The sequence below is a fragment of the Xenopus laevis genome, chromosome 1S (genome assembly GCF_017654675.1).
Source record: "Xenopus laevis strain J_2021 chromosome 1S, Xenopus_laevis_v10.1, whole genome shotgun sequence".
NCBI classification, from domain to species: Eukaryota; Metazoa; Chordata; class Amphibia; order Anura; family Pipidae; genus Xenopus; species Xenopus laevis.
The window spans coordinates 179,854,153-180,142,510 of record NC_054372.1 but is presented as its reverse complement, the minus strand read 5'-3'; the positions used below and the strand labels follow the sequence as shown (position 1 = coordinate 180,142,510).

At 42.3% G+C, this 288,358-nt stretch overlaps 4 protein-coding genes, 33 non-coding genes and 3 pseudogenes across 40 annotated transcripts in view; 10 read left to right on the top strand and 30 right to left on the bottom strand.

Moving 5' to 3' along the window:
• slc38a9.S (solute carrier family 38 member 9 S homeolog) overlaps positions 1-54,500 on the bottom strand; it is a 58,023-nt gene extending 3,523 nt beyond the window's left edge. The window contains exons 1-14 of one of the 2 annotated variants that reach the window (XM_041580571.1): positions 53,919-54,500; positions 48,857-49,020; positions 48,282-48,404; positions 23,153-23,288; positions 22,195-22,313; positions 22,047-22,110; positions 15,500-15,593; positions 12,599-12,769; positions 10,748-10,807; positions 10,331-10,525; positions 8,729-8,836; positions 3,125-3,231; positions 1,502-1,615; positions 1,213-1,361 (exon numbers count right to left, since the gene is read on the bottom strand). In XM_041580571.1, coding sequence (XP_041436505.1) covers positions 1,213-1,361; positions 1,502-1,615; positions 3,125-3,231; positions 8,729-8,836; positions 10,331-10,525; positions 10,748-10,807; positions 12,599-12,769; positions 15,500-15,593; positions 22,047-22,110; positions 22,195-22,313; positions 23,153-23,288; positions 48,282-48,373 — 1,409 coding nt within the window. In that variant the 5' untranslated portion in view covers positions 48,374-48,404; positions 48,857-49,020; positions 53,919-54,500. The remainder of the gene's footprint in view (positions 1-1,212; positions 1,362-1,501; positions 1,616-3,124; positions 3,232-8,728; positions 8,837-10,330; positions 10,526-10,747; positions 10,808-12,598; positions 12,770-15,499; positions 15,594-22,046; positions 22,111-22,194; positions 22,314-23,152; positions 23,289-48,281; positions 48,405-48,856; positions 49,021-53,918) is intronic. The other variant, XM_018244485.2, reaches the window with a different exon arrangement.
• LOC121392979 lies at positions 16,945-17,108 on the bottom strand. Its single transcript, XR_005965182.1, has one exon. It is a non-coding gene; the product is annotated as a U1 spliceosomal RNA (small nuclear RNA).
• Positions 34,727-34,890, bottom strand: LOC121392981. Its single transcript, XR_005965184.1, has one exon. It is a non-coding gene; the product is annotated as a U1 spliceosomal RNA (small nuclear RNA).
• On the bottom strand, positions 36,537-36,700 carry LOC121392980. The gene has a single exon (XR_005965183.1). It is a non-coding gene; the product is annotated as a U1 spliceosomal RNA (small nuclear RNA).
• LOC121392987 lies at positions 37,361-37,524 on the bottom strand. Its single transcript, XR_005965190.1, has one exon. It is a non-coding gene; the product is annotated as a U1 spliceosomal RNA (small nuclear RNA).
• Positions 52,587-52,754, top strand: LOC121399603 (annotated as a pseudogene).
• Positions 54,501-58,017: 3,517 nt separating the features above from the next.
• On the bottom strand, positions 58,018-58,181 carry LOC121392995. The gene has a single exon (XR_005965198.1). It is a non-coding gene; the product is annotated as a U1 spliceosomal RNA (small nuclear RNA).
• A 425-nt stretch (positions 58,182-58,606) lies between these two features.
• LOC121392978 lies at positions 58,607-58,770 on the bottom strand. The gene has a single exon (XR_005965181.1). It is a non-coding gene; the product is annotated as a U1 spliceosomal RNA (small nuclear RNA).
• Positions 58,771-59,847: 1,077 nt separating this feature from the next.
• Positions 59,848-60,011, bottom strand: LOC121392994. The gene has a single exon (XR_005965197.1). It is a non-coding gene; the product is annotated as a U1 spliceosomal RNA (small nuclear RNA).
• A 426-nt stretch (positions 60,012-60,437) lies between these two features.
• Positions 60,438-60,601, bottom strand: LOC121392977. The gene has a single exon (XR_005965180.1). It is a non-coding gene; the product is annotated as a U1 spliceosomal RNA (small nuclear RNA).
• Positions 60,602-61,679: 1,078 nt separating this feature from the next.
• On the bottom strand, positions 61,680-61,843 carry LOC121392993. The gene has a single exon (XR_005965196.1). It is a non-coding gene; the product is annotated as a U1 spliceosomal RNA (small nuclear RNA).
• Positions 61,844-62,268: 425 nt separating this feature from the next.
• Positions 62,269-62,432, bottom strand: LOC121392976. The gene has a single exon (XR_005965179.1). It is a non-coding gene; the product is annotated as a U1 spliceosomal RNA (small nuclear RNA).
• Positions 62,433-63,510: 1,078 nt separating this feature from the next.
• LOC121392992 lies at positions 63,511-63,674 on the bottom strand. Its single transcript, XR_005965195.1, has one exon. It is a non-coding gene; the product is annotated as a U1 spliceosomal RNA (small nuclear RNA).
• A 426-nt stretch (positions 63,675-64,100) lies between these two features.
• LOC121392975 lies at positions 64,101-64,264 on the bottom strand. Its single transcript, XR_005965178.1, has one exon. It is a non-coding gene; the product is annotated as a U1 spliceosomal RNA (small nuclear RNA).
• A 1,077-nt stretch (positions 64,265-65,341) lies between these two features.
• LOC121392991 lies at positions 65,342-65,505 on the bottom strand. Its single transcript, XR_005965194.1, has one exon. It is a non-coding gene; the product is annotated as a U1 spliceosomal RNA (small nuclear RNA).
• A 426-nt stretch (positions 65,506-65,931) lies between these two features.
• Positions 65,932-66,095, bottom strand: LOC121392974. The gene has a single exon (XR_005965177.1). It is a non-coding gene; the product is annotated as a U1 spliceosomal RNA (small nuclear RNA).
• Positions 66,096-67,172: 1,077 nt separating this feature from the next.
• Positions 67,173-67,336, bottom strand: LOC121392990. The gene has a single exon (XR_005965193.1). It is a non-coding gene; the product is annotated as a U1 spliceosomal RNA (small nuclear RNA).
• Positions 67,337-67,762: 426 nt separating this feature from the next.
• LOC121392973 lies at positions 67,763-67,926 on the bottom strand. Its single transcript, XR_005965176.1, has one exon. It is a non-coding gene; the product is annotated as a U1 spliceosomal RNA (small nuclear RNA).
• Positions 67,927-69,003: 1,077 nt separating this feature from the next.
• On the bottom strand, positions 69,004-69,167 carry LOC121392989. The gene has a single exon (XR_005965192.1). It is a non-coding gene; the product is annotated as a U1 spliceosomal RNA (small nuclear RNA).
• A 426-nt stretch (positions 69,168-69,593) lies between these two features.
• On the bottom strand, positions 69,594-69,757 carry LOC121392972. The gene has a single exon (XR_005965175.1). It is a non-coding gene; the product is annotated as a U1 spliceosomal RNA (small nuclear RNA).
• Positions 69,758-70,832: 1,075 nt separating this feature from the next.
• Positions 70,833-70,996, bottom strand: LOC121392988. Its single transcript, XR_005965191.1, has one exon. It is a non-coding gene; the product is annotated as a U1 spliceosomal RNA (small nuclear RNA).
• A 425-nt stretch (positions 70,997-71,421) lies between these two features.
• Positions 71,422-71,585, bottom strand: LOC121392971. Its single transcript, XR_005965174.1, has one exon. It is a non-coding gene; the product is annotated as a U1 spliceosomal RNA (small nuclear RNA).
• Positions 71,586-72,664: 1,079 nt separating this feature from the next.
• LOC121392986 lies at positions 72,665-72,828 on the bottom strand. Its single transcript, XR_005965189.1, has one exon. It is a non-coding gene; the product is annotated as a U1 spliceosomal RNA (small nuclear RNA).
• A 426-nt stretch (positions 72,829-73,254) lies between these two features.
• On the bottom strand, positions 73,255-73,418 carry LOC121392970. The gene has a single exon (XR_005965166.1). It is a non-coding gene; the product is annotated as a U1 spliceosomal RNA (small nuclear RNA).
• A 1,621-nt stretch (positions 73,419-75,039) lies between these two features.
• On the top strand, positions 75,040-75,203 carry LOC121392969. Its single transcript, XR_005965155.1, has one exon. It is a non-coding gene; the product is annotated as a U1 spliceosomal RNA (small nuclear RNA).
• A 427-nt stretch (positions 75,204-75,630) lies between these two features.
• LOC121392985 lies at positions 75,631-75,794 on the top strand. The gene has a single exon (XR_005965188.1). It is a non-coding gene; the product is annotated as a U1 spliceosomal RNA (small nuclear RNA).
• A 1,077-nt stretch (positions 75,795-76,871) lies between these two features.
• LOC121392968 lies at positions 76,872-77,035 on the top strand. Its single transcript, XR_005965144.1, has one exon. It is a non-coding gene; the product is annotated as a U1 spliceosomal RNA (small nuclear RNA).
• A 425-nt stretch (positions 77,036-77,460) lies between these two features.
• On the top strand, positions 77,461-77,624 carry LOC121392984. Its single transcript, XR_005965187.1, has one exon. It is a non-coding gene; the product is annotated as a U1 spliceosomal RNA (small nuclear RNA).
• An 818-nt stretch (positions 77,625-78,442) lies between these two features.
• On the bottom strand, positions 78,443-84,545 carry LOC121399532. The gene has a single exon (XM_041580570.1). It carries the CDS (start codon positions 83,725-83,727, stop codon positions 79,258-79,260), a length of 4,470 nt encoding a protein of 1,489 aa, XP_041436504.1. The 5' UTR covers positions 83,728-84,545; the 3' UTR covers positions 78,443-79,257.
• A 333-nt stretch (positions 84,546-84,878) lies between these two features.
• LOC121392982 lies at positions 84,879-85,040 on the top strand. Its single transcript, XR_005965185.1, has one exon. It is a non-coding gene; the product is annotated as a U1 spliceosomal RNA (small nuclear RNA).
• Positions 85,041-85,466: 426 nt separating this feature from the next.
• LOC121392983 lies at positions 85,467-85,630 on the top strand. The gene has a single exon (XR_005965186.1). It is a non-coding gene; the product is annotated as a U1 spliceosomal RNA (small nuclear RNA).
• A 1,102-nt stretch (positions 85,631-86,732) lies between these two features.
• LOC121393001 lies at positions 86,733-86,896 on the top strand. Its single transcript, XR_005965209.1, has one exon. It is a non-coding gene; the product is annotated as a U1 spliceosomal RNA (small nuclear RNA).
• Positions 86,897-87,281: 385 nt separating this feature from the next.
• LOC121392999 lies at positions 87,282-87,457 on the bottom strand (annotated as a pseudogene).
• On the top strand, positions 87,322-87,488 carry LOC121393000. Its single transcript, XR_005965201.1, has one exon. It is a non-coding gene; the product is annotated as a U1 spliceosomal RNA (small nuclear RNA).
• A 1,045-nt stretch (positions 87,489-88,533) lies between these two features.
• LOC100335115 (U1b small nuclear RNA) lies at positions 88,534-88,697 on the bottom strand. Its single transcript, NR_033274.1, has one exon. It is a non-coding gene; the product is annotated as a U1b small nuclear RNA (small nuclear RNA).
• A 427-nt stretch (positions 88,698-89,124) lies between these two features.
• LOC121392998 lies at positions 89,125-89,288 on the bottom strand. The gene has a single exon (XR_005965200.1). It is a non-coding gene; the product is annotated as a U1 spliceosomal RNA (small nuclear RNA).
• Positions 89,289-90,358: 1,070 nt separating this feature from the next.
• LOC121392996 lies at positions 90,359-90,522 on the bottom strand. Its single transcript, XR_005965199.1, has one exon. It is a non-coding gene; the product is annotated as a U1 spliceosomal RNA (small nuclear RNA).
• Positions 90,523-90,947: 425 nt separating this feature from the next.
• Positions 90,948-91,101, bottom strand: LOC121392997 (annotated as a pseudogene).
• Positions 91,102-150,806: 59,705 nt separating this feature from the next.
• On the top strand, positions 150,807-226,083 carry ddx4.S (DEAD-box helicase 4 S homeolog). 2 transcript variants are annotated; one of them, XM_018240974.2, is made up of 25 exons: positions 150,807-150,985; positions 161,725-161,796; positions 171,303-171,339; positions 173,459-173,515; positions 173,986-174,027; positions 181,527-181,556; positions 183,149-183,193; positions 185,245-185,298; positions 185,693-185,746; positions 191,594-191,641; positions 192,070-192,117; positions 192,443-192,490; positions 194,877-194,948; positions 198,932-198,979; positions 199,096-199,128; positions 199,216-199,358; positions 207,384-207,536; positions 208,261-208,415; positions 208,677-208,806; positions 211,540-211,706; positions 213,279-213,424; positions 214,142-214,241; positions 220,836-221,106; positions 222,374-222,460; positions 225,841-226,083. In XM_018240974.2, the coding sequence occupies exons 2-25, from the start codon at positions 161,728-161,730 to the stop codon at positions 225,907-225,909; spliced, it is 2,106 nt and encodes a 701-aa protein (XP_018096463.1). In that variant the 5' UTR covers positions 150,807-150,985; positions 161,725-161,727; the 3' UTR covers positions 225,910-226,083. The 2 variants fall into 2 exon arrangements, with proteins under 2 accessions (XP_018096463.1, XP_018096464.1); XM_018240975.2 differs by lacking the exon at positions 150,807-150,985 and adding an exon at positions 160,689-160,719.
• A 9,081-nt stretch (positions 226,084-235,164) lies between these two features.
• On the bottom strand, positions 235,165-281,017 carry il6st.S (interleukin 6 cytokine family signal transducer S homeolog). 2 transcript variants are annotated; one of them, NM_001130940.1, is given in 19 exon segments: positions 235,777-237,113; positions 238,602-238,683; positions 238,900-238,996; positions 239,097-239,149; positions 239,151-239,201; positions 239,203-239,219; positions 239,221-239,237; positions 241,396-241,542; positions 242,445-242,546; positions 244,711-244,893; positions 246,939-247,149; positions 247,869-247,951; positions 249,066-249,225; positions 250,798-250,949; positions 252,591-252,751; positions 261,690-261,810; positions 264,676-264,972; positions 267,584-267,670; positions 280,502-280,672. In NM_001130940.1, coding segments are annotated over 18 exon segments (2,646 nt in total). In that variant the 5' UTR covers positions 267,645-267,670; positions 280,502-280,672; the 3' UTR covers positions 235,777-236,462.
• Positions 281,018-288,358: the final 7,341 nt, after the last annotated feature.

The following is a 288,358-nucleotide window of genomic DNA, read 5'->3' as shown; positions in this document are numbered from 1 at the left end:
TTTGCTTAGTGATGACATCAGCTGTAATTGGTGCTTAGTGATACAATTTGTGTCACGTGACTGCCTCATGATTCTATATGATCATGAATTGTAATACTTTACAATGGGGGGGGTTTATTATTCTTTATAGAAAACAATGAATTGCCAAGGGCACTTACAGCTGAACATCGCTGCTTACAGTGCCAAATGCAACCTTGTAATTGCAATCTGAAATGTCACTGTGGTTACGTTAGAAATTGTATGTGAATAATTTGTGCAATAGCATATGGGAATGTTTTTTTTTTTTTTTTTAGAATAAACGAGATTACTCACCAGAACACCCTGGCCTCTTGATTGTGTATTCTCACTCTGTACTCAGTATCTCCAGAGGGAATGGCACCCTCCAATGTACAGCAATGCGAAGGAAACTGGCACAATGGGTCTCTTGCTAGCGCAATTAACCCTGCATTTTTATTTGTGCAAGAAACGTAAAGATTCAGGGCAAGCCCCTTGCACTGCCTCTAGTATGTCCGACAAAGGGGCTTGCCCCAAAATGTTACATTTCTTGCACAAATAAACATGCAGGGTTAGTCCCGCTAACAAGAGACCTATCGTGCAGTTTTTTCTTCGCATTCCAGTTTTTTTTTTTTTTAAGGTAAATTAAAAATACTGCATCCTTGTTTCATTAATCTTCAGAAAATGGCACAGTGCTAAATTTTGGGCCTGGGTACAGGGCTGTATTTTCTGTCTACAGGCTGCCTTGGCCCAGATACAAAGTATTAACCGGTGGCAAAGAAGATTTTTCATTTTTTTGCCACCTCCTAAAGCTACAACCATTGGCATAGGCCTTTTTATTCTTATTTGGTTAAATATATCCCTGCCAGGGCTGACAACTTCACAGAGCTCACTGAAAAAAAATATAAAACTCCCTTTCTCCACAGCAGTGGAAGCAGTTTAATTGGGGACTCAAACAATTAAGTCAGCAGTAAACAAACAAGTTTATGTCCTTAATCACAGTTGTGTGGGGTATACCACATGCTCTAATGCCTTTTCTTGACAATGGGTGACAGTTTCTCTTTGTTGCACTAACTTGACATGAATGGCTGAAACATGTTAAAAACCTTTTGTGCTCCACCTGAAGGTTTTACTTATTATTAAAATTGCTAAATGTGGGCATGAAAAAAAAAAAAAAAAAATACAGTTAAACATTAAAATCGGTTACAAATAAATTACCTTGGATAAATGTCCCCAAAGATGTGTCCTAGGAGCTGAACTCTGACAAGATAACCCAGCAATGGGTACACAGTCATCATTTGGAAAAGCAGGAATATTCTTGCAACAAATGCCGAAATGTCACTACTGGGGAAATTATCTAGAAAGTTCTAAAAGACAAAAAAATACAGGAGAAAAAGTTCAATAGTATGTATGTTTTTAAGTATGTATCTAGCTATAATAATATATAGACCTCCAAGCTGTGTAAAAAGAAAATTATGAGTATATAATATCTGGAATTATACATCACCTGCTCAATACACTGCTTGGGCAGTGGAGGGGATGGAAATGAAGCAAATACCACAACTCCAACATAGACGTATGTTAAACCAACCAGCAGATATGCTATGGAAAGATCTCTTACCTGTAAACACAAAATATTTATTGGGTGTTTATTTTTTTTAATCTATATCCTGTACCATCAATTTTGTAGGCCCAGGAAATGCATTCTGGGAGTGCAGTCAACCTGTGCACTATAAAGCAGTCAGAGTTACCAATTTAATTGAACAGTAACCGTAAAAAGCCTGAAGAAGCTAAAACGTGAATACTGACATTTTATTGAACGTTTTGAGGGAAGTTGTTGCATTATGGGCCTTACTTATCAAAATCTGAATTTTCCTGATAATTTTATTAAAAAAGTCTGAGCAAACTAGAACCCACGATTTGACTTTATTTATTATTAAAAAAGCACAATTTAATCGGATTGGGGAAAAACTCGATAAAATCAAGCGAAAATTCAAACGTACAATTTCTTCCACGAATCGCTCTACTTTTTCTGGCTTTTTCCTCGAAAAGCCAAAAATAAGATTTTTGGCAAAAAATCTGAAATAGTCGGATTTTCGGGCTAATTCCAGCGCAGACCACAGAATCTTCCAAATAGGACAGGGACCTATATACAAACTTGGCTGGTCTGAGATGCCGGATTTTCTGATTCAGAGTTTTTCCATCCTCGGGGTATAATAAATCTCGAAAAATTAAGAGTTTTTTCCCTATAAAAACTCAGATTTTATAGCAAAAAAAAAAAAAACCTGGAGTTTTTTACATTTGCATATTAATAAATAACCCCCTTAAAGTATTGGCAGAAATCTTTATATTTACAGCACAGAAATAAGCAGCAGGCATTATGAAGAGTAGCAGGGGCCTGAAGGTAGTGAAGGTGGCCTGTGGACAACATTTTCTAGACATTTATAAGTTATCACAGGAAACATTTCTCAAACATGCTAAATTTATGTGAGCTACATTTTTCAACACAGATGGAAAAATGCAGATGATAGAAGAAGTTACATTTGGTAAACAAGGACTAACATATATTTATAAAGCTTTAGCTATAGCATTTTGAGTTGCAACCTAGGCTAGCATAGCCTTTTAGAGCTTTAGTCCTTCTTGAAGTCGTTACAGCAACTCACATCTTAATCTGTGGATTCTGGCAAATGCCAGAGGGGCTGCTGTAAGATGCCAAAGACAGTCACTATTTATTGGGCAGGTTGGGGGGCTGTTTGGGCCTGTGTACTTGAAATGCCAGGGATGATTTTGAATCCCAGTCCAGGCCTAATGTATGACTGCATAGTGTATTGTAGCTCTCACAGAAATGTTTGTCAATTCAGGCCGAGAGAGGGAGAAACAAGTATTGCTTACTGAAAAGACCACATGGTACAAGCAAACAGCAAGCAAAGAGCACAATCAAAACATTCCAACAATTGCCACAGGGACTTCAATAATCTGCCATAGACCAGTGTATTTATTGGACCAGCAGAAGACTGTTTGGGACTCAGGGTTCTTGAAATACTGTAATTTATTTTAAATTTCAATTAGGGCAGTTATGCCACCCACCACATTTTACTGGAATGAGAAAATGCAAGAAGCAAATACTCACATTGTTTTTTTGATTTCTGTTGTTCTTTAGAAGTGTGATAATACAATTGTGAATGAAGAATGCAAGAGTTAAAATTCCTGTTAACTGCGGAAAAGAGACTCTAAATTCTAAAATATAAATTAAAAAAAAAATACAATCAGAACCCCAATAATACTGCATATTTATAAATGTTTTTATTTTTATTCATAAGCATTAGAGGTTCGTTCTTATGCCCTTCCTGCTGCTGTTTGTCTTTAAGGCAAATGTTAAGATGCAACAGAGATTCTTTTATTTATTTATTTTTTAGTTTTCTATCTGGAGTAGAACAGCTAACTATAGATTGATTGCCATGGGGAAATAATAAGGCAATACAACCAACACACCTAATGACTTTACTGACCTTCCACACAAATTTCCCTCTGGTGTTCCCAGTCCAACAGTATCTTCAAAAGCTGTAGAAAAGATTTCAATTAACGCCAATGATAGGAACATGGGGCAACACAGGTGCAAAAAGCACATGAGGATGGGTTACCACCCAAAAATGTTGTACACTTTCCTTTTTATACAATAAATGTGGTTATAAGCCTTGAACACACCTTATCTGTGTTGCCCCATGTTCTTATTGTTCATAGGCGGAGGGTGATTTTTGAGATGGGGAAGGCTAATTAAAGGGTGCTCTAACCAAAATATTGTTTCCCCTATCAGAGGTGCAGGCTAACAATGCCCACAGTGCAGATTTTCTAAGAAAAGCCACATATTGAGTGCAACGGCCACCACACAAGGTTGGTGTGTCCCAATCCTATTTTACACACATGACTGAGCTGGGGCACTCTCTTATTATGCACATACATGTGCCCCAACACAGAAGCCCACACCAGGAGCTTCCTTCCAGTGCACAGGCCACAGTGCTTGATAGGAGTCTTTTATTCTACCTTTAGTATGGGACACACATTTTACATGATAAGCATCATGAATGCTCTCTCTCTATATATATAGCTATACATATACACTTTGCATATCATATATGCCATGGAAGAATATATGCAACTAGCTTCTATATAAAATCCAGTAACAGCAGAGATCAAATAAACCTCCAGTTCCAAGTGTGGTGTATAACATCCCTGATAACATAAAATATGCCAGAAATACATTGTGAACCTAGTAGAAGCCTTTACTTAAGAGAATATATTTTCCCCAAAAGGTATGTGCATAAAACAAACAAATATAGGCATGCAGTAGGTTGGACTCTCTTAAAAACACACACACACATCAGTGTCTGTCTGGAATGTGGGAATAAATATATAACAACTTGGGATCGCTTTCACTCACTGTAGGCAGCTGCGCATGGCAACATGCTGGTTTGTGGAGCCTTAGTCCCCCCCAAGCCTTCATTAAAATCTGCCCATGCGATCATTGGTGCCAAGGGAAGATACCCTGGTGCAAATTTGCCAAGTATATATAAATTAACCCCAGTATTTCACTAAGGCAACAGTGTAGCAATTTTAAAAAAAAAATGCAAAACATAAAATACAGTATACTTACACTGGTAGTTTATTTTTACACAAAAATGTCTTTAAAATGGTAAACCCCACTAGACTAACCTTATGCCTGAGGAACAAAAGAAGCAACAGTGGTGTGGATGTAGTCCTATGTCTAATTTATACTAAATGTGGTGAAAAGGATCCTAAAATCAAACATGCACCTCCCTACAGTGATAAAATGAGTACAACTTTTATTTAAAAATGTTGTTACAAAATTATAAATGAGGGTGCGAGCAATGTAGTGCTTTGACTATGTAACTAAAGTAGAAATGTAAGTAGTACTCCAACATTCTATTGTCTACTAGCATGAAGGGTAAATATAGAACTCCAGCACCAGGGCACAATTACAGAAGTCTATCCTTCAGTTTAAAAATCCTCAACCAACAAATTGCTAAAATGCCTGCCCCTCAAATTATTCTTAAAGCAATACTGTATATTGTTACAAATGTACTCTAACTCTGAAATACATGATTAAGCCTTGTGCTTAATCTTGTGTACTCTTTGCTCACTTCATGAGCAACAGCTCCTTTCACCAATGAATGTTCAAAATAGAAGCAGGGAACTAGTGATGTGCTGGCTGGCCCGATACCCACGGGTCGGGAGGGTTCAAGCCGACCTCACACCCCAGGGTTGAGCTCTTCTTCCTTCTCTCCCTGCCCACGCATTATAGCCCCACCCCTTTTTGTGATGTCATTGGTGGATCTATAAAAGGAACCCGGAAGTCGCGGGTGGAGGGAGGGAAGGTTAGAGTTGGGTAAAACCGGACCCACACTTCACTACAGGGAACATCTTTGTGAACCATTCCTTCCACTATTCACTATGCTAAATAAGCATTTGAGTATAACGGTAGAAAAAAAAAAAAAATCAGTGAATAAACCAAAGAAGGTTTCCATCCAAGCCCTAGTTAAAACTTAAAGAAGTATCCAAGCTTCCAGTATTAAAGGACATGTAAAGCCTAAATTCTACTACCATGTATATAATATGGGCACATCTCCCCCACCCAAATGACATAATTTGTACTACATCTATGCCCTCCCTTTGCCAGCACCATGACACAAATAGCTTTCACCCCATGGCCATTTTCCCTGTGAAACATCATCAGTGACATTTACTTTTGTGCTATAAAGGATTTTGTGCATTCATGGATGGAGGCTTATACAGGCACAACTTTGATAAAAAGTTCTGCTTGGATTGAGCCCTGTAATTGCGGAGCTCTGAAGAGGAAGTTAGCAGCAGACAACTAGAGAAGAGTTTCTATGGGGACCAGCAATGCCATCTGATAATTAGCTGCCAGCCTGGAGGGTGTGTTTAGTAATCTGAATTGAGAAGAACCGAGCATACTCAGTATCCAACAGCCAAAGTAAATTATCGATGGAGGGGGCCGAGTGAGTTAAGGTGGCCATAGACGGTAAAATTCTTCTATCCCCAACGACCAATTTTAGTGTGATCCGACAAATTTGTCAGATTATTGTAAGGTTAGTAGGCACCAAATGATTGTGCATCTTTTCGCCCGAAATTGGTCAGAAGATCGATTGGTCAGGTTAGAAAATTTACCATTCATGGGGAAATGTATCCATTGTCCAATTGTTTGCAGGGCCAATCAGGCAGCTACCCACAGTTTTCCTGTCTTTTTGTTTGTGGGGGTTTATATGTCCTTTAAGGATAAGGCCACACAAGGAGATTTGGGGAGATTTTGTCGCCTGGCGACTAATCGCCTCGTCTTTTGAGCGACTATCTCCCTGAACTGCCTCTGCGTTTTTCCCCACATATTACAATGCAAAGTCGCCCGCGCTAATGCACACGTGGCGATGCGTTTTCTATAGTCGCCTGAAGTTGCCTCAGTGAGACCTGTGATGTACAGGGGTAAAGTTTTCCTTTAATGTGCTACAGTTTAAAATAGCTGTAAAAGTGTTCACGTTACTGTAACCTGCCTCCTGTTACTATCGCTGTAGGTTTACCTCACTGGGTGGATTGAAATGGTGATAATCTGATTGGTAAAGGAACTCCAATCAGAAATCCACTAGAACAGGGCTGTCCAACTGGCGGCCCGCGACCCCCCCTATGCTGTGTCTGTTTACCATGTGTAAAATTTAAAAAAGGTATCACTACAGAGATTAACTGGCCCCTGCATTGTTTAAACCTCAAATTCAAACTAATCTCCTGTATTATTCACACCTGTGATCCTCCTGCATTGTTCACACTTGTGACACCTCTATTGTTTATATCCTAAAGCCCTGTACTGTTCACACCTGAGACTGCCCACATTGTTCACACCTTATTCAAAATGCTATTGGGGCACAAGCACTGTGTCACTGTATGTAGTTCATTTTAGAATGATAGCTTTCCCTGTCTCCTGCTCTGTTCTGCCTTCCCTCCCTGTGTGTGCCATTCTCTGCTTGCCCAGTGCTGCTTGTGTGCCATTCTCTGCTTACTCAGTGTTGTTTGTGTGCCATTCTCTGCTTGTCCAGTGCTGCTTGTGTGTGCCATTCTCTGCTTGCACAGTGCTACTTGTGTGTGCCATTCTCTGCTTACTCAGTGTTGTTTGTGTGTGCCATTCTCTGCTTGCCCAGTGCTGCTTGTGTGCCATTCTCTGCTTGCCCAGTGCTGCTTGTGTGTGCCATTCTCTGCTTGCCCAGTGCTGCTTCTGTGTGCCATTCTCTGCTTGCCCTACGCTACCTGTGGAATGTAAGCCTGTTAGGGGTTTGTTCTTGAGGTTTGTTAGCATTTGGAAATTGTTTTTAAGGGCCCCTAAGGTGTTTAATCATGTGTTGGGGGTTGTTGTATTATCCACAGGGGCGGATGAGGCATATGGATTTAAGGGTATGTTTTAACATGACTTCAATTTTTCACATATGAGTGATGAGGGATTTCCCTGCAGTGAGCACCAACCATTTGGATTCTTGGTGTGTTACCACCGTTAATGTGGACATGATCTTAAAAGTTCTTGTTGTAACATGGGTGTGGTTTACAAATGGGTGTGGTTTTAAAGGGGGAGTGGCCAACATTGACTTCTATTATCGGCCCTCCATCACATAGGCCAGTAAAATGTTGGCCCTCGGTACCACAGAAGTTGGACAGCACTGCGCTAGCGCATTCTGGTCAGTGAAACCACTGCCACTTTATATTTAGGATTTATATAATACGGTCATTTTCCTGATTCTTTGATAGAAACATACAAATATCACTTTAAAATAAACAATCCACTAGTAACATGTAGAGGTATAAGATTAAGAATTTAAAGGCTTAATTATGTTATTATTATGTTTGGGATGCACTACATTCCTTGCTTTATGGTATTTTGTATCACTCAAATACACTATGTTTTGTATGGATATCCTATATTCAGTTTAGCATCTTTGTAATAACTATTCTGATGTTACTGTAATTGACACGCTGAATAGTGATATGTTGTTTTTCTGGTGTGACAATTTTTCAATAAACTACCTGAATTAAAAAAAAAGAAAAAAAAAAAAAGAATTTAAAGGCTTATTATCACAATCAAATATTCTGAATTAGTATCGACACTAGTTTCATGTACAGTACTCTAGGAGGCTTAGGGCAGATTTTTCAAGGGTTGAAGTGAGAATTCAAATTTTCGAGTATTTTTGCGGAATTCGACTAGGGAATTGTTAAAATTCGATTCGAGTTTTTAAAAAAATTCGAATTAGATTTTCTAAATTTATCATGTCCTAGGCCTTTAAGAATTCGACTATTCGCCAGCTTAAATCTGCTGAATTGCTTTTTTCGCTTTTAGGGATGTCCTGGGATGGAGTTGTTTGCAGGCTTCCTGAAAATTGAGTTTTTTTTCAGAAAAAAACAAACAAAATCAAATCGAATTCGATTCGAGTTTGCGGGTCGATCCCATTCACCTGAGTTTAAATCTTTTTTTATATTTTTTGAAAAATTTCAAATGGCAAGTCCAGTTGTTATAGAATTGCCTATACTAGATATACCATGACCTGGTTGAATGAAACTCTTCATAGTCCTCTGTGAGTGTCTTTTAGCTAATTTTAGTAAACCATTTATTTATTATACAATTTTACTCTTCTTTTCATTTTATGCTTTAACAGTTGCTTTAACTTACCTGGAACAAAGAATTCCTGAACTTGGTTCCAAATGAATTGTAAATGAAATCCCAGACGTGCTGCTTTTAATGTGACTAATGATACCAAATAAATTATAGACACTGTGCCTGAAAAAAAATAAATAGAACAATTTTCAGAAATATTTTTATACACCATTAGCGGATCTCAACCTACACCTTTGGCAAGAGAATAACATAGCACATCAGGGATAGTTATTGGCCAAATGAATGTGAAGAGCAAAACATTTATGTGGGAGTACAGCTAGCCATACTGATTAAGATCCAATAATGAGAAATCCACAGGCTTTTGCTTCATTTTGCCACCTATGTGGTAGAACAAACTGTACTGTTAATATTTAAACAAACCATAATCATGTATTAACTAGGAAGGTGATCATTATGGGCCCATACTCAAGCCAACATTCTGCTGCTTTGGTTTCTCTTCAATAGGACATGTATGTGCACTTTAAAGGAGAACTAAACCCCCCCAATCTTGCAGGCATTGGCCCCCTCCCTCCCTGGGATGTGCTTAAGTGTTAAAAAATAAAAACAAAAACACTTAAAAATTCTGACCCTTAAATGCATAGAAGCACAGCAGCGATCCCGGGCGCCATCTTTCGGATCTTTGTGTAGTCTCTAGGGTTGCCACCCAGCCGTACTTTACCGGCCTAGCCAGTAAAACACCTGCCAAGGCTGGTATTACAAATTTACCGGCAATGTAGTTGCCGGTAATTTCTAACACCCTTAAGAAAAAGCCCTTGGCCCGCCCCAAATTCGCTCAGTACTTTTTTTTCAGGTTTCTGACCATTGCGCGTGTTGCTCCTCCCCCTTTTGCGTCACTGTGCATGACTCCGTCCCCTTTTACGTCACAGCCCACCCCCTTTTGTTCCCGTCCCCCCCCCACCAGGCGGTAACATTTTTTAGAAAAGGCGGCAACCCTATGTTTTGGTCTCTTTGCTGTCACGAGGCTTGTTGGCGCATGCACACTTGGGCCAAGTCAGGAATTAGCTTCAACTGTACTTGAGCAAATCAGCATTGAGACCTGAAGTCTACATGAAGATCCGGAAGATGGCGACCGGGAGCTCCGCTTTGCTTCTCTGCATTTAAAGATCAGAATTTTTAAAAGGGTTTAAACACTAAAGCACATTGCAAGGAGGGAGCAATTCCTGCAAGACTGGGGGGGGGGGGAGTTTAGTTCTCCTTTAAAGCACACTTATGTTAGTAGGTGACATAAGATCACCAAGCTGGCAGCTTATGGAAGGGAAAGAATTGTTGAAGCTCGTTTACCAACAAAACACTGGACAACTGTGTAGTAGGTCAGGCCAATAAGAACTAATCAATGATTGACTTAAGTTACTACCCTTGTACAACGTTGCCCAGTGTTGATAAATGACCCCTCATTTTTTTCCGTATGTAAGCTTCTAGGACAATGATTTTATGTGTCCTACTGATAAATTGCAGACTGATCAAACCTATACATAAGTTTATAACACACACATGCAAAACAGTCCTTACTCACTCAGATCACATATAAAATAAACCACAGATAACAATATAACATTTTAATATACCCTTGGCATTCAGACAAGATCTGGTTCATACCTAGAATGTTGAACTTTGCGAAGAATGAAGGTGAGCGAAAACTGAGAAGAGGCAGCAGCAACACAATGAGATAAAAAGGAACAGTATTTGTTTTACTCCACCAAGTTTCAAAGTGTTCAAAATTTGTCCCATTTCCAAAATAGGTTTCCATGGATTTATTTAAGGGTCTTGTACTATCAGGATTAGGACAAATAACTGTAAAAAGAAGAAGAAAATTGTATTTTTATATTTATCTTTTAAATATAGCCAGCAAAGCTCTGTAGCAGGAACATATTAAAGGAGTATGTGGGTAAAGCACAAACTAATAATAGCAGGGTTCTATGTTGTCTCTGAAATGCACAGATTTCTGCACTAGGGCAAGTGAAAAATGGTCAAAGCAATGAATATATTCAGATATTTCTGAATCAAATATCGTACCTTTATCTGTCCCGTTGTTGCTTAAAACATCATCGGTGACATTTACATGATTGACATAATCTGAAAAGGAGACTCACCGTTAAAAAAAGGCTATTACAAATATAAATACATGACGTGAAAGCAATTTACTGCAAACAGGTTGGCTTTACACAAATTCCCCCCCCCCGCCACAATCAAATGAAGCTTTAGTTATGCTACTATGAGTACACAGATAAGCTTAAAGGGAGATCATATATTTAAAATAAAACTGCTGAAAAATTATTCTTTGCTTCTCAAGGTCTACACATTTTCACCTTCCCTTAAAGGGGGGCTGAAAATTGGGAAGTAAATAAGCATAAAACCCTTTGAGCACTTTTGCAGTTGCTTTTAAGTAAAAGAAACTTTAAAAGCCGTTTTCAATGCCAGCAACTGCAGCAATCTGAGGCTCAGGAGTTGCAGGAGGCCTCTCCCAATTAGAAGCTCCTTGTACAGAGTGACCTCACTCCAGGTCTGGACTGGGAATCAAAATAGGCCCTGGCATTCCAATTACAGAGAGGCCCAAACAGTCCTCCACCAGCCCACTTAATAGTGACTGTCTATGGCATCTTACAGCAGCTCCTCTGACATTTGCCAGAACCCGCAGATTGCCAGTCCGGGCCTGCCTCACTCGTTGGTTCACTGTATTGGGCTCTAAAAGGGACAGAGCAACATCCCCAAATCCATTGCAGTGTTTTGAAAACTGCTGTCCAAAACACCACCCATATTAGTACATTTTTACTCTAAATTTATAAATTCTAGTAGATGTATGGGACCTGTTATCCAGAATGCTCGGGACCTGGGGGTTTCCGGATAACTGATCTTTCCGTAATTTAGATCTTCATATCTCAAGACTAATAGAAAATCGGGTAAACATTAAATTAACCCAATAGGCTGGTTTGGCTTCCAATAGGGATCAAGTACAAGGTACTGTTTTATTATGACAGATAAAAAGGACATCCTTTTTAAAAATCTGGATTATTTGGATAAAATAGTCTATGGGAGACAGCCTTTCTGTAAATCAGAGCTTTCTGAAAAACAGGTTTCCAGATAATGGATCCCATACCTGTGCTGTAACAAAAAGATGGTATTGGGCATGGCTACTCTTTAGAAGCTGCATTCATTATTAATTGTGGTTTAGAAGAACCCACAGAATACTAAACATACTAGCACATAAACATTAAAATAGTTCCATCTTCAATGCAGAGAATGCTGCCGACTTCATACATAACATCGACCATGTGAACGTGGACACTGGCAGGATCACTAGTGCACCAGCTTTGCCACCAGTTTATCTGCTGGACATATAGGCGCCATGGTGCATACACCATTACTGCCCTGAATATTTTTTGATAAACAAAAGATGGTGCAGCCATACAACACATTCCAGCAAACAAAACCTTGTAACTAATGATGAGAGAAAATTCTCGCCAGGTTTCGTAGCAATAAAAATAAATAAATAAATAAAAGACACTCATAGAGTCCAATAGGTGAAAAAAATTGTCACTTCATAACAAAATAAATTGTCACATAAAAAAGTTAAAAAAATGACCAGTGCATTTGGCAAATTTTTCTCCATTTTGCAAGTTTTTGGCGAACCGAAATGGGTCAGATTCGCCCACCGCTACTTGTAACCTCTCTCTAATCAAGTAAAGTAGAAGCAAGTAACTAGATTAATGTTAATTACATTGTATTCTATACTAAGATTAGAGAACAATGAGGATTTTGATACTGTAGAAAGCAAAGAAAGAAATTGCATAAACAAAGCTATTAAAAAGAAGTCGTTTATGATCAGGGTTTTCTTTGCTCTGTTTTATCAGGAAGGAACATACTTACTGTAAATAAATTTTCCAGTATTGAAGAGGAAATTGGACATTAATACCCAATACACAATCATGGCACCAATAAGAGACACCAAAGAGAACAGAAGGCTTGACCACCTGCCAAAAGAACCAAAATAGTACTGGCAAACATCAGGGAACTCCCATGTGGATGTATCAGTGAGTGCTGGAAGACAAAAGCGACATAGTATTAGCATTGAACTAGCAACTTAGTTGATATGGGTTGCAAAAAGTGCAATATACACACAAACATACAGATATATCAATACATGTAAACATATACAGTGAAACCTCAATTTTACCTACCCTTATTTTAGTTTTTCATGCACTTTTTTTTTTGGGGGGGGGGGGATTTATAATGCATTTCAATGGGTGCTTTTCCATGATTTTATATCATGTTTTCATCATGTTCATACTTCTGTAAATATTATTATTAGTAAAATTAAGAGGGTTAATATACTAATAAATGCTTACTTTGCAATGGTTCTGTCTGTAAATAATCAAATCATATTATTCTGAACCTCATACAGTTATGCACCAATTGCAAATGGCTTTTTTGTTGTGCATGTGACGGTAAGAGAGGTCTTGCGCATGTCCCTCATGGTGTCACAACAAGCAGATGTAATGCCCATGGGCAAAGATGTGGATGGCGGTGGAAGTTTCAGATTCTCTCAGCATGACATTATGAACACATGAGCTCCATATCCCTGATTTATCATTTTCCCGGATTTTACACAACTTTTTTCCCAGTCCCCTCGAAAACATAAAATGGGGTTTTACTGTATATATATATATATATATATATATATATATATATATATATATATATATATATATATATATATATATATATATATATATATATATATATATATATATATGCAAGCCAAGGGCATAAAATACCTTATTTGACAATATACTTAAAGGGGACCTGTTACTGAGAAAAAAAATTAAACATGAACTTACAATTCTGTTTTTGTTAACATATCCATATCCATTAGAAAGTTATTTAAAAATCTCAGCTGTCAATCATATTGCCTGCCCCTTCTCTATACCTTAGGCATTGAATTGTGCTTAGTATAAGGGAAGAACTATGCTGTTTTATATTTATTGGAGCACATTTAAAATATGTCTTACACATTATATTCAGTCATATATATTTATGTACAGAAAATAAAGTGCTAAATTCCTCAAAAATTCATTGAGGAGGGGGATTTAACAGAAAAAATAAAATATAGTATAGTATTTTTTTAAAGATTTTTGTTTTTTATATAAAATTATTAACACCCACCGTGATTATTGACAGTGATAATAGTGTTCTTTTATTTAACTTAGAAAAAGAGAGCCCAAAAAGTGAAGTTGTGAAATTTTGAAAATATAAATAAAAAATAAAAAATAAAGAAATAATAAAAAAATTGAAAAAGTGAAAAAAAGTGAATTATTCGGTGAATTAATAAATGCAAACGATTTATCTCCAAGTGATAGTGAATGTAGTATTATTACTTAAACACATTCATTGTGCAGTAGGTGAATATTAATGTGATTAGTGAATATTTGGTGTGGGTTAAACTTCCCCTTCGATTTTTCTCGTTTTAAATCCACACTATATAGGTTAGAGGAAAGAAAACGTAGAATACTTTGCCACAATTCCGGTACAACCGGTTGTGCAGCTCACTCACCAAATGTGAGTTAAGGGAGAGCGTCTGATAGGTCCTGTTCGCGCTGTTTCCACTTTTTTTCTACTCTCCGGGTTGTTGCAATAGGGAAAAAAATAGAGAGGGGCATGTGCAGGGATCACTTTAAAACAGTTTAATAGAATAAAAATACACTCACAAACACGATCGGTAAAACTGCAAAAGGATAGGTAAAAGTCCCGCGAAAGTCGCTGTGTCTCCTTGGCGTCCCTCGGAGGATACAGACGTCTCTTTGGATCGGGTACTCCTGCAAATAGTTAGCGTGGTCCTTTTCGCTTGCAAATAGTTAGCGTGGTCCTATCTGCACAACCGGTTGTACCGGAATTGTGGCAAAGTATTCTACGTTTTCTTTCCTCTAACCTATATAGTGTGGATTTTAAACGAGAAAAATCGAAGGGGAAGTTTAACCCACACCAAATATTCACTAATCACATTAATATTCACCTACTGAACAATGAATGTGTTTAAGTAATGAATAATACTACATTCACTATCACTTGGAGATAAATCGTTTGCATTTATTAATTCACCGAATAATTCACTTTTTTTCACTTTTTCAATTTTTTTTATTATTTCTTTATTTTTTATTTATATTTTCAAAATTTCACAACTTCACTTTTTGGGCTCTCTTTTTCTAAGTTAAATAAAAGAACACTATTATCACTGTCAATAATCACGGTGGGTGTTAATAATTTTATATAAAAAAAACAAAAATCTTTAAAAAAATACTATACTATATTTTATTTTTTCTGTTAAATCCCCCTCCTCAATGAATTTTTGAGGAATTTAGCACTTTATTTTCTGTACTTGGAGATCGTCTCAAACAGGTGGAGGAGGACCTGCAAGTGCTGAACTGTGGGGAAACCAAAGCTTGTCCTTGGATACAACCTGATATATTTGGATATATATTTATGTGTTTATCCTTTTGTTATCCTGTATGGCAGGCATGGTTAACATCTCTATGCAGGACTTGGCAGTGAAGCAAAACATTTCTCTCTCCTATTTTGTATTACGTTTCACACCGTGTGTGTGGGAATTAAAATGTGGGTCCTATAAATTGCTAAATTGTGATATGTAAAATAATGGAAGAAGAGGCTTTGCAGAGTTACTTTGCACCTTAATAATCACCGCTCCTCGGCCATAATGCTGATATTGTAATATAAATGTTGAATATTCAAACACTGACGAAAGGAAACCCTTACGTATAGTTCCTCGCGATTTCACAACTCTGTAGCAGCAGTACAGCGTTAAAAGGCCCATAAGGATTAGAACACAAACACCAGTGGTAAATCCAGCCTAAAAAAAATTAAAACACATGTAAATTATCTGTGAAATAATAGTATGTTTGTTATAGCAGTCTGAAACATACTGTGAGAATAGATGAAACTTGGTCAGGGAGAAGTGCCAAGGGTCTCAGGTGGGGTGCGGCTCTGGGTCCGCTAGGCCTACAAGGGCCGCACCCCACCATTTTTCCCCCCGGTTTCTAATATAGTTAGCCAGAGAGAATGGAAGGAATGGATGTCCAACATAATAGCCAGAACACGACTTACTACTTTGCAGCTCTAACCTCTTAATTAGTAAGTGATTCGAAATGGGGGGGGGGTGCACATGGGACATAATTACTCAGTGAGTTTGCATTTGATCCTTAGCATACAGGTCAGATTCAAAAGCAACAGTTATGACCTATATGGCCCCCTTCAAGTCACTGATTGGTTACTGCCTGGTAATAGGTTAGAGATCTGTAAAGTAGGAAGTTGGGTTCTGGTTATAATGTTAGACATCTGTTCACTCCACACTATATAGATTACATTTTTGGCTAACTAACTATATTGAAAATATGTTTTATGTTGCACAGCCTATTTACCCAGCTGCATTTTTACACTGAACAGTTCCTTTAATGTCGCTATACATGAGAAGATTTAATCAACCCAATTCAACTGACGCAGCAGATATCTCGACACTCAAACGTGGTCAGATTTTGATCTGGGAAGGTTTCATATTCCATAGGGCAATGGGCAATCAAGGAAAGAGGTCACTAAGCAAGCAGATCTTTCCAAGTATGGCCAATTAGGTCAGACTGGGAGGCTTGTCTGTGGGCAGCTAAAATTATTAAACTAAATCTCATTGCAAAGGCTTAGAGCAAATTATACTGCAGATCATGTTATCACAGGCAAAGGAAAGATGAGGGAAAGTCTTAATTATTTATCTACCAAGCTAGAGCTCTGGCCTAATCCTCCTTCCCACAATCCCTAAATCTGTTCAAGATCTAACTCCTTTATCTTCGGAATTTCCCCAGAAATAAAACACAAAAGAATACATTTTAAAACCTATGGAAAAAAAGCTGACTAAAAATAAATTGACTGTGTGATGAGATATCCTTAAGGCATGGATAGCAAAAAGAGGGAGGTCTACACCAGTCAAGAAACCAGAAAAGAAAAGCAACGTCAACAGATCTAAGGGTTGATGTTGATGTTATATGCTGGCTTTTAACACTTTTTTTCCTTGTTTAAAAAACCAAATCACATATTTCTATTACAATCTTCATAAAAGGACATGCCTGGTAACATAACTAGCACTTCAATAGATATAAAGTCTAACTTTAATTAACCAAATAATACATTATATACTATTTTTTAACATAGGAAATCAGGGGAAAGCGCGAACGCAGTCCCCCACTACCAGAAATTATGCAGTCGAGTTTCCCGCATTTGGGGAAATCGCAGGGGTCAGCACAGCCGGAGTGCAATGGCTGAGCCTCGCCCTGGGAGAACCACCTTCGTGATCATGGTATCTCCCCTGCCAGGTAAGTATGAGTTGGGAAAGGCAATAACACCACTGCTATATGTACACACCCCTAGAAGCATAAGGAGACTATACAACAGCAAATTTCACATGATTGATGGCAAACTAGCTCAAAACCCTGTTCATCTTTTACAAGGGATCATTGTCCTAACTGTTCAGTTTGAGAAGCTCTAAATGGATGAAATATACACACTCCCACAATACTCTGCAGCAGGAACATTTGCATGTGGGGGACATCACGTCACAACAAAATCAGCTCGTTTCTAAAAGGCACAGAAACTAGTTAGCATATTAAAGACACTGTAGGAAGTGGGTGAGCTGTGCTGTCTATTAATAACAGCTTTCAGCCTGACTTCCAGCAGGCGTTATTACATCCTTGGAAAGCTACACATGATATTTTGGCCTTGTTTAACCAGATCCCTTAAAGGAGACATATAGGATCAATGAAAAATCCCTTATTTTGTAGGCAATTATAAGTAATATATGGTGTTGCTTTTACATGGTGCTAAAAATTTATATTATCTTTAAAAATAGCCCATTGATTGGAACTCCCTATAGATGTGTATGGCCACCGTTACTGTACCAGTTTAGAAGTCTTATTCCAGTAATGATTCATTTGCTGTGTGTGTGCAGAGTGTTTGTTTCATAGATTCTTAGTGCTGGGCCAGGTCAGGTTCTCTGTTCCCTGCCGTGTTTCAAATGAGGGGTGGACGTGTCCTAATAGTCCCTGCCAGAAGCACAGTAGAAGGGGACAGCCAATTACAGCCCTGCAGTCACACAAGCACAGACAGGCTTCAGTTCCCTATCAGGTCCTGCTAGCTGCTGATTGGTTCCTGTCCTACATTGCAGTGAGCTGAGAGCCGCTGGCTCCCCTGCACTGCCTGGGAATTCAGGTAGCAGGAAGTAGAAAAGAAGGGGGGGATTATTGGGATTTTTACATAAATATTCAATAAAACAGCCTTTTAAAAAGCACAATTCTTCTATATCTAAATGAGCATAACGCACTGGTACATTGTCATTTTTTACACAAAAACTCTCCTTTAAGCAAAGAAGGTCCATGCCTCAAAAAAATGTCCTGGTCTTTTTTTTTTTTTTTTGATTCACGGCATGGTCTAGGTTACAGTTAGATACCTGACCTTAGGGACGACAACTAATAGCAGGGGTGCCCAAAAAGTAGATCTACCAGTAGACCTTTAGCTGGTGATCAGTAGATCTCAAGGCACTGTCATCAAACAGCTTGTCTAAATCACTGTCTTATTTCACTGTCCTTTCTCATTCAGATATTTATTATGTTACGGTTACATAGGAATATTTGTTTGTTAAATATAGCAATATAAATTCTCTCAAAATCATAATATTTACTGTATATACTCGTGTATAAGCCGAGTTTTTCAGCACCCAAAATGTACTGAAAAAGTCTACCTCGGCTTATACTCGGGTCAGTGATTAAAAAAAAAAGTGAGATACGTACATACACAGATGGTCTGCAATGCTGGACTGCCAGCTACCGCGCTGCAGTCAATAAACTTTAACCCGTGTGCGAGTGCGTCCTGTTACATGCCATTAAGAAACGAGCCTTCTCTCACCTTGGTGACCGGACGCGGCTGTTTGAATCTAACCGGAACCAGTGCTGGGTTTCTGTGCGCGCCGCCGTGTTCACGAAGCACATACAAGACCACGCGCATGGAGCGGTTTGTGCGCCTTAGCCTCCCTCACAACCGCACTGCCGCATCAGTTTGTAAATATGGAAACTACCCGACCTCCACCTTAACCGACCCACTGGCTCCTGTGTCCCCCGCGGCCTGGTCATACGAATGGAGCGCCGCCAGGATCAACCTTTGGTAAGAGCGGTATTTGTAATATCTCCCAACTCCTCACTGATGTTATTTATCCTCATAATTTACAGTAATGATTTCATTAGTATATTTATACTTTACAGGCATTTATTGTAGTATTGCTTGGGGTTTTAAATCCTAATCAAACAGTGTTTTGGGCAGTTAGTCATGTATAAAACATCTGCCCAGTTGTAGGCTCATTTCCATTCAGGCACGGAGTTTAGTTGAATTGCATTGAGTTGTTTAATTTACATATATATATACACATGTATATGTTTGGGGAGTTTGTGGGTATAGTAAGTGTGTGATTATTGTGTGGGGAGAGTGTGTGTGTATAGTATATGTGTGTGTCTATGCGTGTATAATTGCTAGTGGAAAGTATATTTTGTCTCAGCTGAAAAAATGTCTGTAATATAAATCCACTGGGGGGGAACACATTTTCAGTGATTTAGTTTTGCGCTGTAGTGATTGCAGCATAAAGGGTTATAAATGGAACTTTCTGTTAATAAAAGGTTTAATTTTTCCAAAAATTACCGGCTATACCTGCTTGTCTAATGGTCTTAGTTGTGTCTAGGCTTATACTCGAGTCAATAAGTTTTCCCAGTTTTCGTAAGTAAAATTAGGTACCTCGGCTTATACTCGGGTCGGCTTATACACGAGTATATACGGTAAGTAATATTTTACATGGAACAGAATGCTAACAATGCTTTAATAGATGTAGATCATAAGTTACTCATGAATAAAGTATGGGCACTCCTGACTTATAGTATATATGGAATGTAAAATCTACTCTAACATATGCTTCTATGACAAACCTCATTTTCTACTTGATGTTTTTTGGCAACCCCTGAGCTTAGCTTCTCAACAGCTGAACAGAGCAAGTTGAATAGTGCAGTGTCTACAGGGCTGGAACAGGGTTAGGCAGAAGAGACCTGTACCTAGGGTTCAAAGTTCAGGGGGTCCATGCACGTACCTTCTCTGTAGTCTACCCCTAGTCTGGCCACTGTCCCCTCACTGAGAAGTTCTGTTACGGCAAGTGACAGCACACGTATCTGCTTCTGTGCTTGCATGCACAAGTCCACCTGAGTGTTAGGTGGTGGGAGTGAACCATCCTGCCGGGTTGCCTAGGGTGCCCAGCTGGCCTGGCCCAGCACTAAGCATCTATCAAACAAACACTCAGCACACACACAGCAACTGAAGGCCTGGATCATTACTGGAATAAGACTTCTGAACCGATACAGTAAAGGTGACCATACACGGGCATATTTAAAATGCCAATCTGGGTCCTTTAAACTGATTTGGCAGCTTATCTGCCTGTGTACGGGGTCCACTGTAAAGCCTCCCCGACCAAGGTCTATCGGGCAGGTTTGATTTTCCTGTCCAATTGAGGACCGCATTGGGTAGTTAATTCAGTCCTCATCCTGAGTGCATATTCCAGTCATTGTAATCTGATCATTTGTCCCTAGCGTAGCATGATCAGATTAGCCCGATAATGCCCGCCTTTGGTGGGCATATTGGGCAAAAGATCCACTTGACTGGAGATTGCGCCAAATGAGCGCATGTTATAGTGCAGGGGTGCAATAGAATATGGAGAAGCCGCACACCACACACTCCCAAAGGTTCTTATCGAGGTGCCCAGTGATAGAGGAATCGGTAGCCTCACAACAAGGGTAAGAAGAATTTCACCGGCACACAGGAATTGTAGTAGCAGGGCAAGCCCTTGCAATTTTATTATGCAGTAGTGCAACGTTTTGGGGTCACGCCCCTTTGTCAAGCTTGACAAAGGGGCGTGACCCCGAAACGTTGCACTACTGCATAATAGTGCAGGGGTGTCCAAACTTTTTGCAACGAGGGCCAGATTTTGTGAGGTGAAAATGTTTGGGGACCAACCATTCAGAATGCGCACAATGTTTCGGGGTACTAACCCTTCTAACATAATGGGTAGTAAGAATGATTTTATTATGCAGTTATATGTACCATTTGGGAATAATTATCTTTTAACTACACCCATTATGTTGGAAACATTGTGCACTTTCCCTTTTCTGTGGCTATATAAGCCTTGCACCTTCCTTATCTGGGTTGTCCCATTCTACTTTTGTTGATACCAGAGTAGGAAGACGCTGCTAGCATTCCCACTTCTACAAGCTTGGTAGCCATGGTCACATATCTCTTTGTTTACAAAGAACAGGGTAAATCAAAACTGTTTGGGGTTAATAAGCAATAGCACAGTCCACCACAATTGTCCATATGAAAATCCAGTAACCCATGTTTATATAAACGTGTAATAACTGTAATTCAATAATTATAACAGACAGTAAGTAGCAAAAACCTAATTTTCATTACCATTATTTTCTGTTGCAGTAGTCGTCCGCTTATCTTTCGACTCCGCATATCTTTCTCACCTCTCACCTTACGAAAACTAACTAATCCAGTGATGTCATGACATCACATGCACATGCTAACGGGCAATTACATCACTGTGAGCAGCCAGCGCAGCACGAGGATAGACGGCATTGCTCAGCAACCGACTCCTGGCTCTGGCTGGCCAAATGGGTGCCAATTTTTATCCTGGCCAGTCCTTGAATAGGCGAATATTTGTTTAAGGCTGTGGGACAGTCTAAAATTGAAAACGGGCCATTATTGGCCTGCTGGGCCGGAGTTTGGACATGCCTGTTATAGTGTATGGTCACCCTTGTTCAGTATATAAAACACAACATTTCTAGCCATATCTACTTTTAGTCGATAGTTCTCCTTAGCTCCATTCTCTAGACCCAGCTTAGGTAGGTAATTGACACCCAAAAGGTCTCTCTCAACTTTTTGTTAGGAGCAAATTAATTTGCTGAAAGCTTATCTATGTTCATGGATGGGCGAATTTGTCAGGTAAAAAAGGGTCAGCTCCTGCATGGCCTCCTTCGTTCAGCAGTTTTTGTGTTTCTTTTTTTAGAGTATACCGGCTCCTATCTGGAGGTCCAGAACCTGCCATAAAATCTCACAGCATAGGCCTTGATTCTGCCTTGACAGATTATCTTGGAGACATACTACTGCTTGCTTTTGTGCAATATTTAAGAAACACGGAACAATCACTCTCATTTGAAATTACTTTGCAACGTACCTGTTTTATTCCCCAGGGAATACTGAGTATAGATGTCCCCATCATCGTGTTCCAGATCATAAATCTGAAGGAGAAAGATTTTTTTTGGTCATTCTAAAGAAATGCAAATAATTGAATACCTTAAGATGTGATTGATCATTTTACATACATTGTTACAATGCTGGAGTTTTTTTCTGAGCTATCACTGCTATCAATTTTCAAAGCAGTTCCTAATGGACTGTAAACGTAGATTTCTTCGGCTGCAGGAAGAACATGATCAGGAGCAATCTAACCAAAAAAAAAACACAAACAAGATCTCGGTAATTGATGTCCATCCATGAAAACTGTTCAGAAATTATGCAAAACATTAATCCGAAGCTTTAATAAATGTGATTTACTCCACTATGACATTTGGCACTGGATATTTTCCATCTACATTAAATAAAGACTACTGGCTCTTAAGTGTAGAAGAACTATAAGAAAGTTGTCCACAACAGGTTCGCAACAAATACTGGTTCCGCCAAAAACTCATGAAGGGGGGTATTCGAACTGGAAATACCGCAATGCATAGGGAAATAACCTGTGTATGTATGTTGATGAAGGCAGAAAGTCTTTAAATGCTTTTTGTCTGCATGGAAAAAAGAAGTGCAAAAAGGAAAATTCTAACCCGACGTGAAGAACAAGCTCAGAGTCAGCATCACATTTCCGATGTTGAAGGCTCCCTACAGAGTGTTTCCTATGCTTGCTGAACTGGCTTAACAGCACCTACACTTTTAGAGATCAGCCAACACAGGAATACTAGGCAGCAGTGGCTGACAGCAAAATGATTTTTAGGACCACCAAAAATATAAGAATATTTCTTTGTAAAAATATGAACATATTCCAAATGTTCTCATCAGGCAGAACACAACAGGGCCCCCCAGATATCTTTACGCCCCAGCAGTGGAAGAGTCAGCTTCCCCTATACCTGCTACATAGAGAGGCTTCTAGATGGAGAAGCCTTATGCCCATGGGAGATAACCAGAGTCATAAAACGTAATGGATACTTTGCTCATTTCTAAAGCCTGACAAACCAGAAAGCAAGTTTTGATGAAGCTGCAAGCACATTTAATTATTTGCTCACTTACCAGACCAACGTCTGAGGGATTACTAAGTTTGCTGTAATAGTGTATTCGTTTATTCATTGCAGAAGCTACTGATGTGATTCTCTGTGGTTCGTCATCATTAATTGAGGTGATATATGATGGTTCAATGTGGAAAGGTCTAAAACACATAAAAAAGAATCCATGTAATCTAAATTTGCCATAAATAAATAATTTTGTACAGCTGTCAGGTCCTTAGAATTCAAATTCCGACATGGAAGGATGGTGGTTTGTGTTTCTACCATAGCAAGATGGTGGGTGCGATTTTGTGGAATTCCTGGGAAACTCTGTATTACTTTTCTGGCACACTTTGGAAAGACACCTTTAAAGCAGTGATCCCGAACCAGTGGCTCGCGAGCAACATGTTGCTCACCAACCCCTTGGGTGTTGCTCAAAGTGGCCTCAAAGCAGGTGCTTATTTTTTTAATTCAGGCTTGGAAGAAAGTTATGGTTGCATAAAACCAGATGTACTGCCAAATAGACCCTCCTGTAGGCTTTCAGTTCCCATAGGGGCTACCAATAGCCAATCACAGCCATTATTTGGCATCATCCCCACAAACTATTTTCATGGGTGTGTTGCTCCAAACTCTTAACAATTGAATGTGGCTCACAGGAAAAAGTTGGGGGTCCCTGCCTTAAAGAATGTCTGTCTGTAAGGGCTTGCAGAGAGCAGGCCCTATTACTTGCAATTTCCAGGCTGAAATTTTCTGAAAATTTTGAGGTTCCCCAGTAAAGATGCTATATTATTCCACCATCACAAACCAAATTTTCAAAATATAAGTGACAAACATAACATACAGTATAACATTATATACCATTGGTTTATCTTTAGGTGTCCAAAACATTAGAGCCAATATATTACAGATAAACCCCCATATGTACTAAAAGCCACTATGTTTGCCCAGGAGCAGTAACCCATAGCAGCCAATAAGATGTTTGCTCTTAAACAGGTGACCAGTAAATTCTACCTGTTATGGGTTAATGCTCCTGGGCAAACTTACAGGGTTGTTCACAGTTTTCATTTTCAACTTCTATTATTTTTAAATTGTTTAAACAAACTTCTAACATTGAATTTTAAGGTTCAAATCATATCTTCTCATGTTTCCATTGAGCAACTTTAGGGTGGTGGCACACGAGGCTACTAGGAGAGATTAGTCGCCCAGCAAAAATCGTCTCTTCTTCGGACAACTAATCTCCCCTAAATGCCTTCTCAACAGCTAGGTGGGATGGCACTCGGATTGCTTCGGTTTTCTGAAGTTGTCTAAAGTTTCCTCGTGAGGCAACTTCGGGCGTCTTCAGAAAACGAATCGTTCTGAGTGCCATCCTGCCGTCTATTTATATTCTAGCCGATTGGAAGGCATTTAGGGGAGATTAGTTGCCCGAAGAATAGGTGATTTGTCGATGGGCGACTAATCTCAGTAGCAATGTGTGCCACCGCCCTTAGTGGGAGAGATCACCAACTCTGCAAACTCTTCTAATTTGATACACTACATTTCTTATCTTTTTCCCTGCTGAGCATAATCACTGATTTAAAGTCAACATTATAAAGATACAGTAGTTGTTAACATGGCACAGATGCTGCTGAGAAACATATCAACAAATGCAGAAATTGTTACGGTTCAGAGTCTGCATCTGGATTGCTGAGCGGCCAGACTGATACAACAGGAAAGTTTAAAATGTCAACTTCATGTTTAAAAACAGTTAAAAATAAAATAAAACTGCAATTGAAATAAGTTCTTTATTTCTGGTGTATTGCCTGAAACCAAAATAACTAAACAAAGGTTTTAAAAGGTTAACAACCCCTTCAAATTCACTAGCAATCATCCAAGTGGAAAGTATTTCCCTCTCTCTACCTGGAGAAAAAGTCTGCTGAACGTCAAAATAAATTAAATAGCACATCTTTGGAGTGTAGATCTGGTGTACTTTGTAGGAGTAGAAAGAAAAAATATAATTTCAAAATTAAACAATGGGTAGTTCACCTTTAAGTAAACTTTTAGTATGCTATAAATTTAAATATTCTTAAATATTCTTTTAATGGGCCTCCATTTAAAAAAAAATTTTTTTTTAATTATTTGAGTCTTCGTCTGACTATTTCCAGCTTTCAAATAGGGTCAACCACCCCATGAAAAAACTATTGTTCTCTGAGGCTACAATATTATGGTTACTTTTAATTTCTTGTCTTATTCGCTTAATTCAGGCCCTCTCCAAATTAGATTTCAGTTTCTCGTTCAAACCACTGCTTGGTTGCTAGGGCAACATAAAAAAAGTTTAAATTAACCCTTTAAGTGCCACAGAACGTAGAATCTACGTTCTGTGGATCAAAGGACCAAAGTGCCACAGATCGTAGATTCTACGTTCTGCAGCACTTCCGGGTTTGCGAGCGGAGGAGCGGCTGTTAGAGCCGCTCGCTCCGCTCCTTCACGATCCCCTGCCCCTAGACAACGAGCAGAGCAGGGGATCGTGTGGCCCCTGGGGCGCGATCGCCCAGGGGCCCCAAAGCAGCAGCAGGGACGCGTTTCCTATGCGTCCTGCTGCTGCCTGCGCTGCACTTCCGCCCAGCTCCGCCCCCACATGGCTGATGACCGTTGGAGCTGCAGATCTGCTGCGTGGAGCCCTCTCTCATCGATCTGAGGCATCTACCCCAGGTAAGTGTAACATTTACACACACAAAAACACACAAACACACCAACACACACTTATTACAGTAATATACACTTACATTCACACTTACACACACTCACACATAGATTTTTGGGGATTGGGGGGGTCACACACACTCACAGCACCCATGTACACTTGCACACGCGCACACGCGCAAATAACATGCAATTTACCCGTTGTGCACACGCATATGTACATATATGGCTTTGTGGCTTTTTTTTTTTTTTTTCTTATCGCATCGTCTCTTTTTGGGCTAAAAAAAATGTTTTATTGCCGTTCCGAATAGCGTATTCGCTAACCGTACTGTGCAATAGCATTTGTATGTTATTTGGTGGTTATATTGCAATTTTGGGTATTTTGGTGCATTTTTAGCCATTTTATTGAATTTTTTGCCATTTTATTGCATTTTCAGCTCTGCATTTGTGTTGTTCACTTGTTTCTGTCCGTATAATCGATTTGGCCCAGCTAAAATATTCAAACGGTAATTCTGGTGGCTGATTACACTAGTGTGAAAAAAAAAAGCATTGATTTTTGTGGTTTTATTAGTTTTTGGTGATTTATTTGCATTTCACACTGTTCTGTGTTATTTTGTTTTGCCTATGTAAATTTTATCTACTATATATCCATTTGTGGGTCTCTGTGCGCCACATAGTTTGGTATATCTATGCATATTGGGCATCAAAGTGTTCAGTAGACCCCTGGCGTTCATATTTAGGATGTTTTATGCTGATACGTTACGAAATGTGGGGCACATAATGGGGTAAAATTCAAGCTTTGTGACGATTTTCAGAAATTTGATAAAAACCGTTATGTTCAGCATTGCTTTGCAGTTTGGCAGTTTGCAGTAGAAACACTTATTTACCCATATTGGATTCGTCAGAATGTGTACTTTCTGAAAATATATGGTTTTCTGGGGTCTCTGTACTGTTAGGGGGATCTAATGTCGCATATTACACACACCAGGTGCTTATATTTGCAGCAGCCAGCGCGTCAGCTGTGAAAATGTCTATACATATTGTCATTTGGGGGTCTCTGTGCGCCACATACTTTGGTATATCTATGCATATTGGGCATCAAAGTGTTCAGTAGACCCCTGGCGCTCATATTTAGGATGTTTTATGCTGATAAGCTACGAAATGTGGGGCATATAATGGGGTAAAATTCAAGCTTTGTGACGATTTTCAGAAATTTCATAAAACCGTTATGTTCAGCATTGCTTTGCAGTTTGGCAGTTTGCAGTAGAAACACTTATTTACCCATATTGGATTCGTCAAAATGTGTACTTTCTGAAAATATATGGTTTTCTGGGGTCTCTGTGCTGTTAGGTGGTCTAATGTCGCATAATACACACACCGGGTGGTTATATTGCAGCAGCCAGCGCGTCAGCCGTGAAAATGTCTATACATATTGTCATTTGGGGTCTCTGTGCGCCACATAGTTTGGTATATCTATGCATATTGGGCATCAAAGTGTTCAGTAGACCCCATGCGCTCATATTTAGGATGTTTTATGCTGATAAGTTACGAAATGTGGGGCATATAATGGGGTAAAATTCAAGCTTTGTGACGATGTTCAGAAATTTGATAAAAACCGTTACGTTCAGCATTGCTTTGCAGTTTGACAGTTTGCAGTAGGAACACATATTTACCCATATTGGATTCGTCAAAATGTGTACTTTCTGAAAATATATGGTTTTCTGGGGTCTCTGTACTGTTAGGGGGGTCTAATGTCGCATATTACACACACCAGGTGCTTGTATTGCAGCAGCCAGCGCGCATCAGCCGTGAAAATGTATACACTATTGTCATTTGGGGTCTCTGTGCGCCACATAGTTTGGTATATCTATGCATATTGGGCATCAAAGTGTTTAGTAGACCCCTGGCGTTCATATTCAGGATGTTTTATGCTGATAAGTTACGAAATGTGGGGCATATAATGGGGTAAAATTCAAGCTTTGTGACGATTTTCAGAAATTTGATAAAAACCGTTACGTTCAGCATTGCTTTGCAGTTTGACAGTTTGCAGTAGGAACACATATTTACCCATATTGGATTCGTCAGAATGTGTACTTTGCGAAAATATATGGTTTTCTGGGGTCTCTGTACTGTTAGGGGGGTCTAATGTCGCATATTACACACACCGGGTGCTTATATTGCAGCAGCCAGCGCGCGTCAGCCGTGAAAATGTATACACTATTGTCATTTGGGGGTCTCTGTGCGCCACATAGTTTGGTATATCTATGCATATTGGGCATCAAAGTGTTTAGTAGACCCCTGGCGTTCATATTCAGGATGTTTTATGCTGATAAGTTACGAAATGTGGGGCATATAATGGGGTAAAATTCAAGCTTTGTGACGATTTTCAGAAATTTGATAAAAACCGTTATGTTCAGCATTGCTTTGCAGTTTGGCAGTTTGCAGTAGAAACACTTATTTACCCATATTGGATTCGTCAGAATGTGTACTTTCTGAAAATATATGGTTTTCTGGGGTCTCTGTACTGTTAGGTGGTCTAATGTCGCATAATACACACACACCGGGTGGTTATATTGCTGCAGCCAGCGTGTCAGCCGTGAAAATGTCTATACATATTGTCATTTGGGGGTCTCTGTGCGCCACATAGTTTGGTATATCTATGCATTTTGGGCATCAAAGTGTTCAGTAGACCCCTGGCGCTCATATTTAGGATGTTTATGCTGATAAGTTACGAAATGTGGGGCATATAATGGGATAAAATTCAAGCTTTGTGACGATTTTCAGAAATTTGATAAAAACCGTTACGTTCAGCATTGCTTGCAGTTTTGACAGTTTGCAGTAGGAACACATATTTACCCATATTGGATTCGTCAGAATGTGTACTTTCCCGAAAATATATGGTTTTCTGGGGTCTCTGTACTGTTAGGGGGGTCTAATGTCGCATATTACACACACCGGGTGCTTATATTGCAGCAGCCAGCGCACGTCAGCCGTGAAAATGTATACACTATTGTCATTTGGGGTCTCTGTGCGCCACATAGTTTGGTATATCTATGCATATTGGGCATCAAAGTGTTAAGTAGACCCCTGGCGTTCATATTCAGGATGTTTTATGCTGATAAGTTACGAAATGTGGGGCATATAATGGGGTAAAATTCAAGCTTTGTGACGATTTTCAGAAATTTGATAAAAACCGTTATGTTCAGCATTGCTTTGCAGTTTGGCAGTTTGCAGTAGAAACGCTTATTTACCCATATTGGATTCGTCAGAATGTGTACTTTCTGAAAATATATGGTTTTCTGGGTCTCTGTACTGTTAGGTGGTCTAATGTCGCATAATACACACACCGGGTGGTTATATTGCAGCAGCCAGCGCGTCAGCCCGTGAAAATGTCTATACATATTGTCATTTGGGGGTCTCTGTGCCCCACATAGTTTGGTATATCTATGCACATTGGGCATCAAACTGTTTAGTAGACCCCTATGTTTATATTTAGGATGCTTTATGCTGGTAATGATACATGGACAATACGATGCTGGAAAGTTGAAGCTTTGAGGCAATTTTCAGAATATTTTACCAAAACCGCCAAATTTGGCAAAGCCTTGCGACTCAGTAGTTTGGGGCAGAAAGGCATGGGTACCCATTTTAGATTCTGTATAATGTGTACTTTCCAAAAATATATGGGTTTGGGGGGTAAACATATATTTCTGTGTTTTTACCCCACAAAAATGCAGTCAATGTGTTGATTTTTCATTAGCTGAAGTTACCCACAGGACTATTTATATGCGCTAACTTCATTTTGGGGCCTCTAACTGCCATATACTTTGGTAAACCTATGCACAGTGGGCACCAAACTGTTTGGAGGACCCCTGGCAATCATATTTAGGGTGTTTTTTTTTTGGTGCGTAACGATACATGGGTGATATGGTGCTGAGAAGTTGAAGCTTTGAGGCAATTTTCAGATATTTCACCAAAACCGACAATTGTGGGAAAGCCTTGCGACTCAGTAGTTTGGAACAGAAAGGCATGGGTACCCATTTTAGATTCTGTAGAATGTGTACTTTCCAAAAATATATGGGTTTTGGGGGGTAAACATATATTTCTGTGTTTTTACCCCACAAAAATGCAGTCAATGTGTTGATTTTTCATTAGATGAAGTTACCCACAGGACTATTTGTATGCGCTAACTTCATTTTGAGGCCTCTAAATGCCAGATACTTTGGTAAACCTATGAACAATGGCCACCAAACTGTTTGGAGGAACCCTGGCAATCATATTTAGGGTGCTTTTTTCTTGGTGCGTAACGATACATGGGTGATATGGGGCTGAGAAGTTGAAGCTTTGAGGCAATTTTCAGATATTTCACCAAAACCGACAATTGTGGGAAAGCCTTGCGACTCAGTAGTTTGGAACAGAAAGGCATGGGTACCCATTTTAGATTCAGTAGAATGTGTACTTTCCAAAAATATATGGGTTTGGGGGGTAAACATATATTTCTGTGTTTTTACCCCACAAAAATGCAGTCAATGTGTTGATTTTTCATTAGATGAAGTTAACCACGGGACTGTTTGTATGCACTAACTTCATTTTGGGGCCTCTAAATGCCAGACACTTTGGTAAACTTATGAACAATGGCCACCAAAATGTTCAGAGGAACCCTGGCAATCATATTTAGGGTGTTTTTTTTTGGTGCGTAACGATACATGGGTGATATGGTGCTGAGAAGTTGAAGCTTTGAGGCAATTTTCAGATATTTCACCAAAACCGACAATTGTGGGAAAGCCTTGCGACTCAGTAGTTTGGAGCAGAAAGGCATGGGTATCCATTTTAGATTCTGTAGAATGTGTACTTTCCAAAAATATATGGGTTTGGGGGGTAAACATATATTTCTGTGTTTTTACCCCACAAAAATGCAGTCAATGTGTTGATTTTTCATTAGATGAAGTTACCCACAGGACTATTTGTATGCGCTAACTTCATTTTGAGGCCTCTAACTGCCAGATACTTTGGTAAACCTATGAACAATGGCCACCAAACTGTTTGGAGGAACCCTGGCAATCATATTTAGGGTGTTTTTTCTTGGTGCGTAACGATACATGGGTGATATGGTGCTGAGAAGTTGAAGCTTTGAGGCAATTTTCAGATATTTCACCAAAACCGACAATTGTGGGAAAGCCTTGCGACTCAGTAGTTTGGAGCAGAAAGGCATGGGTACCCATTTTAGATTCGGTAGAATGTGTACTTTCCAAAAATATATGGGTTTTGGGGGGGTAAACATATATTTCTGTGTTTTTACCCCACAAAAATGCAGTCAATGTGTTGATTTTTCATTAGCTGAAGTTACCCACGGGACTGTTTGTATGCGCTAACTTCATTTTGGGGCCTCTAAATGCCAGATACTTTGGTAAACTTATGAACAATGGCCACCAAAATGTTCAGAGGAACCCTGGCAATCATATTTAGGGTGCTTTTTCTTAGTACGTAATGATACATGGGTGATATGGTGCTGGGAAGTTGAAGCTTTGAGGCAATTTTCAGATATTTCACCAAAACCGACAATTTTGGGAAAGCCTTGCGACTCAGTAGTTTGGAGCAGAAAGGCATGGGTACCCATTTTAGATTCTGTAGAATGTGTTTCTTTCCAAAAATATATGGGTTTGGGGGGTAAACATATATTTCTGTGTTTTTACCCCACAAAAATGCAGTCAATGTGTTGATTTCTCATTATATGAAGTTACCCACAGGACTATTTGTATGCGCTAACTTCATTTTGAGGCCTCTAACTGCCAGATACTTTGGTAAACCTATGAACAATGGCTACCAAACTGTTTGGAGGAACCCTGGCAATCATATTTAGGGTGTTTTTTCTTGGTGCGTAACGATACATGGGTGATATGGTGCTGAGAAGTTGAAGCTTTGAGGCAATTTTCAGATATTTCACCAAAACCGACAATTGTGGGAAGGCCTTGCGACTCAGTAGTTTGGAGCAGAAAGGCATGGGTACCCATTTTAGATTCGGTAGAATGTGTACTTTCCAAAAATATATGGGTTTTGGGGGGTAAACATATATTTCTGTGTTTTTACCCCACAAAAATGCAGTCAATGTGTTGATTTTTCATTAGCTGAAGTTACTCACGGGACTGTTTGTATGCGCTAACTTCATTTTGGGGCCTCTAAATGCCAGATACTTTGGTAAACTTATGAACAATGGCCACCAAAATGTTCAGAGGAACCCTGGCAATCATATTTAGGGTGCTTTTTCTTAGTACGTAATGATACATGGGTGATATGGTGCTGGGAAGTTGAAGCTTTGAGGCAATTTTCAGATATTTCACCAAAACCGACAATTTTGGGAAAGCCTTGCGACTCAGTAGTTTGGAGCAGAAAGGCATGGGTACCCATTTTAGATTCTGTAGAATGTGTTCTTTCCAAAAATATATGGGTTTGGGGGGTAAACATATATTTCTGTGTTTTTACCCCACAAAAAATGCAGTCAATGTTTTGATTTCTCAGTAGCTGAAGTAAAGTCCTGAACAATTTGGATGCGCTAACTTCATATTTGTGTCTCTAAATGCCAGATACTTTGGTAAACCTATGCATAATGGGTATCAAACTGTTCAGTGGACCCCTGGCAATCATATTTCAGGTGCTTTTTCTTGGTACGTAATATAGTTTGGGATATGCGGAGCAGCAAAATAAAACCTTTGAAATGATTTTTCAAAATTTTGAATTTTATTTTGAAAAACCGCTATGTTCAGACAAGCTTTTCTGTTTGGTAGTTGGGAGTAGAGAGACATAGTTACCCATTTTGTAATCGGCAGAATGTGTACTTTTCAAAAATGTATGGTTTTCTGGGGTAAACCTATGGTTTCAGGATTTTTTGCCTTGGAATCTAAAGCATGCCGTTTTCTGCCTTAGTGCTTTCAAAATTCAGTAATATACTGCCGGGAGTTTTTGCTGTACAGAAATCCTAAATCTCCCTAAAACTATACATATCTGGTATTGGCACGTTCGAGAGACATAAGGCTTTCCAAATAAGTTGGATTTTCATCTGTAAAATGAAATATTTTTCTGGTATAAATTGATATACGATGAAAAATGGTAATTTTTCATTTTTTTTTGTTATTTAGCACTATAAATTTTTTTGCACAGGTGGAAATACATGAAAACTCAGGCAGATTTAGAAAGCTCAGTTTCTACCGAAAAAAACAATGTATAATTTTCCTAGGTAAACTATAGGTTTCCCCTCAGAAAATGCCCCTAAAGTGAGAGAGCACAAAATGCTTAAAAACGGCTGGCATTTCGCGTAACCAAAATGTGAAATTCTGCTGGCACTTAAAGGGTTAAACTACAAGATATACAAATAAGCACATCATATAGATTGTGCAATGCTGTTATAGTGAGGGTGCTGATATTCAGCTGTGTTCAGAATAACAATGCACATTCTATTCCAAATCAAAACGAAAAAATTTATGTTATTCCTTTACAGAAAGTGAAGAAAGGGGAATATTAGACTGTTCCAAAAATAGCAGTGACTGCATTCTTCTTTATAAATGAAAACATTCCCACATTTTACAAATGAAACATTCCCACATCACGATGCTTGCGCTACTATGTTTCACTGGCTTCACACTGTACTGTGGATTGAATTCAGTGTTTGGGAGTCGTCTGTCAAACTGCCTGTGGCCCTAGACCCGAAAAGAACAATGTTGCTTTCATCAGTCCACAAAATGTTGAGCCATTTCTCTTTAAGACAGTCAATGTGTTATTTGGCAAATTGTAAGCTCTTCAGCACTTCCCCCCCCCAACAATAAGACTTTGCAGGGGCTTCTTGCCAATATCTTGGCTTCACATCATGGGGTATTCTAATTGTAACAGTATCACAGGGAACTGTACACCTTCTTTGATCTTCCTGGAGCTGATCATTCACCAGTCTTTACCATTTTGGCTATTCTTCTATAGAATCTATCCATTTGAATGGCAATTCTCAGTTTTCTTCCACGTCTTTCAGGTTTTGGTTGCTATTTTAAAACATTTGAGATCATTTTAGCTGAGCAGCCTATCATTTTCTGCACTTCTTTATAATCACCTTTTTAATTAAAGTACACTGTTCTTCTGAACAATGTCTGGAACAGCGAATTTTAATCAGTGCTGTAATTGACACCTGTTTTTTCACAGAATGAATGACCTCACTAATTGATCTCCATACGAATATTACTTTGAACAAGCCTCAATTAATGATTCAGTTACACAGAATCAGCAGCATGTCATGACTGTTGAGCAGGGGTCCCCAACCTTTTTTGGACCGGGGGGTGGGGTCGAGGATGTGGTAGTTTGGACACATCGGCGTCCAATTTGGGTGCGTCTCGTTTTTGTGCACTGGGCTCGGCGGCCCAGTGCAGGAGTGTCAGCGGCCCACTTCTGGGGGGTCTGGGACCCCTGCTGTTGAGTATGTTGGTTTTCCATTACTACACCTACTAGTTATTTACCATAAAGAAATATAATCTCTAGCAAAAACACTGATTAATCAGGTTAGTGATATCGGACTGCTATTATTCAGAATACAACTGTATGTTAAAAAGCGCTTAGGAAACCCTACCGATTCCATGGGAAGAGGTAAGCAAAACAGTATAGAGGCTTATAATTGATTTTATTCTTAGCAGATAGCTTAGTTCTCACTGATTCAATTGACAAGAAGCCTAGCAGAGACTGATAATTCATTGGCAGCTACCAAGACAGCCTTACTGACAAAGAGCTCCATTTTGTAGCAAGACATATGGCTTTACCCAAGTGAAAAGTATCACAACACAAGATACACTAAAGAAACAAGATCTTAATTTTATATTGAGATACCACCTCAGCTATACAACACTCAAAAGTAAAAGGTATTTATCGCAACACTTTCTGTCATTCAACACAAAATCAGGGGAAAGCGCGAACGCAGTCCCCCACTACCAGAAATTATGCAGTCGAGTTTCCCGCATTTGGGGAAATCGCAGGGGTCAGCACAGCCGGAGTGCAATGGCTGAGCCTCACCCTGGGAGAACCACCTTCATGATCATGGTATCTCCCCTACCAGGTAAGTATGAGTTGAACAAGCAATTTTCACCCCCTCTACAAAGACACATCTCTACAAACATTTGGAGACTTTCAATTTTCAAACCAAATACACTGCAAAGTAAAAGTAATCAAAAGCGCACTATACAAAAACAGAAAAGGGAGGCTTGTTGTGGATACTCAGGCTGAGAAGCAGTATAATGTGAAAAGATTTACAAAAGACTTAACATCCCATGGTACACTGCAGCAACTAGATTTACATGTGCTGACGTCACCCCTGCACAGTTAGCCAGACTATTTTCAACAGCTGCACATTCATGGATTAGCATATGAAAGAGAGCATGGACGTGTGGCACTGTCTCTTTAAAATAACTTCAAGCCAGTTTAAATTTCTTGTTTTACTGAAATCAAGAAAAAAAAATAAAACAGAGGGATTGAAATGTTTAAAATACTGAAAATATATCAAGGTATAATTCAAAGTTGCTTAGAACTATTTTGGAAAAAAGTTTTTGGATGGAAGTCCTCTTTTAGCATACAATATCACAAATAGTCATTTAAAATGTTAGTTCTTAAATTCTATATAATAATAATCCAATATACTTTTAATAAACCTTTTCAGTGCTTTTATTTGTAAAAATAATTGCTATTGAAAGTAGCATTTCCTTAACACCAGCTTATTACTTTTTAAACAATGATGAAAACAAATCTGGAATTCCCCAGCAAAGACAGGTCTGTTACTCAGCTGGCTTGTCCTTCATTATTTCAACAGCCTCAGAGTCATCAGGGCACAGAATAGAAAGGGACAGACAAACACTGTGTTCAATGGCAAAACATACATACAATTGACTTTAAAACCATAGAAAACTTGCAATAAAATATTATATTTTGTTTTCTTGTATTAGGCAAAAATGTATTTTTTGGGTTGACATTCCCTTTAAGAGGCACAGGTATACTTACATTATTGTACAATATGCTTTAAAATTAAGTGCCCCCCATTGAGTTGTGCAATTAATCATATTTAGGACATCAGGAAAAATAGAGGTAATTTGTTTACTTTAAAATAGTAAAGTGTTTTTTAATTTTATTGCAGTTTGAAATTTAACAAATTGAAACATAATATAATCACAAATTCAGATAAACTACTTAACTTCTTTATTTTCTACATGGTGGATTTGCTTCTTAAGTTTGATACCTTGTTCACCAGTAGGGATGAGCAAAGTATTTTGCCTTGTTTCACCGAGAAAAAAAAACACCTATAGACTATAATGGGTTGTAAAAAACAAAAAAAAAAAAAACAATTGTGGTGTTTAAAAATATTTAATGTGAAAAAAAATCAATTTAATCCAATGCTTTTGGCAATTTTTTGCAGTTTTCTGAATTTTTGATGAAGCGAAACAGGTCAGATTTACTATTCACCAGTAACAAACACCCAAAAAAACATTTATTTTACATTTCTGCCCATTACTTAAAATATTTTGTTGTAACAATTTTTGTTTCATTTCTCTGCAGATAAAAAAATATTGTCTTGTCTCTGATCTTTTTTTAAAATTTTAACGCTATAGAGTTACAACCTCAAAACAAAGCTATATACACACACACACACACAGCAATACACTAGTGCATTGATAAAATATGCAAAACATCAACCATTTTAACTGTTCTTTAACAACAAGAATCAGGGGAAAGCGCGAACGCAGTCCCCCACTACCAGAAATTATGCAGTCGACTTTCCCGCATTTGGGGAAATCGCAGGGGTCAGCACAGCCGGAGTGCAATGGCTGAGCCTCACCCTGGGAGAACCACCTTCATGATCATGGTATCTCCCCTGCCAGGTAAGTATGAGTTGTGTTAAGAAGACTGACAACAGCATCTCGGACACTCCCCTGTTAACATAAAGTGACTTTGCTCAGCAAGCCCCTTACAAGCAATACAGACGAATATCAAGCCCAACATTTAAAATTCACAATATAGGAACATGAACCCTTATACAATGTTTAGTAAATAGATAAATAAAATATACTTTAAGTGAGAATCGTTTAATGAATTTAGCCGAGATCTTAGCAGGTTAAGGAGACCGCTTGAGATCCTTATTTGCATATGCAAGCATGTGACCATAAGAGGCTGAATCTATTACGCCTTGCACATAAATAAAGCAAAAAAACATGGGTGGAGAATGAAGACTTAAGCCCTACAGTGTGTCCCTTTTTAATCACAAATGTATAAGAATACAGGTCAAGGATTCTCAATTAAATCAGCTTCTGACATTTTACAACCAGAGATACACGAAACTATATATGCATCAGAGTTCCCATATAAGCACGCCACACACATGAATACCCTTATTTGCATATAGAAACACGTGACCAGAAGCAGCAGAAACTCGTTTAGAAAAAAAGAAGGTTGTATAACAGCAGGCACCATAACAACAAATAATAGGAGCCATCACAAATCTAAAATGAAATTATAACTGTAAGCAGATCTATCTTTAAACAAACAAAATCAGGGGAAAGCGCGAACGCAGTCCCCCACTACCAGAAATTATGCAGTCGAGTTTCCCGCATTTGGGGAAATCGCAGGGGTCAGCACAACCGGAGTGCAATGGCTGAGCCTCGCCCTGGGAGAACCACCTTCATGATCATGGTATCTCCCCTGCCAGGTAAGTATGAGTTGAACAAGAAATTTTCAACCCCACTACATGGATACACCCCTATGAGCATACGGAGACTTTGATTTTGCAATCTGTTCATGATTTGAAACAAAGGTACTTCAAAATGCTACTCTACTCTTAAAGGTGAATCCTTGTACAAAAGCTTTAATCTGAAAAAGTAATAAATGGGGAAAAAATGTTCAGGGTTCAGAACACCCACAGTACTTTGCAGCAAGAACATCTGCATATAGTGACGTCACATCTGCACACAGTCCGCAAGTGTGTTTCCAAAGAGGCACTCTACACTCATTAACATATGAAAGACGAAGAAAAGGATAGTCCGTCATCTCTTCACAACGATGAACTGCTTTTAGAAAGAGTGTTGCAGCAGTCATCATTTTATGGAAGATCAGGACTACATCCCCTCTCCTTGCCCCCATCCTTCCTTCTATGCAACGGTCTTTTTAACTGTAATTGTTTTCCAGAAATTCAAATAAATATATATTTATTAATATATATTAATATATATATATATATTTATAAAAGATATAATTGTTGCTAACATTGCACAAATGCTGCGGAGAAATGTATGTTTTGCAAAAAACAGTTTAGTGTCTGCGCCTGGATTGCTGGACTTGACCACCAGAGTGAGCCAATTTTAGAATTGTTGGGATTTTTTAAAGGCATATTTATCAAATGGTGAACTTTCACTCATTGATAAATACGCAGGCAGAATTTCATACTAGTGGACTGTGGTGATCTCTTTGATAAATATACCCCAGTGTGTTTCAGTACATATAGTAAGAGTCAATTAGATTTCATTAAATCAAGCACGTAACAATGAACCCAAGCACAAATTGCTATACATCTGGTCTATAATGAATCTGGGTAGGAAAAATATTTTGTAATGCCTTAGATCAGGGATTCCTAACCTTTGTAGCCCGTGAGCCACATCCAATGTAAATAAATTTGAGAGAAACACAAGCATGCAAAAAGTCCCTTGGGGTGCCAATTATGGTCTGTGATTGACTATTGGTAGTCCCTATATGGACTAGCAGCATACAAGAGACTGTTTGGCAGTATACGTAATTTTTATACAACTAAAACTTGCCTCCAAACCAGGAATAAAGCAACTGCTTTGAGGTCACTGGGAGCAACATCCAAGGGGTTAGAGAGCAAATTGTTGCTCACAAGCTACTGGTTGAGGACAACAGCCCAGGATAATACTACTGTTGATAAATCAGGGCTGTGGAGTCAGGACATAAATCCTTGACCTTTGACTCTTGTTTATGGATTCCCTCACTCCTCTGTTTTTAAAGGAATACCAAAAACAAAGTGTATCAATGTAGTTAAAATACTATGTACTGTTGCTCTGAACAAAAGGAGAAAAGGCACAGCCACAGGTTTCATAGCAGAGAACACCATTGTACTGGACAGGGCTTATCCGTTATGTGCCATGTAACCTGTGCCTTTTCTCCTTTTTTTTCCAGCTTAAATGGCTGCGCCCATGGTTACACAGTAGCTTTATTTATATGAATATACTAGACTACTATATTTATATACAGTAGACTTTTAGAAGCAAACACAAAGCCGTTGCATGTAAACAGTATACTATGGGGCAGATTTATCAAAGGTCGAGTGTTTGTTTTACGTTGAATGAACTCAAATAACCTCGAAGCTTGAATTGTATCTTATTTAACAAAAAACGTCTATAATTCAAACTAATATTACGGACCCGAAAACTTGGAACGCAATTCAAATCTCAGGAAGGCTATTAACATCTTCAAATGGGTTACGGACCTCTGTCATTGATTTTTAAATGAACTCGCCACGTTTTAGGCAACAAACTATCGCATTCAAGTTACTTTTAGGGTTAAGGTATGATAAATGGTATGCTAAATCTCGAATTTGGTCTTTTCCTAACTCACTTTATAGCATATTAAAGCATATGTTAATTACTTTAATATGCTATAAAGTGGACCTGTCACCCAGACACAAAAATCTGTATAATAAAAGTCCTTTTCAAATTAAACATGACATCACATTTCTATTTTTTTTTTTTTTTTTTTTTGTATCAATAATTTTTATTGAGGAAATCGTGCATAACAACAAAGTCGGCAGCATAGTTACAGGTACTACATAAATACAGGTAGTATCGAAAATGTTTCTGTAGCGAACAATAAAACAGCTGTAGCCAACCGTAACAACAAGCATAGTACAGAGCATGAATACTGAACATGTGTCAAGGCTAAATAATACAAAGAATAAACAGTACACGTTTCCCTTTTTACATAGAATGCAAGAGAAAAAGGAAAAGCTACAAAACATAGGGCCGAGAAAAGAAAAGCAAAAAGAAAAGAAAAGAAAGGGAAAAAGAAGAAAAAAAAAAAAAAAGGGGGGGGGGGGTGAAAGTCCACTGCCGTAGCAACCCAGGTTATATGAGTGGGAATTAATCAATCAATATCTGCCCACCTAGAAACATTGCAATCTGTACTCAGTAAACTAGTGCCGATCGATTAAGCCCAGTCGGATAGCGGTAGGTGATCCAGGGGACATTTCTATTTTTTATTAAAGCATTCATATCTGTTGTAAGCTCATTTAAAAGTCTCAGCTGTCAATCAAATATTGTCTGCCCCTCCTCTATGCCCTGGGCATAGAGGCGGGGCAGACAATTACTTTCACTTTCCATTCAGTACTTCCTAGATGTCACTGCTCTCCCCACATTCCCCTGTTCTCTTTACCATTTAATTGTGCAGCCAGTGCATGGGGATGGACATCGGGTCCCCTATTCTGGTGCACAAACAAGAATCTGGGATGATGCAAGGCGTGTCTTAATAACAGTGTGCACAAAATGGCTGCTGCCTGCTTGCTATAATTTTGAAATCAAGATTCAAATAATTTATATAGTGTAATTAAATATAATTTTGCTTGACTAATGTGATAAAATAGGATTCTGAATCATTTTTTGGGTGATGGGTCCGCTTTAATTTTTTGGTGTTACTGTTACTTTAATATAGAAATATATTTTCCATGTTGATTGAAAGAAGTTAATGGAGTAGTAAACCCCTTATTAAAAAAAAAAAACCCTACTCCCCTACCCTACACAGACCCCCTCCCTCCTAGCCAAGCTGCTACCCTGGGCAAATGGCCCTAACTTTTTTCTTACCCCTTGGTGCAGATTCTGGCATTGGAGTTCACGGCAGCCATATTCTTCTCTTCGGTCTTCTTTGGGAAATAAGTGTATATAGGTGAATGCACAGTTGGAGCAGTCTTCGGGTTTTTGACAACTGCGAATGCGCTGAAAGTCACGAAAACTGCCGAAGCGCTGCAAGAAGACCCAAAGATTACCAAAGAAGATGGCTGCCGTGAACTCCGATGCCTGAATCTGCACGAGGGGCATTTGTCCAGGGTAGCAGCTAGGCTGGGGGGGGGGGCGGTCTATGTAGGGTAGGGTTTTTCATAAGGGCTTTATTTCTCCTTTATGTACACAACATACATGGCATTTTATCATTGCGAAAGTTAAAAAAAAAAAAAATAAATAAAATCAAAGTTAAACTACATAAACCAAAAACAATTTATTATATCAACTGAACCTGGCATAACCGGTAGGTGTAAAATAACTTAAATACACTCACAATTAACTAAAGTATTGTCCTTAGAAACAGAATTGCTTCTGCCATATCCATCTTCATAGAAGCTCTTAAATTTGATTGTTTTCAGTGCTTGTATTTAAAGTTATTAGGAGTCGGTACATCCAACTCCAGATACCCAAAATTGCTTCAGACTGACTACATAGCTCTGTAATAAATAATGCTAAATTAGCAAATTCTCCAACTTTGACAATGTTTTTCTTTTAACCCTTATCGCCAACTGGTAAATATTCTTATATCTAGATTGAGATTTAAATAGAGTATTCAGTGAGCTAATGGAATTGTTACATTTTTCAGGGAAAAAGTTGCTAAAAGCTGTATCTGAGAATCACCTGGTTATATTTGTAGGAAATTACAGGTTCAAATATTGATAAAGGTTTGTGTGTGCTGTAAACACAGGCACTGTCACAGAGTCAGTGCATGCCAGTACTAATACACCAACAGTTTCACAGATATTTTAAGAAAAAAGCAATTGCAGGAATGCAAAGAAAAGGTTATACTGATTAAGGTTATATTGACAAATTGCATTTACATATGCATCTCCCCCCCCTCCCTTTCTTTCTGTAAGTCTCTTCCCATAAAGTTGGAAAAAGAAATTACAAAAAAAAAAAAAGAAAAAAACAAATTACAGTGTTTTTCACAAAATGAATACATTGGTATTTCAGGACATTCATTTTCTTGTGCTTTAACTGTTCTTTGTTAGATCAATTTGTGTATATATGGTCACTGTCTTGTTTTATGACCCATTTTCCCCAGAGCTTCAGTTCACAGATGGATCCCCTGATATTTTATGCAGAATATTCTTGTACTCAAAATTCAGCTTCATCAATGATGCCCTTTTCTAGTTCAGAGAAAGCAAAGCTGTGTTTACCTTCTCCCAAACATAACCCTTCTCATTCAAGCCAAAAAGTTCTATTTTGGTCTCATCCGTCCAGAACATTCTTCCAATAGACTTTGGATCATTTTCTTCAATAAATAAATGAACAAGTATAATGTTTTTGACTTATTCGTTTGTGTCCTCATGATCTAGTTTTCTTTAGGCCATATTTATGCGGAAATCCTTGAAATTCAAAGGTTTTCACAAACTTTCATGCACCACTGTACCGTTCTCCATGCTATTTTAGCTAATCAATAAACAATATGGTAAGGCCACAAAAAAAAAAAAAACTAAGCTGCTATAACTTAAAAACTAAAGCATGAGCAGTAATGCAGCACTGGTGGCTTAGTGGGTAGGACTGCTGCTTGCAGAGCTGTGGCCCCGAATTTGATTTCAGGCTGAGCACTATCTGAAAGTAGTTTGTATGTTATGTTTCAGCATGGGTTTCCTTTGAGTATTACTAAATTTGCTCAAGTGATTTTAGTGAGTAATGAAAATAGGCTCTATGGCACTCACAGTACTGCAGACCCAACCAAAACCTAAGACAGGAAAACCAGAAGATCTGTGAAAAACCACCAACCAACAGCCTTTCTTGACACAGACCTATATAACTATATTTAAATGGTATAAGCCAACAGATTGTGTTGAAATAATTTTTGACCAAGTGGTGTTCATATCAAGCAGACAAGCACCAAACATCTTGCTGCTACTCTTGAAGCTAAAACACGTTCAACAGTATCCATTATGTTTACATGAGAAAAACGCAAAAAGTTTGTACCTAGGCAAGAAATTCCTGATAGCCGTTTTACATTTCAGAACTGCTCAAAGAGATATTACAATACCTCCCATGTTTCAAGAGCAGTCCAAATATTTTAAGGTACAGTAACACCAAAAAATTAAAGTGTTTGAAAAGTAATGAAAATATAATGTACGGTTGCCCTGCACTGGTAAAACTGATCTGTTTGCTTCAGAAACACTACTATAGTTCATATAAACAAGCTACTGTGTAGCAATGGTGGAAATTGGAAAAAGGCTTTATGGCACCGGTTAAAAAGTAGATAACAGATAAGCTCTGTAGAACATAATGGTGCTATCTGCTATATGCTGTGTAACCTGAGCCTTTCTCCTTTGAATGGCTGCCCCCATTGCTACACAGCAGCTAGTTTATATGAACTATAATAGTGTTCCTGAAGGAAACATATCAGGTTTACTAGTGCAGGGCAACAGTACATTACATTTGTATTACTTTAAATACACTATTTTTTTGATGTTACTGTTCCTTTAAATGCAAGGGCAGCAAAGCTGGGCACATTACTAAGACCAACTGGGTGAGAGACACACTAGGTAGAGATATCTTAAAGGGATGGTTCACCTTTAAGATAAGAAAGTTATCTCTAAACCAGAAAACTGCTAGACCACCAATATTCGATAGAAAAAAAACCTTGTCTCCGATTACCACAACTTCATACCAATTATTTACAATTGTTTTACAACCACAGGCCTCAAACACCTGAAACCAAGAGTCCTCCTGGATCTGGATCTACTCAGTATTGCAAAAAAAATAAAATAATAATAACAAATCTGAAAAATATCTGCCCATGGGGCATCATTCATGAAGTAACATCTTTGATCCTCTTTTGGGATTACCCGCGATTGTGTCTGTGTGCCCAATAACTTTCTTACCTACCATGTTGTACTTTTTGGACTGTATTAGGGCAGCCCTACAGAATGGGCAGTTATGTATAATTGCAATGGGTTATTGGTATGATCAAACTGGTACACAATGTGTGCCCTCAAATTTCATGTTATCAGAACCATCAGCCCCATGGTGCAAGCATTTGACAACCCAAAGACAGCCAGTGTAAGTACAGATTTGAATTGGAAAGTCATGGAAGCAACAGTGTTATCTTGGAATAGACAGTAGATGCTTAGACAAATGTAAAGCTGTACATAGAGTTGTTAGCTGGATACTGGGTAAAGCTGACCACTTTAAAGGGGTGACTTAATATTCCAATTCAAATGTTTGCCATGCTTTAAATTTTCATTCAATATGAAGAGAACTGTTGGCACTGCTTTCTCCAGTAAATATTTAATCTAATAATATTTAAAGAAAACAACAAAGGATTATTCCTTGTCTAGTGGAATTTTATCAAAGGGGATTTCCTGCTGTGAGATGCGATAATTGTGTGAAACAATTGCACACATCCAGGGCTAGATATCATACATTTGCAGTATTTAAAGGAAAACTAACCCCCTATAATAAAAAATCCCTACAAAGTCCCCCAAGCCTGTCCCCCCCGGCATAGGTGATTACTCCTGAAAGTGTCCCCAATACATTACTCACGTATAGGTGCAGAGTAAGCACAGCAGAGCTCATAGGTGCCATCTTCCGGTTCTTTGGGAAGTGAACACCATAATGACGCATTCGCAGTTGGAGCAGTCTTCAAGGTTCGTAGCAACTGCCCATGTGCCAAAAGTGCTGGAAATTGCCAAAGGTAAGGAAGAGCACCTAAAGAATACTGAAGCGCTGGAAGATGGTGCCCATGAGCTCCTCTGCGCCTATATGTGACTAATGAATTAGGGGCACTTTCAGGGGTAATCACCTATGCAAGGGGGAAGCAGGGATGGGGGACTATGTAGGGTACTGGTTTTTATTATTGGGGGTTTAGTTCTCCAGGGGCACCTGTTGTGCAAAAATATTATCCCCAACCAAAGGTGCAGGCTAATAGGAAGTGCAAGCATACTAACAGCCAATCATCATTTCAAATGCCCCCATCACTTTCATCACATTACACATTCAATCTAAGAATGCTGTTATTGACAATCATGTTTTTAACATTTTATATTTAAGGATCAATATCAGAGATCTCCAAACCGATAAGTACCACCTACAAGTTAAATGTGTTAACCTCAGAACATAAATGTGGAGATGGTTATGATGATACGGGTATGGGGCCTGTTATCCAAAATGCTTGGGACCTGGGGTTTTCCGGATAATGGATCTTTCTATTATTTAGAATTCGTACCTTAAATAAACACAATAAATATATATACATACATTTACATACACTCCACTCCATATACAGAGTCTTTGTCCTGGGTGCCAAGTGAAAAAAAAGGTAAAGACTGGCACACTCAGGGTTTGTATAATATGCAAAAAAGTGTTTTTTTTAATTTATGGTTGAAAACCAGGACCTTGTTCTTGACAAAGGTCCTGGTTTAGGACGGAAACGTTGAATAAACTCTCCTTTTTTGAATATTATACAAACCCTGAGTGTGCTCCATGCTCAACAAAATAGATAACAGTGGTTTGTCTTTCATTTCCCAGTAACTTGTGCTTCTGTTTGACTCTCCTCTGAAGAGTGACAGCATGGGATCCTCAAAGCAACTCAAAATATCTGAAAACAAAGATTGTTCAGTATCATGGTTTAGGGGAAGGCTATAAAAAGCTCTCAGAGGTTTAAACTGTCAGTTACAACTTTAAGGAATGTAATCAGCAAATGGAAGGCCACAGGCACAGTTGCTGTAAAACCATGAGGATTGTGAGAATGGGTACAGACAACCTAAAGATCACCTCCAACCTGCAAGAACATCTTGCTGCAGATGTTGTATCTGTACATCGATCTACAATTCAGCACAATTTGCACAAAGAACATCTGTATGGCAGGGTGATGAGAAAGAAGCCCTTTCTGCACTCACGCCACCAACAGAGTCGCCTGTTGTATGCAAAAGCTCATTTAGACAAGCCACAGTCATTTTGAAACAAAGTGCTTTGGACTGATTGAAAAATTTAGTTATTTGGTTATAGCAAAAAGTGAATTCCAAGAAAAACACTTGCTTAATACGGTCAAATTTGGTGGAGTTTCCATCATGCTGTGGGGCTGATGCTATGTGGCTAGTTCAGGGACTGGGGCCCTTTATAAATCGAAGGTCGGATGAATTCAACCCAATATCAACAAATTCTTCAGGATAATGTTCAAGCATCAGTCACAAAGTTGAAGTTAAGCAGGGGTTGGATATTCCAACAAGATAATGACCCTAAACACACTTCGAAATTGGATGATTTGAAGCAGGCTGTCCATGCTCGGCAGCCATCAAATTTAACTTAACTGGAGAGATTTTGTATGGACAAATGGGAAAAATACCGCCATCCAGAATCCAGACACTTCTCAAAGACTATAGGAGGCGTCTAGAGGCTGTTACATTTGCAAAAGGAGAAGTATTGATGTAATATCTCTGTGGGGTGCCCAAATTTGTGCACCTGTCTAATTGTTATAATGTATATTGCATATTTTCTGTTAATCCAATACACTATGTCACTGCTGAAATACTACTGTTCCATAAGGCATGTTATACATTAAAAGGGAGCTGCTACTTTGAAAGCTCGGCCAATGATTAAAGGACCAGTAACATCAAAAAAAAAAAAGTACAAAAATTCGTTAGTACACATCAAAAAATAAACACCAACACAAATTATACTTTAAAATCACAAAGCCTTTATTAAGAAATAACTTACAGAAACTGCACTTCCTGTCCTGTACAGAAACGGCGAAAAGGCGACCATCAATCCTGCTGAGCTCGATTTCTCCTCCTGGCTACTCATGGATGCGATGCAGTGACTGCCCGGGCCCCCTTCCTCCTCCTATACGATGGATGATGTCGCTGATGAAGAGAAGCGGCAGCCAGCGCAGGGGGGAGAGAAACCCATTCATGAAATTAGCAATGAGCAGCTGTAGGTACAACGGCAGGATCATCTGACCCCTCCTGAGCGCATATCGAAGGAAACTGTATGAACTTTACAGCCGGTGTCTAGTGGCAGCGCTGCTCCAAGCACAGCTCAGTCAGGCTCCGGTGATAGTCCTCGCCGTGACCGAAAACCCCTTTCAGTGCCAAAGACTCCCTTTGCAAATACTCCATTAGACTGCAGACCAAGAATGTTTGTGAGTCTGCGCTGTATCCTGTACCATTAGCGCTACTGAGCTGTACCCCCGTTTCTCATCAGTAGCACTAAAGATGTCAGAGTGTAAATGCTATGTGTGGCATTAGTCACAGGATACAGCGCTGAATTCTTCTTCCCGGACTTGACCCACTAGAACGATCGCCGGAGCCATACGGAGCCTGACTGTGGGAGTTGCGCTTGGAGCAGCGCTGCCACTAGACACCAGCTGTAAAGTTCATACAGTTTCCTTCGATATGCGCTCAGGAGGGGCGCTCAGGAGGGGTCAGATGATCCTGCCGTTGTACCTACAGCTGCTCATTGCTAATTTCATGAATGGGTTTCTCTCCCCCCTGCGCTGGCTGCCGCTTCTCTTCATCAGCGACATCATCCATCGTAAAGGAGGAGGAAGGGGGCCCGGACAGTCACTGCATCGCATCCATGAGTAGCCAGGAGGAGAAAACGAGCTCAGCAGGATCGATGGTCGCCTTTTCGCCGTTTCTGTACAGGACAGGAAGTGCAGTTTCTGTAAGTTATTTCTTAATAAAGGCTTTGTGATTTTAAAGTATAATTTGTGTTGGTGTTTATTTTTTGATGTGTACTAACGAATTTTTTTACATTTTTTTTGATGTTACTGGTCCTTTAACAAAACTCCAAAGAATTAAGGGGGGGGGTTTCCAAATGACTATATATATATATATATATATATATATATATATATATATATATATATATATATATATATATATACACCACACACACACACATACACTACTACTTGTACTTGTTATTATTCATAAAATATGAAAAGGAATATGAAAATATGTGTGAATAAACATTATATGTATATTAAGATATAACACTTCAGCCTTTACATATACTTGCAATTATTTCTTAATAAAGGCTTTGTGATTTTAAAGTATAATTTGTGTTGGTGTTTATTTTTTGATGTGTACTAACGAATTTTTTTACATTTTTTTTGATGTTACTGGTCCTTTAACAAAACTCCAAAGAATTAAGGGGGGGGGGGGTTTCCAAATGACTATATATATATATATATATATATATATATATATATATATATATATATATATATATATATATATATATATATATATATATATATATATATATATATATATATATATATATATATATATATACACACATACACACATACACTACTTGTACTTGTTATTCATAAAATATGAAAAGGAATATGAAAATATGTGTGAATAAACATTATATGTATATTAAGATATAACACTTCAGCCTTTACATATACTTGCAATTAGTATATAAATACCTTACCTTCTGCTCCTAGAATCTGCAACAGCAAAATGATTCTGGGCACTTTCTTCAAACAATGAAGGATTAATTAGAGGTGCCTGATCACTGTCCATTGTGACAACACGCTCACTTCAATAGTTTGATCTAAAATATCAAAATATTTTATTAAAACCACTTAGACCAAACACATTTTTACAGTATCAATAAATTAACTCGAAAAAATCTTGTGTGGGAAAAGACACTATAAAATCCAAATTGTACATTTTTTCAAATCATGATGTCTTCCAGCTGTAAATGCGGTCAATCTGCCATTGACTTCTACATGACCTTGGCAGGATTAAAATGGAGTACTTTTTTTATTAGGACGTTTAGCAGCCTAGGGCAGGGATGTCCAAAGTTTTGGCTTGCAGGGACACATTGGAAAAAGAAAAATTGTCTGGGGACACACTTGAAATACACAAACACGTTTGATTTGTAAAAGTAAAGGAAATACACAGAAAAGAACTACAATGCCAGTTGGATAACCAGATGGAGCTATACACTGAAATATGGGACACCTGGATATTAAATAGACTTATTATATTATTATTACTAACTGGGCAATGGGCAGAGTCCCTCCTCCTCCTATATCTTTTGCGACATGACGTTTCCTCGGGAACCAAGCTGGAACGCATTCATATGCATCCTGGGCCGCATGTGGCCTCGAGCCGCAGTTTGGACACCCCTGGCCTAGGGGTTTAGTTAATCACAGAAAGCACTCCTACCAAGAAAAAAATTACTTTAATTAATCCCCTAAGAGTTAAGAACATAATTGTTCTTCATCTCAGTCACAGCTACTTGTTGTTATTATTCAGAGATAAATTCATCAATCCACTACAAGTTTTTTCTGCAATTATCATATATTAGCCCATTATTTCCATCAATTTTTCTTGCTCTCACACGCAACAGTTTTCCTTTATTCATTTCCATCTACATTTACTATTGCTCATAGTCTCTTCACCAAACCCCCCATGCCTAACTGTATGTTATAGTTTACAGTGTTTCCATCATGTCCTTTCTCACACCTTTCATTTCCAAAAAGGGGGACTCCCTTTTCACCTTTTTCCTGTGTAATAAGAAAAATAGGGACAAATATGAACATCTTTCATAAGCTATAAAGCCTAAATCTTCAGGAAACAACTATGCCATCACATGTGACCCCATATGCCAGGATGCTATAGCTATGTTGTTGGTTTTAGCAGACTATCTATGCTACATGGCCTTACTGCCTCATACTGCTACAGAGAGCTATAACAAATTCTATAATTTCACTAGTTAACCAAGCATTCCTCATAGAATTATCAATTATACTAAATTACTGAATGTTGCGACACAGGCTCCTGGCATCCTACCCAGATGACATCCTTCTGGCCAAAGCAGGGGCAATCCGTTCACAGTTTCCTTACATAACCTCCTGGGCAAATCATTTCTGGTAAAACTGCTGGGAAGCCTCTTCTAAAGCTACTGCCCCTGCCCGTAATATTCTCTGTGAGGTTTGTTGGATTAATGGGAAAAGCCTGCCTATAACTGCGCACTTTATTACCCAAGATTCATTTTACGCTACCATTAACTTTTGCACATATTTAAAGTTTTACACAAATCATCACAGCATAACATCAATCTGAGCTTCGCCATGGGCACTACCTCATGTAAAAACACAACGTGCGATAAAGACAAACAGTAATGACTCTAACCAAACCTACTTCAATGAATCCGGTGACCTGAACACAGGGTAGAAATATAGCAGGAATTCTGCAATAACACTACATGATAGTGCAACATAATGAAGCAGAATAAAAATTTTGCAAAAAATTCAGGGATCCTCTGCCAGAACTCCAGACGTAATAATTTGTTCAATAGATTTAGCAGTTGTTCTGGTGTTTCAGCAATGTGTGAAAGTACAAATTCGAGCATTTCTTGGAAGATAACGGCATGTAATATGTGTGTGCTTTACAACAAGAATATTACAGTGATCATTTGGTGTTTTACACCATGTTATTATTAAGTATAAACACTGTGTAAATGTACCAAGCATGTAACATAGCCCATAGAGTTTATATAAAAGTTCTATAAAAAGTTCTTGTAAAAGTTATATTAAGTTCTTACAAGAGAAGATAAATTTCATTAATGGTTCTCTACAGAACCGCAGGGCGCAAAACTGTCACATAAAATAGAAAATTATCATCTTATTTGTAAATGTTGGATGATTAACAGATTAATATTTTGCATGTTTAAATTAAAAAAAAACAATGGTTTTAGTAGTCTTAAAATTCATGCTATGCACAAGGGATAACCTTTAAGCACAGGACATGACTTATCAGTGTTGCCAGTGTATTTCCTGCCAATGCAGCATTTTATAAAGGGCAATGAATGAATGAACGTACAATATTGCTGCTACCATCATTGCATCCCATTGTAGATTCTAACATTAAGTTTCTATTGCTGCAATCCATTTTCCCTTTCCTATATGTTTTAAAGGAGAAGGAAAGGTTAAAACTAAGTAAGCCTTATCAGAAAGGTCCATCTAAATATACCAGTAAACCCCCAAAGTAATGTTGCTCTGAGTCCCCTGTCAAAAGAAACACTGCATTTCTTTCCTTCTATTGTGAACACATGGGCTTCTGTATCAGACTTCCTGCCTTCAGCTTAAACCTCATTGCCCTGGGCAAGAGCATGCTCAGTTTGCTCCCCTCCCTTCTCTACTTTAATCTGAGCCCAGAGCAGGGAGAGACTCAGGCAGGAAGTGATGTCACACCACATTAATACTGCAGCTCATATTCTAAACAAACAGAGAGTTTCTAGAGCTTTTTACTCAGGTATGGTAAAACATTCTACAGAATAAATATAGCATTCTAGCTTGCACTATTGCAGCTAATCTATTGGCAATAAAATGCCTCTGTAGCTTTCCTTCTCCTTTATGCCACACCAGATCTTTCTCAGTAAAGGTGCAAGGAAAGCTAAAAGGTAAGATATAGGTAAAGCTTTTCATATAGATCAAAAGTAATGTAACAATGACACCTTTTCTGGAGAATTAAGATTATATTCTTATTATCACTTTAGGGCAATGGCACACAGAATGCTTTGTCATCTGGGGTAAATTTTCTCCGGCATGGGTGACACAACATGAGAATTAGCCCCAGAAATTGCTTTCTCCTGCATCTTCCATTGCTATCGTGGTTCAAATGTTTTCCCAAGGGTGATTCAATGCATTAAAGGGGTTTGAGACACTTTGCAATTGTTTTTCATTTTTTATTTGTGCTTTTTGGATTATTTAGCTTTTTATTCAGTAGCTCTCCAGTTTGCAATGTCAGCAATCTGGTTGCTAGGGTCCAAATGACCAAAGCAACCATGCACTTTCTTTTTTTGATCGGATGCCTTTGAAGGCACCCAAACATCGGCCATTGTTAGTGCTGAATCGTCAGATACAGGTAGAATTCTATTGTGTGTACCTGAGGATTTGGCAAATCCGAATCGTGCTGAAAAAGGCTGAATCCCGAACCGAATCCTGGATTTGGTGCATCCCTAATTGAAATAAACGTTTTTGGAAAGATCTTTTCCAAGAAAGATCGGAATTGTTACGTTTATTGCCACCTTCAAAGGTGAACCACCCTTTCAACTTATTTTGCATGCCACTGTAATTTTGTACTGGATGAGTGGCATGCCGTTATCATTTAAGGAATACAACATATATTTTATTTCCAATTTATGTATCCAATACAATGCAGTTTACCATAGGTTGAAACAAAAACTATGCAATACACGACTATACAAAAAGACCCATACTAAATTACCAGATGACCACATAAATGAGAGGATGGATTGCACAGACGCTTAAAAGCTGGTCTAAAGTCAGTTGTTTTTCAATTTGGAAACAAGTAGTCAGCACAACAATCTTCCATTGGTATACAATACACAAACTGGGTTGAACAGCACCACAGGATTGTTCAAAATGCCTCTTTGGGCATTACGGCAACATTTTAGGCCATGTTGCCTTTTATAAGTAAAAGGCAACATGCCCTGAAACATTGCTGTAATGCCCTGAGAGAGTGCAATAAAGGCATTGTAATTTTAAACAATGCTGTGGTGTTGTTTAACACTGTTTGTATGTATGTTTTTCAGTCAGGCCATTGATAGACTTTATGCAGTGATGCTTGTAATGTTGTTTCCCAAAAAGTCCCCACCATACTATGAAAACGCAGTGTATACCGGCCCAATAGATCCCCTTTCTCGCAGTTTCCACATTGTTCTATTGATGAGGGTTTACATTGTGCATTAGTGCTTCGGTTGATCGCTTCTCTGCCTTTTGGCTAAGATCAAGTGTAGTACTAAGCCTTTTGGCTAGGTACCCCTTCTTATGATGTTCTGTGAAGAAGGAGAAACACTTGGTCCTCTGGCCGGTTAAGATCAAGTGTAGTACTGGGCCTTTTGGCTAGATATCCGTTCTGTTAATCTTCTATGAAGAGGGAGAAACACTTGGTCGTCAAGCTAAGCTTCATGAAAGTGGAGGCGATGTGCTCCCGGGAGGGGTGCTGGATTCATTTTTCTGGGTCTTGCACAATGCACATGCCCTTTTGCTTCACTGGGTAAGTGTCATAGTCCTCTGGGCTTGATCCCAGGCCAAGACTTGCGCCCTGGGGGAACCTTCGGCAGATCCCAAGGTAGACGGGACTTCCCCTAGCCGCACGGTGAAGGGGAGTCCAAGAACCCCAAACCCCCTAGGGGGGGGCAGTGAGTATGGGGCTCACCCTTGCTTTGGCGAAGGTGGACCCATCTGCCCATGATGTTCTTTGGCCCGGCATGGGACACCTGAGGTTTGCGAATCCTTGTGGATAGCTGTTCTCTTACACCTCATGTGACTACAAGCCTGCGTTCCTATTGTAGCCTATGGGGCTGTGTTACTTTGCGTATTTATGCCGTCTGTTTTTTTGTGTTTATGTGCCCACAGACTTACAGGGGGGACACAATAGTGTATTAGCCATAGTCACAAATATTTTGGAAAACAACACAATTTCTCCCGAAATCAGTCTTTAGCCAACCCGCCACCCCATGGGCGACCCCAGGGATGGGGACAGCTACACAGTCACTATTAGAAATTTGGGGAGTCCTTTCTCAGATACCCAGGCCCGGACTGGCAATCTGTGGGTTCTGGCAAATGCCAGAAGGGCTGCTATAAAGTGCCATAGAAAGTCAGTATTTAGTGGGCTGGTGGGGTCTGTTTGGGCCTCTGTGTAGGCTGATTGGGCCTCTTTGTACCTGAAATGCCAGGGCCTATTTTGACTCTCAGTCCAGCCCTGCAGATACCCCCAGCCCAAAACAAAGTTGTGAATCACCTACAGGTGCAGGGTTTTCCAATGCAGTAAATAGGCACTCGGCCAAAATCCCACACTTACTAGAAGGACACCTTTATCCAATAACATGTTGGGCCAGAAACAAGACTACAAGTAAATAACCCTGTTCTAGCTACTGGGATATTCCTACGCACCCACCACAGACAGAACTTGTCTCTACAATCTCAGGAATTAAGACACTCGTGTTATTTAGCTCGCCTTTTGCACAACAGCGCTGGGATTATTCGTCGTAAAGCAATGCCAACCAATTAATCAGTAGTAAATGATGTACCTTCCACTATAGCAGCCGACCGGCTTCCATGCTGCGGAAACTTCCCTGAAAGCTACCAAACAAGACGCAGTTGAGTTAGGTTTGGCAGTAACCGGCGGAAAGCATGACGGGAAAGTAGTTCCGCCCTCCCGTGATTTCTACAAAACAACCACAGGCTTGAACTACATTTCCCACAGTGCACCGCAGCAGCACGTCCGCGCTTGTTTTGGTAAAGGGAGAAGTGACCTAGTGCTGAGTGAGGAGTTCTTGTTCTTCTAAACAAACAAGCAAGAAAAATAAAAATGCAGAGAAAGGACGTTGTCGTTGACCACCAGCCCTCACCACACCGGATGTCAGGCGCAAAAAAATAAAAAAAAACAAGGATAAAGTTACAGAGATAAGCTATTTTGTAGGTGATTCATTGTATAGTTGTGTAACCGTAAGCCAATTTGTGTCAGAAGGAATTGGTAATTATTTGACATACTCGCTTATGAAAGAAAATCTATTTTATTACCTCAGACTTTGACTGAAAACATAAACTGCAACTAAAGGCCAAAACTAATCTCGACACGGCAGCCTGGAATGTATTGGGTTTAGGGTTGCCATTTCTTTATATGCAGGTATGGGACCAGTTATTCGGAAACCCGTTATCCAGAAGGCTAGAATTAGGGAAAAGGTGGTCTCCCATAGACTCCCATTTTATCTAAATAGTCCACATTTTTTAAAATGATTTATTTTTTCTCTGTGATAATAAAACAGTACCTTGTGCTTGAGCCTAAGATAAAATTAATCCTTATTGGAAGCAAAACAGGCCTATTGGGTTTATTCAAAAGGGTGGTTCACCCTTAAGGTAACATAGTATTTTATAGAATGGCTGATTCTAAGCAACTTTTCAATTGGCCTTTGTTATTTATCTTTTTATTATTTGCCTTTTTCTTCTGATACTTTTAAGCTTTCAAATGGGGGGGGGTCACTGACCCCATCTAAAAAACAAATGCTCTGTAAGGCTATAAATGTATTGTTATTGCTACTTTTTATTCCTCATCTTTCTATTCAGCCCCTCATCTATTAATATTCCTGTCTTGTATTCAAATCAATGCTTGGTAAGTTAATTTGAACCCTAGCAACCAGATTTCTGAAACTACAAGCTGTAGAGCTGCTGAATAAAAAGCAAAATAACTCAAAAATCACAAATAATAAGAAATGTAAAGCGATAGCAAATTGTCTCAAAATATCCCTCTCTACATCCTACTAAAAGTTCATTTAAATTTGAACAACCCCTTTAATGTTTACATGTTTCTCTAGTAGACTTAAGGTACGAAGATCCAATTTATGGAAAGACCGATTATCCGGAAAACCCCAGGTCCCGAGCATTCTGGATAACAGGTCCCATACCTGTATTATTAGATTCAAATATGTTTGCATTATACAAGCCAAGATCAACTCAATACTCCAATATGCAATATGCTATTGTAATGTCAAAGTCACAACTACCTAGTTAAAGGACCAGTAACATCAAAAACTTTTTACAAAAAATTCGTTAGTATACAACGAAAAATAAACACCTTGACAAATTAAACTTGTAAATTGCAAAGCCTTTGTTTAGAAATAACTTACCGAAACTTCACTTCCTGTCCTCTTCAAAACAGGCGATACGGCGACCATCCATCCTGCAGTGCTCGATTTCTTCTCCCTGGCTATTCTAGTGACAGCTGTGAAGGAGGCTGAGGCTCCGCTCTCGAGTGCTGGCTGGTGGAGCAGGGTTTGTAGTGGGGTTCCCGATGTGCTCCGAGCCTGCCAGTGCCTGAGTGCACCTCACCTTCCCAGGCTAAAGACCACGATTTGTACTTTCGTGCTGCCTCACAATGAAGTCTGTGTTTTACCGTCGCTTCTTCATTCTCCTTCCTTGGGTGGTGATTATAATAGACAGTGACACGAGGAGATCCCCGGGCTCAGGCAGAGTCCCCAGCACTCACTATTACCCCTACTGGACCCGGAGGGTCGGACATGCAGCGCTCGTGAGACCCCGACCCAGTGACCCCAACACTAACCCGGGGCTGAACTCTGCCCCTCACAGGAGGAAGAACGAGACTGTGCTGCCCATGATCTATGCCATCACCCCCACCTACAGCCGCCCGGTGCAGAAAGGAGAGCTCACCCGCCTGGCCAATACCTTCTGCCTGGTGCCGCGTTTACATTCGATTCTGGTGGAGGACTCTGTGCATTCTGTGCGGGCCCTACATCTGCTCCCTAAAAAGACCAACTTTGATGTGGGCAGTGGAAAAAAAGGACGGGGAGCTGCCGATGCTGCCCCGCTTCCCGCACTGCTCCTATGCTAAAGACCGCATACAGGTGACTGCTTTTGACCCTTGCCCCAGCCAAGAAGCGGCTCACCAGCTCCGTCGGGTGCACAGAGTCCTCCACCAGAATCGAATGTAAACGCGGCACCAGGCGGAAGGTATTGGCCAGGCGGGTGAGCTCTCCTTTCTGCACCGGGCGGCTGTAGGTGGGGGTGATGGCATAGATCATGGGCAGCACAGTCTCGTTCTTCCTCCTGTGAGGGGCAGAGTTCAGCCCCGGGTTAGCGTTGGGGTCACTGGGTCGGGGTCTCACGAGCGCTGCATGTCCGACCCTCCGGGTCCAGTAGGGGTAATAGTGAGTGCTGGGGACTCTGCCTGAGCCCGGGGATCTCCTCGTGTCACTGTCTAGAATGAAGAAGCGACGGTAAAACACAGACTTCATTGTGAGGCAGCACGAAAGTACAAATCGTGGTCTTTAGCCTGGGAAGGTGAGGTGCACTCAGGCACTGGCAGGCTCGGAGCACATCGGGAACCCCCACTACAAACCCTGCTCCACCAGCCAGCACTCGAGAGCGGAGCCTCAGCCTCCTTCACAGCTGTCACTAGAATAGCCAGGGAGAAGAAATCGAGCACTGCAGGATGGATGGTCGCCGTATCGCCTGTTTTGAAGAGGACAGGAAGTGAAGTTTCGGTAAGTTATTTCTAAACAAAGGCTTTGCAATTTACAAGTTTAATTTGTCAAGGTGTTTATTTTTCGTTGTATACTAACGAATTTTTTGTAAAAAATTTTTGATGTTACTGGTCCTTTAATGCAATGATGCATTTTTTATTTTTTACCAAAAAAGGGCTTTAGCAGGACAAGTTTAACAACTGATTAGTCGATCACTGTAGTAAAAAACAAAACTTGTACTAGAGTAAGAGGAAACCGGTTATGCTGTAGCTGGTTCAGGGTAATGTTGCAGTCCAAGCAGGACAGAATTAAAATGTTTACTAACATAGGAATTGACTTATTTTTTTGCATAATTATGAAGAGATAAGATACAGATGAGGCTTGTTGATCAGAGAAGTGATTAGCTTTATAAAGAACAGTGTCAAAGGTATTTCAAGAGCAATTTGCTGACTTACTTAAAGTATCTTGGGGATAGGCATTGTTATAAAAAAAATACCATAAATGTATAGTAGGGTAAAAAATTAACTGGTGAAGGAATTTAAAAAAATATATGTAATACACAAAAACATTTGGATTCCTCTCCAGATCGGGTCGACCCCAAAAGCTTCTTCTTAAGCTTTGCTTGGTGGTGTGCTAGGGTTGAACTTCCCCGGACACGAAAGGGGTCGTCGTCGAGCACTTTCCACCCATTTCCAATGTGGTCTGTCTATCAGTGTAAGTCTGGCCCCTTGGAGTGGGCGTATTTGATCATCCTCTGCCCACTGGGAAGTTTCTTACATGAGTTTCCCCCATACCTTATCCTCTTGTCGTACTGGCCGCTATTTCTATGTATCTCTGTGAGAAAAGGCATCAGTTCTGGTGTGCCATGTGAAAGCGACTGCAAGGAAAATGAACGCTGGAAGGTGAACTAACTACTCTTTAACTAGCTTACGGAAAGTGTTGCGATGCTAGCGTCGCCAGTCGCCACCTGGTGGTCAACTGCAGAAATGGCCCAGAAAAGGGCCAGCAAAGCTACGCGGCGAAGGATGCCTGTCCGGAGCTCACGGAACGCCCGACGGAAGCGCCCGTGGCAAAAAAGACCTTTGCAAGCCGGGACCTGTCCTTTGCTTCGACCTGTTGCTACACCATCTACTTTTTGCACGGGCCAGATCAGGGGAAAGCGCGAACGCAGTCCCCCACTACCAGAAATTATGCAGTCGACTTTCCCGCATTTGGGGAAATCGCAGGGGTCAGCACGGCCGGAGTGCAATGGCTGAGCCTCGCCCTGGGAGAACCACCTTCGTGATCATGGTATCTCCCCTGCCAGGTAAGTATGAGTTGTTGGCGGCGAAAAGCACAGCTGCTGCTCCAACACCAGGTGGGCAACATAAGGAGAGTGCTCGACGCGCTCACTTGAGCTGGCGCGGACGCACCCGCAAGTCGCTCGTCTAGGCCGTCCGCCTGACCCCTTGCTTGAGTGCCGTCCACGGGTGCCCAGTGGCACAAGCGAGCGGCCCAAAGGCAAACCTTGGGCGGTCCGAGAGGCTGCACGCGTTCCACCCTCATTTGCATGCATGCATGCAACCTACTGCTTTGAAAGAAAACGGCTGGCCTGGGCTCAGGTACAAAAAAAAACCACAAAACAAAGAAAAAACAAAGACAAAACAAAATAGGCCAGCCCTCGCCTCCAACTGCAGCTGGACAGCCATGGCTGTACGCAGCAGCTGAAACTGCACTTTCTATCTTTGAACCAGACAAATCAGGGGAAAGCGCGAACGCAGTCCCCCACTACCAGAAATTATGCAGTCGAGTTTCCCGCATTTGGGGAAATCGCAGGGGTCAGCACAGCCGGAGTGCAATGGCTGAGCCTCGCCCTGGGAGAACCACCTTCGTGATCATGGTATCTCCCCTGCCAGGTAAGTATGAGTTGGGGAAGGCAAGACCGCCGGCGCTGCAAGGGTACACCTCAACGAGCATACGGAGACCTTTTTCCCTGGCCAACCCACCCACCCTCACCCCCATTTGGACAGGCCCTCGCCCCCTTCACGGCAAGCGGGCTCAACGGCCATCGGCGTTCCGTGAAACCATGGTGCGGCTTACCACCGCCTTGAGAAGGGGCGCTAAATGGGAAAAAGGGGCACAAGCTTAAGCGCTCCCATAGTTCATTGCAGCTAGCGCGTTTACATACGGAGGCCTCGCCCGTACTGACAGCCAGGCAGCCAGGCAGCCAGCCGCTTTGCAACAGGCGACCCTCGTTAGCATATCAATCGGCCCGGGGGAAACCGATGCTAGGTCAGGGCTGCGCTTTCAAAACCCACTTGGTTGCAGGCAGGGCCCAAAGAGCTGATTCGGAGTGGAGGGCCTTCGCCTTAGCTTTGGGGGGGAGGAGGAGGAGGAGGAGGAGGAGGGGGGGGGAACATTTGGATTCCTCTCCAGATCGGGTCGACCCCAAAAGCTTCTTCTTAAGCTTTGCTTGGTGGTGTGCTAGGGTTGAACTTCCCCGGACACGAAAGGGGTCGTCGTCGAGCACTTTCCACCCATTTCCAATGTGGTCTGTCTATCAGTGTAAGTCTGGCCCCTTGGAGTGGGCGTATTTGATCATCCTCTGCCCACTGGGAAGGTTCTTACATGATTTTCCCCCATACCTTATCCTCTTGTCGTACTGGCCGCTATTTCTATGTATCTCTGTGAGAAAAGGCATCAGTTCTGGTGTGCCATGTGAAAGCGACTGCAAGGAAAATGAACGCTGGAAGGTGAACTAACTACTCTTTAACTAGCTTACGGAAAGTGTTGCGAAGCTAGCGTCGCCAGTCGCCACCTGGTGGTCAACTGCAGAAATGGCCCGGAAAAGGGCCAGCAAAGCTACGCGGCGAAGGATGCCTGTCCGGAGCTCACGGAACGCCCGACGGAAGCGCCCGTGGCAAAAAAGACCTTTGCAAGCCGGGACCTGTCCTTTGCTTCGACCTGTTGCTACACCATCTACTTTTTGCACGGGCCAGATCAGGGGAAAGCGCGAACGCAGTCCCCCACTACCAGAAATTATGCAGTCGACTTTCCCGCATTTGGGGAAATCGCAGGGGTCAGCACGGCCGGAGTGCAATGGCTGAGCCTCGCCCTGGGAGAACCACCTTCGTGATCATGGTATCTCCCCTGCCAGGTAAGTATGAGTTGTTGGCGGCGAAAAGCACAGCTGCTGCTCCAACACCAGGTGGGCAACATAAGGAGAGTGCTCGACGCGCTCACTTGAGCTGGCGCGGACGCACCCGCAAGTCGCTCGTCTAGGCCGTCCGCCTGACCCCTTGCTTGAGTGCCGTCCACGGGTGCCCAGTGGCACAAGCGAGCGGCCCAAAGGCAAACCTTGGGCGGTCCGAGAGGCTGCACGCGTTCCACCCTCATTTGCATGCATGCATGCAACCTACTGCTTTGAAAGAAAACGGCTGGCCTGGGCTCAGGTACAAAAAAAAAACCACAAAACAAAGAAAAAACAAAGACAAAACAAAATAGGCCAGCCCTCGCCTCCAACTGCAGCTGGACAGCCATGGCTGTACGCAGCAGCTGAAACTGCACTTTCTATCTTTGAACCAGACAAATCAGGGGAAAGCGCGAACGCAGTCCCCCACTACCAGAAATTATGCAGTCGAGTTTCCCGCATTTGGGGAAATCGCAGGGGTCAGCACAGCCGGAGTGCAATGGCTGAGCCTCGCCCTGGGAGAACCACCTTCGTGATCATGGTATCTCCCCTGCCAGGTAAGTATGAGTTGGGGAAGGCAAGACCGCCGGCGCTGCAAGGGTACACCTCAACGAGCATACGGAGACCTTTTTCCCTGGCCAACCCACCCACCCTCACCCCCATTTGGACAGGCCCTCGCCCCCTTCACGGCAAGCGGGCTCAACGGCCATCGGCGTTCCGTGAAACCATGGTGCGGCTTACCACCGCCTTGAGAAGGGGCGCTAAATGGGAAAAAGGGGCACAAGCTTAAGCGCTCCCATAGTTCATTGCAGCTAGCGCGTTTACATACGGAGGCCTCGCCCGTACTGACAGCCAGGCAGCCAGGCAGCCAGCCGCTTTGCAACAGGCGACCCTCGTTAGCATATCAATCGGCCCGGGGGAAACCGATGCTAGGTCAGGGCTGCGCTTTCAAAACCCACTTGGTTGCAGGCAGGGCCCAAAGAGCTGATTCGGAGTGGAGGGCCTTCGCCTTAGCTTTGGGGGGGAGGAGGAGGAGGAGGAGGAGGAGGGGGGGGGGAACATTTGGATTCCTCTCCAGATCGGGTCGACCCCAAAAGCTTCTTCTTAAGCTTTGCTTGGTGGTGTGCTAGGGTTGAACTTCCCCGGACACGAAAGGGGTCGTCGTCGAGCACTTTCCACCCATTTCCAATGTGGTCTGTCTATCAGTGTAAGTCTGGCCCCTTGGAGTGGGCGTATTTGATCATCCTCTGCCCACTGGGAAGGTTCTTACATGATTTTCCCCCATACCTTATCCTCTTGTCGTACTGGCCGCTATTTCTATGTATCTCTGTGAGAAAAGGCATCAGTTCTGGTGTGCCATGTGAAAGCGACTGCAAGGAAAATGAACGCTGGAAGGTGAACTAACTACTCTTTAACTAGCTTACGGAAAGTGTTGCGAAGCTAGCGTCGCCAGTCGCCACCTGGTGGTCAACTGCAGAAATGGCCCGGAAAAGGGCCAGCAAAGCTACGCGGCGAAGGATGCCTGTCCGGAGCTCACGGAACGCCCGACGGAAGCGCCCGTGGCAAAAAAGACCTTTGCAAGCCGGGACCTGTCCTTTGCTTCGACCTGTTGCTACACCATCTACTTTTTGCACGGGCCAGATCAGGGGAAAGCGCGAACGCAGTCCCCCACTACCAGAAATTATGCAGTCGACTTTCCCGCATTTGGGGAAATCGCAGGGGTCAGCACGGCCGGAGTGCAATGGCTGAGCCTCGCCCTGGGAGAACCACCTTCGTGATCATGGTATCTCCCCTGCCAGGTAAGTATGAGTTGTTGGCGGCGAAAAGCACAGCTGCTGCTCCAACACCAGGTGGGCAACATAAGGAGAGTGCTCGACGCGCTCACTTGAGCTGGCGCGGACGCACCCGCAAGTCGCTCGTCTAGGCCGTCCGCCTGACCCCTTGCTTGAGTGCCGTCCACGGGTGCCCAGTGGCACAAGCGAGCGGCCCAAAGGCAAACCTTGGGCGGTCCGAGAGGCTGCACGCGTTCCACCCTCATTTGCATGCATGCATGCAACCTACTGCTTTGAAAGAAAACGGCTGGCCTGGGCTCAGGTACAAAAAAAAACCACAAAACAAAGAAAAAACAAAGACAAAACAAAATAGGCCAGCCCTCGCCTCCAACTGCAGCTGGACAGCCATGGCTGTACGCAGCAGCTGAAACTGCACTTTCTATCTTTGAACCAGACAAATCAGGGGAAAGCGCGAACGCAGTCCCCCACTACCAGAAATTATGCAGTCGAGTTTCCCGCATTTGGGGAAATCGCAGGGGTCAGCACAGCCGGAGTGCAATGGCTGAGCCTCGCCCTGGGAGAACCACCTTCGTGATCATGGTATCTCCCCTGCCAGGTAAGTATGAGTTGGGGAAGGCAAGACCGCCGGCGCTGCAAGGGTACACCTCAACGAGCATACGGAGACCTTTTTCCCTGGCCAACCCACCCACCCTCACCCCCATTTGGACAGGCCCTCGCCCCCTTCACGGCAAGCGGGCTCAACGGCCATCGGCGTTCCGTGAAACCATGGTGCGGCTTACCACCGCCTTGAGAAGGGGCGCTAAATGGGAAAAAGGGGCACAAGCTTAAGCGCTCCCATAGTTCATTGCAGCTAGCGCGTTTACATACGGAGGCCTCGCCCGTACTGACAGCCAGGCAGCCAGGCAGCCAGCCGCTTTGCAACAGGCGACCCTCGTTAGCATATCAATCGGCCCGGGGGAAACCGATGCTAGGTCAGGGCTGCGCTTTCAAAACCCACTTGGTTGCAGGCAGGGCCCAAAGAGCTGATTCGGAGTGGAGGGCCTTCGCCTTAGCTTTGGGGGGGGAGGAGGAGGAGGAGGAGGAGGAGGGGGGGGGAACATTTGGATTCCTCTCCAGATCGGGTCGACCCCAAAAGCTTCTTCTTAAGCTTTGCTTGGTGGTGTGCTAGGGTTGAACTTCCCCGGACACGAAAGGGGTCGTCGTCGAGCACTTTCCACCCATTTCCAATGTGGTCTGTCTATCAGTGTAAGTCTGGCCCCTTGGAGTGGGCGTATTTGATCATCCTCTGCCCACTGGGAAGGTTCTTACATGATTTTCCCCCATACCTTATCCTCTTGTCGTACTGGCCGCTATTTCTATGTATCTCTGTGAGAAAAGGCATCAGTTCTGGTGTGCCATGTGAAAGCGACTGCAAGGAAAATGAACGCTGGAAGGTGAACTAACTACTCTTTAACTAGCTTACGGAAAGTGTTGCGAAGCTAGCGTCGCCAGTCGCCACCTGGTGGTCAACTGCAGAAATGGCCCGGAAAAGGGCCAGCAAAGCTACGCGGCGAAGGATGCCTGTCCGGAGCTCACGGAACGCCCGACGGAAGCGCCCGTGGCAAAAAAGACCTTTGCAAGCCGGGACCTGTCCTTTGCTTCGACCTGTTGCTACACCATCTACTTTTTGCACGGGCCAGATCAGGGGAAAGCGCGAACGCAGTCCCCCACTACCAGAAATTATGCAGTCGACTTTCCCGCATTTGGGGAAATCGCAGGGGTCAGCACGGCCGGAGTGCAATGGCTGAGCCTCGCCCTGGGAGAACCACCTTCGTGATCATGGTATCTCCCCTGCCAGGTAAGTATGAGTTGTTGGCGGCGAAAAGCACAGCTGCTGCTCCAACACCAGGTGGGCAACATAAGGAGAGTGCTCGACGCGCTCACTTGAGCTGGCGCGGACGCACCCGCAAGTCGCTCGTCTAGGCCGTCCGCCTGACCCCTTGCTTGAGTGCCGTCCACGGGTGCCCAGTGGCACAAGCGAGCGGCCCAAAGGCAAACCTTGGGCGGTCCGAGAGGCTGCACGCGTTCCACCCTCATTTGCATGCATGCATGCAACCTACTGCTTTGAAAGAAAACGGCTGGCCTGGGCTCAGGTACAAAAAAAAAACCACAAAACAAAGAAAAAACAAAGACAAAACAAAATAGGCCAGCCCTCGCCTCCAACTGCAGCTGGACAGCCATGGCTGTACGCAGCAGCTGAAACTGCACTTTCTATCTTTGAACCAGACAAATCAGGGGAAAGCGCGAACGCAGTCCCCCACTACCAGAAATTATGCAGTCGAGTTTCCCGCATTTGGGGAAATCGCAGGGGTCAGCACAGCCGGAGTGCAATGGCTGAGCCTCGCCCTGGGAGAACCACCTTCGTGATCATGGTATCTCCCCTGCCAGGTAAGTATGAGTTGGGGAAGGCAAGACCGCCGGCGCTGCAAGGGTACACCTCAACGAGCATACGGAGACCTTTTTCCCTGGCCAACCCACCCACCCTCACCCCCATTTGGACAGGCCCTCGCCCCCTTCACGGCAAGCGGGCTCAACGGCCATCGGCGTTCCGTGAAACCATGGTGCGGCTTACCACCGCCTTGAGAAGGGGCGCTAAATGGGAAAAAGGGGCACAAGCTTAAGCGCTCCCATAGTTCATTGCAGCTAGCGCGTTTACATACGGAGGCCTCGCCCGTACTGACAGCCAGGCAGCCAGGCAGCCAGCCGCTTTGCAACAGGCGACCCTCGTTAGCATATCAATCGGCCCGGGGGAAACCGATGCTAGGTCAGGGCTGCGCTTTCAAAACCCACTTGGTTGCAGGCAGGGCCCAAAGAGCTGATTCGGAGTGGAGGGCCTTCGCCTTAGCTTTGGGGGGGAGGAGGAGGAGGAGGAGGAGGAGGGGGGGGGAACATTTGGATTCCTCTCCAGATCGGGTCGACCCCAAAAGCTTCTTCTTAAGCTTTGCTTGGTGGTGTGCTAGGGTTGAACTTCCCCGGACACGAAAGGGGTCGTCGTCGAGCACTTTCCACCCATTTCCAATGTGGTCTGTCTATCAGTGTAAGTCTGGCCCCTTGGAGTGGGCGTATTTGATCATCCTCTGCCCACTGGGAAGGTTCTTACATGATTTTCCCCCATACCTTATCCTCTTGTCGTACTGGCCGCTATTTCTATGTATCTCTGTGAGAAAAGGCATCAGTTCTGGTGTGCCATGTGAAAGCGACTGCAAGGAAAATGAACGCTGGAAGGTGAACTAACTACTCTTTAACTAGCTTACGGAAAGTGTTGCGAAGCTAGCGTCGCCAGTCGCCACCTGGTGGTCAACTGCAGAAATGGCCCGGAAAAGGGCCAGCAAAGCTACGCGGCGAAGGATGCCTGTCCGGAGCTCACGGAACGCCCGACGGAAGCGCCCGTGGCAAAAAAGACCTTTGCAAGCCGGGACCTGTCCTTTGCTTCGACCTGTTGCTACACCATCTACTTTTTGCACGGGCCAGATCAGGGGAAAGCGCGAACGCAGTCCCCCACTACCAGAAATTATGCAGTCGACTTTCCCGCATTTGGGGAAATCGCAGGGGTCAGCACGGCCGGAGTGCAATGGCTGAGCCTCGCCCTGGGAGAACCACCTTCGTGATCATGGTATCTCCCCTGCCAGGTAAGTATGAGTTGTTGGCGGCGAAAAGCACAGCTGCTGCTCCAACACCAGGTGGGCAACATAAGGAGAGTGCTCGACGCGCTCACTTGAGCTGGCGCGGACGCACCCGCAAGTCGCTCGTCTAGGCCGTCCGCCTGACCCCTTGCTTGAGTGCCGTCCACGGGTGCCCAGTGGCACAAGCGAGCGGCCCAAAGGCAAACCTTGGGCGGTCCGAGAGGCTGCACGCGTTCCACCCTCATTTGCATGCATGCATGCAACCTACTGCTTTGAAAGAAAACGGCTGGCCTGGGCTCAGGTACAAAAAAAAAACCACAAAACAAAGAAAAAACAAAGACAAAACAAAATAGGCCAGCCCTCGCCTCCAACTGCAGCTGGACAGCCATGGCTGTACGCAGCAGCTGAAACTGCACTTTCTATCTTTGAACCAGACAAATCAGGGGAAAGCGCGAACGCAGTCCCCCACTACCAGAAATTATGCAGTCGAGTTTCCCGCATTTGGGGAAATCGCAGGGGTCAGCACAGCCGGAGTGCAATGGCTGAGCCTCGCCCTGGGAGAACCACCTTCGTGATCATGGTATCTCCCCTGCCAGGTAAGTATGAGTTGGGGAAGGCAAGACCGCCGGCGCTGCAAGGGTACACCTCAACGAGCATACGGAGACCTTTTTCCCTGGCCAACCCACCCACCCTCACCCCCATTTGGACAGGCCCTCGCCCCCTTCACGGCAAGCGGGCTCAACGGCCATCGGCGTTCCGTGAAACCATGGTGCGGCTTACCACCGCCTTGAGAAGGGGCGCTAAATGGGAAAAAGGGGCACAAGCTTAAGCGCTCCCATAGTTCATTGCAGCTAGCGCGTTTACATACGGAGGCCTCGCCCGTACTGACAGCCAGGCAGCCAGGCAGCCAGCCGCTTTGCAACAGGCGACCCTCGTTAGCATATCAATCGGCCCGGGGGAAACCGATGCTAGGTCAGGGCTGCGCTTTCAAAACCCACTTGGTTGCAGGCAGGGCCCAAAGAGCTGATTCGGAGTGGAGGGCCTTCGCCTTAGCTTTGGGGGGGAGGAGGAGGAGGAGGAGGAGGAGGGGGGGGGAACATTTGGATTCCTCTCCAGATCGGGTCGACCCCAAAAGCTTCTTCTTAAGCTTTGCTTGGTGGTGTGCTAGGGTTGAACTTCCCCGGACACGAAAGGGGTCGTCGTCGAGCACTTTCCACCCATTTCCAATGTGGTCTGTCTATCAGTGTAAGTCTGGCCCCTTGGAGTGGGCGTATTTGATCATCCTCTGCCCACTGGGAAGGTTCTTACATGATTTTCCCCCATACCTTATCCTCTTGTCGTACTGGCCGCTATTTCTATGTATCTCTGTGAGAAAAGGCATCAGTTCTGGTGTGCCATGTGAAAGCGACTGCAAGGAAAATGAACGCTGGAAGGTGAACTAACTACTCTTTAACTAGCTTACGGAAAGTGTTGCGAAGCTAGCGTCGCCAGTCGCCACCTGGTGGTCAACTGCAGAAATGGCCCGGAAAAGGGCCAGCAAAGCTACGCGGCGAAGGATGCCTGTCCGGAGCTCACGGAACGCCCGACGGAAGCGCCCGTGGCAAAAAAGACCTTTGCAAGCCGGGACCTGTCCTTTGCTTCGACCTGTTGCTACACCATCTACTTTTTGCACGGGCCAGATCAGGGGAAAGCGCGAACGCAGTCCCCCACTACCAGAAATTATGCAGTCGACTTTCCCGCATTTGGGGAAATCGCAGGGGTCAGCACGGCCGGAGTGCAATGGCTGAGCCTCGCCCTGGGAGAACCACCTTCGTGATCATGGTATCTCCCCTGCCAGGTAAGTATGAGTTGTTGGCGGCGAAAAGCACAGCTGCTGCTCCAACACCAGGTGGGCAACATAAGGAGAGTGCTCGACGCGCTCACTTGAGCTGGCGCGGACGCACCCGCAAGTCGCTCGTCTAGGCCGTCCGCCTGACCCCTTGCTTGAGTGCCGTCCACGGGTGCCCAGTGGCACAAGCGAGCGGCCCAAAGGCAAACCTTGGGCGGTCCGAGAGGCTGCACGCGTTCCACCCTCATTTGCATGCATGCATGCAACCTACTGCTTTGAAAGAAAACGGCTGGCCTGGGCTCAGGTACAAAAAAAAAACCACAAAACAAAGAAAAAACAAAGACAAAACAAAATAGGCCAGCCCTCGCCTCCAACTGCAGCTGGACAGCCATGGCTGTACGCAGCAGCTGAAACTGCACTTTCTATCTTTGAACCAGACAAATCAGGGGAAAGCGCGAACGCAGTCCCCCACTACCAGAAATTATGCAGTCGAGTTTCCCGCATTTGGGGAAATCGCAGGGGTCAGCACAGCCGGAGTGCAATGGCTGAGCCTCGCCCTGGGAGAACCACCTTCGTGATCATGGTATCTCCCCTGCCAGGTAAGTATGAGTTGGGGAAGGCAAGACCGCCGGCGCTGCAAGGGTACACCTCAACGAGCATACGGAGACCTTTTTCCCTGGCCAACCCACCCACCCTCACCCCCATTTGGACAGGCCCTCGCCCCCTTCACGGCAAGCGGGCTCAACGGCCATCGGCGTTCCGTGAAACCATGGTGCGGCTTACCACCGCCTTGAGAAGGGGCGCTAAATGGGAAAAAGGGGCACAAGCTTAAGCGCTCCCATAGTTCATTGCAGCTAGCGCGTTTACATACGGAGGCCTCGCCCGTACTGACAGCCAGGCAGCCAGGCAGCCAGCCGCTTTGCAACAGGCGACCCTCGTTAGCATATCAATCGGCCCGGGGGAAACCGATGCTAGGTCAGGGCTGCGCTTTCAAAACCCACTTGGTTGCAGGCAGGGCCCAAAGAGCTGATTCGGAGTGGAGGGCCTTCGCCTTAGCTTTGGGGGGGAGGAGGAGGAGGAGGAGGAGGAGGGGGGGGGAACATTTGGATTCCTCTCCAGATCGGGTCGACCCCAAAAGCTTCTTCTTAAGCTTTGCTTGGTGGTGTGCTAGGGTTGAACTTCCCCGGACACGAAAGGGGTCGTCGTCGAGCACTTTCCACCCATTTCCAATGTGGTCTGTCTATCAGTGTAAGTCTGGCCCCTTGGAGTGGGCGTATTTGATCATCCTCTGCCCACTGGGAAGGTTCTTACATGATTTTCCCCCATACCTTATCCTCTTGTCGTACTGGCCGCTATTTCTATGTATCTCTGTGAGAAAAGGCATCAGTTCTGGTGTGCCATGTGAAAGCGACTGCAAGGAAAATGAACGCTGGAAGGTGAACTAACTACTCTTTAACTAGCTTACGGAAAGTGTTGCGAAGCTAGCGTCGCCAGTCGCCACCTGGTGGTCAACTGCAGAAATGGCCCGGAAAAGGGCCAGCAAAGCTACGCGGCGAAGGATGCCTGTCCGGAGCTCACGGAACGCCCGACGGAAGCGCCCGTGGCAAAAAAGACCTTTGCAAGCCGGGACCTGTCCTTTGCTTCGACCTGTTGCTACACCATCTACTTTTTGCACGGGCCAGATCAGGGGAAAGCGCGAACGCAGTCCCCCACTACCAGAAATTATGCAGTCGACTTTCCCGCATTTGGGGAAATCGCAGGGGTCAGCACGGCCGGAGTGCAATGGCTGAGCCTCGCCCTGGGAGAACCACCTTCGTGATCATGGTATCTCCCCTGCCAGGTAAGTATGAGTTGTTGGCGGCGAAAAGCACAGCTGCTGCTCCAACACCAGGTGGGCAACATAAGGAGAGTGCTCGACGCGCTCACTTGAGCTGGCGCGGACGCACCCGCAAGTCGCTCGTCTAGGCCGTCCGCCTGACCCCTTGCTTGAGTGCCGTCCACGGGTGCCCAGTGGCACAAGCGAGCGGCCCAAAGGCAAACCTTGGGCGGTCCGAGAGGCTGCACGCGTTCCACCCTCATTTGCATGCATGCATGCAACCTACTGCTTTGAAAGAAAACGGCTGGCCTGGGCTCAGGTACAAAAAAAAAACCACAAAACAAAGAAAAAACAAAGACAAAACAAAATAGGCCAGCCCTCGCCTCCAACTGCAGCTGGACAGCCATGGCTGTACGCAGCAGCTGAAACTGCACTTTCTATCTTTGAACCAGACAAATCAGGGGAAAGCGCGAACGCAGTCCCCCACTACCAGAAATTATGCAGTCGAGTTTCCCGCATTTGGGGAAATCGCAGGGGTCAGCACAGCCGGAGTGCAATGGCTGAGCCTCGCCCTGGGAGAACCACCTTCGTGATCATGGTATCTCCCCTGCCAGGTAAGTATGAGTTGGGGAAGGCAAGACCGCCGGCGCTGCAAGGGTACACCTCAACGAGCATACGGAGACCTTTTTCCCTGGCCAACCCACCCACCCTCACCCCCATTTGGACAGGCCCTCGCCCCCTTCACGGCAAGCGGGCTCAACGGCCATCGGCGTTCCGTGAAACCATGGTGCGGCTTACCACCGCCTTGAGAAGGGGCGCTAAATGGGAAAAAGGGGCACAAGCTTAAGCGCTCCCATAGTTCATTGCAGCTAGCGCGTTTACATACGGAGGCCTCGCCCGTACTGACAGCCAGGCAGCCAGGCAGCCAGCCGCTTTGCAACAGGCGACCCTCGTTAGCATATCAATCGGCCCGGGGGAAACCGATGCTAGGTCAGGGCTGCGCTTTCAAAACCCACTTGGTTGCAGGCAGGGCCCAAAGAGCTGATTCGGAGTGGAGGGCCTTCGCCTTAGCTTTGGGGGGGAGGAGGAGGAGGAGGAGGAGGGGGGGGGGAACATTTGGATTCCTCTCCAGATCGGGTCGACCCCAAAAGCTTCTTCTTAAGCTTTGCTTGGTGGTGTGCTAGGGTTGAACTTCCCCGGACACGAAAGGGGTCGTCGTCGAGCACTTTCCACCCATTTCCAATGTGGTCTGTCTATCAGTGTAAGTCTGGCCCCTTGGAGTGGGCGTATTTGATCATCCTCTGCCCACTGGGAAGGTTCTTACATGATTTTCCCCCATACCTTATCCTCTTGTCGTACTGGCCGCTATTTCTATGTATCTCTGTGAGAAAAGGCATCAGTTCTGGTGTGCCATGTGAAAGCGACTGCAAGGAAAATGAACGCTGGAAGGTGAACTAACTACTCTTTAACTAGCTTACGGAAAGTGTTGCGAAGCTAGCGTCGCCAGTCGCCACCTGGTGGTCAACTGCAGAAATGGCCCGGAAAAGGGCCAGCAAAGCTACGCGGCGAAGGATGCCTGTCCGGAGCTCACGGAACGCCCGACGGAAGCGCCCGTGGCAAAAAAGACCTTTGCAAGCCGGGACCTGTCCTTTGCTTCGACCTGTTGCTACACCATCTACTTTTTGCACGGGCCAGATCAGGGGAAAGCGCGAACGCAGTCCCCCACTACCAGAAATTATGCAGTCGACTTTCCCGCATTTGGGGAAATCGCAGGGGTCAGCACGGCCGGAGTGCAATGGCTGAGCCTCGCCCTGGGAGAACCACCTTCGTGATCATGGTATCTCCCCTGCCAGGTAAGTATGAGTTGTTGGCGGCGAAAAGCACAGCTGCTGCTCCAACACCAGGTGGGCAACATAAGGAGAGTGCTCGACGCGCTCACTTGAGCTGGCGCGGACGCACCCGCAAGTCGCTCGTCTAGGCCGTCCGCCTGACCCCTTGCTTGAGTGCCGTCCACGGGTGCCCAGTGGCACAAGCGAGCGGCCCAAAGGCAAACCTTGGGCGGTCCGAGAGGCTGCACGCGTTCCACCCTCATTTGCATGCATGCATGCAACCTACTGCTTTGAAAGAAAACGGCTGGCCTGGGCTCAGGTACAAAAAAAAACCACAAAACAAAGAAAAAACAAAGACAAAACAAAATAGGCCAGCCCTCGCCTCCAACTGCAGCTGGACAGCCATGGCTGTACGCAGCAGCTGAAACTGCACTTTCTATCTTTGAACCAGACAAATCAGGGGAAAGCGCGAACGCAGTCCCCCACTACCAGAAATTATGCAGTCGAGTTTCCCGCATTTGGGGAAATCGCAGGGGTCAGCACAGCCGGAGTGCAATGGCTGAGCCTCGCCCTGGGAGAACCACCTTCGTGATCATGGTATCTCCCCTGCCAGGTAAGTATGAGTTGGGGAAGGCAAGACCGCCGGCGCTGCAAGGGTACACCTCAACGAGCATACGGAGACCTTTTTCCCTGGCCAACCCACCCACCCTCACCCCCATTTGGACAGGCCCTCGCCCCCTTCACGGCAAGCGGGCTCAACGGCCATCGGCGTTCCGTGAAACCATGGTGCGGCTTACCACCGCCTTGAGAAGGGGCGCTAAATGGGAAAAAGGGGCACAAGCTTAAGCGCTCCCATAGTTCATTGCAGCTAGCGCGTTTACATACGGAGGCCTCGCCCGTACTGACAGCCAGGCAGCCAGGCAGCCAGCCGCTTTGCAACAGGCGACCCTCGTTAGCATATCAATCGGCCCGGGGGAAACCGATGCTAGGTCAGGGCTGCGCTTTCAAAACCCACTTGGTTGCAGGCAGGGCCCAAAGAGCTGATTCGGAGTGGAGGGCCTTCGCCTTAGCTTTGGGGGGGAGGAGGAGGAGGAGGAGGAGGAGGGGGGGGGGGAACATTTGGATTCCTCTCCAGATCGGGTCGACCCCAAAAGCTTCTTCTTAAGCTTTGCTTGGTGGTGTGCTAGGGTTGAACTTCCCCGGACACGAAAGGGGTCGTCGTCGAGCACTTTCCACCCATTTCCAATGTGGTCTGTCTATCAGTGTAAGTCTGGCCCCTTGGAGTGGGCGTATTTGATCATCCTCTGCCCACTGGGAAGGTTCTTACATGATTTTCCCCCATACCTTATCCTCTTGTCGTACTGGCCGCTATTTCTATGTATCTCTGTGAGAAAAGGCATCAGTTCTGGTGTGCCATGTGAAAGCGACTGCAAGGAAAATGAACGCTGGAAGGTGAACTAACTACTCTTTAACTAGCTTACGGAAAGTGTTGCGAAGCTAGCGTCGCCAGTCGCCACCTGGTGGTCAACTGCAGAAATGGCCCGGAAAAGGGCCAGCAAAGCTACGCGGCGAAGGATGCCTGTCCGGAGCTCACGGAACGCCCGACGGAAGCGCCCGTGGCAAAAAAGACCTTTGCAAGCCGGGACCTGTCCTTTGCTTCGACCTGTTGCTACACCATCTACTTTTTGCACGGGCCAGATCAGGGGAAAGCGCGAACGCAGTCCCCCACTACCAGAAATTATGCAGTCGACTTTCCCGCATTTGGGGAAATCGCAGGGGTCAGCACGGCCGGAGTGCAATGGCTGAGCCTCGCCCTGGGAGAACCACCTTCGTGATCATGGTATCTCCCCTGCCAGGTAAGTATGAGTTGTTGGCGGCGAAAAGCACAGCTGCTGCTCCAACACCAGGTGGGCAACATAAGGAGAGTGCTCGACGCGCTCACTTGAGCTGGCGCGGACGCACCCGCAAGTCGCTCGTCTAGGCCGTCCGCCTGACCCCTTGCTTGAGTGCCGTCCACGGGTGCCCAGTGGCACAAGCGAGCGGCCCAAAGGCAAACCTTGGGCGGTCCGAGAGGCTGCACGCGTTCCACCCTCATTTGCATGCATGCATGCAACCTACTGCTTTGAAAGAAAACGGCTGGCCTGGGCTCAGGTACAAAAAAAAAACCACAAAACAAAGAAAAAACAAAGACAAAACAAAATAGGCCAGCCCTCGCCTCCAACTGCAGCTGGACAGCCATGGCTGTACGCAGCAGCTGAAACTGCACTTTCTATCTTTGAACCAGACAAATCAGGGGAAAGCGCGAACGCAGTCCCCCACTACCAGAAATTATGCAGTCGAGTTTCCCGCATTTGGGGAAATCGCAGGGGTCAGCACAGCCGGAGTGCAATGGCTGAGCCTCGCCCTGGGAGAACCACCTTCGTGATCATGGTATCTCCCCTGCCAGGTAAGTATGAGTTGGGGAAGGCAAGACCGCCGGCGCTGCAAGGGTACACCTCAACGAGCATACGGAGACCTTTTTCCCTGGCCAACCCACCCACCCTCACCCCCATTTGGACAGGCCCTCGCCCCCTTCACGGCAAGCGGGCTCAACGGCCATCGGCGTTCCGTGAAACCATGGTGCGGCTTACCACCGCCTTGAGAAGGGGCGCTAAATGGGAAAAAGGGGCACAAGCTTAAGCGCTCCCATAGTTCATTGCAGCTAGCGCGTTTACATACGGAGGCCTCGCCCGTACTGACAGCCAGGCAGCCAGGCAGCCAGCCGCTTTGCAACAGGCGACCCTCGTTAGCATATCAATCGGCCCGGGGGAAACCGATGCTAGGTCAGGGCTGCGCTTTCAAAACCCACTTGGTTGCAGGCAGGGCCCAAAGAGCTGATTCGGAGTGGAGGGCCTTCGCCTTAGCTTTGGGGGGGAGGAGGAGGAGGAGGAGGAGGAGGGGGGGGGAACATTTGGATTCCTCTCCAGATCGGGTCGACCCCAAAAGCTTCTTCTTAAGCTTTGCTTGGTGGTGTGCTAGGGTTGAACTTCCCCGGACACGAAAGGGGTCGTCGTCGAGCACTTTCCACCCATTTCCAATGTGGTCTGTCTATCAGTGTAAGTCTGGCCCCTTGGAGTGGGCGTATTTGATCATCCTCTGCCCACTGGGAAGGTTCTTACATGATTTTCCCCCATACCTTATCCTCTTGTCGTACTGGCCGCTATTTCTATGTATCTCTGTGAGAAAAGGCATCAGTTCTGGTGTGCCATGTGAAAGCGACTGCGCAAGGAAAAACTGAACTGCTGGAAAGGTGACTAACTACTTGTTAAACTAGGGGGCTGTACGGAAAGTGGTTTTTGCGAGCTAGCGTCGGCCAGTCGCACACCTGGAAGGGGGAAAATCATTGAAACGCTTCCCAGTGGGCAGAGGATGATCAATACGCCCACTCCAAGGGCCAGACTTACACTGATAGACAGACACATTGGAAATGGGTGAAAGTGCTCGGACGACGCACCCTTTCGTCGTCCCGGGGAAGTTCAATCGCCTAGCACACCACCAAGCAAAGCTTAAGAAGAAGCTTTTGGGAGTCGACCCGATCTGGAGAGAATCCAAATGTCCCCCCTCGCTCCTCCTCCTCTCCCCCCCAAAAAGCTAAGGCGAAGCCTCCACTCCGAATACAGCTCTTTGGGCCTGCCTGCAACCAAGTTGGGTTGTTGAAAGCGCAGCCCTGACTAGCATCGGTTTTACCCCCGGGCCGATTGATATGCTACGGAGGGTCGCCTGTTGCAAAGCGGCTGCTGCTGGCTGCCTGGCTGTCAGTACGGCGGGCCTCGTATGTAAACGCGCAGCTGCAATGAACTATGGGAGCGCTTAAGCTTGTGCCCCTTTTTCCCATTTAGCGCCCCTTCTCAAGGCGGTGGTAAGCCGCACCATGGTTTCACGGAACGCCGATGGCCGTTGAGCCCGCTTGCCGTGAAGGGGGCGAGGGCCCTGTCCAAATGGGGGTGAGGGTGGGTGGGTTGGCCAGGGAAAAAGGTCTCCGTATGCTCGTTGAGGTGTACCCTTGCAGCGCCGGCGGTCTTGCCTTCCCCAACTCATACTTACCTGGCAGGGGAGATACCATGATCACGAAGGTGGTTCTCCCAGGGCGAGGCTCAGCCATTGCACTCCGGCTGTGCTGACCCCTGCGATTTCCCCAAATGCGGGAAACTCGACTGCATAATTTCTGGTAGTGGGGGACTGCGTTCGCGCTTTCCCCTGATTTGTCTGGTTCAAAGATAGAAAGTGCAGTTTCAGCTGCTGCGTACAGCCATGGCTGTCCAGCTGCAGTTGGAGGCGAGGGCTGGCCTATTTTGTTTTGTCTTTGTTTTTTCTTTGTTTTGTGGGTTTTTTTTTTGTACCTGAGCCCAGGCCAGCCGTTTTCTTTCAAAGCAGTAGGTTGCATGCATGCATGCAAATGAGGGTGGAACGCGTGCAGCCTCTCGGACCGCCCAAGGTTTGCCTTTGGGCCGCTCGCTTGTGCCACTGGGCACCCGTGGACGGCACTCAAGCAAGGGGTCAGGCGGACGGCCTAGACGAGCGACTTGCGGGTGCGTCCGCGCCAGCTCAAGTGAGCGCGTCGAGCACTCTCCTTATGTTGCCCACCTGGTGTTGGAGCAGCAGCTGTGCTTTTCGCCGCCAACAACTCATACTTACCTGGCAGGGGAGATACCATGATCACGAAGGTGGTTCTCCCAGGGCGAGGCTCAGCCATTGCACTCCGGCCGTGCTGACCCCTGCGATTTCCCCAAATGCGGGAAAGTCGACTGCATAATTTCTGGTAGTGGGGGACTGCGTTCGCGCTTTCCCCTGATCTGGCCCGTGCAAAAAGTAGATGGTGTAGCAACAGGTCGAAGCAAAGGACAGGTCCCGGCTTGCAAAGGTCTTTTTTGCCACGGGCGCTTCCGTCGGGCGTTCCGTGAGCTCCGGACAGGCATCCTTCGCCGCGTAGCTTTGCTGGCCCTTTTCCGGGCCATTTCTGCAGTTGACCACCAGGTGGCGACTGGCGACGCTAGCTTCGCAACACTTTCCGTAAGCTAGTTAAAGAGTAGTTAGTTCACCTTCCAGCGTTCATTTTCCTTGCAGTCGCTTTCACATGGCACACCAGAACTGATGCCTTTTCTCACAGAGATACATAGAAATAGCGGCCAGTACGACAAGAGGATAAGGTATGGGGGAAAATCATGTAAGAACCTTCCCAGTGGGCAGAGGATGATCAAATACGCCCACTCCAAGGGGCCAGACTTACACTGATAGACAGACCACATTGGAAATGGGTGGAAAGTGCTCGACGACGACCCCTTTCGTGTCCGGGGAAGTTCAACCCTAGCACACCACCAAGCAAAGCTTAAGAAGAAGCTTTTGGGGTCGACCCGATCTGGAGAGGAATCCAAATGTTCCCCCCCCCTCCTCCTCCTCCTCCTCCTCCTCCCCCCCAAAGCTAAGGCGAAGGCCCTCCACTCCGAATCAGCTCTTTGGGCCCTGCCTGCAACCAAGTGGGTTTTGAAAGCGCAGCCCTGACCTAGCATCGGTTTCCCCCGGGCCGATTGATATGCTAACGAGGGTCGCCTGTTGCAAAGCGGCTGGCTGCCTGGCTGCCTGGCTGTCAGTACGGGCGAGGCCTCCGTATGTAAACGCGCTAGCTGCAATGAACTATGGGAGCGCTTAAGCTTGTGCCCCTTTTTCCCATTTAGCGCCCCTTCTCAAGGCGGTGGTAAGCCGCACCATGGTTTCACGGAACGCCGATGGCCGTTGAGCCCGCTTGCCGTGAAGGGGGCGAGGGCCTGTCCAAATGGGGGTGAGGGTGGGTGGGTTGGCCAGGGAAAAAGGTCTCCGTATGCTCGTTGAGGTGTACCCTTGCAGCGCCGGCGGTCTTGCCTTCCCCAACTCATACTTACCTGGCAGGGGAGATACCATGATCACGAAGGTGGTTCTCCCAGGGCGAGGCTCAGCCATTGCACTCCGGCTGTGCTGACCCCTGCGATTTCCCCAAATGCGGGAAACTCGACTGCATAATTTCTGGTAGTGGGGGACTGCGTTCGCGCTTTCCCCTGATTTGTCTGGTTCAAAGATAGAAAGTGCAGTTTCAGCTGCTGCGTACAGCCATGGCTGTCCAGCTGCAGTTGGAGGCGAGGGCTGGCCTATTTTGTTTTGTCTTTGTTTTTTCTTTGTTTTGTGGTTTTTTTTTGTACCTGAGCCCAGGCCAGCCGTTTTCTTTCAAAGCAGTAGGTTGCATGCATGCATGCAAATGAGGGTGGAACGCGTGCAGCCTCTCGGACCGCCCAAGGTTTGCCTTTGGGCCGCTCGCTTGTGCCACTGGGCACCCGTGGACGGCACTCAAGCAAGGGGTCAGGCGGACGGCCTAGACGAGCGACTTGCGGGTGCGTCCGCGCCAGCTCAAGTGAGCGCGTCGAGCACTCTCCTTATGTTGCCCACCTGGTGTTGGAGCAGCAGCTGTGCTTTTCGCCGCCAACAACTCATACTTACCTGGCAGGGGAGATACCATGATCACGAAGGTGGTTCTCCCAGGGCGAGGCTCAGCCATTGCACTCCGGCCGTGCTGACCCCTGCGATTTCCCCAAATGCGGGAAAGTCGACTGCATAATTTCTGGTAGTGGGGGACTGCGTTCGCGCTTTCCCCTGATCTGGCCCGTGCAAAAAGTAGATGGTGTAGCAACAGGTCGAAGCAAAGGACAGGTCCCGGCTTGCAAAGGTCTTTTTTGCCACGGGCGCTTCCGTCGGGCGTTCCGTGAGCTCCGGACAGGCATCCTTCGCCGCGTAGCTTTGCTGGCCCTTTTCCGGGCCATTTCTGCAGTTGACCACCAGGTGGCGACTGGCGACGCTAGCTTCGCAACACTTTCCGTAAGCTAGTTAAAGAGTAGTTAGTTCACCTTCCAGCGTTCATTTTCCTTGCAGTCGCTTTCACATGGCACACCAGAACTGATGCCTTTCTCACAGAGATACATAGAAATAGCGGCCAGTACGACAAGAGGATAAGGTATGGGGGAAAATCATGTAAGAACCTTCCCAGTGGGCAGAGGATGATCAAATACGCCCACTCCAAGGGGCCAGACTTACACTGATAGACAGACCACATTGGAAATGGGTGGAAAGTGCTCGACGACGACCCCTTTCGTGTCCGGGGAAGTTCAACCCTAGCACACCACCAAGCAAAGCTTAAGAAGAAGCTTTTGGGGTCGACCCGATCTGGAGAGGAATCCAAATGTTCCCCCCCCCCTCCTCCTCCTCCTCCTCCTCCTCCTCCCCCCCAAAGCTAAGGCGAAGGCCCTCTACTCCGAATCAGCTCTTTGGGCCCTGCCTGCAACCAAGTGGGTTTTGAAAGCGCAGCCCTGACCTAGCATCGGTTTCCCCCGGGCCGATTGATATGCTAACGAGGGTCTGTCACGTAACCTGTGACGTATGACCAACTAGCACACACAGGGAAATACCACACCTTTAAGAGGGGTTTACACAGGGGTTTATTTCCGATATACAACAAACAGTAGATCAGGAACACGGCATTAGCATGTGAACTCCCCCAAGTCCCAAAACACTCCTGGTCCGAAATAAAGAGCCTCCCTTGGAGCAATCCACTCCAAGATGCACACGCCCTCCAGGCCAATCCAAATCCAAAGTCAGGGAGTTCCTTTGGGCAATTTCAAAGGGGTAAGGAGCAAAGTGCCTTTGGGTGAATCCACAGAATAACCATACCTCAAGGGGATCCAGGTATAAACAGTCCTCTGGGAGGTAGGGAGATCCAAACTGTTGGAGGGAGTCTTCTTGCCTCAGCTAGGATAAACTCCAAGGAACCGCAGAGGAGGGTGACCTGCCGCAGCCAGGTTACACCCCAGATGAACAACAACCCCTCTCCCCCCTTCCCCCTGGTATTTATACCCTGCATCTGGTGACCCTGCCCTTTTCCCCACCCCCTAGGGTTGATTGGCTGGGAGGCCGGCCCTGCTTCTGGTTAACCCCACCCAAGCAGGTCTGATTGGCAGGGGCCCTGCAACATCATGAGGGGAGGGGGAAATACCTTGGAGGGGGTTGTCCAGCTCTTCTGGAGGGCAATCCTGGGAGCTCCTTTGTTTCAAGCTTTTTGGCGGGAAAGTAGAACAAAGAACCACCATCTTGGATTGTATGTGTACTAGTCAGTAAACTATGGGTAAAATGGCGCCAGTAGAAGGGGGTTTTGGTCACATTTCTCCCTCCTGGGGACAAGTGGTTTCTCTGGGGCTCCCCACTCTTAGGGAGAGCCTCAGGAACCACTGCTGGTTTCTTAGTCCTCCTGTCGGGAGAGGCCATCTGCATTGTGATGCTCTTTTCCCCTCCTGTGCTGAATGGTGAAGTTATACTGTTGAAGCAGGAGGCTCCATCTCAGCAGTTTTCCATTGACTCCTGAAACTCTCTGTAACCAACTGAGTGGGTTGTGGTCTGTAACAACAGTAAATTCCCTGCCATACAGATAGGGCTGCAACTTCTGTAAGGCCCATACAATTGCCAGGCACTCTTTTTCAATAGTGGCATAGGCAGCCTCTCGAGGGAGCAGCTTTCTGCTCAGGTAGGCAATTGGATGCTCCTCCCCATGGCCATTAACTTGGGAAAGTACAGCACCAAGGCCAAAATTGGAAGCATCCGTTTGCAGAAGGAAGCGTCGTGAGAAGTCTGGGGCAGCCAGCACAGGGGAGTTAGCCAGGGCTTGTTTGAGAGTGTTCATGGCTGATTCACATTCTGGGGTCCACACAATGGTTCGAGAACACTTGCGGCTTGTCAGATCTGTCAAGGGTTTTGCAATAGTACTATAGTTAGCAATAAATTTACGATAATAACCTGCAGTTCCTAAGAAGGCTAATACCTGCTTCTGGGTTTTGGGTATAGGCCACTGGCAAATTGCCTCCACTTTAGCAGGGTCAGGGCGGAGCTGACCACTCCCAACTCTGTGTCCTAAGTACTGTACCTCGGCCATAGCTAGGTGGCACTTTTCTGCCTTAAGGGTGAGCCCAGCATTCTGAATTTGTGTCAGCACTCGCTGGAGGTGCTGCATATGCTCCTCCCAGGTCTGGCTAAAGACAGCTATGTCATCCAGATATGCCTGGGCAAAGTCCTGCATTCCGTCCAGCAGCCTGTTCACAAGACGCTGAAACGTGGCGGGGGCGTTTTTCATGCCAAATGGCATTACTGTGAACTGAAACAGACCAAATGGGGTGATGAAGGCTGACTTTTCCTGGGCACTAGGGGCAAGGGGAATTTGCCAGTAACCACGGCTGAGATCCAGGGTAGTTAAATATTTAGCATTTCCCAGCCTATCTAATAGCTCATCTACCCTGGGCATTGGGTAAGCGTCGGTGGTTGTCACGTCATTGAGTCTCCTATAGTCCACACAGAATCGGGTACTCCCATCCTTCTTGGGCACCAGCACCACAGGGGAAGCCCACGGACTATGGGAAGGAGTAATAATCCCAAGGGCCAGCATCTCGTCTATTTGACTTTTCACCTCGGGCCGAACAGCTTCAGCCACTCGATAAGCAGGACTACGCACAGGTAACTGAGTTCCTGTGTCTACTTTATGTTCAGCCCAGTGGGTGCAACCTGGGTTGGCAGAAAACATGGGAGAAAAGGAATGCAAAATTTGACAAAGCTGGTCTTGTTGAGATGGGGTAAGGTGGTGACTTATGGTGACTGAGTCTATACCCTTGGCTGGAGTGACCTCTCCAATAAGGTTGGGGAGTGGGGGGTCATCTGTATCTTCAGTTGGGAGACTACAGATGGCACTAACAATATCCTCTCTTACGTGATAGGGCTTCATCATATTTATGTGGATAGTCTTATAGTGGGATGGATCATCGGGAGGGGTTACCACATATGTTGTATCATGAAGCTTATGGGTCACCACATAGGGTCCTTCCCACGCAGCCTGGAGCTTATCATGCCGTGTGGGAACTAGGAGGAGCACCTTGTCTCCTTCCACAAACCTGCGCTCCCTGGCCTTACGGTCATACCACACCTTCTGCCTTTGCTGAGCTGCAGAGAGGTGGTTATGTGCCAGGCTGATCATTTGTTCCAGACGCTGGCGGAATTTTAACACATAGGGGATGACGGGGACCTCTTGGGATTGTGGGGCCCCCTCCCAATATTCACAGAGTAAATCTAAGGGGCCACGGACCCTCCGACCATACAGCAGTTCAAAGGGAGAGAATCCTGTAGATTCTTGGGGAACTTCTCGATAGGCAAACAGCAAATGGGGTAAATAACGCTCCCAGTCCTTCTCACCCGATTCCACAAAGGTCCGTAGCATGGACTTTAGTGTCCCATTAAATCTCTCACAAAGACCATTTGTCTGTGGGTGGTATGGGGATGAGTGGATAGGCCTGACCCCACAACGCTGCCACAGGCATTGAAGCAATTGGGATGTAAACTGGGGCCCTTGGTCTGACAAGATTTCACTAGGGAAGCCCACCCGGCTGAAAATCTGGATTAGGGCGTCAGCCACTGTAGGAGCATCAATTTTACGCAGGGCTACCGCTTCTGGGTATCGGGTGGCATAATCAACTACAGTGAGAATATACTGTTTCCCAGAACGGCTTGGCCGGCTGAGGGGCCCAATAAGATCAACTGCCACCCGTTGGAAGGGCTCACTAATGATGGGCAAGGGACAAAGGGGAAACCTGGGTTTGTCATTTGCCCTGCCAGTCCTCTGACAGCTGTCACATGTGCGGCAGTACCGTGTCACTTCCTGAGAGACACCAGGCCAGTAGAAATTTTGGGTTAAACGGTGTCGGGTGCGGGTAACGCCCTGGTGTCCTGCTAGGGGAATCTCATGTGCCATATGAAGAAGCTGGGCGCGGTAACTCTGAGGCACTATAAGTTGGCTGTAACACTTCCATGGCTGGTCAGGGTCCCCCTTCACAATCCTATAGAGTAACCCATGCTCCCACACAATCTGTTCCCCCCGCTCATTAGGGGGTTTTCCTGCCTCACTTCGCATACGCTCTAAAGTAGGGTCAGTGTGTTGATCTTCCCTAAAGGTAGTGGGGTGGAGTAAGTCAAGGGAAGGGGGTCTGTCACAGTCAGCCGCAGGTTCTCTTACCTTTTGTGCTGCATCTGTAGCTTCAAGCCTGGTTCCATTCATATCTCGGGAGAGGCTGCATTGAATATGGCCCACATCATTGCCAAGGAGGATCTCAGCAGGCAGTTGTCGCAATATCCCCACTTGGTGGGTGAATGGTCCATCTCCTAGATCCAAGGTGACTTGTGCTATTGGTATGTCTTGTTTGTGCCCACCAGCCAGAACAATGCGGGCAGCTTTACCAGGAACCACTGCATCTGCAGGGACAATATGGGGCTCCACTAGGGTAATACAAGATCCTGAATCCAGGAATCCTTCTACCTGTCTCCCATTGACCAGGACAGGAAGTACATGCTTTCTTGGCTGGCCATTGTTTCCCCAGCCCATCCCCATGACAATGTATTCCTCTGATACTACCTCTCTTGGGCTGGATGTGGCAACCGCTGTGTCAGTGGTATGCTGTCGCACGGTCTGGATAACCTGCTGGCGGATATTGGGTTCTGGTGAAGAGATAGCAGCAATCGGTCGGGGAGCAGGGAGCTTTCCTGTGGGCCCTGATGGGGTAGGGCGGAGATTCAAAGGGCATGCTGAAAATAAATGGGTCAGAGATCCACAACGAAAACAGGTCCGGGGTGGGGCTGCACGAATAGGTGCTGAGGGGGTACGGTTAGATATAGGGTTGGACCGTGGAGGCTGTGGACGGTCTAGGCCACGGGAGTTAACCAGTGCCCCTGTAGCAAGGTTAAGGGGGCGGGCCTGAATACGGTTTTCCACATACTCATCAGCTAGCTGGGTAGCCTCCTGTAGGGTACGTGGCTTACGGTCACTTACCCACTCCCTCACCTCACTGGGACACCTCTCAAGGAACTGTTCTTTAAGAATGAGCTGGCACAAGTCTTCCAGTGTGAAGGTCTGGTTACCACGTATCCAATAGCGGAATGCCCTTTGCAGCTTACTGCCAAAGTCCTGATAGGTGTCCTGAGTAGTTTTAAGCAGGTTGCGGAAAGTCCTCCGGTAGGAGTCAGGCGTAATGGAGTAGCTGGCTAGAAGAATGCGCTGTACTTCCCCATAATCTGCCCGTTGGGGATATGGTATTTCCTGGTAAACTTCATTAGCTTTACCAGTGAGCTTACCAGCCAGCACGAGAACCCACTCATCCTGAGGGACCCGGTGGTCCTCACACAAGGCCTCAAAAGAGCGCAGGAAGCTGTCTATGCTCTGCTTAGACTCATCAAAGGCAGGGAAGGCAGCATGAGTCAGTTTCACAACTGGTTGTCGTGCAATGGTTGGGCCTGCTGTGGGCCCAGAACTCAAGTTCCTAGGCTGATTTCCCTGTATAGTTAGGCGCAATACCTCTAGCCGTTCTGCTGGGGTCAGCCCTGGACCAATAGCAGCAAGGTGTTTTTGAAACAAGGTAACGGTGTTGTCTTCAGGTTCCCCAGCTGCATCTTGGTGCAAATTATAGTTTTCTTCTCCCTCCTCAGGGGTTTCTGGGTCACCCTGGGCATCACCTTCCTGGGTAGGTAGAGCATGGGGTGTGAGAAGTTCTATGAGTTCCTGTCTCCGCTTTCCCACTGTGTCAATACCCCATGTGTGGCAGAGCCTTTGCAGCGTTGGTAGCCTGAGCTCAGTAATCTCCTGAGCTGTAAGGTTTGCAAAGTTCCCTGATGTGCTAGTTTCCATTATCCGCACCGCTTGCCACCAGAAATGTCACGTAACCTGTGACGTATGACCAACTAGCACACACAGGGAAATACCACACCTTTAAGAGGGGTTTACACAGGGGTTTATTTCCGATATACAACAAACAGTAGATCAGGAACACGGCATTAGCATGTGAACTCCCCCAAGTCCCAAAACACTCCTGGTCCGAAATAAAGAGCCTCCCTTGGAGCAATCCACTCCAAGATGCACACGCCCTCCAGGCCAATCCAAATCCAAAGTCAGGGAGTTCCTTTGGGCAATTTCAAAGGGGTAAGGAGCAAAGTGCCTTTGGGTGAATCCACAGAATAACCATACCTCAAGGGGATCCAGGTATAAACAGTCCTCTGGGAGGTAGGGAGATCCAAACTGTTGGAGGGAGTCTTCTTGCCTCAGCTAGGATAAACTCCAAGGAACCGCAGAGGAGGGTGACCTGCCGCAGCCAGGTTACACCCCAGATGAACAACAACCCCTCTCCCCCCTTCCCCCTGGTATTTATACCCTGCATCTGGTGACCCTGCCCTTTTCCCCACCCCCTAGGGTTGATTGGCTGGGAGGCCGGCCCTGCTTCTGGTTAACCCCACCCAAGCAGGTCTGATTGGCAGGGGCCCTGCAACATCATGAGGGGAGGGGGAAATACCTTGGAGGGGGTTGTCCAGCTCTTCTGGAGGGCAATCCTGGGAGCTCCTTTGTTTCAAGCTTTTTGGCGGGAAAGTAGAACAAAGAACCACCATCTTGGATTGTATGTGTACTAGTCAGTAAACTATGGGTAAAATGGCGCCAGTAGAAGGGGGTTTTGGTCACAGGGTCGCCTGTTGCAAAGCGGCTGGCTGCCTGGCTGCCTGGCTGTCAGTACGGGCGAGGCCTCCGTATGTAAACGCGCTAGCTGCAATGAACTATGGGAGCGCTTAAGCTTGTGCCCCTTTTTCCCATTTAGCGCCCCTTCTCAAGGCGGTGGTAAGCCGCACCATGGTTTCACGGAACGCCGATGGCCGTTGAGCTCGCTTGCCGTGAAGGGGGCGAGGGCCTGTCCAAATGGGGGTGAGGGTGGGTGGGTTGGCCAGGGAAAAAGGTCTCCGTATGCTCATTGAGGTGTACCCTTGCAGCGCCGGCGGTCTTGCCTTCCCCAACTCATACTTACCTGGCAGGGGAGATACCATGATCACGAAGGTGGTTCTCCCAGGGCGAGGCTCAGCCATTGCACTCCGGCTGTGCTGACCCCTGCGATTTCCCCAAATGCGGGAAACTCGACTGCATAATTTCTGGTAGTGGGGACTGCGTTCGCGCTTTCCCCTGATTTGTCTGGTTCAAAGATAGAAAGTGCAGTTTCAGCTGCTGCGTACAGCCATGGCTGTCCAGCTGCAGTTGGAGGCGAGGGCTGGCCTATTTTGTTTTGTCTTTGTTTTTTCTTTGTTTTGTGGGTTTTTTTTGTACCTGAGCCCAGGCCAGCCGTTTTCTTTCAAAGCAGTAGGTTGCATGCATGCATGCAAATGAGGGTGGAACGCGTGCAGCCTCTCGGACCGCCCAAGGTTTGCCTTTGGGCCGCTCGCTTGTGCCACTGGGCACCCGTGGACGGCACTCAAGCAAGGGGTCAGGCGGACGGCCTAGACGAGCGACTTGCGGGTGCGTCCGCGCCAGCTCAAGTGAGCGCGTCGAGCACTCTCCTTATGTTGCCCACCTGGTGTTGGAGCAGCAGCTGTGCTTTTCGCCGCCAACAACTCATACTTACCTGGCAGGGGAGATACCATGATCACGAAGGTGGTTCTCCCAGGGCGAGGCTCAGCCATTGCACTCCGGCCGTGCTGACCCCTGCGATTTCCCCAAATGCGGGAAAGTCGACTGCATAATTTCTGGTAGTGGGGGACTGCGTTCGCGCTTTCCCCTGATCTGGCCCGTGCAAAAAGTAGATGGTGTAGCAACAGGTCGAAGCAAAGGACAGGTCCCGGCTTGCAAAGGTCTTTTTTGCCACGGGCGCTTCCGTCGGGCGTTCCGTGAGCTCCGGACAGGCATCCTTCGCCGCGTAGCTTTGCTGGCCCTTTTCCGGGCCATTTCTGCAGTTGACCACCAGGTGGCGACTGGCGACGCTAGCTTCGCAACACTTTCCGTAAGCTAGTTAAAGAGTAGTTAGTTCACCTTCCAGCGTTCATTTTCCTTGCAGTCGCTTTCACATGGCACACCAGAACTGATGCCTTTTCTCACAGAGATACATAGAAATAGCGGCCAGTACGACAAGAGGATAAGGTATGGGGGAAAATCATGTAAGAACCTTCCCAGTGGGCAGAGGATGATCAAATACGCCCACTCCAAGGGGCCAGACTTACACTGATAGACAGACCACATTGGAAATGGGTGGAAAGTGCTCGACGACGACCCCTTTCGTGTCCGGGGAAGTTCAACCCTAGCACACCACCAAGCAAAGCTTAAGAAGAAGCTTTTGGGGTCGACCCGATCTGGAGAGGAATCCAAATGTCCCCCCCCCTCCTCCTCCTCCTCCTCTCCTCCTCCTCCTCCTCCTCCTCCTCCTCCTCCCCCCAAAGCTAAGGCGAAGGCCCTCCACTCCGAATCAGCTCTTTGGGCCCTGCCTGCAACCAAGTGGGTTTTGAAAGCGCAGCCCTGACCTAGCATCGGTTTCCCCCGGGCCGATTGATATGCTAACGAGGGTCGCCTGTTGCAAAGCGGCTGGCTGCCTGGCTGCCTGGCTGTCAGTACGGGCGAGGCCTCCGTATGTAAACGCGCTAGCTGCAATGAACTATGGGAGCGCTTAAGCTTGTGCCCCTTTTTCCCATTTAGCGCCCCTTCTCAAGGCGGTGGTAAGCCGCACCATGGTTTCACGGAACGCCGATGGCCGTTGAGCCCGCTTGCCGTGAAGGGGGCGAGGGCCTGTCCAAATGGGGGTGAGGGTGGGTGGGTTGGCCAGGGAAAAAGGTCTCCGTATGCTCGTTGAGGTGTACCCTTGCAGCGCCGGGCGGTCTTGCCTTCCCCAACTCATACTTACCTGGCAGGGGAGATACCATGATCACGAAGGTGGTTCTCCCAGGGCGAGGCTCAGCCATTGCACTCCGGCTGTGCTGACCCCTGCGATTTCCCCAAATGCGGGAAACTCGACTGCATAATTTCTGGTAGTGGGGGACTGCGTTCGCGCTTTCCCCTGATTTGTCTGGTTCAAAGATAGAAAGTGCAGTTTCAGCCTGCTGCGTACAGCCATGGCTGTCCAGCTGCAGTTGGAGGCGAGGCTGGCCTATTTGTTTGTCTTTGGTTTTTTCTTTGTTTTGTGGTTTTTTTTTGTACCTGAGCCCAGGCCAGCCGTTTCTTTCAAAGCAGTAGGTTGCATGCATGCATGCAAATGAGGGTGGAACGCGTGCAGCCTCTCGGGACCGCCCCAAGTTTGCCTTTGGGCCGCTCGCTTGTGCCACTGGGCACCCGTGGACGGCACTCAAGCAAGGGGTCAAGCGGACGGCCTAGACGAGCGGACTTGCGGGTGCGTCCGCGCCAGCTCAAGTGAGCGCGTCGAGCACTCTCCTTATGTTGCCCACCTGGTGTTGGAGCAAGCAGCTGTGCTTTCGCCGCCAACAACTCATACTTACCTGGCAGGGGAGATACCATGATCACGAGTGGTTCTCCCAGGGCTCAGCACAGCCGGATTGCAATGGCTGAGCCTCGCCCTGGGAGAACCACCTTCGTGATCATGGTATCTCCCCTGCCAGGTAAGTATGAGTTGGGGAAGGCAAGACCGCCGGCGCTGCAAGGGTACACCTCAACGAGCATACGGAGACCTTTTTCCCTGGCCAACCCACCCACCCTCACCCCCATTTGGACAGGCCCTCGCCCCCTTCACGGCAAGCGGGCTCAACGGCCATCGGCGTTCCGTGAAACCATGGTGCGGCTTACCACCGCCTTGAGAAGGGGCGCTAAATGGGAAAAAGGGGCACAAGCTTAAGCGCTCCCATAGTTCATTGCAGCTAGCCGCGTTTACATACGGAGGCCTCGCCCGTACTGACAGCCAGGCAGCCAGGGCAGCCAGCCGCTTTGCAACAGGCGACCCTCGTTAGCATATCAATCGGCCCGGGGGAAACCGATGCTAGGTCAGGGCTGCGCTTTCAAAACCCACTTGGTTGCAGGCAGGGCCCAAAGAGCTGATTCGGAAGTGGAGGGCCTTCGCCTTAAGCTTTGGGGGGGGAGGAGGAGGAGGAGGAGGAGGGGGGGAACATTTGGATTCCTCTCCAGATCGGGTCGACCCCAAAAGCTTCTTCTTAAGCTTTGCTTGGTGGTGTGCTAGGGTTGAACTTCCCCGGACACGAAAGGGGTCGTCGTCGAGCACTTTCCACCCATTTCCAATGTGGTCTGTCTATCAGTGTAAGTCTGGCCCCTTGGAGTGGGCGTATTTGATCATCCTCTGCCCACTGGGAAGGTTCTTACATGATTTTCCCCCATACCTTATCCTCTTGTCGTACTGGCCGCTATTTCTATGTATCTCTGTGAGAAAAGGCATCAGTTCTGGTGTGCCATGTGAAAGCGACTGCAAGGAAAATGAACGCTGGAAGGTGAACTAACTACTCTTTAACTAGCTTACGGAAAGTGTTGCGAAGCTAGCGTCGCCAGTCGCCACCTGGTGGTCAACTGCAGAAATGGCCCGGAAAAGGGCCAGCAAAGCTACGCGGCGAAGGATGCCTGTCCGGAGCTCACGGAACGCCCGACGGAAGCGCCCGTGGCAAAAAGACCTTTGCAAGCCGGGACCTGTCCTTTGCTTCGACCTGTTGCTACACCATCTACTTTTAGCACGGGCCAGATCAGGGGAAAGCGCGAACGCAGTCCCCCACTACCAGAAATTATGCAGTCGACTTTCCCGCATTTGGGGAAATCGCAGGGGTCAGCACGGCCGGAGTGCAATGGCTGAGCCTCGCCCTGGGAGAACCACCTTCGTGATCATGGTATCTCCCCTGCCAGGTAAGTATGAGTTGTTGGCGGCGAAAAAGCACAGCTGCTGCTCCAACACCAGGTGGGCAACATAAGGAGAGTGCTCGACGCGCTCACTTGAGCTGGCGCGGACGCACCCGCAAGTCGCTCGTCTAGGCCGTCCGCTTGACCCCTTGCTTGAGTGCCGTCCACGGGTGCCCAGTGGCACAAGCGAGCGGCCCAAAGGCAAACCTTGGGCGGTCCGAGAGGCTGCACGCGTTCCACCCTCATTTGCATGCATGCATGCAACCTACTGCTTTGAAAGAAAACGGCTGGCCTGGGCTCAGGTACAAAAAAAAACCCACAAAACAAAGAAAAAACAAAGACAAAACAAAATAGGCCAGCCCTCGCCTCCAACTGCAGCTGGACAGCCATGGCTGTACGCAGCAGCTGAAACTGCACTTTCTATCTTTGAACCAGACAAATCAGGGGAAAGCGCGAACGCAGTCCCCCACTACCAGAAATTATGCAGTCGAGTTTCCCGCATTTGGGGAAATCGCAGGGGTCAGCACAGCCGGAGTGCAATGGCTGAGCCTCGCCCTGGGAGAACCACCTTCGTGATCATGGTATCTCCCCTGCCAGGTAAGTATGAGTTGGGGAAGGCAAGACCGCCGGCGCTGCAAGGGTACACCTCAACGAGCATACGGAGACCTTTTTCCCTGGCCAACCCACCCACCCTCACCCCCATTTGGACAGGCCCTCGCCCCCTTCACGGCAAGCGGGCTCAACGGCCATCGGCGTTCCGTGAAACCATGGTGCGGCTTACCACCGCCTTGAGAAGGGGCGCTAAATGGGAAAAAGGGGCACAAGCTTAAGCGCTCCCATAGTTCATTGCAGCTAGCGCGTTTACATACGGAGGCCTCGCCCGTACTGACAGCCAGGCAGCCAGGCAGCCAGCCGCTTTGCAACAGGCGACCCTCGTTAGCATATCAATCGGCCCGGGGGAAACCGATGCTAGGTCAGGGCTGCGCTTTCAAAACCCACTTGGTTGCAGGCAGGGCCCAAAGAGCTGATTCGGAGTGGAGGGCCTTCGCCTTAGCTTTGGGGGGGAGGAGGAGGAGGAGGAGGGGGGGGAACATTTGGATTCCTCTCCAGATCGGGTCGACCCCAAAAGCTTCTTCTTAAGCTTTGCTTGGTGGTGTGCTAGGGTTGAACTTCCCCGGAAACGAAAGGGGTCGTCGTCGAGCACTTTCCACCCATTTCCAATGTGGTCTGTCTATCAGTGTAAGTCTGGCCCCTTGGAGTGGGCGTATTTGATCATCCTCTGCCCACTGGGAAGGTTCTTACATGATTTTCCCCCATACCTTATCCTCTTGTCGTACTGGCCGCTATTTCTATGTATCGCTGTGAGAAAAGGCATCAGTTCTGGTGTGCCATGTGAAAGCGACTGCAAGGAAAATGAACGCTGGAAGGTGAACTAACTACTCTTTAACTAGCTTACAGAAAGTGTTGCGAAGCTAGCGTCGCCAGTCGCCACCTGGTGGTCAACTGCAGAAATGGCCCGGAAAAGGGCCAGCAAAGCTACGCGGCGAAGGATGCCTGTCCGGAGCTCACGGAACGCCCGACGGAAGCGCCCGTGGCAAAAAAGACCTTTGCAAGCCGGGACCTGTCCTTTGCTTCGACCTGTTGCTACACCATCTACTTTTTGCACGGGCCAGATCAGGGGAAAGAGCGAACGCAGTCCCCCACTACCAGAAATTATGCAGTCGACTTTCCCGCATTTGGGGAAATCGCAGGGGTCAGCACGTCCGGAGTGCAATGGCTGAGCCTCGCCCTGGGAGAACCACCTTCATGATCATGGTATTTCCCCTGCCAGGTAAGTATGAGTTGTTGGCGGCGAAAAGCACAGCTGCTGCTCCAACACCAGGTGGGCAACATAAGGAGAGTGCTCGACGCGCTCACTTGAGCTGGCGCGGACGCACCCGCAAGTCGCTCGTCTAGGCCGTCCGCCTGACCCCTTGCTTGAGTGCCGTCCACGGGTGCCCAGTGGCACAAGCGAGCGGCCCAAAGGCAAACCTTGGGCGGTCCGAGAGGCTGCACGCGTTCCACCCTCATTTGCATGCATGCATGCAACCTACTGCTTTGAAAGAAAACGGCTGGCCTGGGCTCAGGTACAAAAAAAACCCACAAAACAAAGAAAAAACAAAGAAAAAAGAAAATAGGCCAGCCCTCGCCTCCAACTGCAGCTGGACAGCCATGGCTGTACGCAGCAGCTGAAACTGCACTTTCTATCTTTGAACCAGACAAATCAGGGGAAAGCGCGAACGCAGTCCCCCACTACCAGAAATTATGCAGTCGAGTTTCCCGCATTTGGGGAAATCGCAGGGGTCAGCACAGCCGGAGTGCAATGGCTGAGCCTCACCCTGGGAGAACCTTTTTTTTTTTTTGTTTTTTTCAAAGTTTTATTTTGGTAAATTCACAATACATTTCATTTTACTTTGACATCATAAATTCAACATTTCATAATCATAAAGTATATTAGCAATCATTTTCTTACATTCACCAATGCTTAACACCACTTTGAAAATATACTGATTTCTTGCATACCATAGCACTTCTTTAATAAAGTTTAATCTAACCCACAATTTTTTAATACCGTATATACTCGAGTATAAGCCGAGTTTTTCAGCATCCAAAATGTGCTGAAAAAGTCTACCTCGGCATATACTCGGGTCAGCGGGCAGTAATCGATATTGCAGTCACTTTTAATCATTCCTATACCAACAGTTCACTTGGGGAGAGACTGCAATATCCCACAATGCCCTCTGTTGGTTTTATGAAAGAATAACAGTGCGCCCTCTGTTGGTTATATTAAAGAATAACAGTGACTGCAATATCACACAGCGCCATCTGTTGGTTGTATCAAAGAATAACAGTGACTGCAATATCACACAGCGCCCTCTGTTGGTTATATCAAAGAATAACAGTGACTGCAATATCACACAGCGCCATCTGTTGGTTATATCAAAGAATAACAGTAACTGCAATATCACACAGCGCCATCTGTTGGTTGTATCAAAGAATAACAGTGACTGCAATATCACACAGTGCCCTCTGTTGGTTATATCAAAGAATAACAGTGACTGCAATATCACACAGCGCCATCTGTTGGTTATATCAAAGAATAACAGTAACTGCAATATCACACAGCGCCATCTGTTGGTTGAATAAAGGATTAACAGTGATGGCAATATCACACAGCGCCATCTGTTGGTTATACGAAAGATCAGTGATGGTTTTATGACACACAGCACTCTCTGCACAATTCTCTGTCACCATCAACTTTGCAAAGAAGTCCGGTCGATCGCTGGGGGAGTCTCTTTGGCGGAAGGTGCGCTGCTGGGAGACAGGGCTGTAGTTGTGTCTAGGCTAATACTAGAGTCAATAAGTTTTCCCAGTTTTCGTAGGTAAAATTAGGTACCTAGGCTTATACTCGGATCGGCTTATACTCGAGTATATACGGTAGGTGTATATGAATGTGTTCCTGAAAATAGTCCATACATTACAGATTCATGTATTATACTATCCATAGGCATTATCCCTTGAAACAGATAAGCTGTTTTGCCAATTACTCGCTTTGCAAAAGGACATTCCCAAAACAAATGACACACTGTTTCCTCTGCATTACACAATTGCGGACACCTTGCCTCCCTCACTAAACGTCTTTTATACATAAAGGACCTAACAGGCAAACTTTCAGTTGCAATGTAAAGTAGAACAAGGAGAGATCGGCACACAGGAACAATTGCAACATGGGGTAAACCCCTAGGTGTTTATTGTGTCATAATTTGCACAATGTTTCGGGGGCACGCCCCTTCGTCAGGTGATGGGGCGTGCCCCCGAAACGTTGTGCAAATTATGACACAATAAACACCTAGGGGTTTACCCCATGTTGCAATTGTTCCTGTGTGCCGATCTCTCCTTGTTCTGCTTTACATTGGAAATCGTGGGAGTGCCGTCTCCCCAGAGGATTGTGCACCAGGCCACTGAAAAGGGAAGGCGAGGTTGTGCGCTCACACCGTGTTCTACAAACTTTCAGTTGCACTCTGCCACGCTAAATCCTTGTGTTTATTGAGCAAATATTTTGCAGAAATATTTTTCCATATCTCACTCAGGGTGGGAGTTGGAAACTGTCCTACTGATTCCACCGAATCTCTATCTCGAATTATTTTCATTACAACTTTAGGCTTCCATAAATCCGTTGGTATTACTTCAAGATTCCACACTTTAATAAATTTACCTACTGAACTATAAATCTGAGGAATATCCCAGCAGACAGGTCTCAAGTTATCCCATTTACACCAACCAAATTTTCTAAATACAGAAGTTACAAAGAAAAATATTAGATAATATGCCCTTGGTTTATCTTTCTGTGTCCTAAACATTATAGAAATGACATTACATATAAATGTGACATATAAGATGTTTGGAATATCCGGAACTCCCTTTCCCCCTTTTAGAGGGGATTTAATCATGGTGCTTATCGTACGACTTTCGGATCGTATGTGGGGTGCTCCGACATTTGTCGTACTATGCCGATCGGTCGTTTGGTCGATCGTACAGGTTAAAAAATTTCTGTCGCCCGTCAATCTTATCTCTGCTTGTATTGACAATCTGACGATATCCATGAAACCTCTGACGGAAGTACACGACAATATCCATGGCCACGTACGGAAGTACGTAGAGACAGTCGTAGGTTGAACATATAGGAACGTTCGCAACGAACGTTCGTGTGAACCACCTTTCTCTCTCCCTCCCCCCCAAATATTTTACTACATAACTTTTACTATAGCTGGTTATAAAATGCTGAAACATACCTGAAACTCAAAACAAATTTGAACAAAAAAAAACCTTTTATTTCTCATACTCTCACGTTACATGTGTTTTGTTTCATGAATATATCACACATATATATCAAAAATGGCCCATGGAACCAAATGCTGCAGGCTCTGCATGATTAAATGGGAGGCAACACACGTTTGAGAGATTTCACAAGACATATGAGGATATTTGGATATTAGAAAAATGAGGATATTGGGATATTAGAAAAATGCTGGGCACTGTGTCCAGCAAATGTGGCCCATGGAACCAAATGCTGCAGGCTCTGCATGAGCAACTGGGAGGCAACACACGCAGGGTCGGACTGGGGAGTCCGGGGCCCACCGGGACTGGTGTCCAGGGCCCCCCTCTGGCCCCCGCTACCTACTTGTTAGGCGAATCCCTGCTCAGCGCCCAGGCGGCGCATCGCGCATGCGCAAACGGCGCGCATGCGCAAACGGAAACGGCGCTCGGCGAAATTTTTTTTATTATTTTTTCTAAAACTGTTTGGGAGAGGGGGACTGGCCCGGCGGGGGCCCACTAGGGTCGGGGCCCACCGGGTATTTTCCCGGTATCCCGCCGGGCCAGTCCGACACTGAACACACGTTTGAGAGATTTCACAAGACATATGAGGATATTGGGATATTAGAAAAATGAGGATATTGGGATATTAGAAAAATGCTGGGCACTGTGTACAGCAAATGTGGAACATGGAACCAAATGCTGCAGGCTCTGCATGAGCAACTGGGAGGCAACATACACTGAATGCAGATATTTTGCTCTACATTACAAACAACCAAGTATTTAGGATAAAACAAGACATTTTGAACACGTTTCTGAACACATTTAAAGAATAAATAAAAAAATTATTCTGTGTCATTCTCCATTTCTTCAATCAAACCAGTGATTTGCTCTTGAAGTAATAGTATGGCTTCCTTCGCACACTGTAAGCTCTCAATGCAGCTCCTCAGTTTGGTCTGGTAATGGTTTTTTTTCAACATTTTTTTATGTGGTGTACTAACTGCAACTTCAACATCTTCAATAAAAGATACAATAATTAATTAATAAAATTAGGTATTACAAAAAAATAAATTTGCACCTACACTGCACTGTGTACAAACCTGAAATTGGCAGGGTGTCTTGCGAGGAGCTGTGAGGCTCTTCTGTAATATCCTCCTGATTTCCACCCAAAAAGCCCTCTGTCACCTGTGCCACTTCAGCCACTTCTGCTAGGGCATCTGCTGTGCTGTCTGTGAGGTCTATAGCAGAATCCTCACTTGGTTGTCTTCGGTTTCTTTTGGCAAGATCTCCTGCTTTCTTGATTTGTTCAACGTGTGCTGCCCGCACGACTCTTCGTTCACACCATAACAAAAACTAACTACCACACTTTTTGTTAAACTTTTACTTACTTTTCTTTATTATTCTGTGAATAATATTGAGTTGTTCTCTCTCCCTCAGTTTCAGGTCTGAACATCGCTTTCTGAGTTGGTCTTTAGTTCGCAGCACTCGAAATCTACTGTTCAAGCCTTCAACAATTTTGGTGAGTAAGCCATCTTTCCTGGTATTAGCATGCTGATATACCGCTTTTCTGCCATCGTAATCATGTTTCTCCAGGATCTGCACCATGTAGACCATCTCAGCACGGGTCATAGCTGTAGCCCTCCTTCTGTCTTGCTCCATGTCCAAAAGAAGACTGCAAATTGGCGCCAGCAAACAATGTCAAGTGACCGATGTGATGTCATCGGAAATGACGTAGCACCACGAGATATTCCGGAAGTGGTGGCACAAACACGAACGATCGATCGGCACGCGAACGTTCCCTCTCGTAAACGCACTTTCAAAATACATTGTAAGTACATCAGAATGCATTCGTAAACCTGTAAAATAGTTCGTAAAGCTGTAAAATAGTTTGTAAAGCTAAACTAGTTTCTTTGCAGGATGGTTTGCACATACATACGTTCACAGTCACTGGGACCGAACGGTCGGCTTCCCACCGAATGTTCGTGCGACTATAAATAATGCCGTGGCCGTGTTTTGCTTTTTTTTCCAATACCACTGTCTATTTAATTTTTAATAATTTGTTTGATTACTTATATATATATATATATATATATATATATATATATATATATATATATATATATATATATATATATATATACACATTTTTTTTTAGATGGCTGCTGAAAAGTTTATGCATCCTGAATTTTTGAGAGAATTCATTGATCTTTATCAGTCTTTGCCATGCTTGTGGAAAATAAAGGCGGCGGAATATTCAAACCGGCACAAAAGAACAGAAGCATATGAGACACTGGTGCAACTATGCAAGAGAATCAATCCTGCAATCCTGCAAGAGAATCAATCCTGCAGCAAATGTAAAAAATAAAACATCAAACATAAGGACTGTTTTTAGAAAAGAATTTAACAAAGTGCAGTCATCCAAAAAGTCTGGTGCCTCTGCAGATGATATATATACCCCAAGACTATGGTATTACGACCTACTCTACTTTACGGTGGACCAGGAGATACCACGAAGCTCTATCACTGTAATGGGTGAGGCACTTGAACCAACACAGGAAAATGCACAGTCATGTGAAGAAATTCCTTCAGAAGACCAGAAGTATCACAGGTAAATATGCAAAAACACATTGGAAGGTTACGTTTGTTTGTTTCCCATTTTCTTATATCCTTTATAACCATACTACATTTCATTCCTACAGACCGTGAACTCTGAGAATGTTCAGCAAACACAAGCATCACAGCCAGCACAGCGCACAGTACCAAAAGCAAAGAAAAGAAAACCACAGCAGGATGATGCAAAAAGTAAATTTTTTAATGAAGCATCAGCTATACTTGCAAAGGCTGATGATGAACTTGATGCATTTGGGTTTACTGTAGCTGCAAAATTACGGAGGATGCATGAAGAACAAAGTCTGCACTGCAAATTATTAATTACTGATTTGCTTCATAAAGGCCTACAAAATAAACTTTCGGAAAGTACCGTAATATCCAGCAATACGCCACCAATGTTACCACATACATACTGGAACCACTATCCACAATACCCTCCTCCGACAAACCAATCATTCCCTCAGCCATGTTCCTCTACCCCTTCACCAGCTGCTAGACATCTTTCTTTTTCCAGCCCTTCCCCGGTACCCAATGACCTTCATTACCTAGAATCTGAAGAGAATAATAGGTATGCACCTTTGTAAGCTTTTGGATATCTTTGAAAGCTTTTGGAGTTAACTGCACTTTAGTTTTGGACATTTTTTTTCCCGATTGAACCTGTTTGCTTGTTTTTATAGTACTTATTTATTGCTAAAAAAATGTAAATTTGTTTACACACACACATCCTTCCATTTTATCTATATATAGTGTGAAATATTGTGCTGCACTTTTTGTTTTGGACAGTTTGCACTTGTTTGCTTGTTTTTTTATTATATTTATATAATACATAGTATATTATAGTAATTTAAATTGGTGTATTGTACTTATTGCTCTTTTATACAAAACAAAATACAATAAATGTTCTTACAAAAAATGTATTTATTTATTTTGTACAAAGTTATGCAATGACTGTATTACGCAGTATACAATAATTGCAAAAGGTAAAAGATGAAAATTTAAACCATCCGGTATTGCCAGTCTACTTTGCCAACCCCATTAAAATACTGTACATAATTTTCTCGGTTGGTTTTAGCATCAGCTGATGTGTTTCTGGATTGTGACCCTTGCAGCTGTAGAAGTATGTTGCTCTCATTTCGCCATTTAGCAGGTACAATGGTCCCAGTCTGAACATCCTCATGATCCACCATGCTGACAGGGGCATAGGAACTGTGGTTGTTCTTTCTCAGAAAATTATGCAGAACACAACAGGAAAGAACTATAATGTCTATTTTGTCAGGGCATAAATTTATGGAGGTGTGAAAGATGAGAAAACGATTTGCCAGTATTCCAAAAGCGTTTTCAACTACTCGCCTTGCACGTGATAGCCTATAATTAAAAAATTTTCTCTCGGGTTTTAACATCTTTTGAGGGAAAGGTTTCAGAAGATTTTCATGCAGTGCAAAGGCCTCATCAGCAACAAATGCAAAATTTAGTCCTTCCTTGGTCTCCTGGTTTGTTGGCAAATGTAATTCTTTGCTCTTTAGTTTGCGATTAAATACAGTCTGCTCAATAACTCCACCATCGGATAGTCTCCCGTTCTTTCCAATGTCAACCATTATAAATTCAATACTAAAATACAATACTAAAATATCCTTAGTAATTGTAAAAATATGACCCAGAATTTGGTGGTGGGTTAATGCGGACGTGTTTCCCATCTATTGCACCACCACAGTTTGGGAAGAAATGTTGAGCAATTGCTTGCCACTCTTCAGAAGTCTCAGGAAACTGTGGAAAAACAAAAAAATATATATTGTTAAAACAGTACATGATAAACTAGCCATTATACATTTATTGGACAGTGTTTTACTCTGGGATTCAATATTACCTTTAAATACTCTGTTTTGAGGGCTGTGACAATGGCATCACATGTCTGTGGAATAATATTCCATAAAGATTGAGCCAAAATTCCAGTAGAAAATTTGAGATCTTCAAGTGATCTTCCGGTAGTCAAAAACCTCAGAGTCGCAATAAGCCTTTGTTCTGGCGAGATAGATTTTCTCATAACAGTATCTTGCTTCTGAATTAGTGGGCTGACCAGCTGAAGCAGGGATCTGAAGCATGTTTCAGACATCCTCAGATAATTTTTAAAATCATCAGGGTTGTGAGCTTGCAACTCCCGTAGAAGTCCCATATGAGACAAAGTCTCATGCTTTAAAAGCCACTGCTTACTCCAGCATGAACGGTTTCTCTTTTTCTTCTTTTCTGGGAGTGCTGTTGCCAAAGCGATTGCCAATGCTGCTCTTTTCTTGCCATTCATAAATCCTGGACTAATTTTGGCTTGAAATATAGAAGGTAGTGAGGCTTCGTGCAGACGATCGGGGAGCGGTCGTTTGTATGCCTAGCGCGATCGTTCATTTGAATACCTAGTTTCCATTTAGAAAAGACGTAATTTCCGCAAACGTCATTTCCGTGAGCGACAGCAACATACGTCACTACTGATGTCGGACAATTTATGTTTGACAAATAATGACCAGAACATCGTACGATTTGTCAGTTCTTCAACTTAAATCCAACGATGAAAATCTTTAGGTTAGTAGTAGGTCGGAGATCGTTGCGTCTATGACCAGCTTAAAACTTGTACCACCCCAATCACCAAGAAGAATAGCTTCACTTTTAGAATAATTAATTTTTGCTCCAGAAGCTAAACTAAAGTCTTCACAGATCTCTAAAAGATTATTGACAGAAATTCTATCCGAACAAAATACTGTTACGTCATCCATGTATAAACTACACTTGGCTTCCACCCCATTGTAACCCGGCAAATGGATCCCCTTAATTCCAGGATGAGCTCTAATAAATGAAGCAAAAGCCTCAATGCAACAAACAACAATGGAGACATTGGGCACCTGTCAGGATAAGCCCAGGATCGATCCCTGGTTTCCTGGGTTCTGGACACGGCACCTTGCCAGATGAGCCACCAGGGGCTCTTGGGGCTCATCATGAACTCTTGTTGTTACTTATGTTATCTGCCTGTTCACAGTTTGTTCTTCTGTTCCTCCCTATTCTCCACCCACCTCGTTTACCCTCATGTGTTCCCCATTCCCAATTACCTGCCCTTTATTAACCCCGCCCTGAGCTTTGCTCAGGGCTGAGTCATAAATGTTTCTGTGCTGTTGTATCCTGGATCCTGTGCCCTAAATGCTTTGGACTTTGATTACCTTGTTCCTGAAATCCTTGTTTCCTGTGTGAGTACCCCATTACCTCGTATCCCGTGGAACCCCTGTTTTGACTTTGGCCTGACCCTATCTTCACCTTGCCCTTCTTGCCTTTGTTTACCCTTTTGTTGCTATTAAATCATCGTTTCAACCATGCCCATGCCTCCTACCATCTTTGGCTACACCCCAGGGCTTCCCCCATATCCGCTCCCCAGGGAGTGGCTCTCCTCGATCACCCTGGTTCCCAGCGGTGATCATTACAGTATGACTCAGCCAAACAGGAAGCCCTTGGAAAAGCCCTCCATGCTTTCCTTTACCGGTGCGGAACTACAACTCCCTTGGGGTGGGGAGAATGAGGCAATAGTCAGCTCCCATTTCTCTGATGATGTTTGGCAGGATTTTGTATCTGATGATGACTGGGAGGATTCTGTCTTTGATGAGGATTGGGAGGATTTAGACTTGGATGTAGCTGAACTTCAAACTGCTATCAGGCCTGTGTCTGTTAAATCGCTTCCAGTCCTTTGGCCCTTGTCTCCTCCACAACCTTCTATTCCCGGGCCTGCTACCCCTCAGCAACTGCTTCCCCAGCAGCGTCGGCTGCCCACTGTACCTGAGGGGGTTTCCCAGCAGCCTCAGCTGCCCGAGGCTCCAACTAAGCTTCCCCCATCGACTGGCTCCCCAGAGTCTGCCTCCTGTACTTGTGCCGGCTTATGTGACCCTAGAAGAGGGGCTTCTGCCTTGTCCTGTGCCTCCAGAAGTGGGGCTTCTGTCTTGTTCTGTGCCTCCAAAAATGGGGCTTCTGCCGTGCCTTGTACCCCCAAGAGAGGAGGCTTCGCAGCAGCATCGGCTGCCCACGGCTCCTGAGGTTTCCCAGCAGCCTCGGCTACCCAAGTGTCCAGCTAGACCTTCCCGACGACTGGCTCCCAACTGGCTGTCTGCTGTGCCGGCTTCCCAGCCTGTCCTGTCTGCTGTGCCGGCTTCCCAGCCTGTCCTGTCTGCTGTGCCGGCTTCCCAGCCTGTCCTGTCTGCTGTGCCGGCTTCCCAGCCTGTCCTGTCTGCTGTGCCGGCTTCCCAGCCTGTCCTGTCTGCAGTGCCGGTCCCCCAGCAGCTGCCTCCTGTTCCAGTGCCGGTCCCCCAGCAGCTGCCTCCTGTTCCAGTGCCGGTCCCCCAGCAGCTGCCTCCTGTTCCAGTGCGGTCCCCCAGCAGCTGCCTCCTGTTCCAGTGCCGGTCCCCAGCAGCTGCCTCCTGTTCCAGTGCCGGTCCCCAGCAGCTGCCTCCTGTTCCAGTGCCGGTTCCCCAGCAGCTGCCTCCTGTTCCAGTGCCGGTTCCCCAGCAGCTGCCTCCTGTTCCAGTGCCGGTTCCCCAGCAGCTGCCTCCTGTTCCAGTGCCGGTTCCCCAGCAGCTGCCTCCTGTTCCAGTGCCGGTTCCCCAGCAGCTGCCTCCTGTTCCAGTGCCGGTTCCCCAGCAGCTGCCTCCTGTTCCAGTGCGGTTCCCCAGCAGCTGCCTCCTGTTCCAGTGCCGGTTCCCCAGCAGCTGCCTCCTGTTCCAGTGCCGGTCCCCCAGCAGCTGCCTCCTGTTCCAGTGCCGGTCCCCCAGCAGCTGCCTCCTGTTCCAGTGCCGGTTCCCCAGCAGCTGCCTCCTGTTCCAGTGCCGGTTCCCCAGCAGCTGCCTCCTGTTCCAGTGCCGGCTCCCCGAAAGCTGCCTCCTGCTCCAGTGCCGGTTCCCTCAGCAGCTGCCTCCTGCTCCAGTGCCGGTTCCCTCAGCAGCTGCCGCCTGCTCCAGTGCCGGTCCCCCAGCAGCTGCCGCCTGCTCCAGTGCCGGCTCCCCGAAAGCTGCCTCCTGCTCCAGTGCCGGTCCCCCAGCAGCTGCCTCCTGCTCCAGTGCCGGTCCCCCAGCAGCTGCCTCCTGTTCCAGTGCCGGTCCCCCAGCAGCTGCCTCCTGTTCCAGTGCCGGCTCCCCGAAAGCTGCCTCCTGCTCCAGTGCCGGTCCCCCAGCAGCTGCCTCCTGTTCCAGTGCCGGTCCCCCAGCAGCTGCCTCCTGTTCCAGTGCCGGCTCCCCGAAAGCTGCCTCCTGCTCCAGTGCCGGCTCCCCGAAAGCTGCCTCCTGTTTCAGTGTCGGTTCTCCAGCCGCTTCCAGCCTGTGTGCCAGCAGCCCAGCCGCTTCCAGCCTGTGTGCCAGCAGCCCAGCCGCTTCCAGCCTGTGTGCCAGCAGCCCAGCCGCTTCCAGCCTGTGTGCCAGCAGCCCAGCCGCTTCCAGCCTGTGTGCCAGCAGCCCAGCCGCTTCCAGCCTGTGTGCCAGCAGCCCAGCCGCTTCCAGCCTGTGTGCCAGCAGCCCAGCCGCTTCCAGCCTGTGTGCCAGCAGCCCAGCCGCTTCCAGCCTGTGTGCCAGCAGCCCAGCCGCTTCCAGCCTGTGTGCCAGCAGCCCAGCCGCTTCCAGCCTGTGTGCCAGCAGCCCAGCCGCTTCCAGCCTGTGTGCCAGCAGCCCAGCCGCTTCCAGCCTGTGTGCCAGCAGCCCAGCCGCTTCCAGCCTGTGTGCCCAGCAGCCCAGCCGCTTCCAGCCTGTGCCAGCAGCCCAGCCGCTTCCAGCCTGTGTGCCAGCAGCCCAGCCGCTTCCAGCCTGTGTGCCAGCAGCCCAGCCGCTTCCAGCCTGTGTGCCAGCAGCCCAGCCGCTTCCAGCCTGTGTGCCAGCAGCCCAGCCGCTTCCAGCCTGTGTGCCAGCAGCCCAGCCGCTTCCAGCCTGTGTGCCAGCAGCCCAGCCGCTTCCAGCCTGTGTGCCAGCAGCCCAGCCGCTTCCAGCCTGTGTGCCAGCAGCCCAGCCGCTTCCAGCCTGTGTGCCAGCAGCCCAGCCGCTTCCAGCCTGTGTGCCAGCAGCCCAGCCGCTTCCAGCCTGTGTGCCAGCAGCCCAGCCGCTTCCAGCCTGTGTGCCAGCAGCCCAGCCGCTTCCAGCCTGTGTGCCAGCAGCCCAGCCGCTTCCAGCCTGTGTGCCAGCAGCCCAGCCGCTTCCAGCCTGTGTGCAGCAGCCCAGCCGCTCCAGCCTGTGTGCGCCAGCGCTTCCAGCCTGTGTGCCAGCGGCCCAGCCGCTTCCAGCCTGTGTGCCAGCGGCCCAGCCGCTTCCAGCCTGTGTGCCAGCGGCCCAGCCGCTTCCAGCCTGTGTGCCAGCGGCCCAGCCGCTTCCAGCCTGTGTGCCAGCGGCCCAGCCGCTTCCAGCCTGTGTGCCAGCGGCCCAGCCGCTTCCAGCCTGTGTGCCAGCGGCCCAGCCGCTTCCAGCCTGTGTGCCAGCGGCCCAGCCGCTTCCAGCCTGTGTGCCAGCGGCCCAGCCGCTTCCAGCCTGTGTGCCAGCGGCCCAGCCGCTTCCAGCCTGTGTGCCAGCGGCCCAGCCGCTTCCAGCCTGTGTGCCAGCGGCCCAGCCGCTTCCAGCCTGTGTGCCAGCGGCCCAGCCGCTTCCAGCCTGTGTGCCAGCGGCCCAGCCGCTTCCAGCCTGTGTGCCAGCGGCCCAGCCGCTTCCAGCCTGTGTGCCAGCGGCCCAGCCGCTTCCAGCCTGTGTGCCAGCGGCCCTAGCCGCCTTCCAGCCTGTGTGCCAGCGGCCCAGCCGCTTCCAGCCTGTGTGCCAGCGGCCCAGCCGCTTCCAGCCTGTGTGCCAGCGGCCCAGCCGCTTCCAGCCTGTGTGCCAGCGGCCCAGCCGCTTCCAGCCTGTGTGCCAGCGGCCCCGTCTGCATCTCCTGTGCCAGCAGCCTTCCCGGTCCCAGACGTGGCTCCAGGTGGTCCTCCGGACCCTGGCGGCTCTCCAGCCTTTGACCCTGATGGTCCTTCTGCCTCTGATCCTAGCAAGACTTTTTGTCCCCCATCTCCAGTCATTGGACTAAAAAGGATGGGGGTCTTTCGTTTGGGTCGCCCAGAGGTCGACCATTAAGGGGGGGGTACTGTCAGGATAAGCCCAGGATCGATCCCTGGTTTCCTGGGTTCTGGACACGGCACCTTGCCAGATGAGCCACCAGGGGCTCTTGGGGCTCATCATGAACTCTTGTTGTTACTTATGTTATCTGCCTGTTCACAGTTTGTTCTTCTGTTCCTCCCTATTCTCCACCCACCTCGTTTACCCTCATGTGTTCCCCATTCCCAATTACCTGCCCTTTATTAACCCCGCCCTGAGCTTTGCTCAGGGCTGAGTCATAAATGTTTCTGTGCTGTTGTATCCTGGATCCTGTGCCCTAAATGCTTTGGACTTTGATTACCTTGTTCCTGAAATCCTTGTTTCCTGTGTGAGTACCCCATTACCTCGTATCCCGTGGAACCCCTGTTTTGACTTTGGCCTGACCCTATCTTCACCTTGCCCTTCTTGCCTTTGTTTACCCTTTTGTTGCTATTAAATCATCGTTTCAACCATGCCCATGCCTCCTACCATCTTTGGCTACACCCCAGGGCTTCCCCCATATCCGCTCCCCAGGGAGTGGCTCTCCTCGATCACCCTTTTTCCCAGCGGTGATCATTACAGCACCCCTGTCGAACACCTGACAGAACAGGAAAAGTAGGAGTTTGCCATCCATTTACGAGCACGCTACGAAACACATCTTTGTATAGCAGTGCAGTCATCATTCTAAATGTATCACCAAAACCAAGTTTTTGGAGAATTTGTGTCATGTATACATGAGCTACTCTGTCATAAGCCTTTTCTTGATCTAAATTAACCAAAATGGCTTTAATATCCCTTTATTTCAGGTATAGCATTAGATCTCTTATCAAAGCTAAATTATAAGCAATGCTTCGCCCAGGAATACCACATGTTTGATCTGTCTTAATGATTTGACTACCAACCGATTTTAACCTATTTGACAAGACCTTTGCACAAGTTTTATAATCAACGTTTATTAATGTAATAGGTCTCCAATTTCTTAAGTCTTTACGGTCACCTTTTTTCTTGTAAATTAATGAGATCACCCCCTGTCTCATTGACAGCGGCAATATTCCATTATTCACACATTCAAAAAAAATCTCTAGCAAATCAGACCCTATAAGGCCCCAGAATTTCTCATAGAATTCAATTGACAACCCATCAGTACCTGGAGTTTTCATCTTTTTAAATGTTCGCATGGATGCTGTCAATTCATTCAAAGTAACCTTACTATCTAATTCAACTTTGGATTGCTCTGATAATTTGGCATCCATTTTCTCAAAAATTAAATCAATATGCTGCTGGGAAACTTCTTTTCCCTGGCCACACCATGTCAGCTACGCCTGGGTAAGCCCCTCCCCGCACTCCATACAGAAGGATCCACCCCCAATAAACTTTAAATAGCCCCACAGCCCAGTACCTGGTGTCTTTTTTTCCTTCTGTCAATGCTCCTTTTCAGAGGAAACAGATTTTGATTTTTACTGCAAGCAGCAGGGGCTTCGCCGAGAAGGCAGTCCAGGGACGGGGGTTTTTTCAGCATTATAATTTTTCCCCCAGTACATATAATTATTCCCTCGCCGAGAAGGCGGGAATATTGTCCCTCCATCCACCCTGCCATACCGGCTCGAGTGCTCGTTGCGGCGACCTAAGGGATGGGGTCAAGAATTTTTGGGTGGATGGGAGCGGGGGCAGCAGGTCTTCAGAGGTATCGTATAGAAAATTCCATTTTGCAGCATCATCCCTAAGCCCGAGAGCGTGGGCAAAGTGGCGGCGGCGGCCATGTTGGTTAGGGGAAGATGCGCTCTGCGCATGCGCAAGTTCCCGGCGGCCATTTTGTTTAAGGGCAAAGACGCAGAATGGACGTCATAGTGCGCCCCTAATGAATTCACGGGCGGAACAGGCGTCACTACTATGCACCTAATAGGGTTAGGCCTATTTAAACGCCAGCCTGATTACCAGGGGATTGCTGCCCAAATAATCTATTACCCAGCCACGCTGTTGGGATCCTGCCATATTGCGGTGCTGTTTTCCAGACCTGTGCAACTCCAGGTAAATAGTGGCTCTGGGATCAGGGGTTTTTTAACCTTGTTTTTGGGCCATCCGTATTTAATTTGCAAACAATTTTTTTAGGATGGATTCTGATCCAGAGCCTGCTGCCCCCCTCAGAAAGACTGCTTCCAGTTGTAGGTAAAAAAAAAAAAAAAAAAAAAAAGAGAGAATGATGAAATTATTGTATATACATATACATTATGTTTTTTATTTCAGTGTGACCCTTACTCCTACGGGAAAAGAAATGAAGAAGGTCAAGAAGGGATATTCTTCCACAAAGAATCAGGGGACTCCCCTGCTAGATCCTAGACAAAGGATAACTTGTGCAGCCTGTGAGCTTCCTCCAATGCCAAACAAAAGATTGTGTGAATCATGTCTCAAGACAGCGGCAATCTCAGAAACCTCACCAAATCAGGATATGCTAAACCTGATCAAGACAACAGTAAGGGAAGAGTTAAGATCCTTTAAACAACCAACAGCCTTTGAGTGGCAGATGTCAGATAATGAGGAGGCCGGACCAAGTGGGTTAGTTTTCGGGAGAAGATTCACCTGCAAGCGGAAGTGGGGAGGAAGAAGAGGATTACTCCTCTTCCCTAGATACCTCCATTATTGCTCCTCTTATCAGGGCAGTAAGAGAAGCATTGTCTCTTAAGGATTCAGAACCCACACCAGCCAAATCGGCATTTTTACCATCAGTCAAGAGATCAGCAGACCATTTCCCTATCCATGAAGAGGTCAAATCGTTGCTGCAGTCAGAATGGGAACAGATGTCCAGGCGAGTCTCGGTACAAAAAAAGATTCCTCAAGTACTATCCGTTTAAGGAGGAGGACGTAAAGGACTTATGCAAGGTCCCTCTGGTAGATGCCCCTGTAGTTCATCTCTCAAAATGTACGGCTCTTCCAATTGATGATGTAGCCACTCTTCAGAATCCCATGGATAGAAGAATGGAAGCTGAATTAAAGAGGGCTTTTACAAATGCAGGGGAAATTTGTAAACCAGCAATGGCAAGTATCTCGGTGGCTAAAGCCCTAGAAGTCTGGATTGAAAACGTAGAACAGGCTCTCAGAGCAGGAAGAGAGAGGAGTGATATCCTTGAAGGATTGGTGGAACTAAAACTAGCAGCTGCCTTCCTCACTAATGCAGCTGTAGATATCACCAGACTAGCTTCAAGATCCATGGCCTTATCGGTATGTACCAGAAGAGCGTTGTGGTTAAGGCCCTGGGAAGCAGACACAGCCTCCAAAATGGCCTTGTGTCACCTACCCTTTCAAGGCCAAATACTATTTGGGAAGAAGTTGGAAGAATTAATTTCCAAACCTTCTGGGGGCAAAAGCCAGTTTTTGCCACAATCCAAAAAGAGGAAATATCCATTTAAACAATCAGGCAGAGGGGGAAATGCCTTCAGAGCCCGAAGGAACACTTCAGACAATCGTTCCTTTCTCAACAGACCTGACACTCCAAGACAGTCACTTTGGAGAGGAGGTCAGTCAGGACTTTTCAGACAGACTAGAGGAAAGAATCTTCCCCTTCCTAAGAAGCAATTCTGACGGTCTGCCAGCCCAGGGGTTTTGTATAGGAGGCAGATTAGTGGAGTTCCAAAATTCCTGGGCGGAATCCATCAGAGACCAGTGGGTTCTGGAGACCATAAGTCTAGGTTACAGACTAGAGTTCATAGAACCCATCAAAGAAAATTTCTTCATTTTTTCCCCAAATCCTCAAGAGAAGAAGAAAGGTCTGGCACTTGTGGATTGCATTCAAGATCTTCTGACACAAGAAGTCATTTCCCCAGTCCCAGAAGAAGAAGAACGCAAAGGGATTTATTCCATCTTCTTTTTAGTAAAGAAACCATCCGGAAAATGGAGACCTATTCTGGATCTCAAGAAAATCAACACATATTTACAAGTAAAAAAATTCAAAATGGAGTCACTATCCTCAATAAAAAACTCCCTGTCCACAGGAGATTGGCTATGCAGCATAGACATCCAGGATGCATACCATCATATTCCAATATATCCCAGACACTTCAAATTCCTGAGGTTTGCCGTTCAGGAAAAACATTATCAATTCACCGCCATGCCTTTCGGTCTCTCAACTGCTCCCAGAGTTTTCTCAACGATAATGGTAACCTTAATTGCCTACCTAAGATTGAAGGGAATAATAGTATATTCCACTATTTGGATGACCTTTTGATTGCGGCTCAATCCAGGGAAAAATTGTTAGGGGATTTACAGATAGTTATCTATCAACTAAATTCCCATGGTTGGTGCTGAATCTTCGAAAGAGTCAATTGAAGCCAACCCAGTCCCTCCAATACTTAGGAGCTTGGATAGATATTCCAAGAAACTCAATAGCTCTCTCTCAGGAGAGACAGAAGAAACTAACAGTTCAAGTGAGGACATGTCTGGAAAAGAGGAAAATTCCAGCACGCCAATTTATGTCAATGTTGGGTTCCATGTCGGCCTCAATAGGTCTGTTACCTTGGGCCCAATGGCACACGAGAATTCCCCAGATATCATTTCTCAAGCAGTGGAAGAGACAGAGTCTGGATCAACAAATCATTATCAAAGAAAATGTAAAGAAAGAATTAAGATGGTGGCTAGATCCAGGAAGACTAAACAGGGGAACAGTATTATTTCCAGAACCTTGGTTAACCCTAACCACAGACGCCTCGGCAATAGGCTGGGGGGCAGTCCTTGGACAACAAGTAACACAAGGAAAGTGGCAAGTTCCCTCAGGAGATCTGCCATCAAATATCTTAGAAGCAAGAGCGGCATTCCAGGCACTTCAGTTCTTTCAGGGAAAGATACAAGGGAGAAATGTAAAGATACAATCAGACAATGTGACAACAGTAGCCTATATTCGGAAACAGGGAGGCACAAAAAGCATCTCCATGTAGAAGGAGGTGTCATCTCTCTTTCAGTGGGCAGAACTTCACTTAGTGGACATAACAGCCATACATATTCCAGGTCCACAAAACAAAACCGCAGACTTCCTAAGCAGAAAAAGTCTGGATTATCACGAGTGGGAGTTAAATCAGGACATATTCCTCTCCATAGTAAGAAGATGGGGATCTCCCTCAATAGACATCATGGCAACAGAGAGGAATACCAAGTGTCACAGATACTTTTCCAGAAGAAAAGAAGAAGGTGCAGAAGCAACAGATGCCCTGGCTCAGAGATGGAACTTTCCTCTAGTATACATATTTCCGCCAATTCCCCTAATTCTGAAAGTCCTTCAGAAGATCATAGCAGAAAAAGTGGAGGTGATAGGAATTTTTCCCTTTTGGCCTCGCAGGCCCTGGTTTACAATCATACAGGGGCTGGCGATAGATCTTCCTTGGAGACTTGCAGGAATAGAGAATCTACTACACCAGACAGGGATGTATCATCCGAATCCCTCAGACTTGAGCTTGATGGCTTGGAGACTGAGCGGCAAAAACTCAGGTCATGGGAGTTATCAGAAGAGGTAATAGATACTCTTCTCAATTCAAGAAAAAACTCAACCAATGCAAGGTATTGGAAGATTTGGGAGAAATTTCAACTTTGGTGTAGAACCAAAAAGATTAAAGAACAACCCAATTCAGTGGCACAAATTTTGGGGTTTCTTCAGTCTGGCTTGAATAAAGGATTCCACTATTCAACTCTAAAGGTCCAAGTATCAGCCTTATCATCCATTTCAGGGGTTAGATGGGCCCATCATCCACTGATAGAGAGGTTCTTCAAGGCTACCAAAAGATTGGTTCCAATCAAAAGAAAGTGTTGTCCCCAGTGGGATCTGCCCTCAGTTTTGGGAAATATATCGGAAGCTCCTTTTGAACCTATACAGGACATCTCCTTATGGAATCTAACACTTAAAGCACTTTTCCTAGTAGCTATCACTTCGGTCAAGAGGGTAGGAGAACTCCAATCCCTGGCTCATGATTCTACCAGTCCTATATTCCATCTGGATAGAGTAGTTATTAAATTCATACCAGACTTCAAACCAAAGGTTATATCCTCATTCCACGAAGAAGATGAGTTAAATCTTCCCTCCTTAGACAAGGAAGATCCCAGACTAAAAAATCTGGATCCGGTAAGATGTCTGAGAGAATACCGTATATACTCGAGTATAAGCCGAGTTTTTCAGCATCCAAAATGTGCTGAAAAAGTCTACCTCGGCATATACTCGGGTCAGCGGGCAGTAATCGATATTGCAGTCACTTTTAATCATTCCTATACCAACAGTTCACTTGGGGAGAGACTGCAATATCCCACAATGCCCTCTGTTGGTTTTATGAAAGAATAACAGTGCGCCCTCTGTTGGTTATATTAAAGAATAACAGTGACTGCAATATCACACAGCGCCATCTGTTGGTTGTATCAAAGAATAACAGTGACTGCAATATCACACAGTGCCCTCTGTTGGTTATATCAAAGAATAACAGTGACTGCAATATCACACAGCGCCATCAGTTTTCGTAGGTAAAATTAGGTACCTAGGCTTATACTCGGATCGGCTTATACTCGAGTATATACGGTATGTCACAAGGACAAAGGACATTAGAAACACGGATAGACTGTTTGTCATTCCAGGAGGTAATAGGAAGGGTTTAGCAGCATCAAAAAGTACCTTGGCTAGATGGATAACGATTATCATCAAGAAGGCTTATTCCTTAATGGGCAAAGCAAGTCCGCTACAAGTAAGGGCTCACTCTACAAGAGGCATTTCGGCTTCATGGGCAGTGAACATGGGCACACCAATGGAAGTGGTCTGTAGGGCAGCTTCTTGGTCATCTCCGCACACATTCATATCCCACTATAAAGTGGATGTGGCTAACTCAGCAAGATCCCAGTTTGGTAGAAATGTTCTACAATCTGTATCAATACAAGAATAAACAAATACTTGCAACATTCAGAGTGTTGGGAGATTAATTACTTGCCCGCCCAGTTCGCTTGGGCACTTCCCAGGCGTAGCTGACATGGTGTGGCCAGGGAAAAGGGAAAATTACTACATACTTACCGTGATTTTCCTTTCCTGGCCACTAACCATGTCAGCAAGTTGCTCACCCACCCCTTTTAAGTAATAGACAGCTTGATACGAGACACCAGGTACTGGGCTATGGGGCTATTTAAAGTTTATTGGGGGTGGATCCTTCTGTATGGAGCGCGGGGAGGGGCTTACCCAGGCATAGCTGACATGGTTAGTGGCCAGGAAAGGAAAATCACGGTAAGTATGTAGTAATTTTCCCTTTTGTATCATACAGTTTTGTATAAAAAGCCTCAACAATCGCCAAAACTTCCTCTTTTGTTCCAACCTCTTCACCTTCGTCATTTAATAATGTAGTAAGATTATATTTTCTTCTTTGAATTTTTTAAAAAAAAATAAGAACTACATTTTTCCCCCTTTTCAATATATTCTACTTTAGAATGAAACATCAAATGGTTAGCTATTTCCAACAAAAACACTGTAATCTTTTCTGTAGTTTTCTCTCCACATACCTATCAGCTAAAACCTTTTCTTTGGCTTTGCGAACAAAAAAAAAATCTTTATTCTGCTTTTTACCCAGTCCCACCATTCACTTTTTGTACAGAACCATACTTGCAAGCCTTTCCAGGAATCATACAGTTCTCTTAGTTCATCGCAAACAGTAGCATCATCCAAAAGGAGATTATTTAATTTCCATATCCCTTGGCCTGGAGAAAAGGTCTGCTGGACCTCCAGCTGAAAAATTAAAGCCCTGTGGTCTGAAAAGAAAATCTCAACTAGGTCTTTTTTCATTACTTTTACACCTTCAGAAGTGAAACAAAAATCAATCCGGGACTGAATTGAGCCATCTGGCTTAGCATAAGTAAAGTCTCTTTTATCATGAAACACGTCCTGAAGCCTAGCATCTTCAATAACATATTTTAAAGTTTTAGAGGAGAGATCCATACCTGATCTGCTTGACCTTCCAAAAGATTCCAGGGTACAATTGAAATCTCCTCCGATGACCACAGCACAGGGAGTCACTAAAAATTTTTTAAGTATTTCAAATAACTCAGACCTATTTTTCATTTCTGCATAGGCATATATAGAAATCATCCTAAAAGAAACAGAACCATACATGCAGTCCACAATTAAGAGTCTTCCAGGAACTTTTTCAAATATTTCCTGAATAAACCAATCTCCTCCCCTAAATAGAACAGACACCCCTCCCGATCTATTGCCATTTGTCCCAGACCATATTGAAGGACCAACTGTCCATTCTCTGTAAAGCTGGGTGTAGTCCGCAGAAAAGATAATCCAACATTCCTGCAAAAAAAAAATATATCTGCAAATTGTCCCATCAAAAAATCCAAAACCATAGTTCTCTTTATTTTACTCCTTATGCACCTTACATTCAAGGAGAAAAAAGAAAGGACCATTTTATTTAGAACAAGAAATCATCTTTAGCCACACTTCTGAGACATTAAGGGGATTCTTGATCAGAACCACTATCCTCAATATTGTCATCTTTAGTTGCCGCATTCTCCTTTTTTTCATTCCTCCATAACTATCCATTGTATCTTCCCTTTCCAATTAATTTAAGGCATTTATTTCAAGTTCAGCACCAAAACATAGCTGTGCGTGCTCCACTGGAGAGACCAAAAGAAATGCAGAGGTTCCCGGCACTTCTGAAAAGTTAATCTCCCAATGAAACTTCTCCAATAAGAACAGGTTCCTCTAACTCTGGTCTCTCATCTTCCTCAATCGAAACATTAATATCATCATATTTAACTTATTTTCCAAAGACTGGGGATCTGTAAAAAGTCCAGTATAGGATCCACTTCTCTTAGGGTTTTCAGGGAACCGATGTTAGTTACTTCCACACAAATTACATTTAACTTTCTCTTTGCACTGTAGAGTGGTGTGACCCAATTTCTCACACCCACTGCAAAACATGTTTTCACATTTATCTGCCACCAAACCCAGATTGACTGGGTCTCATAGGTACTAGAAATTCCCAGGTGCCAGGCCAATAACCGTTGGCATCAAAAGTCTTGGATGGTTCTCGAACAACATCACAGTATCTTTGTAGAAACGTTTTAATGTCCATTGCTTGCACATATGGGTTGAACATTTAAACATCCTCACTTGTCTTTCAAACAATGGCTCAATTACAAAAAAGATTAAATGGTGAAACATTCATATTCTCCTTGCAGACCTCCCAGAAATGTTTACAGTACCTTTCCTGTGTAAACAACACATTTAACAAATTTTGCACCTGAAGATCTTGAAGACAAAAGACCAGGAACAACTCCACTTGGCTGCAAAACTTTATCCACAAAAGTGCATCGATCAAACTTCACCTTCACGTTTTCCTTCAGCATCAAATGAACGGTATTCAACATCCGAACCCCAGGGGCAGAAAAAGATTTCCGCGGCGTCACCATCATGAACACAGCAAAAATCTGTTGAGTAATACTATCCAGCAAAAGATGAGCAGGTTACAAACATAACCAATGCCAATGCAGGAAAGCAGTCCCCCTCAAAAAGTATGGTGTGCCATGTGAAAGCAAATGCAAGGAAAATGAACGATGGAAGGTGAACTACTCTTTAAATAGCTAACGAAAATTGTTACGAAGCTTGCGCTTCCACCTGGTGGTCAACTGCAGAAATTGGCTGGAAAAGAGGCAGCAAAGCTTCGAGCCACGGCAAGGCGCACGGATGCCTGTACCAAGGTCACGGAACGCGTGATGGAAACACCCGTCGCAAACAAGACCTGGAAACCGGGACTTGTCCTTTGCATCGACCTGTTGCTACACCATCTACTTTTGCATGGGCCAGATCAGGGGAAAGCACGAATGCAGTCCTCCACTTCCAGAAATTATGCAGTCGACTTTCCCGCATTTGGGGATGTAACGCCAATCTGGGCTATCCAGACCACAGATAGTTAAAGTGTCCAGCTATTAGTATGAGCATGGGTTACATCGGACTCACACTTCAGGATCAGGGCCTTCGCTAAGTGGAAGTTATCCCTTTAAGGTGTAGTGCAACTACAACACTCAGGCTACTGTGCATAAAAAATTATTGGGTGCCAGGAGGTTCTTATGGTGCAAACAAAGAAACTGTTTATTAGTCAGAGACAATGACCGCAGGTTTACTCACATCACAGTGGGTTAGAGGGAGAGGAGAGGCACATCACACGCAACTTTACACGTGCTGTCTTAGGACAGACTTGGCAGGCATCCCACTTCACCTCTGCAACATATTCCGGTAGTGGTCTCTGGATCAACCTCAGGGCAAATCTTCTCTCCTGATTCCCTCTCCGCTGGGATCGCTATACTACAGGCAATATGGCCTGGGAGAGCTAACTCCAATCTTTTACTCCTATGTTGGAGCTCAGAACTGCTCATATTTAGCTCAACCCTGACTAAATTACACTCCTATAGTGTACTAGTACTGGGAGCTCACTTTCTATTCCTCATTCACGGGGTTGCCTGGTCCCCAACTTGGACACATAGCTCCCCTGAGCGCACCCAACTGGATCAGTATCCAGCAGCAAAAGAGGAAGAGACCACTCCTTACACACACTATAGTGCAGTGTGGCAGGAACTGTTCATTACACCTCTTGACCAATAACACTGAGCTACACAGGATTTTGTCTAATAACTGAGAAAAAGGTAAGGCCTTAAAGACATAGAAGCAGATTAACCCCTATAGGGAAATTGCAGGGATCAGCACAGCTGGAGTGCAAGGAAACGAGCATACGGAGACCTTTTTCCCACCAACCCTATTTGGACAGGTGCTCATCTCCTTCACAGCAAGCGGGTCATGACCATCGCCTTGAGATGTGCGCTAAATGGGAAAAAGGGGCACAAGCTTAAGCACTCCCATAGTTCATTGCAGCGAGCGTTACATACGGAGGCCTCGCCCGTACTGACAGCCAGGCAGCCGCTTTGCAACAGGCGGCTCGTTAGCATATCAATGGGACCGGGGGAAACCGATGCTAGGTCAGGGCTGCGCTTTCACACCACATGTCTGTAGGCAGGGCCCAAAGAGCTGATTCGGAGTGGGTGGCCTTAGCTTTAGGGGCCATTTGGATTCCTCCCCAGATCGCTTTGACCCCAAAAGCTTCCACTTTAGCTTTGCTTGGTGGTGTGCCAGGGTTGAACTTCATGGACTTTTGCCTGACGTGAAAAAACAAATGGGAACGTCTGACTCATTTCCAATGTTGTCTGGGGTCGCACAAGGCTGCCTTCTCTCACCTCTGCACTCTATTTCTTTCTCTTTCATGTGTTTTTGGCCTGCTCTGTCATTTGGCATTGCACTTTGGTGTTCATTCGGTTTCATTTTGACTTTGCGGCTTGTTCGGCCAGAATATGCAAGGTCTATAAGTGTAAGTCTGGCCCCTTGGCATGGTCGTATTCGATAATCTCCTGGCCACATGATTTCCCCCAATACCTTATCCTCTTTTTGTATTGGCCGCTATTTCTATGTATCTCTGTGAGAAAAGGCATCAGTTCTGGTGTGCCATGTGAAAGCGACTGCAAGTAAAATGAACGCTGGAAGCTGAACTAACTACTCTTTAACTAGCTAACGAAAAGTGTTGCAAAGCTTGTGCTGCCACCTGGTGGTCAACTGCAGAAATCGTCTGGAAAAGGGCAGCAAAGCTACGGCCCGTGGCAAAGCCGTGTGAATACCTGCCCCAAGCTTGCCAAACGCGTGACGGAAGTGCACATGGTCAAACGTCGAGGTAACCGGGACTTGCCGCCTTTTGCTCCAACCTATGTATCTACTATCTACTTTTGCACATGCCAGATCAGAGGAAAGTGTGAACGCAGTCCCCTACTACCAGAAATTTTGCAGTAGACTTTCCAGCATTTGGCAAATTGGAACAGCTAGAGTGCAGTGGATGAGCCTCGTCCTGGGAGAACCAGTTTTTCAATGTTTTATTTTGTTAAACTCACCATACATTTAATTTTACTTGACATCATAAATTCAACATTTCATAATTATTATGTACATTAGCAATCATTTTCTTACATTCATCAATACTTAACACCACATTGAAAAAATACTCATGTAGGGAAGTGTTATTTGCCCTTTCCCTACCTGCATAACCCTGTGACTTTAAATCTGGATCCACCAAAAGCATGGCTGCTGCTTGCACTGCAGTGAGACAGTTTTCAGCCACTGCCTGGCCAATCAGCAAGAAGGATTTGCTTCTGACCTTATGACCTATCTGAAAGAAGTTTGGAGCCAAAATGAAAGTGAGGCTTAGGTTAACCAGGAAGAAGAGATGAAGAAAGCATGGTCTCTGCACAGAACTACTTCCTGAGTGTTCCTGCTGATTTATCAGGAAGCTAGGGATTTCATCTAAAGAATACTTACCCATATACGGAATCCCATAGTCAGAGCACAGGGAGTTAGTTAACATACCTCCCAACTGTCCCTTTTTCGGAGGGACAGTGCCTCTTTTGACAGCTCAACCCGCAGTCCCTCATTTGTACTGGAAAGTCCCTCTTTTCTCTGCACTGAACAGCCAGAAAAAGAAACAAAGTTTCTCACTTAATTGGCTTTTAGCAGAAAGCCCAGAACAGCTAACAGGTGCAAATAAGATACTTTGTAACAATTCTGAGACACAAAAACACAGTTTAGGAGAAATATTTTCAAACTTTCATAAAATGCCAAAACGAACATGGTAATTAGGGGGTGTGGCCACAGAAAGGGGTGTGGTCAAAAAATTTGCTGCGCTACATGCGGAAAAAAATTTTTTGTCCCTCTTTTTACTTTCAAAATGTTGGGAGGTATGAGTTAACCCTTTCCAGTTAGCCATCATATTGACTGGAACTAGTGCAGCTGCCTGAGCTATTGCTAGGGAAGTAATCCCTGTAGGATAGATAGGACTTCAGCCCTGTAATGAGTTGCCAACACATACCTCTTCTATTACTACTTTAGTATATACTCTCAGACCTCTAGTGTGCACACTCACCATTCTTAAAGTGACAGTGGACATTTTCATACCAAGGGTGATACTTATTATATTGTCTTATATTCATTGTATTATTGTTATTTCACTGTTCTTATCGCATTGCATATATTGCATTTCTAATATTACATAATACTGCATATCTGCCTATTGTGTGGTTTAATGTCTGCTACAATTGGTACCAAAATCACTGCTATTGCAGTTCCCAGGGAGTTGTATGGCCACCAATATCTTGTTTTAGCCCTGGGTGGAGGCACTGAACTTATCCAAACCCCGCAAATCTCCCACTTAGCAGAGGCTTGGGATCTATACTGTTAGCACCACAATGTGGCCTTGGATATTCCAGCCAAGAAAGGGTTGCACTGATTTCTTGCATACCATAGAAATACAGTTCATTCTAACCCATCATTTTTTTAATATTAGTATAAGAATGTGTTCCTAAAAATAGCCCATACATTACAGATTCATACATTATACTATCCATAGGTGTCATGTCTCCAGTCCAAGCTGTCATCATGCTGCTATATTTCATTGCTCACTTGTGTGAACTCGCTCTGCTGGCCATTTTTGGGATCCATCAATCACCTCCATAAGGTTAACAACAGAAGTGCATTTGAACTTATCAGGCTACCATACTCCTAACATGTGACCAGAACAGTGCCTTGTGGGAGCTAAGACTCCACTTTACAGTCCATGCTGTGGAAGAAGCACACAGTTCTGCATTCTCCCTTTATGGTAGCATTGCTGGTAAGCAAATGGTCTTAAAGCTACATTAAGCCACCTCTACAGCTGCCAGCACCTCAGAGACACTGCTGCATACTTGTTTTGCAGCAGTACATGTGTTTATGCTGCAGTTATATGCTAAAAAGGGGGGTTGTGGGTGCACACCTAAGGCAAATTTCAAAATATTTAAATATCTCCTGTGCCTTGGTTTCAACATGTGAGCTAAATCCTCCCCCGCCACCTGCTTATGAGGCTTTTAAGAGGGAGAGACTGCCCAAACCAACCAACTACATTTTTGGTAGTGGAGAGAAGTTAAAAGCAAAATGAAATGGTATGTGTAGTTGCACGTTAGTGTGTGTGTTTATGTTTGTGAGTGTGGATGTAGTAGTGAGCAAGAAATGAAAAGAAAAATGGAATGTGGAGTGTGATGGGTGTATTGTGTGTATGTTTGTGCAGGAGTGTTACCTGGTGGCAAGTGCAGCAAATATAATGTCTCTTGAGCAGTGGTTTTAACATGGCTGTGTATAGTTGCACAATAGTGTGTGTGTATGTTTATAGAATGAATATAGGTGTGTGTGTATAATTTGCATGAAATGTGAAAGGGAAACTAAATGGGGAGTGTGATGGGTGTAATGTGTGTGTGTGTATGCGCTAAAGTGTCTCATGGGATGTTGGTTTTTTCACGGCTAGATCCTCCCCCGCCACTAGCATTTGCTGCTTTTAAGAAAGAGAGATTGCACAAACCAAGGCACAAACAATAGGACCACCATTAGTGTAAAGGGGTGCAACAACCACATGAAGCTTCAGCCACAGCTTCAGGCTAAATACAAATACAAAAAAGGGGGGTTGTGGGTGCACACCTATGGCAAATTTCAAAATATTTAAGTACAATGGAAGTGCCACAGATCCGGCCAGTCAATCAATGCACATTCCCTGATGCCCTGTCTGAGTAATTCAATAAAAATGCAAGTGCATCTAATTTTAAAAACAGGGTTTTTTTGTTCCAAAGTTATGATCATAAAATTAATAAGCCACCATACCACGTCAAGGTAAACCACACACGGTGGTCTCTAACTTGTTTACCTCAGGTCATAGTATAAAAGGTATTTTACCTCTCTGCTTTATAGCATTACTTTGTGTGAATATCTCCTGTGCCTTGGTTTCAACATGTGAGCTAAATCCTCCCCCGCCGACTACTTTTAAGAGGGAGAGACTGCCCAAACCAATGCCCATTTTTGAAAAAAAATGCAATAGTGGAGAGCCAAGTCAAAACCAACACTCATGTGACACTTATCATTTTTGCTGCACTTGCCACTAGGTAACACCCCTGCACGAACACATACACATTACACCTATCACACACTTCTTTAAGCTTTTCCTTCCAATTCTTGTTCACAACCACACACACACCTACACTCAATTCCATAAACACACAAATACACACTAACGTGCAACTATACATATTTTACTTTGATTTTTTTTCAAAAATGGGCATTGGTTTAGGCAGTCTCTCCCTCTTAAAAGCCGCATAAGGTATCAGCGGGGGAGGATTTAGCTCACATGTTGAAACCAAGGCACAGGAGATATTCACAAAGTAATGGTACTAAGCAGAGAGGTAAAATACCTTTTATACTATGACCAGAGGGCAGAGGTAAACAAGTTAGGGACCATCGTGTGGGGTTTACCTTGACGTGGTTTGGTGGCTTATCAACTTTATGATCATAACTTTGTAACAAAAAAACCCTGTTTTTAAAATACATGCACTTGCATATTTATTGAATTACTACAGGGCATCAGGGAATGTGCATTGATTGACTGACCAGATCAGTGGCACTTCCATTGTACTTAAATATTTTGAAATTTGCCTTAGGTGTGCAGCCACTACCCCCTTTTTTTGCAGTTATGTGCTCACATGTTACATTTTTGTATATTGTACAGTTCATTTTAAATATACTTATTTTATTTTCTGTTATTTGTTACAGTTTCACCTCTACTCTATTCCACTTACCTATCCAGTAAAATCTACAGACTCCACGCTTAGTCTCTTTATTGGATTGTGGGGATGTTTAGCTGCATGTCAAATTACACACTGCCCCAGGGTAATACGTAGGGAGGACAGAACAGTGAAACAGCGGCTGCCATATAGATGGAGTAAACTGAAGCGTCACTGCAAACAGTGAAACAACGGCTACCAAGCAGGTTGATGAAACTATAACTCACTGCATGAGCAGTAAAACAGCAGCTGCCACTCAAGTGTATTAAACTATATCTACATTGCAAGCGCAGACAACATCCTAAGACAGTGATTCAGATACAGCTACTGCTATCGAGTCATTGCAGGATAGAGAAGCCAAGACAGCTAAAATCATTCAAAGGCTTATCCATTGTTGCATAATGTCACAGAAAATGACATACTCATTAATAACCAGATCCCAAGTTTCGGGCTCCTCTCAACGCTCATCTGTTACTAATGCTGCTGCCATTGCCCACGCAGAAGCAGCAAAGGCCCGTGCCGCCTTTGCGGAGAGGAAAATGGAGGCAAAAATAGAGCGGGAAAGCCTTGAAGCAGAAACAAAATTAAAGAGAGCAGGCTCAGAAGCAGAGAGAGCAGGCTCAGAAGCAGAAAGGAAAATAGAGAGTGAACGTCTAGAAACAGAAAGGAAAATAGAGTGAATGTCTAGAAAAGAAAATAGAGAGCAAACATCTAGAAGCAGAAAGGAAAATTAAGCTGAGGCAAGGATGAAGAGCTCACGGCTTGAAGCATTTCTAGAAAGGCTCACCATAGAGAAGAAAGCTGCAGCAGCCATAGCAGAAGCAAAGGCTTTAGAGACAAGTATATACCCTTTATAGTGAGAAACACAGCAGAGTGCGTGATCTGGAGATTGAACCCCAAGACCCACTACAACGTGCTAGGGAGTACGTCCACCAGCACTCCAAGCAGGACACAGATTCTATTTCAGCACAACAACCAGGTCAACATTCTACTGGTGAGCCCGACCAAGAACGCTGTTCGGGACAGTATATCAGCTGCAAGTCCAAAGTGCACCACAGAGATCACACTGATCAAAGTGATGTCATTTACAGCACCCACACCAGCCAAGTACCCAAGCCTAAGGGTAATCCTGCACCAGCTTCCTCTACAATGTTAAGTGGTATATCACAAGTCAGCCTAAAGGAGAACCTCCAGACAGGTATGATTACACAACACCTTCTCACTTTTACACTCATCTACCCACTTATCCTGGTGCCAACCAGGCCTCAATGGACTTTGCCAAGTTCCTTGCACGACGCGAGTTAGTCCCAAAAGAACTTGTAAAGTTTAATGACTGTCCAGAAGGCTTCAGAGCCTGGGGTTCCTCTTTTCAAAACACTATCGGAGACATAGACTATCTTACAGTGAGGAAATAGATCTCCTTATAAAGTGCCTAGGAACTGAGTCTGCGGAGCATGCCAAAAGGATCAGGGCAATCAACATAAATCACCCAGAGACTGGTCTCAGAATGATCTGGCACAGACTTAACGAGTGCTACGGCTCAGAAGAGGTAGTAGAAAATGCTCTTTTCTAAAGAATTGATGACTTCCCTAAAATATCATACAAAAGCTATCAAAACTTAGGGAACTAAGTGGCGTGTTAATGGAATTATAAGTAGCCAAAGTGGGTGGCATATGGGTCAAAATTCAAAGAGAAGCACAATGTCCCATTCCCTCCCTTCACTGTATTCAAGCAGTAGTAACAGTAAACAAAACTAATGCTTCCTCTTTAGATTCTTTTCACAGATCTGCAGAACCTTCTCACGAGAAGACAAGGACCCTGGTAAGCAGTGTCCCTTACACCAAAAGCCTCACCCTCTTATGAAATGCAGAGCCTTCAGAGAAAAGTCCATAGAGGACTGCAAAGCCTTCCTAAAGGAAAACAACATCTGCTATAAGTGCTGTTCATAAACATCTTACCTTGCCAAGGACTGTAAGGTCAGTGTAAAATTCAGAAAATGTGACAGCACACATCACAACACAGCTTTACACCCTGGGTCACCCACATGGGTTTCGCCTCACACCAAGAGCACCAGCAAGCAGAGAGGAAGAGGAAGGTGTCACTGCTACAACTACACCAGTTCTTAATGCCAAGGTGCTATAGGTGGCAGATCTCTCCAACATTTGCCTGGTCAGAGTATACCTGACAAATGGATAAAGGCATTAAGGTTTATGCAAATCCTGGATGACCAGAGTAAGCATTCTTTGATGCATTTAATGTCAAGGCTCCAAGCACTTCTTACTCTCTAAAAACATGTGCAGGAAATGTCAAAACAGCAGGGAGAAGGGCATCCAGCTACCGAGTAGAGTCCATAGATGGAAAAGTATGCCTACCCATGCCAACTATAATTGAATGCAACCAGATCCCCGATAATAGATCTGAAATCCCTACACCGGATGTACACTTGAAAACACATAATGCACTTAATCCCAGAACTTGACCCTAAGGCTCAGATAATGCTTCTCCTTGGGAGGGATATCCTATGGTTCCACAAAGCAAGGGACCAGATAAATGGACCTCACAATGCACCTTATGCCCAGAAGCTAGACATTGGATGGGTCATAATAGTAGATGCCTGCCTTGGAAGTGTACACAAACCAGCCCGTGTAAACAGTATGCTGACAAACACACTAGAAATTTGATGCCCCTCCACTTTTCCACCATGCCACAACCAATTCCTAATAAAGGAAAAATCTTACAGCACCAGGCTGGTACACACACCCCTAAACATTTCTGATGATAACCTCACCTGTGACAGTGTTCAAGATCATTTAGGATGCACAGAAGAGGATAACCAATTGGCAATATCTATTGAGGATGAACTCTTTCTAAAAATAATGGAACAAGAACTAGTTAAAAGGGCACAGGAAGCACTTGCTTGCTTGCTCAAACCTCAGGCTTCACAAAATAACTTCTAACAGCAAAGGAGTGCACAGGAAGCACTTGCTTGCTCAAACCTCAGGCTTCACAAAATAACTTCTAACAAGGAGTGGTGGAAGCCTTCTCTTCCCAAGACCATTCAAATGATCTAAGAGACTAAGACTTGGGAACTGACTCTTTACCCATGCAACGGAGCCTTGGACTTCTGTGGGACCTAAAGTCTGATACCTTTGCCTTCCAAGTGAACAGGGAAGAAAAACCCTTCACACGCAGAGGTGTCCTGTCCACAATAAATAGCCTGTATAATCCTTTAGGATTCGCTGCTTTTGTCACCATACAAGGTAAAGCATTTTTAAGAGACTTAACCCTTGAGACGAGTGGAGAAGTTCGATAACAACTCTTTCCAGCCTTTGGGTAACACTTCCATATGCATAATATAAAGAATTGGCAGCACTCCCAGGCCTTGTGTAAAACCGCATTTATTCTTTCATATATAGCAGCAGCAGCAGCAATGTTTCAGACCTGCAAAGGTCCTTTTTCAAGCTGACAAAGCATAATTGATCATTACCAACATTATTATGCCATATGCCCCAGTGCCTTCCACAAAGGTACAAAGCCAAAAACTTTGTGTGTTCTCTGATGCTTCCATCAAAGCCATAGCTGTTGTCGCATACCTTAAAACTGTGGACATCCATGGATAATTTCACTTTGTGTTTGTTATGGGTGAAGCAAAACTGGCACCAATTCGTGAACACACCATACCCAGACTGGAACTCTGTGCTGCCGTTCTAGCTGTAGAGCTAGCTGAGCTCATCACAACCGAGACAGGCATAGAGCTCAAAGAGACTGTATTCTACACAGACAGCAAGGTAGTACTGGGCTACATCTACAATGGAACCAGAAGGTTTTATGTTTATGTCAGTAACAGTGCTCAGAATCAGGAGATCCACATGTCCAGAACAGTGGCACTGTGTACCCACTGTGCAACCCTGCAGACCACGCAACCAGAGCTGTTGCCGCAATCCAGCTTAAAGACAGGCTCACAGGACCGGCATTCTTGTGTAACACAGAACAAACTGATTCTGAAAGTGAGACATTTGAGCTAGTGGATGCAAATTCAAATACTGAAATCTGTCCACAAGTGTCTACATACCACACAATGACCACTGATAGCCAACTTAAATCCAGCAGATTTAATAGATTCTCAACTTGGAAATCACTCATCCGAGCTATCACCTGCCTAACCCACATAGCTCAATCCTTCAAACATATGTAATCTATAAATGTAAGTACCTGCAAAGGATGGCATCACTGTAAAAATGTCTATACAGTGGCAGAACTTCAGCAATATAAAAACTTCATCATCCACACTATGCAATATGAAGTCTATTCTAGACAGATCAGTTACATCACAGTGGACAAACCCATCCCTAAAGACAGTACTTTGAGGAAGCTTGACCCATTCCTTGACCAAACTGGCCTATTGAAAGTAGAAGGCCTTCTTAAAGGTGCAAAATTGAATCTGAAGAAAAACTTCCTCTGATCATTCCTGATCATCATCACATTGCAACTTTGTTTGTACATCATTTTCATTATCAAGTCAAACACCAGCGCGGACTATTTACAGAAGGAGCTTTATGAGCAGCTGGCTTGTGAATAGTTAGAGCAAAAAGGTGTGTTAGTATCATTTTCAAATGCATTTTTTTGCCGTAAACTCCATGGGAAGTTACACAAAAGATGGCCAATCTTCCAGCTGACAGACTTAGCCTAGATCCACCTTTCACCAATGTTGGCCTAGATGTGTTCGGCCCTTGGTCTGTCTTTACATGACATACTAACATGCCAACAGTACATGTTGGGCAGTCATATTCATTTGTATGATCATCAGAGCTGTCCATATAGAGGTGATTGAGTCAATGGACACTTCAAGTTTCATAAATGCCCTCAGACGCTTCATCGCAATATGGGGTCCTGTGAAACACATCCGCTTTGACAGAGGCACTAACTTTGGGGCAACCAAAGAACTGCAAATTCTCTCAAACATCAATGTTATGGGTGTGGAAAGATACCTAACTGATCGGGACTGCATCTGGACATTCAACCTACCTCATTCTTTTCGCATGGAAGGATCTTGGGAAAGAATGATTGGCATATCCTGAGGATCCTCAATTCCATCTTCTTGCAAGTGGGAACTGCAAGGCTCACCCATCAGTCTCTAGCTACTTTCATGGCTGAATTCTCAGCTATCATTAATGCAAGAAGAAAAAAATTTAAAAAAAAATATTTTTCCATATCTCACTCAAGGAGGAAGTTGGAAACCGTCCTACTGAATCTCTATCTCTTATTATTTTCATTACAACTGTAGGCTTCCATAAATCCGGTGGTATTACTTCAAGATTCTACACTTTAATAAATTTCTCTCCCAAACTATAAATCTATGCAAAATACCAACAAACAGTTCTTAAAGGGATACTGTCATTGGAAAAAAAAATTTTTTCAAAATGAATTAGTTAATAGCGCTGCTCCAGCAGAATTCTGCACTGAAATCCATTTCTCAAAAGAGCAAACAGATTTTTTTATATTCAATTTTGAAATCTGACATGGGGCTAGACATTTTGGCAATTTCCCAGCTGCCCTGGTCATGTGACTTGTGCCTGCACGTTAGGAGAGAAATGCTTTGTGGCAGGCTGCTGTTTTTCCTTCTCAATGTAACTGAATGTGTCTCAGTGGGACATGGGTTTTTACTATTGAGTGCTGTTCTTAGATCTTAGGCAGCTGTTATCTTGTGTTAGGGAGCTGTTATCTGGTTACCTTCCCATTGTTCTTTTGTTTGGCTAATGGGGGGGATGGGAGGGGCCGATATCACTCCAACTTGCAGTACAGCAGTAAAGAGTGATTGAAGTTTATCAGAGCACAAGTCACATGACTTGGGGCAGCAGGGAAATTGACAAAATGTCTAGCCCCATGTCAAATTTCAAAATTGAATATAAAAAAATCTGTTTGCTCTTTTGAGAAATGGATTTCAGTGCATAATTCTGCTGGAGCAGCACTTTTAACTGATTCATTTTGAAATTTTTTTTTTTTCCCATGACAGTATCCCTTTAAGTTATCCGTTTAACACAAACTAAATTTCCTAAATACTGAAGTTACAAAGAAATATAGTAGATATATTAGAGCGACCCTGATGGGTTTCCCTGTCTCTTTCTCTGTAGCAGGGATTTAATCATGATGCTTCTTTTCAATCTATTCATATGAGAATTCCACATAAAATTAAATGTTTCTTTATATAAAAACTTTTACTAGCTGCCGGAACAGGCAATACTTGCACTATGTACAATGACTTTGTCATAGCAGAGTTTTTAAGTGCAAGAACCTTACCGCCCATAGTCAGATCTCTCGTTTTCCAGGAACCTAGGCATTGTTTAAATTTATTAAGCACTATCTCAAATTTTTGGACATAGACCCCACTGAGCCAAACCAGACACCAAGCAATTTGATATGATTACATCAAATGGAATAAAACTTGTATCACTCCAATCACCAAGAATGATAGCTTTACTTTTAGAAAAATAAATTTTTGCTCCAGATGCTAAACTAAAGTCTTCACAGATCTTTAAAAGGGTATTGACAGAAATTCTATTATAACAAAATACTGTGACGTCATTCATGTATAAATTGCACTTGGCTTCCACCCCATTGGAACCTGGCAAATGGATCCTCTTAATTCCGGGATGAGCTCTAATAAATGAGGCAAAAGCCTCAATGCAATAAATGAATAACAATGGAAACATTGGGCATCCCTGTCAAACACCTGACAGAACAGGAAAAGTAGGAGTTTGCCATCCGTTTACAAGCACGCTATTAAACACATCTTTGTATAGCTGTGCATACCTAGAATGAATCACCAAAACCAATTTTTTAGAGAATTTGTCATACAGTACACATGAGCTACACTGTCATAAGCCTTTTCTTGAGCTAAAGTAACCAAAATGGCGTTAATATTTCTTTCTTTATGGTATAGCTTTAAATCTCTTATCAAAGCTAAATTATAAGCAATGCTTCACATGGGAATACCACATGTTTGATCTGACTAATAACCGATATTAACCTATTTACAAGACCTTTGCACAAATTTTATAATCATTTATCATCGTAATAGGTCTCCAATTTTTTAAGTCTTTAAGTTAACCTTTATTCTTGTAAATTAATGAGATCACCCCTGCTTCATTGACAGTGGCAGTATTCCATTATCTACATATTCTAAAAAAAACCTCTAGCAAATTAAACCCTATAAAGCCCCAAAATTTCTCATAAAATTCAATTGACTACCCATCAGTCCTCTTTTTAAATGATCACATGGATGCTGTCAATTCATCCAAAGTAACCTTACCATCTAATTCGACTTTGGATTGTTCTGATAATTTGGCATCAATTTTCTCAAAAAAAAAAGAATATGCTGCTGGGAAACATTTTTAATATCATACAGTCTTGTAAAAAAATCCCCAATTGCCAAAACTGCCTCTTTTGTTCCAACTTCCTCACCTTCGTCATTTAATAATGTAGCAAGATTATACTGTCTTTCTTTTTTATAAGAACTACATTTTTCCCCTTTTTCAATATATTCATCTTTAGAATGAAACATCAAACGATTAGCTCTTTCCAACAAAAACATTATTAACTGTGTTTTGACCTCGTCCATTTCATTACTAACATTCATACACGCTTTGCTGAGGGTGTAGAGACATTGTAATCTTTTCTGTAATTTTCTTGGCTTTGCGGACAATAAACATGTTTAGTCTGCTTTTTACCCACCATTCACTTTTTGTGCAGAACCATACTTGCAAGCATCTCCAAGAAGAATACAGTTCTCTTAGATCATTACAAACAGTAGCATCATCCAAAAGGAGAGAGTTCAATTTCCATATCCCTCGGCCTGGAGAAAAGGTCTGCTGGACCTCCAGCTGAAAAGTTAAAGCTCCGTGGTCTGAAAAGAAAATTTCAACTAGGTCTCTTTTAATTACTTTTAAACCCTCAGTAATAAAACAAAAATCAATTTGTGACTCAATTTGGCTTAGCATAAGTGATTTTTTTTTTTTATTACGAAACACATCCTGAACGCCTAGCATCTTCAATAACATATTTTAAAGTTTTAGAGGAGAAATCCATACCCGATCCACTTGACCTTCCAGTGTGTCCAGTTCCAACTTCTTCACCTTCGTCATTTAATAATGTAGCAAGATTATACTGCCTTCTTTTTATTTCTTTAAAGAAATAAGAACTCCATTTTTCCCCTTTTTCAATATATTCATCTTTAGAATGAAACATCAAACGATTAGCTCTTTCCAACAAAAACATTTTTAACTTTGTTTTGACCTCGTCCATTTCATTACTAACATTCATACCCGCTTTGCTGAGGGTGTAGAGACATTGTAATCTTTTCTGTAATTTTCTTGGCTTTGCGGACAATAAACATGTTTAGTCTGCTTTTTACCCACCATTCACTTTTTGTGCAGAACCATACTTGCAAGCATCTCCAAGAAGAATACAGTTCTCTTAGATCATTACAAACAGTAGCATCATCCAAAAGGAGAGAGTTCAATTTCCATATCCCTCTGCCTGGAGAAAAGGTCTGCTAGACCTCCAGCTGAAAAGTTAAAGCTCTGTGGTCTGAAAAGAAAATTTCAACTAGGACTCTTTTAATTACTTGTAAACCCTCAGTAATAAAACAAAAATCAATTTGTGACTCAATTTGGCTTAGCATAAGTGATTTTTTTTTTATCACGAAACACATCCTGAACGCCTAGCATCTTCAATAACATATTTTAAAGTTTTAGAGGAGAAATCCATACCCGATCCACTTGACCTTCCAGTGTGCAACTGAAATCCCCCCCCATGAGCACAACAAGGGGAGTCCTAAAAAAAAGTTTAAGCATTTCAAACAACTTAGATCTATTTTTAATTTTATGATACAGCAATTATCATGAAAGAAACAGAACCATACATGCAGTTCACAATGAAGAGTCTTCCAGGGACTTTTTCAAAAATTTACTGAATAAACCAACCTCCACCCCTAAAGAGAACAGACAATCCTCCCAATTTGTCCCACATTTAGCGCCTGCCTCATGGAATGGAATGGAGCCGGCCTTTGAGCCCGCTTTCCTGGAAGGAGGTGAACATCTGTCCAAATGGGGTGATGGAGGTTGGGTTGGCGGGGAAAGGTCTCAGTATGCTTCTTGAGGTGTACCCTTGCAGTGCCGTTGGTCTTTTCTTCCCCAACTCATACTTGTCTGGCAGGGGAGATACCATGATCACAAATTATTTTCTGTAAGTTTGTTTTTGTTTCTGTCTTGGTGCAGGCATTTCTTAATCCACATAATTAGACATCATTCCAAGGCCCAGGTTCAGTCCCTTCTCCTGAGAGTTGAAAGTTTTCATTAGTTTGTACAGGTATGAGATCTGGAAACCCATTATCCAGAAAGCTTTGAATTACAGAATGGCAATCTCCCATAGACTCCATTTTATCCAAACAATAAACATTTTGAATAATGACTTTTTTCTCTATAATAATAAAACAGTACATTGCACTTGATCCTAACTAAGATATAATTAATCCTGTTTGGAAGCAAAACCAGCCTATTGGGTTTTAGCGTTTACATAATTTTTCAAATTGCATAAAGATCCGTTACGAAACCCCAGGTCCAGAGCATTCTGGATAACAGGTCCCCTGCCTATATTCTCATACTTTCCTTTCGTTTTCTGTATCAAAATTCCCCTTAAGAAACAAGATTCTTAAATTGATAATGGAATGGTGAGGGTTGTTGAAATGGTTTCTACTGGTGTGTCCAGTTTTATTTTTGGTTATGGTGAAGCATATTATGGTGTGTATTTCTCTTTCTCAGACTGTTTTACAGACCTCCTGTTTGGCATCTGGTGCATTGTACATCACATTGGAAGAAGAGCAGTTGTTCTGGCCATGAATGACCAATTCTAAGCAACTTTTCAATTAGTCTTAATTATTTATGTTATGTTTTGGTAGCCGAGGATGAGTAGAGTATAACAGTGCTTTATAAGCTGGTTCATGCAGCCATTACACTTCTACAGTAGCTTCAACTCTAATACTTTTTAAGTAGTATAGAAAGTACTATGTACACAGTATAACTCTGCACAGTGACACCTACAGGCCCTTTGTATAAACACCACATATTCCCCCTATAGTAGGAAAGCATTTGGGCAAATGTAATAAACAACAATAATTAAACAGTATGCATTATTCACATCATATAGTCCTTGGTCCATGCAGCTAGTTTTCGAATTCTCTCAGTATGCCTTATAGGTTCACTTTCTTCAGGTCTGTTGTCGTTGGCATCAGGAGTAGGAAAATGTCCTTCATCAAATGGAGCTTCTCCAAAGTCATTCCTAACAGGAGCAAGACAACTTGCATTCCATATCCATCAGACAGTTCATATGTGTATGGTCCTCGCTGGCATCTCACTTCAAGTGGTGTAGTAAATGTAGATTGTCCTTGTTTCAGTAGTCCTGGTTTCTTAATTCTGACTAAATATCCAGGCTGAAAGTGCACTTCTCTTGCACCACATTTTCTGTCTGTGTAAGCCTTGCATTTGTTGACGTTTGACAATGTCAGCAGTAGATGATTTTGTAGGCACAGTATTTTGTGGAAGTTTGATTTCTGCAACATGTAACTTAGTGTGCATCTATCTGCCATGTAATAATCAGCTGGAGATGATTGGGTTGTTGCATGGCGCGTTGCTCTGTATCTATGTAGGAACTCTGTTGTAAATACTTTCCAAGATTTCCCAGTAAGATTTGCTGTGTGTAGTGCTTCTTTAAGACTTCCATTGAATCGCTCGATTTCTCCATTTGCTTGTGGGTAATACACTGAAGATTTCCGATGCACAATATTCCTCTCTCTCAGAAAGAATTCAAACTCAGATGAGACAAACTGTGGTCCTTTGTCTGATATTAACGCCTTCTGATTACCTTCTCTGCTGAAGACTGTAGACAGAAATGTTATTAATGCAGCTGTTATATGAAAAACAAATGCAATTTCAGTCCATTTACTGTAATAGTCTATCAAGGTTATAGCATATCTATAGTCTATAGGAGCATCTGCAAAAGGACCCACAATATCAATAGTAAGTTTTTCCCATGCTGAATCAGGAAATCGTACTGGCTGAAGTGGTGGTTTATGTGTGATAGCTGTTTTGTCATGATTCTGACAAGTAACACAAGAATGAATGGCAGTTACCACATCGGCATCCATTGCTGGCTACCAGTATAGTACTTGTAGTCTTTGTTTTGCATGTATAATTCATTGATGACTCTCATGTGCAAGTTGTATGAGCTTTTCTCACAAGGTCTCTGGTACCAGTAAGCGGTGAGCTTCATGGACAACATAGTCATCTACTAAGGACAGTTCATGTCTAATCCTGTAGTAAGGCTGCAGGTCAGGACTGAATTTTGTTATGTTTTGGTTAGCCGAGGATGAGGAGAGTATAACAGTGCTTTATTAGCAGAGTCATGCAGGCATTACACAACAGTAAGCTTTCACTTTTAAGCTGTCAGGAAGTATGCACAGTATAAGTCTGTGCACAGTGACATCTACAGGCGATTTGTATAAACACCACATATTCGACCTATAGTAGGAAAGCATTTGGGCAAATGTAATAAACAACAACAATGCATCTTAAAGCAATAATATACATTATTTACATCACATAGTCCTTGGTCCATGCAGGTCATTTTCTGATTCTCTCAGTATGCCTTATAGGTTCACTTTCTTCAGGCATATTGCAGTTGGCAGGAGGAGTAGGAAAATGTCCTTCATCAAATGGAGCTTTTCCAAAGTCATATCTAACAGGAGCAAGACGACTTGCATTCCATATGCATCCATCAGACAGTTCATATGTGTGTGGTCCTCGCTGGCGTCTCACTTCAAAATGTAGATTGTCCTTGCTTCAGTATTCCTGGTTTTTTAATTATGACTAAAGATTTCCTATGTACAATATTCCTCTCTCTCAGAAAGGATTCAAACTCATATGAGACAAACTGTGGTCCGTTGTCTGATATTAACTCCTTTGGATTACCTTCTCTGCTGAAGACTGTAGACAGAAATGTTCTTACTGTAGCTGATGTTATATGAGAAACAAATGCAGCATTTGGCTATTTGCTTTGTTTGATGTCCCGTAGTTTTACTTGAATTGGACATGAGGCAAGCTTGCTTAAAATTAGCAGCTGTAACTGTAGATGATAGTAAATCAGTCAATTCTACAATTTCTATGTCCTCATCCAGTGTATCAGAAGCTGCAGGTAAAGGTAAATGTGACAAACAATCAGCAGTAACATTTTTCAAACCTGTATTGCATTTTGTAGTTGAAATTCAGTAGCTTTGCTGAACATCTAGCTATACGCATTCCAGCTCTTCCTAGTCCCTTTGTTGTAAGCAGTGTAGTTAAAGGGCTATGATCCATGCATAAGGTAAATTCTCTACGCCATAGGTAGGTTCTCCATTTTCTGTTGCCCAAACACATGCTAGAGCTTCTTTTTCAACAGTGGAATAATTGCGCCCTGCCTCTGTAAGTGTTCTGGATGCAAATGCATCAGTTTTCTCTGTATGATCAGCATGGATCTGTGTGAGAACTGCACCAATGCCATAGTTTGAAGCATCTGTAGTAACCATAGTGGGTAGTGCAGGATCAAATACAGCTAGAGCTGGACTGTTCACAATTAGCTGTTTCACTATTTCAAAGCTATGTTGAGCAGTCTCTGACCACACCAGACTTAAGGTTCCACGTAGTAGAGCTCTAAGTGGTTCTACAACTGAGGCGTAGTTGGGAATAAACTTAGAATACCATGAAGTAAAACCTAAGAAAGTTCATAAGGTCTGGAAATCAGATGGAGTAGGTGCTTGTGTAACAGCGTTGACACGGTTAGGGTCAGGCAGTAATCCATCTTGTGAAATTATATGACCCAGAAATGACACCTGAGTTTGTCTGAAGTGGCATTTGGAAAGGTTCAGTTTCAGTCCTGCATAATCGATGCATTTCAGAACATTTTTTAGGTACTTGCCATGAAGATCCATAGTTGGAAGGTAGACAATTATATCATCCAAGTAGCATTGTACACCAGGTATGCCATGGAGTATAGAAGACATCAGTCTTTGAAAACAACTCGGTGCTGAAGCCAGTTCTTAGGTACACGCTTGGACCTAAACAAACCATCAGGAGTGATAAATGCAATGAGGTCTCTGCTTTCCTCATGCAGTAATACTTGATGATAAGCACTCTGAAGATCCAGGGTAGAAAATAATTTCTGAAAACATTTCCTCTATGTGTGGCAAGGGATGATTATCCATAACAACTGCTTTATTAGGTTCACAGAGATCAACACACAATGAAATACCTCCAGTTTTCATCATTGTTATAACAATTGGTGAAACCCATTTGGAGGAGTCTGATTTTTCAATCACATCTTGCTCTACCAGTTTCTTTAGTTCCCGTGAGATAGTCTCCCTTATAGAGTAGGGCAATCACCTCGATTTCTGGAATACTGGTTTTACATCTGGTCTCAACTTAACTTTGTTTAAAAGGTCTTTGCACAGCTTTGTGGTGAAATTTTAGACACAGACTGTGTGGCAGGCACTGGTGCTGTAGTAATGATACAATCAACTAATTGTAGGTTTAATGCAGCAAAGAGATCCCTTCCAAGTATAGCAGTACCCTTATTCACAATGTAAAAGTCACATTTTGCAGTATTTGATTCAAATCATACAGTCACTGGCAAGCAAACAAGCACAGGGATTGGATCCTTTTAGTAACTGACCAGTTTCAGGGCAGGTGCAACAAGCAGATCTTTTGCAAAGTATTTCAAGAAAACATCCTTTGGTAGTATAGAAACAGCTGAACCTGTATCAAGCATCAGGTTAATGGAGTGTCCCTTGTCAACAGAAGCAGTATTGACACTGACAGCGTATATAAACTTGTCTGGAATAAATGTACCAGCTCTATCCATACTTAATACGGTGAAATTTGTAGTAGTGACTTCATGAAAATCTTTAGCAGAACTTCGGCAGATCTTAGCAAAATGTCCTACTTTTTTGCATTTGCGGCACAAACCACTTTTGCAGAACATGTAGTATAATTTGCAGTGTGTTGTGTTGAACCACAGCGGAAGCAGTATTTTTATTTTGTAGCTGTGTATGTTTATTTGTAGCTGTGTGTGTATTTTAACCCATGTATCATCCACATAATGGACCCAATGACTGGGAGTGATTCCTTTGAAGCTATCCCAGGCCTTTCTTTCCACTTCCTCTATGTACAGGTTTGCCACAATGGGCAAAACTGGTGATCCCTGATTTGATCAGGGCGATCTAATTTGTATGTGGGGGAACCAAACAACAGTCACACCAGCGTATGGCGCAGCACAGAAGAGCCAGCTCCTCTGGTCAGAAAAAGGACCTACATTTGAAGACTGACAAATCCAGATTCTAGACCGGGAGAGTGACTGGTTCAAAAGAGGTGTTATAGAAGCCATATATGTAAAAACTGAAAAACCAAGTTTGACTAGAGGAGGAGGGGGGGGTGCGATATCCATTTGCCACATACATACTGTTTTGGCACCTCTCCGTGGAAGGTTTAATAACACATCAAAGATCCAATCTTGCTAATACAATCAACACCTAATTTAATGACATCATTGTGGATTATGATAAACAGATAATGCTGATTGGAGCAACATTCCAGAGGATATATAGCAAAGCAAGATCCTATTTACAAGTACTTTCATAAACATTTTTTATTTGTATTTGCTGCACGGTTTTGCAGTGTAGGTGAATCCCTGTCCTTAGAACTGTATTTTGCCTGTGATTGGCATTTCTTTATTTCCTGATGATAGGGAATCCTAAAACCTGGGAACAGGCCTGAGTTTTCATTCTCACAAGGATAATGAAGGGTGTCTAACAACAGAGAGAGAGTTATCTAAATAACCACAGAGAGTTATTCAAGAGAAGAGGATTTTTGCAAAGTAAAAGAACCCAGAATCAGCAGTCCATTGGGCAAAGAAAGGAAGGGGAGAAGATAAACAGTGGCCACTGTGTAAAGCGGGAAGACGTGTTGTATCTTCATATTATTTCTTGAATCCACAGATAGATTCAGGAGGCATAATATCCTTCCTTAAAAGAGTGCACATTTTAAAGGCAGAGGGACTACGAAGACTTCATATCTGGTCAGTATGGTAATAATTACTAAGCATGCAAAACACAGTGATGTAATGATTGAATGTAATAGTTGTACTAGAGCAGATGCTGATTTATGGCATAGTTTATATGAACAATGTGATCATGCAAACCAACTACTGGATAAGAAATTATTATGCATAAACCGAGATAAGAATATCTTAAAATATTCTTAAAATGCTACACATTTTAATACCATGATTCGTAAAAAAGAATCCACACAAGTTGTTTGCATGGCCACAAAGACAGAATGCAAAAATAATGAACCAGATGTTGCCAACACAGATATGGGAGGAAGTTCTGGAGTTCAGGATAATGTATCTGATTGCCCTAACTGTGACATATTAATGCAACACATACAAGAGTAAGAGGATCAGATACAAATGAGGACTGAGATGGTATGCCAGCTCAGGAAAAACTGTCACACAAGGGAGATATGTGCAGGGAAAAAAGTCAAAGGACCCTTAGATGTCCCAGAAATAGAAGAAGAGGAGTAGGGTGAAGCTGTAGGGGAGGGGGGACTGAGGAAGAAAGAGGTAAAAAAGAAAAGGAAGAAAGAATTGTTAACAAGAGCAGCCAAAATGAAAATACATGAACAGTTGATGAAGATAGTTAAGGATTTACCTTCATAAAATGTTGCTAAGGATGCATTTTTTAACCATGACGTGTTTCAAGCACATGTATCCAGATATGATTGTCTGATGAACAAATTAATATCAATCAAACATTTTTAAATGTTAGATTCCTACACATATGGCTTGAAGACTGTAATTCATATTAATGCCCCAGAAAATGTCCAGGAAATAAGGCCACCTGGAAAGATAAAAAAGGTAAAAATCTTGTTGTAATAGATCTCACTAATTTTGAACACGTGAAAGCAATTTGTACAGTGAATGTTTCCCCAGAGGAATTTATGTGGCCCAACACTGGGTAAAGAATTGGTGGAAAGATTTCCAAAGTTGCGGGCCCAGGGCAAAAATGATTGTGGCAATTTGAAAGGGGTTCAGGTTGATATTAAAGGCACAGACCCTACACAACAAAGGCAGTACAGACTCCCTCCTGAGTCAATTGCCAAGGTAATTTTTGATCTGGAAGCAGCAGGTGTCATAAGGAAAGCAAATTCAAAATGCAACAATCCTTTATGGCCCGTGAAAAAACAAGATGGGTCATGGAAACTAACAATTGATCTGAGGATGTTGAATAAATATACACCTCCCTCAGCTCAAATTATAGCTGATTATTATTGCTATAGCTGATATTATGTCTAGATTGATGGCAAATGCACGTTTCATAGTGAATGGATACTTCAGCATTGTTCTAACTACAAATTTGCTTTTACATTTCAAAATCAGCAATTCATATTTCAAAAATTACCACAGGGCATGGATTCATCGGGCAGTTTCTTTCATCAAGGTTTGTGAATGTTTTATCCGTATTTTCAAAACCAGAATTTTTGTTACAATATGTGGATATATATGTGACATATTGCTCCAAACAGTCTCAGAGGAGGAACATTTAGAATTATTAGAGGAACTATTTGAGCTGATATGTAGTGTTTTTCAACCAGAAATTGAGTACCTCGGTATTCAAATTGGTCCTGGTTACAAAAAGCCACTACAAGAAAGAATTAAGGCTATTTCTAAACTTCCAGTTCCAACCACCGTGAATCATATGCAGAAAAAGCAAAACCTTTATACGACATTCTCAAGCATAACGATTCTGCATTTGGTCCTTGGACTCAGGAACAACAAATTGCTTTTGAGACACTTAAGAGGGAACTGCAAATGGCTCCAATATTAGCTACAGTAGATTCCTCTGCTCCTTTTGCATTACAGCGGCACACTTCTGAAACGGCTGTTTCAGAAGTGCTCCTGCAGTTGCAAGGTAGTGTATGGAGACCAGTAGGATATTTTTCAAAGGTGCTGTCACCTGTTGAAAAAGGTTTTGATATCTGTACAAGACATTTGTTGGGGGTGCATTTTGCTGTTATTGCTTCGAAGCATATAGTGGGTTTTAAAGATATATGCTTACAAACACCACATACACCAAGTTATTGCTAGAAAAAGGAATTTCTGGAGTTTCACCACAAAGGTTTTCACATTGGTTAATGACTTTGTCAACCAAGTCTATTAAAGTAGATCAGAAAGCAAAAATATGTGCTTCTACAATTAATGCAATATGAAGGCCAAAGTCATTAATGAGAAGCAACTGTGGAAGATACTTATTTTATTCTGTTCCGCAGAGAAGCAAGTGAGATATATGAAACTGTATTTGTAGATGGATCCAGATTTTTCTCAGAAGGAAAATACTATACAGGTTACTCCATTTGGTATCCAAACAGAAATATTTCAGTTAAGCATAAACTTCCAGGGAATTATTCAGCTCAGAGAGCAGAAATAGAGGCTGTTAAAACTGTTCTTATGCTTGAGAAGGATAAGGAAAAACGTCCACTAGTAATATATAGTAACAGTTCTTTAACTGATTACTTAGTGGTGTGGCAGCGTAGAGGATTTGTACATGCCTCTAATAAAACCCTCATACAAAAAGAAACAGAGGGCATTTTTGATTTGGCAGCACAAAATCCAGGTTTACATGCTGTAGTTAAGGTACCTGCACACAGGAAAGGTGAGGACTCTCACTCAGTGCAGGAAATATCATGGCTGATGCATTGGCTAAGGAAGCAGTCTTAACTGGCAATGTTGTAATCCCTTTAGACCAAATCAGTATTACCGGTCAGGAAGACACACACAGCTTCCATTAGTTTCTGAGGAGCAAGCCAAAGATCAAAATTTGGTTGATCTTCGGGTTAATTTAACATTTCCCTTTGTTCAGGAGAACGGAATGTTATGTTATGACCAAGATGGGAAGTTGTGTCCTGTAGTTCCAAAACACTTACAAATACCCTTCACAAAATATAATCATGAGAGTTTAGGACACATAGGACAACAACAACTTTATGAAGTTCTACAAGACAAATTTTACTGGGATAAAATGAAAGACACAATAGAGCAGGTAGTGAACACTTGTCTGATACGTGCCCAGGTAAATCCACGTCCCAAAGGCCAAAAAATACATCTCCAACATATTGCACCTGCAGATGGTCCATGGGCTACCTTCCAAATAGATTACATTGGACCACTGCAATCTGGAAGGTATGGGTTAAAATATGCATTGGTGGTGGACATATTTTCTAAATGGGTGGAGGTTATCCCTGTAAAAAGAGATGATGCATTATCAACTGCAAAAGTTCTTTGGGAACATATTTTTTCTAGGTGGGGGTTTCCTCAGATTTTAGAATCTGATAGAGGCATGCATTTTACAGGACAAGTGATGCAAGCAACATGTGCAATCCTGGGAATCTAACAAAAGGTTCCATGTCCCTTACCATCTGCAATCAACTGGAATTGTGGAGAGAATGAACAGGACCATAAAATCCAGGATTACTAAAATGTTGCTTGACGGGGAATACTTGGGTGGAAGCACTCCCAGCAGTGTTAATGAGTATTCAAGGCATAACTTCCTCAGCTACCCAATATACACCTTTTGAGTTAATGACGGGTAGGAAAATGTCTTTAACATTCCCAGGTGAACCATAATTAACCACCCCACAAAAAGATGCAATTGCAAAATCCCATTGGTTACTATTGCAAAATAATCTTGATTCTGTATTATCATATGCTGCATCTAAAATGCAAAAAAAACGCTCCTCCTGAATTTTCAAAATTTAAAAAAGGAGGTATGGGGTCAAGCTATGATTCAGGTACAAAGACCACCTGATTGAAAGCAAAACAAACATAGACAGCAAATGTGTTGAGTTCATGCAGATCAATGTAAACTTTATATGCCAACTCCGTGATACTGCATATTTGTTTTTTCAGGATAAAAGAATTCATTGAATGGAATTCCAAGAAAACAGGCAAAGGAAAGAACACCAAAGATGGGACAGCCATGAAAGATCTTATATCAAATCCATGATAATGATGACATTTGTTATGATGGGATACCTATTGCCTTATGGTCAAGCCATTGTTCAACAACAAAAGGAATCTCTGGACATATCACAGGACAAAATTTATTTTCGCCGTGACAAAGCACAATTGCGAAACGCGCGTCACTGTTTTTCTTGGTGCCCGGTCTAATTTTAAACCTTTCTAAAGATAAACTATTTTATTTACATTAAAAGACCGAGCTTTAAAACTACTTTTTTGGGGGGGCCTTTTTATCCATTGCTCAGCTCTAATCCTCGCTCTTTACTGCACTATTATTACAAGGGGCCTTGATTTGTGGTTTTTTAGTGGTAGACAGCCTTTCATCCAAGAATAGATTAACGTTACAATTGAGACTACAGTCAAGGTTACTTGGCCTGCCTTTGCTTTGTGATGTCCCTTAATATAACAAATACAGGTAGTTAAACTTGGGACAACTTCACCTCTCTTTTTCTTCCAATTTCTAATCTATTTTCATGAACTGGAGCAAGTGGTATTAATTGTATCTCGTATTGGGGTTGGTCACATGAAATAATTACTCTTTTACTACCCTTATTAATTAATTGGGGATATTTATTATAGGGGTATTTATTGCATGGCACTTTACATGGATGAATTTTGTTTGGATTTGCACAACGAAATTGTAATTTTTAAGGTTATAATTAATTTGGCCCTTCACTTATTTGCACTGCACTTTATTAATTGAGGATCCCTGTGGTTCCCCTTCTAGTAATTCTTACAAGGGACATTACACTGTATATAAGGACTATTTATTAATTTAAGTTGATCACATTGAATTGAAATTATTGCGGTTTAGGCCATAGTAGCAATCCCTTATCTCTGATGTGAAGGTATTCTAGTGGTGGATAATGAGATAATAACGTGTGACTATAGGATTGTTTCTGTGGGGTGCTTTTATTTCCACTTCTTCTTTTGGAATAATCATTGTGAATATTTCTTTTCAGTCATCAGACTCTAACCTAACAAATTACATAAAGGGCCAAATATGTATCGGAAGTCAAACTGGAGTAATGTTAACATGTTGCATCAAATTCAAAGAAGGTGACAATGTGTATATGAATGCATCTTTAGGGCCTAAAAAAAGGATAAAAGTGGTTAAAGGGTTTATATATACACACACAGTAATCATACAGAGTCATGGGAATGTAACCTTGGTGATAGCGTCTTTTGGATTTTAATGTTTAAAGGGGAAAGCCCCTTACAAATAATCAGTAATCCTGAATTAGGTGAACCATCTGAAACAAGACAGGGTATGGTTATACCATTGGATATATATTTTTCCAGGTCATGGTACCAAGATCTCTTACCAGAGAATTCATCCAAACATGACTCTGAGATGAACCGTAAAAAGGAATGGCAGTAGGGAAAGATCTCTTCCAGTAAATATTGAAGTGATTTGATTGATACAGAGGTTGTAATTCCTAAGGTCAATGTATGGCCTAAAAATGTAAAACTGCAAGAAGGCCAAAATTTACAATTAACTTGTGGTACGGAATTAAGGTTACCTCTGGGTTCAATCATATCATGGTTCAAGGAAGACGATTTTCGAGGAAGTATGAATTATGGTTCTGAGATAATTTTACATAAAAGTCTCATCAGGAAGATACAATGGTCTAACCAAGCCTTTACTTATAAGATGAAAAATATAAAAATGGAAGACCAAGGAGATTATCAATGTTACCTATCTTTAGTTAATAATATAACATGTGAAAAGAGTAATGTTGTAGTATATCCACATCCTGTAAATGTAACCTGTGAAAATAATCCTTTTGTTCCCTCATGTCCATTCCAAACTAATCATTTCCATTCTAAACTACTTTTAAAAGATGGCCAATATATTACTATAATTTGGCATTTTAATATTTCTCAGTGGAAAATCTCTACTAGATTCCCACAATGTAAGAAATATCTTTTAAATATAGAACAAGGAATGGAACAATGGTTTAGTAAATTGGACAATTCGAGATAAAAGAGAGATGTAATAGATAAAATTCTTGGAGGTATCGGTACTCTAGGCACAGTTGCCAATAGTATTGAGATTACTTCTCTACAAAAAGATTTAGAAGGTACAGGATTATCGAACAGCAAGTCATATCATGTTAAAAGAGGCTTAAATCAAATTCTGAATCAGATGGTTGTTAAGTCTGCTTCATTATTTGGACCTTCCCTGCTACACCTCCAAAATATTACATTAGGATTATTGAACAGTGAGAATGCCGCACAGGTATCAAGAGATTGTATGGAGATTCAGACTGAATACTCAACAGCAGGGCTGGTCCTATCAAATGTGGGGCCCAATTGGGACCATGTTGGCGGGGCCCCTAGACAAAGTGTTGCTGGCTACTGACACACCAAGTATTAAAAAATAAGGGCATACAGGCACAAAATAGAAAGGAAAGGGGCAGACAAGGTAACATAATAGGGGCACACAGGGTAAGAGAGAGAGGGAGGAAATAGGAGAGTGGACTGGGCCAATTAGTTTGGGGCTGGGCCGATTCAGCTTGGGAGCAGGCTTGGTTGGATTGGGGGCAGGCAGGGCCTATCAAGGTTGGAGGAAAGCTGGGCCTATGAGAGTTGGGGGCAGGCTAGACCTATGGATTTGGGGATGGGCTGGACTCTCAAAGTTGGGGGCAGGCCAGGCAGCATCATGTGCTGAGGGAAATATTATCTGTGCTGCCCTGTGGTGCGGGGCCCCCCAGAGGTGCGGGGCCCAATTGGTCCAATTGGCCTAAGGCCGGCCCTGCTCAACAGATTTTAAAGTAACAGCTCTAGCTCTACAGGGTTGGATTACTCCTTTATCGCTACAAAATAGTTTATCGCAAAAATATGAAAAAGCCCTTAACCATACGGATTTGTAGTTGAATAAATGGGTTGGATTTAAGAACCTGGAATGTATTGCAACTTCTCTTATACCAATTGCGGGAGAGGAGATGTCAATATATTCAATGACTGTTTTAGGAATTCCAGTCTCAATTATTATTTTATCGTTTGACATATTGAGATTTTGTTGTGAATCCAACAACAACGGAGCCTGAACACGTGGATTTATCCACATGCTTACATTTTAATTCTAAGATTTTATGTTTACCACACCAGATAAGAAAAATATATCATTCTTGTTTCCATAACCATTCAGTGTGTGCTGTAAGAGTTGAAAAAGTTAACTCTACAATGGAATTGATGACCCATATTGACAAAAGGAAAATATGTTTTCAAATAATGACAAAAAATGAATCGGTAAAGGTATTGTATCCTACTTGTATGGCAAAGCCCAATCTGGATAGAGAATTATTTTGTATCAATAATAATCCAATGGCATTAATTTTACAAGGAATTTATATAAATATTCCACAGTTCCATGTTAAAGATGTAAATGCGGTACCGATTCAATTTATTATTACAGTAGTAAATGAATTCCTTTAGTTTGAATGGGCCAAACAAATTCAAGAAGATAAAGGCCTATTATATAATTTACAAAAACAGTTGCAAGATGTGGAAATTATTTTCCAGCATGAAGAAGGGAAGTTAACAGCTATAGAGCACAAATATTCTGAAATGTCAGGGTCTACCTGGTGGAGGAAAATATGTGGGCTAAAACCTCTACAAGCGCTGTTGTTAGTAATATGCTTATTCATCCTTTAAATATTGTATTTATATTAGCCATAGGATGTATTGTTAAACAATTATTTTTGGTTTGCAGAGTAAGATGTATGTATAAACGTATGAAGAAATATATTAATCAAGGGGAAGTTATCCTCAGAGAAATTGTAAATCAAAATGTTGATTATATTATGTTCTCTGGGTTACAATAATCTGTCAAGAATGACTGTGATAGGAATGAAGTGTGAAATTAGTTATAAAAAATTATTATATCAAAGTCTTGGACAAGATAGAGTTCATCCATTCCAATGAACGTTTGAAATACCAAATTGATGGCCAAATGGAGAAATACACAGAGATCTGGGACACTTGGATCCTTCATAAGGAGTCGTTCATATCCCTTTGAGTTGGCATGGGGCAATGGGCAGAGTTCATTTCACTCTCCTTGATTGTGTGTTTAACTAATGTTTGAGGCTTATGGCAACAACTTGCTCTAGAGATACCAAATGTGACATGTTTAGTACTAATTTTCAAATCATCAGTGGATCATTTTACTTATGGCTCATTTTCTTTTCATGGTTTTTTTTTTTTTTTTCTTTATTGTGTTTTTTCTATATCTTTTCCCCTGTCAAGCAATATATTGTACCATGCATTCACGTGTTGTGCATTATGCTGTTTTGTATACAGTCCTTCGGGAAAAGTGAAATCTGATTTCAATAAAAAGAAAGTGGACAAAAAATTATTACATCAGACCATAAAAAGGGGGGCTTGAAGAAAATGGGGTATATTAGTTTATTTCCTGATGATAGGGAATCCTAAAACCTGGAAACAGGCCTGAGTTTTCATTCTCACAAGGATAATGAAGGGTGTCTAGGGACAGATGTCTGGAAATTAATGATCTGATGTAGACTGGGTGACTGAGAATGTTGCAGATTGTATCTTGGAGAAACAGAAGTAAAACAAGGTATATTACTATAAGAGGATGACTGCCATATAATGGCCTGGGAACCTATATTTAAAGGTATCTCAGATGCCTGGGGTCGCAGGGGTCAAACAACTGTGAAAATAAGGATAATTGGCAAAGATTCCAAGAAGTTTGTGTTAACTTTTTAAGAAGAAGTATATTTATACATACTGTACATCTATCTCTGTTTTTTTTATATATATTCATTGTATGCTTTGTATTTTGTATGTTTTTTGGTTTTTAATATTAATATTAGTTAGTTTGTGTGTATATGTCTTTTTAAGTAGTTTTCTGTTATAAATTGTAAGTTTTGGGGATTTAAAAGGACTTGCAAGATAGGGAAATATGGACTCTGTAAGATAAGTGATATGACAGTGCCATCTTCTCGTGGTTACACAAAAGGACTTTTGCTTTAAAGACAAAGAACTCTTTTCCCAAAGTTCATCAAAGGAATTCCTCGAGAAAAGTTTTATAAATGGACTGCTCTCAAACAGCAGTTCACCTCATCTTGACTTCTGACATCATCAAGAAGAACCAGAACATCCAGAGCTCACATAAACTGCGGGAAGAAAACTACCCACCAGAGGAAAAGGAAAGGTATTAAATTACCAATACTGGGGGAAGAAATAGTTTGTCTTTTGAAGCATTTTTGCTTGTTGTATTTAAGAACTGTTATAGACAAGCCATACTCTCTGTCTTGCATTGCTTGAATAAATCCTTCCATTGCTAAGCCTAAATTGAACTGGATTGTTGATCAATTTCTAACAGCATTATTTTGCCACATTGCTGGATTCACAGTCTGTACATGCCCAGACGTTCCCTGACTGAGAGTTTTAGCCTCTGCCACTGCTGTTTCTATTTGGCTAGCAAATGTAATAGCCTTTTCAAGGGTTAAATCCTGCCCTAGGAGCAGTCTCTCTCTAATGCGAGGTGAGTTCGTTTTTTCCACTATTTGGTCTCTTAGCATTTCATCTGTTAGATTCCCAAAGTCACAGGTAACAACCAGCTCTCTCAAAGCTGCTACAAATTGTTCTGTGGATTCGCCATTACCTTGTCCACATTGGTGTAATTTATACTTTCAGCAACCACATTTACTCTTGGCATGAAAAAAGTTCTTTATAGCAGTAAGTGCAGTTTCAGAAGTATCTTCAGGTAATGGTAATGTATAGAATATACGCTGTCCCTCTGCTCCCAGGCAGTGAATAAGTAAAGCCCGCTTTCTAGCAGCAGAAATCTCCCCTTGGTCAGCAGCAATAATGTAATTTTCAAACATACGGATCCAAGCAGTAAAAGGTATGGTAGGCTCACCAGGCTGCTGCAGAGGTAGAAGAGACATCTCATCGCCAATATGTTATGTTTTGGTAGCGGCGGAAGAGTAGAGTATATCAGTGCTTTATTAGCAGGTTCATGCAGCCATTACACTTCAACAGTAGCTTCAACTCTAATACTTTTTAAGCAGTATAGAAAGTACTATGTACACAGTATAACTCTTGTGCACAGTGACACCTACAGGCCCTTTGTATAAACACCACAATTTATTTATTATATTTGTTGAATTATTTGCCTTCTTTTTCTGATTATCTCCAGCTTTCAAATGGGGGTCACTGACCCCATCTAAAAACAAATTCTCTGTAAGGCTACAATTTTATAGTTATTGTTACTTTTTATTACTCATATTTCTATTCGGGACTCTCCTATTCATATTCTGGTCTGTTATTCAAATCAATGCATGGTTTCTAGGGTAATTTGGACCTTAGCAACCAGATGACTGAAACTGCAAAGTGAAGAGCTGCTAAATAAAAAGTCGAATAACTCAAAAACTACAAATAATAAAAAATTAAAACCAATTGTCTCAGAATATCACTCTATATCATACTAAAAGTTAACTTGAAGGTGAACAACCAATTTATTCAAGTCTGTTTTGAGGTGGTGATTTCTTTTACTGTCGTCAGAGCATATACAATTATATTGTAAAGAATGGCTTTAGATGATGAAGTGTTTTGTGTGGTCGGGGTAAAAGTGGTCATACATTAGATATGATGGTTTGTCCATTGGCATTCGAAATATGGCAGTTCAGTTTGTATAGTATTTTCTCTGATATGACTGGTTGTATCCAGAAAGTGAATGAGTAATTTAGTTTCAAATTGATGAAAGTCATGAAATTATTGGTGGCACTGAATTAGTTCTTGTTCCGTACCTGTCCATATTATGAATATGTCATCTATATAGCATAGGGATGTCAAAGGCTTGGTGTTGAGAAGTCCTCTTCTAGTTTTGCCATGAAGAGATTGGCATTTTGTGGCGCAAAGTGTGTACACATATCGGTTCCCATCCTCTGCAGGTATGTTTCTTGGCCGAATAAGAAGTAGTTGTGTGTTAAGGTAAACTCAACCAGTTGAATAACTGCATGGGATGGTAGACCATGCTTATCCAGAACTTATTTTCAGGCAGCTATACCATGCTTGTGTGGGATGTTGTATATAGTGCTACGCAATATGTTGGCGCTATATAAATACATGTTAATGTTAATAATATAGTGATTCCACATACATTGTTTCCAACATTGTGCCCTCTGGAAGTGGTCCTATGTGTGCAAGTTTGTACAGCAGATCTTTTGTATCTTGTAGATAGCTTGTTGTACCCCGTACAACAGTTTCAAGAGCTGCTCAACCCAGCCTTATATGCCCTCTGTCAGAGTGCAAATCCCAGATACAATCGGTCATACAGGGTTACCTTCTTTGTGAATTTTAGGATTAGCCTGTCCCTGTTTTGGGAGTATCTGGTAGCAAATCTAACAGATGTGATTGTGTGGCTATATATATATATATATATATATATATATATATATATATATATATATATATATATATATATATATATATATATATTTATATTACAGCACACCATAGCTTCATTATATTCAGCGTGTTCTGAAAGCCTGCAATGGTTATCTTAGTTAGCCAACGAAGGTATCACCTTTATACCACCTTTTTTATTTTGTTGCTCTGTCTTTGCTTGCAATTCAAATTGTGCTAATTTGTTTCTTTTGCTTGTCACCTGATTTATAAACAAAATTCTGTGAATATGTGGGTAAAAGTTGATATGCGGGACTGATCATAATCAATAGTAACCGCAAACATTTAGTTGCGGTTATTGTTGCACAAGGGGGGTTACACCAAATACTGAGCATAATTCACTTACTTTTGCCACACACTGATATGTTATTGGGTCATTTTTTTTTTCAATAAATACATGACCAAATATAATAATTTTTGTTCCATTTGTTTAAGTAGGTTTTCTTCATCTTCTATTAGGTTTTGTTTGAAAATAAAATGATGATTTAGGTCATAATTTATATAAAAATATAGAAAACTTCACAAACTTTCAAGCACCATGTTATTTATATTATTATATTTGAAACAAAACAAGCTGAAATGCCGCTCCTCACCTTTCTTATTGGGTGCACGTGGGCAAGGCTTAATTGCCTTAGGGTCGAATCTGAAAAAGAAGAAAGAAGAGGAAATAAATAGGATTGTAAAGGAGATAGCACAATTAGAACAAGCCCATAAGGAAACATTAGCTCAAAAAACATTAATAGCTTTAGAAAATAAAAGAGTCCAATTAAAGACACTCCTTAATCATAAAGTTCAGAAGGCATATGTAAGATCAAAGTATAAGTACTACGAGCTCTTAGACAAATGTAATAAACATTTTGCTAGGACTTTAAAAAATCTACAGCCTCGGAATCATATAACGGCCATAAAAAACTCAAAAAATAATACAATATATGATACCAAAGGAATTGCAGAATCATTTCATGAATGCTATCAATCGTTATATAAATTACAGAAGGATAACTCAACCCCTAAAAACTTAGAGGTAATTGAGAAATTTATTAAGGAGGCAAATTTAAATCCAATAAATAGTGATCAGGCCCATGAACTAGAGGCACCTTTCTCAGCCAAAGAAATTGAAGAGGGAATCGAATCCCTGTCCCCGGGGAAAAGTCCAGGGCCAGATGGGTATATAGCTTTATTCTATAAAACTTTTAAGGCTTAATTTACATACTAAACAAGGTAGTCCCAGCACTCTCAACATATAACCCCCTAAAAAAAATATTCTTGCACAACTGAACTGTAACTTTCTTAAAAAGAGACACTTTTAGTTACAAAGTTTGTACAATGCATGCATAAACTGATGCGCCCCGTCAAGGCAGTGTCCATGCGTCAGTCCTATCCTAAGTGAAAAAAAGAAAGTATTACCTTTGGGGGGGAGACAGACCATACCTGCTTTTCTCTTTATTTAGCATGATCTCTTCCAAAGACACCATTAGGCGGGGGTTGGGAGAGCGAGCATTTAAGGATAGAACTTTGTAACTAAAAATGTCTTTTTTTTAAGAAAGTTACAGTTCAGTTGTGCAAGAATATTTTTTTAGTGGGTTATATGTTGAGAGTGCTGGGGCTACCTTGTTAAGTGTAAATTAAGCCTTGCTCACGTGCACCCAATAAGAAAGATGAGGAGCGGCATTTCAGCTTGTTTCGTTTTAAAAAACTATATTTTTTGGGGAGATGGCTTTTTCGTTAAATGCTCTCTCTCCCAACCCCTGCCTAATGGTGTCTTTGGAAGAGATCATGCTAAATAAAGCGAAAAGCAGGTCTTTAAACCTCAGCCAAGCAGAAAGTTTATTTGAACCTGATACAGAGAATACAAATTCAGTCACCAGAAAGAGAAATGGAAACTAGTGACATGTACTATGTAAACCAATATGGTGAGGGTTCTGGGCACATGCATAAATGTGTGTTGAAACATTGTCACAAACGATGACAATATAGCCAAAAAGTTACCACACAAACCTAAGTTTAGCAACCAGAGGGTTTAGCTCTCTGAAAGAGATTTTAAGACCTTCCGACTCATTGATAAATACACAAACCCGCATGTACAACATTATTTGTCACAACGGTCAGTGGTCTACAATTGCAGTGGTTGTGTCATATGCAGCAGCCTAATCCTAGGCAATCATTCTTTACAGCCTCACACTGGCAAAAGATATAACATTAAAGGAGAGGGGAAGCTACCAAGGCAGTTTATTGCCAATAGATTAGCCACAATAGTGCAAGCTATAACACTATATATATTCTGCAGAATGCTTTACCATACCTGAGTAAACAGCTCTAGAAGTTCTCTGTTTGATTAGGATAGCAGCCACCATATTAGCTCAGTGTGATGTAAGCCGCCAGAGTCTCTCCCTGCTGGCTCAAGGAAAGAAAGGTCCTGAGGAGGGACCGAAACATTTCATTAACATGTAACATTATATGAAAATAAATCACTTTTTCACTTCAAATACAGTGTGTGCTGATCCTCCATTTGCTATTTACCTCATCTTTGATTGTGCACCACTGGCTTCGCATTGTTTTGAGTGCTGGTACTGTTGGACACACACACATATATATATATATCTATATATATATAGATATATATATATATAAAATCAAAGTCCAAATAGCTTTTTGATAATTAGCTTGGCTCCAGCAGACTTCTGCACTGAAAACCGTTTCTCAAAAGAGCAAACAGATTTTTTATATTTAATTTTGAAATCTGACATGGGGCTAAAAATGTTGTCAGTTTCCCAGCTGCCCCCAGTCATGTGACGTGCTCTGATGAACTTAAAGGCAAATCAAACCCCTTATTAAAAAAAACCCTACCCCCCTAAGACACATAGACCCTCCCATCTCACCCCCAGCCTACTGCTGTACTGCAGGTTGAGTGATATCACACTTCCCTTTACCCCCCAGCATCCTAACAACAGAACAATGGGAAGGAAAGCAGATAGCAGCTCCCTAACACAAGATAAAAGCTGCCTGGTAGATCTAAGAACAGCACTCAATCGCAAAATCCAGGTCCCACTGTGACACATTCAGTTACTAGGAAACATCAGCCTGCCAGAAAGCAGTTCCATCCTAAGTGCTGGCTCATTCTAAAAGCACATGACCAGGCAAAATGACCTGAGATGGCTGCCTACACACCAATATTACAACTAAAAAATACACTTTCTGGTTTAGGAATTACATTTTAAATATTTATATTAATTGCAGAGTAAACAGTGCAATTTATAAATAAAAATTACATCATAAAAATCATGACAGAATCCCTTTAGGTTTAATGGGGGGCCTGACTGTGCTAGACTTCCTGGAATAGCCGAGGCCCCCTTGCAGGGTCGGACTGCTGTCTTGTCCCCCTCCGCAGGTCTGAGTCCAACCCTGTTCCTTTGAGATAATACAGTACATTGCTGAAGGAAGCAAAGGAGAACAAAGATTACATGCCAAACTTTAAAGTTAATTTCCTCTGAGCTCAATTTTAAATCTTCTATGGGGCCCCTGAATTTTTATGGGGGTGGCCTGACCAATAATAATATTTTTAACTTGTAAGGGGGACCCTAGCCACCAATGGATTTTTTACCTGGGGGGGGGCGAAGCAGGGTCGTGATGTAGATGGGAGTGTTTATGCCATCAAGGGGCTGGGCTATGAAGTGGAGATTGGCAAGTGGCCGATCACTGTGTCAATCAAGGGAATCCTGCCCGGTTTTCCTTATGTGGAAAACTGGGCAGGAAGTTTTGACCCAGGCAGCCCTTCAAAATACCGGGCTCTCCGGGTCAAAATCAGAAAGGTGACAATCCTAGGGGAGGGCCTGTGGTGGGGTCCCACAAAGATTTGTTGTATAGGGCCCAATGATTTCTGATGGCGGCCCTGCACATTTAAAGTTTCAAGTTCAACGTATGTTTAATAAAACATGTCACATTCTGGAAGTTTATGGGTCCCTACTGTGGGTTCTGTTAAAGGAAAACTATACCCCTCAAACAATGTAGGTCTCTATAAAAATATATTGCATAAAACAGCTCATATGTAAAACCCTGCTTCATGTAAATAATAATATACTTTTTTAGTAGTATGTGCCATTGGGTAATCCTAAATAAAAAACTGCTGTTTAAAAAAAAAAAAAAAAAAAAGGGCAACCCCCTGGGATTGTATGATTCACGGTGCACACAAGCTATACTTGTTAAGTCACATGAGCCAATTAACAGACAGAGTTGTGTCTTTTGCTTCCACACTTCTTCCTGTTACAGTTAGAACTGTAGTATTTCTGGTCAGGTGATCTCTGAGGCAACACACAGACCATCAGGCAAAAGGCAAAAGATGTAAAAGGGAAATATTTACTTAAAGGAAAACTAAACCCCCTTTCTAATAAACCACCCCCGCACAGGTGTTCACACAAGTAAATGCCCCAAAGCTGGTAATTAACCCTCATTGCAGAGTCAGGGCAGCGGAGCTCACGGGGGCCATCTTCAGTGCTTCGGGAAACGTCAGAAAGTAAGCAATATTCCGGTCCTGAACAACTGCGCATGCGCCGAAAGCCATGGAAATTGCCTAAGGGACCTGATGATTCAGGAAGCGCCGCAAGATGATGCCTGTGATCTCCGCTGACTCTGCAATGAGGGTAATTACCAGCTATGAGGCTTTTACTTGTGTGAACACCTGTGCGGGGGGACAGGGAGGGGGACTATGGAGGTAGGGTTGCCACCTGTCCGGTTTTGACCTGGACAGCCTGGTATTTTGAAGGGCTACCCGGGTCAAAACTTCCTGCCCGGTTTTCCTTATCCCTTGATTGCCACGTTATAGCCCTTCCTCCTGACGTCACTGATACGCCATCTATGTCACGGCCCATCCCCTGACATCACGGCCCTGCTCCTCGGCCCAGTCTCCACCGCTTACAAAGGTGGCAACCCTATATGGAGTGTAGGGGTTTTTATTAGCAGGGTTTAGTTCTCCTTTAAAAAAAAAAAATATATATGTATATAGCAGTTTGATAAGATTCTTTAATACGCCACTTAATTTAATATAAATCTGTTGCTCAAGTATTCATTTTGACGGTATAGTTTTCCTTTAACTTCTGGTTACACCACTGTATCTTTCTTATCACAGCAACAACATTATAACTACATTTTACAAAGACCACGCGTTTTATGATGTAGAGCAAAAATCCTAAACATTTTTTTCGCAATTTCCAATCAAAACGCCCTAGCTTAAACGCACACGACGAAGCGTGAGTAGGAAGATGTGAGGTCAGAAGTCACAGTGTGAGGCGGCGGGAAAGCTTTCCTTTGCCGCTGATTGGTTGACAGGCGGTGACGCAACCATCGCTATTTGAAGGTGTGAGGCAGGCCAGTCCGCGCCCTAATAGAGTCGATTAAGGTGCGTTAAGCGTTTAGGAGGTTTCCTGGATTCTGGCTGGAACGTTCCCTACAAGTTGGGCAGATAAAAACCGGTAAGAGTGCAGCGTCTGTGTCACGGCCTGAGAGTGAATGTTATTGCGTCTGAAGGGCCGGGAAAGGTATAACGGTCGCGCCTCGTGGTACCCAGTGCGCAGTTAAAGTCTGGTTCAATGGTCGGGTCGGTTACTGTGGTATTTTTTGATCGTTTCCTTTAAAACTTAAAACTATGTTTAACTTTGTCAGAGTTTGAGTGGGAATTGGATCTGGTTGGGATTAAATTTGTATTTATAAACGTTTTATAAAAATCTGAGTGGCATTAGGGCGTGTTCGACCTGCTGCAATTAGAAGGCCCCGCCCTATGTTATTGGGAAACTGCCATCCCAGACATTGGTACAACTGCCATTTGTGATATATACTTTAGTAGTACTGGGTAACTTGTCTAAAGGCAAATAGACATTTACTAAAGCGTCGTGTATAATAAGGCTGGCCTTCCTCTTCTGTAAAAAGCACCACCACCCCAGTGTCCATTGTTGTCATATTACTGCATTCCCTCCTCTGTGGTTCCTCATGGTGCATGGTATATAGATAAAGCAACATTAGCACCATAAAAAGGAAAGTGGTTTAATGGAATCAGGGCTGCCATTAGAAATCATGGGGCCCGCGTAAAACAACATTTTTGCGCGGCCGCCCCACTCCACAGTTAAAATCACACAGACATAAGCGCTAAAAAAGGTAAACCCCCCCCCACACAAGTTATAAAAAGCCACTGATGGTCAGGGCCCCCTATAAGTTAAAAAAAAAAAAAATTGGTGACCAGGGCCCTCCATATGTAAAAAAAAAAATGTTGGTGCCAGGGCCCCCTTACAAATTAAAAAAAAAAAACAAGGTTGCGGCCCCAGAGAATTTTTTTTAAAAAAAACTGGTGGCAGGGGCCTATAGAGTATTAAAATAATACATTGGTGGCCAGGGGTTTAAAAAAACAACACATTGGTGTTAAGTAGAAATGAACTCGTGGCTTCAGGACTTCAACTTTGACTCCTTTTGTGACTTCGCGTCTTTTCGCGACTTCAACTTCAGCTCATTTTGTGGCTTCGGGTCTTTTCACAGCTTCAGGACTTCAACTTCAGCTCATTTCGTGGCTTCGGGTCTTTTCACGGTTTCAGGACTTCAACTTCAGCTCTTTTTGTGGCTTCGGGACTTCTAGTTTGGCTATTTTTATGACTTTAGGTTTTTTCGCGGCTTTGGTACTTCAACTTCTGCTTGTTTCGGGCTTCGGCTATTTGGGATTTTAGCGGTTCAGGGCTTCAGCGCTGACCTTTAGGCCTGGGCTCAGTACAGGAGTACTCCCTGTGCCCCCCTGATGGTGGCCCTGAATGAAATGACAAAATAATGTACTGTTCCCTGCACTGGTAACACTGGTGTGTTTGCTTGAGAAACTCTACTATAGTTTATATATACAAGCTGCTGTGTAGCCATGGGAGCAGCCATTCAAGTACAGGATACACAGTAGATAACATAAATTCTGAAGAATCCCATTGTATACTACAGAGCTTATCTGTTATCTGCTGTATATCCTGTGCCTTTTCTCCTTTTTCCATCTTAAACAGCAGCCCACATGGCTTTGGTATAATATTTTATTAAATTTTTAATAATTATTTTATTAAAAGTTTTGTCTTCTTGTTATTTCCAGCTTTCAAAGGGGGTCACTGACCTCATCTAAAAACAAATGCTGTGTAAGGCTACAAATGTATTGTTTTTTTTTATTTCTCATCTTTCTGTTCAGGCCCTGTCCTACTAATAGTCCAGGCTCCTATTCCAATCAATGCATGGTTGCTAGAGTAATTTGGACCCTTGCAACCAGATTGCTAAAAATTGCAAACTGAAGAGCTGCTGAATAAAAAGCTAAGTACTTCAGATAATAAATTAAAACAAATTGCAAATCGGGATACCACTCTCTACATAAGTGAACCATAACCAGTAACTCATCAGCAACCCTTTGAATGTTAATCCCAGTGGCCTCGACGCAGGTGTTTATTTTTGAATTCTTGGCTTGGAGCTAAGCTTTGGTTGCACAAAAAACAGGTGTACTGCCAAACAGAATGGTAGGTTGCCAGTCCACATAGGGCCTAACAAATGGCAAATCATAAAACGTATTTTGCGCCACCCAGAAACATTTTTTATGCTCGTTTAGCTATGCAATTCTCTTTAAATCTGAATGTTGCTGGTTGGGGACCCTTGCTCTACATCATACTAAAAGCTAATTTAAAGGTGAACAATATCTCAGAAACTAAAAAAAATAGTAAATGTGAATTGTAAAACTGCCTCGAGAAGCACCCTAAATAAGTCTGCACCAATTCTTTTATTTTTTATTGCGTTAGATCCCTTTTAAGATACCTCTCCAGGAACCCAATTTAGATGGAGTATCAGCTTCCTAACCCAAATATTAGTTTAGGATTAGACCTCATTTCAGCTACTATAATAAGGAATTGCACACTATTAGAACAAAAGTTAAAATCACTGCTTATCACTTCACTTTCACCCTGGGCTGTTGTTTTTGGGGTTTTCTGTCTTCTATTTGTTCCAGTCTGGTCAGGTACATGCACAGTAGAGTTCAAATTTTGAAGCAAAAAGCCAACTTTCACTCTACTATGTCTGACCAGGCCCAGAGAAAAGAATACCGAAAAGGAAAAGGTTGTGATGGATCACCTACTACAGAAATACCCTGGACCAGGGAGTTTACTGTTAACAGGAGTACTGGCTTGGGGTATTAGGTAATTAAATAATCATTCTAGCTTTACTTCTCTTTTAAAGGCAGATCATAGAGGCTGAACCAAAACAACATAGGGATCAGACCCATACGTTAAAAGAGGACTAAGCCCTTAATTAAAAAACCCATACCTTACATAGACCCCCCTGCTCCCCCTCCCAGCCTAGTTGTTACCCCTGGTAAATGCCCCTAACGCTTTACTTACCCCTCAGTGCAGATTCAGGGCATCGGAGTATACGGGCGCCATCTTCTTCTTTTCGGTAATCTTGGGGTCTTCTTCCAGCGCTTTGGCAATTACCATGTCTTTCGGCGCATGCGCAGTTGTTCAGGATGCGCATGCGCCAATGCGGCACTTGCTTCCCGAAGAGAAGAAGGTGGCGCCTGTGAACTCAGATGCCCTGAATCTGCACCAAGGGGTAAGTAAAGAGTTAGGTACATTTACCAGGGGTAACAGCTAGACTGGGGGAGCAGGAAGGGGGTCTATTTAGCGTAGGGGGGTAGGGGTTTAGTTCCCCTTTAAGGAACCATATCATTCTTATTTAGCACTAGGTCAGTCATGTCATGAATTTGTAGTTGAAATAGCTTTTTTTACAAAAGAGGAGAGTGGTAAGTCAATAGGTAATGCCTGTCATTTGTTTCCTTTTAATGTATTAAATCGGGGGTCCCCAACCTTTGTTACCCATGAGCCACATTCAAAAGTAAAGAGTTGGGAAGCAACACAGGCATGCACTTCCTGGCAGGCCAAATAATTGCTGTCTATTTGGTTCCCCCTATGTGGACTGGCAGCCTATAGGAGGCTCTTTTTTGCAGTACTCTTGGCAACTAAAACTTGCCTCCAAGCCAGGAATTCAAAAATAAGCACCTGCTTTGAGGCCACTGGGAGCAACATCCAAGGGGTTGGTGAGCAACATGTTGCCCGCGAGCTACTGGTTGGGGATCACTGCATTAAATCCACTTCTTGTAATAGAAGACTAAGCAGGGATCAAACAATAAATAAAAAAACAAACAGGCATGAAAGTTGAATTTAAAGGGGTTGTTCACCTTCAAAACACTTTTTTTCAATCTGTTTTTAAAATTGTTCACCAGGAATAATGACTTATTATTCTTAGGAACATTGGTAAAACTACTGTGCCTGTTTTCTAGGCACCTGTTGAATATACAGTGAAACCTGAATTTTACATCCCTTGCTTTTAAGTTTTCCCTCATTTTACATTGTTCTTTTCTGGTCCCACCTATATATTATGCATAATACATTTCCCCGATTTTACACCATTTTTGTCTGGTCCCCTGAAAAAAATGTATAATAGGGTTTAATGTAATTATCCTCCTGCCTCTGCCTTTAAAAAAAAAAAAAAATACTGAGTACTTTTGTGCAAAGTGCACCTTCATCATGTTCAACGCTTCTTTGTATTCATGTCCCAAATAAAGGAGGTCCCATGCACAGTACAGAAAGATGTGAAAAAGTGTACCGTGCATGCACATTCCCATGGTTGTGAAAAATAGGAGGTGTAGGAGTTTTGCAATTAGTCACTGAGTGGGGCTTCTCAAATTGGCACACCCTCAGTGGGTTTAACTTTACTTTCGCTTTAAAATCTTTGATTTATGTAAAAAAAAAAATTGTGAAAGTCACAATATGTTGTCATCTTTCCCTGATATCTCTTGATATCAGGGAAATAAAGTCCTTTATCATTTAGGATTGACAGTTTAAAGGAATTGTTTGGTGTAAAAATAAAAACTGGGTAAATAGGCTGTGCAAAATAAAAAAAGTTTCTAATATCGTTAGCCAAAAATGCAATCTGTAAAGGTTGGAGTCTAACATAATAGCCTGAACACTACTTTCTGCTTTTCAGCTCTCTTAGTTTCCATTGATTGGTTACCAGGCACTGATTGGTTACCAGGCAGTAATCAGTGACTTGAGGGAGGGGCACATGGGTCTTAACTTTTTTTTTTTTTTTTGAATCTGAACTGGTTGCTGAAGATCAATTGCAAACTCACTGAACAGTTATGTCCCATGTGGCCCCCCTTCAAGTTGCTGACTAACTCAGAGTTAGCTGAAAAACAGGTACAAGTAGTGTTCTGTTCTGTTAGACATCCAGTCACTCCAACCTTTATACATTAAATTTTTGGCTAACTAACTATATTAGAAACATTTTTTATTTTGCACAGCCCATCTATTTACACAGTTTTTATTTTTACTCTGAACTGTTACTTTAAGCAGCTGTACAGCTGAAAGGCTGTCATTATGGCAAAAGTTAACACCACCAAGGCCTGACTTGACAGTCTCAACTCTTACTTACAGTTTAGGCTAATTGAAGAGGAAGACAAGTCATAAAAATTAACAAAGAAAATATATTCTACATCACATCTCCAGGGCAACACTTAACATGAGACTTATTTTATTGGTAGGAATAAATACCATCCAAGCTTCAACCTCTCATCACAGCAGGTTTTTTTTTTCTACCTGCAGGTTAGGAACATAGTGTCCTGTTAATTTAAACACTTGATAAGGTAGAATTGCTGCAGCAGCCCTCTATGTATCATTGCTGGGTAGGCATGTATCTGTCTTACCTCAAAGAACAGCATAATAGCTGCACTTGCTTATCCAAAGTGCACATAGCATTATAGTGCAGGCATTATATAATATCACAAACCAGAAGGAACTAGCAGGAGTTTGTCTTCCTTCCAATGCGTTGCTGTACGTGATTTTTTTTCACCTACAATGCCACTAAAGGCATTCATGAAAGTTGAGATTTTTGTTGTGTAGAAAATATAGATATTTTGTATTCAGTGGGCACAACTGTTTGGTGTCCTGCAGAGCAACCTCATCACATGAGGTAGAACCAAGGTGAGAAAGGTTAGAGGTTCACACTTTGTTACTGTGTCCTCCATCATGGAGTAAATTTGGATATAAGGACCAGGCTATGGACCTTTACCAAGACAACTGGAGAGATCCATAGCCTGGTCCTTATGAGCAAATTTGCTCCATGGTGGAGGACGAAACTACATTGTGTAAGCCTCTTAAAGGGGAACTATTGCAAAAATGAAAATTTGATAGAAGCTTCAGCATACTGAAATATTTTTTATACATATAAATCAAATATTCTGTACTGTTTCTGAAATTATCACGTTTATTTTAACTTTCCTCTCTCAGCATCTGTTTTTCTTCATTCTCTCTACATGCAGGAGTTGTCTCAGATATTCATTGACAGTTAGATCCAATATTTCTTATAGGGGGGCTCCTTTTGCCTAGTATTAGAGCTCACTCTATTGAAATCACCAGACATCATGTCATGTTTTGTTAGATTTTGTTTTACTTGAATCAGTTATTTGAGTGAGCGCTAATTCATCTACTAGTAAAGGAAAGCCCCCCTATAAGATGTATTGGATCTAACTGTCAATTACTATCTGACACCCAACTGCTGCAAGACGACAGAATCAAGAGAAACAAATGTTGTGGGAGGGATAGTTAAGATAAACTTGATTATTTTAGAAACAATGCAGAATATTTGATTGTATTCACAAAGTTTTTCAGTATGATGAAGCTTATATTCCATTTTTATTTTCACGATAGTTCCCATTTAATCTTTCTCGTCCGAGTTCTACCTTTTGTGATGAGGTTGCTCTGCAGGGTGCTCCTGAATACCAAAAAAAAATTCTATCTGTATTTTCTATCCGCCTTAAATATCATGCCTCTTAATTTCTATTTTTGTTTGCTCCATTTTGATACCCTTGGTGCAGAAGAGATATGCAGACTGCAGTGTGCGCACAAGTGTGTGGCACAAGATGGTGATGTATTCATTCACACATGCTTGAGCTGAGATTGATGCTTTCTGTTTTTTTGGTTGTTTTCCTAAAAGCTGTAATGTCTATGGAAGGCTTCCAAACTATGTCTGTGTTAACTTTTTGGTAAGTGCGATGGTAAGAAAAGCTTACAAGGTTTGGGGATTAGGTAGGTTCTCTTGTACCATCTCCTTAAAGGAAAACTATACCCCCAAAATGAACACTTAAGCAACAGATAGTTCATATCATATTAATTGGCATATTAAAGAATCTTACCAAACTGGAATATATATTTAAGTAAATCTTGCCCTTTTACATCTCTTGCCTTGAGCCACCATTTCGTGATGGTCTGTGCTGCCTCAGAGATCACCTGACCAGAAATACTTCAACTCTAACTGTAACAGGAAGAAGTGTGGAAGCAAAAGACACAACTCTGTCTGTTAATTGGCTCATGTGACCTAACATGTATGGTTTGTTGGTATGTTTGTGAGTACAGTGAATCCTACGATCCCAGGGGGCGGCCCTTATTTTTTAAAATGGCAATTTTCTATTTATGATTACCCAATGGCACATACTACTAGAAAAGTATATTATTATGAAAATGGTTTATTTACATGAAGCAGGATTTTACACATGAGCTGTTTTATGCAATATCTTTTTAAAGAGACCTACATTGTTTGGGGGGTATAGTTTTCCTTTAAAGGAGAAGGAAACCCCCTAGGCGCAAAAATCCCTCCCCTGTGTTGCCCCCCTCCCTCCTCCCCTCTGGCCTACCTGTCCCCCCGGGCAAATGCCCCTAACTTGTTACTCACCCCTCTGTGCAGGTCCTGTCCACGGAGTTCACAGGTGCCATGGTCTCCCGAGCGGTCTTCCTGCTTTGACTGGCGTTTTTTGGCGCATGCACAGTAGGAGCATTTACCTGTACGGATCTACTGCGTATGTGCCGAAAGTCACGAAGTTTTCTTATTTCACTTCGTGACTTTCCTACCTCTCAGATAGCTCACAACCAAAAACAGACTCAGATGAAAGATCAGAGTACACTAACCCTAAGGGGTCCAAAAAGTTACTCAGAGAGATGATACAAACCCTAGACATAAAGGATGAAACAACACCACTGATAAACTCCTAGGGGTACAAAAGAAATCCAAATTAGCCTTTCCAGTTTTTAACTCACACAGGCAATTGAGACGGAGTAGAACCAATCAGAAAAGCACATTGCCTTACCCCAGTGTTTTTCAAAGTATATCCAGTTGCCAATGAACATCAAAAAAGATGGGATAAAGCTCGCAAGGTGGACACGGCAGTTGCCCGCCAATCTCGGCAAGCAGCCCTACTGGCTGAGGAGGCCTCCTTTAAGGACCCCCTGGACCGCTGCATGGAGTCAATTCTGAATAGGTCCTATAGTCGAGCAGCAGCAGCAATATTTGGACCAGCAGCAGCTTCAGCAGGCTTGGCCCTACAGCCCGATACTGGGCACAGGATTTAGCCAAGCATCCACCGGCATCCCAACAACAATTACAAGCAGAGGTGGCTAGATTATCTACCACACATATCATTCTTAGCAGAGGCGGGCATGGAAATCATCAAATTGGCAGCAAAAACAGCAAATTCTGCAGTAACACGTTGTGCATTATGGGTGAGACACTGGACGGGCGACACCGCATCAAAGTTAAAACTACTGTCCCTAAGATTCACTGGCGAGTCCCTTTTCGTACCAGATCTGAAACAGATCATATCAGTGGTCACAGGTGGAAAGAGCATATTTTTACCAATGGGGAAAAAAGCCCAGTTTTGACACAACAAACAGATACTCAGGGAGAAAGGGATGGTCCTCACACAATAGATCCTTCTGACCCTTTCGCTCCAACTCAAAGTACCCCAAACGACCAAACCGTAATAAGGGGAAGACCACCTGGCAACAATCCCGCATCAACAAAAAACCCAACATTACAAAGAATGGTTCAAACAGGCCAAACTACCAGGAGTAGACGGCAGACTTTAGAAATTCCTAGGAACATGGAAAACACACGTGACAGACACTTGGGTATTAACGATCCCCGGTCAGGGCTACAGAATTCCTTTTTCATCCCTTCCACCAAGAAGGTTCATTCCATCCGCCACCACCCCCACAGGGAACCCCTACTCCAACAGGCAATACACAGTCTGCTTACAACAGGAGTGGCGAATAAAGTTTCAGAAACCCAGCAATACAGGGGTTTCTACTCAAATCTCTCTGGTAAGAAAAAAAAAGACGGGTCCTTTAGACCAGTTCTCAACTTGAAGCCCTTAAACCCATTGGTCCTGAACCAAAAATTCAAGATGGAGTCGGTCAGATCAGTAGTTGCAGCCATGGAACCAGAGATTTTCATGACCTTAATAGAGTTACAGGACGCCTACTTAAACGTACCCATCCACCCATGCTCTCGGGCATTTCTCAGGTTTGCCGTCAAAAACCGTCACTATCAATTTACAGTGCTACCCTTTGAACTTTGTACCACACCTCGTGTTTTCACCAAAATATTGGCCCACTAGTAGCATACTTAAAGGGATACTGTCATGGGAAATTTTTTTTTTTTTCAAAATGAATCAGTTAATAGTGCTGCTCCAGCAGAATTCTGCACTGAAATCCATTTCTCAAAAGAGCAAACAGATTTTTTTATATTCAATTTTGAAATCTGACATGGGGCTAGACATTTTGTCAATTTCCCAGCTGCCCCTGGTCATGTGACTTGTGCCTGCACTTTAGGAGAGAAATGCTTTTTGGCAGGCTGCTGTTTTTCCTTCTCAATGTAACTGAATGTGTCTCAGTGGGACATGGGTTTTTACTATTGAGTGCTGTTCTTAGATCCACCAGGCAGCTGTTATCTTGTGTTAGGGAGCTGCTATCTGGTTACCTTCCTATTGTTCTTTTGTTAGGCTGCTGGGGGGAAAAAGGGAGGGGGTGATATCACTCCAACTTGCAGTACAGCAGTAAAGAGTGATTGAAGTTTATCAGAGCACAAGTCACATGACTTGGGGATGCTGGGAAATTGACAATATGTCTAGCCCCATGTCAGATTTCAAAATTGAATATAAAAAAATCTGTTTACTCTTTTGAGAAATGGATTTCAGTGCAGAATTCTGGAGCAGCACTATTAACTGATCCATTTTGAAATAACTTTTTTTTCCCATGACAGTATCCCTTTTACGGTCCTTTGGGATACACGTTTTACCATATCTGGACGACCATACGATTTTCCGGTAAGTAAAAAATCCCTTTATAACGTACATTAGGTTCTTTACTGGCGGCCTACATAGCAAAAGGAGTAGCTCAAGTATTTGCTATATCACGAACAGACTATCCTGACCCCTAACATGAATATTGGTCCTTTGATTGGGTGGTTGTTTAAAAAAAAAAAAAAAAACTACCAGCATTTCTTTGGTAAAGATAGTGGGATGTGCAAGTGCTGTTCAACTTTTGGCAACCTTCCTTTCTTTAGTAAAATCAGACTGGAGTGGGAGATAATTATTGTGTCACCACCCCTGTAAAAAGTAGCATCCTTTCGCTTCACTATCCAGGAACCTGTTATCCAGAAAACTACAAAATAAACTACAAAAAAAATATATTTCCTTTTCCTGTGTAATTATTGTTGGGTTTAATTAAGGTTTACATTAATTATATTTAGGGAGTTGTTTACTGAAATTCTATTTTTTTTCTCACTTTATTAAAAAAATAAATAAATACGAACTCCCAAACCCGAATTCCCTATATTAATTGGTGTAAAAAAAGAAATGGCGACCAAATTGAGCTTCAGTTCGAATCATGTGACTTTTTCGAGTTGTCGAGTTGATGAACAAGTAATTATTCAGTAGTACATATCAGATGGTGGTCCTCCAGCTAACTCCAGCTGAGAAGTATGTTTCTCCATGTTGGTATCAACTGCTTCTATTTAAAGCTGATCTGTTCTCTGGTAGCTGAAGGGCCAAGTAGTTACAATAGAACATGAGCAGGTGAATATTTTGAATATGGGGAATTAAACATATCTGCACTGATGGAAAATGATAAACCAGAAAAATTAAAGCTTTATCTACAATTGTATTTGATGTTAATACTAATATATATATGATTGCCCGAATATGATGTAATTTTTTTGTTGGAGGAAAACACCACTATTGATTGTTTATCATTTGTTTATCATTTGAGAAAATCAATAAAAAAACATAAATATAGGCATAGTTAACTAATATTTGTTTTTAATTTCTTAGAGAATGGAGGAAAACTGGGATACGGAAATTGAAACCGAAAAGCTAACTTATATCCCAAATTTCAGTACATTGGTAAGGTTAACAGTTTTATTGTTAGTTTTTTTTTTTGAATACTTGGCTGGACATTTCCTAAAGAAATATAAAGCACATTTAAATATAAACGGGTGGCCAGCAATTCACTTGTTAGATTAACACTAGATAGTAGCGGTATGGAGCAGTATTGGGGGTCCTGTGAAATATGGATCAGAAAGGGTGGGAAAGGGACATTTTTTTGGAACTTTTACAGGCAATATCAAAAAACATTGATGGAATTAGATGTTGCCAGCTTATAGACCACCATACCTTATAGTGAAGGTACAGAAGCATGGTTATTTAAGAAAAAAGCCAACTGCTCAAACAGCTGGATGTAATTTTATGCTGTAATTATTACTCTCTCATCTCAGGGGGACACAGGCACTGGAGGGTTAACTTCACCTTCCGGGAGGAAAGGACACTAAAAGGAAACAAGAACTCTGACAGCCCTCCCAGGGGCCAGCCCACCTATCCTAGCAGGCTACACCCCCACCGGGAGGCTGTCACAACCCAGTTCTTTTAGTGTCCTCATGGGAGGAGGACACTCTCCCCTCAGGGGAGATTTTATTATTTAATTATTTATTTATTTTTAATTTTTTTCCGCAGGTTCCCCGGGCAGGAATTCCGGTTCAGTCCCGGTTGATGCAGGGCAATTTTGCTGGGACAGGAGCTCCTGCTCTGTTCCTTGCGCCCTTAGGCACTTGGAGACAGGAGCTACGGCTCAGTTCTCCTGGCTGGGGGCAGCGGCTGGATTCAGCAGCAATTCCGCACCCCTAGCCCAGCAGTGGATGTTTCCACTCACACGCTGCCATCCTGCCGCTCTCCCATGCTTTTTGGAGACGAGCGACAGGTTCTCCCTTCTCAGGGGTCATTTTGGAGTTTCGCGCCGTTCGCCGGTGACGTCATCGCGCATGCGTGCGCACCTCCCATTTTCCTTCGCGCCTTTCCTATTGAAGGCGCAGTCTTCAGCAGCGCTCCCTCCGGATCACCTCGCTGTCGCAGGCTCCATCTGGACCACTTTTTTCCCGCACAGGCAACCGGCGGGTTAGCTTCCTCTTCCATAGGCAAGGTCCGCACTTTTGCAGGCAAGGTTGGGTTCAAGAAGTTACAGGCTCATCTCCAGGGACGGCCGTCATTCCTCAGGCCTGTATAAAATTAAATATACTCATTTTCTTCTTGACCCTTGGGCTATTTTGATATATATATATATTTAGATATATATATATATATATATATATATATATATATATATATATATATAAACTTATTATGTATATATATATACTATTCGTAAGGGCTATGGCAGACCCCACCAGGGAAGGTCCCAAGCTGCGTTCTACGCAGTCATCTGCCAAGGTTCCTTCCGTCCCCAAGGTTTCCTTTCTGGCATGCGCCAGTTGTCGCGCCAGACTTCCCCTGGGTCACCCTGAGCCTACTTGTATGGCATGCTCACAACCTTCCCATGCCCCTGCTTCTACGGACAGCCAGGGTGCATCAGATTCAGTACCTGAACCTCCCTGGGCAAGAAATTTAGCAAGCTCCATTTCTTCCCTTCAGGGACTTGCGCGGCTTCCTGAGTCCCTAGACAAGTTCCTTGCCCAGCTTGCTTCCCAACCTCCTTCAGGGGTAGCTGGGAAACGCAAGGCATCTAACACCTCCTTACTTCCGGACTCCGACGAGGAGTCGGAACTTGCAGAGGATGGCCAAATTTCAGACAGGGACTCTGACGAGGATTCCCATCGGGAACCAGAGGTTCCCGCAGCTATCTCTGACATAGACAGCTTGATCGAATCTGTTCTTGAGACTCTCAACGTGTCTCCACCTGTCTCGGCCGATCCTTCCAAGGATCTTTTTAAGAGACAGAAAAAGACTGCTAAGTTGTTCCCTTCACATGACCAACTTTTTTCTGTAGTCAAGGATGAGTGGGCCTCTCCAGAGCGCAAGATTAATCTTTCCCGTCGCTTTGCCCTTCTCTATCCTTTTCCCAAGGACGACACCGATCTTTGTTGCCTTTCTCCCACAGTTGATCCCCCAATTTCCCGACTAGCCAAGTCTACCACCATTCCAGTCCCTGACGCTGCTGGATTCAAGGACCCCATTGACAAAAGGCTAGAGGGATTCTGCAAATCTATATTTTTTGCCTCAGGTGCGGCTCTCAGACCGACCTTCGCTACCGCGTGGGTCAGCCGCGCTTCAGAAGTGTGGACGGATCAGCTTTGTCAAGCTGTCATAGATGGATCTGATCAGGCTTCCATTTTACAGCTGGCGGAGCAACTCAAGGAGGCATCCCAGTTTCTCTGCCAGGCATCCTTAGATTCAGCTAAGATGATTGCAAGGGCTTCCGCCACTTCCATAGCAGCCAGACGTTTCCTCTGGCTCAAACATTGGTCGGCGGATTTAACATCCAAGAAGTCTCTTGTCTCTATTCCTTTTGCAGGCAAGGTTCTATTTGGCACTGAGCTGGATAAAATCATCAGCCAGGCTACAGGGGGTAAAAGTACCCTTCTTCCACAGAACAAGCCAAAGCATCAGCCAGCAAATCGTCGTTTTTCTCGATTTCGCTCCTTTCGTTCCAAACAGGCCAAGACTCCAACCACGGAAAAGACTCCCTCGTTTAGAGGAAAGTGGAAGAGACCCACCTGGTCCGCTGGTAGACAAACTCAGAAACCTTCCAGCGACAAGACGTCCACTTCCTGAAGGTTTGCCCACCTCCCGAATCGAGAGGGTGGGCGGGCGTCTCCTCTCCTTTCGGCAGGTCTGGTCTCACTCCTTCGTAGATGCCTGGGTTCAAGAAGTTCTCCACCAAGGTTATTCCATAGAGTTCCGACACCATCCTCCGGAGAGATTTCTCTCCTCTCCTCCTCCATCCAATCCCGTACGCAGAGCAGTCTTTTGGAATGCCATCTCCTGCCTCCAACAGGCAGGAGTTGTGGTTCCGGTACCCAAGGAGGAGGAAAGGCAGGGGTTCTATTCCATCCTCTTCTGTGTCCCAAAGAAGGACGGAGGAATTCGCCCCATCCTGGATCTCAAGAAGCTCAATCGTTGCCTCAGACGTTTCTCCTTCCGGATGGAATCCATCCGTTCCGTCATTTCAGCTATGGAACCCGGAGAGTTTCTTTCCTCAGTCGATATCAAGGACGCATACCTTCATATCCCGATCCACAAGGCACATCATCGCTTCCTGCGATTTGCCACTCTGGGGAAGCACTTCCAGTTTGTCGCTCTCCCTTTTGGTCTGGCTACGGCTCCTCGTGTCTTCACCAAGATCCTGGCTCCAGTTCTAGCTCTCCTTCGGTCTCAGGGGGTGTCAGTTACCCCCTACCTGGACGATCTCCTCATCAAGGCCTCATCAGTCCAGAGGAACCAATCCGATCTGTCCCTTGTGATCCAGACTCTGCAACAACATGGCTGGATCATCAACTTCAAGAAGTCATTCCTGACGCCCGCACAGAGAATGATATTCTTGGGGACTCTCTTCGATACCCAGCTCTGCCGCACCTTTCTTCCAGCGGACAAAGCTCTCCGCTTACGCAACCGCATTCTTTCCCTAGCGGACTCGCCACGCACTCCTCTCAGATCTTGCATGCAGGTACTGGGTTCGAGGGTCTCGGCGATAGACACCATCCCTTATGCTCAGCTTCACACCCGCCCCCTTCAGCGAGCCATCCTGACACAATGGAATCCAGAGACGACATCTCTGGATGCTCCTATCACCCTCCCCACCATGACGAGGACTTCCCTAGGGTGGTGGCTACAACCAGCCAATCTCAACCAGGGCAAGCTTTTTGCAATTCTCCACTGGACCATCCTCACCACGGATGCCAGTCTCCGGGGTTGGGGTGAGGTGTGTCAGGGTCAGACGGCACAGGGCAGATGGCTCCCCTCAGAGACATCTCTTCCAATCAATGTCCTGGAACTCCGAGCCATTCGCCTAGCTCTCCATCACTGGACAGACTTCCTCAAAGGCAAGACCATCAAGATCCAGACAGACAATGCCACGGCCGTGGCATATGTCAATCACCAGGGAGGGACCCGCAGCCGGGGGGCCATGCAAGAGGCCTCGCGCATCCTCACCTGGGCAGAAAAGTATGTACCGGCCATCTCCGCAGTCCACATTCCAGGAGTGGAAAATTGGACGGCGGACTTTCTCAGCAGGGAAACTCTCGACCAGGGGGAATGGGCCCTGCATCCAGAGGTGTTCCAGTCTCTAACCGACCTATGGGGCATGCCAGAGGTCGACCTGATGGCCTCCAGGGCCAATGCAAAGATTCCGCATTTCATGTCTCGGTCACGGGATCCGAGGGCCGTAGGGGTAGACGCGCTCACGGCTCCATGGCCGTTCAGCCTTGTTTACCTTGTCTTCCCTCCTCTACCTCTCCTTCCCAGGATACTCAAGAGGATCAAACAAGAAAGGGTCAGGACCATCCTCATGGCACCATACTGGCCCAGAAGGGCCTGGTTTGCAGATCTCATCAATCTCGCAGAGACAGAGCCCATCCATCTTCCACTTCGACTAGATCTTCTAAGTCAAGGACCAGTATTCCACTCGAATATTCATCTGTTCCGTTTGACGGCCTGGCTCTTGAGACCCTAGTCCTCCGACGACAGGGGTTTGACGACAAAGTGATAAAGACTATGATTGCAGCCAGAAAACCATCCTCCTCCCGAATCTATTACAGAACATGGAGGACTTACATTGCCTGGTGTTCCGCTCACTCTTTTCCCCCGCATCGCTACAGCACGGCACGCATACTCGGGTTCCTGCAGCAGGGTCTTGACAAAGGTCTTCGCCTTGCCTCCCTCAAGTCTCAGATCTCTCCCTTGTCCGTGCTCTTCCAGCTCCATATAGCACAAGAATCTCCCATTCGTACCTTCCTGCAGGGAGTCGCGCATATCGCCCCTCCCATTCGTGCTCCAGTACCTGGTTGGGACCTCAACCTAGTACTATCGGCTCTACAAGGTGCTCCCTTCGAGCCCCTCGCTCAGGCCTCTGATACTCTTCTTACTTGGAAAACCTTGTTCCTCCTCACTATCACATCAGCCAGAAGAGTTTCCGAGCTAGCAGCACTTTCCTGCCGCTCACCATTCTTGATCTTTCACCAGGACAAGGCTGTGCTCCGGCCCATACCCTCCTTCCTGCCAAAGGTGGTATCGGCCTTCCACCTAAACCAGGACATTGTTGTCCCATCCTTTTGTCCGCAGCCTAAGGGTTCTAAGGAGACTGCACTACATTCTCTGGACGTAGTCCGAGCTCTCAAATACTATGTTCACAGATCCGAATCCTTTCGGAGGTGCGATACCCTCCTCGTCATCCCTGCAGGCCCCCGGAAGGGTCTTAAGGCTTCTAAAGCCACCCTTGCCAGATGGATACGATCCACGATCCACAGGACCTACCAGATCGCTGGTAAACCTTCTCCTCTTAGGATCACGGCTCACTCAACTCGGTCACTGGCGGCCTCCTGGGCAGCACGGAACATGGCATCCGTGGAGCAGATCTGCAAAGCTGCTACCTGGTCTTCCATTCATACATTCACCCGATTCTACCAGGTACATGTTGCCTCCTCTTCAGAGGCTGTCTTCGGTAGGAAGGTACTGCAGGCTGTCGTACAGACTTCGGCTTGATCTTTCCACCCTTCTGTGGACTGCTCTTGAACGTCCCTCCAGTGCCTGTGTCCCCCTGAGATGAGAGAGTAAGATGGATTTTTGTCTTACCTGTAAAATCCTTTTCTCCATCGAAAGGGGGACACAGGCACGCCCATCCCTTATGATATCAAGCCTGGAGGTGGAATGTTCCTTGGTCAGACCCTGCCTAGATCCAGTATTCCCTCCTACTCTGGTGGGGCCCCCCAGCCCCGGAATCCTTCTCTGTTACAATATCCTCGTTGGCGAGGAAAACTGTCAAGTTAGCCCAAGGTTCATCCTTGGTCGGTTCTAGTTATTTCCTCAGTTCTTTTTTTGCACTTTTAACGTTCTGGGTTGTGACAGCCTCCCGGTGGGGGTGTAGCCTGCTAGGATAGGTGGGCTGGCCCCTGGGAGGGCTGTCAGAGTTCTTGTTTCCTTTTAGTGTCCTTTCCTCCTGGAAGGTGAAGTTAACCCTCCAGTGCCTGTGTCCCCTTTTCGATGAAGAGAGAAAAGGATTTTACAGGTAAGACAAAAATCCATCTTTCACTTTTATGGATGATTTATTTTTGCAGCCGTGTGGGACTGCAATGGGGTCCAGCGTAGCCCCGTCATACGCAAAAGCCTTTATGGCAAGATTGGAAGAATTATACCTCTTTTGCGATGTGGACTATGCCAACCATTGTATGGCTTGGTTTAGATACATCGATGATATCTTCATTGTGTGGCGGGGCGAAGTTCATTCACTGTCTAGGTTCCACGTAACTGAATGGAATTCATCCTTCTATCTCGTTTACACTCTCACGTGATATCCAGCAAATACAATTCTTGGATGTAATATGTAAAAGACAGGAGGGGGAGTGGATACAACACTATGTGAAGCCAACAGATCGTAGCCAACTTCTCCATTACAAAAGTTATCACCCTAAACGTGATGAAATCTATCCCTGTGAGCCAACTGACTACAGTGAATAGGATTGTAAGTGATCCAGATGAAAGACTTTATGTGCCAGTAATTTCGAGAAAGGTGGTATCCAGAAGCAGTCATATGTGAAGCTAGAGGTAGGGTTGACTACGTAAGAACCAGGAGAAAAAATAGGAGGATTCATTTTGTTACATGTTTTAACAGACAAAGTCAACAGATTAATACTATGTTATGCCGTCAATGGCACATCATCCCAATGAGCGTATCCACATATAGAGGAGTTTGTTTCCCCGCCACTCTTGTCCTATAGGAGAGGAAAAAGTATAGGAGCAACAGTGACTAAATCAAGAAAAGAATAAATGTGTAGATACATTTTTATTAAAAAGAGCAGTGGGGATGTCACCATGGCTTGGATGTAATCAGTGCCCCTACTGTATGTACTTAAGGAGAAGGATTTCATACATCCAGAAATGGGGTATGTTGTACATTTACGGAGCCATTTTACGTGTGTTTCGAAATATGTGGTTTATGTGTTAGTCTGTCCTTGTGGTCTCATCTATATAGGTGAGACCTCACAGATGATTAAATCACGTATCTCCCAACATAGATTCTCCATAAACTTAGGTAACATGATGTGGATACACAAACTAAATTCGGTGCAATCAAAAGGGTTAAATAGGGACTATGATCTGTACCTTTTTTTGTAAATAACTTGCATAATAACCTTTGACAATTAGATATGTTTGGAGATTGCTTTATATATGAAGTGCATGGTTTAAAAAGCCTGAGAAAAGTATAGAGAGAAATAGCCACTGTTTCCTTTAGAGTATCGGCAACATGTATAGACTATAATGTGGATTATAACCATTCAATAAAAATCTGATGAATCCCCTGGAAAAGCACATGACCTTGTGTTTTTCTATGTAATACTATTTTTGGCTTGATATAGGGCACGTTACATTTCCCAAAAACATAGCCTGTTTTAATGTGAATTTTTCACTTAATACACCTTTTTTGCATATTGTGAGTGCATATTATATCCTCATTTGTTGTCACTATTACTAGGTTCCTTTTATAAATTAAAAAATGTGTAATAAAAACTTACAAATTCGAGACAAGTCATGCTTACTTTTAGTGATAGCTGCACTGAATTCTGAAATCTTCAAAAAGCTGTCCTCCTAAACAGATGAGCACTAAATAGTGTAATTTTGTGGTTACATGACAGACCCACACTTCTATGCCAAACCAGAGCTTTGCAAGTTTTGTATTCTTTACTTCGGAAAGTTATAAAGAGACCTAGAGTGCAGAGCATATCAAGAGGCTACACTGTCATATAAAGTATTTCAGAACACAAACTACATCACATGAAGAAGCTCACAGTAGTAGGGTTAGGAAACACATAATTGAATGGTTTAAATATATGTACTGCTTATGATAATGGCGGCAGGTAATCCTGTAAAGATGTTTATGGTGCTGTCCCCCTGTCCTCATGGGTGTAAGAACATGGACTTCTAGCTAGCACCATGCCACAGGTACAGGAGCAGACCCACTGCCTATCATAGTGAGACATTTGCTGTTAAAGGGGAAACAAACCCCCTTGCTAATGAAAATTTCTAACCCCCACCTTACATAGCCCCATCTCTCTGCTCCGCCCCAGCCTAGGTGTTACCTCCTGTAATTGCCCCTAATTCTTTACTTAACTCTCCTTGCAGAGTCAGTGGAGCTCACGGACGCCATTTCAATAGAAGGGGGTTTTATTCTCCTTTAAAGGAGATCCAAACCCTTAATTATAAAAAAAAAAACCTACCTCCCTGCTCCCCCCCAGCATAACTGCTCCCCGGGGGAAATGCCCCATACTTTATATTTACCTCTCGGTGCAGAGTCAGGCATCGGAGTTCCACGCAGGTCTTCAGTAAGCTGAGTGGGAGACCTGCGAAGTGGCGCATGCGCAGTTGTAGCAATAACTGCGCATGCGCCGAAATGGATGGTAATTTCAAAGCGTCGGAAGATAGCTGCATGCAACTCCAACTCTGCAAGGAGAGTTAAGTAAAGAAGGGGTTAACCATGTACACATAAATTAACTGAAAAGTATCGTGTACAAAATTGCCTTATGAACTATATTGGGCAGTAGTTTTGTTCTAAAAACAATTATTCACTTTAGGGTGATTTGTTGCCTGTATTGGTTATTTACCTAGATTGAGCCTACTGGTTAACCACTGCCATGCTTATTTTATAACTGTTGTGTATAATGATCCTGCTTTGGTTACTTTTTTTCTCTTGCCTAGGAATGAGGATCAGAGAAACACATTACAATATTTCTTATCTCTTGCTAGTCTAGTCTTTGCCCAGATAGTAAATGTTGCAATTTATGTCAGTTAGGTAGCTAAAAAGGGGCTGTTTAGTACAGTAAATGTGTGTACAGTTAATGTCCTGCAAGAAACTACTAAACTATATAACTGTGTGTGCAGCATTCTTTAAAAATAGCTTGAGAGCTTTAACCAAAGACTTAAAGTGGACCTGTCACCCAGACACACATCTGTATAATAAAAGTATTTTTCAAATTAAACATGCAATCCAATTTCTGTTTTTTTATTAAAGCATAGCTGTTGTAAACGCATTTACAGCTGTCAATCAAATATTGTCTGTCCCTCCTCCAGACAATTCCACTTTCCATTCAGCACTTCCTAGATGTCTGTGCTCTCCCCACATTCCCCGTTCTCTTCACCGTTTGTGTAGCCAGGGCATGGGGATGGACATCAGGTCCCCAATTCTGGTCCACAAACAAGATGATGCAAGTCTTGCCTTTATAACAGTGTCCACAAAATGGCTCCTGCCTGCCTGCTTGCTGTAATTATAAGTTCCCAGACTGACGAGATTCAAACAATTTATATTGTGTAATTAAAGTTCGTTTTTCTTGACTAATGTGATAAAATAGGATTTTGAAAAATATTTTCTTTTTCAGGAGACAGACAATACAGATGATAATTACAGTGCCTACTGTAAGTATTTTTGTTCACCTGGGCATTGTATTTTTCATATAGCTACAAGTTAAAGGACCAGTAACGTCAATTTTTTTTTTTTTTTTTTTTAAATTTGTTTGTATATGACAGAAAAAAAACCACAAAGCAAAGTTAAATATGTCTTGGTGTTTTTTTTCCGTTATATATTAACAATTGTTTTAAAAAAATATTACTGGTCCTTTAAGATAGCATAGATCACATTATAGTGTTACCTTTAAGAAGTTACAAGTCACCCTGCTGACTTTGTGCTGGAATCTCTGAAAAAAAATTGTTATACATTTTACAGCATGAAGGGTGGAAGGCAAAAGCTATCCCTTAACTCACTGAAATGACCTTTCATTCCCTTTAATGTTCTCTATTACATGACAGGTAACGGGAGAAAATTTACTATACATATAGTATATAGAATTTTTCTTTATAATTTATAGATGTTTGGGATCTATTTGGAAGGCTTGAAACTGTTTTTTTTTCCAGAGAAGTAGTACTTTCTTTTGTAGATGTCACTGGTCACCATACACTGATCATTAAATAGCTCGGTCTGTCAGAGGCCTTGGGGTAAAATACTTCAGAAGGTTGGGACATATTCAGTGCAACCAATAACTGCACAATTAAGACCAAATGGGCAACATTATTTTATCAAACAGTTGACATCCTACTTTGTGATTAAAATGAAAGGTTTTGCTTTAATTTTATGTAAGTTGTGCAACAACTGGGAAACTGTATTGACTCGAGTATAAGCCTACACGTTTGAAAAAGTTAATTTAAAAAGTTAAAAGTTAATCATATACAGCTTTAAGCCACAGATTCTGCACAGACACACACACAGTAAAAAAACAAGGTGCAAGGACAGAAACAAATGTGTATCAGCTCAAGTGCAGCAACACAACAGACACAATCCAGAAATTACATCATCTATATCTACTTTCTTTAACCTGATCTATAGCATTTAAAAAAGCCTACCTGGATGTTGCTGAACTACATCTCTCTGCAACACCCAAATAACTTAAAGGTGCAGATTAGCATGCCATATAGTGGAAATCATCGCCATTCAGCCCTCTCCATGAGGTGTGTAACTCCATTGGGAGAAGGTCTATACCGTCTATTCATACAAAGGCAGACTGTCGGCACTAAACAGTGCACATAAGGACATCGCCAAATTGCGCTATCAACCCCCCCTTCGTCGGGTCCTTGCTGTCCTTCTCCAGCCTCCTCTTCATCCTCTTAGCCCTACCATCATGGCACTGCTATCCTGCTTATACCTGGATCCTATATTGGGCGCAGTCAAAGACGCCTATTTCACCTCTCTCTGTATAATTATGAGCACCGGCACTGCCCCCATTCTGCAATGCACCCTCTGATAGTTGCCTGAGCCTCAGGCTGTACTTTCAGGAAGCTTATGTTCCCGGGAAGGCGAATGAGGCCCCAGTCCGGGAAGCCATTCTGAACCTAACAACTGCAGTTGGCAGAAAGCGGTCCCACTCTGGCCGCTAGCGTGGCGCTTCTGAGGAAAATTCTGGGGAGGGGGGGCAATTCATTGGACCGGGACCCTAAAACCAGGCGGGCCATATCCTAGGGCGCCTTGTGGGAACGATCCTTATCGAGTCTGCTATTCCGGTGGATCCTGTTTGTTGGTGCACAAGGTCTGTTGCGGCCAAGGAGGGAGCGAACCGATCTTCGACTCTAGTATAAGCCGAGGTAGATTTTTTCAGCACATTCTGGGTGCTGAAAAACTCTTATACTTGAGTATATACAGTATGTTAAAGTAATCCAGCAACATATTCTTTCTAGTTTTCCCAGCTTTGTGATAACACTTAAGCACTGAGTATCCCATACCAGTAAGTTACACATTAACTGAAATTGTGAAGACTGTTTGCTGAGTAACTTTCATGCAAGATATCCTAAAAAACCTGCCCATGTCCCCAACTTCTAACTATATTTCTATCATATGTACTAAACAACTAGGTACATGTTATAATGTAACATTATAGTTTTGCTATTTCTATATTTCGTCGAAAAAAAGTTATTTTTTAAAAAATGGAATTGAGCTAATTTGCTGTATATTTGACTACAGATTTTAATTTAAATTTATTTTTTAAAGCGAACAATGATATCAATCAAAATAATAAATCTGAAAGGAATTTTGGAAACAGAGGAGGTAAGAATCCTAAGTATCTGTAATTTTGAAAAGTTAGCTTATTTTGAACTGCATCTTGTATTAAAGGGAATAGTTATTGCTCAACAGATAATTGTGTCCAAAGAATAAAACACATGCTAATTTAAGTAAAAATATCTGTTTTTGTTAGAGTAGAGTCCATTCACCTATTCAGGCAAGTAGACTGGTGCATTTAGTTTAGACTCCAGGATTGAGCAGCATACTGGTTGTAAATCTGCTGGACAGAAGATGCAAGTTGTTCCGTTTTTGACCAGGGAAAGCTTATATTGTCTGGCCACTGAAAACTGTTGCCACTGGTTTCCAAGTCAGTGAAAATCCTTTAGGGTAGGGTGATGGTATCAAGTGTTTTAGCTGGTGAAGAAATGTGGTCTGGTTTTAGCATTTTTATGGTATTTGTAGGACTGTGTTTGCATTCCAAATGGATTATGATTATGACTATGTTTTTCATTTAGGTTATCGATCTGAAAGGGGTAGAACGAGTAATTTTAACAGAGGTGAGTTTCACTTGACTTGACACATGACTGGGGCAGCTGGGAAACTGACAAAATGTCTAGCCCCATGTCAGATTTCAAAATTGAATATAAAAAAATCTGTTTGCTCTTTTGAGAAATGGATTTCAGTGCAGAATTCTGCTGGAGCAGCACTATTAACTGATGAGTTTTAGAAAAAAACATGTTTTTCCATGACAGTATCCCTTTAAGGTATAACACAATGCTTGCTTTAATGGCAATTTATATAAAATGTTGTGTCTGCTTGCTGAGATTGTAGATTCCATGAGTAAAGGAAACACCTTTTGACTAATTTGATTATTACAAGATTATTTTGCAATATTAAAATTAAAAAAAATATATATTTTTCTTAACACTTGTATGAAAGTTATATGTCCACTTTTTAAATTTTTTTTAAAGATTTGTTTTTGCATAAAAAAGAACATAAAACCAATTAACCTGGTCATTATGCATTTTAAATTAATAAGTAATATACAACCTTAGTCAATATTCATAAAAAATGTATCGGGTTACATGAACATTAGACTTGTCCAGTATTAACACAGATTCGGTTCCATTAACCTGTGGATAATTGTCCCTTTCCTGCTGTCAGACCAACTCTGCTTCGTTTCTTGAAGCGTGTGTCCGTTTAGAATAAAATGTGCAGGTTACAATCGCCAAGTAGTGTACAAGCTCGCCCAGTAATATCACCTTACAATGACATAAGTGTGCAAGAGCATAACGTTTTTACTCTTAAAAGGAAACTCCGTAATTGGGCAGGACCACAGGAGATAAAATCTTTATATAAACCTGGAATGACAAGGGGGATAACAGGGTTGTCAAAAAGCAATAAATTGTAACTCTTAAGATCCCGAAATTACATTTATTTAAGATGTAAAACGCAATAATATACTGATGTACTCTAGACTTTTTTTTTTTAGGATATCAAAAAATTACACAAAAGTCTTACTTTATTGGTCAGCATATCGACCCCACAGAGGGGTGTCTTCCTCAGGACAAAAGCACCTCACAAATGTGCCAGCAAACATTATAGTTTCAACTCCCTAGGAACTTCTCACTTAATCCTCACTCATTGCACAACATTTCCCTCCCCATATTTAAAAATGCATATGCCTTATAGGAGAAGGAAGACAGTTTATTGCCAACATATTAGGCACCATAGTGCAAGCTAGAACGCTATATTTATTCTGCAGAATGTTTTGCCATAACTGAGTGAACAGCTCTAGACACTGTCTCTGTTTGTTTAGGATAGAAGCTGCCATATAAGCTTGGTGTGACATCACTTCCTGCCTGTCTCTCCCTGCTCACGCATAGCTCTGGGCTCAGATTACAGCAGGGATGGGAGGAGGGAGGGGGAGAGGAGCAAACTGAGCATGCTCAAACCCTTCTCGCAAGGTTTAAACTGAAAACAGGAAGTCTGATACAGAAGCCCATGTGTATACAAAACCAGGAAAGAAAAGCTGTGTTTCTATTGACACGGGACTCAGAGCAGCATTACTTTGAGGGTTTACTGGTGTATTTATATAGACCTTTCTTTTAAAGCTTACTTAATTTTAGCCTTTCCTTCTCCTTTAACTGACACTTAAAAAACATTTAAAGGACAAGTAAGTATTTAAACCTTTTGGCTGAACAATGTCTCCAGTCTCTGAATCCAATATTATTCATGACACAATAATTTCTTGGCTCTATCAACTCTTTTGTTATGTTGCTTTAAAGATCATTTTTTTTCTGGCTGCGATGCTAGCAGAGTTGGCAGGTCTGGTTCTGATGGAGTTGCAGGATGGGACAATTGCAGAGATGAAGATCTCACCTCAGAGCCCTCCGCCATCTTGGCGTCCGGCTGGTTCTTTATCCAGTCCAGAGTGCTTCAGTATATTGTTGGGCTTTGCATATATATGTTGGGAAATTCGGCAGAAAATCCTGGTCTGGCTTGCACCTGGCTAATTAATTGAACGGAGTGCAGGCCAATCTACATATTTATTTAAAATGGAAATTTATCTTTTCTAGTGCAGGTAGTGCAGTTGCTCTCGCCCCGGTAGGCAACTGTAGGGCCCAGAATTTCTTACTAAAGGATAAGGATTCATTCCTAAATTGCCAAATTGTGTCTTTAAGGATGCAGTTATTGTTGAAACATTGTTTCAACCAATTAACAGTACACCTCAAACACAATCCTCTGCTGAAATTCATTTACCAGCAATGACTTTATAATTAGGGAGACATCAGACAAGCCTTTCTAGTTATCGACAATTATTTCTAAAGCTATATATATTTGCTTTTAATAAAATGCTTTCTTTGCTGCTGCCCTTTGAATAATTGACTAATCTGTTACTGTCCTGTAAAAAAGTATTGATCAGAACCCCATATTGCCCTGTCACTGCTTCTGATAATACCAAAGGAAAAAGCATAATAGCTGATATAACTGAAGGCCCTCCTTGCAAAACTTATGGGCTTCATAGTCTCTGCCACGGAGGTCCAGCATTTACTGCTCCATGTGTGTCAGAGTGTGTTTTTCATAATATCAGGAGTGGTGAAAGATGTATTAGCTGCCATTGACTGCAAGAAAAACAGAGCACCTTTTGTGCCATAGATCAGTGCTGTCCAACGTCTGTCCTGGGCCCCCACATCAAAGTTTGGTTGCTGTGTAAGCATTTAAAGATATCAGTGCTAAGATTAACTGGCCCCTGCTTTTTTTGCACCTCAGACTCAGTTGTTCACACCTTTAAAGGTGGCTATAGACGCAGTGATATAATCGTACAAAATTTCTTTCGTACGATAATCTGTGTGGTAGGAGACAAGGCGACAGAGATCTGTAAAAAGTTTTGGATATCTCGAAGACCAGGCACCTTTAAAGGTGTCCAAACATTGTAATGATAATGCTGAGTCATATTTTACCATCATATCTAACGATTCAGCTCTTACCGTTAGTAGCGCGGAGGAAAGATCTTTCTTACGACCAATGGTTATGGGAAAGATTGTAATTGTAGCAAGTATGGTCACCTTAAAACCCTCTATTGTTCACACCTCAGACTCACATTGTGAGTGTCTGCATTGTTTATCTGTTCATACCTCTCTACTCTTCTTGCCCTTTGTTGCTTGTGTGTGCAATAATTGATTGTGTGCCAAATGAAAATGTGAAGAGCATGGGCCAGTAGGCAAGCAAGCTGCCAACAGTGAAGAGGAGGCACTTCTTGTTTGAAAAGCTGCTGGGGGAATGGCAAGGCGCCAGCATCTAGTGTTAACATTCATTGCCATTCCATTGGGAGAAAACTGCAGGAGCTTGCACATAGGCTTGAAGGGATCTAGGGAGTCCAAATATGGGGGAGATGCCTGGTTGCCAATGGAAGAACCAGTAAGTGCTCTTTAAACTGAAGATAGAGTTCCCTAAGCTATTCAAACTCTTACCTATAACTTGCATTTTTTTACCCACTTGGACCCGACCTGCAATTGCCCTATCCACAACTTTGTGACCCACTGACAAAATGCTGTTGTTGGAAACTGGAAGTTTACTATCAAATGTGGGCGGGACAGAAAAATGTTTAAACAAAATATAAGGAAGTCAACTTGATCTTATGCATACCAGCCAACCCACATCAGTACCCGCACCCAGGACAGCAGCCACACTTACTTGATTAGCCAGGCCCCCCATCTTTCTAAGAGCTGCTCACTTCGGGAAGGCATGGACATTTAAGGGGCCCTGGTCACCAATTTTCTTATAATGTGGGGGTGGCCTGGCCACCATTTTTTTTTCTCATGTGGGGTCCTAGCCACCAATATTTTTAATGGGGGGCCCTGGCCACAAATGTTTTTTTATGGGGGACCCTGACCACCAATAATTTTTTATTAACATGTGGGAACCCAAGCCACCAATATTTTTTTTGTTTTTTTACTGTGTGGTGGGGAGAGCGGACCTGTAGGTGGGGCTTGCGATGGGTGCAGCCCAGGGGGCCCAGGAAATTACGGGGCCCTGCGATTTCTGATGGCGGTCCTGCCCGCACCCGAAGTCCTACCCACAACCTACAGTTTACCTTTGTACCTGACCAGCTGCAGGACTCTTAACATGGGTGGAGTAGGATTCTGCATCTTACAGGGCAAAATTATCTTGTCTTGTCTAATAAAAATGTATCTGTGCCACCTTGAATTAGAATTGAGAAGTAGATTCTGGCAGACCAACTGAATAGCACTAATACTTGGGTGATGTTGTGCTGACTGATTCTGCTAGCACAGGATCATGCATAATGAACAGAGATCCCTGCCCACATACCATTACTTTGACATAAAATCATTGACATTTTTTTTAAACAGCATAATACTTTATTTTCCAGGGACACTGTGTGATATACTATTAAGATCAACACTATCAAAATTATGTCATACTTTCATTAATTTGAAGTAAGCAACAATGTCACATTGTTTTTGTCTGGAAGTAACCTGTTTGGGGAAAAGTGTTTAAGTAGACCACCCCCCTCGCCTAAATGTAAAACCCCTTTCTTCAGAATTCAATGCTTGATTTCTAAAATGAGAGAAGAGAGTTGTCCTCACAGTGGGGGAGTAGTTGGTAAGTGAGGGATTTTTGCTTGGCAGGGCTCGCTAAATTTTTCCATGCACTAAAGTGTTGAGCAACAAAGTATGGAGTGCCATAGTGTTGTCACATAATCTGGGACATTGTCTTCAAATATAAGGCTCTGAAGGGTGTATTTTGATTTTTAGGGTAACCATTACCCATTTAGGCAGTAAAAATAAATGTAAAAATACAAGGAACAGTAATACCAAAAAATAGTGTTTTAAAGGAATGACAATATAATGTAGTATTGGCCTGAACTGGTAACACTGATGTGTTTGCTTCAGAAACACAGCTAAAGTTTATATAAACAAGCTGTTGTGTAGCCAGGGGGCAGCCATTTAAGCACAGGATACACAGTAGATAGATGAGTTCTGAAGAATCCCATTGTATACTACAGAGCTTATCTGTTATGTGCTGTGTATCCTTTTCTCCTTGTTCAGCCTTTAATGGCTACACAGCAGCTTTTTTATATCAACTATAGTAGTTTTTCTGAAGCAAACACACCATTTATACCAGTGCAGGGCAACAAAACATATATTTTCATTACTTTAATACACTTGAATTAAAGTATGTAATCCTTGGCACCTAGCTTTCTGTATCCACATTAATTAAACTGTGTTACTGCTTCTTGCACTTTGCTTTAAAGGGGTTGTTCACCTTCAATGTACAAATCTTATGAAACCACTAACAATGTTCTCAATGTGTTAGAAAAACCATTTTCCATAACAAAAAGAAAAAATGCCATTGTAAAAGCTATTTTTTTATACCTATTAACTCAGCCCTTCTCCTGTCTCTCAGACCAGTTTTCTGAAGTGATGGGAGTGGCCTATTTTGAACCTGACACACCAAGAACTTCCTATATGATGACATCATCATGCCCAGGCTTTGCCCTTACTTGTTTCCTATTGGATGTTGATACTGCCCTCCTCCTAGTAATTTATTGGGTGCTTGTGAACTGTAACCAGTCACATAATTTGAATGATCATTGGTTGATTACTCAATTGTAATGGCAGAGGTTAACAGACGATATAAACAAACCTGCCTTGCAACAAACAATCACACAGCCATGCAGACAAATACTGCAGAAAAGGAAGGAGCAACATTGTTCTCCCAATTCTGGCACTCTCCTTCTGCCTAGACTAAAACTGAATGGAGTGCCAAAGGGGTGCAAACTTTTCTGGGAATAAATACTGGCGTTTCTATATTTTTATCTTTTAATACCTTTGGCATTAAGCATAATGTCAGTTATTTAGAAAATTGCAACAAAACCAGCACTGACTTGCTTAGAAACGTATATAACTTACACATCTAGCAGGGACAGTAGGGCTGCCACCTCACCCTTTTAAAACCAAACACATGAAATCCACAGCCTGCATTGCTAATTATCAACTCAGTTAGATGCTGCAGACTGAACTGATTTCTGTGCAGCCATGTATCATGCATCTAAATGAATTGCTAATTAGCCATGCAGGCTGTGGATTTCATATGTGTTTGGTTTTAAAAGGGTGAGGTGGCAACCCTAAGTGACAGGCAGAGCAGTGTTGAGGGCAGGTAGGTTTTTTGAACATTTTGTGCGCTCTCCCGGGGGGGCGGTAATTTACCTAGGAAAACGATACCTTTTTTAAGTGTTTAAGTGTTCCACTTCTGGAACAAGATTTAGAGCTCTAAATACCAAAAAATGAAAAAGTTCTATTTTTCATGATATAGGGATCTATACCAAAAAAAATATTTCACTTCATGCACAAAAATTCAACTCATTTGGAAAGCCTCAAGCTCATACAAATAGTCCTGGAAGTCACGTCAGCTGCTGAATAATGATTTTTTATGAGGTAAATACACAAAATAATACATGGACCCCCCCCCCAAAATAATATATTTCTGGAAAGTACAAGTGTCATCTCCCATAGTATCCATTATAATCCAATAATTCAAATTTATAAAAATGATTTCCCTTTTCTCTGTAATAATAAAACAGTCGCTTGTACTTGATCCCAACTGAGATATAATTAATCCTTATTGGAAGCAAAACCAGCCTATTGGGTTTATTTAATGATTAGATGATTTTCTAGTAGACTTAAGGTATGAAGATCCAAATTATGGAAAGATCCATTATCCATAAAACTCCAGGTCCCAAGCACCTCGATCCCCCCATCTGCACAGTTGAAGTCTCTGCAGTACACAGCCCACACTCCCCCTCCCTCTTACAAACTTGTAACAGTTTCTCTTCAGTACCTGAATGCTGCTCAAATTCCCCAGCACAGGAAGCAGTGGCAGATTGACAGCAGACATAGCCAATAGGAGTTAAGTTAGCTGCCAGTACAATGTGTGATGTCATGTAAGGAAGAGGAAGTGAACACTAGTGTTTTTGGGGGTCAGTGACCCCCTCCCAGCACAGGGTCTGTGTGGAACTGAAGGATTAGTACAGGGACACTTCTGAGGTGAATATCTCTTGAACTGTACTTTTTCTGTTAACTATTTCTATGGAAAAGTTTGTTCTATTCATGTGAACTGTTAGATTTGTCATTTTGTTACAAAGGTGAACAACCCCTTTAATGAGGCAGTATAAAACTTTCTACACCTGAGAGAACTCCACCTGTGGAAAGCCAAGTTAGGGCATACTCATGTGCACAATGAGTGTCCCTCAAGCATGCTTATTATGTGGATGCATGTACTACAACATGGTTGTCTGGATGCAATACTGGGGTGTAAATTTGCCTTTGAGCAGGGGACATAGAAGTGGGGTCTTTGTTGCTATGTATAGAATACAACTGCTTTACAAACAACTGCGAATGAGATTGTTCAGAACATGAGTTGGCAGTTATCAATATTTTTCATTTACTTGTTGATTGCTGTCACACTGTGGATTGTCATCCATGATACATGGGTTTTGATTCAGCGTGTTTTATTTTTTGTTTTTGTACAGGGAGCCGAACTGAAAGGGGAAGAGGACGAGGTAATTCAATTTACAATTTATTTAACCAAATGTAATTTTTATTTTGAAAGTTTATAATGTTTGCCAGTAGTATCCTATTATTTTAACATATAATGTAAGACTTTTCAAACCCATAACGTATAGGTCTGTGCATTTGTTTCTTAAAGGGATACCGACACGTTTCTATAAAAATCATAGTAACCTGTCAGGCTAAAGTAGTTGCTGCACGTGGAATAGTTTCTCTCAAAGCTGCTCCCAGCCCCGCGAACCTTTGTGCAGCCGACCGCTGACACTACTAACGGATCTTCTGCATTGCTTCAGTGACACTGGGCTGGGGGCGGAGTGATCCTTCCATAGGCTGAATTCCTGTTTTAATCATAATTAACCTATGGAACGATCCCACAGCCCCCCGCCCAGCGTCACTGAAACAGCACAGAAGATCTAGCAGTGGGCCAGGTTAATGCAGGTTTGCAGGGCTGGGGGCGGCTTTGAGGTTGACTATTCCGGTTGCAGAAACTACTTGATACTGACACGTTCCTATGATTTTTATAGGAACGTGTCTGTGTCGCTTTAAGCTAATGTCACACACTGGTAGAGATAACTGCAAACTGCATTGATGTGGAAAATGCCATGTGTAATATATGCTTTAGCTTGCCCCAGGTTGGTCTGTAATGGTTGACTTACCGGTATATCATCTTTTTTGTGGAACAAGCCAGAACAAGCTAATAATGCATGATCCATATACTCAAAATGATGTCTAAAACTTGACAGCTTATAAATACATTTAAATTATATATACAGATGAGTATTATTAGGGTATTCTAGATCAGGTTGTTTTTCCTGTAATTTGGATCACAAAAACTTAGCAGCAAAAGATTTTTTAAACCGTAAATCCAGTAGTATTCGTTTGCCATCATGGATTTATGCAACTTTACCATCAACTGCAAGTTACTGTTTTAAAATTAAAGATAAAGGAAGTAGTAATTTTTTGTTGTTGCATAAAATGGGCTCTGTGGGTTATTGTCTTGTCATTTGGTGCATTCAGGTTATAAGAGATCCCATATTTTTATACTGAACAATTTCTCTAATAGTAGACATTCTAATTCCCTGTTTTGGAACCAAATTTTTATGTAACAAATTTACTGTACCCTGCTTTATTAACCGCTCTAGCCTGCAAAACGTTTATTACATTCAGTGATTTCTCAAAAATACCATTATAAAATTCTTCTTCCGGAGGGCTTCCTAATAAGGCGAAAGGGCGACATGTACTGTGTAAGATCCATGGTGCGGTTCTCCACATTGGTGCTCAATACTTTCACAAAAAGCATCTTTCAGCTTATTTTTTTAATGTTAAAAACAGTTTGTTTCAGTGATTTGAAATCAGAACCACCACTATTTCAGTGCAGGATTTGTATTTCCGTAAAATGAGACCACTTGGTCAAGGGGGTGAATGCTTTTTTGCAAGACACTGCAATTTTATTTTAGTAGGTGTGTTAGCATTTTGACTTTGTTTAAAGACAGAGACTGTGTGTCACAGCAGGGTAAGGACTGCAATTTACTAGAATTTATATATATTTAAAGTACTGAATTAATACATTCCCATTGTTTTCTAGGGTTTGATACTAATCAAAATGATAATTTTTCTTCTGAGAGACATGGTAAGTGCATACTACGGTGTAAGAGTTTAATAAGACATCTGCCTCTCAGAGATTGGGCTATGTTATTGCTGCACACCCTTTCTTAACCACAACCACTCACCGAGTGCGCTACTTCCACTTCCGGGTTTGTGCCTAAACATTGCGGAGGACGTAACGTCATGTGTACACGTCCGCCATTTTATCTTCCATGTGGCACTCAGTGCTTCGGATCATGCAGACTCCAGCACACATAGTGGAGAGGATGCAAATTAAGGAGGTCTGCAGAGACAGCAGCTACTTCAAAGGCTGATAAAGTATTGGGTCTCCAGCCCAAAAAGTTGAGGGTCTTCCCTATTTTTGAGTCTCAACTCAGAGAATCAAGGGTCACAACTGGATCACCTTCTCACACTAATTCATTGTTTCCTTACCACTTTACCCACTATGGGAAGAGCAACAAAAGATTTTGTACAAGGTGCCTAAAGTAAATTCTGTTATTGATCTTTTCTCCAAAAACGCCATGTTGCCAGAAGAGGAGGCTGACTTTAGGGAGCCAATGGACAAGAAGATGGAGCTATCACTGAGAAGAGGTTACATTACACACATGCCATAGCAATCCCCCTCCCACCAGCGGCATTAGTCAAACTGGCACCCACTGCAAGATTTTGGTGTCAGTTACTGAAGTAACCCCCACATCTCCAGAGGAATTGCAGGATAATTTAGAATGTCTTAGTTCTGCAGTAGCCTTCTTATCAGACTCCAGTCATGGACACAGTAATGTCGGCGGCTAAGACCAGTATCGACACAGTAGTGGCTAGAAGGGCTCGGTGGCTACACCATTGTTCGGGAGAGACAGCTTTCAAAAAAAATTTACTTCATCTCTTTGGCCCGACCTCCAGATAATAGCTGACATTACTGAGAAAAAGAGCAGTTCTTGCCATTATCAGACTCCAGTCATGGACACAGTAAGGTCGTGGCCAAGACCAGTATCGACACAGTAGTGGCTAGAAGGGCTCTGTGGCTACACCATTGGTTGGGAGAGACAGCCTCCAAATATATATTTACTTCATCTCTTTTGCCCCGACCTACAGATAATAGCTGACATTACTGAGAAAAATAGCACCTTTGTGCCATTGGGCAGGAAGTTACGGACAGAGTCCGCAAATAGACCACATAATAGGCCGTGGAGTTCCCAGAGGCTATACTTTTGGAACTCCTCCTTTTGCTCTTCACAGTCGATCGACGATTCCAAGAAAGGCAGCCCCTCATGGTCCCAACAGTCAAGGCAGAGCAAAAAACCGGGCCCCTCAAAGTCTACCTCGCCATTGCTCCAAGATACCAGACCCAGAGGGGGTTGCCTTCAAAAATTTATACCAATCTGGCAGACCCATGTAAGAAACAATTGAGTACTTAGTACATTTATTCACTCCATTTAAAGAAACCATCCACCACAAAGGCCAACTATAGGGTCTGGAGGACATTTATAGAGTGGTTCAACTCCACACACATTACTTGGAGACAAGCCTCCATACTGACCATCATTGAGTTCCTCACTCAGGGATTCCATCTAGGCCTGTCCTTAGCCACGCTCTATTTCCAACATCAGTGGGCAAGAAAATCGGACCTTATTCAATGTTTGCAATGCACACCTACCTGGGATCTTACTACTGTCCTCACTGCCTTACAGCCACCCCCTTTGAACCCCTAACTACTAAACCCCACAGTGTCTGCACTGACCGTTCAAACTGTCTAGAAAAGGATTTTCCTGTAAGTTTGAAAAAAAGTCTGCTTTATCCTTAAAGGCACCTGGGGGGGGGGGGTCTCTGCAATTTTTCCACAATATTACTGTGCCAAAAGGAAGGGAGCAGCTGCTGCTGGTACTTATATATACATATATACATATATAATATATATATACAGTATATTTTGTACTTGAATTAAATATTGCTGGTGGCATTGTATTAGTGGTAAATTTGGTCAAATTTACCAATATCGGCCAGTTTATATGCAATTGTAAGTATGTAACATTCAAGTTTGAATTTGTTTAATATGTTATATGCTTGTATCTTTTTAAGTGTTTGGCGATAATGATGAGAGGGATCAACGCAGAGGGTTTCGAGGCAGAGGTGGTAAGTGCATTTGCATCAAGGAGAAAAATACAGTGCAGTGATAAGTCTTTACAACCAGTGCAGTGCTAGTACAGTGCTAAAGTGCATATGCACTGATATACTGATTCTAACATCACATATGAAACATTGGTGGGCAAGCAGTACTTTTAATAGAACACAGCAATGGGGATCACTTTTTGTACTGCAGAAAGCTGCCATGTATTCTGAAAAGTGAGTCATGGTTTCACTAATCAAAGTGGATTACTGAGGTTGTGAAAGCAAGTAGCTTGTATAATGTCTCTGAAAACTGATCAGATTCCATGAAAAATCCTTTAAATGTGGTTTATTGTGAAGGTAGTACAAAGTGCACTCAATGAATACAACTGTATTGTTTTCCCATTAAATGTTTATTTAGGATATAATGCCAACGAGGATGGACAGAAGCCTAATGCCTTTCGAGGAAGAGGTGGTAAGCATTTGTTCTAGTTTGTGTGGGAATAGGACGATACTACACATATGGTATGATAAAAACTGGGCCACTATTATGCATCTTACGCAGTAACGCAACTTAGTCAATTTCTAGATCCAATAACCATATCAAGGTTACCACTCTCAGAACAAGCCTGGCTTTTGTACCCCATAACAGCAGAAGTGGGGAGATAGCTGTAGGGTCCATATCTCCTAATAAAACACCAGCACTGGATGCCCCCCCATTCCTTAGATGATTTTATGATTTCTAATTTGCTGAAAACCTTTCAGGCAACCTGGGACAAATGATTTATAGCTTCCTTTGCCAAAGGACTGATTGTGGTCATTCGCAAAGCAGAAACAGCAAATACTGGAGATCCTAGTCACTGGGTTCAGTCATGTTGTGGTGGACAGTGCACCTTGACAATCCAGCTTTATGCTGGGGAGGGCAACAGACTTTAATCATTATCGACAATTTGCAAACCTTCAAATTGTCACATAAAGACTTAAGGTGGGAGTAGAGCTATCTCTAAGAAGTTTTATGTAGATTGGGTTTAGCTGACATTTATTTAGTGGGCCAAAATACTTTATTAGAATACACAAAGTGAATGTGAACCTAAGTGATTATTGCAAAATTTAATTCTCACAGAGTGTACATACCAAATGGCCATAGCTCCTGGCACTGCATACCAGTGTAAATCAAGGAAATTTAAGTCACTCACGCAATGCTGGTGCAAACTGCCTCTGCAGTGTTTTGTTCGATCAGTAAGGCTGCATTACAAAGGTTTCGGGGCCTCACGCTCCCTTTATCAATGTATCAGTCCCCATCACCAACTCCAAGTGGAAGAAATTAAAAACTTCAGTGCACTTTGTTCCCATTTCAAATCCCGCAAGACCGATGACATTAGCCACCTTTCTCATTAAGCTGTAGAGGAACCAAAATCACAAATAAACATTCCTTTGTAGGAAAATAGTGCTTTACTATATAGTCACTGTTCTTGCATAGCGCCTAATTTGAAAAGGAAAATACATTACATTGGATTGTTCACCGGATTAATCGTAAACCAGATATAATATACTCACCAGTCTGCAGACTGACTTCACAAGAACCAGTGTAATTCTAATCTTTCATTCAAACCGGAGGGGTTACAGTGTCTAATATATACAGTATGTCCAACATGTTTTGTATTGCAACACAATCCAATCTCTATCCATGCCCCACCTTGGTCTAGCAGCATGTTCCAAAACCTAAAATCTGAACTGTGCAGTATTTCCAAGATATTTTGTGCTTCAGGTGTGTTTCTTTTGTTAGCAATATAGAATTTATGTTGTTCACATACACTAGGCCACATGGGCACTTTAAATAATAAACGACAAACTAAAACAAGGGTGGTAACCTTTAATTTTAAAGGCAATGCTGGACCTGGAATGCAGACATTGATAATCTCGAATAATACTATGACACTGTGAACAATTCAAACAAGGGACTGTCCCGGCCACCGGTTTATAGGAAAGTCTGTTTCATTTGTAGTTCTGTTGTCATAGTATGGACGAATGTGCTCTTGAAGGTTTTTTTAAGGCAAAAACTGGATTATTAGAAAACAATGCACTGATCATCATGTAAATTGTGACAATTTTTTTAAATTTCTTATCCCGACTGATTCTGGGCAAAGATGTCTACAAAACCAATAAGTTTATCAAAATCACCAAGTAGTACATTTCTATCCAGTTGTAACACCCTTCTTTCAGCATTATCCAACAAAGAATTATAGCAGAGTGCCTGAAATTTGTTTTTAATTTCAGTAATTCTGTTGGCACAGGTGTTATTGTAACTCACAATACTTGCTCTTAGTGGCTAAAGGGTATAGGATGAAAACTCCTTGCATCCAGGTAACTATTCGTGTCAGTAGATTTGTAGTACCAGTCAGTGTGTAGTTTGAGATTTTATTTGTACTCTGACATCAAAAAATTCAATAGAAATATCTGGAATATTCATTGACTGCAGAAGCAGTTTGCACCAGCATTGCTTGAGTGCCATGCAGTTCCTTGATTTACATTTATAATACAGTGGCCAAAGTCAGAGTGAATGTCATTTTAAACACTTTTAACTACGCTGGGGAACTGGGCATGGTTGCCCCTTTCTACAGTCCTCTTTGCAGTAGAGAGTGAACCCATAGCCATTATGATAACTGAATTCAAAAACTTTAGCCATCCAATATTCTAATGTCACTGAAAAAATGTCCCTTTTTGCTGATGAAGTTTTCAGACTTATCGTGTAGACTTCCTAACCACTCTTAGACACAGTATTTTGTCCTCTGATAATTGTATTGTCTGGGCCCGGGAGTCTAAATAGAGGATTAGGAACTGTATCCTGTGTGCCGGAGTGAGGGTACGTTTGTGCTGATTGATCAACCAGCCGTGCTGTGTGGATTTGTACATAGTTACATAGTTAAATCAGGTTGAAAAACAACACTCCATCATGTTCAGCCCCTCCAAATGAAAACCCAGCATCCATACACACACCCCTCCATACCTTCACAAGTGTTTCCATCATTTCTGAGATTTTTTTGAATTATGTCTGGCTTTACAAACAGGGCTGTCTCAGAATCACTATTGTGTCTGACTGTGGATGGGCAGAAGGCTGCATATCATAGTCATGTACTGATATAGCATCTATGTCAGGCTACTGTAGGAATTGCACTGCACTCATTAGTTGCAGGCCTCTGTGGGGATAACAGTGGGGCGTCTATAAGTTTGCAATCTGAACAGAATTCTCAGACTTCCTAAGTGTGTGTTTACACTTTTTGCATTTTAAAACATCATCTGACTTTGTAGATTTCCTCAGACTTGAAGATTTGGGTGTTCTCCCTTAGATCTCTAAAGGAATTGTTCAGTGTAAAAATAAAAACTGGGCAAATAGACCGTGCATAATAAAAAATATTTCTAATATAGTCAGCCAAAAATGTAACGTATAAAGACTGGAGTGACTTAATAACTGATATAACAGAACACTACTTCCTACTTTTTAGCTCTCTTGGTTTCCACTGATTGTTTACCAGGCAGTAACCAATCAATGTCTTGAGGGGGGGCACATGGGTCATAACTGTTGCTTTTGAATCTGAGCTGAATGCTGAGGATCAATTGCAAACTGGCTGGACAGTCATGAAAAAGTTTGGGAACCTCTCTCAGCCTGCATAATAATTTACTCCACTTTCAACAAAAAAAATAACAGTGGTATGTCTTTCATTTTTCCAGGAACATCTGCGTACTGGAGTGTTTTCTGAACAAAGATTTTTAGAGAAGCAGTATTCAGTTGTATAAAATTAAATCAAATGTGAACAACTGGCTGGGCAAAAATGTGGGTACCCGAGTAATTTAACTCATTTGAATGCATGTAACTGCTCAATACTGATTACTGGCTACACCAAATTGGTTGGATTAGCTTGTTAAGCCTTGAACTTTATAGGTGTGTCCAATCATGAGAAAATGTATTTATGTTGGCCAATTGCAAGTTGTGCTTCTATTTGACTCTCCTCTGAAGAGTAACAGCATGGAATCCTATAAGCAACCATCACAAGATCTGAAAACAAAGATTGTTCAGTATCATGGTTTAGGGGAAGGCTACAAAAAGCTATCTCAGAGATTTAAACTGTCAGATGTAATCAGGAAATGGAAGGTCACAGGCACAGTTGCTGTAAAACCCAGGTCTGGCAGGCCAAGAAAAATACAGGAGCGGCATATGAGGAGGATTGTGAGAATGGTTACAGACAACCCAAAGATCACCTCCAAAGAACATCTTGTTGCAGATGGTGTATCTGTACATCGTTCTACAATTAAGGGCAATTTGCAGGGTGATAATAAAGAAGCTCTTTATGCACTCACGCCACAGATTTGCTTGTTGTATGCAAAAGCTCACTTAGACAAGCCACAGTAATTTTGTAACAGTGATTTGGACTGAGACAAAAGCATCAGTCACAAAGTTGAAGTTATGCAGGGGTTGGATATTCCAACAAGACAATGACCCTTAACACATATTGAAATATACAAAGACATTTATGCAGAGGGAGAAATACAATATTCTGGAATGGCCGTCACTGTCCCCCAACTTGAATAATATGGAAAATCTATGGGATGATTTGAAGCAAATTTAACTGAACTGGAAAGATTTTGCATGGACTAATGGTCAAAAATACCGCCACCCAGAATCCCGACACTCATCAAAGGCTATATGAGGCATCTAGTTACTGTTACATTTGCAATAAGAGCCTGAACTAAGTATTGATGTAAAATCTGTTGGGGTGCCCAAGATTGTGCACCTGTCTAATTTTATTATGATGCATATTTTCTGTTAATCCAATAAACTTTGGTTCCATAAGGCATGTTATATATTAAAAGGAAGTTGCTACTTTGAAAGCTCAGCCAATGATAAAAAAAAACTCCAAAGAATTAAGAGGGGGTTCCCAAACTTTTTCATATGACTGTCCCATGTGGCCCCCTTTCAAGTCGCTGACTAACTCAGAGTTAGAGAGTTGAAAAGCATAAAGTAGTGTTCTGGCTATTACTTTAAGTGGTTCTGACCTTTCCATGTGTGTCCCAATAAGCAGGCTGACTATGATCTCAGCTTGCTGTGCGTGCCAATGCGACTGTCTAAGACACCTTCTGGAGTGTAATAGTGCAGATTTGAATTGCTTTACTATGCTCGGCAATTAGTATTGAGGAACGTTCCACCAAATTTACAATGCTCCACTAGTTGTTGTAATGCATACTGCTCTCAGAGACGACACTGTGTAATGGTGCCTCAATTGACGTCATGTGACGTGTTCACCCATGCTGTGAGGGGGATGGCGTCGTATTTTGGCGAGCATATTCAGATTGGCGCCCTGCACTCAAAGATCGCTGAGACCAGCATCATCTGGTGCTAAACGGAATCCTTCCTGCTGGTTCTCTATGTGCACTCGTGCCCAGCATGTAAAGTTAGCATAGCATACCTCTCTCTCTCTATTAAAGGCTGCCCTGAGCACTTGAGCAGAATTAGGTAGTCCAGCATACCCCATCCAGCCTTAACACTCCCCCCAAATAGTGCAGATTTCCCATTTCCAGTGTTTTTAAAGGGGGGTCTTCTGGCCATGCTGCATACATGCCAGCAAGGAGGGAGAGGCCTCAGTTATTGGGAGACAGCGCTGCATGCCTCAATTCTTGCTTGAAGGAATAAAATAATCTTGCTAATTCCACTTGCTCTAGATGCCAGCCAGGATGGGATGGCTCAGTAGTTGGGAGACAGTTGTGCATGCCTCCCTATTGAAGAGTAACCCTGTAAAATGAAATTTTAAAATGAAAGAGAGAGACAAGGCAGACAAAAGAACTGTGAAGGAGAAGTGGAGCCAGCCCTTATATCCAGATAGAGGAAGAGTCCAGTCTTATGTCCTGCCTTCAGAGGTGAAGCTGGCCATAACCCACAGTTCTGCACTGACAGGAGAGCTGACTAGAGAAATGATATTCTATTAAGGCATCTAGAATCTGGCTGCACTCCCTCATGTTTTACTTCAAGGCGGAGATAATCATATATGATGAGACACCTCTGTCACGTCACTGGCCTTCTGGAGATAATTAATAGATGGAGCCCTTCACCTTTATTAAGCTCACATATGAGACAAGAAAACATTGCTGTAATCATGTCTTAATTTTCTACAGCTCCTTTTACACCCCTATAAACTGTGCCACGAAATCAATAATACAAAAAAACTTGTTTTATTATTTTTTATTACATTGTGTTCTGAATTAATTGGATGCTATCCAGTTTTGTATGAAATATTTACAGCTTTCCTTTAATAACCCCCCTCTTTTTTAGGGTTCAGAGATGAGAATGAACAACGACGAGGCTTTGGAGACAGAAGAGGTATGGCTCAGTGTTCTATTTATTGCTCTGTAAAGCGTTAAAAATGGGAGATATGGAACCAAGTGTATTTAATAAACTTTGTTTCGGTGTTTTAATTTGAGCAGAATTTGCAAATGCACTTATAATTTTAGCTCTGTTAATGGCACATGGAGGCGTTTCCAAGTAGCCCAAACATGTTCACAGTGCCTGAAACTTCCACTAAGAGACTTATAGCACATGCCCTTATTAGGTTGTAGTTCCCTATAAAAGCAGTGCTAAGAAGACATGTCAGATGATTTCAATATAAGTCTATAGGGGTCTGTTTTATATGCTGTAACAGTGCATTTTATTAATTTTGGTAACTGGTATTGATAATTGATTTTACCCTTAGTGTAACCCTTGCCCAGTTTCTCTTTTCAAATTAACATTTTTAAACTTATTTCTGTTAGGATTTAGAAATGAGAATGGCCAGAGAAGAAACTTTGATAACAGAGGAGGTATTTATTTGTTGTGACAATTCTTTGTAACATAATTTTATATTGTGTATGTATGACCTGTGGCATAATTTAAGGCTTATAAGCTCCAGGGGGAAAAACTTGCCCAACCATTGCTCCAGACCTCCATCCCATCAGCTTGTAGCCATTTAGCACTGCAGTGTGGCAAACTGGGCTTCAATAGATTTCGGCTTCATCAATCCCAGGTATCTTGGTGGGCCAAAGTGCAGTTGAACCCATTTCTAATAGTTGATTGAAGTCTTTATATACATCTTTATATGCAACTTTTTAGTTGTGCATTTTCATCTTTATATGCAATTTTGTTTAGATTTCGATAATACTGGTGAAGGAGAGGACCGTCCTCGTGGGAGAGGTGGTAAGTGCTCAATTTTAACCGTAAAACAAAATAAAAGCACCCTTTCAGTTAGGGGTTTCCACAGCTATTAGTTATTGATACACTGCTTCAATAGAGGCCATCATAGTGTTTTGGTTTAAGATAGATTCTGTTGCACACATAGAGCATGGCCACAAAAGACAGAACTTTTCAGGCAGTAGCTTTTTTTAAGGGCATTATGCGAGAGTTCATTAAAAGTGTATTCATAAAAAGCACTTAGGATGCGCTTTGTTTTGGTCAACAAGAAGGCAATATTTCAATTCTTAGCTTAGCTCTGGATTGCCAAACCTCTTTACTTAATTTTTTAGGATTCATTGAGGTCTGGCAAGGTGCTAAGAGACCTGCAAATTGCTAATGTGGTGCCGCTATTCAAAAAGGGATCTCGTTCTCAGCCTCAAAACTATAGGCTGGTTAGTCTATCAGTGGTAGAAAAGCTTTTTGAAGGGGTATTAAGCGATAAGATACTTGAATATACGAGCAATTTCGAGAAAAGCGTTTCGGGCATTAAACCCGCAAGATTGTTTTTTTTTTTTCTCAAAAACCCGAATATTACGGTTTTTCCCCGAACAGATTTATTAAATTTTTTCAATGATAAGTAAGGTCAAATCGTGGATTCTAGTTTGGTTGGACTTTTGTTTACTTAAAAAATCTGATTTTGATAAATAAGCCCCTAAATGTGTATCACCTTGGTGCAGGAAGACAATGCAGAAAGGCCACAGATAACATAGGGCTGTAATGTACTGCAAGATGTCAGGGCTGTGCTGGGTTGGGCAAAAGCAGACGGGTTTCCACATATGTGATGGAGAAAATGCTTTTTAGGGTCACTTGATCCCTTGCTCTGCTCATTGTCTAGGGGCAGGGGGTTAGCAAATGTAACTGTATCTGTAGCAATCTGTTCAATGGCAGTTCAATGGCTAGTTAGGTAGCTGCCAGGCAAAAAAGTTAATTCAGGCATGAGACAATTCCAAATTGTTTCATAGTATGAGTCTTTATAATGTTTAGGTTTAGTTCTTCTTTAAATCCTCTGTAATTAATTTACTTTTTTGTAAATCTGAAACAGACAACAGTCGGAAGGGGATTTTTTTTAAATATATGCTGCTAATGTCCAAGTCTCCAGTGGGTGGAAGCTTAACAGTGCAAGGTTTTGGTTCATAGTAAGCAGGGCAGATTCCCATGGAGTTAAGTCACCATCTGAAAAATAGAATGAGTTAAATTCACGAAATGCGTGTTGTCTGCCTTAGTATTGAAAGCTGAACAATGATCCACGTATGGTATTTAAAATTCACATTTTGTAACTGTCCTATTTGTTTGGTTCTCGCTGTGTATCTGTGTTTTATATCCTTATAACTTTCAGCTTTTACTTTCCCTATGTTAGAATAATATGCAAATACAGGTTTCTCTAACAAAACTAAAGCAGTTTTAGGTAATTTAAAACATCCAAGCCCCCTTTCATTTCTTTCTACTGCAGAACCTTTTTCTGCAAAATCGACAGTTGCCAAATATACAGATATTGTATGTTTTTCATAATACATGCATACATACGTGATGTCGAATTTTGTTAAAGATGGGCCACATCATTAATTTTGCATGGCTTTTTAATTTAATATATACAAAAATTGAAAGCAGCTCAATCCGAAGTTGTAAATTATAAACACAGGTTGCTACTAAATCAGAGCTTTGATTATAAAATTGTATGTATCAACTCGATGTAGCAATAAAACCCATTAAAATAGAAGCGTTCCCCCCGTGAATATTCTGACCTGGATGTAAAAACCCCAGGTCCCACGCTTGTGTAATATCCAACTTTTAGGCAAAACAGCATCGAAGGGAAAATGCACTCGCCAAATGAACTGAGTGGCCCGGGTGCACGCCCCGAACCCGTGGCAGGAGGTGTCTGTGCAAATTGAAGAAATCGCGGCAAGCACTCCGGACGCCACTCGTAGGATAAAAAGTAACTTTATTTCAGCTAATTAAACCATCAATCCTGATGCGTTTCGTATCTTTAGATACGTAGTCCTAGGCTTTTTAATCTCCTTTATTCTGGCAACTATAGACTAATTTACAGTGAGGCATCGTTATTTTGTTCCTTTCTTGCATGTATTCTTCTGTCCCTCTGTTATTTCCCTTTATAATTTAAAACTATTCCCTTGTAGCTAGTTATTAACCCTTAGCTGCCAGATATAATTAAATTCCAAACAAAGGCTGCAGAAAAAATATAGTTCTCAAACCACAAAAAAATTGAAATTAAGACAAATTGCAAAACACACCACGTTACATTTAACATGAAAAATGATGGGATTTTTTTTTGTATATGCTGCTCTTGCAAATTCTGTATACACAGAATTCAGATGTGCACATTTCCCTGCAGGTTTTGGCAACTTTATCTCTGATACTGATGGAAGAGGGCGAAGAGGAGGTCGAGGTGGTGGAAGCCAGTATGGTGAGACTGTTTTATTTTTGTCATTTTAAAGGGACAATATACATGTTATGCATTTTAAACAGATCTGATCCTACATATAAAATAAAATGAAACCATGATAACCGTAAGACAAATTTTCCAGTCCCCTTTAGATCTGACAGTGTGCACATTTTTCCTTGCCTTTTTTCATGCTGCAGTGATAAATTCTGGAACTTAAAACCCCTCTGCACCACCCACTCTGCAGAGGCACTTAGTCTCTGAATCCATTACGTCACAATGGATCAAGGTGAGATCAACGCGTGTGGAGAACTGCTAAAAAAATAAGAATTTATTTTCTTGAAGTCCCTTTATACAGGTATATGACCTATTATCCAGAATGCTTGGGACCTGGGGTTTTCCAGATAAATAGATCTTTCCGTACTTTGGATCTTCATACCTTAACCCTTTGCCTGCCAAGCACGTACGTGTTAGGGAGCTGCTATTTGGTTACCTTCCCATTGTTCTTTTGTTTGGCTGCTGGGTGGTAAAAGGGAGGGGGTGATATCACTCTAACTTGCAGTACAGCAGTAAAGAGTGATTGAAGTTTATCAGAGCACAAGTCACATGACTTGGGGCAGATGGGAAATTGACAATATGTCTAGCCCCATGTCAGATTTCATGACAATATGTCTAGCCCCATGTCAGGGAAGTTTATTGGCAGTGTTCTAAATAAGTATAAAAGATGCGTGAGATTTTGTCGGATTAATTTTGTAGCCTGAGATTTTTTGAAAGCATTCTAGTAGTTGTAGGAGGTTAGAGTAGATTGGGGTGATGTTAAGGTCAGTAAGATATCATCCGCAAAGAGGTTGATTTTGTATTCTTTATCCCCTAGTTAAAAGCCTTTGTCATGATTTATCTTGATACTCAATAGTATGTGGGACATACAATGCTGCAGGCTGGAAGTTTTGAGGTGATTTTTGGAAATGTCACCAAAATTGCCAAGTTTAGGAAAGGTTTGCGGCTTGGTGCTTTGGAGTAGAAAGGCATGCATACCCAATTTGGATTCAGGGGAATGTGTACTTTAAGAAAATATATGGTTTTCTGGGGTGAACTTACTTTTTTCTAACTGCCCCCCCTCCCCAAACTATGTAAATGTGTTGATTTTGCAGTATCTGGAATTACAGAACTGATAGCTCAAATGGGGTGTCCACTTTGTAGGGCCCCTACATACCACATGCTTAGGTAAACCTATACATATTGGCATCAAACTGTTAAGTCAACCCCAGGCATTCATATTTGGGGTGTTTTACATTGATACCTAATGATGCGTGGGAGATATGAAATTCACCAATTTCTATAAAACATTATAACTTTAGGAAACAATTGCAACTTGGTAGTTTGGAGTACAAAGATATATTTACCCGTTTTTGATTCACCAGAATCTGTTCTTTCTAATAATGGGTAGTTTTCTAGGGTAAACCTACTGTTAGTGGAATGTTTGGCCTTGAAATCAGAAGTATGCCGTTTGGGGAGCGGTGCTTTTGGAAATTTGGTAGTGTACTGCTTGTAGATTTTGATCTATAAGTGAGAAATCTCCATAAAACTATATATATTTGGTATTGCCGCGTTCAGGAGACATAGACATTTCCAAATCGGCTGTTTTCTCGTATATAAAATAAATGTTTCTGATATATGTGATTGTTCTTTGTGAAACATGATTTTTTTAAATTTTATTACACTTTGAAGCCTATACTTTTTTCAGAAGTAGAATTACACCAAAATTCTTGCATATTTTGAAAGTTCAGGTTGTCCTGAAAAAAAAAAACCCAATATATTGTTTTCCTGGGTAAACTTAAAGACTGCCCCAGGAAAGGCCCTTAAAATGAGAGTACAAAATCTAAAAACTGCTTTGCAGTAGATGTTCGCATCTAGGACAAAACGGCTGGCAGGGAAAGGGTTACGTCTAATAGAAAATCATATAAACATTAAATAAACTCAATAGGCTGGTTTTGCTTCCCAATGAGGATTAAAGATTATTATAGTTGGGATTAAGTACAAGCTATTGTTTTATTATTACGGAGAAAAAAGTTAATCATTTTTAAAAATATTATAAATATTTGATTATAATGGAGTCTATGGGAAACGACCTTTCTGTAATTCGGATCTTTCTGGATAATGGGTTTCCTGATAATGGATCCTATACCTGTAAAGAGTTCCCTAACAACTAGGGATGCACCGAATCGAGGATTCAGTTTGGGATTCAGTCAGGATTTGGCCTTTTTCAGCAGGATTCGGCCAAATCCTTTTGCCGGGCCAAATGCAAATTAGGGGCGTGTAGGGACTTTTTGTCACAAAACAAGGAAATAAAAATTTTTTGCCCTTCCCATCCCTAATTTGCATATGCAAATTCGGATTAGTATTCGGCCGAATCTTTTGCGAAGTATTAGGGGGCTCATCCGAATCCAAAATAGTGGATTTTGTTTATCCCTACTAATAATGCTCAGTAGCTGGCAGAAAACTGCTAGTGGACAATGTTGTGTTTCATGAGCCTTACTCACTTAATTCCATGGCGTGGTAGTAGTAGGGGAAAGAATAAGATATATTAGTATTTTATATAGTGAATAAAGTACCTCTTGTTGGAAAATATGAGGATATTTAAAGTAGCTTTGGAGTTCCATGACCATATAAAAACACGAGGCCAAAGGCAGAGTACTTTTATACAGGTCATGGAACTCCGAGGTTACTTCAAATATCCTCATATTTTCCAACATGGGGAACTATATTATAATAAACAAGTTTTAGTGAGTTGTGACAAAAATGACAATCTCTACTCACTTTTTATAACTGATGACATCACTAGTCACCGTTTATAAGGATATCATTTACGAGATATTCATGGCTTTTGTGTATTATAAAGAAATTAAAGGCAGTATCTTAATAGACAGTATACACTAAAATACATGTTTTCTAAAAATGAGAGCAGTAAATAGAGCTTGTGTTGAAAGTGTCCTTCCTATTAAAAGAAAATTTCTATTAAAGTAATTCACTAACGGAAACGGTTTTGTTGTTCACTAAACCCCCCTACTTGCTTTCTCGACACCTATGCATCACGTTATTTCAATTAAAAAAGCGCTGTTAAAATAATACTTTTTGTATGATGTGAGGCAATGATTTATATTTGCAGTTTAATTGGTGCACCTGAAAAAGTATAATCAGCTGTAAAAAGAATTGGTCAAAAACTATCTGGTTGGTTGGGTCACTCATAAGCAACATTATGTTTATATAGATGTTTTCCATCTAAAAGAAAAACTAATTAACAGGGAAACCCCAGGTCCCATGCTTTCTGCATAACAGGTCTCATACCTGTATCTGACCAAAATCAGATATATACAGTATCCATCGCAACTTGGATCAGGTTAAAGGCTAGCTTTATGTTTCTGTTTTTGGGTGCAGAATTAAAGCTGGCCATAGACGCACATATAATATCGTACAAAACGAATTTTCATGCAAAATTCAGTGCGTGTATGGTGGGAAAAGAGCCGACCGATATCGGCAGAAGACTTGGATATCGGTCGGCTCATCAATTGGGCTGGACGGAAAATTTTGCTTGGGTGCCTTTGAAGGCACCCAAACATCGCCCATTGTTATTGCTGAATCGTCCGATACAGGTAGAATTTTGTTTCTACCTGTATATCGGACGATTCAGCTCTACACGTGTGTATTGAAACGAACGATCTTTCTCTATGGCCATCTTAAGTCTAAAGGATTTGCTTCATATGTGTTTACATTATGGAAAGATTTGTTAGCCGGAAAACCCCAGGTCCCGAGCATTCTGGATAACAGGTCCCATACCTGTACCTTGAATATCACAGTGGTACAGTTGGGAAGTGCACGATTTACACATTTTTTGTATTCTTAATCTTCTTTTTGGTAATTTTCCTGTCTTTGGAAGAGTCACAATTGCTCGTTCGGCTGTTGGGAAAATGTTCTGTTGGCCTTTACAGTAGTTCTGTTTCAATTTGTAGGTGGATTCAAAGGAAAAAATGAAGACGGTGGCAATGAATATGGAAAAAGTAAGTGTTATGACTACAAAAAAAGTCTTAATTTTGGTCTCTTTTATGTAGTTTATTTTATAATGCTTGATTTTGGACTCTATAGTTTTATATGGTGTTTTTATTTTATGTTCTAGGTCAAGGAGAAGGAGCAGATAAAGAGGAAAAACGTAGGCAAGAGATTCCTAACACAGAACATTGTTGTAATGTACCTGAAAAATCTATAATTCTTATTAAAATATATTTGTTTTCTTAAGCAAAAAAGGTGACCTACATCCCCCCACCTCCACCTGATGGTGAAGATGATATCTTCCGGCACTACCAGTCTGGAATCAATTTTGATAAATACGATGAGATTCTAGTTGATGTGAAAGGAAAGGATGTTCCTCCCGCCATATTGGTTAGTATACTTCTTTACTGGCCTATTCTTGAATTTGTAGACTTAATGTAAGAGCCCTACATTTTGTTATTGTTGTGATGCAAGTCAATTTGCACCTGAACAGCGCAGATTTTCAATCAAAATCTCTGATCTAAATTTTTGTTTGGCTGGTTATATAGTGTTGGAGATTGGGCTTGGTACGGCTGCCTTGATATGCTAGGATGATATTCTGAGACAATTGTTTTTTGTTTCTAATATTTGTGGTTTTTGAGTTATTAAACTTTTGATTCAGAAGCTCTTTTCTGCAATTTCGAGTTCAGTTTGCACTTTCAGATATCTGGTTGCTAGTGTCCAAATTACCGTAGTAACCATATATTGAATTGAATAAGAGACTGGAATATGAGTAGGAAAGGACCCGAAAAGAAAGATGAGTAATAAAAAAGTAGCAGTAACAATACATTTTTAGCTTTATGGAGCATTTGTTTTTTGATTGGGTCAGCGACCCCTATTTGAAAATTGGATAGAGTCAGAAGGAGGCAAATAATTAAAAACAAAACTTTAAAAAAATGAAGACCAATTGAAAAGCTGTTAGAATTGACAATTCTATAACATACAAAAATTTAAAGAAACCATAACACCAAAAAAAGTAAAGTAATTTAAAAGACTGACATTATAATGCACAGTTGTCCTGGCATTGATACAAAGAAACAAGGGAAAGTTGTGTTCACCACTATTTTTTAAAACCATTAGGCAGGCGGGGGTGCAATGAGGCTGTGACCACAAAATACATATAGTGAAATACAAGAGTCCTCTGCACTCAACCCATTATCAATATATTTAAGACAGCGACATTTTGTGCATACTGCTACTAAAAAATGCCTTACCCTTTAAACAAAACAGGGATTGTTTGTCCATATATTGCAATATATTTAAGCTGGCCAACTACGTCAAAGTCATCCCATATCTGGCCAGTCCTATGCTCAATTTTCATCTGATTCATTAAGAATTCTATTGCTTCATTATACATTTTACAAAGGGACTAGGTTTTACCTGCAACTTACTTGCGTGCAGAGGACTTTTGTATTTGATTGTGTAGTACAGGATAACAGAGAAGTTCTGAGAAATCCCATTGTATACTACAGAGCTTATCTCTGTGTATCCTGTGCCTTTTCTCCTTTTTCAGCTTTGAATGGCTTGCCCCATGGCTACACAGCATCTAGTTTATATAAACTATTGTTAGATTCTGAAGCAAACACATCTGTTGTACCAGTGCAGGAGAACAGTACATTATATTGTCAGTCCTTTATAACACTAATTTTTTGGTGATACTGTTCATATAACTTAACTTTAGGCTGGGGTGCTCCCCTCCACTACCCTGGGCTACTGGTTCCCGCTCCCTGGAGGCTGAACCAGAGGCCAGCACAGGGTATCAGGTAAAATGAGCTGGCTGAGGAAGTAAAAAAAAAATCCCTCATCTCTCCCCATAAACTATCGCTCTCTCTCTCTTGCGAATTTCCCATGTCCTTCTGCTGTCTGCACGTTCTTCATTGCATTTTTTCTTAAGGGGCGCCTACAGTTACCTGCAATCTACGTTTACCCTGCGCCATTCACAGCAAAATTTGCAGGGCTCGAATGGGTGTCATCTTGGTAAGGTCCTCACTGGGCGCACCAGCGTCTTTCAGCACCAGACGCACCTTATGGCACTCTCTCCCTTTTCCAGTGGCCATCTTAAAAGAGCACCATACCTGTAACGCTTGATTTCACTCTAGATCGCAATCAGCCTATCCTTAGCCATCCAAGCTGATTTTCGCAGAACAGGTAAGGATTTTCAGCTCACTTAAACCTACTGAGGCTATTGCACCTTTAGGCAGTACTAATACTGTCTTGTCATCTGCAGATCTTACACACGTGCTGCACAGACCCCGGTCATAGCGTTACAGGTATGGTGCTCTTATACCCTACCATCACTCTAAGCCTTATCAGACAAGGCAACACTAGCTTCATAACGGTCATGTCATCCACGCTGCAGTGACACTAAAGGGGACAGTGATCCTCTCTCCATCCCTCTGGACCCTCATCCCCTCTACTCCTAGAACCCAGTCTTAGGGGTTATTCCTCCCTGGGAGGGTAGCAATTAACCCTAACCATGACAGACAGGGCAGAGGAGCAGCCCCATCCCAATTCTCACTCAACAGCACGTACCACTCCTTTGGTCTCTTATTTTGCATGTGTCTCTTGCAAACATAAATTTTCTAGTGCTTCGACCGAGCCGTTGTATGGCCCCTGTAGACCCACCCCTACAACAGCCCCTGCATGTTATCATTCCAATGCAGCCCTACCAGCCTGTTCTGCTATGGCAATTCAAATGATCTCGGACTCAGATCTTGTGCACGCACTATATCTGTCACTAGCAGGTCTTCAGAACCTAGCCAGAATACCAGAGAACCTAGACAAGGTCTTGGAGCACCTGTCTACACAACCTTACAAGGCGGGCATTCAAGTCTACCTCAAAACCCCAACTCATTGGCTGAGAGGATCCATCCACAAACCTCCTTCTGGCGCAAATCACGGACGCAAATGCTTACATCTGCGATGCAGTTTTGGTCGCGGCGCTAATGGCCACAAGGGCTTCCTCCCAATCCATTGCAGCCAGATGTTTCCTCTGGCTAAAGAACTGGTCAGCAGACCTTACCTCAAAGAGATATCTGGTTAGCCTTCCTTTTGTGGGAAAGCAGTTATTCAGTGCTGAATAAGAGAAAATAATTTCTCAGGCTACAGGAGGCAAGAGCACCCTACTACCACAAAACAGGCCTGAGAGGACTACTGTACATTCATAAAAAGGCCATTTTTTCATCCCTTTCGCCTACATCAGAACCAAAGGCAGAGGTCTCAAAACGAAAAACACCACACTTCCAGCCATCAGAGGTTTCCGTCTAGACAGAGCACTTCATGGTCCGGAACCAGAAATACAGCCAAGCCCCCACAGGACAAGACACCCTCCGCATGAGTACGTGCCCACCCTAGAGAGCATTCTCTTAGGCGTATAAAATTTGGGGGGTTGTGGGAGCACTCTAAAGGCTAAGTTAAAGTATATTTAAGTATAATGGAAGTGCTACTTACAATGCACTTCCCTGGTCCCCTGTTTCACAAATAATTCAGTATAAATGCAAGTTCATATGTTTACAAAACAGGGGTTTTTAGTTACAAAGTTATGATCATAAAGTTGAAAAGCCACCATACCACGTCAAGGTAAACCCCAAATGGCGGTCCCTAACTTGTTTACCTTTGGTCATAGTATAAAAACGTATTTCTCTGCATAATAGCATTCCTTGTAATCAGTGTGTCTTGAACAATGGTTTCAGTCTGAATGCTAAATCCTCCCCCGTCAGTAAGCTGCTTTTAAGAGAGAGAGATTCTCTTAGGTGGACGCTTAAGAAGCTTTCTGGAGGTGTGGAGGCAGAAAGTTCAGGATCTCTGGGTTCTACACATAATCTAGACAAATACAAGAGTCCTCTGCACTCAACCCATAATCAATATATTTAAGACATAGACATTTTGTGCATACTGCTACTAAAAAATGCCTTACCCTTTAAACAGGGATTGTCCATATATTGCAATATATTTAAGCTGGCCAACTACGTCAATGTCTATGTCTTAAATATATTGATAATGGGTTGAGTGCAGAGGACTCTTGTATTTGTCTATATGTATTTTGTGGTCACAGCCTCATTGCACCCCCCCCCCCCGCCTAATGGTTTAAAAATTAGTGGTGAGCACAACTTTTCCTTGTTTGTTATAGTTCAACACATACTCTCCCATGGCTATCTCTTAGAGTTTGCACATCTACCCCCAAGAAGGTTCTTTATATCAAGGCTTCCACAGCTTGGCCACTTTCGGGGTAGTGGAGATGGTCCCCACCAAGGAGAGAGGTCTAGGGTTCTACTCAAACCTCTATTTAGTACCCAGTACCCAGTCTTAGACTTAAAGGCCCTCAATGATCACGTAAAAAAGCACCACATCAAGATGGAATCCATTCAGACTGTGTTAATGTCACTGGAAAGGGAGGAGTTTATGGCAGTGATAGACATCAAGAATGCATACCTACATGTACCCATACACCCAAACCACCATCGATTTCTTTGCTTTTCGGTGGCAGGAGAACATTGGCAATTTGTGGCACTTCCCTTCAGGCTATCTTCCGCACCAAGGAACTTCACCAAGGTCATGGCCTGAGCCCTAGAGGAGCTACGACTGCAGGGCTTGGGGGTCATACCATACCTGGACGACCTCCTCTTCAATGCCCCCTCCATGTCTCTGGCCACGAGCCACACACTGTAAAAATAATAACTCACGTGGGCTGGCAAATAAACTTCCAGAAGTCGACTTATTCCATCCCAGAATACAGAGTATTTAGGCCTTGTCCTAGATACTTAAGCTGGGAAAGCTTTCCTTCCGCAGAACCAGATCAGCTTCATTCACAGTAGATCATCGGCTTTTCAGAGGACGGAACTAGTACCGCTACAATCCGCCATGAGGGTCCTGGGGACAATGGTATCATTCTTCCCTGCGATTCCCTGTGCTTAACTACACACCAGACCATTACTGAGGTTTATCTTGCAACACCAGAGGAAGAACCGTATGGACCTAGACTGCAGGATTCAGTTGTGAAGTCCAGTTCAACTATCACTCTCTTGGTGGCTTTGTCCAACGACACTTTATTCAGGAAAATTATTCCCCAGCCACAGGTGGATGGTCATAACAAACGATTCCAGTCTGCAGGGCTGGGGAGGCGTTCTAGGGGATCAAACAGTACAAGGACGTTGGACACCAGAGGAGCATCAGCTCCCCATCAACGTTCTGGAACTCAGAGCAATCCACCACTCACTAATCCACTGGTCAACCAGACTGAGGTCTACCGGTAAGAATACAGTCAGACGATGTGATGGCAGTGGCCTACATCAACCACCAGGAGGCACAAGTAGTCAAGCGGCGCTCACAGAAGTACAAAGGATTCTAATATGGGCGGAGAAAATAGTCCCAGCCATCATCGCGGTACACATTCCAGGAGTGGAAAATTGAATAGCGGATTTTCTAAGCCGAGAAACAATAGATCACGGCAAGTGGAGTCTTCACCCAGAGGAGTTTCAACTGATAGTGGCAAGGTGGGGCACGTCTTGATGGCATCCAGGTACAACAACAAACTCAGAGTTCATAGCGAGAAGCAAAGATCCATTAGCGTTGGTGGTGGACGCACTGGTGGTCCCGTGGCCTAGTCTATGTCTCCCCCCCCCCCTGGCTCTGCTGCCAAGAGTCATCAAGAAAATAAGAGCAGAATGGGTGGAGGCGATACTGGTGGCATTTTACTGGCTGCGCCACACATGGTACATGGAACTAATAAGCCTGGCAGTGGATGCACCATTCCATCTTCCAGACAGAAGAGACCTGTAATCAGGGATCAATCGTCCACCCGAATTCGACACGGCTGGCTTAAACGGCATGGCACTTGAAGCCCTACTTCTAACCAGATCAGGAGTCCCACAGAAGGCCTTACCGTCATTGCTAGGGGCCAGAAAAACTGTTGCGACCCGTATCTATCACAGTGTATGGAAGACATTCATATCCTGGTGCGAGTTCAATGACTCATACAGCCAGAGTCATGGGAAGAAGGTAACCTCCTGTTATTTCTTCAGGAGGGACTAGACAAAGGGCTGGCACTCAGCTCGTTGAAGGTTCAAGTGTCAGCCTTATCCATTCTCTTTCAACAACAGCTGGCTCTGTTACCGAACGTCAGGACTTTCCTCCAGGGTGCACTAAGATTGGATCCAACGTACCATCACCCGATTCCTTCCTGGGACCTAAACTTGGTACTTTCGGTAATGCAAGACCATCCTTTCGAGCCCTTGGATTCAATTACACTGCCCATGCTAATTGTTAAAGCGGTCTTCCTGCTCACTATTACTTCTGCTAGAAGAGTTTCAGAAATGGCAGCCCTATCCTGTCGTCCACCATACCTGATTTTCCACAAGGACAAGTAGTGTTGAGACCAACCCCGGAATTCTTTCCGAAAGTGTTGTCAGAATTCCATTTGAACCAAGACCTGTGAGTGCCTTCTCAGACCCAAAAACACAACTGGAGCAGAAGTTACATACTTTGGCTGGGGTTCGTTCCCTTCACACTTATACTAAGGCTACCAAGAGCATCAGGAAGGTGGACAGTCTGTCTTACCAGATGGACCAAGAAAGGGTCTTCGGGCATCTAAGGCCACTATGGATTAGGTTGGCTATCCTGAAGGCCTATGAAGTAGGATGTAAACCCACACCTTTGGAAGTCCAGGGTTCATTGTACTCCTTCACTTGCCACCAAGCTTTGGCGGAACAGGTTTGGGAGGAAAGCATTACAGGCAGTTATCCCGGAACACTAGGGGGCAAATTCACTAAGATCCGAAGTTGCACCAGCGTCAGCTTCCCTGCACTTCGACAGCGCTACGCCAATTCACTAAATTGTGAAGTTGCGCTACCGTTCGTCAGGCAAAGCGAAGTTACACTAGCGATGCCTAATTTGCATACGGCGCAAACTACATCACACTACACAAGCCCAGGAAACCTTTAAAAAATAAAATAAAGGTGTTCTATTGCCCTACACATGTGCCCACTGTATCGTTGCCATATGTTAGGAAATGTAGGGGGGAAGGAGGGTACCCCCAAAAAAAACGTTGATCTTTTTCAGCCTATCACGCCAGCGTTTTTTGGGACTTTTTTTTTGAAGCAAGCCCTATCTACTCTATTGCACTTCACCTGGTCTGAACTGGCGAAGGCAAGTCTGGCGCAAGAGGTAACGTTCAGTAAAATGCGCAAGTTAGTGAATTAGCGTAGTTACATCCCTTCGATATAGTCCAACTTCGCCTGGCGTAAGGGTGCGGAGTAGCGCTAGAGTAGGTCCACTTCGCTAGCGATTTTACGCCAGCACCCGTTAGTAAATTGGCGAAGTAACGAAATGACGTCACGCTGGTGAATTCCCGCTAGCGTTAGCTGCTTCGCACTTTAGTAAATTTGCCCCTAGGGGTTACTAGTCCCGTCCTCATGGGTAGCTTTGGGACATTCCCATGGTGCCTGTGTCCCCTAATCTAGGCAAGAGAAAAATACATTTTTGTACTATTTGTTAAATCCTTTTTTCTTGACCTACATTGGGGGACACAGACCTTCCCTCCCTGTGTTTTTTCAAAATTCATTTGTTCTAATCTTAGTAAGTTATAGACTGTATACCAAACCAACAGGCAAGTGTAGCCAGCATAAATGCTGAGAAAATGCTGTGCTTAGCTTGCCTTGGGGAGGGGCTTCTCCTCTTCATGGGTTTTTAAGTAGGGCTAGTCATTCCTTCTTCAGCCAGAAAATTGAGGATTGAGGAGGTAGGCGGGGGATGAAGCCCAGAGGGAGGAGTAGCCACTTTAACATTTTAGTGTCCATTCTCCAAGCAACAGGATCTTCATCCCCATGGTGCCTGTGCCCCCCAATGTAGGTCAACAAAAAAAGCCACAATAGTGAAATCTATACCACTATATTTGTTCTGAAGAATGCTTAACCATAGTAAACAGCTTTAGACGATCTCTCTGTTTAGGATAGCAGCTACCATATTAGCTTGGTGTGACATCACTCCCTGCCCTAGTCTCTCCCTGCTCACTCATAGCTCTGGGCTCAGATTACAGCAGGGAGAGGGTGAGGAGCAAACTGAGCATGCTCAAGCCCGTGTCCTGGAGGTTGAAGATAAAAACAGGAAGTCTGATACAGAAGTCCATGTGTACACAATAGAAGGAAAGAAATGCTGTGTTTCTTTTGACAGCGCAACATTACTTTGAGGGTTTATTGGTGTATTTATATAGACCTTTCTGATAAATCTTACTTAATTCTAGTCTGTCCTTTTCCTTTAAGCCTGATGGGAACAATGTAGCGTTTGGTTCACAAATTAAAGCATGGATAAAATATTGAGAAAAAGTTACAATGTTCAAAGTCAAGTTTGTGCTTAAAAACTGAAATTTTTTTACCCATGTAGACTTTTGAAGAAGCAAACCTTTGTGAGACACTAAGGAGGAATGTTGCTAAAGCTGGATATATAAAGCTAACACCAGTGCAGAAACACAGCATACCTATTATACTGGCTGGCCACGATTTAATGGCTTGTGCACAGACCGGTTCTGGTAAAACCGTGAGTATTAATTTATGTGACTAAGAATTGCTTTCAGGTGAAGCTGTAATAGCAGAAGAGGGAGGAGCATTATGTAGACAAAACAGAATATTGGAATAGTCGATTCATATATTGGCAAATACGGTAGACTGTTGATGTGACCCTACTTGCAGCAGTTATGTGCTTCACTTCTACCAGGGATTAGCATGTTGTAGTGTGTGAGGCAGATTATTTTTGGGAGGGGCTAGGGATCACTCACACAACAACAATTTCATATTAATGCCTTGGAAGGTAGAGTCCATGGCACCAATATCAGATTAATTTAAAAGAGAATTAAGGTTAGAAATGCCTTCATATCTATGCTGTGATATCTGTCACATCAGCTCCCAGTTTTTGATTTTGTAGGGCTGTCTTTTGCATGGCAGTGGTTTTGAACTTGCTCAGTGGGCTGGGTTTAGAAGCTATAGGTATAGCTTAAACGTAGCAAAACTTGAGCAAATAGTGAGGTTATGTTTCACTGATTATCAATGAATTGTCATGGAGCATCCATTTCTTAATTACTTTTCTCTGCCGTCTCCGGGGAACACAGACAGATGGGGTAAAGCTCAATAAAAAACCCAATAGGATTGTTTTTACTCCATTAAGGATTCATTTTATCTTTGTTAAGATGAAATACAATGTTCTGTTTTATTATTACAGGGAAAAAAGGACATTTTATCGTAATGCATTTTAACATTTTCTTTAGGCTGCTTTTCTTTTGCCAATTCTCAGTCATATGATGAATGAAGGAATTACAGCCAGTCAGTTCTTAACACTTCAGGAACCGGAAGCCATAATTATTGCCCCTACCAGAGAACTTATTAACCAGATATATCTCGATGCTCGAAAATTTTCACACGGGTAGGGTTTTTTCCCCTTTACATTAAACATCAAAGAAGCATTAAAAATATATATATTTTTTTTAAATTGAATAATTTGAGTAGTTAATTGCAAAGCCTGTGAATGTTTGTGAGACTTAACTGGGCTTATCACTACCTACTATGCACAATGAAATGGCAACTTACAAAAAATGCAGACATGGAGCATCCGTCGAAGAGCCCCTAGTGAAAAGTCCTTGATAGTTTTATGCAAAAGCTTTTGATTAACCTTTTTGTTTTGTAGAACCTGCGTGCGTCCAGTAGTTGTATATGGAGGTATACAACCTGTGCATGCAATGAAGGACGTTGAAAGAGGGTGCAATATACTTTGTGCAACCCCTGGAAGATTGATGGACATAATAAGTAAAGAAAAGGCAAGTATGGAGACTGTTAACATGGCAGTATATATTGCAATTACAGGTATAGGAAACTATTATCCAGATTGCTGGAGAACTGGGGTTTTCCAGATAAGGGATCTTTCTAGTAGACCTTAAGTCTACTAGAAAATCATGTAAACATTAAATAAAACCAATAAGCTGGTTTTGCTTCCAATAAGGGTTAATATCTTAGTTGGGATCAAGTACACGGTAATGTTTTATTATTACAGAGGAAAGGGAGATCGCTTTTAAAAATTTGGATCATTTGATTATATTGGAATCTATGGGAGATGGCTTTTCCCTAATTCAGAGCTTTCTGGATAATGGGTTTCCGGATCCCATACCTGTATATATTTTACTCAGATATATTCAGTTTTGGATGATAGGCAATTTATTAAACAATGTAGAAAACTCTTTGCTGCTGTATGTTTCTATAATCCTTCATTTTGGACTTTTAAGTGCTGGCTAATGACCATCATACACTCTCTTCCCTTTAGTTTTTGGATTCTGGGTATCCTTACTCTAGGGTCCAGTTACAGGTCAGCAAATACAGTATCGGGGGGGGGGCATATAGTTAGGTCCATAAATATTTTCACAGAGAGAACTTTTTTCTAATTTTGGTTCTATACATTACCATAATGAATTTTAAATAACGCATTCGAACTGCAGACTTTCAGCTTTAATTCAGTGGATTGAACAAAAAGATTGCATAAAAATGCGAGGAACTAAAGCCTTTTTTAAAACAATCACTTCATTTCAGGGGCTCAAAAGTAATTAGACAAATTAAAAAAACTGAAAATAAAATCTTCATTTCTGAAACTTGGTTGAAACCCCTTTGCTGGCAATGACAGCCTGAAGTCTTGAACTCATGGACATCACCAGATTCTGGGTTTCCTCCTTTTTAATGCTTTGCAAGGCCTTTACTGCTGTGGCTTTCACTTGCTGTTTGTGGGCCTTTCTGTCTGAAGTTTAGTCTTCAACAAGTGAAATGCAGCTCAATTGGGTTCAGATCAGGTGACTGACTTGGCCATTCAAGAATATTCCACTTCTTTGCTTTAATAAACTCCTGGGTTGCTTTGGCTGTATGTTTTGTGTCATTGTCCATCTGTATTATGAAACGCCTCCCAAACAATTTGACTGAATTTAGCTGGATTTGAGCAGCAGTGTCTCTGAACACCTCAGAATTCATTCGGCTGCTTCTGTAACATCATGGATAGATACTAGTTTCCCAGTGCCACTGGCAGCCATGCACGCCCAAGCCATCCCACTGCCTCCACCATGTTTTTTAGATGATGTGGTATGCTTTGGCTCATAAGCTGTTCCACGCCTTCGCCATATTTTTTCTTATCATTCTAGTAGAGGTTGATCTTAGTTTTATCTGTCCAAAGAATATTTTCTTTGGTTTTTTTAGATGTTTTTTTTAGTAAAGTCCAAACTAGCCTTTCTATTCTTGAGGCTTATGAGTGGCTTGCACCTTGCAGTGCACCCTCTGTATTTACTTTTATGCAGTCCTCTCTTTATGGTAGACTTGGATATTGATACGCCTACCTCCTGGAGAGTGTTGTTCACTTGTTTGGCTGTTGTGAAGGGGTTTCTCTTCACCATGGAAATATGACTATGAAGATTTTCATTCCTCCAGGTCATGGTATATCTAGTATAGGTAAATCTAAAACAACTGGACTTGCCGAGTAATCAATAATCAAAAAGACCTGGACGTCCACGGAAGACTACAGTGGTGGATGATCGCAGAATGATTTCCATGGTGTTTCTAGTATAGGTAAATCTAAAAACAACTGGACTTGCTGAGTAATCAATGAAGACGTTTCACTACTCATCCGAGCAGCTTCTTCAGTTCAACTGACTGGTGTGGGAAATTCTCGGCATATGCTGAGTTCACCAGTGCTTGCTTGCTTTCTTTCTTTCTCAGGATTTACCAAACTGTAGATTTTGCCACTCCTAATATTGTAGCAATTTCTCAGAATCGCAATTAAACTGAATTAAAGCTGAAAGTCTGCAGTTTAACTGCATCTGAGTTGTTTCATTTAAAATTCATTGTGGTAATGTACAGAATCAAATTAAAAAAAGTTGTCTGTCCAAATATTTATGGACCTAACTGTAGTTCCCTCATAAATAAGCCACTATGTATGTGGAAGTCACTTCCCCCTTACCTGTACCCGTCAGCCTGTTAGAAATAATTGTTTCTGCAATATCTGCCCTGACACAGGTTGAGACCTGCCACAGTCACCAGGATACTAAAGAACCTGTCATGAGCCAACATTGTATGTATCGTGCACAGATCCTGATGATTAATAGCTTGTGGTGTACCAAGTTGTTAATTGTTCTCTATGTCCTCCAAAACATGTATTTGGTTTAGCCAGTGCTTAGTCTTTTGTGATCTTTTGTCAAGGTGCCTGAGGTGTGGTGACCCTTTGTTTAACACCTGCTCTTGTCTTACCACATATTTTACTATTTTTTGTACTTTACACACTCAACTGCACCCTATATTGTTTTTTCAACCTGTAACCTTCCAGCTGTTGTCATAACACATGACTCCAACCATTACCATAACGATTTAAATGGAGTGTAAATCATGACCGGATAACCAGCCAATTATATGTTTGTGTGAAATGTCTGTTTGCATTTGCTGCGTAGGAGCAGTTCTATGTATAAAAGACTAAACCGACTTCATATGCATGTATATTTATATCTATTATTTCCTATTCTGTTAAGATTGGCTTAAGTAAGCTAAAATATCTAGTTCTGGATGAAGCGGATCGCATGTTGGATATGGGATTTGCCAAAGAAATTAACAGATTAATCGAAAGTCCAGGAATGCCGAAAAATGAAGAGCGACAAACACTAATGTTCAGTGCTACCTATCCTGAAGAAGTCCGGAGGTAATGTAGAATAAACATGGTTTGGGAAAAGCCTGTATATAGTATAGTCACCAAAATCAGACTAGCAACAGGTTTTCCTATAACAGAAAAGTATGAGATGTCAGTTTGCAAATAAGTCAATGTAAGTCATTTTCTGAAAACATTTTACAAAATCCATCACATTTAAGTTGACATTTTTCCACCACCCCCCTACCCACTTCTTGTGTCACCACAAAGGTCCTTTTTCCTGTTTAGAAATTACTCATACCCTAAAGTAGAGCTTGCCAAGGGAAGACTTCTCCCAGGACACCTGTAAAGCTTTTCATGATCCTCCTGCATGGAGTACACAGCTATTCTCAGGAATAACAAAACTTGCAGCATTTCTCGACCCAAACTCGTTTTTGTCTTTATAGGAGGAAACATGACTACTATTTACCCCTTGCTTCCCCCTGATTACATTTTTTTTGGGGGGAGGTTACATGTCCGTTAAAGGGGAACTATCACGAAAATGAAAATTTAATATAAGCTTAATCCTACTGAAATAAGAAACTTTCTAAGTACAATCAATGAAATATTCTGCATTGTTTCTGAAATAATCAAGTTTACTTCACTATTCCTCTTTTAGCATCTGTTTCTCTACACTCTGTCTTTATTCAGGAGTTGGGTGTCAGCTATTCATTAACAGATCCAATATATTTTATAGGAGGGCTCCTTTTGCCTAGAAGATGTATTAGAGCTCACTCTGTTAAAATCACCAGACATCATGTCTCTCTACACGCAGGATTTGTGCAAAAGGCATTTATTTTGTTAGATTTTGTTTACTGGAATCGGTTATTTGCGTGAGCTCTAATATATCTGCTAGGAAAGGGAGCCCACCTATAAGATATATTGGATCTAACTGTCAGTGACTGACAGCCAACTGCTGCATGAAGACAGAATGAAGAGAAACAGATGCTAAGAGATTGATAGTGAACATAAACTTGATAATTTCAGAAACTATTTTAACGTTTATTTCAGTATGAGGAAGCTTATATTTTGCAATAGTTACCCTTTAAAGGACATGTAACCCCCCTCCCCCTCAAAAATCGGTGAACAACCTTTTTAAAATCTAGATAACTGCCACTCTGGTCGTTAAAATGTTAACAATAAGGCTGCAGCATCCCCTTAATCACTTAGAAATCCTTCTCCTCCTCTAACCCACTCTGCCCTCTCCCTCGTGAATTTGGCTGTTGGTTTATGAGCATTCTCAGTTCTTCTCAGCTCAGATTACTAAAAACACCCTCCAGTCTAACAGCCAATGAAAAGATAGCATTGCTGGTTCCCATAGAAACTCTGCTCTAGCTCTGATCCTATTTTTTCTCTCCTAACCACCTCTCCTGAGCTCAGCTTAACCATTACAGTGCTCAATTTAGAAAAATATACAAATGTATGGTTTCTGAAATAGTTATTCTTCACTATCCCCCTCTCAGCAATCTGTCGCTCACTGCACCTTGAGTGCTTGTTTAGATTCACAAAAAAATCATTCTAATAATACAGGAGTTACTAAATTATGCTTACTGGTAGCATGTTTTTTGTTGTCTGTCCTGTGTATAGGTTGGCTTTGAAGTTTTTGAAATCCAATCATTTCTTTGTTGTGGTCGGATTAGTTGGAGGAGCTTGTAGTGATGTGGAGCAAACAATTCTTGAAGTAAGAGAATATGGAAAGAAGGACAGGCTGCTTAAAATTCTGCAAAACTCAGGTACATTATTTTAAGCACATTAAAAGAGCCAGTTCAGCTATAGTGCTGATATATTCTGCAGATTTTTACATCATTTACATTATTTGCTTCCTCAGTGGGGTTTATAATCTATGGTGTTTATCCCATATGTACACTGTGATCTGCCCATTCATCTTTCTGTATGCAGTGTAGGAGGAAACCTAATGAGCATGGAGAAAATAAAGCTTCCAGAAACGTACCATTTTTAAATAGAAGGGTTTTTCAGTAGAACATTTTTTTTTATTTTAAGTTTTTCCAGTTTAATTGGTTCGCTGGTCATGATTATCAGATTAGAGCAATAACAAAGCAAGGAAGGATCAGTTTTGACAGTCCCGATAGATCATTAGATCTTTCCATGTATGGCTGCTTTAGATATTGGAGACTATATATTTTTGGTTGATGACATCAAACCTTATGAATGTGAAATGATGACATTCAGGAAGGATCACAGTGAATAAAAAAAGGTTCCCACATTTGCCTTTTATCTCAAGCATTTCTCTACAGAGTGTTAACTTATTTTACATAATTTACCTAGAGTTTCATTAATTCTCTGCATTATACTTTTTAGATGAATGCGCCCGTCAATAACTGGTCTGAAATTAGTTGTTCAGTAGTCTCAACATGCAGTGGGGAACAAATAGAATATTTAACATGAACAATATGCATACATACTAATTATTCATTAAATCTATCTTGCAGGCAATGAGCGCACAATGATTTTTGTGAATACAAAAAAGAAAGCAGATGTTATTGCCAGTTTCCTTTGTCAAGAACATATTTCAACAACGAGCATTCATGGGTAAGTAGCTTTTAAAAAAAATATATCATAGCCCATTAAGGGCAAGTATTTAAAGCAATTGTCAAAATATAATTCTAAGCAACTTTCTACTATGCACAAATTAAATATTCATTAGTTTGTGACTGAAAGCAATATTTTCCTTCCCCCCCTCCAGTTCTGACTTAAACAGTGTAGCAGAAGTAGGGATGTACCGAATCCTAATTTTCATATGCAAATTAGAGGCAGGGAGGGAAACCGCGGGACTTTTTGTTAGAAAACAAGGAAGTAAAAAATGTTTTCCCCTTCCCACCCCTAATTTCCATATGCAAATTAGGATTCGATTCGGTATTCGGCCGAATGTTTCGCAAAGGATTCGGTTCGGTATTTGGCCGCATCTTTTGCAAAGGATTCGGGGGTTCGGCCGAATCCAAAATAGTGGATTCGGTGCATCCCTAAGCAGAAGTCAAGTCTCCTCTTGGACTGTTAGGGTCAGGGCACACAGGCAGATTCTGGGGGATTTCCTCGTGATGCAATTTCGGGCAACGAATTGCTGCGAGTGCCATCCTGCGGGCAACTTAAATTTTTTTTTTAAAATGTTTTTATTCATGAAAATTTTCAGAAAATAAACTTTCACATAACTTGACATTCTTTAAAGAATTGCATTGTTGATAGTTATACAGTGTTTCAAGGTAGTAAACAGTTACACAATTCAACCATACTTGAGTAGTTGTTTTGCATTTGGTTACTCTGTATTGTCAATAGAAATATGCCCCAATGTAAGTGACCGATAGTTAACGATATCGGGTAGTTGGTTAAGGTTTTGTGTTAGCTGTAGGGACAGTTCCCTGTATAATGCAACAGATCATAACAGGATGGTGGTTAGGTACATTTTTGTTGGCTATTTAAACTTAGCCTAAACATCGTAAATGCAGTTAAAGTTTAGCATTAGGTATCCTGGGAATACAGAAAATAAAATCCTATAGAGGAAAAAAAAAAGGGGGGGGATGAAACCTAAAGGGGCAAAGAACAGCCATTAAATTTACATCCTAAGTCTCATTAATGGTGTATATAAAATGATGTATGCAGTATTTCCAGTTTTATAGAACAGGCTTTACAATGATGTTATACTAAGAGGTATAGTCTCGCCAAACCTATATGAAATCCAAGGCTGCCAAATTTTCATTACTTTTGGAAGATTTTCAGAGGCTAGGCCAGAGAGTCTGTCGTTAATGAAGATCCAGTCCAGTTTGCTTCTAAACATTGCAAAATTGATGTTAGGAGATTTCCATGATTTAGCAATGGTTTGCCTAGCGGCTAGGAAAATATGGTTCAATAATTTGAGCTTCAGAGTAGGAACTCTCCTAGGGGGAACTCCCAAGAGGGCTTCAGATGGGGTCATTACTAGGTTAAGTTGCAGAATAGAGCAAATCATATTGTAAACCCGAGTCCAAAAACGTGTCACTCTTGGGCACGACCACCATATGTGTGTCATGGTACCTGAGCGGCAATTCACATTTTAGCTGGCGGGGAGGCACTTCGGGGAGATTAGTCGCCCCGAAGAAGAGGAGATTTGTCGCCGGGCAACTAATCTCCCGAATCTGCCTGTGTGCCCTGACCCTTAATAGGCAGTCTTCTGCTATCTTGTTTCGTTTATATTGAGACAGTAGTTCAGAGGTAACTACCAGCCACAGAGATTCTGCTTTCAAGTAATCTTGAAGGTGTCTCCCCCATTATCCGAGTGCCTTATTCAATTCAGGAAATTCTTTAAACCTTAAATTAGTTTTCCAATATGGAATTTTATAAGAATTGCTTACACACTTGTGTATGAGGTATTTTCATTTCCCTTATGATTCTGTAGCTTATTAGAGGTTGTGGACATTTGTCCTCTCAGTATTGTATTCTCTGTGCAGGCATTGAATTTTAGTCTAGCAGCGCGGCTAATGACAAATCTGTAATCCCACATTAAAGCATACAGTTAGGCCCATAAATCTTTCGACAGAGACAACTTATTTTCTAATTTTGGTTCTGTACATGACCACAATGGATTTTAAATGATACAACTCAGATGTAGTTGAGCTGCAGACTTTCAGCTTTAATTCAGTGGGTTGAACAAAAAGATTGCATAAAAATGTGAGGAACTAAAGTCTTTTTTTAACACAATCACTTCATTTCAGGGGCTCAAAAGTAATTAGACAAACTAGAGGGTGTCGTTTCTGAAGAAACCACGGGATGTTGGCTATGAAACGCTATAGGTGTCTTGCCCAGTCGCCCCCGGTGCCTAGAGAGTACACAAAGTCGGTAGAATCCGGATTAAAATGGTGAAATTTAAAGCCAATCCAATTTTACCATTGAAATCCATTCAAACAAACTGGCTATTTTTGGCTCCGCCCACTTTTAAACATTTGCATCCCAGTCACCCCTTCACCAAATGGACCAAGTTTGAGCACTCTTACATTAACAGTGTAAGATTGACAGGAATTTAAATATTCCCATTGAATAGCGTTTGGTAAAATGTGATTGGCTGTCTTAAGCTCCGCCCAGTTTTCTGAATTTTAACCCCAGTTACCTAGTCATGGTCAGTGCCAAGTTTGGGGCCTCCGGTTTTAAAACTGTGAGAACGGCGGTAATACAAAATTTTACATTAAAGTCAAGAGGTGAAAACTGATTGGCTGTTTTTGGCTCCACCCACTTTTCCTAAATTTTGACCGCAGTCACCCAGTGAGTAATTGAGTCAAGTTTGGTACACCTAGCATTTAAACTGTGATAATAGCAGCAGTTTATCATTTTTCTTTAAGGTCAATGGCTGAAATCTGATTGGTTGTTGTTGCCCCGCCCCTTTTTTTCCTAATTATGAACCACAGTCACTCAGTGACTAACATTTCAAAGTTTGTGAATGCTGTGATTTAATGTGTAAAAATGGCAGCATTTTTATTTTTTTCTAGTGAAAATCAATGAATGAAATTCGGTTGGTTGTTGGTGGCTCCGCCCACTTTTTCTAAACTTGAAGTGGAAACCCCCAGCGGCCACATTTGTGATATTCAAGGTCCCTGACATCAATACTGTGAGAATGGCAGCCTTCTTAATTGTTCCCATTAAAATCAATCAAAGAAATCTGATTGGCTGTCTTAAGCTCCGCCCAGTTTTCTGAATTTTAACCCCCAGTTACCTAGTCATGGTCAGTGCTAAGTTTGGGACCTCTGGTTTTAAAACTGAGAACGGCAGTAATCAAAAATTTTACATTGAAGTCAATAGGTGAAAACTGATTGGCCGTTTTTGGCTCCACCCACTTTTCCTAAATTTTGACCGCAGTCACCCAGTGAGTAATTGAGCCAAGTTTGGTACACCTAGCATTTAAACCGTGATAATAGCAGCAGTTTATCATTTTTAATTAAGGTCAATGGCTGAAATCTGATTGGCTGTTGTTGCCCCGCCCCTTTTTTTTCCTAATTGTGAACCACAGTCACTCAGTGACTAACATTCCAAAGTTTGGGAATGCTGTCATTTATTGTGTAAAAATGGCAGCATTTTTATTTTTTTCTATTGAAAATCAATGAATGAAATTCGATTGGTTGTTGGTGGCTCCGCCCACTTTTTCTAAACTTGAAGTGGAAACCCCCAGCGACCACATTTGTGATATTCAAGGTCCCTGACATCAATACTGAGAGAATGGCAGCCTTCTTAATTGTTCTCATTAAAATCAATCAAAGAAATCTGATTGGTTGGTTTTGGCTCCACCCACTTTTCTTAATTTTAATCCCAGTCCCCCAGTGACCAACTGTGCCAAGTTTGAGGACCCTGCCATTAACCGTCTAAGAGCGGCAGCAGTTTAACATTTTCCTATTTATTTGAATGGCTGAAATTTGATTGGCTGTTGTAGACTCCGCCCACTTTAGGTAAATTTTAGCCGAGTCACCCAGTGACCCACGGTGCCAAGTTTGGGAGAGCTCTAGCTTTAATACTGTGAGAATTACAGCTGTTTACATTTTCTCATTGAAGTCAATAGGGAAAATCTGATTGGTTGTTTGCGGCTCCGCCCACTTTTTTGGGTGCCCAAAATAGGACAGAATTTTTCAGTTTCACCCCATGACTAAATGAGCCAAGTTTGGTGAGTGTAACTTCAAAGCTGTACAAGTGGCAAAAGTTTCAAGTTTTCCAATGAAAGTCTATGGGGAAAAAAGGGGTCGTCGGGGGGTCGCCACAGGGGCACGGAGGTTGGGATCGCTTAACAAAGCACAAGCAACCTATTCGAGTATGAGTCGAACAAGTGTGCAAAGTTTCATAATTGTACTCCTAAAACTCTGGGAGGAGTAGCGTTTAGAAAATTGCTCAATTTTCATTGGGCGTTGGTAGCTCCGCCCACTTTGGGGTGCCCCCCCCAAAATACTTATTTTTATTCGGGGTGACATCAACTATATGTGGTCCGAGTTTGGGGAGTGTATCTTCAAAACTGTACAAGTGGCAGAGATTTGAAATTTTTCCCTGTCAATCTCAATGGGAAAAAAGGGGTCGTCGGGTCGCCACAGGGGCGGGGTGGGTCCCCAAAATAGGACAGAATTTTTCAGCTTCACCTCATGACTAAATGACCCAAGTTTGGTGAGTGTAACTTCAAAGCTGTACAAGTGGCAAAAGTTTCAAGTTTTCCAATGAAAGTCTATTGGGAAAAATGGGGTCGTCGGGGGGTCGCCACAGGGGCACGGGAGGGTGGGATCGCTTAACAAAGCACAAGCAACCTATTCGGGTATGAGCCGAAACAAGTGTGCAAAGTATCATAATTGTACTCCTAAACCTCTGGAGGAGTAGCGTATAGAAAATTGCTAAATTTTCATTGGGCGTTGGTAGCTCCGCCCACTTTGGGGTGCCCCCCCAAAATACTTATTTTTATCGGGGTGACATCAACAATATGTGGTCCGAGTTTGGGGACTGTATCTTCAAAACTGTACGAGTGGCGGCGATTTGAAATTTTTCCCTGTCAAAGTCAATGTAAAAAAAGGGGTCGTCGGGGGGTCGCCACAGGGGCGGGGTGGGTGGGATCGCTTATTAAAGCACAAGCAACGTACTTTGCTATAAGAGGAATAAGTGTGGAAAGTTTGGCGCTTGCACCCCTAAAACTGTAGGAGGAGTAGCGTTTAGAAAATGGGGTTCGCCAATAATAATAATAAGAAGAAGAAGAACGAGCTGAACTCGAAGAACAGTATGTTGGCTATTTCATAGCCAACATAATTAAAAAACTGAAAATAAAACGTTCATTTCTAATACTTGGTTGAAAACCCTTTGCTGGCAATGACAGCCTGCAGTCTTGAACTCATGGACATCACCAGATTCTGGGTTTCCTCCTTTTTAATGCTCTGCCAGGCCTTTACTGCAGCGGCTTTCACTTGCTGTTTGTTTGTGGGCCTTTCTGTAAGACGTTTAGTCTTCAACAAGTGAAATGCAGCTCAATTGGGTTCAGATCAGGTGACTGACTTGGCCATTCAAGAATATTCCACTTCTTTGCTTTAATAAACTCCTGGGTTGCTTTGGCTGTGTGTTTTGGGTCATTAGGAAATGCCTCCCAATCAATGTGACTGCATTTAGCTGGATTTGAGCAGACAGTGTCTCTGACACCTCAGAAATCATTCAGCTGCTTCTGTCCTGTGTCACATGATGGATAAACACTAGTGTCCCAGTGCCACTGGCAGCCATGCAGCCCAAGCCATCACACTGTCTCCCAAATGTTTTATAGAGATGTGGTATGCTTTGGCTCATGAGCTGTTCCACGCCTTCTCCATACTTTTTTCTTATCATTCTGGTAGAGGTTGATCTTGGTTTCATCTGTCCAAAGAATATTTTTCCAGAACTGTGCTAGCTTTTTTAGATGTTTTTTTTTTTTTTTTAAGCAAAATCCTATCTAGCCTTTCTATTCTTGATGCTTATGAGTGGCTTTCACCTTGCAGTGCACCCTCTGTATTTACTTTCATGCAGTCATCTCTTTATGGTAGACTTGGATATCGATACACCTACCTCCTGGAGAGTGTTCAATTGTTTGGCTGTTGTGAAGGGGTTTCCCTTCACCATGGAAATGATTCTTTGATCATCCACCACTGTTGTCTTCCATGGATGTCCAGGTCTTTTTGTGTTGCTGAGTTCACCAGTGATTTCTTTCTTTCTCAGGATGTACCAAACTGTCGATTTTATCACTCCTAATATTGTAGCAATTACTCGGATGGGTTTTTTCCTGTTTTTGCAGCTGAAGGATGGTTTGTTTCACCTGCATGGAGAGGTTCTTTTGACTGCATGTTATCCACATACAAACACCCCCCCCCTCAAATCAACTCCAGGGCTTTTATCTACTTCATTGATAATGACATAACAAAGGAATTGCCCACACCTGCCCATGAAATAGCCTTTGAGTCAATAGTCCAATTACTTTTGAGCCCCTGAAATGAAGTGATTGTGTTAAAAAGACTTTAGTTCCTCACAATTTTTATGCAATCTTTTTGTTCAACCCACTGAATTAAAGCGGAAAGTCTGCAGTTCAACTGCATCATTGTGGTAATGTACAGAACCAAAATCAGAACTAACTGTACATCACAGGGACCCACCTTTATGCAAAATGTAACTTTTTTTTCTTTTTAGTGCTAGAGAACAATGTCAAAGAGAGACGGCTCTCTGGGATTTCAGAACGGGAAAGTGTCTTGTTATTGTTTGTACAGCAGTTGCCGCGAGAGGTTTGGATATTGAAAGTGTTCAACATGTGATAAATTATGATGTTCCTAAGGAAATTGAGGAGTATGTCCACAGAATTGGACGTACCGGTCGCTGTGGTAACATCGGAAAGGCAACTTCATTTTTCAATGTTCCGGAAGACCACGTTATTGCTCGTCCCCTTGTGAAAATTCTTACGGACGTGAGTTACTAACTTTGGGTAGGGATGTGTGTAGCAATGCACCAAATGTGATATTTTGTATTCAGACGAATACCATACAAAATCAGAATTTGCATTTGCAAATCACAAATGGGAAGGGATAAAGAGAACCGCACACTGTACACAGTTCAAAATTTGTTTTGTGACAAAAAATTTTGATTTTGAGGATTTGTAATGGATTTAGCCAGGCACAAAGATTCAGCCGAATCCTGCTAAAAAAGGCCAAGTAGCAAACCGAATCCTTAATTGGTACATCCCTAGATATGGGAATGTTCTGTTGGCCCATAATTAAAGGAAAACTATACTACCCAAACAATGATGGTCTCTATAAAAAGATATTGCATAAAACAGCTTCATGTAAATAAACCATTTTCATAATAATATACTTTTTAGTAGTATGTGCCATTGGGTAATCATAAATAGAAAATTGCCATTTAAAAAAATAAGGGCCACCCCCTAGGATTGTATGCTTCACGGTGCACACAAACAAACCAAACAAACTATACTTCCTAGGTCACATGAGCCAATTAACAGACAGAGTTGTGTCTTTTGCACTTCTTCCTGTTACAGTTAGAGCTGCAGTATTTCTGGTCAGGTGATCTCTGAGGCAGCACACAGACCATCACAAATGGTGGTCCAAGGCAAGAGATGTAAAAGGGCAATATTTACTTAAATATATATTCCAGTTTGGTAAGATTTTTTAATATACCACTTAATATGATATAAACTATGTGTTGCTTAAGTATTCATTTTGGGGTTATAGTTTTCCTTTAATATTAATACTGTTCTCGATTATCTATGGTTTTTTTGCAACAGAAAATGAAACGACTAATCACTTCTTACCAAGTGTTCTATTTTGCATTTGTTACACTGCTACACGTGTGTTGTCAACAATACCCTCACAGCTCAGAAATAGTCCATATTACTTCATGAATTCCCTGCCCACAATTTAAATTTGTTTAACTTTTTTAAATTTTTAACCCTTCAAGTCCCCCAAAATGTTAATTATTGAAAGCTTTAGGTCCTAGATGCATTTTTTTTTCATTTCTTGAATTGTTCACGTTAAAGTGGAGCAATCCACAGGGCAATGGATACTTTACAGTTAGAGAAGTCCATTTGTTTATTATACAAAATCATAGGTGACTCAGGTCAACGCGTTTTCTTCCAGCAGAGAATGCACTCTTTTAGTCAGTTTCTTTAGAAATTAAGCTTTTATTCTGTGAATACCGTTGTTAAAAATTTTTTGCAGGCTCGTCAAGAAGTCCCTGCATGGTTAGAAGAAATTGCCTTTGGTGGCTACGGAGCTTTGAACAGCTACTATGCAACGGACTCTATGGTATGATTTGTTCTATGTGCCCAGTTCCACCAGTATCTGTTATAGATTTGCATTAAATTATCTGATCATGGCTTGCAGACCCCTATTACAGATCCTTCAACCTACAGCCCATTCTCAATATATTCTCCTAATAACCTTAATATCACACACAAATACAAACCAGGGGATGTAAAATTGAAGTTTTATTGTAAGTGGCTAGTGGAAAAATACATGGAAGAAATTTGCCTAAAAAAGTGCTCATAACCCAGTCTCTGTAAGAGTACAGTCTCGCTGTTAAGACATCAGCCAGGACACAGAAAAGGAAACCTATCTGCACTTATATACCAACTTTGTATGGTACATGGTGGGTATATTAGTAGTACACACACTGGTATAGAGGGAATAGATGAGACGGGTTGTAAAGAGGAAGACATGGAGAATTGGTTATTGAAAGACTTTTTTTTCCCCAAGCTGAAGAGGGATTTTGTTTTATTGGGGTAAATGGAATTTTAATCTCTTATTAATATTTGTGCTTTTATTTCATGTAACATATAATAGGCTCCTAGAAAGTAAAATCTATTGTAGGATAAATGAATGCATAGCGTACATTGCCATTTTGGATGCAATGAAAGGGGAAAAAACAGCATGTTCTTGGGGCATAATTAGAGCGGTGAGGTTAGTGCGTGGGTTGTAGTGCCAGTATTGATCTGTTTATTTTTTTATTTTTGTTGTAGCACCCATCAGTGCGTGTGAGCTTTCATTCCAATTATCACAGTACTTCTCAGTCAGTTTCCATGTCGCTGGATGGAGTCTCTAATTGCTAAGGATGCACTGAATCCAGCATTCGGTTCGGGATTCTGCCTTTTTCTGCAGGATTTGGATTCAGCCGAATCCTTGTGCATGGCCGAACCGAATCCTAAATTGCATATGTATAGTAGGTGTGGGAAGGGAAATCATCTGACTTTTTGTCACAAAACAAGGAAGTAAAAAACATTTTCCCACCTTTTCCTCCTCTAATTTGCATATGTGGATTCAGTTCTGTATTCAGCTGAATCTTTCATGAAGGATTCGGGGATTCCCGAAAAGCGCATTTGGTTCATCCCTAGTAATTGGCTTGCTGCATGAAAGCAATCTAAAAACACTTTCCTCATTAAACAAATATCCTTGAAACCCCTCTTTACCAGGCAATTGGAAATTACCCTTTGGATCCATTAGTCATGGTGCATAGCTGATCATGAATTCATTTAGGGCAGTGGCACAAGAAGTGTTTATTCAATTGTGCAAAATTGTCTCCTGTTATATTAGCAAAAAATGGCACACCGTATTAGTCACCAAAAACAAAAGAGTCCATTCCTATGCATTTACATAGATAAACATTGAACTTAATAGCATGCGGCCATTTGCTTCTTTCAGACTTCTGTTGAATCGCTCGATTTCTCCATTTGCTTGTGGGTAATACACTGAAGATTTCCTATGCACAATATTCCTTTCTCTCAGAAAGGATTCAAACTCATATGAGACAAACTGGTCATTTGTCTGATTTTAACTCCTTTGGATTACCTTCTCTGCTGAAGACTGTAGACAGAAATGTTATTAGTGTAGCTGATGTTATATGAGAAACAAATGCAATGTCAGGTCATTTACTGTAATAGTCTATCAAGGTTATAGCAAATCTACAGTCTATAGGAGCATCTGTAAAAGGACCCACAATATCAATAGCAATTTTTTCCCATGCTGAATCAGGAAATGGTACTGGTTTTACATCTGGTCTCAACTTAACTTTGTGTACAAAGTTCTTTGCACAGCCCAGTGAAGTGTTGCTTTGTGGTGAAATTTTAGACACTGGCTGTGTGGCAGGCACTGGTGTTGTAGTAATGAGACCATCAACTAATTGTAGGTTTAATGCAGCAAAGAGATCCCTTCCAAGTATAGCAGTTCCCTTATTCACAATGTAAAAGTCACACTTTGCAGTATTTGATTCAAATTGTACAGTCACTGGCAAGCAACCAAGCACAGGGATTAGATCCTTTAAAGGAGAAGGAAACCCCCTGGGCGCAAAACCCCTCCCCTGTGATCTACTGCGCATGCGCCAAATGTCACAACGTTTTCAGATTTCACTTCGTGAAATTCGGCGCATGCACAGTAGAGCCAGACCGGTAAATGTTCCTACTGCGCATGTGCCAGAAGACGCCGGTCAAAGCAGGAAGAAGACCGCGTGGGAGAAGATGGCATCTGTGAACTCCGTGGACAGGACCTGCGCCGAGGGGTGAGTAACAAGTTAGGGGCATTTGCCCTGGGGGACAGGTAGGCCAGGAGGGGGGGGGCAACACAGGGGAGGGGTTTTGCGCCCAGGGAGTTTCCTTCTCCTTTAAGTAAATGACCAGTTTTAGGGCAGGTGCAACAAGCGGTTCTTTTGCAAAGTATTTCAAGTAAATACCCTTTGGTAGTATAGAAACAGCTGAACCTGTATCAAGCATCAGGTTAATGGAGTGTCCCTTGTCAGCAGAAGCAGTACTGACACTGACAGTGCATATAAACTTGTCTGGAATAAATGTACCAGCTTTATCCACACCTAATACTGTGACATTTGTAGTAGTGACTTCATGAACATCTTTAGTAGAACTACGGCAGATCTTAGCAAAATGTAGGGATGCGCCGAATCCACTATTTTGGAATCGGCCGAATCCATCTTGGAATATTCGGCCGAACCGAATCCTAATTTGCATATGCAAATTAGGGGCGGGAAAGGAAAAAGTGGAAACAATTGGTTTACTTCCTTGTTTTGTAACAAAACGTCACGTGAAATCCTGCCCTGCCCACAATTTGCATATGCAAATTAAGATCCGGATTCGGTTTGGCCAGGCACAAGGATTCGGCCGAATCCTGTTGAAAAAGGCCGAATCTTGGCCAAATCCCGAACCGAATCCTGGATTCGGCGCATCCCTAGCAAAATATCCTACTTTTTAGCATTTGTGGCACTGTAAAGCTTTTGCAGGACATGTAGCATAATTTGCAGTGTGTTGTGTTGAACCACAGTGTAAGCAGTATTTTCTATTTGTATATACTGCACGGTTTTGCAGTGAATCCCTTTCCTTAGCATATTTCCATATTTCGCTGTGACTGTGCATTATTAGGCCACAGTGCTGAATACACAGTCTATACATTCCCAGAAGTTCCCTGACTGAGAGTTTTAGCTTCTGCCACTGCTGTTTCAATTTGGCTAGCAACTGTAATAGCCTTTTCAAGGGTTAAATCCTGCCCTAGGATCAGTCTCTCTCTAATGATAAAATATTGAGTCACAAGCTGTTCCTGTCAGTGCAGTGCTAGGGAAAGTGGATAATGTTATAGTTAAGACTGTGTCCCTGATAAATGGATATACTTATTTTGGTCTCTCATTGCAGGGCGAACAGGCTGGAGAAAACGTCAGTACTCCTTCATTCACTCAAGATGAAGAAGCTAGCTGGGATTAAAGACTATAAACAAAATTCAAATATTGTTAAAATGTTTAAAAAAAAAAAACTTGTTTATTAACATCTTTTCCAAGAGCTGAAAAGGCAAAATTTGTTTTGTAAGAAATTCTAATAGCAAGCAGGAAAGGTTATTTTCTTTTGTTTTCAGCCTTCAAATAAGAGAATGTTTATTTGCATTCAACCTAGCAGTTTATTTCATTTCAATATATATCATTTATCTGGAAATGAACGTTTCACTTATATGCCTGCTAAAGTTTTGCATTTTCTTTCCAAACAAGTGTCACTAGACGTACATATATCGTTTCAGTAACATTGATCCTTCTGTGGATTCTACCATATAGAATACAACGCCAAAGTGACAAAATGTTTCGTCAAGGTTTAAAATTTTAAAGAGATACTGTCATGGGGAAAATTTTTTTTTTAAAAATGAATCAGTTAATAGAGCTGCTCCAGCAGAATTCTGCACTGAAATCCATTTCTCAAAAGAACAAACAGATTTCTTTATATTCAGTTTTGAAATCTGACATGGGGCTAGACATATTGTCAATTTCCCAGCTGCCCCAAGTCATGTGACTTCAATCACTCTTTACTGCTGTACTGCAATTTGGAGTGATATCACCCCCCTCCCTTTCCCCCCCCAGCAGCCAAACAAAAGAACAATGGGAAGGTAACCAGATAACAGCTCCCTAACTCAAGATAACCGCTGCCTGGTAGATCTAAGAACAACACTCAATAGTAAAAACCCATGTCCCACTGAGACACATTCAGTTACATTGAGAGGGAAAAACAGCAGCCTGCCAGAAAGCATTTCTCTCATTAAGTGCAGGCACAAGTCACATGACATGGGGCAGCTGGGAAATTGACAAAATGTCTAGCCCCATGTCAGATTTCAAAATTGAATATAAAAAAAATCTGTTCTTTTGAGAAATTGATTTCAGTGCAGAATTCTGCTGGAGTAGCTCTATTAACTGATTCATTTTGAAAAAAACATGTTTTCCCATGACAGGATCCCTTTAATGTAAATGCTGCGTATGTAAGAGCATAATACCTTCAATGTAGATTCCTTGAACGGAGAACTCACTTCCTGTGTTTTAAGTGACAGGATGCACACAAATATTTTAATTTGTTAAATATTAAAAATATTTTTTGAAAATTCAAGTACAAAAGTATTTGTTACAAAGTCCTTCTAAAAGTTATGCCTTTTAAAATAAACGGCCCTACAGAAAATGAATTTGATTTACTGAACTGTTAAGCACACCTCCTTAGCTGCTCATGTGTGGGAATGCGAAGGGTCTGCTGGGTGAGCCATTTTGAGTGTTGTGTTCTTTTTCTTAATGTTTCTGAAATACGTTTATTACCCTATATGTGCTTGCAGTAAAAAGAGAGTTATTCGGAATCTGCACACACTTTAGGGTGATCTTACAGTTTGGAGTAGAAAGAAATCTTTGTCCAATCTGGATTTATCCTAATGTGCACTTTCCAACAGTTTATGATATAGCAGGGTGAACCTACTGATAGAATGGGATGTCTTTAATATATTGCTTAAAGGAAGAGAAACAGCAAAAATTTAAAGTAGGGATTCAGCCGAATCCTTCTCAAAAGGTCTGGCCAAATACGGAACCAAATCCAAAATCCTAATTTGCATATGCAAATTAGGGGTGGGAAGGGGAAAACATTTTTACTTCCTTGTTTTGTGACAAAAAGTCACGCAATTTCTCTCCTGCCGAGCAGAAGGATTTGGCCGAATCCTGCTGAAAAAGGCCGAATCCTGGCTGAATTCCGAACCCAATTCTGGATTTGGTGCACCCCTATTTTAAAGGAATGACAATATAATGTACTGTTGCCCTGCACGTGTAAAACAAGCGTTTGCTTCAGAAACGTAAGTAAAGTGTATACAGGTATGGGACTTCTTATCCAGAATGCTCGGGACCTGGTGTTTTCCAGATAACGGATTTTTCAGTAATTTGGGTCTTCATGCTTTGTCTACTAGAAATTCATTTAAACAAAATAAACCCAATGGGCTGGTTTTGCTTCCAATAAGGATTAATTATATCTTAGTTGGGATCAAGTACAAGTTACTGTTTTATTATTACAGAGAAAAGGGAAATAATTTTTAAACATTTGGATAAAACGGAGTCTATGGGAGCCATTCCGTAATTCGGAGCTTTCTGGATATCGGGTTTCCGGATAAGGGATCCTATACCTGTATAAACAAGCTGCTGTGTAGCCATGGGGGCAGCCCTTCAAGAACAGGAGACACAGTAGATAACAGATACATTCTGAAGAATCCCATTGTATACTGCAAAGCTTATCTGGTATGTGCTGTGTATCCTGTGTCTTTTTCTCATTTTGTCAGCTTTGAATGGCTGCCCCCATGGCTACACAGCAGCCTTTTAATATAAGATATTGTAGAGTTTCTGAAGTAAACACGTCCGTTTATAAGTGCAGAACAACAGTGCTTTATATATTTTTTTAAAAGATTTTCATATTTTGGTGTAACTGTTCCTTTATTGTGTTGCTTACAAGTCTTCCCCTTTATGGTTTGATGGTGTTGAGGTTGGTTAGAAAAAACATGGTTTAAGCTGGGACAACTGAAGATTTTATCTGGTACAATGAGGCCAATAAAGCATTTAAAAAAGCGATTAGACAAGCTAAAATAGAGATAATGGGTATTGCAATGATGAGTAAAATGAATCCTTAATTTCTCAAATATGCATTTTTTTTCATTTGTTTTTTTAGTTACCTGGAGGTGATGATACTGAATTGTGCAGAACTAGTTCCATTTTGCAGAGTGATTTGACTTAATTGATGAAAATGAGGTTCAATGTTGTTATAGGCAACATTGTTTGGAAAAAATAATCTAAATGCAAGTTATACGCTAAATTGGCAGTATTGAGGGTATCCATAAATGTTTCAAAGAACTTGGATGCTGGAAAAAGCACCAGTATCAGGGGATACCATGAGAGTTACAAATATATTTCACACTCCAAAAATTAAGTTAAAAAGTAGAAAATTCTTTATTAAAAGGATACTATCATTGGAAAACCAGTTTTTTTTCCCCCAAAATGCATAAGTTAATAGTGCTGTTCTAGCAGACTTCTGCACTGAAATCTGTTTTACAAAATATCAAACAGATATTTTTTATATTTAATTTTGAAAACTGACATGGGGCTAGACATAATGTGGCTGGATACATGTGTAGGCAAGTTTTCTTATGCCAGAAGAGAAGCGCAAACAAAAAATTGTTCAAAAAGTATCCTTGCTTAGCCAAAGAAAAAGTTCTACAATAAGGCAAATTTTGGAATCCTTGGGGCTCTTTTCTTCGTCAATAGATGGTTTGTTGGACCAAAGCCCATGCAAAACCTCTGCAAAATGTCTTCTAGTGTGGAATCAGCAGGAAGATTGACTAAATTGACGTGTAGTTCTACCTGTTCAGGTAAAAGTCTTTCACCTGGTGGCTTGTACCTCACAATCTCCAAAAATGTACCAATCTTTTTCCAAGACAAGTGACACGTTGGGGTCCAAACTTTCTCTCTCCAGGCTTCAAATGTTCTAGAGTTGGAGGCAGTGTGGCTCTTAATTTTTCATCAAAATTTTGTTGCAAACCCTATGCGACCTGTTTGTTCCATATTCAGCCTGTCTAACTCTGCCTGTGTGTGCCATACTTTGCCGGCTCTGCTTGTGGGAGGTGAACCTGTTGGGGGTTTACTTGTTAGGGGGTCCCAAGATGTTTATTTGCTGGAGTTGTGCTGCCAAAAGGGGAGGAGAAGGAATATGTATTTAAAGGAGAACTGAAGCGTAATTAAAGAAGTAGCTAGAAACATTATACATTGTTTTGTGCTTCTGTACCAGCCAAGGCAACCACAGCCCTTTAGCAGTAAAGATCTGTGTCTCCAAAGATGCCCCAGTAGCTCCCCATCTTCTTTTCTGCTGATTCACTGCACATGCTCTGTGCTGCTGTCACTTACTGAGCTTAGGGACCCACTCACAATATACAGTACACATAGAATAGAAATGTCACAATATAAGGCTGATTAGTAATTAATACAGATAATTACTACATGGCAGCACAGAAACCAGTGCAATTAGCATCAGAATTTAATAATCAGCCCTGTAGCATTAGCTTATATTACAGACCAACCTCATTTTCTGCTGGATAATTAGTGACGAGCCCTAAGCTTAGCTTCTCAACAGCTGCTCAGAGCCCACTGAGCATGTGAGTGTCACAGACACTTTCCAAGATGGTGACCCCCAGTGACAAATTTTAAGTCCTGGATCATTGCTGCTATTGACAAGCTGAAACTTTAGGCTGGTGCAATAAGTTCAGTATATAGAATATGGCATTTTTATCAATATTCATTTTTAGGGTTTAGTTCTCCTGTAAGGGTATATTTTAATATGAGAAACTCATTTATAAATATGAGTGATATCCCTGCAGTGAGCACCAACTATTTGGTTTGTTGGTGTTACCACCATTAATGTGGGTATTGTCTAAACATTTCTTGTGACATGGGTGTGGTTTTAAAAAGGAGCTTCCGTTATCGGCCCTCCACCATGTAGGACAGAAAAATTCTGGCCCCAGGTACCAAAAAAGTTGGTCAGCACTGAAATAAAGGAACAAAACTTTTATGTGAATGGGTTGAACATGATGGACTTGGGTCTTTTTTTTCCAGCCCACCCTAACTATGATTTCTGGAGCAGTGCTTTGTGTTGGTGCCATGCTGGGGGTGATTTATCAAAGTCAGAAATCTCCAAAAACTAAATATATCTGGAATTGCACATTTGGGATTGATGGGACTTTCCACAGCTGTTATATTTTCATTCATAAAATAACATGTTTGAGATACCCCTGAATTATGAAAATATTTTAAAAACTCTTTTGATATTAAGATTGTATTACTGCAGTGAAATGAAAAAAGATTTAGAAGGCTTGTGTTTCCTTGAAACCCGTTACCCAGAAAGCTCCATATTACAAGAAGGCCATCTCCCATAGACTCAATTTTTTAAAAATAATTTGCCTTTTTTCTAGTAATAAATCAGTAGCTTGTACCTAATCCAAGCTAAAATATAATTAATCCTTATTGGAAGCTAAACATTCTGATTGGGTTTAATTCTAAAGGATTTTTCCTCTTATTCTGAAAACCCCATGTCCCATAACGGTATTGTTTTCCTGGTAAACTTAAAGTCCCCCCGACCCAAGGAAATTCCCCTATAATGAGTGCAAATGAAACATGAAATTCTGCAGCAGAGTTAAAGCCAACATTTATTTCAGTTCAAGGTGCTTTGCAACCAATAATGTGTTTATAAATGTATTTTCAGCAAATAAGAAACAGCATTTCTCTAGTCCAATAACAGCCTATTAAGCCCTGTACAAATGCAACTAAACACTGATACAATTATTGCTACAAATAATACTGTAGTAATGTCGGGGCAAATAAATGTGCAAAAGTAGCAATAATTATATATACACTCATCTTGCATTGACAGTTTGGGACAAATGAAGACCAGATCATTCTCTATATACCATGTACAGCCATACAGTATTTAGTTCGCTTCAAAATGTTCTTGTGGAAAGTCCTTGAATGCAAGTATTTACATAATCAATTTGGCAAGGGGTCCCACTGGCCTTAGAAAGTCAGTGGCCTTAAAGGTGTAGGAAAGCTACGGAGGCATTTTATTGCCAATAGATTAGCTGCAATAGTGCAAGCTAGAATGCTATATTTATTCTGTAGAATGTTGTCATACCTGAGTAAAAAGCTCTAGAAACTCTCTCCGTTTGTTTAGGATACAACTGCCATATCTTGTTGTGACATAACTTCCTGCTTGAGTCTCTCTCTGCTCACTTATAGCTCTGGGCTCAGATTAAGGCAGAGAGGGGAGAGGAGCAAACTGAGCATGCTCAAGCCCTGGAGGTTTAAGATGAAAACAGGAAGTCTGATACAGAAGCCCATGAGTACACAATAGAAGGAAAGAAATGTTGTGTTTCTTTTGACAGAGGACTCTGAGCAGCATTACTTTGAGGGGTTACTGGTGTATTTATATAGACCTTTCTGATAAAGCTTACTTAATTTTAGCCTTTCCTTCTCCTTTAAAGAGAAACTGACACCAGAAATGAAACCTTTTACACATCTATCAAAACATTGTTTATGCATGTTATTTATAATTTTGTCATAAAGGTATTTGCCTTATGCTTTTACATTACCGATCTGACTCCCTTGTTCTTTTTACGAGGGGGCTGCCATCTTTGTGCAGCAGGAGTCCATGGCAGTCTGACAGGTTGAGAAGGGACAGTCAGGTTTAACATTTACTTACAAAAGCAGAATTATCGGTGACTTTTATGGGCAAATTTATCAAAGGTTAAATTTCAAATCAATTTTTTTTTTTTTTTTTTAATCTAATAAATTTTAATGTACTCACTCGAATGGGAGGTTATTTATGAAAACATGTGAATGTCTAAAATTCGATCGAATGGGAACAATCCAAACATTCGTTTCATATTTGAATCTAATACGAACGAAACTCAATTTGAATTTTCCTCTGAAACAAACTCAAATGTCAGGAAGGCTATTAACATTCAAATAGTTCAACGGACCATTGACCAATAAATGAATTCAGCAGGTTTCAGGTGGCGACTATTAGAATTAGAACTGGGGGATTAAATTCGAATTGGGGGATTAAAATTCGAATCTGCACCTTTGTCAGCCTTTCACATTTCCAGTTTAAAAAAGCAGAAAAAGGAATAAAATTACAAAACAATTAATATTTCCAACTGTCAGAAGAAAAAACTGTTCTAATGTTGCTTACTTTATGGAAGAGATCAGAAACCTCAGATGATTGTTCTCATGTCTTTCCTGAGCAGAGCAACATCAGAAAGTCTCTTTCTCTCTTGACGCATTCACAGATGCAAAACCAGACGGCAGATTGTGCTATTTGTACACAATCCTTTATATAATGGAATTTAAAGAAAAAAAAAACTAAAGATTTAGGGGGTTATTTATCAAAGTCCGAATTTATCTCAATATTTTCTGCTACAAACTCCGATCAAATCTGCTCGGGTTTTTTTACGCTTATTACATTTTCCCGAAAATTTGCTTTGCAGGAAAAAAAATCAGATTTTCACAATTTTTTTCAGATTTTTCCTCCAATTTTCACATTTTGTTTTGGATTTTTCACCCGAAAATCTCTTATGCTTTTTGCCCGAAAACTTTGGGGTATTTCACGAAACCCAGCGCACATCAAAAAATCATTGGGACTTCTCCCATTGACTTATATGCAACCTCGACAGGTCTGAAATGCCGGATTTTCAGATTCAGACTTTTCCATCCTCGTGGATTTAATAAATTCCTAAAAATTTGTGATTTTTTAAAGTCCGATTTTATTAAAAAAACAAAAATCTAATTTTTATCCCCGTGAATTTTCCATTCGGAGTTTAGTAAATAACCCCCTTAAAATAGCAACCTCAATTGATCAATTTTGCATTCATTTATTTAGAAGGTCTAAGGCCGCATCTCTTACAGAAAAATACATGTTTCGCATCTAATGCTCAAATAAAGAAAATCCAAACTAAAATAACAGAGCTGCTCTGCAATAAAGTATAAAAAAGTATATAAAAAAATATAATATAGTTTATGCGCGGTTCCTTGCCTGTAAAATATAATAAAATTTAGCTAAATAATTATAGTTTGCAATGACAGTTCAGGTGACGAGACCTAAACCATCTATAATTTCACTTTGTACATTACTCCTACGTGTATATATATATTTTTGGTACGACTTATCCAGAATTCATTATTGAATTTTGGGGGTGATATAAATCCAACTTGCAGTGAAGAGTGACTGAAGTTTATGAGAACACAAGTCACATGACTGGAGGCAGCTGGGAAACTGACAATATGTCTAGCCCCATATTACTGTGATAGGATTATCCAATGTGTCATGCAACTCCTAGAGACAGGTGTTACTTGTAAAACACATCCATTGATACAACTCTCACAAATTACACCTGTCTCTAGGAGTTGCATGACACATTGGATAATCCTATCACAGTAACTACACAGAATCAACACCTCTGTGAATTTCTTCAGATGTCACCTCTTTGAAGAGTTACAATGTGCCATTGTGATTGGATTAGTGGAAGAGTTTATATGCCGAGAACTTCCCACACCAGTCAGTTGAACTGAAGAAGCTGCTCGGATGAGTAGTGAAACATCTTCATTGATTACTCAGCAAGTCCAGTTGTTTTCAGATGTATCTGTGCCCATACATTTCCTCCAGTGGAGGCAGTTGCTAGATTTTTGGGTGAAAAGTGCCTGTTGCTATAACAGCAATGTCAACTCCAGTGATTGTAATATCACCCCCTTCCATTACAGCTGCACCCCCTATAGTACTGAGGGCATTACTTTAGCAACATCCAGGGCTGCATTCGTTACGTTTCTAAGGCTTATTATAGGCCCTTGCACTTCCCACCTCATCTTTATAAAAACAAAATCCACCATGACCAGCTATTGGGATGTATATTTCATGTTGTATGAGAAGAAAAGTGGTAGGTGCTGCCATGTATTTGGAGAAAGGGCTATACCACATGCAGGGCCGGTCTTAGGCCTATTGGGCTCCGCACCAGAGGGCAGCACAGATAAGAATTCCCCCAGCACATAAAGCTGCCCGGCCCTCCCCCAACTCTGAGAGTCCAGCCCATCGCCATATCCATAGGCTCAGCCCACCCCAACTCTGATACGCCAGCCCATCCCCCAACTCTCATAGGCCCAGCCTTCCTCCAACCCTTATAGGCTCTGCCTGCCCCCAATCCAACCAAGACCACTCCCAAACTGAAACGGCCAAGTCCACTCTCCTATTTCCTCCCTCTCTCTCTCTTTCCCTGTTTGCCCCTTTCTATCTTGTGCCCGTATGCCCTTATTTTCCTATATACTTGGCGTGTCACTTTGTCTAAACCTTCCAACATTTTGGAAACAAAAATAGCGTGGCTAATTTTGTGGCCACACCCCCTAATTACCATGTTCATTTTACAAAATTTATCAGCTCATGAAAGTCTGAACATATTTCTGTTTTTTTTCCAGTTGTTACAGTTTTGCTAATGAAGGTGAATTGCCCTTTAAGCTGAGAGTCTAACTTCTCCCAAGAGACATTTTATGTTATATTGTTACAATTACTTATTTGCTTATCTGGAAATTGTTACAAAACTATCTTATCTGCAGCTCTCTGCCAAAAGCCAATTAAGTTAGAAACATTGTTTCTTTTTCTGGCTGTTCAGTGCAGAGAAAAACAGGACTTTCCAGTACAAACTAGGGACTGCGGGTTGAGCTGTCAAAAGAGGGACTGTCCTGTTGAAAACGGGACAGTTGGGAGATATGCTTTGTCTAGGACTAGGTGGCCCTGTCAACATGTTCCCAATTGGACCCCACATTTGATAGGACCTGCCCTAACCACATGGGTGGGGGGGGGAGAAGCTCAAAAAAAAATCTATTCTCAAACATGGCAGTTTCTGTTGAGCCCACCCTTGTCTGTGATTATTGGCAGAATATGAAAATGTGACATGTTTGCACCTCATCTGACGCCGTCTCCATTTAGTAGCACAGGGAATGTATCAAAAGTCAACAAAGCTTTGCAAATGTTGCTCTCCCCTGTCTATTTCAGACTGAAGAAAGCTGAAGCCAATCATTAAGGCCTACGGCAGGCACACAGCGGTCAAAATGCACAGAATTGTGAGGATTTGTTATGTACAATTAAAGAAGCTCCAACTTCAAGGGATTTCTACATATTGGTGATCTGCATGAAATGTGTATGTGTGTGTATATACAGTATATATATATTTGTTATATAAAGCCAATACTTTACAGATTTTTTTTATCATTTTTTTAAGTCCCTGCACCAGTGGAGCTTACAATCTAAGGTCCCTATTAGATTCAAACACACACTAGGAGCCATAAAACCTGCCTGTGTGTATTTGGTGTGACGTCCTCTCAAACACAAGGAGGAAACACCCACTCCCTGCACATAGAGCCCTGGCCAAACCCCACTCTGCACAGCAAGTACTGACCACTGAGCCTCCATACTGTCCTGAGTCTTTGGATCCTGTCTACCACCCTGTTTTTCTGGATCCTGATATCTCCCAAAACCTTGTCTTTGGCTGATAAAGCTTCAAGGTATATGGAGATGTAGCTCCAGTTTGGTGGTGTCATTGAATTCCTAAATAATAATAAGTTCTTTGCGCCCAATAGGTACAGGTCATGCTGCACATGTGGTTTTTCCAGGAGCAGAGAAGATGCCAAGCCAGGTATAGGCAGATAATTCAATGTTCTGATAACATGATAGTCACAGCTCTCTGGCTCGGGACTAGAGGAACATCCCATGGAACATTGAGATGGCTGCACAGTGATGGATGGTCCTCGCTAGCATTACATTGTTGGAACATTGCTAAATCTAAATACACGAGTCTGTTGCCTGTGCCGTATACAAGTCCATACATTTCTTCTCTGTATTAAGACATTGGACGGGTCTCTCCTGAGCATTCACGTTATAACATTGAGGTATAAAGTCTACTGTGGCATGTAACCTCCACTCTTTACTGTTTGTGGCATATAACTTTTACACTCTCCACTGTTTGTGTCTAACTGAGAATCAGAGGACTGGCCACTTTGTCCTATAGGGAAATCCCTTTCTTGTTCCGCAAAAAGCAGGTCGGAGGCCGATAACTGCTCCTGAAAATGGCTGGGCTCTTCCTGATGCAAGGCCTGTAATTTGTTAGTAAAATCTTCCCGACCACAATTCTGTTTAAAATACTGATTGGCCCCCTGTGGTTCCCCTTCTTTATCTCCGGCGTGCGGCTCTTCCGGCCTTTCCTCGCAATCGAGCAGCGGCTGTGTTGACTCGGATCTTGAGAATACGTGCGGAATAACTGCGCTGGGCTGCTGGTCTCGGTATCCGCTGATTATAACGGTGGAATACTGGACGGTGCTGGATGTGGTTTGGGCAGATTCCACCTCATCACAGTCGGAGCCGCTGAGCCGCGGGGACGACAAACACGAGGAGCCGCCGATTCCACTGCTCAGACCCTCGGACGTGTTCTTTTTCAGCGGATCCATGGATTTAATATCCTGCTCAGGCTTTTGTTTTGCCGTTATCTCAACCACACTCACGTCTGTAAAGCTGCCATCTTGGAATGGGTGTCCTTTTGCATTAAAGTCGTGCTGTAAAAACAAGAGAGAAAATAACTTTTAAATGACTTGTTTCTTTAGTTGTCGGATATTCTCATATTTAACCGGTTCCCGTATTTTACGTGTGCAATATGTTATACTTCCGTTTACGGATGCACCGAATCCTGGATTCGGTTCGGGATTCGGCCAAGATTCAGCCCTTTTTTCGGCAATTTATAAAATCATGTGACTTTTTGTCACACAAACAAGGACCTTTTAGCCACGCTGCACACACACTTCTCTTTCCCCCATGTTTCCCTATTTTACATATGCAAATTAGGCTTCGGAGTCGGTTTGGCATTCGACCGAATCTTTCACAAGGGATTCAGGTTTCAGCCGAATTCTAAAATAGTGTCGACCATTGTATGAGCACAGATTCAGCATTAGCAAATATCAGGGAAAAATTATAAATTTGCTACTGAAATTCCCCTTTAAGGGCAGGGCACACGCTCAGATTCGGGGAGATTAGTCGCCCAGCGTCAAATCTCCTCTTCTTCAGGGCAACTAATCTCCCTGAACTGCCTCCTGCCGGCTAGAAAGTAAATCTCTCGGAGCGTTTCGTTTTCCGAAGTTGCCTCATGGGGAAACTTTAATTTATTTATTTATTTTAAAAAAAAAATGTTTTCCCATGACAGTATCCCTTTAAGTTAATTTTCAGTATGTTATAGAATGGCCAATTCTAAGCAACTTTTCAATTGGTCTTCATTATTAATTTTTTATTGTTTTTGAATTATTTGCCTTCTCCTTCTGACTCTTTTCAGCTTTTAAGTCCGGGTCACTGACCCCCCTCTAAAAACAAAAACACATTTATTGCTATTGCTACTTTTTATTACTCATCTTTCTAATCAGTCCTCTCCTATTCATATTGCAGTCTTTTATTCAAATCAGTGCATGGTTGCTAGGGTAACATGGACCCTAGTAACCAGATGGCTGAAACTGCAAACTGGAGAGCTGCTGAATAAAAAGCTAAATAACTTAAAAACCCCAAATAATAAAAAATGAAAACCAATTTCAAATTGTCTCAGAATATCCCTCTCTACATCTAAAAGTCAATAACCCCCTTAAGTATGTCCTTTAAATAAATATGGAATAATCTCAAATTGCTGATATTTATGGACACACTTGCGCCACGATTTGGTGGCAAAAAAATATTTACAAAACAGTTTTGCAACTTTGCGCTTTACTCACACAAACACCCGTCTCATTTTCCAGCCATTTGTTCACAATGCAAATTCGCAAAACCCAGAAATTCGGGCACATTGGTGCAATGTTTCAGTTTTCAGGAATAAAACGTGGGTTATACAGCAATTTGATTATAAATACGCGCTGCACAAATTTTATAAATGACCCCATTAAGCCTATAGGTACATTTTTGCAGAGAAACCCGGCAAAAAATAAATAAATTCACTTGTCACAAATTCTATCAGTTTCCCCTGTAGTTTCTGGCTGTTTTCAATGAATATAATTTAAAAGGTTTCTTACCCTGTTTGGTGTCTGAGGGGACCACTGAGCAATGTTACTCTTTGAAGGATCTGGAACATTTGGCCAAATGTGCTTTTTAATCCTAAAAAAAAACCAACAATAACTTTTTAGACTTTTGCTTTAAAAATGCATGACGTTTGTAAATACTATAATTAAAGGGGAATTACAACCCCAAAAAGATTATGGCTAGAAATAAGGGATGCGCTGAATTCAGGATTGGGGTTCAGGATTCAGCCAGGATTGGGCCTTTTTCATCAGGAGTGTAAATGTGAGTGTGGATAACACCAGGGATACTTACAGATCTCTATTGTTGAAGCACAGAATGACTGCAATAAGCACAAGTATGAGGAAAACGACACAGCAAGACACCACAATGGCTTCAACTTCCCCGTTGGCTATAAAGAAACAAAAGCAAAACTATTTAGCATCTTACACCACAGGCCGAACCCTAAAGATGAGCATGGGCAACCAGGAGTTAAATACGAGACATCATACCAAATTTTAGGGTTGTGAATGTAAAGATTGGTCCATCCTTTCCTCCTCTCTCTGTGTATGCCAGCATGTGTACAGAGTACAGTGTGTTTCCATCCAGCCCCGACAGGGAATATTCAGTGTCTGTAGGATTTATTACCACAGCTGCGAAATACAGAAAGATCATATCAGCCTTATACAGAGCTTTATAGGTATCTTTAGTGTTCATTGTAGTGCAACGGTCACACTGTTAGACTGTAGCACAACGGTCATGATGTTAGACTGTATTATAACGGTCACGATGTTGTTAGACTGTAGTGCAACGGTCACGATGTTAGACTGTATTAGAACGGTCACGATGTTAGACTGTAGTGCAACGGTCACAATGTTAGACTGTATTATAACGGTCACAATGTTAGACTGTAGTGCAACGGTCACGATGTTAGACTGTATTAGAACGGTCACGATGTTAGACTGTAGCACAACGGCCACGATGTTAGACTGTATTATAACGGTCACGATGTTAGACTGTATTAGAACGGTCACGATGTTAGACTGTAGCACAACGGCCACGATGTTAGACTGTATTACAACGGTCACGATGTTAGACTGTAGCGCAACGATCACGATGTTAGACTGTATTATAACGGTCACGATGTTAGACTGTAGCACAACGGTCACAATGTTAGACTGTATAATAACGATCACGATGTTAGACTGTAGCGCAACGGTCACAATGTTGTTAGACTGTAGTGCAACGGTCACAATGTTAGACTGTATTATAACGGTCACGATGTTAGACTGTAGTGCAACGGTCAAAATGTTAGACTGTAGTGCAACGGTCACAATGTTAGACTGTAGTGCAACGGTCACAATGTTAGACTGTAGTGCAACGGTCACAATGTTAGACTGTATTATAACGGTCACAATGTTAGACTGTAGTGCAACGGTCACAATGTTAGACTGTATTATAACGGTCACAATGTTAGACTGTAGTGCAACGGTCACAATGTTAGACTGTATTATAACGGTCACAATGTTAGACTGTAGTGCAACGGTCACAATGTTAGACTGTATTATAACGGTCACAATGTTAGACTGTAGTGCAACGGTCACAATGTTAGACTGTATTATAACGGTCACGATGTTAGACTGTATTAGAACGGTCACGATGTTAGACTGTAGCACAACGGCCACGATGTTAGACTGTATTACAACGGTCACGATGTTAGACTGTAGCGCAACGATCACGATGTTAGACTGTATTATAACGGTCACGATGTTAGACTGTAGCACAACGGTCACAATGTTAGACTGTATAATAACGATCACGATGTTAGACTGTAGCGCAACGGTCACAATGTTGTTAGACTGTAGTGCAACGGTCACAATGTTAGACTGTATTATAACGGTCACGATGTTAGACTGTAGTGCAACGGTCAAAATGTTAGACTGTAGTGCAACGGTCACAATGTTAGACTGTAGTGCAACGGTCACAATGTTAGACTGTAGTGCAACGGTCACAATGTTAGACTGTATTATAACGGTCACAATGTTAGACTGTAGTGCAACGGTCACAATGTTAGACTGTATTATAACGGTCACAATGTTAGACTGTAGTGCAACGGTCACAATGTTAGACTGTATTATAACGGTCACAATGTTAGACTGTAGTGCAACGGTCACAATGTTAGACTGTATTATAACGGTCACAATGTTAGACTGTATTATAACGGTCACAATGTTAGACTGTAGTGCAACGGTCCCAATGTTGTTACACTTTAGTGCAACGGTCACGATGTTAGACTGTATTATAACGGTCAAAATGTTAGACTTTGTGCAACGGTCATGATGTTGCTAGACTGTAGCACAACGGTCACAATGTTAGACTGTAGTACAGTAGTCACGATGTTAGACTGTAGTGCAACGGTCATGATGTTAGATAATAGAAGCTGTGGTTAATAATAGGTCCAATACGCAGAACTTTGTGCAAAAATCAAGTGCTTTATTGTGACACAATAAAGTACTTGAGTTTTGCAGCAAAGTTCTGCGTATTATAACTATTATTAACCACAGCTTCTATTGTCGGATATTATTGCTTCACTGGACGATGTTAGACTGTAGTGCAACGATCACAATGTTAGACTGTAGTGTAATGGTCACGATGTTAGACTGTAGTGCAACTGTCACGATGTTGTAGTGCTGGGCTGCTGCATTCAATTCCAGGCTTTTGTATGTTTGTCCTGTGCTCACATGTACTCAGCTTTCCTCTCTCACATTGCTTGTAATACTGAACACACAAATACACAGGGACTGTACTCACCAGTCTCATTCCCATGGTTTGGTTTGTAGATTAGGGTGTAATTCCTGATGAAGCCATTTCGTTTATCAAATGGAACCGGAGTCCACTGCAAGATGGCCCTATGTTTCTCCACTTGCTTTGTATGTATGCTAGGACCTACAATAGGAGCTGTTAAAGGAAACAAAACAACAATTGCCTGACATGAAAAAGGTGTTATAGTATTTTCTTTCATTTAGGAGGAACGCTCTCAAAATGTTTACTCTCCAAAAGAATCTGGCAGGCGCAGAAATTGTCAGGCAATAGCACCAATTGGACCTTATTTATGATTATAAATCCTCAAATTTATTGGTTCGGGAAAAAAACAGATAAAATCAAGCAAAAACCTGAATCTTCAGATTTTTTTCCCCTGAATTCAGTTTTTGGGGCTAAACCCTGCGCAAACATGATATCGTCAAATTGAGATTGATGCCTCTGCCATTGACTTATACAGGACCTCGGTCTGAGATGATGGATTTTCAGATTCGGGCTTCTTGCAGCATCAGGGTACAGGTATGGGATTCGTTATCCGGAAACCCGTTATCCCTAAAGCTCTGAATTACGGAATGGCCATCTCCCATAGACTCCATATTGTCCAAATAATCCAAATTTGTAAAAATGATTTCCTTTTTCTCTGTAATAATAAAACAGTAGCTTGTACTTAATCCCAACTAAGATATCATTAATCCTTATTGGAGGCAAAACCAGCCTATTGGGTTTATTTAATGTTTAAATGCTTTTCTAGTAGATTATGGTATGAAGATCCAGATTACAGAAAGATCCATTATCCAGAAAACCCCAGGTCCTGAGCATTCTGGATAACAGGTCTCATACCTGTATAATAATCTTGAAAAATTCTAGGTTTCTTTTTCCACCAAAAAGTCCAGTTTTTGCACCAAAATGTCCAACCAGATACATTTGAGGTTTAGTAAATAACCCACATTATGTCCAGAAGGAAAATACAAACAAGAAAACAGGGCTCTGTAATAAGGAAGCCTTTAGCGCTGCTGATCTGACAGCTGTTCTTTACTTACTTCCTTGCTGAAGATAAGCCTCCGTAGTTCTTACACACTCACAGCCATCCTTATACAGTTGGTACACTTTGATCCAATAACATTTATGGGGCTCCAATTCTCCTAAAACAGAATCAGAACGTTTCACTGGGAGGGCCAATTGCACAGAGACACACAAGGTCATCGCAATGTGGGTAAGTGCAGAAGCGGAACAAAGGAAATGCTGTTTGTGGTTTTGTTCCTGTTATTGCTGCATGACGTTTTATTTAAAGGAGAAGGAAAGGTTTAAAGTAAGTAAGCTTTATCAGAAAGGTCCATATAAATACACCAGTAAACCCTCAAAGCAATGCTGCTCTGAGTCCTCTGTCAAAAGAAACTCTGCATTTCTTTCCTTCTCTTGTGTACTCATGGGCTTCTGTATCAGACTTCCTTCTTTCAGCTTAAACCTCCTTGCCCCGGGCGTGAGCATGCTCAGTTTGCTCCTCTTCCCCCCTCTCTCCCTGCAGTTATCTGAGCCCAGAGCTGTGAGTGAGCTGGGCAGGGAGATACTCAAGCAGGAAGTGATGTCAAACCAAGCTAATATGGCAGCTGCTATCCTAAACAAACAGAGAGAAAGTCTTAAAGGAGAATTCAACTCTCTTGATGCCCCACTGGTTTAGTCCTTGACATGTAAAGCCAGCTTCAGACAATGGCAAATAACCCTGTCTGACCCTGAAATACTTTAGCATTAGCCTTGTGTCCACACCTACATGAGCTGCTTTGCTTTGACCTGTGCTGCTGTGGAGCCGTTCTCCCCCTCCTCTCTCTTCCTTGAATGCCGCAATAGAGCCTGTTATAAAGAAAACCTCCGTCCTGGCTCCATGTCATGTTCATTTCTCACCCCTTGTGTCTTTATTCTCGGTTCTCCTACTTTCCCCTTTCGTATTCAGATAACATCTCTCCTTAATCCCCCCCAGCCCTCATAAATTTGTCTTCAGCCCTCACCTCTCCTACAATATATATCTCTGCCTTCCTCCCTCATTCATCAGTCAGTACCAAAATGGCGGCTGTGAAGTTGCAATGCAGATTTGAGAAACACATCTCTGTATCGTAGAATCGGATAGGGCAAGTGCCATGTTGAGTTAGTGTTTAAGCTGAGGCCCTCGTTGGCAATTCATACCCAGGGTTTGCAAGAAAAATGTGTGTAGGGTTGAATTCCCCTTTAAGCTGTTTACTCAGGTATGGTAAAGCATTCTGCAGAATAAATATAGTCTTATAGCTTGCACTATTGTGGCTAATCTATTGGCAATAAACTGCCTCTGTAGCTTTCCTTCTTCCTTAAAGGGGAAGGAAACCTCCTCGGCGCTAACCCCCACCCCCCCTCCCGTGTATTGCCCCCCTCCCTCCTCCCCCCTGGCCTACCCCTCCCGCTGGGCAAATGCCCCTAACTTGTTACTTACCCTTCTGCGCAGGTCCAGTCCAGGGAGTTCACAGGCGACATCTTCTTCCACGCGATCTTCTTCCTCCTTTGACCGGCGCATGCGCAGTAGGATCATTTCGCCGGTACGATCTACTGCGCATGCGCGTGACTTTTGGCGCATGCGCAGTAGATCCGTACCGGCGAAATGCTCCTACTGCGCATGCGCCAAAACGCCGGTCAAAGGAGGAAGAAGATCGCGTGGAAGAAGATGTCGGCTGTGAACTCCCTGGACTGGACCTGCGCAGAAGGGTAAGTAACAAGTTAGGGGCATTTGCCCAGCGGGAGGGGTAGGCCAGGGGGGAGGAGGGAGGGAGGGCAATACACGGGAGGGGGGGTGGGGGGTTAGCGCCGAGGAGGTTTCCTTCCCCTTTAAACTATACCGGCCACTAGCAAAGGAATAGCTCTTGCACTTTGGGCTGGAATTAGGAGTGACAGGTAGAAATCTGTTCATTTCTTTGCAGAGCCTATAGCTGCCCATGTACCTTAACATCAACTCCTTGGCGAGGTTTGTCAGTGGACAGCTATCTGCCTGATCTGGCCTCCCATGTGGCAGTTAGTGACTGGATGATACTGCAGGCCTATGGAGGACTACATTGACAGATGCACTCATTGCCAGATCGGATTTACAAACTTGCCCAAAAAATATCTGGCCAGCTTCCAGTTAGTCATTAAGACTGTTGGGAGGCCCACATACACAGGACAATAAACTGCCAATATTTCAATACATTTTAATCCCATGGGGATCAAGATATCCAGCTCAGAGAAAAGAATACATAGAGCAGTGGATTTCAGTGGTGAGCATTTACTATGTACTCTCCTTGGTCTTACCTCTCAAAAATGTACCATTTACATTGCGTGACTCACGCTGCCAGTCACTAACGCAGCCTTCTTTAGCATACTTATTACACCACTCTATGATATAGCCGTCCAACGATTTATTCTGAGGAGTCCACTCCACCCACAGCTGCTTATCCTTGGGAAAGGCTTTCAATTTGAACTCTGGATGGAGTACTGTAATACAAACATGAGATTTAAGTCAATTAAACTGCCATTCAACCCCTCTGTCACCTTGTTTCATGGCAGTTGTGCTTTGTCTTCTACTATTTTCTATCAGATAGCAGTAGCTATATTAGTAGGACCCATGATCGTATCAGCCAGATATTGCCCATCTCAAGGACTTTACATGTATGGCCACCTTAAAGGAGAACTAAACCCTAAAAATAAATATGGCTAAAAATGCCATATTTTATATACTGAACTTATTTCACCAGCCTAAAGTTTCAGCTTGTCAATAGCAGCAATGATCCAGGACTTCAAACTTGTCACAGGGGGTCACCATCTTGGAAAGTGTCTGTGACACTCACATGCTCAGTGGGCTCTGAGCAGCTGTTGAGAAGCTAAGCTTAGGGCTCGTCACTAATTATCCAGCAGAAAATGAGGTTGGTCTGTAATATAAGCTGATGCTACAGGGCTGATTATTAAATTCTGATGCTAATTGCACTGGTTTCTGTGCTGCCATGTAGTAATTATCTGTATTAATTACTAATCAGCCTTATATTGTGACATTTCTATTCTATGTGTACTGTATATTGTGAGTGGTTCCCTAAGCTCAGTAAGTGACAGCAGCACAGAGCATGTGCAGTGAATCAGCAGAAAAGAAGATGGGGAGCTACTGGGGCATCTTTGGACACAGATCTTTACTGCTAAAGGGCTGTGGTTGCCTTGGGCTGCTACAGAAGCCGAAAAAATAATATACAACATTTCTAGCTACTTCTTTAGTTAGGCTTTAGTTCTCCTTTAAGAAATCGATTGAAGCAATCTGCTCCACTGCAGGGAAGTTTATCTAAAAAGGAAGCAATAAAGGATGCTGGGAGAGAGCAGGTATGAATGCACCAATTACATATCCAAATATATCAGCACTACTATTTACTTTGTGCATCCTGACACTAAGGGGCAGATTTATCAAGGGTTGACTTTAGAGTTCATGGGAGTTTAAAAAAACTCCCATAAACAGCCATGAACTCAAAATTCAGTAAAAAAGGGACCAATCTAAATTTATCAAAAATTTAGAATTTTTCAAACTCGGGTGAATAGGATCGACCCGCAAACTCAAATTGAATCCGAATCAAATTCGATTCGAGTTTTTTTCTCTGAAAAAAAACTAATTTTTCCTCCAAAAAAAATGGTTTTTCAGAAAGTCTGTAAAAAACTCCAAATTGATCCCAGGTGGCAAATGGTCGAATTCAAATTCTTAAAGGGGTTGTTCACCTTGAAATTAACTTTTAGTATGATGTAGAGAGTGATATTCTGTGACAATTTGCAGTCTGTTTTCTTTTATTATTATTTAAGGTTTTTGAGTTATTTAGCTTTTTATTCAGCAGCTCTGCAGTTTGCAGTTTGCAGTTTTGGTAATCTGGTTTTGAGTGTTGTTCTTAGATCTACCAGGCAGATGTTATTTTGTGTTAGGGAGCTGCTATCTGGTTACCTTCCCATTGTTCTTTTGTTTGGCTGCTGGGGGGGGAAAGGGAGGGGGGTGATATCACTCCAACTTGCAGTACAGCAGTAAAGAGTGATTGAAGTTTATCAGAGCACAAGCCACATAACTTGGGGCAGCTGGGAAATTGACAATATGTCTAGCCCCATGTCAGATTTCAAAATTGAATATAAAAAATCTGTTTGCTCTGTTGAGAAATGGATTTCAGAGCAGAATTCTGCTGGAGCAGCACTATTAACTGATTTATTTTGAAAATTCTTTTTTTCCCATGACACTATCCCTTTAACTATTCCCTAGTCTAATTCCACTATAAAATTTGAATTTCAAAATTTGAATTTTCACTTTGACTCTTGATAAATCTGCCCCTAAGGGTATGTAGCAAAATATTTGATTATTTTTATATACTTTTATGTTACAAACCCCCCCACACACACACAATTTATATCTTTCACTAATGAATAGAGACTTGTGAATTCCCTCTGGCACATTGTGGTGAGCTCTATTTCCAGGCCCCTGTGAATCAATACGTGGGAACATCACAACAATAACGTACAATACAAACCTTGGCAGTTCCCAGAACGGGGGATATTTAATTTTGATGGAGGAGAAGCAAATCTGCGGTTGTAAGCCGTGACACTGACAGAATAGAGATCCTTGGATAAGGTTTTCTTGTAGCTTGTTCCGGTCACATTGAAAGTGGTGGACTGAGAGCCGCTCTGAAAGGTTACGCTGTACAGCAAAATTTCACCATTGGCTACGGAGTCACTTAAATTCTGAAGAGAAAAGGAAAAACCATATAATGAGTATCTCGTACAGGCTCGGACTGGCAGGCTGTGGGTTCTGGCTAATGCCAGAGGGGCTGATGTAAGATCCCAATGACAGTCACTGTTTATTGGGCTAGTGTAGTCAAAATGCTTGAGCCTAGTTTGATTCCCACTCAAGCTGTGAACTCGTATTACACAAATACAGTAGAGCTCTGATACATTTTCCCGGTTTATTCGAGAATTATTTGTGGTCCAGCATTTGTACACGTCTTTATTTCTTTCCTTTCAGATTTTGCAGTTTCCGGAATTTAAAGTACGTTCTTTCTAACTTTCAAATGGGGGCCACTGAGCCCATGTAGAAAACAAATGGCGTGTACCATTATAAATCTATTCCAGCCTTCTAAATCTACAAATCAATGCATGGGTAACTTGGACCCCAGCAACCAGATTATTGAAGTTGCAAACTGAATAAAAAGCTATAGAACTAAAAAAACACAAATAAAAATGAAGACCAACTGCAAATTGTCTCAGAAGATCACTCCCTACATCATACTTAAATTAAGTTAATTTAAAGGTAAACAAGCCCTTTAAACTGATACAATTCATTGTCAGGTGACAAATATATATTTCTTGATATTTCTCTGTTTAATTTTAACAGCATAAGAAAGCTAAGGAAAAAAAAAACCATGGTTGGTGCTGGTTGGGTGTCAATATAAAGGTAGTTTTACCTTCCACATTATCATAACGTCTCTATTGCCATTTGCATCGGGGCTGTCAATTTTCTTCCATATATCTGGTCCTCTGGAAGGTGCTAGTTATTGGAAAAGAAAGGAAAATCCAATGAATAATAGTGACACGTATGACACGTACAAAAAGGATATTCCGTAGAATGCTGTGGCCATCTCTCATCTATGTAACAGTACAGTCAGTCTGATTCTCTCTTTTAAAGGAGAAGGAAAGCTACCGAAGCAGTTTATTGCCAATAGATTAGACACAATGATGCAAGCTATAACACTATATTTATTCTTCAGAATGCTTTACCATAACAGCTCTAGACACTCTCTCTGTTTGTTTAGGATAGCAACTGCAGTATTAGCTTGGTGTGACATCACTTCCTGTCTGAGTGTCTCCCTGCTCCCTCATAGCTCTGGGCTCAGATTGCAGCAGGGAGGAGAGGGAGAGAGGAGCAAACTGAGCATGCTCAAGCCCAAGCCCTGGAGGTTTAAGCTGAAAGGTGGAAGTCTGATACAGAAGCCCATGTGTACACAATAGAAGGAAAGAAAGGCTGTGTTTCTTTTGACAGAGGACACAGAGCAGCATTACTTTAAAGTAGGGATGCACAGAATCCAGGATTCGGTTCGGGATTCGGCCAGGATTCAGATTGGACCGAATCCGTGTGCCTGGCTGAAAGAAGTCCGAATCTTAATTTGCATATTCACATTGTGGGCAGGGTGGGATTTCACATGCCTTTTAGTCACAAAACAAGGAAGTAAACCAATTTTTTTCCACTTTTTCCTTTACCGCCCCTAATTTGCATAATCCCCCCCTAATTTTTGGCCGAATCTTCTGCGAAGGATTTGGCCGAATCCAAAATAGTGGATTTGGTGCATCCCTACTTTAAAGTTTTACTGGTGTATTTATATAGACCTTTCTGATAAGGCTTACATAATTTTAACCTTTCCTTCTCCTTTAACTGGAATAATTCCTACTGTGCTCCTTACCGGTTATTAAAAAAAACGCTCACCCTAGCAACTATATTTTGGATTCATTGATTCCAGGGACCTAAGAGTAGGCCAACTATTTACAAGTAATTCACCTTATCAAGGTCTTGGAAAAATCATCATTTCAGATTATCAATCAGTGTCACTAAATGTTTAGGGGGCTGAATCTATTAAGGCTTCCTGTCTCAATGAGTTTTCACTTACGAGCTTCTGGTGTCACTTGCTTCTTTAATTCACTCCAGTCGCTCCAAAATCCATGCCCATCTTTGTGTATGCAGCGTATTGAAACCTCATACACTGTATTTGGCAGCAAGTCTTGCAAGGTGAAGGAATCTCTGTGGGATGCGGTGTCTTCCTCTGGTACCTAATATTTTAAAAGACATGAAGGTTCATATAAAATGCAGGTTCCTTTATGAACGTTATACTGTAGACCCAGATTTATGTTTTTCCGGAATTAACACGCTTTGTCATCAGGGCCGGATATACATTGCTGGCGCCCCTAGACCCGATGCCGCTTGTCACCCCTGTCCTCTCCCCTTCCTTTGTGCAAATGCAGACTTTTTATCAGGTGCACTGGGGATTGGTGCATCGGAAATTTTAAAAAACGATTGTATCTCATGATCAGCTCCAAAGCTTCTGAACCAATGCAGGTGTTGTTGGGCTTCATGCCGCCTCCTAAAATCCTGCTGTCCTAGGTCCTGTCGTTGGTGACCATTCCACAAATTCTGCCCTGTTTGTCATGATCCCATCAGCCAAGCCATTTTTTTTTTTTTTGGACTTAATGCCGTTTTGACCGTTTAAACTTAAAATCAGGTTCTTAAAATCTGGATACCGGGAAAAAACAATGGGCCAGACCCCCTCTCCCAACATTCGGGTTGAAAAAAAGTTTTTATCTTTTTTGGCGACGCGCATGTGTGCGCCGAGTGACACCATTTGCGCGCTGTTTGGGCATGCGTGCTGAACGACTCCTTTATGCTCAGTGCATCACAGTAGGGGGGCGGGAGGGGGGACCCTGGACAGCAGTCCCGGTTGGCCCCGGCCCCCCCAGTCTGACTCTGGTTGGGCACTATGACCCATATTTGGTGGACTTGGTGCCTTTGGTGCAGATAGGGTTGCCACCTTTCCCCCCCCCCCACGAACACTGGATGGGAGCTGGGACTGTGACGTAGTGGGGGGCAGGGCCATGACGTGTTGGGGTGCGACTGTAACATCAGGGGCGGAGCTATGATGTGGCAATCAGCCGATCGCCGCGTCAATCCTGGCTGGTTTTCCTAATTTGGAGAACCGGGCAGCCAGTTTTCACCCAAACAGCTATTCCTGCTTTTCAGCTCTCTTACTCTGAGTTAGTCAGCATAACTATTCAGTGAGTTTGCAATTGATCCTCAGCATTCAGCTCAGATTCAAAAGCAACAGGTATGACCCATGTGCCCCTACCCCTCAAGTCACTGATTGGTTACTGCCTGGTAACCAATCAGTGGAAAGCAAGAGAGCTGAAAAGCAGGAAGTAGTGTTCTGACTATTATGTTACACATCCAGTCACTCCAGCCTTTATACATTACAATTTTGTCTAACTAACTATATTAGAAACATTTTTTATTTTGCACAGCCTATCTATTTACCCAATTTTTTTTTTACACTGAACTGTTTCTTTAATCAAGCAAATATATTTGGCAAATCTGTAAGAAGGGTAAAATCTTGAGCCATGGATAGGCTGGTGTGTCCTCAGACAGGGTTGAGGAACAGCAGTGTTTTGCTGTGTGCCTATCTGCCTTGTATCCCATAACTAAGGTAACCCCATAGTGTAAGCTGCTACTGGTGTGAGAGAGGAACAAGTGATTAAGTAGAATGGAATGCCACTGATGGGAACTGTAAAACATACCACCATCAAGCTCAGGCTGAACCAACCAGGACATAAAAAAATAAAAACAAAAGTTACCATCTCCCAATCCTGGGTTTTAACGGGCCGATATCGGATGTTGTATTTCAGATTAAAAGCATTCGTTATTGGGTTCTTCCATTCGATTTTCAGTGCATTTGGTAACTCCAGGGATGAGATAAGCTCACTGAGTTGAGGTGGATTAGGTTTGACTGAGAAGAAAACAAACAAGATTGTATAGAAACCTGCTCAGTGCAATGGTTTTTCTTTTATATATACATACATACATACACACACAGAAAGCTAATAAAGTGGAGCCACACTCACAAGTCTTGAGAAGGCTAGATTGCTAGCCAAAACATTACTCCATTTTTAAAAATAAATAAATATTTTTATAAGACCTGAGTGTGGTTCCACTTCATTACTTTATTAATCCATATTGACACTGTTCACCACTAAAGACCTGTGAGTGCAGTGTAATAGGATGTTTTCTCCAGACTCATGCACCCAGGCTGTAACCATGGAATGCACATTTTCGGCTAAATATCTCTCTCTCTCTCTCTCTCTCAAGTGAGTTTTGTGAAACATGCACAAGTTGTAGCGATCCGTTTCAGAGTGGGATGATGTCACTTCTGTTGGGCCAATGCCTGAAGCATTAACAACTGAATTAGACTGAAATTCGCTTGGTAGAACCCTTTAGTGGAACCCTTGTTTCAGTGAGTTCAGTGTGTATGGAACGCATTTTAGGACATCCTCCGAGGAAATCCCTGTCCTGTATGCAATCTCCTATGCTAGAGGAATACAACATCGCCTGCTTTTCAACTCACTCCCTCAAAGCAGACGTCACAGCTCGCTCCTCCTTCCTCAGCTGTCAGCTCCTGCTCCTCAGATATCCGACCTGGGTCCTCGCTCCTCCCTCCTCAAACATCCATCCTGGGTCATCCCTCCTCCCTCCTTAGCCATCCGACATGGGTCCTAGGTCCTCACTCCTCAGTCATGCATCCTGGGTCCTCATTCCTCCCTCCTCAGCCATCCGTCATGGGTGGTCGCTTCTGCCTCCTCAGCCATCAGTCCTGGGTCCTAGTTTCTCCCTCCTCATCGTAGGAGAAGGACTGAGTGCGGAGGGCTGAGGAGGGAGTTCATATGGCTGACGGCTGAGAAGGGAGTGTAGAGGACGGATGTGTGACTGCAGCATTTAAGGATGAGTGACAGTAAAAACACCCGATGCTGCATTCCTAAGCCATAGAACAATGCATGGAGGACAGGGATTTCCCCGGAGGATGTCCTAAAATGCGTTCTGTACGTGGGAGCTCAATTTTGTATCCATTTTAGTGCTTTGCATTTGCACATGTGAGAGGCTGCAGTTTATTACAAGATAATATTAACTCCTATAGTAGGAGCTTCAGGGGAGGGTCGACCTTGAAATCTATGTTGGACAATACTGTGCAGCACTGTTTCACGCCCCATTTTGCAAAAAAATTCTCAAAATTCCAAAAAACTCACAAAATGCATTGAAGTCAAAGGGCATCATAAATTATTTTGACATGTGACAATTTTTACACAAGCAACGTTTTTGTTGCAGTGAATTTTTTCGCCGCAAGTCCATGCCTGGCGTATAAATTCGCCCATCACTAATGACAGCACATCAGTGCCTGGTTGCTATGGGTTACCATTCTGTTAGCTACTGTGTCCAAACTTTCCCTGTTCCTCCAAAGCTAAAGTCCATCTCCAGCACAACTGTTTGTGGGCACATGGATAGGAACAGATTGCCCATTCACTAAAGTTACATGTATTGCTCATAACATATTTAGAGTTCACATATCTGTGGCTCTCTACTGCTCAGCAACATTTACCTATATTGACAGGATCTATTGTCAGCGTCTCCGATTTTTGAATTCCAAGCTCATTTGTGGCTTCCACTTGGAATGTAGTATCAATATAGAACTGAAATCCTGGAGAATGGATTGTACAAGAATTATTGGCTCCTCTGCAGTAGTTTGCGCCAAAGTGTGCCCTTTAAAGACAAAAAAAAAATGAAGGTGAGTGTAGTCTCATGTTTCTAGTGCAAAACTAGTGCGTCAGTATTGTGAGTGGGCTAGGACGGTGTGCATTTGGCTTGTAGCACAAATACAAGAAAACAGAGTGCAGTTTTACACACTGAGCTAAAGGTAATGTATGCAGAAGAGGGGGAACAGGGGAAAGTGGATATTTGCGAGGAGGCCCAGGCCCACTAAGGTACATCACTTTAAGAACTTGCCGGAATTGTAACTATTGTGTATATAAACAAGCTTCTATGTAGCAATGAAGGCAACTGATAGATAAGCTCTGTAGTACATCATTATAGTCTACAAAGATATGTAACCCAAGCCTTTTCTCCCTTGAATGGCTGCCCCCATGGCTACAAAGCAGCTTATTTATATAAACTATAGTAGTGTTTCTGAATTAAACAGATTTACCAGTGCAGAACAGTATATTTTTAATTACTTTTAACACTTGGTGTTACCTTTAAGCCTCATATTGCTGACATGCTTGCTCGGATGAGCATACTGCAAAGAAAATGATTTTGCCTGCTTTTCACTCTGCTTTTGGAGACCACCTTACCTGAACTTCTGGTCTCCTTCAGTATTTGTATACCCATGTTTGGGGGAAGTCCATTTCCTCCCTCTGGCCCTAGCAGCAGGTAAGCCCATAACCTTGCTTTGCACCAATTCAGAGCCCCTCTCCGCAGTCAGTGCCAAGGGATTCCTACAGGAGCAGCAGATAAGACAAGCACTCACAGGAAAGGGAAAGGACAGCATATAGAAGTACGACACAGTATTCTCTAGGCAAAGCTTAGGCCTGTTAAAGTGAAAGCTGCAGAAAGCAGGGAGAACACAGTCACCTTCAGAGGAAAAGAGAACATTAGTAAATGGAGAAAGGACTAGAGTTCTAGAGAGAAAGTGATGCAAGATATCAGCAGATCCAGTTAGTGAATAGGCATGGGTTAGAAACATCCAATATGGAGTGCATGCTGTCCTCTATAGACAAGCTGAGAGTATCCATGTTTGGGGATTATTCCAACCGCAAAGCTTGGTAATGGTGGGACAATGCCTGTAGATCTGGAGCCCCCATTAAAGGGGAGTAAAAAAATGCTTCATGTGCAAAATCTTCAGCTTCTGTTGCATTACAACTTCCAGCAGATACCCCCCCCACCAAATTATTAAAGGGGTTGTTAACTTTTAGTATGATGCAGAGAGTGATAGTCTGAGACAATCTGCAATTGGTTTTCATTTTTTTCTATTATTTATGGTTTTTGAGTTATTTAGCTTTTTATCCAGCAGCTCTCTAGTTTGCAGTGTCAGCAATTTGGTTGCTAGGGTCCAAATTTCCCTAGCAACCATGCACTGATTTCAATTAGCGGCTGGAAGATGAATAGGAGAGGGACTTAATAGAAAGATGAGCAATGAAAGGTATCAACAGTAAATGTGTAGCCTGACAGAGCATTTGTTTTTAGATGGGGTCAGTGACCCCCCATTGGAAAGCCGGAAAGAAACAGAAGAAAACTGCAAATAATTAAAAAAATATATAAAAACTAAATAATGAAGACCAATGGAAAAGTTGCTGAGAATTAGCCATTCTACAATATACTAAAAGTTAACTTGAAGGTGAACCACCAAGTGAACCAAGGTCAAAACCCGTCCCTGTGCTGAATGCAGCTTTCTGGTAGAGGCCTAACAGATTTAAATACATGGAAAAAAGAAACTGGTTTTGTTAAATATCACTTTACCTCTTATTTTTTTTTTCTTCTTTCTTTTCAATTTCTTTTTATTGAATTTAATAATAATCCAGCAATAAACATTTCATGCGACAAGTTGACTTGACTTTAGAATAAGTAATGAAATAAAGTATAATAACCAAGACTAGTAAAAACTAGTAATAACTAGTCTTTTTTTTTTTTTCAAAATATTTGATGCTTGTGAAATTTGTAAAGAGGTGAATTGTCATTGTAACAAATGAAATAATTGCAGTTGGCGCCACCTTGTGGACGTGTTGACCACACTGCAATTCTGAATATTCAAGAGATAATTGTGAACATAAAAATACACAGAACCAAACTGCCCATGGGTCGTACTGAACAAGTGGGCCAAGCAGTTCAAAAACATGGAATGAAGATTTTAATAAAAGCAAAGGGCACACACTACAACCAATAGGCCACGCACCAGAAATAGCTGAGCTTTGGCCATTTGCTCTCAGAGGGGCGGGTGACATTTTTGACTGTGGAAGAGACAAACCAGGTCTAGAGTTAAGAGGACAGGAGCCCTGGCAATATAGGGGGCACTTGCCCCAAGTGATATGGGAGACAACAGGGTAATTTAGGGTTACCCAACTTGTATCTGTTTTAAAGGAATTGTTTAGTGTAAAAATAAAAAAACTGGGTAAATAGACAGGCTGTGCAAAATAAAAAATGTTTCTAATATAATTAGTTAGCCAAACATGTAATGTATAAAGGCTGGAGTGAATGGATGTCTAACATAATAGCCAGAACACTACTTCCTGCTTTGCAGCTCTCTTGGTTTACACTGATTGGTTACCAGGCAGTAACCAATCAGTGACTTGAGGGGGGGCCACATGGGTCATATCTGTTGCTTTTGAATCTGAGCTGAATGCTGAGGATCAATTGCATACTCACTGAACAGTTATGTCCCATGTGGCCCCCCTTCAAGTCACTGACTAACTCAGAGTTAGAGAGCTGAAAAGCAGGAAGTAGTGTTCTGGCTATTATGTTACACATCCATTCACTCCAGCCTTTATACACTACGGGGTCTATTTACTAAGCTCCGAATACCTGAAATTCCCCGAAATCCGATAAATTTGTGATTTTTTTTTATAAAATCGGACTTTTAAAAAAAATCACAAATTTTTCGGAATTTATTAAACCCCGAGGTTATAAAAAACACGAAATCTCAAAACTTGTCTAGGTTGCATAAAAGTCAATGGGAACAGTCCCATTGATTTTTGGTTGTGTCTGGGGTTTCGGGCATTTTCATGATGTTTTCGTAGCTTCCGGGTGAAAACTCAAAAAAATTCTGAGATTTCGGGTAAAATACACGGAAAAATCGTGAAAATCGGAGCTTTTCACGCAAAGCAAATGTTCAGGAAAATGTAATAATAAATAAGCGTTAAAAACCCGAGCGAGTTAGATCGGAGTTTGTAGCAGCCGATATTGAGATAAATTCGGACCTTGATAAATAACCCCCTACATGTTTGGCTAACTAACTATATTAGAAACATTTTTTATTTTGCACAGCCCATCTATTTACAAAGTTTTTATCTTCACACTGAACTGTACCTTTTAACTGCCAGTATCTCGGTGCATATGCTTCTAGTAAAGTGAATCTGAAGGCAGACAAAGCTGAAACAGCCAATCACAGCACAACCTGATACATAAACAAGTCTCAGCTTTTTCACCAGCCCCGTTAACCTCACATTAGGGGTGACCCATTTGTGCTGTTGGCACCCATGTGTGGCATTTACAGGGTCTGATCTGTCACAGCTACAAACTATTGAGTTGGTGCAGCTTTAGTCATAATGGGAGATCATTTCAATCTACACACATATAAATGAGAGGGAAATATGTTTATTTATACAGAAGATCATGTTTTCTGCTGTAGAGAAAGACATAAGAAGTCACTATGGAGTTCTGTGACCATATACAGCAAACCTTACACAATCCTTCTTCTACTTCCCAACCATTCAACCGTCCCCAAGATTTATTATTTGCTTGAGATGAGCTGCCATCTACCCTATACAACACTGTGAATTGTACAACTCCCAGTATTTATAATATAATACACAAAAGCCATGAATATCTTGTAAATTATATCCTTATAAACGGTGAGTTCTGATGTCATTTATGTCACCTGACTCACTGAAATCTGTGTATTATAATAAATTAAGTACCCCAGTTGCAAAATATGAGGATATTAGAACTTATAATATCCTTATATTTTACAAGAGGGGGTACTTTATTCACTATATTATGTGCAACTCCCAGCACCAGCCATCCCTTCTCCTGGTTCCTTTTTGTTACATTCTACTCTACATATACTTCACTGTTATGTACAACTCCCTGTAACAAGCCTAATTAAAGAAGTAGCTAGAAATGTTGTACATTATGTTTTGAGCTTCTGTACCAGCCCAAGGCAACCACAGTCCTTTAGCAGTAAAGATCTGTGTCTCCAAAGATGCCCCAGTAGCTCCCCATCTTCTTTTCTGCTGATTCACTGCACATGCTCTGTGCTGCTGTCACTTACTGAGCTTAGGGACCCACTCACAATATACAGTACCCATAGGGGCATATTAATCAAGAGTTGAATTTTGAATTGAAAAACAATTCAAAAAGACCAACCGAAATTAAGTTGAAGGATTTTTTTGGTAGAATAGGTCAGTTTTCAATCGAATAGGTTCGTATTGGGCCGAATTCGAATCATACGAATCAAAGGAATAGCGCATTAGATCGAATTTCATTCTAAGTTTTTCCCCCAAAAAACTTCGATTTTTCAAAGTCCACCAATTGACACCAAATAGGTTTTAGGAGGTCCCCCATAGGCTAAAACAGCAATTCGGCAGGCAAGAGACAGTAGATAATAAATTTCGATATTCAATTTTTTAAATTTTTTTCATATTCAAAACTAATTTGGACTATCCCCAGTTGAAGTGCACAAAAAATAGCTCGAAAATTCAAATTGTTTTCATTCGAAAATTCACCCCGACCTTCGATAAATCTGCCCCATAGAGTAGAAATATCACAATATAAGGCTGATTAGTAATTAATACAGATAATTACTACATGGCAGCACAGAAACCAGTGCAATTAGCATCAGAATTTAATAATCTGCCCTGTAGCATCATCTTATATTACAGGGGAAGCTCATTTTCTGCTGGATAATTAGTGACGACCCCTAAGCTTAGCTTCTCAACAGCTGCTCAGAGCCCACTGAGCATGTGAGTGTCACAGACACTTTCCAAGATGGTGACCCCCTGTGACAAGTTTGAAGTCCTGGATCATTGCTGCTATTGACAAGCTGAAACTTTAGGCTGGTGCAATAAGTTCAATTTATAAAATAAAGCATTTTTAGCCATATTCATTGTTAGGGCTCTTACACATGAGCGTTTTTACCTGCGCTCCCCTGCATTCCGTTTTTCGGCGTTCAGCCGCAGGGGAGCGCAGGAATAGACGCATTTTATTATTTCAAATGGGACTGTACTCACACAGGCGCATGTAGGCGCCGAACGCAGGAAAAATGCAGCATGTTGTGTCTCAACCTGCGTTCGGCGCCTACATGCGCCTGTGTGAGTAAAGTCCCATTTGAAATAATGAAATGCGTCTATTCCTGCGCTCCCCTGCGGCTGAACGCCGAAAAACGGAATGCAGGGGAGCGCAGGTAAAAACGCTCATGAGTAAGAGCCCTTAGGGTTTAGTTCTTCTTTAACCCCCCCCCCCATCCAGTGCCCATGGTGTTCATCCAGAATGTGCAACAAGTCTTTCCCACCATCACCTTCACTGTCCTGCACAAATCGTAGCCGCAGACATGAATTCTCGTGCAATATCTAGAAATCACGGGAAACATGTCACATCATGTAATTCTCATGAACTGCTGAGTTCCCATGAATGTAAAACAGAGGAACTATAGGCCCTCAGGAAATTTCTTCATTACACACAAATTCTTTCCATTCACACACCACAATCGCATGACTGTGTGTTACACTTAACTGGAACACCAAAAAATGTAAATGTTTTACAGGAATGACAAAATAATGTAGTGTTGCCCTGCACTGCTGTGTTTGCTTCAGAAACTCTACTATAGTTTATATAAAGAAGCTGCTGTGTAGCCATAGGGTGACAATTCAAGTACAGGATACACAGTAGATAATAGACAAGTTCTGAAGAATCCCATTGTATGCTACAGAGCTTATCTGTTATCAACTGGTTATCCTGTGTCTTTTTTCCTTTTTCAGCTTGAATGGCTGCCCCCATGGCTACACAGCAGCTTGTTTATATAAACTATAGTAGTACTTATCTGTTATCTACTGTGTATCCTGTGCTTGAATGGCTGCCCCCATGGCTACACAGCAGCTTGTTTATATAAACTATAGTAGTACTTATCTGTTATCTACTGTGTATCCTGTGCTTGAATGGCTGCCCCTATGGCTACACAGCAGCTTGCTTATATAAACTATAGTAGTACTTATCTGTTATCTACTGTGTATCCTGTACTTGAATGGCTGCCCCCATGGCTACACAGCAGTTTGTTTATATAAACTATAGTAGTACTTATCTGTTATCTACTGTGTATCCTGTACTTGAATGGCTGCCCCCATGGCTACACAGCAGCTTGCTTATATAAACTATAGTAGTACTTATCTGTTATCTACTGTGTATCCTGTACTTCAATGGCTGCCCCCATGGCTACACAGCAGTTTGTTTATATAAACTAAAGTAGAGTTTCTGAAGCAAATACACCAGTTTTACCAGAGCAACACTAAATTATTTTGTCATTCCTTTAAAACACTTTAATTTTTTGGTGTTACTGTTCCTTTAAAAGATCAGGCTCCACAGTTCTTGACCACCTGCCCCTAACTTAGCACCAAATCAGCAGAGAGCTGCGTTCCTTCCAAACTGATGTACTGGTATAACCTTCCTCTTTGTACTAAGGGGCAGATTTATCAAAGGTCGAGGTGAATTTTCTAATGAAAAAAATTTGCGTTTCAAGCTATTTTTTGTGCACTTCGACTAGGGAATAGTCCAAATTCGATTATAAAAAAATAAAAAAAAATTGAATATAGAAATTTATCATGTACTGTCTCTTTAAAAATTCGACCATCCACCATCTAAAACCTGCCGAATTGCTGATTTAGCCTATGGGGGACCTCCTAGCATCTATTTGGAGTCAATTGGTGGACTTTGAAAAACCAAAGTTTTTTTTGGGAAAATCTTCGAATCAAATTCGATCGAATGCGCTATTCCTTCGATTCGAATAGGCCAAATATGGACCTATTCGACCAAAAAAAAACTTCAACTTAATTTCGGTTGGTCTTTTTGAATATGAATTTCGATGTTTTTTTCAGTTCAATCCTTGATAAATATGCCCCTTAATGTACAACAATGACAATCGTGAAGTGAAATCACTCTCAAAACGAGATGCTTTCACAAATTCAAGTTTCGAAGGGGAATAAAAGCTAGAGGGCAACCTTAAAGCGTTCAGCAATAAAAGCTTAATGAGCAATTTAACTAATACAGCAGTACAGATCCATTTGCAGTCTTGTTCTGCCTTCCAGGGTCCCAGCTGGTCTCTAACTTCTAATGAGACCAACTGCAAACCCACACTGGCACGTGCCCAAATGGGACCCAGGCCGGGGCAACATAGTGAATAGTCACTTAGGGGGCAGATTTATTAAAGGGATACTGTCATAGGAAAACATGTTTTTTCCAAAACGCATCAGTTAATAGTGCTGCTCCAACAGAATTCTGCACTGAAATCCAATTCTCAAAAGATCAAACAGATTTTTTTATATTCAATTTTGAAATCTGACATGGGGCTTGACATATTGTCACTTTCCAGCTGCCCCCAGTCATGTGACTTGTGCCTGCACTTTAGGATGGAACTACTTTCTGGCAGGCTGTTATTTCTCCTACTTAATGTAACTGAATCAGTCTCAGTGGGACTTGGCTTTTACTATTGAGTGATGTTCTTAGGGAGCTGTTAGCTTGTGTTAGGGAGCTGCTATCTCGTTACCTTCCCATTGTTCTTTTGTCAGGCTGCTGGGGGGGGGGAAGGGAGGGGGTAATATCACTCCAACTTGCAGTACAGCAGTAAAGAGTGACTGAAGTTTATCAGAGCACAAGTCACATGACTGGGGCTGGGGCAGCTGGGAAATTGACAATATATCTAGCCCCATGTCAGATTTAAAAACTGAATATAACAAAATCAGTTTTTTTGAAAAAAGGATTTCAGTGCAGAAAAAAAACATGTTTTCCCATGACAGTATCCCTTTAAGATTAACAAAAAATTTGTGCTGGAAGCCAATTTTAGCACTAACAAAGTTTAGAAAGTGCAATAAAAAAAAAGCTAAAATCATAAGAGGAGGATATACTCAGTTCACCCCGGTCTATAGGTGCATGTATATGAAACAAACGCAAAGAGTTAGGAGTTTCCTCCAAAAATAAAGCAAAAGGTAGTAAAATTACAAGTAAATGTATTAGGACATTAGAGGTCACCTGTCATGTCCTAATAAATGTACTTGAAATGTACTACCTTTTGGTTTATTTTTGGAGGAAAACTCATAACTCTTTGCGTTTGTTGCAGATTTATTAAAGGTCAATTGAAAATTCAAATTCGAATTTTCACATTTTTTATGGTCAAAACTCTCAAATTCGACTAGAGAATTATCCAAACTCGATTAGACTTTTTTTTTTTTTTTAAAAAAATTGAATATGATTTTCGAGATTTATCATGCTCTTTAAGAATTCAAATTCGACTATTCGCCACCTAAAACCTCCCGAATGAATGTATAAGTGAATGGGAGAGGTCCAGTAACAAATGTGGAGATGTTTGTAGCCTTCCTGACATTCACGTTTTTTTCTAAATCAAGTTTGGTCGAATTCGATCCGAGTTTTCAGGTCTGTAAAATTCAACAAAATTCCAATATTCGATTTTTTAAATACATTTCCCCCAATCGAATTTCGAGTGAAATCGAATTCAAGTGAGATGAGAAAAGCTCACATGAATTCAAAATTCGAATCTTGATAAATGTGCCCCTTAGTCTACAGTTGAAAGGGATATATGAAGTTGTTTTAGAGTTCATTACATGGAGCCCCTTGACAACTACTACTAGCCTTATAATCTACAATAGTATATACAGGATCCCACATTATTCACTTCCAATCTTTTTGCAAGTAAAAGTAACTTTACCATCGGTGTGATAGAGTGTAGTTTGTAGGCAGATTAGTAGGCCTTCCAGGGTCCCAAGTGCAGGTCAGGTTGTCTTGGTTATACACAATGCACGTCAGGTTCGTAGGCTTATCTGGAGGCACTGGAAAAACATGCAAAATATCATCAGCTCTATTAAACTACAGTTACAGGACTGTGATAAGAACAGCTGGGATTCTCCACTGAGTAAGAGTAAAACCCATTTCCCTCCTTTAGGTGGCGCTATTGTTAATAGGGATGCACCGAATCCATTATTTTGGATTCGGCCGAATCCCCAAATCCATCTTGGAAGATTCGCCGAATATCGAACCGAATCCTAATTTGCATATGCAAATTAGGGGCAGGAAAGGAAAAAGTGGAAAAAAATCGGTTTGCTTCCTTGGTTTTTAACAAACAGTCAAGTAAAATCTTGCCCTCCCCACAATTTGCATATGCAAATTAGGATTCGGATTCGTCCGAATCCGAATCCTACTGAAAAAGGCAGAATCTTGGTCAAATCCCGAACCGAATCCTGGATTCGGTGCATCCCTAATTTTTAACCATACACTGAACGTTGAAAGGATGTGTCCTTTATAGGGAGTCACCGAATCCAGGATTCGGTTCAGGATTCGGCCTTTTTCAGCAGGATTAGGATTAAGACGAATCCTTCTGCCCGGCCGAACCAAATCCGAATTTGCATAAAAACAAAACAAGGAAGTAAAAAATGTTTTCCCCTTCCCACCCCTATTTTGCATATGCAAATTAGGATTCGGTTTCGGTTCAGTATTCGGCCGAATCTTTCGCAAAGGATTTGGGGGTTCGGCCGAATCCAAAATAGTGGATTCGGTGCATCCCTAGTCCTTTATTTATATTTGCGGTATATGTTGAATCCTCATGAGGAAATTACCACCCAGCAAGCAGTTACATGTACAGGTACGCGGTTTATTATCCAGAATGCTCGGGACCTGGGGTTTTCTGGATAACAGATCTTTCCATAATTTGGATCCTCATACCTTAAGTCTACTAGAAAATCATGTAAACATGAAATAAACCCAATAGGCTGGTTCTGCTTCCAATAAGGATTAATTATATCTTAACAAGTACACGTTACTGTTTTATTACTGCTGAGAAAAAGGAAATCATTTTTAAAAATTTGACATGAGTCAAGTGCTAGCCATCTGTACTACTGCTACTTTGTTGCGACTGACTGCTGCAAAGATAACTGTATTTAAATGATATGACAAAGCTAATAAGGAAGCACATATGGACTTGGGGTTTGCCGGATAACGGATCTTTCTGTAATTTGGATCTTCATACCTTAAAGATACTGGAAAAACCCTTAAACATTAATTAAACCCAATGGGCTGGTTTTAATTCCAATAAGGATTAATTATATCTTAGTTGGGATCAAGTACAAGCTACTGTTTTATTGTAACAGAGAAAAAGGAAATCATTTTAAAAAATTTGGGTTATTTGGATAAAATGGAGTCTGTGGGATATGGCCTTTCCGTAATTCTGAGCTTTCTGGATAACGGGTTTCCAGATAACGGATCCCATACCTGCACTTTTCTGATCATGGATGGGGGAAGTGGCACCAGAGATTTACAATTCCCCCTCCATCATTTTCATCAATCACCCTGCAAGATGTGGCAAACACTGTGCTAATTTGCACCTGGGCAGTTACTCATAGCAACCAATAAGCGACTGGCTTTTTACAGGCAGATGCCTGTAAAACAGGAAGTGCTGTCATTGTAAACCAGAAATGACATCATGGGAAGTAGATGTGATCAGAAAAAAGGAGTAAAAATCGATATTGAGAAGACCCGCAAAACCGCCGACCCGCGTCTATACCCGCACCCAGAACTTTACCCGCAACCCGCAGGGCACAACAGGTTTTTGCAGGTAACCCGCGGGCACCCGACCCGCTGCAGGACTCTACCATAGGTTACTGCCCAAGTGAAAATTTGCCCAGTGTTTATAAATGAGCCCCACTGTGTATGCATAATGCAGAGGATACCAGCTCCAACATGAGGCTGGAACAGAGGGACTTATCTAAACAAAGAGAGCACTGATGGCTGTGGAAAGCAATATGGCAGCACTGTGTCATAAGTCAAATTAAAATAGCGGATGTTTACCTTGGCTTCACTTGCTCATTAAAGGGCATGTAAAGGCAAAAAAAAATAAAATCTCATTTTTACTTTCTTTAATGAAATAGAAACCTATCTCTAATATACTTTCATTAAAAAATGACTGTATACAGTGAAATTCTGCCTTCATTTACTGCTGTGGATAGGAATTGTCAGACGGCCCCTAACTGCTCTACAGGGAAACAATCATACTTATGAACAGCAGGGGGAGCCCCCGCCTTACTTCCCAGCCATGCAGAACTCAAGCAGCTTTGTTTGTTTCCGTGTAGAGCAGTCTGCAACGGAGATTTGTATAGGATTTTATTTTTGCCTTTACATCCCCTTTACTGTTTCCAACTCCAGCTGCAGGGACAAAGATCCAGATTTAAACAGATAAAGGATTATTTTGCTGCAGCCACTGGTTCTGCAGAGTTGGAGAAAGTTTGTATTAAACAATACAAAAACTATAAAATCCACATTAGATGACATGACAACACAGGACCCAGTGCAGTCTGTATATTCTGATTATTAATCAGTCTTGCTGTATCAGCTTCTGGCAGATATTATTTGACTTGTGCTGTTTTGATAATTTATGATGATCCCTAAGCAGCCCAGACCACACTGAGCATGTGCACAGTCTTGGTCTTGCAAAGATGTTTAACAAAGCTACAAGATGGTGACCCCCTGTGGCCAACTTTGAAAACAAAACTCATTTGTTTGATTAGGCTTGTGGTGCAGTAAGTTCATGTTTATGTTTAGTATACAAAATACAGCATTTCTAGCCTTTTTCTATTTTAGCCTTTCCTTCCCCTTTAAATAACACTAGAGATTATGATGGAAACAGATAAATTCAGCATACTTACAACCCAATGTGAAGAAAATTCCATACAGTGTATTTGCAACATGTCCAGATGCCATTACATTACACGTCAGAGGACTGTTCAGAGTAGTAAGGTTCTCAAAAGTTACACTTGAAGTCGTTTGGTTTAAGATCTCGTACTGCGTCTCTGGTACCTTAACACCTTTGACAAGCCAATATATTCTACTGGCATCTTCTCTGAGACAAGTCTGATTAATGACACAGTAAGCTGTGAACGGCCTTTCACCATGCACGATACCAGGGTCCGGAAATATGCGACCACATACCTTTACTAGTTCAGCTACAATAAAAATTTAAAAAAAATAAAAAAAAGGTTAAAATGGCACCATATCTCCTTTTTCAACATAAGTTCAATAAATAGGGGTTGTGTTGAGAATACTGCATGACTGTTCCTTTAATAACTACACTTTTTGTTATTTTCAAAAGAAGAAAACTGAACCAGTTTCACTTTCCATATACCTGTTTGAAATAAACCATTTGCTGGTTTTGCCAAGCAAAGGATAAGCTAAAAAAACAAATTGACAAATTGGCAATCCACAGATAAGCCCCCCCCCCCCCCCCCCGTTTAAAGGCTGCAGCTGTGCTAAAGAGTTGACATTTTTGGATTTTCTGGTCCTTGTCTTTGTGACTTCCCATTAAGCCACTAGACCTGTGTGTTTCTAGATGTTAAAGGGATACTGTCATGGGAAAACATGTTTTTTTCAAAGAGCCTCAGTTAAAGGGGACCTGTCACCCAAAAAAATTATTCAAAATCCTATTTTATCACATTAGTCAAGCAAAAATAACTTTAATTACACTGTATAAATTATTTGAATCTTGTTTCCTTCAGTCTGGGAATTCAAAATGATAGCAAGCAGGCAGGAGCCATTTTGTGGACACTGTTTTTAAGGAAAGCCTTGCATCATCTCAGAATCTTGTTTGTGCACCAGAATGGGGGACCTGATGTCCATCCCCATGACCTGGCTACACAATTAAATGGTAAAGAGAATGGGGGAATGTGGGGAGAGCAGTGACGTCTAGGAAGTGCTGAATGGAAAGTGAAAGTAATTGTCTGCCCCACTTCTATGCCCAGGGCATAGAGGAGGGGCAGACAATATTTGATTGACAGCTGAGATGTTTAAATTAGTTTACAACAGCTATGAATGCTTTAATAAAAAATAGAAATTGGATTTCATTTTTAATTTGAAAAGGACTTTTATTATACAGATTTTTGTGTCTGGGTGACAGGTCCACTTTAATAGTGCTGCTCCGGCAGAATTCTGAACTGAAATACGTTTCTCAAAAGAGCAAACAGATTTTTTATATTTAATTTTGAAATCTGAAATGCGGCAAGACATATTGTCAGTTTCCCAGCTGAACCCAATCATGTGACTTGTGTGAGGTACTGCAATTTGGAGTGATATCACGCCCTCCCTTCCCCCCCCAGCAGCCTAACAGCAGAACAATGGGATGGTAACCAGATAGCAGCTCCATAAGACAAGATAACAGCTCTCAATAGTAAAATCCAGGTCCCACTGAGACACATTCAGTTACACTGAGTAGGAGAAACAACAGCCTGCCAGAAAGCAGTTCCATCCTAAAGTGCTGGCTCTTTCTGAAACTACGTGACCAGGCAAAATGACCTGAGATGCACCTACACACCAATATTATAAATAAATAAAAAATACACTTGCTGGTTGAGGAATGAAATTTTACATGGTAGAGTGAATTATTTGCAGCATAAACCGTGTAATTTAAAAAAAACACCATAAAAATTGTGATAGAATCCCTTTAAGTAAATAAAGTAATGGGGTTGGGGACATCCTGTCCTCTGATTGTTTACCTGCTGTGCACAGACTTTTGGCTGAAACAGCTCAGATTCTCTTGCTCGACAGAGCAGGTGATTTCACGATATCTAAAATAAGAGCCAGCGCCAAAGGCACAGGTACAAACAAGGAAACAAATGTATATTGGGGAATATTGTTTAGTATATAGCATCCCGTATTGTGCTCAGTGGAAATTATTAAGTGTACCACATATGTGTTAACCCCTTCCGGTTACAACAACCATTAGTGGGTGTGACTCACAGGTTGCTCAATGAATCCGGATGCTTTTAGCTTATAGTCAGTTTCAGCTGTACTCTGATCCCCACACCACTACCCCAAGGCACTAGAAACAGAATCTTATGAAGGCGTTGTCACACACACACACAACCCATATCAGAAGGGGAGCTGTGTCTGTGTCTCAAGATAAGATCTCTATGTGCAAGTTGTAAAAGAGAATGTTTACGTTTACTCACCTATATAAAAATAGAGTTTATATAAGGAAAGTCAATTTTTCTTTCTTCATGGTGGGGTTAACACAGGCTGTGCACTCAATAATTTCTACTGAGCACAATACGGGGTACTATATACATTTGTAGCCTAACAGAGCTTTTGTTTTTAGTTGGGGTCAGTGACTCCCATTTGAAAACTGGATAGATTCAGAAGGCAAACAATTAAAAAACCAAAAAAAAAAATTTTTTTGAAAAACCATGATCTTTTATTATATGCTGCATGAGCAGATGTCTTAAAATGTGCTTCAATTGGCAGTTTTGAAGTTCAAGTAGGTGAGTTTTAAGGAGGACACGTATTCCGTGTTCTCGATATTCCTGGTGCTAATGCTTAATAGCAGTTTGTACACATAAAACATTGCTACAAGCGAAGCGTGCCCCAGACCCAATATTGAACCCCAATGGAAAGCCTGAGCAGAAAAAACCCAAATACCACTGTGTTATGCTGGCTCTGTTAACCGAAAATCCCTTGTTTGACAAAATAAAAGAACAGAGCTTAAAAAGTCACACAGACAAAACAAACAAACAAACAAATGTATTATGCCAAGTGTGGGTTATAAAAATTAAATATCTAAATTACCTTGATGAACAATCAAGACAACCGAAGAAATCAAACAGAAAAAACGAATCTTCATTTTCATCACGATTATCACCCTCACTCCAGGTCCTAAAAAATAAGAATATTATTAAGCTACATTCAAGTGATTGGTAAGGTTTAAAGACGGAATTTTTAAAAAAAACAATATATCTTATTTGAGCATTGGAAAAAGAAATAAAATAAACACATACACACAGGCTTGTTTTACTACAGCGTGACCTCCAGAGCTCTATTAATTTTTACAGGGCTTTTTATGTAGGACACTGTCTGCTCTGTATGAAGTAAATATGCCAGAAAGAGAGAGAAGTAGGATTGCTGCACCAAGCAAGAGTCAAGCCCCATAATATAGGTGGTAGGGGGCTTTATCTGTCCCTCTATGTTTAATAAAAGGGGGCTGTCTTAAAATTTAATATTAGTATGCTGTAGAGCAGAGGTTCCCAACCTTTTTCACTGTGAGCAACATTCAGATGTAAAAAGAGTTGGGGAGCAACACAAGCATGAAAAATGTTCCTGGATGGTGCCAAATAAGGGCTGTGATTGGCTACTGGTAGCCCCTATGTGGACTATCAGCCTACAAGAGGCTCTGGTTGGCAGTACACCTGGTTTTTATGCAACCAATGCCTCTAAAGCTGGTCACAGACGCAAAGATCCGATCGTACGAATCAATATACGAACGAACTTTCCCATCTCCCGACCTGCCACTAACCACTCAGATCAAAGTCTTACCATTCCGACCAAATAAAGTAGTTAAAGAACAGATCAGTCGATGTTCTGCCCCTGACAGCAATCATACGAAATTTATGTCTGACAAAGCTGGTGACAGCCTCCCATTGAAAATCATACGATAGGCAATACACGCAGAGATATTACCCGCAGCCGACAGAAATTTTCTAACTTGTCCTATCGACCAAACAATCGATCTCCACCGGACGAAAAATGACGGGACTCTCCACACACGTGCCGAAAATCGTACGAATCCTTGATTCGTATGATGAGATCTTTGCGTCTATGGCCATCTTAAGCCCAGAATTCAGAAATAATCACCTGCTTTGAGGCCACTGAGAGCAACATCCAAGGGGTTGGAGAGCAACATGTTACTCAGGAGCTACTGGTTGGGGATCACTGATGTAGAAAGTGATAATATGAGACAATTTGCAATTGGTCTTCGTTTTTTATGTGTCTTTTTTTAATTATTTAGCTTTTTGTTCAGCAACTCTCCAGTTTGGAAGTCCAGCAGCGATCTGGTTGCTAGGGCCCAAATAACCCTAGCAACCAGGCAGTGATGTCAATGAGAGTCAGGAAGATTAATAGGAGAGGGTATGAATAGAAAGATAATGAATAAAAAGTAACAATAAAATTGTAGCCTCATGAAGCATAGTTTTTTTTTTGGCCGCTGGGGCTAGCTAGAAAATAAAAGCAAATCGTTTTTAAAATTAAAGACCACTTTAAAAGTTGCAAAGAACTGCCCATTCTATAACATACTAAGGGGGTTATTTATGAAACTATAAAATACAATTTTTGGAGATTTATCATATCCGAGGATGGTAAAAAGTCTGAATCTAGAATCTGAAAATCTGCCATCTGACACCTACCGAAGTTGTATATAAGTCAATGGGAGTAGTCCCTATCCTATTTGGAAGATTTTGTGGTCTGCACTGGAATTAATTTTCGGGCAAAAATCCAGAAAAAAATCTGGCTTTTTGGAAATTTTTTCGTGTTTGTTACAGATCCAATTAAATTGCACTTTTGTAATAATAAACAAGGATATCGTGGATTCTAGTTTGGTCTGACTTTTTTCATCAAAATATCAGAAAAATGCCGATTTTGATAAATAAGGCCCAACAGTTACATTAAAAGGTGAGCTACCCCTTTACCACAAGGAAAACAAATTATTTCTATAAATCAACTTTACAGATTCAAAAACCATGTTATATATGCAATCTCGTATTAAACTGATTGGAACGTCATCCCAAGGACCTGATTTTCTGGATGTGACAGTTTTTTCCAACCCAAAACTGCTAGTCCATCTCACTCGGAAGCAGTGAGTAAGTCCAGTGTTTTTAGTGAGCTGTAAGACTTATATTATATGGTCAGTGTACAGAGCAGAGGCAGAGATTTGCATTTAATGTTGCAAGCAATTTCCCAGAAGAGGACGGGCAGTAGAACAGAAAGGATTTCAGGAAGCAGAGATCATTAGAAAAGAGGCATGGCTTAAACAAATGTGTTGAAAGAATGAAATGTCCCAGAGGAGTGCTCCAGCATGGGAATCAGGGATGCTCTGGGCTGTCTACCAACTGCATTTCTTAGGAAGAAGAATCTATTCTCAATCATACACAAAAGCAGTGGGAATAGTGAGAAGGAAAGTCACTACACTACAGGCTACAAATGAAATAATGGCAGCTGCTGAATGGGTCCCAGCTATTTTGCAACAATAATTACACATAGTTTTCTGGAAGTGCAATGAGTAATACACTGGGCTCTGCGGTGTGGAAATAATTGTAACATTATTCAGATATTCAAATATTTACTCTATAATGCAATTTACAGTGCCCACCTATTCCCAGAGAGAGAGCTGTGTGTGTCTGTGCGTCTCTATGTATTTCTGTCTGTGTATGTGTGTGTATGTGTGCGTATATGTGTCTATATGTGTCTGTGTGTGTATATGTGTGTCTGTATGTGTATATATTTTTTGTGTGTGTATTTGTGTGTCTGTGTGTATATGTGTGTATATATATGTGTATGTGTGTGTCTGTCTGTCTGTCTGTCTGAGCTGCTCCAAATAATGCATAGAAATAATCTTCTCATCTTTATTTAGAGCTTCGTGGCCAATTGCCAGACAAACAGATCTTTGCCTTATTTGGCCTCCTATGAATCTGCCCAAACCACTGTGGTTTAGTCTGACCCCCCAGGCCAATAATTAGATTAGATAGGGGCCCACGCAGACCCATCAGCTGTAAATTAGATCAGCAGCTCAGCGCAGTACTTATACTACAGCATCTTCATTTCGGGAGGGGGGGTGAACTTTATGGACTTTGGTCTTTTATCAACCTACTTTGTAACTACAATGTAACTTGGTCTTTCATCAATATCTACAAGGACCAACACTGGTCAAGTGAACAGCCAATGTCCGACTCTACACAGCCACCTTAAAGTGACACGGACAGGAAAAATAACTACTTTTCAAGATATTAATGCACATTAAAAGTTGCCTATAGGTCATGTTGATGGATAGTTCTGCTTCTGTAAGTAATTGTTACTTGAAATTCCTAAACTTGACTGTTTCGCCAAACTGACTGCATATCAGTCTCAAATATGGCAGACCCCTCACAGAGGAACATGGGGCATCACATAAGTAATGAAAGAGCATTGGGCAAATGCTTTTATGGCAAAATTATAAATATCATGCATTGACAATGTTATGATAGATGTAAAAAAAACAAGTTTAATTTCTGGTATGTACAGTACCACTTTTCTGACTAGAAAATGTACGCACACCAAGCTGTAATGATTTTGGTTCTAAAACATTTCACATCATCTCTTCCACTATCTGTTCTATTGTCCACTCCACCCTCTCTTTGCCCAAATCTCCATCCATTCATGCCCCACAAAGAAATAATTATATCTATCTACACTGTATAACATGGCACACATTAAACGAGGTTGCGCATGTGCAGTAGAAGGAAAAGCCGAACTTTAACTAAAAAGTTCTCTATTTCGTTCAACTGCGCATGCGTTTTCCCGGGGAAATTTGAAGAAAGAAGAAAAACCCTGGGGTTTCAGGTAAGTCAATACAATCACTTGGGGTGCCTAACATTTGGCACCCCCAAGTGCAAACAGACTTTCCTTCTCCTTTAATATAAAGACAAGCCTGCGTTTTATCCACCCTTTGAAATAGTGCTGACAAACTCCTAGAATTGATTGAATGTCCCCAAAGATCTTTCATTCAATATGCCCACCAAATGCAGGAATATGAGCCATCGGAGAGAGGATCGCATCCACTAGCCAATGCGCTTCTTGATCCCACTTGAAAATCAAACCTGTCCATTGGACGATTTTCCGGCAGATATTTGTCACATGGGCCTGTCTGAGGGCCCCATAAATCAGTTCAAAGGAATCATTATAAAAGGTGGCCATGTATGGGAAGATTTAAGATGCCGTTTCGGGTACTTTCGACAAATTCGCCAGCTTATCTGCCCATGCATGGGGCCCTCTGAAAGTCCTCTCGACCGAGGCTTTAATCCTCTGTCAGATTGAGGACAGCATCGGCTCATTGATACGCTCTTCACAATGACTTTTCGTATTTCTTGGGCCAAACCAATTGCATTACCACTATATAGCCCACCCAAGCTGGGCCTATCGGAAGAAATGAGTGAATCTTACAGTGTATGGCCACCTTTACACACTGCAAACAGCTTCAGCAAAGAATACTGGATGCATTTGTACTACAGCCTATGTAAGCACCAAAAAGCAAATCTTTCCTTATCACTAGCTGATCTGGAAGGTACCACTGAGCCAGGGTAGAGTCCTGCTGCGGGTCGGGTACCTGTGGGTTACCCAGAAAAACCTGCAGTACCCTGCGGGTTGCAGGTAGAAGTTTCGGGGTATAGACGCAGGGCAGCGGTTCGCTGAGTTTGCGGTTCGGGTCGCGGGTCTTCTCAATAGCGAGTTTTACTCCTTTTTTTCTGATCACGCCTACTTCCAATGCTGTCACTTCCGGTTTACAATGACATTGCTTCCTTTTTTACTCCTTTTTTTCTGATCACTCCCAACTTCCAATGATGTCACTTCCAGTTTACAATGACAGTACTTCCTGTTTCTTGATGGTCAGCGGGTCGCTGATCAGGTTTCGGATAAGTTACTTGCGGGTCAAGTAGCGGATCCAAGCGGGTAAGTATGCGGGTTAGAGGTCGGGTTCAACAAATTGGTTCCGCACAGGACTCTAAGCCAGGGCTTAGGGTCCAATTTTTTGAAAAGAAGATTGTGCTGCTTTATTACTAGCAATACGGATACTTTCTATAATTTACGGGGTGTCATGATCACTTTACAGGTAACGGTTTTCAAAATATCCATATATTATTAGAATGGTGTTCATGAGAGTGAATTTCACAAGTCAAACCACAACAAAGACATTGGTAAGTGATTCTTTACAATCTGTACTCTTAGGGGAAAAGTGCCAAAAAGAAACATAGTAGGGAGTTTCAGGACACCACAAACCACAAAATGTCTGAAAATTCTGCTAAGCACAATGTATTTATTTTACAGTCTGATGCTACATGAACAACAGCAAAGCTGCCCACTGGCTCGTGGGGTGTTCTGGGTGTGGATTCTCCTTTACTGGACTGGCACAATGGCACACAGGCTGGGGATTCACTTTTCTCTGCTGGCGTATAAAATGCAGGCCAATCCAAACCTTTATCTGCACTGTGGGGGAGGAAAAAAAGCTGCAATGTGTATATATAAAAAGTTTAGGCAAAAAGCGCAAATGTGCAATATAAATTTTGATGAATGCTCCAAGAATATGAAACAGGAATTCTTGTGAAAGCTTCAACTTCAGGTCCCTTAGGTAAAACAGGTGGAAAGGACAACATCATACCTCCCAACTGTCCCTCCCAACGTTTCTAAAACTTAATTGGCTTGTGGCGGAGAGCCCAGAATATGTGGCAGGTGCACTTAGATATTGTTGTAACAATTTAAGATAAGCAAAGAAACAATTGTAAATATATGCAGGTCTCTTGGGGAAACTATGGCTTGCAGCTTAAAGGGCATTTTCACCTACATTAGCAAAACCGTAACAACACATAAAAACCATAGAAATGTGTTCACAACTTTCATAAACTGCCAAAGTTTGTTAAATGAACATGGTGATTAGGGGTGTGGCCACAAAAATGGGTGTGGGTCAAACAATTTCGCCACTCTATGCGCAGCAAATCTTTGTGTCCCTTTTTCTATTTCCAAAATGTTGGGAGGTATGCAGCATATCAATATGGTGGTTAGTAAATCATTTCACCGTTTTGTAAAGAGCTGCCTGTGCACTTGTATTGTACCAAGTTTTGTACAGAAGAACAAACGAGACGTAGCCAGCAGAACTTTTGTGGCTATAATGGAAGCAGAAGTAGACACTCCATTCCGCTGAAGTAAATAACACAATACCAGTTATAGACAAAACACAAGCAAACTCCTTCCCAAAATACATCACTGAAATATACTGCTGATTTTGCAGCCGCTGTTCCACAAAGGGGAATTTCTGCCCCAATTTAGAGCTAAAACTCATGACTACAAAAATATACACACATTAAACTCAAATGTAAAACTTCAGCATCTAAAAGTTGCCAGGTTTATGTAGATGTCAATTCGAGCGGTCTATGCCAAATTTTACAGCAGTTTTTGCTGTTTTTTTTTAAACTTTTCAACCCATTGAAAACGATAAATAGGGTACACATTCAAGGTTTTGTATTTTTTTCTTAATTTTATTCAGAGTTTTTAATAAATAAGCAAACATTTGAGTCAAGTCTATTAGAAGAATAAAAAAAATTCTATAACATTGCACAAATTCTAATGCATAGACCATATAAACTAGGGCTCTCATTCACAAAACAATCAAAATCTTATTGCTTTATTTGCCCTATATAAATGATCAGATCATAACCGACCCTGACAACTGTTCCAAATTGATACAAGTAGTTGATACATTTCTCAGAGTATTAGCAACTATTGTATCAATTCTAACAGCTGCCTGTAATGAAACCCAGAGATTCTGCTAAGCAGGGACAAAGATAACAAATGTATCAACTAAATGTAGCAATTTAGAACAGCTTACAGGGTCGGTGACCCCCTAGAGCTGCTTTAGAAGGTGAAAATGATACTTTACACTTCCATATTATAAAAACGGTGACACATAGAAAATAGAAAGTAATTGGAAAAAGTCGTTATTTCTGGTGATCTATCTGAAAACAACTAGTTGTTTCAAGTGAACAACCCCTTTAATGTGATTTAATTGATTCAGTTAGGTGCATGAGCCAAGGTTTGGATGCACAAAGCACTCATGTAGCAGACACTCAAGTATGAATATGAATAAATGATATGACTCACTGGATTAAAGGAGAAGGTTATCCGAGACAAACCATAGTGGTGGGGAAACGTGAATAAAATGAATCTAACTGGAACTATGAAAGATTAGCAACGCTTTATTAAATTAAATTGATGAAATAACCTCTGTTGAGGCTTTTAAAACGGTTTAAAATATAAATTAACCGTTTTAAAAGCCTCAACAGAGGTTATTTCATCAATTTGATTAAATAAAGCACTTGCACTTTATAGGATCACTCAATCACTCAATCAATGAGATAAATAAATACAGAAGGAGCTATTTGATTGTGTCAAGCATGATATAGAGATACCAAAGGGAACAAGCATTACCCCCTTTTCCTTTTTAGTTGTTTCCATAGAAACAGAGAGTAAGTAGGGATTTAAGAATTGCTCTGGGGGTTGAGTTTGATTGAAAGGGGATACTTTCCTATATATATATATATATTAAGTTTATAGATGAGATTTATTTAGCAAATAGTAGCTGACGTTTTGGCTAGCACTTTAGCCTTTCTCAAAGTGAAGCCTCATCTATAAATCTCATCTATAAACTTAATAAGACCTGGTAGTGCTCGCCTACTTCTTGGATATCCATGATGCTCTTTTGCTGATAGCACCCAGGCACACAACACAGCAGATTACGAGTTGTGCGGGGTTTCTCTCTCTCTCTCCAGAGGTGCACGATCCAAATATGGATAATATATGAAAAGAAGATCAGCACTCTCTGTAGTTTAGTGAAATTGTGTTGATTTATTAATCAAAAATCACATCTTTTTCCCTTTTGTGCTTTTTAAGTCAAAAATAATTTTCCTCTGTGTAATCAGAATTACACTCCTGTATACCGTTTGTTACATTGTATAAATGGATCTGATGAAATTGTCTCTGCTACTTTGTAGATTTACTGTAGATGTACTTTGTTTTTAACATTGTATTCCTTTTTGGGACTTATTTTCTTCGGTACAGGGATGCTTTCTTTTTTCTCCACACATGATGGGGTTAATGTTATGTGACTGGTGAGGTTTTCGCACACATGACTGGGTCCACAACATGTGATTGGGTGAGTGCTGTGCTAGTGCATTTTATCTATTTAAATCTGTGATATTATTTAAACTTGATAAAGGTCTTAAGCTGGCCATAGACACAACGATCTGATCGTACAAATCGTGGATTTGTACGATTTTCGGACCGTGTGTGGAGAGTCCCGACATTTTTCATCCGGCGGAGATCGGTCGTTTGGTCGATCGGACAGGTTAGAAAATTGCTGTCGCCTGCCGATAATATCTCTGCGTGTATTGCCGATCGTACGATTTTCAGAGGGAGACTGTCACTAGCTTTGGTCGGACATAACTATCATACGATTGCTGTCAGGGGCAGAACATCAGCTGATCTGTTCTTTTCTACTTTATTTGATCGGAATGGTAAGACTTTGACCTGAATGGTTAGTGGTGGGTCGGGAGATGGGAAGGTCCAATCGTACGTTGATTCATACGATCGGATCTTTGCATCTATGGCCAGCTTTGGAAGGAGACCGAAACACACACACACATATATATATATATATATATATATATATATATATATATATATATATATATATATATATATCTTCAATTATATCAAGAGAGTATCCACACCAAAGCTTACTATAACCTGCATTTAAGGTGAGCTTTCAGGTACTTATATGAGAGCAAATCTGACCATAACTGGCCTTCAGTCTTAACTGCCACTGCTTCAGGCCCCCCCCCCCACTCCGGATGGGAACTACTGATGTAACTCAGATCTGAGAGAAGAAGGGATTCGCTTTAAATAGAAGGGTCTTGGACATACAGTGGGTGTGGTTTAGAGAAATGTGACCAAATATGCCCAGATTTTTCAAGCTTGGCAAGTCGGGAGGTATCATTCTGAAGGATTTTGCAGTTGTATGTTTTTTCACATTTTTTAAAAACATTTACCCAAAATATAAATGCACTTGCGAGAGGAAAGCAACCTCTACTGCTCTATACTGTCAGACACTTCCTTTGGTCTCCAGCAGCACGCAGATGCCAGTACCATATGCATGGCACTTCCTGAACTAAACACTAACTCAAATGGTTATATTTGTCCCATCTGAAAACCACTGCAAATGGCGTTTAGACTTTTTTTTACTGTAAAGGAGCAGATGACAAAATTCCCTGCGTTACTAAAAGTACGGGTAGGTAAGGGATCCTTATCCTGAAACCAGTTATCCAAAAAGCTCCACAGTACAGGAAGGCCATCTCCTTTAATGGTATATTTATCAAAAAGTGAAGTAAGTGATGCTAGAGTGAAATACTGTCTCTCTCCATTCATTTCTATGGGATTCTTAAAGGCGTATTTATCAGAGGGTGAACTTTCACTTTCGCCCTTTGATAAATACGCCTGGTGGTATTTCACTCTAGTGGACCGTGGTTATGTCTAACTTCACTCTTTGATAAATATACCCCATAGAGTTTAAGAAAATAATTCTAATTTTTAAAAATGTATTTCCTTTTTCGCTGTCATAAAAACCAGTACCTTGTACTTGATGGTAACTAAACTGCAAGAATCTATATCGGAGACAAAACAATCCGTAAAGGAGAAGGAAACCCAGTCAGCGCAAAAACCCTCCCCCTCTCCCCTGTGTTGCTTCCCCTCCCCCCTGGCTTACCTGTCTCACTGGGCAAATGCCCCTAACTTGTTACTTACCCTTCTGCGCAGGTCCAGTCTACGGAGTTCACCGATGCCATCTTCTTCCTGCTTTGACCGGCACATGCGCAGTAGGAGCATTTTGCCAGTACGGATCTACTGCGCATGCGCCAAAAGTCACAAAGTTTTTGCACCGACTGGGTTTCCTTCTCCTTTAAGGGGTGATATGATAACTATGTATAAATATATAAGGGGGATCAAATAATAATCTCTCTAATGCTTTATTTACCAGTAGGTCTTTCCAGCTGATGCAATTTCACCCATTCCGATTAGAAGAAAAGAGGTTCCAGCTAAATATTCGGATGGTGTTTATTACAGTGAGAGCTGTGAAGATGTGGAATTCTGTCCCTGAATCAGTTGTACAGGCTGATACATTAGATAGCTTTAAGAAGGGGTTGGATAGTTTTTTAGCAAGTGAGGGAATACAGGGTTATGGGAGATAGCTCATAGTACAAGTTGATCCAGGGACTAGTCCGATTGCCATTTTGGAGTCAGGAAGGATTTTTTCCCCCTTTGAGACAAATTGGAGAGGCTTCAGATGGGTTTTTTTGCCTTCCTCTGGATCAATTAGCAGTTAGGCAGGTTATATAGAGACTTAAATGGTTGAACTTGATGGACGTGTGTCTTTTTTCAACCTGACTTACTATACTATAAGTCTGTGGCATCTGCTGTAGGAGCAGAACACCATTATTGCTTGGTGCAACTGCAGGTAAAGACAGTCACACCGTTCTCTTATTGTCTGGTTTTCAATGTACAAACCACACTCGGGGAAACCAGCGGTTCAAGACAACCTCAAACAAAACCCAATGGGGTAGCGTTACTTCGCAATTAAACGTTCACTTTCCAAGCAGCCTGGGACATTTCCAAACCTCTTTTTTAACAATTAAGGCAGCATCGGGGTAATGCTGTGTATATTAACTCGGGACGCAATTCATCTAGATTTCAGTTTAGGATTTGGACAAATCTTAATTGTTCTGCAGAGCTGAATTTGAGCCCTTAAATTAAAAGCCGTGGACAACTGAATACAATATTCTTGTTCACAATTACTGCAAAATTAAATGTAAATATGCAAATATGTTTGGATGAGAAATCAGGTAACATAGTAATTTAGGTTGAAAAAAGACACACGTCCATCAAGTCCAACCTTTTAACTTTTTTTAACCTGCCTAACTGCCAGTTGATCCAGAGGAAGGCAAAAAAAAAATATTTGCCCAAAACCTTAAACATAGAGCATGTTTAAGGTTTTGGGCAAATATTTTACACCTCATTGCAATGTCTTTACCATTTCACTGCTACGGAGCTGCAGGGCACACAGAAATACACCCCCTTCTAGTTTCTATTTTTTAATCCAGAGGGACTGGGAACATACTGGTAAAGTCCAATTTTAACCTATAATGCCCCAAGACTGTCAGAGGCTGCAGTGAGTTACTGTTCAGACAGGCCTTAGTTTTCGAGGGCACAATACCCGTGTGAGGCCCCATTATTTAAAATGCAGTCAGCTGCAATTTATGAGAGTAAAGTGTTACTGGCATCCTGATACGACTCCCTGCTGGAGAAGAACAATAATGTGGGGAGTAACCCAACGGCTTGCTGGAAATAGCTCAATCAGAAGAGATCCATGAATGAACAAGAATCCTAAAATTACGGAGACCAGGAACAGACTGAGGGACTTGTAAAGGGCACAAACAACACAATGGTTTCATTTACAGCCACAGTTGTAGTCACACTAAAATTCCCGTTGTGCAAACAGATGGTATTTGCACTCAAAGCAGCCCCTTGCCCCTGAGTGGAATTGCACCTAAAGAACAGGGTGCCAATGCCATTTTGATGCCAAGTGACAGAATGACAAACATTTTCAGCACAAATGCATCTGTACAGCAAAACATGAGCAGTTTGATCACAAGTGTTTGATGCAATTGCAACTCCCGCTTGTGCAATTAGGCTGGAGTATAAAATGAACCTGGCTAATTGATAAGTGAGCACATGTAGCTGTAAATGACCCTTACACAGACTATGAGGATTGCTTTGTTGTTTGCAGGGCCAAAGACACAATATACTCTGTAACAACAACTATTTATAATCCAGCAAGTGGCTCTCCAGCTGTTACTGAACTACGGCTCTCATCCCTGGCTGGCTGAGGATACTGGGACATGCCATTATTTATTCTATCTTGCCTTGTTATACTCACTCAGCTACATCTGATGCCATGTCTCACAATGGAATCAAAGAGGACAAGTATCTTTTCTGCTTTTCTGTGAGGCCTTGAATGATTTCCCCTGCCTGAATGTCACTTACTGTCTGTCATTTACTGAGTGTCCCTTACCGACTTTCATTTACCGAGTGTCACTTACTGATTGTCACTTACTGACTGTCATTTACTGAGTGACACTTACTGACTGTCACTTACTGAGTGTCACTTACCGACTTTCATTTACTGAGTGTCACTTACTGATTGTCATTTACCGAGTGTCACTTACTGACTGTCATTTACTGAGTGTCACTTACTGAGTGTCACTTACCGACTTTCATTTACCGAGTGTCACTTACTGAGTGTCACTTACTGATTGTCATTTACCGAGTGTCACTTACTGAGTGTCACTTACCGACTTTCATTTACCGAGTGTCACTTACTGAGTGTCACTTACTGATTGTCATTTACCGAGTGTCACTTACTGACTGTCATTTACTGAGTGTCACTTACTGAGTGTCACTTACCGACTTTCATTTCCCGAATGTCACTTACTGAGTGTCACTTACTGATTGTCATTTACCGAGTGTCACTTACTGAGTGTCACTTACTGAGTGTCACTTACCGACTTTCATTTACCGAGTGTCACTTACTGAGTGTCACTTACTGACTGTCATTTACTGAGTGTCACTTACTGAGTGTCACTTACTGAGTGTCACTTACCGACTTTCATTTACCGAGTGTCACTTACTGACTGTCACTTACTGAGGGCCCTAGTTGGGCAGCAGGACCCACAAAGCTCCAGTCGCGTCACTAATAAGGGGCAGAGCCGAGAGGATGAAGAAGCAGCGGATACAACTCAACGAACTAAAAAAAAGTGTAAAGTTCCCACAACCCCAACACAAGTAATAATATATAGTTCTTACCTTTGGCGGATTCACACGTATGTCCGTGTAGGAAACATATCCCAATAGCCCCTCCGCTAATTCCCGGCCCCAGACATCACCTCAGGGCAGCGAATTTGCGTTCAGCCCGAGATGCCAATGGCTTCGCTTACATTGGAGAGCCAGGGCACGTGACTTCCCAAACTACAGCTCACTTCCCCCCTCTGCTTGTCACAAACAGTAAGGGGACGGCGAGGGGAGGAGATTTCAGAGATAACAAGCCCTGTGGAAGGCGGAGTATGAGGAGGAGTGACGTAAGCGGGAGGAACCGAGGTAGAGATTGACGCCCCTATCAAAGATTAAAATGTGGCCATAACAGAGGGGCTGGGCGCAAGCGTCTCAATGATATCGGGGGGAAGGATGTCCTAAAATGTACATCGTATTCCATGATCCTATTGGTTGGCAAAGTCCCGTGCTGCTGAGGGAGAAGTGTCCTATTGGCTGTCTGTGTCCCATTCCCAGACCCAGTGAGGCACTTCCAGTAAACACCTCTCCCCTGTCTGAGCCCATGCCAAATGCATTCCATAACCTGCAGCTGCAACATTTATTCCTTCTTCAGTTTGTGTATTTGAAGAACAGCGCAATCACAAAAGATGTATCTGGTGCATAATGTGTCTCATTGCCGTTTGTACGTGTATATAGTGAATAAAGTATCCCCTTTTTTGTAAAATATAAGGATATATGTTACCCAGGAGTTTCATGGGCTGAGTGTTTTTATACAGGTCATGGAACTCCGAGGTAACTTCTAATATCCTTATATTTTGCAACTGGGGGTACTTTATTTATTATAATACACAAATTTCAGTGAGTCATGTGACAGAAATGACATCAGATATAACTGATGACATCAGAACTCACCGTTTATAACTGATGACATCAGAACTCACCATTTATAAGGATATAATTTACAAGATATTCATGGCTTTTGTGTATTATATAGTGAATAAACTACCCCCTCTTGTAAAATATAAGGATATTATAAGTTACCGAGGAGTTTCATGACCATATAAAAACACGAGGCCGAAGGCCGAGTGTTTTTATACAGGTCATGGAACTCCGAGGTAACTTCTAATATCCTCATATTTTACAACTGGGGGTACTTTATTTATTATAATACACAAATTTTAGTGAGTCATGTGACAGAAATTACATCACTACTCACCGTTTATAACTGATGACATCACTACTCACCGTTTATAAGGATATAATTTACAAGATATTCACGGCTTTTGTGTATTATATATCAATATTCCATGGGGGTCTCAACTCCACAATGTTTACAGCCCCTTCATGTTTATATAATAGACTAAATCTACAAAGGGCTCCATCCCTCCAGGTCCTCCATCCATTCATGTACATGTGGCTACTAGTAATGTGCGTAGGGTTGCCACCTGGCTGGCCGATAAAAATGATGGTCAATCCCAATGTTATTAATAGGGAAAAAAGATAAATATATAGGAAGGTGGGTATTTTTTTCCAGAAAAGGTGGAAACTCTAGATGCAGGGTCGGACCCCTACTGCGACGCGCCTGCTCGGAGCATGCACAAAGGAGCCGCTCCGCCAATATCGGGAGAGTGGGTCTGGCCTGGCAGGGGCCCATGAGGGTCGAGCCCACTGGGTTTTTTTCAGGTGTCCCGCCAGGCCATTCCGACACTGTCTAGATGTGCGAGTCAGGGAAAACTCAACCTGCACCCAACACACAAAACCCTAATTATAGGGGTGGTTCACCATTTTTATTTTCTATTAAACTTCAACAAGCATAGCATTAGCACATGTATGGTCATGTAAGTTGTAAAACTGGTTACATTATCACAGATTGGCATGACATAGTTGTAAGCATTTCTATACATGTAACTCTATGCAGCAAATAAACCTTCGTATTTATTAACTGAACACGTCGTTGTCTTTATTATCATCATTTACTTTTATTCAACCTGTGTTACATGGCCGGGATTGCCTAATCCGTTAATGATGCTTTTCTGTAGTTCTCAAAGGGGAAAAAGGATATATTTACAAGAAAAGAAAGGGAAAGGGGAAAAGAGGAAATGGGGGGGATCAGAGGGTGAGCGCAGAGGAGTCAAGTCGTTTCTGTCTGAGCTATCTCATATTCCGCCCAGGGGAAGGGGTGGTTCACCTTTAAGGTAACTTAAAGTGTGTTATAGAATGGCCAATTCGAAGCAACTTTTCAATTAGTTTTAATTATTTATTTTTCATAGTTTTATAGTTATTTGCCTTTTTATTCTGACTCTCTGCAGCTTTCAATTGGTCGTCGCTGACCCCTTCTAAAACAAATGCTCTGTAAGGCTACAAATGTATTGTTATTCCTACTTTACTAATCATCTTTCTATTCAGGCCTGCTCCTATTCCTATTATTTATTCTGGGGCCCCTATACCTCCTGGGCCCCCTTCTATAGTTACACCCCTGATGGGGCGAATCTGTGCCATGTTGTTTCATGGAGAAATATAGGAAACCGTGAACATTTGAAAAAGTTATGTTTTCACATATATTCAATTATTTTTTAGACTTTTTTTACTCCGCATATTGTGCCATTTTTGGGCTACTTTTGAACTGCCTCTTGGCTAGTTTTGGGCTGATTTTGTAGCTGACTTTTGCTGGTTTTGAAAATTAGACCTGGCAACCCTGCCCCCTCCCCTTCTTGTGCGTGTCCAGGACAGAGTTGTCAGGTTGGCGGTTTTCCAGCGAAACTGGGCTTTTAATTTAAACTAGCCAATGTACGGATTTGGGCTACATGATGTTGCATATGGAGACTGTCAAGCGGGAAATTTCCAAACGAATGTGGATGTTGTTAGGGCAGCATGCCGCCCCTGAAAATCTGCCGCCCTAGGCACGGGCCTTTGTGGCCTTGCCACAAATCCGGCCCTGGCCATGCCCCCTAATTACCATGTCCATTGTACAAAATTTGGCAGGTTATGAAAGTCTGAACAAATCTCTTGGAGTTTTAGGACAATGTTTTATGTTATAACAGTTTTGCTAGTGATGGTAAAATTGCCTTAATAATCACAATTGTATCTTTGCTTATCTTAAATTGTTACAAATGTATCGAAGTGCAGCCGCTCAGTGTTCTGGGCTCTCTGCCAAAAAGTTTCAGAAACGTTGTATCTTTTTCTGGCATCAGTGCAGGAGATCAAAGAGAAACTCCGGACATTTCAGTAAAAAACCCGGGACTACGGGCTGAGCTGTAGAAATTGGAACTGTCCCGCAGAAAAAGGGACAATTGGAAGGTATGCTCTGTATGTTACTTCTGGTTCCAAGACAACATACCTCTCAACATTTGAAAAATCACAGTTGGGAGGTATGAGACAAGAAATCTTCAGGAGAAGAGGAGGCGTGTTCTTCCCAATCTGACCCAGTCTCACCCGACCCTAAACCGAAATGGTCACCCAAATTTCAACCCAAAACACCCCAACCTGCACATCACTACTGCTGGCCACCATTTTTAGAGACCCCTGTTACCTAAACCCAAAAGCCGAGCTTCAACAGGGAATGTCGGAGGAGAGGGCATCACTGTCTGTCTTACAAGTTTAAAAAAATGGCGGCCAGGGTCCCTCCCCTGGCGAACATTGGTGGCTAGGACATCCCCCTACAAGTAAAAAAAAAAAGCATTGGTGGTCAGGGGTCTCAAAGAAAAAAACATTGGCGGCCAGGGGTTTAATTAAAAAAGTGGAATTTACCAAAAGCTTGTCTGCAGTCTTCTTCATTCTCCCCAGAGATGGCAACTTCTTCAGTGGCTTTGGCTCCTTTCAGCTGCTTCAGCTCTTTGGCTTTGGCAACGACCCCACTTTAAACTTTAAATCTACCAAAGCCAGGACGATTGTACCCCCTGTGCCCCCAATGGTGGCCTATATTAGGGATGCACCGAATCCAGGATTCGGCCAGGATGCAGCTTTTTTCAGCAGGATTCGGATTCAGCCGAACTCTTTTGCCTATTCAAATTAGGGGCAGGCAGGAAAATTGCGTGACCCTTTGTCCCAAAACAAGGAAGTTTTGCATATGCAAGTTAGGATTCAGTTCGCTAAGTAAGGTTTTTGCGAAGGATTCGGGGGTTCGGCCGAATCCAGAATAGTGGATTCGGTGCATCCCTACTAGATATGCCATGATATAATATATATTAACCCTTATTATGACTAGGGTTAACTCCTGCCTGTATTTCACCACCCTAGCCCTGAAATCACAGGTTAGGGCCCGTATTATAAATTGGTGGTTTTTCCTTGTCTAGTTAAATGTATATTTGCTGGAACGACATAACAGTCTCACAGAATAGAGACTCACAATACAATCACTTCACAGTATTCAGAATAATTACTTCCTTGATGTTATTAACCACAGGCAAGGCATTAGTAACAGACAGGTAGTGCTCACCAACAAGTGTCCAATCCCTAGTACATACCTCCTAACATATGAAAAACAGAAAAAGGGACATAAAGATCTTCCGTGCATCACACCCATTCTATAAAAACATGACCCAAACGTTACTACAGAAAATGGATAATGACCATATTAACCCCAGGCAGGCCAGTGAAATCACTAAATAAAATGGATCCTGCGTATATTAACCCTATATGTGCAAGTATTATTACTACAGAATATGGATAATCAGCATATTTGTCTTAGACATGCCAGTATAAGCTCTAAATAAAATGGATAACAGTCATATAATCCCTAGACATGCCAGAATACTTACTACAGAAAATGGATAACCAGTATATTAAACCCATTATAATCACTATAGAAATGGCCCTCTATTAACCCTAGACAGGTTGCTGAAAAATGGCCAATGAGCACTCCATTAACTGCCAACATATGAGATCTCTGGATTTTTGTAAAAAGCAAGTTGTCTAATTCCAGGCAGAGCCATTACTTGGCTACTAAAGCAAATAAAATACTTTATTGTATAAAAAAGAGCAAATTCAAATCAATGCATGGTTGCTAGGGTAATTGGACCCTAGCTACCCGATTGCTTGAAATGCAAATTGAGGAGCTGCTTAATAAAAAGCTAAATCACTCAAAAACCTTAAATAATAGGAAATGAAAACCATTTGCAAATTGTCTCAGAATATCAGTCTCTATATCATACTAAAAGTTATTTCAAAGGTGAACCACCCCTTTAACTCGAGGCATGCAAAGCTACCTCACCTTGAGTATACAGTGCAGTTTTGGGCTCCAGTCCTTAAAGGGATACTGTCATGGGAAAAAATTTTTTTCAAAATGAATCAGTTAATAGTGCTGCTCCAGCAGAATTCTGCACTAAAATCCATTTCTCAAAAGAGCACACAGATTTTTTTTATATTCAATTTTGAAATCTGACATGGGGATAGACATATTGTCAATTTCCCAGCTGCCCCAAGTCATGTGACATGTGCTCTGATAAACTTCAATTACTCTTTACTGCTGTACTGCAAGTTGGAGTGATATCACCCCCTCCCTTTTTCCCCCCAGCAGCCAAACAACAGAACAATGGGAAGGTAACAAGATAACAGCTCCCTAACACAAGATAACAGCTGCCTGGTAGATCTAAGAACAGCGCTCAATAGTAAAAACCCATGTCCCATGACATTATCCCTTTAACTCTATGACGTACTCTCCGGGTGATATGTTATAACTAGTTTACTCTGCAAGTATAACAAAATATTAAGGTATCCAAAGGTGCCCTTATAGCCATGCTGAAGCAAGCATCAGGTTGTTTGCTCCCAATTTGCAGAGCTGTCAATTTATAATAGTAGGTAGATATGCTGCGAAGATTTATCTGGCCTGGAAGTGACGTTGCTGTGAATGACATTACATGCATATGTACAACACCACAGTTATTTTCATTTTAGCAAACCGTGTGCATTTCTTTTCCTGTGTATCACCGCTAATAGGAAAATTGTAGATTTGGGGGATTCATAATAGTGTCAGGAGACTTCAGGCGGGACCCCAAAATCTGCCTTTTTTCATCCTCATCATGCAATTATAACCAAAACTATTCTTAAATCCCTACCCCCCCCTCAGCAATTGTGCTGACTTCCTCTGTTGATCTGAGCTGAATTTAGATTTTAGCCAAATTGATACAGTAAACAGGATTCTTTTATCCCAAAGTTTATAATTAGAAAACGTCTTAATAATTACAATTGAAACATAATTTGTTGTAGGTTGTCTATAATTGCCAAACTTCATGTTTTTTACCTAATACTACTTGCTGCACAGTGAGCCAGATCCAAACCTCTCTGAAGGGGTAAGCCAGCAGGTAATGATAGATTAAATAGAGAATGGCAGTTAGACTTCAGGCAGCAGATCATTTATGAACTGGTCCAAGAACTGTCAACAAGGACTTTATTTTTCCTTTGAGGCAAATTACAGATGATTTTAGATGGGGTTCTTCTTTGGATCAGCTACAAGTTTCAGATCAAGTTACTTTTACACGTTTTCTTACACTGAACAATGGTTTTTGGCTTTACAGAAAAGAAGTGCACATGGTTTAGTAAAATGAAAATAACTGTGGTTTTGTACATAAGGAGAAGTAACAACAGAAATATTCCAATATTTCCCAGTGAATATGAAAACCAGAACTTGCTTCTTAGAAATGCTCAGTATAACAATGTACCTTCACAGCTCCTTTTAAAGCTAATATCACATGATTCTAATTTGTCGCCGGCGTCGATTCCATCGTTGGCGTCAAAAACAACTCGTTCACGCCAAATCTATCTGGAATCTATTCGCCTGCGGCGAAACACGGTAATTCGCTGCAAATTTGCACCTGCCGAATAAATTCGCCCATCACTAGTAATCTTGTGAGTCCTGTGATCGTTTTGCTAAATTTAATTTGGTTCCTAAAATAAACTGTGAAGTTGGCCCTCATTTCTTTGCAAATATAGAATAGGTATTTTTTTTAACTTGTAGCAGTGGCTGAATAAGGATTTTGTATAGCCGGTCAAGGCAGTAGTAGTTTTAAATGTATATGTACAACAGTGGTATACTGGGTTGCCCCTTAAAAAGGATAACTAAACCCTAAAAATGAATATGGCTAAAATGCTATATTTTATATATTGAACTTACCAGCCTAAAGTTTCAGTTTCTCAATAGCAGCAATGATCCTGGAGTTCAAACTTGTCACAGGGGGTCACCATCTTGGAAAGTTTCTGTGACACTCACAATGTAATAGGATTACCTGTGTGGCGGGGTCGCCCGCCGCGACATCGGCGGGGACACCCGCCGCGTGGTTCTCTGGCCGGTGCCATCTTGGATTATTAGGGTTTAAAGGTACAGGCGCGCTGGCGTGATTGCGCCAGCGCGCATTGGGCACGTTTTTGGCACGAACTTTGTCTGTATATAAGGCCCATTCTGACTCCCAGCCAGTGCCCATGATAGAACTTGTTCTAGTGGTTTTCCTGAGCCTTGTGCATCTGTCTTTGAAATTCTGATCTGATTATCCGTGTTTGACCTTGCCTGTTCCTGACTATTCTGCATTCCGTATCCTGACCCTTGCCTGCCTATGACAACTCTCCTGCTTAACCCCTTGATTGACTACCCGGTTTTGACCTTCTGATGTCCGCCTGCCTCGACCCAGCCTGTCTGACAATCCTTTTGCCTAATCCTCTTGTACTGAGACCTTCGGCCCAAAAGACTTTGCTACCAGCCGTGCCCCTTCGCCAGCCAGAACGTCTTGCCTTGCACCCCTCGTTAAGTCCAGGTGGCACCCAAGTAAGCTGAGGGCTCCTCCCGAAGCCCAACAGTGGTCACACTACTGGTGAAGCCGAGCCAAGACCAGGGTACTTGCCACTTGTTTTGGTATTGGGTGCCGGCCGTGACACACATGCTCAGTGGGCTCTGAGCAGCTGTTC

What these genes read in the sequence shown, in the direction of transcription:
- LOC121399532 (XM_041580570.1), bottom strand. Translation starts at nt 83,727, where the DNA reads ATGGAAACTAGCACATCAGGGAACTTTGCAAACCTTACAGCTCAGGAG.
- ddx4.S (XM_018240974.2), top strand. Translation starts at nt 161,728, where the DNA reads ATGGAGGAAAACTGGGATACGGAAATTGAAACCGAAAAGCTAACTTAT. An exon ending in AAACTTTGATAACAGAGGAG is followed by an intron (nt 192,118 to 192,442) that starts GTATTTATTTGT and finishes AATTTTGTTTAG; the next exon opens with ATTTCGATAATACTGGTGAA. An exon ending in ACATAATAAGTAAAGAAAAG is followed by an intron (nt 208,807 to 211,539) that starts GCAAGTATGGAG and finishes TATTCTGTTAAG; the next exon opens with ATTGGCTTAAGTAAGCTAAA.
- il6st.S (XM_018240972.2), bottom strand. Translation starts at nt 267,644, where the DNA reads ATGAAAATGAAGATTCGTTTTTTCTGTTTGATTTCTTCGGTTGTCTTG. An exon ending in AATTTTCTTCACATTGGGTT is followed by an intron (nt 261,811 to 264,675) that starts GTAAGTATGCTG and finishes ATGTTTTTCCAG; the next exon opens with TGCCTCCAGATAAGCCTACG. An exon ending in GGCTTATCTTCAGCAAGGAA is followed by an intron (nt 241,543 to 242,444) that starts GTAAGTAAAGAA and finishes TTCCTTTAACAG; the next exon opens with CTCCTATTGTAGGTCCTAGC.